Below are 288,358 nucleotides of genomic sequence, written 5' to 3'. Positions count from 1 at the left end.
GGGACTCTCAAGAGCCTCCTCCAGCACCATAAGTCAAAAGCATCAATTCTTTGGCGATCAGCCTTCTTGATGGTCCAGCTCTCACTTCCATACATCACTACTGGGAAAACCATAGCTTTAACAATACAGTCCACTACATACCCTCTTGAAGCCTCCTCACCAACACCCCATAGCTAAGGAGTGAAATAAATCAATGCCCAGGATCACATAAGCAGGATCTGGCTCACCCTTCCCAGTGATCTGGGCAAATCTGCCGCTCCCAAGCCCAGGTTAACCTTGGGTGGGCATAACAGGGTGCATCGAGTTTGTGGAGTTTGGAGCCCTACCGTGGGTGTGTACAGACAGACAGATGATTCTTAATAAATCTTGATTTCAAATTTAAGAACTGGTTGGTCATATATTCATAGAATTGTAGAGTTGGAAGAGACCCCAACCCCAGAAAATAGCAAGTTATCCAGTTCTTGGTAGGACTGCCCTCCACTGTGTTAAGATTGGATGATCGGCCTAAGCAGAGGTTGGGTGGCCATCTGTCATGTATGATCTAGGCAGTTATCTTTCCACAAGGGCCAACATTGATGCCGAAATCCATCACCACCTGAGCTCTGCGAGTACAGCTTTCTCCTGTCTGAAGTGCAGAGTGTTTGAGGACCGGGCTATTCGCAGTGAAACCAAAATGCTTGTTTACAAAGCTATTGTACTACCAACCTTACTATATATGCTTGTGAAACATAGACCACTTATAAACGCCATCTCCAACTCCTCGAAAGATTCCATCAATGGTATCTCTGAAAAATTTTACACATCACTTGGGAAGACAGGCGAACTAATGCCAGTGTACTGGAAGAAGCAAAGATCACCAGTGTTGAAGCAATGGTTCTTCAACATGAACTTCGTTGGACTGGTTGTGTGGATGCCTAATGATCGCCTTCCAAAGCAACTACGGTACTCTACTCCGAACTTAAAAATGGAAAGCGTAATGCTGGTGGTCAACAAAAGAGGTTTAAAGACTCTCTCAAGGCAAATCTTAAAAAAGTAGTATAAACACTGAGAACTGGGAAACACTGGCCTGCGAATGCTCCAGGTGGAGAACAGCCTTTACCAAAGGTGTCATGGGCTTTGAAGACACTTGAACTCAGGATGCAAGGGAGAAATGTGCTAAGAGGAAGGCATGCTTGGCAAACCCTCACCGTGATCAACTCCTGCCCGAAAGCAATGTCCCACTGTGGAAGGACGTGTGGATCCAGAATTGGCCTCCACAGTCACTTATGGACCCATTGTTAAAACCGTGTTTATGGAAGTCAATCTTACTCTGCTATGAATCTTACTCGTCAAAGAAGAAGAGTTTCCTGGGGGGGATGGACACTTCAGGGGGATGGACAGAGTGAAGAAGAGGAAGAAGAGTTTGGATTTGATATCCTGCTTTATCACTACGCTAAGGAGTCTCAAAGCGGCTAACATTCTCCTTTCCCTTCCTCCCCCACAACAAACACTCTGTGAGGTGAGTGGGGCTGAGAGACTTCAAAGAAGTGTGACTGGCCCAAGGTCACCCAGCAGCTGCAGGTGGAGGAGCGGGGAAGCGAACCCGGTTCCCCAGATTACGAGCCCACCGCTCTTAACCACTACACCACACTGGCTCTAGTGAAGCCAGGGCCAAGTAATAGCACCAAAGAGCAGAAACGCACCAGAGGGAGGACGACTGTTGTTGCCCAGGAAGAGTCCCCATCCACACGGGAAGCTGTTTATAGCTCTTCCTGCCCAGGAGAGCCCAACAGCCAACATGGGAGCTACAATGGAGACTGAGAATACTTGTCTGAAGAAGAAGAAGAAGAAGAGGAGGAGGAGTTTGGATTTGATATCCCACTTTATCACTACCCAAAGGAGTCTCAAAGAAGCTAACATTCTCCTTTCCCTTCCTCCCCCACAACAAACACTCTGTGAGGTGAGTGGGGCTGAGAGACTTCAGAGAAGTGTGACTGGCCCAAGGTCACCCAGCAGCTGCATGTGGAAGAGCGGGGAAGCGAACCCGGTTCACCAGATTACGAGTCTGCCGCTCTTAACCACTACACCACACTGGTGTCGGCGGCAAACCGCTAAGTACAGCGCATGTGTGACCTTGCATGCATGCACCGTACGTAGCAACACCGCACATGCGCTGTATAGCGGTTTGCCGCCAGCGCCGCTCCAGCACCGTACGGATGGTGCCGGGATCCTCTGCTCGCGGCTGCAGCCGTGAATGGAGGATCATCCGTTCATGGCTATAGCGGCGACAGAAGGATCCCGGCACCGTCCGGACAGCGCTAGAGCAGCGCCGGTGGCAAACCACTATACAGCGCATGTGTGGCGTTGCTACATACGGCGCATGCATCGTACGTAGCGATGCCGCACATGCGCCCTATGTAGTGACGCCCGCCCTGGGTGTCACGACGCCTACCTTTCCCCCTGGCTCCACCCCCTGAATAACAGACCTTTCCCAATAGGAGTTTAAATAGCTGCCTCATACCAGGTCAAACCTCATTTGACTCAGTGTTGCCTTCTCTGACTGGCAGCTGCTCTCCCGTGTTCCAGGCAGGGGATATTCCTGAACATCAGAAGAGGCTCAGGCCAATGGCCCATCTAGTCCAGCATCCTTGATCTCGGAGCGGTCAGCCAAATGCCTCTTGGAAACCCGCAGAAGCAAGATTTGAGCGCAAGAGCTCTCTCTCCCCTCCTGCATCCAGCTCCCAATTCTCCCTTGAAATTCCAGGGACTGGACCTGGGAATTTCTGCATTCAAAAGATGCTCTGCCACTGAGCTACGGCCCTAGATAACGTATCCCTACACATCCATGAAGTTCAGTGGGAGAACTCGACCCAGGCAGTCTCTTTCTCTCAGCTTAAACCACTTCATTGGCTTGCCGCAAGGATAAAACAGAGGGCAAGGGAAAGAGGGAGAGCCTTAGCAAATTGCTGGCAGTGAATCAGCTGCACCTGTTGGGTTTTAACCTGCTCTTGACTGTGAAAGAGCAGCAACCATCCAGAGCAGAGGTCAGCAACCTTTTTCAGCAGGCGGCCGGTCCACTGTCCCTCAGACCTTGTGGGGGGGGGACTATATTGCGGGGGGGAAATAAAATGAAAAAATTCCTATGCCCCACAAATAACCCAGAGATGCCTTTTAAATAAAAGGACACATTCTACTCATGTAAAAACATGCTGATTCCCAGGCCATCCGCGGGCCGGATTTAGAAGCCGATTAGGTTGAATCCGGCCCCCGGGCCTTAGTTTGCCTACCCATGTTATATATTATAAAATGCCAGTCCTAGGAGGCTTCAGAACAGAGTTGCTGCCGCAGACATTATATATAAGCGAATTTTTTCAGCAGGGGGCTGGTCCACTGTCCCTCAGACCTTGGGGCGGGGGGGGGGGCAGACTATATTTTAGGGGGGAAATAAAATGAACAAATTCCTATGCCCCACAAATAACCCAGAGATACATTTTAAATGAAAAGACACATTCTACTCATGTAAAAACACACTGATTCCCAGATTGCCTGCATGCTGGGTTTAGAAGGCGATAGGGCCGGATCCGTCCCCCGGGCCTTAGTTTGCCTACCCATGGCCTTAGCTAATCTTTTAGGGATGGGGAATTCCTGCATCTGGTTCTGGGCACCACAGCTGAAGGAGGACATTGGCAAGCTGGAAGGTGTGCAGAGGTGGTTGATCTGGAAACCAAGCCTGATGAGGAGCAGTTGAAGGAGCTGGCTATGTTTAGCCTGGTAAAGAGGAGACTGAAAGGAGATACAATCAGCGGCGTAGCGTGGGTTGTCAGCACCCAGGGCAAGGCGAGTAATTTGCACCCCCTAACCCGGGGCAAGGCAAGTAATTTGCGCCCCTAACCCCTAACCTGCCGCTGCTGCCAGCTTCTTCTTGCTGCTGCCTGGGCTGGGGTATTTACGGTAAGGTAGCCACGGCGGTGGCGGCGGGTCCGTGTCAGGTGATCTGAGGCGAGTTGCCGCTGGCGCTGCCGCCCAAACGACGACGCTTGCCCGGAGGAGGAGGAGGGCAGAGAGGCGAGGAAAATGCAACATGGCCCAGCAGCTGCAGCAGCAGCGGCGGCGGGGCTCTGAGGAGGGGCTGCCTGGTGCGCCCTCCGCGGCCCTGACGCGAGGGGACCGCGGCGAGCGCTGAGAGCTGCTGCCTGCCGGACGCCTTCAGCCCGGACGCGCGCACAGCTCATCGGTTCCGCGAGACATGGGGCTCTGCTACAGCCTGCACCCGAGGCTCTTCGGCGACTCTGGAGGCAGCGAGCGCGCCCCCCCCCAGATGTTGCCCCCCTGCACCCCCCACGCTACGCCACTGGATACAATAGCCGTCTTCAAAGATCACATGGAAGATGGAGCATGCTTGTTTTCTCCTGCTCTGGAGGGTAGGACTCGAACCCATGGCTTCAAGTTGCAAGAAAGGAGATTCCGACTAAACATCTGGACGAACTTTCTGACAGTAAGAGCTGTTCAGCAGTGGAACAGACTCCCAAGAGAGGTTGTGGGCTCTTCTTCCTTGGAGGTTTTTAACCAGAGGTTGGGTGGCCACCTGTCAAGGATTCCTGATTTTTCTCTGGCATTATGTGTTTTATAAGGGATTTGTACCAAGAAAGAAAAGAAAAGAAAAGAAAAGAAAAGAAAGAAAGAAAGAAAGAAAGAAAGAAAGAAAGAAAGAAAGAAGAGATTTGTACTTTGTATTGCTGAATTTTAGTAGTATTTATGTATTACACCTGAAAGTGAGGTTCTTCAGTTCACCACCCAGAGAAATGCCATAAATAAATAAGCAATATTGATTAACATATGGAAGGATGCAGTTTGAATTTTCTGCCTCTGGCACCAAAACAAAGGTCTAGCATAGTTTAGTACTCTTCACAGTTCTTATACCTTACGTGCTGATGACTGAGAATCATTTGCCAAAAACAGCAACTGATAAAACAAAGTTTTTGCATGAAGTGATTTCCCCACCCCATGGCACTATCTCACTATCACAGTGTGACGCAGCAGCAAAAAAAGCTAATGTTATTCTAGGCTGCATCAACAGAAGTATAGTGGTACCTCGGGTTAAGAACTTAATTCGTTCTGGAGGTCCGTTCTTAACCTGAAACTGTTTTTAACCTGAAGTACCACTTTAATTAATGGGGTCTCCAGCTGCCACCGCACCACCGCCACGCGATTTCTGTTCTCATCCTGAAGCAAAGTTCTTAACCCGAGGTACTATTTCTGGGTTAGCGGAGTCTGTAACCTGAAGCGTCTGTAACCTGAAGCATTTGTAACCCGAGAATTCAGAATTCTGGTGCTGGAGGAGACTCTTGAGAGTCCCATGGACTGCAAGAAGACCAAACCTATCCATTCTTAATGAAATCAGCCCTGAGTGCTCACTGGAAGGACAGATCCTGAAGCTGAGGCTCCAAGACTTTGGCCACCTCATGAGAAGAGAAGACTCCCTGGAAAAGACCCTGATGTTGGGAAAGATGGAGGGCACAAGGAGAAGGGGACGACAGAGGACGAGATGGTTGGACTGTGTCCTCGAAGCTACCAGCATGAGTTTGACCAAACTGCGGGAGGCAGTGGAAGACAGGAGTGCCTGGCGTGCTCTGGTCCAGGGGGGTGACGAAGAGTCGGACATGACTAAATGACTAAACAACAATTAAACATTAAAAGCTTCCCTAAACAGGGCTGCCTTTAGATGTCTTCTAAAATTTTGGTAGTTTTTTTTTCTCTTTGACATCTGGTGGGAGAGCGTTCCACAGGGCGGGTGCCACTACCGAGAAGGCCCTCTGCCTGGTTCCCTGTAACCTGGCTTTTTGTAGTGAGGGAACCACCAGAAGGCCCTCGGCGCTGGACCTCAGTGTCCGGGCAGAATGATGGAGGTGGAGACACTCCTTCAGGTATACTAGACCGAGTAGGTAATGTCTTGATAATATAAATGTTTTAAGTTTTTTTATATTAATCCAGCATATTTTCTTTTGATTGTTGAATGATTCTGTGTACATTGCGGCAGCCTTTGGCTATGTGCAGTAAAACTGACTCTGACTGACTGACCAGATGACCCCTGGGGTACATTCCAACTCGACATTTCTGTGCTTCTATGAAAATACAGCTTACAGATAGGCCAGTCAGATTTGAAATAGAACGCTGCAGGGTGGTCCCTGTTCACTTTCCCAGTTAGTCAGTCAAGCCCTGTTCCACAATACTCCATTGCATTTCTCTTCCTTCCTGTTCCTTCTGTTGACTCCTCTACCCAACTCCCCACCCCAACGGTTGGTCCATATTCTCTGCCCACTGGGCATTTTCAGTCCTCAGTGGACTGAACTGCAGTCACTCACTTTAAAGTTGTTTCTTTTAAGGGTTGTATGAAATATACCGTATTTTTCGCTCTATAAGACGCACCAGACCATAAGACGCACCTAGTTTTTGGAGGAGGAAAACAAGGAAAAAAAATATTCTGAATCTCAGAAGCCAGAACAGCAAGAGGGATCGCTGCGCAGTGAAAGCAGCAATCCCTCTTGCTGTTCTGGCTTCTGGGATAGCTGTGCAGCCTGCATTCGCTCCATAAGAAGCACACACATTTCCCCTTACTTTTTAGGAGGGGAAAAGTGAGTCTTATAGAGCAAAAAATACGGTATGTTGGTATGCTTGTATATTTGTAATATATGTGTATTATTTTAACAATAAAAATTTTTTTAAAAATAAAAAATAAAGTTGTTTCTCCACCGGGTCACTCCACAACAGATCAACGCAAAAAACAAGTATTTCGCTACCCACCATCTCATATTTTGATGAGACTTGGTGTACACCCTTCCCTTATGGTCGAAATAAAGCCCCTTAAATTTTTCCCCTCTATCTCAAATGGTTTTAATTTTATAGCACTTCAAGGTTTCGTGAAATCTGTGTTTCTGTCCCTCTTGAGATCCTCGGTCTTGTGTGCATTTTATTATTTTTCCTCCATAACCAATGATCAGATCTCTTTGAAATTTTACACAGAGGTCAATAACATGATGAGGATTTCAGGAAAAAATACATCAGCACTCAAAAGATTTTATATATGCCTATAAAAATGTATAAATGTAGTATTTTTGGTGGAAAAACTAGGTTTAGAAAACCTAAATTTTCAGCGTGAGGGCACGATGGAATCAAAAGTTTTTGATTGTGAAAATTATTGCAAAGACATGCTCTTTCTCAATAAAGAATAAAAATTTATGGGTCTCTTATGTCTTTTTTTAAATATATAAATATTTATTAACAGTTTTATTTTAATTACAATACCAATAAACAATACAATACAACACATCTCTTAACATAATTTTCTTAACTTCTTTGGACTCCCTCGCATCTCCCGCTCCCGCGTTCCTGTCTATAAAATTTTGTCCAGCAAATTTATTCCCTTGTTTCTATTCTTCTTATCTAATTTGCCGATATTATATCTCTAATTTTAAATATCCTTTAAATATCCTTTATTCAGATCTTAAAAAAAATTAAATATAACCTGAAATTTCCAAAAATTTATCTTTTCTTAAATTTAGCTTATCTTCATAATTCACTTCATCTAGCCCAATGGTGCCTAGTTGTTTGTACTCTGGCATCCTTCTTAACATTCATACAATTTACAATATTTTTGTAGATAAATCTTGAATTTCTTCCAGTCTTCTTCCACCGTCTCTTCTCCCAGGTCTCGGATTCTGCCAGTCATCTCAGCCAGTTCCATATAGTCTATCAGTTGCATCTGCCATTCTTCCAGTGTGGGTAAATCTTGGGTTTTCCAATGCTTAGCGACGAGTATCCTTGCTGCTGTTGTTGCATACATAAAAAATGTTCGGTCCTTCTTTAACACCTTCTGACCGACAATGCCCAGCATCTTATGTCTTGTAACAAAATTGTACATTTTTTGGACATCGTGGGGGGGGGAAATGGCTACTGGGTACAACTTTCTTACAATCCATAGCTGTAATAGAAAAAATTAATGAAACGAAGTTGTTCATCTTAAAATCTAAAATAATATTGATTATTACAGGGGGTGTTTCAAAAGTGCAGACTTGTTTTTCAGTTTTGGGGTATTTAAAACTATGGAAATTGGCTATATCGTGAAATCAATCTAAAAAAAAATTGGTCAGAAACTTTAAATGATGACATGTAAGGAAATAAGACCTAGCAAGAAAAAGATTAAAAGAATGTAAAATGATGCATTATATTCAATTTTGCAAGTCCTGCTCATAGCTAACCTGAGTCAGTCATGCCCATTAACTTCCATGAGTCTACTCTGAGGAGGGCTATAACACTGGCTCACAGCTCCCCCCCCCCCCTTTACCTCCACAAAGAATAATTAGGCTTAACTTCCTGCCTTGAATGGATAACCACTAAAAATATATATATGTGGTTTTGCATATGACCGTGGCGGAACAGAAGGGAGACAGCAGACTCTCAGAACAGGCTTTTCTAAGGGGGGAAAGGTCAAAAAGGAGGTGGAAAAGAAAGAGAAGAGAAAGGAGGGGGATGTTAATAAACAGCCTTTTGGGGGGGTTTAAAGGGTTTTCTCCGTCTTTTTTTAAGGATTACATCTTAAATTCCAACAAATCAGATTTGGGAGTTACTGAAATTGATCCATCCCTCATCCAAACTTTGCAATACTTGGCTGTCCTGACATCATTTAGATAGTGAGCTGTATTATCAGATTAGGAGGGGGACCCATTGTTCAGGGCTAGTGAAAGGTTGGGGGGGGCCAGAGACCTTGGGGAGGCCAGCAGAATTCGGAACCTTTTAACCTGGCTGAAGCCTGTATGGTCCCTGTTATGCAAATACCCCCCAATCCTCTGCTAAGTTCACTGGAAATAATTTTCTTGAATGACAGGTTTATTCAGCGAGGATTCAGTTGGTGATTAATCCCCCTTTGATCTAGGGAATTTTACTTAACTAGCAGTTACCTCGTTTTGACAAAGTGCAACCGAGATTTTGGGGAGGGGGGAGCAGGGCAGGAGGACGCAGCCAGGGGCTGCTTTCATTCTCCTGAACCTTTTTCTCTCCCCCCCCCAAAAAAAAGAAAAGGGGAAAAGGAGGGGTGAAACCACGGCACCCCCAACTGCAACAAGAAAGGAGTTTGGAATGCCGTCCGCTTGCGGTATTTGAAGGCAAATCCTGAGTTAGAAAGTCAACGGAATGGCAGGTGGCGTTTGGTCCTCACACAAGGGATCGGCTAGCATCCTGGCTTGCATTTGGGGGCGTTGTTTGCTCAGGGAAACCGGCCTCATCCAGGGATGACAACCGAGAAACCAAACGGCACGCCCTGAAAGCCCAGGCCCAACAAGGATGTCCGAAGCAGAACGGATTCCAACATGGGTTGTGCCCCGTTTTATCCGACGCGGAGCATCAATCGGCCCGTCAAATGAATAGGCATCTTCTCCCTTCGGCACGGCGAGTTAACAGCCCGGGCAAGACAATGACCTCCTCCTCCCCCGGCTCGTCCCCTGCCAGGCTGGGTATTATGGCTATTAATTAAAATTTCCCCATGGTGCCCTCAAAGCAACCGGCTGAAAATGCAACGCAACGTAAAAATAAAAATCCCAACATAAAATCCCATCCATTTGTTTTAGCAAGGAGAACCAAAAATGCATCACGGAACCACCCGGAAACCTGCAAGAAGCGGCGGACCAGTTTTCCCCAGGTCTGGACATCCACATATGGGAGGAAAAGGCTTGGTTTCACCTGGTTTTCTAAAAAGGAGAGGCCAGACCAGCTTTCCTAGGTCTTGAGTCTCTATAGATGGGATTGCATTACAAAGAAGGTGCTAGTTCTCATGTTGATATCTTTTCCTTCCTTTTCTTATGCGACATAAGCAGGGCCGGATTTAGGTTTGATGAAGCCCTAAGCTACTGAAGGTAATGGGGCCCTTGATATGGCCAGCTGTCCTTTGTCAACAACAAATTGTTGCTGGTTTTGTGTGTGTGTGTGTTGAATATATGCTATATGGTAATTTATGTGCATCCTATATATAGAAATGGGGTCGCGGGTGGTGCTGTGGGTTAAACCACAGATCCTAGGGCTTGCCGATGAGAAGGTCGGTGGTTTGAATCCCCACAACGGGGCGAGCTCCCGTTGCTCGGTCCCTGCTCCTGCCAACCTAGCAGTTCGAAAGCACGTCAAAGTGCAAGTAGATAAATAGGTACCGCTCTGGCGGGAAGGTAAACGGTGTTTCCGTGCACTACTCTGGTTCGCCAGAAGGGGCTTAGTCATGCTGGCCACATGACCCGGAAGCGGCCAATAAAGCGAGATGAGCACCGCAACCCCAGAGTTGGCCGCGACTGGACCTAATGGTCAGGGGTCCCTTTACCTTTACCTATATATAGAAATAAGCAAACCAGTGATATTTTAGGGAGCAGGTTAGCAGGCAGGGCCCATGATGTACATCATAGGAGCCTACACAACACAAAACACTGTTGCTGTATGTAGGTTTTAATTTATTTTATTTTATATTTTGGGAATGCATATCCAGGTTTTTTTTTTCTTTAATTTTTGTGGGGGCCCAAGAGAGTGGGGCCCTAAGCTATAGCTTGTTTAGCTTATACAGTGGTACCTCAGGTTACATACACTTCAGGTTACAGACTCCGCTAACCCAGAAATAGTACCTCAGGTTAAGAACTTTGCTTCAGGATAAGAACAGAAATCGTGCTCCGGCGGCACGGCCGCAGCAGGAGGCCCCATTAGCTAAAGTGGTGCTTCAGGTTAAGAACAGTTTCAGGTTAAGAACAGACCTCAAGAACGAATTAAGTTCTTAACCTGAGGTAAATCTGGCACTGGACATAAGGAAGAATCCCGTCATGTAGGACCACAGCTTAAAGTCAATATTTAGGGTTTTAAGAGGACTGTTTGAAGGGTTGTCAGAGGAGAGTCCTCTGCTTGAGGAAGGTATGTTGTTGTTGTTGTTGTTGTTGTTGTTGTTGTTGTTGTTGTTGTTGTTGTTGTTGTTGTAACCCGTCTGCTAACAAGAGACAATGGACTGCGGCTCTGGGGGTGAAGTCCAGCTGCTGGAGAATCACAGCGCCTGCTGTGGCTGCGAAGATGGGTAACTCGTAATGGAAGTGATCTCCCCGGGACACAAGCCTGGGCAGCATGTCTGGAGGTCCTGGGCTGCCCAGACAAGACACACACCTGAGACTCGCTGAGACCCTGGCTGCAGGAGTTGCTGGAACGAGGCGTACAAGGCTCTATCCAACCGCCTTAGGGACTCCACTCTCGATTTGTGTATTATTATTATTGTTGTTGTTGTTGTTGTTGTTGTTGTTGTTGTTGTTATGGCGCTGTGCCCTAAATCACAGAGCCTAGGACTTGCCGATCGGAAGGTCAGCAGTTTGAATCCCCGCGACGGGGTGAGCTCCCGTTGCTCGGTCCCTGCTCCTGCCAACCTAGCAGTTCAAAAGCATGCCAGTGCAAGTAGATAAATAGGAACCGCTCCAGCGGGAAGGTAAAGGGCATTTCCATGCACTGCTCTGGTTCACCAGAAGCGGCTTGGTCATGCTGGCCACATGACCCGGAAAAAGTGTCTGTGGACAAACGTCAGCTCCCTCAGCCTGAAAGCGAGATGAGCGCCGCAACACCAGAGTCGTCCGCGACTAGACTTAACTGCAGGGGTCCTTTACCGCCCTATACCCGGAGGGTGGTTCACAGAATAAAATCAAAATATAAAACCACAAGTCGGGTCCTCCATCATGGAGGGCACGTGTTGCGGTGAGATCACCAGAAACTGCCTCCCTGTTGTGGGGCGGGACCGTTTTGGATGGCCACAACGCCCCACTGGTTGCCCCTCTGTTGCTGGGGCAGAAATTTGGTCAGTTGGGTTGGCCATTGGCTGCTGAGGGGCTACTTAAGCTGCTGAACGTCGCTGGAGAGTTTCACTTTCTTGCGACGTGCAGCGATCACCAGCCCTCCTCTCCCTATATTTAGGGTTGTTCTTATAGCCTTGCTATGCCTGTCTAGGAGTCGTCTGTTTTGGAGCAGGGGCCTGGTAGGAATTTTGCCATTTGGCTGATTCGCTGGTGCCACTTGGTTTTTGCCTACCGTGTAGCAAATCGTCACAATTTTGTAAGGTTGGTGGTTAGGCATTTGGTTCCATGTTTTGGGGAGGGGACGTGGTTGGCTGTGCCTACCCCTCCATCGCTGCTGCTAGGGAATTCCGTTAAAGGAATCCAGGGGCTCGCCTTGCTTTTGTCCGAATCCTGTCAAGGGGCTAGGGCCACACCAGAGCCCCAGGGAGCATCTGGGGTGAGCTGTGAGATCGAAGGAGTTCTCGCTCCCCCAGGATGCTCTCCCTTACTGACATATGGTGGAGCCCTGTGTCAGTTCTGTTCCTGCCACCATGCAGGTTCAGGTAGTCTGGAACCAACGCCTAAGCAACCACTCACATGCTGTAATCAATAAAGTGGTAGCCAAAATTTAATGCCAAAAACCTTAAACTAAAATCTGTGTCTATTGTGTCCATTTGGGGGTGGTTTTGGGGGTCTTCACATGCAAAATACTGTATTTTTCGGTCCATAAGACACACCTGACCATAAGACGCACCTAGCTTTTAGAAGAGGAAAACAAGAAAAAAAATATTCTGAATGAAACAGTGGATGTATGATTTTTGTGGTTCATGCTGTGGCCACAGACATGGGATTTAAGGGTGAGTTTGGGGTAGCCCAATGCAAAAATCCTGAGAATCCATGTGGATCCATGCTTTGTAACCACATTTTTTGCAGCCCAAGAAACAATGGATGCCTGACTTTTTGGTGCAGGCTGTAGCCATGGACATGCTATGTGATCTGATGGTGAATTTGGAGTGACCCAATGTAAAAATCCTGAGGATCCATGGGCTTTTACCTCCCCGCTTCCAGGCAGCCTCCTTTATCGTGACCCTTATCTCTCTCCCGATCCCACCAATCAGCTGCTTCCTTTTAGCACTCCCTTCCCTCTTGTTTGCCTTAGTGTCTTTTCCTTAGGTGGAGCAGTTTTTTGCTCCTCCTTTTCTTCTAATTTCCTCATTGATTTTGTCTTCCTGTCTCCTCTCCTTGCAAGTTTGCTGTTTTTACCTCCCCCTTCCCAGACAGCCTCCTTTATCGCTAGAGTCCCTTATCTCCCACCCCAATCGCTTGCCGATCAGCTGCTCAGTGGCTTTGTTTCAATACCCCCTTCCCTCTTTCAAAAAAAAAAAAAGAAAAAAGCATGATCTGCTTTTTGCCCCTGGGCAATTCGGCTCCAAGGACCACACATTCACTCCATAAGACGCACAGACATTTCCCCTTACTTTTTAGGAAGAAAAAAGTGTGTCTTGTGGAGCGAAAAATACGGTACATAAAATAAAAACAACAACCCAACAACCTCCCACCTGAAAAAAATCACATTTTAAAAGGGCATAGGATCCTGGCAACTTTTAAAGTAAGACAATTAACAAACCGCTCATTGGAAAGATCGTGTTCTCAGAAATGTCTGCAGCAATATTTGTTGGCAACCCAATTGGCTGAGCGTATGGTTTACTCCTGTGCCCTTTCTTCTCCCAAAGATGTCCTGCAAGGCAGCAGGTATGGATTTTTCCTCGGGGTTTACTCCCGAAGCCTTTCTCACGAATGCACATAGCCAGAAGGCAGCTGAGGTTTGGGATCAGAGTTTTCCTTCTCCCAGATGGGCTGCCTTCCCAGTGGACAAGCCCTACCTGCCCCTGAGGGTGGTGTAGAAATGTAATAAACAAGCAAGCAAGGAAAGCCATCTCCATCTTTCACCTAAGATGCGCTCCTCTCCTGTCCTTCACCTGGCTGGGATGAAAAGGGGCAGGCAAGCTTCACCATAGGACCAAAAGAAGAGTCTGTTAGATCCAGCATCTATTTCACCCAGTGGCCAAATGCCCTCAAGGGAAACCCATAAGTTTCCTCTGCCTGAGAGCTATGAATTGCTGCTGGCGGCCAAAGCAGACGATATTGAGTTAGGTGGCCGAAAAAAATTACATATCACTTGGGAAGACAGGTGAACTAATGCCAGAGTACTGGAAGAAGCAAAGTGTTGAAGCAATGATTCTTCATCAACAACTTTGTTGGACTGGTCATGTTGTACGGATGCCTGATGATTGTCTTCCAAAGCAACTACTCTATCCCGAACTTAAAAATGGAAAGCGTAATGCTGGTGGTTAACCAAAGGGGTTTAAAGACTCTCTCAAGGCAAATCTTTAAAAATGTAGTATGAACACCAACAACTGGGAAACACTGGCCTGTGAGCGCTCTAACTGGAGAACAGCCTTTGCCAAAGGTGTCATGGGCTTTGAAGACACTCGAATTCAGGACAAAAGGGAGAAACGTGCTAAGAGGAAAGCACGCTTGGCAAACCCTGACCGTGATCAACTCCCACCCGGGAACCAATGTCCCCACTATGGAAGGATGTGTGGATCCAGAACTGGCCTCCACAGTCACGGACTCATTGTTAAACTCATTGTTTATGGAAGACAATCTTACTCTGGTACGAGTGATTGAAGGAGGAGGAGGAGGAGGAGGAGGAGGAGGAGGAGGAGGAGGAGGAGGAGAAGGTGGAGCAGCGATGGGACACAGCACAAGCCAGCTTGATACATCTGCACGGTTTCTCTCTTCGCAAATCTCCAGGGCTCCTCTCTCATTTCATGTTGCAACAGAGGAGAATTGCAGGCTTCCTAGTGGCTGGGTTGACACGGCGGGTTGTTGAGGGTCCGCAGCCCCCATCGCCGTCAATTGGGTCAATAATGCATAAACTACGGAGGATTTAAAGCCTAGACAGAAACAGCTTAAGGCCTATTACAGTGTAGTGGGCTTTGCAAATAAATCCCTTTTAAGAAATGTCCAAATCTAGAGTTATATGACAGCTCGCAGGCGAAGGCTGGTAGGAGATCTTGGACGTTGCAGTGTACAAATAAATGCCACTTAGAACGGTGAGTCTCAGGGGTGGTTAACACGCTGTCCGACAGATGTTGTGGGCTGCAACTCCCAGTATCCCTGACTGTTGGTTATGTTGGCTGGGAATCGTACTGCAACAACATGTCATGAGCCCCGATGAGCTATCAGGACTGGGATTGGGTAGACAGGATCAGATGACAGAGGAAGAGTTATTATTGTTATTGTTATTGTTATTGTTATTGTTATTGTTATTGTTATTGTTATTGTTATTATTTATACCCCGCCCATCTGGCTGTGTTTCCCCAGCCACTCTGGGCAGCTCCCAACAGAATATTAAAAACACAGTAAAATATCAGACATTAAAAACTTCCCTAAACAGGGCTGCCTTCAGATGTCTTCTAAAAGTCAGATAGTTGCTTATTTCCTTGACATCTGATTGGAGGGCATTCCACAGGGAGGGCGCCACCACCGAGAAGGCCCTCTGCCTGGTTCCCTGTAACTTCACTTCTCACAGGGAACTGCCAGAAGGCCCTCGGCGCTGGACCTCAGTGTTTGGGCTGAGCGATGGAGGTGAAGATGCTCCTTCAGGTATACGAGGCCGAGGCCGTTTAGGGCTTTAAAGGTCAGCACCAACACTTTGAATTGTGCCTGGAAACGTACTGGGAGCCAATGCAAGTCTTTCAGGACCGGTGTTATATGTATGGTCTTAGCTGTACATAGTGACTAAATAGTGGGAATCTGGGTTGTTGTTTTTTTGGGGGGGCTGTTTGGGAAGGGGAAGCTGAGATACTGGCTCTCTTCTCTGACCCTCCTGCGGAGTAGAAAGCCTTGGGGGGGGGGCAATAATCATTTTATTATATGGAGGATGCAGCCTTGTCAACGAGAATCAGGTGTCATCTTAGCAGATGGGAGCAGAGAACACCCCCCAGTGGTGTGCTCACTTGCATGCTCCCCCAGGAGGCAGTGAGGGGCCCCCACTAGATGCAAAGGCAGACCTAGGGAGGTGCGACCAGTTTGGTTGCACTGGGCCCAGTTTGGCCCAGTTTGGGAGCACTGGGTGCACAGCTTCTGGGGTTGCCACAGCAGGTGAAGCCATTATGACCTTCGGCAGAAGGTGAGAGGTGGGGGGGGGGCACTGCATTTTGGCATCACGTGGGGCACTTTGAAATTTGTGGCGCCAAGGTCTGCCAATACAAGATGGTTGAAAAAAATGTTATCTTGTGTTGTTTTCAAATCAACATCCCAGCAGCTTATAAAATGCCCGACTCTGCAGAGACCGCTAGGATCACCTTGATCACACCTGGGTCCAGCGGCGTAGCGTGGGTTGTCAGCACCCGGGGCAAGGCAAGTAATTTGCGCCCCCTAACCTGGGGCAAGGCAAGTAATTTGCGCCCCCTAATCCGGGGAAAGGCAAGTAATTTGCGCCCCCTAACCCGGGCAAGGCAAGTAATTTGCGCCCCCTAACCCGGGGCAAGGCAAGTAATTTGCGCCCCCTAACCCGGGGCAAGGCAAGTAATTTGCGCCCCCTAACCCCTAACCTGCTGCCGCTGCCAGTTTCTTCTTGCTGCTGCCTGGGCTGGGGTATTTACGGTAAGGTAGCCACGGCGGCGGCGGTGGGTCCGTGTCAGGTGATCTGAGGCGAGTTGCCGCTGCCGCCCAAACGACGCCGCTTGCCCGGAGGAGGAGGAGGGCAGAGAGGCGAGGAAAATGCAACATGGCCCAGCAGCGGCAGTGGCGGGGCTGTGAGGAGGGGCTGCCTGACGCGCCCTTCGCGGCCCTGATGCGCGGGGACCGCGGCGAGCGCTGAGAGCTGCTGCCTGCCAGACGCCTTCAGCCCGGACGCGCGCACAGCATGTCAGTTCCGCGAGACATGGGGCTCTGCTACAGCCCGCGCCCAAGGCTCTTCGGTGACTCCGGAGGCGGCGAGCGTGCCCCCCCAGATGTTGCGCCCGGTGCAGCCGGGCCCCCCTGCACCCCCCACGCTACGCCACTGCCTGGGTCCATTCTACTCATGGCACCAGACTCTATGGAATATTACAGGGCAGTGTCTCCCCCCCATGGGCATTCCCCCCCCCATTGCCCCTGCCCTTTGGAATGCCCTTCCCCATGGCCCATGTGAAAAAGCAGCCACTGGTTACTTCAGGTGTGTCTTTTTGCCTACGTTTTCCCGTACTTCTAAGATTGGACCCTGGGATTCCTGAATTCCTTTTATCTCATTTCATAATACTGTTTTTTTACGTTTCCATCTCTGCTTTTATGGTGCCATATAATTGGCTTTTATGTTGCTCCCCGCCCCCCCCCCGCCCCCCGAATACCGCTCAGAGGTTTTCTAAGCAGTTTAGAAATGCTTTTAATTCATTAAATGCTTTAAACATCAATCCATCGACCGATTGATATTTATTCCGGGCTTCTTAGTCCGGGAGTAAAAGAAAGCATCACATCCCCGAAAGCAGAGGTGGTGAACTGGATCCACCCGGCGGGGGGGGGGGGGGACAGATCCTGAGTTCCAAAGTGCCACTTTGACAGGTGGGCGGAGCAACCCTCCTGTCCATCACCCGACATCACCTTGAAGCCAGGAGATTCAGCTTCAAAGCAAGGAATTGGAAGCCCAGCCTTAGCCTGGTCCTGATTCTCCCTTCCTTGGCTTTTTTTTTAAAAAATGATATTTTATTAAGTTTTTAACAAGAAGAAAGTTACAAGACAATAAACAAAAAAACACAATAAAAATACAAAAAGACAAAAATACAAAAATTTAAATTTAACATAGAAAGAAAAATAAAAAATAAAAATCCCTCTTTTTAATTTCTCACCGTTCATTAACTTATTTTCCTGACTTCCTCACACCTCCCTTTTTTGTATTCCATTTAAAGATTGGTTCAGCAAATTCATACCCTCTTAATTTATCCTTAATTATTTTTCCTCACATATTATAGCTTCAAGTTTTCGTCTAATATCAATCCATTCTTGCATATTCTTATTTTACCTTATTACTAGAACCACTTCATTTCATTTCAACGTCATCAACATTCAAAAATTTTACAATGTTTCTGTAAATAGATTTTAAATTTCTTCCAATCTTCTTCCACCAACTCTTCTCCCTGGTCTCGGATTCTGCCAGTCATTTCCCTCCCTTCCTTGGCTTTTGATCTCAAGCTGCACCTACGAGAAGAGGTATTTAAAGGTTTCAAAGGCTATCTTCCTTGTTTATTTGCTTGTTTTCTATAACTCTTAGTTACACCTGTCTCTCACTGCTGTACATCAAGCTGAACACAATGGCGATGCTTTGCCTCCACAATCAGAGGCAGCGACGCTTCTGAATACCAGTTGCGAGAAACCACAAGAGGGGAGAGCTGCTCTCATGCCCAAATTCTGCTCCCTGGTTTCCCACAGGCATCTGGTTGACAGCTGCAGGGACAGTCTTGGGTCATATGGTGCCCTGAGTGAGGACACCCGTCCTCACCCGTCTCTGAATATTTATAATGCAGTGGTACTTTGGGTTGCATATGCTTCAGGTTACACACTCCGCTAACACAGAAATAGTGCTTCAGGTTAAGAACTTTGCTTCAGGATAAGAACAGAAACTGTGCTCCGGTGGTGCGGCAGCAGCAGGAGGCCCCATTGGCTAAAGTGGTGCTTCAGGTTAAGAACAGTTTCAGGTTAAGAACAGACCTCCGGAACGAATTAAGTACTTTACCTGAGGTACCACTGTATATATATGGGGGGAGGGATTGCAACAACAAATGCTATTAAACCAGAGATGGAATGAAGATAATGGATAAATTTGGTCTTCTTGCAGTCCATGAAACTCTCAAGAATCTCCTCCAGCACCATAATTCAAAAGCATCAATTCTTCGGCGATCAGCCTTTTTTGTGGTCCAGCTCTCACTTCCATACGTCACTACTGAGAAACACACACACACACACACACACAAACATACACACACACACTTTTCCAGTTTCTTCCCAGGCCTTCACATCTCTAATGGAGTCTAATCCAGGGTTATTCCACCCTTTCCAGTCCTGCAGGAAATAAGCCCTGAGTGCTCACTGGAAGGACAGATCATGAAGCTGAGACTCCAAGACTTTGGCCACCTCATGAGAAGAGAAGACTCCTGGAAAAGACCCTGATGTTGGGAAAGATGGAGGGCACAGGGAGAAGGGGACGACAGAGGACGAGATGGTTGGACAGTGTTCTCGCAGCTACCAGCATGAGTTTGACCAAACTGTGGGAGGCAGTGGAAGACAGGAGTGCCTGGCATGCTCTGGTCCATGGGGTCACGAAGAGTCGGACATGACTAAACAACAACATTGATGCCGCTGGCAGGTGCCCTGGTCACCCCACACCAACTGCCCTACTGTCATTGATGCACAAAGTTCTCCGTCCCCCAGACTGCGAGGGAGCAGACCAGCTTGTCATGTGATGGATAATAATAATAACAATAATAATAATAATTTATTATTTATACCCCGCCCATCTGGCTGGATTTCCCCAGCCACTCTGGGCGGCTTCCAACAGAAATTAAAAACACCTTAAAATGTCACACATTAAAAGCTTCCCTGAACAGGGCTGCCTTCAGATGTCTTCTGAATGTCAGGTCGTTCTCTTTGACATCTAGTGGGAGGGCGTTCCACAGGGAGGGTGCCACTACCGAGAAGGCCCTTCGCCTGGTTCCCTGTAACCTCACTTCTCGCAATGAGGGAACCGCCAGAAGGCCCTCAGCGCTGGACCTCAGTGTCCAGGCAGAACAATGGGGGTGGAGACGCTCCTTCAGGTATACTGGGCTGAGGCTGTTTAGGGCTTTCAAGGTCAGCACCAACACTTTGAATTGTGCTTGGAATCGTACTGCGATGTCTTCAGAAGCCTGTAAAGATGTAGCCTTGCTCCAAAGCCTGTCAGGTAGTCAGCTCCCGTTCCCTCACACAGCCTGCTCTACAGACCAGAATAGGTTAATGATGGGGGGGGGGGGCAGCATTAGAGAAGGCAGCATTTCAAGGGAATGAGCATCGTGTTCAAAGGCCACGTCTGCCCCCTGGTGGTTTAAAAATGCCCCAAATCGTTCTCTCTGCTTCCAAAGTTCAGACAAAAGTTCAGATCTCTATGGAAGGGAAACAGGACTACTGAACAAGGGTGAGATAGCAGCAGGCTTGCGGGCAGAGAAGTCTCTAGGTTTGAGGAAGGGAGCACCCCAACAAGCCCCCAAAAGAATGTGTAGGCTCAGCAATCACATAATACTGACTGTATACCCTTCAACATTTCCCTGATGAAAATAGGGATGTCCTACTCCATTAATAGGGACGCAGGTGGCGCTGTGGGTTAAACCACAGAGCCTAGGGCTTGCCGATCAGAAGGTCGGCAGTTCGAATCCCCGCGACGGGGTGAGCTCCCGTTGCTCAGTCCCTGCTCCTGCCAACCTAGCAGTTCGAAAGCACGCCAAAGTGCAAGTAGATAAATAGGTACTGCTCCGGCGGGAAGGTAAACGGCATTTCAATGCGCTGCTCTGGTTCGCCAGAAGCGGCTTAGTCATGCTGGCCACATGACCCGGAAGCTGTACGCCGGCTCCCTCGGCCAATAAAGCGAGATGAGCGCCGCAACCCCAGAATCAGTCACAACTGGACCTTTTTACTCCATTAATAATAACAATAACAATAATAATAATAATAATAGTAATAATAAATTTTATTTATACTCAGCCCTCCCCGGCCAGAGCCGGGCTCAGGGTGGCTAACACCAATAAAATTTCAGTAAAAACATAATAAGAAAAAAAATTAAAATACAGGTTAAAATACAATTTAAAATGCAGCCTCATTTTAAAAGTAGCCCATAGATCAAAACCATCAGGGGAGGGAAACAGAAGGGTCAGACCAAGTCTAAACCAAACGCCAGGTGGAACAGCTCCGTCTTGCAGGCCCTGCGGAAAGATGTCAAATCCCGCAGGGCCCTAGTCTCTTGTGACAGAGCGTTCCACCAAGTCGGGGCCAGTACTGAAAATGCCCTGGCCCTAGTTGAGACCAATCGAACCTCCTTGCAACTTGGGACCTCCAAAGTGTCGTCATTTGTGGACCTTAAGGTCCTCCGCGGGGCATACCAGGAGAGGCGGTCCCGTAGGTATGTGGGTCCTAGGCCGCATAGGGCTTTAAAGGTCAAAACCAGCACCTTAAACCTGACCCTGTATTCCACTGGAAGCTAGTGCAGCTGGTAAAGCACCGGGTGAATGTGATCCCGCGGCAAGGACCCCGTGAGGAGCCTCGCTGCAGCATTCTGCACCCACTGGAGTTTCTGGGTCAGCTTCAAGGGCAGCCCCGCGTAGAGCAAATTACAATAATCAAGCCTGGAGGTGATCGTGGAATGGATCACAGTGGCTAGGTCATGGTGAGAAAGGTAAGGGACCAACTTCTTCTTCTTCTTCTTCTTCTTCTTCTTCTTCTTCTTCTTCTTCTTCTTCTTCTTCTTCCCCACCTTTCTGACTGGGTTGCCCCAGCCAGTCTGGGCAGCTTCCAACATATATAAAAACATAATAACACATTAAAAGTTTTTTAAAAACTTCCCTATACAGGACTGCCTTCAGATGTCTTCTAAAGGTTGCATAGTTACTTATCTCCCTGGCTTGGGGGGTTGCATAACTCCATACCCTCTGATGAAAATAGGGACGTCCTAAGGGAAAGCGGGACATTCCGGGATCAAGTAAGAATCTGGGACGGCTTCTGTCAAACCTGGACTGTCCCTGGAAAATAGGGGCAGTCTGCCGACTCGCTGTTAACTAAACCGAAAAGGTTTAGTTGTGGAGTGTGCGCCCATTTGCCCCACTGCCTTTCCCACAGGAAAAAAACAGCACCTTAAACCTGATCCTGTACTCCACCGGGAGCCAGTGCAGCTGGTATAGTACCGGATGAATGTGATCTCGCAGCGAAGACCCCATAAGGAGTCTTGCCGTGGCATTCTGCACCCGCTGGAGTTTCTGGGTCAGTCTCAAGGGCAGCCCCACGTAGAGCGAGTTACAATAATCTAGTCTGGAGGTGACCGTCACGTGGATCACAGTGGCAAGAGAAGAGCCAACTGCTTAGCTTGGGGTAGATGAAAAAATGCCGCCTTTGTTATAGCTGTAATCTGCACCTCCATGGAAAGGGAGGTGTCGAAGATTACACCCAAACTCTTAACGGACGGTGCTGGCACTAATTGCGCCCCCGCAAGAGATGGGAGTTGCACCCCCAATCCCATATCATCCCGACCCAGCCAAAGGATCTCAGCTCAGTCAATGGATCATCAGGAATTGACCACAGCTCTATATCTTACTGCAATGTGCTCTGTGTGGGGCTTATTATTATGATGATTATTATTTATTTATTGAATTTATTGAGCTTGATCCAGAAGCTGCGGTTCGTGCAGAACAATGCACCGCGAACCCCCAGTGGCACAGTGGATCAGAGCGTCTTGCCGCTAACCAGAATAGTTGGCGGTTTGAGCCCATACAGGATCATAGCTGTCAACCTTTCCCTTTTCTTGCGAGGAATCCTATTCGGAATAAGGGAATTTTGCTTAAAAAAAGGAAAAAGTTGACAGCCATGCACGGGATTCCTGCATTGCAGGGGTTTAGATAACGCTTGGGTCCCTTCGAACTCTGCAATTCTATGATTCTATGATTTTTGACCCTGCCAGCATCTAACATCTGTGCTCAGAGATCTGCACTGCATTGCCAGTTTGCTACTGGGCCAAGTTCAGGGTGTTTCTATTAACATGCGGGTGGCACTGTGGTCTAAACCACTGAGCCTCTTGGGCTTGCAGATCGGAAGGTCGGCAGTTCGAATCCCCGTGATGGAGTGAGTTCCCCTTGCTCTGTCACAGCTCCTGCCAACGTAGCAGTTCTAAAGCACGCCAGTGCAAGTAGATAAATAGGTACCACTGTGGTGGGAAGGTAAACAGCGTTTCTGTGCACTCTGGTTTCTGTCACGGTGTCCTGTTGCACTAGAAGCGGTTTAGTCCTGCTGGCCACATGACCCGGAAGGCTGTCTGTGGACAAATGCCGGCTCCCTCGGCCTGAAAGTGAGATGAGCGCCACAACCCCATAGTCGCCTTTGACTGGACTTAACTGTCCAGGGGCCCTTGACCTTTTTTTTTTCCTCTTTACTATTAGTACATAAAGCCCTTAATAACTTGAGGCCAGTTTACCAATAAGATCGTCTCACTACATATGCACCCAGTCAACCCCTTCAATCAGCAGAATCAGCCCCACTACAGGAGCCAAAAAACACCCATTCCACTTTTGTAAGAATTTGATCTTTTATTATGGCTGTTCTTACACTGTGGATCTCCTTGCCTATTGATATAAGGCAGGAAGCTTCACTTTAGTCTTGTCAGCAGCTGCATTTTTGCTAAGCCTACCCAGATGTTTAGAAAGTTGGTGCAAGTTAAAACCTTCTTTTTGGTCTATGGCTATTTTAACTTTTTGAGTGTCTTAAATCATTGCTGTTAATTTTTCTTATGGATAATTTTACTGTTGTTGTTGTTGTTTAGTCGTTTAGTTGTGTCCGACTCTTCGTGGCCCCCTGGACCAGAGCACGCCAGGCCCTCCTGTCTTCCACTGCCTCCCACAGTTTGGTCAAACTCATGCTGGTAGCTTCGAGAACACTGTCCCACCATCTCTTCCTCTGTCGTCCCCTTCTCCTTGTGCCCTCCATCTTTCCCAGCATCAGGGTCTTTTCCAGGGAGTCTTCTCTTCTCATGAGGTGGCCAAAGTCTTGAAGCCTCAGCCTCAGGATCTGTCCTTCCAGTGAGCACTCAGGGCTGATTTCCTTCAGAATGCATACGTTTGATCTTCTTGCAGTCCATGGGACTCTCCAGAGTCTCCTCCAGCACCAGAATTCAAAAATATTTCAAATACATATTTCAAATACAGCTCTCACTTCCATACATCACTACTGGGAAAACCATAGCTTTAACTATACGGACCTTTGTTGGCAAGGTGACGTCTCTGCTTTTTAAGATGCTGTCTAGGTTCATCATCATCTTTTTTTGCAAACTGCTTTGTGAGTTTGCATCTTTCGCACTCGAGTTGCGCCCAAATTTTATGCCGTAAATAAATGTCTTAGCTGAATTCTCCAGGAGAATTTCGGTTAAAAACCTGAAGCTACGAAGCAGGACCGAGAAGCTCCCCTCAAACCTCTCTTTTTCCACCTCTCCTCACCTTTTCAGCAGGTGTAGTATATCCTGTTACTGCACCGGAGCCCAGCTCAGGTCTGGACGTGAAACTCTAGCCTCGCGCGTGGGGCTGAGCGCTGGCCCTCTGGATTCAATTAGCTCACCGAGTGGAACTGCCAGCGAAACTGAATACGAGTCAAACAAGAGAAACTACCAGGCCAAATTAATAGAACTAGATCCTTTTACAGGCTTCCTTCACAATCCTGATCACAGACCTTGAAAAGCAAATTGGAACAAGCAAATTGCTGTTGAAAAAATCTTTCACCACCAGCTCCCATTGCTGGGAGTCGGAGGTTGGGGGGGGGGAGAGAAACTTTGGGGCTGGGGCTGAACAAAGGGAGCATTCTCAGAGCAAGGGGGGGTGGGCATCAATTCTTGGTTTTGAACTACGATGGCAGAAGGAAATGCAACTTCGTGTTTTCAGGTTGAAATGCGGACGGTAGCAACGGGTGTCGATTCTGAGTGTAAAAAAAGAAGAGAATTCAGCTTTTCATAGAGTTTCATTTTGGGCAGTGGGAAATGGAGCACATCTTGCACCAAAAATACAACTGCGATCAATTTATGAGAATATTGTGCGAACGTGATGCACGAGTGCTGATTTTAAACTCTAGAATATAGCTTTTAGCAGAAGAAGTGCTATTTTTAATGCGATGAAGTTTATAGGGAATTTTCAATTTCGCCTACTGAGTCTGCCCCTTGGGACTGATATCATATATGTTGCTGTTGTTTATTCTGCTGAATGGTCTTTGACTGCAATAGATAGAGATAGATAGATAGACAGACAGAGAGACAGACAGACAGATGATAGATAGATGATAGATAGATAGATAGATAGATAGATAGATAGATAGATAGGTTGGTTGGTTGACTGATTGATTGAACATAAGAACATAAGTGGGGGGGGCTACTGTTTTGCTGCTTTGTTTTACTTATTTGCTTGTCCCCCCCCCCTATATTTTATTCTGTGAACTGCCCTGAAATCTTATGGTGGGCTGTATATACAGTCATACCTCGGGATAAATGTGCTTCAAGTTAAGTATTTTCGGGTTGTGCTCCGCGGCGACCCGGAAGTAACGGAGCGCATTACTTCCATGTTTCGCCACGGGCAAATGTGCAGACGGTCAAAATGACGCCACACGTGTGCGCAGAAGTGGCAAAACATGACCTGCACACGCTCAGACGTGGGCTGCGGTCGCTTCAGGATGCGATCAGGGCTCCAGAACGGATCCCGTTCGCATCCCGAGGTACCACTGTAAATCTAATAAATAACAATAACAAAGGTAAAGGACCCCTGGACGGTTAAGTCCCGTCAAAGGCGACTATGGGGTTGCAGCACTCATCTTGCTTTCAGGCCAAGGGCGCCGGCGTTTGTCCACAGACAGCTTTCCAGGTCATGTGGCCAGCAGGACTAAACCGCTTCTGGCGCAACAGGACACCATGAAGTAAACCAGAGCACACAGAAATGCCATTTACCTTCCCGCCGCAGCGGTACCTATTTACCTACTTGCACTTTTTGGTGTGCTTTTGAACTGCTAGGTTGGCAGAAGCTGGGACAGAGCAACAAGAGCTCACTCTGTCGTGGGGATTCGAACCACCAACCTTCCGATCAGCAAGCCCAAGAGGCTCGGTGGTTTAGACCCCAGCGCCACCTGCATCCAGTACCCTGTTGGATCAGACCAAAGACCCATCTCGTCCAGCGTCCTGTTCTCACAGTGGCCAGCCAGTGGGCAACCTGCAAGCAGGATCTGAGCACAATAGCAACTCTCCTGCGGTTTCCAGCTGCCTCCAACTGTGGAAAGCAGAGCATAGCCATCGTGGCTAGTAGCCATGAATGGCCTTCCCCTCCATGAATTTGTCCGATCCTCTTTGGAAGCCATATAAATGGTTCAAAGATCCAAAGTGCCCACAAACCTAAAAAAAGATTGGCAACCAGGCCTAGGAGGAGATAATCCAAGCCACCATGCCTAATTTTGACAAACTCCCACAACGCAAGGTCCACGGAAACTGATCGCTGTAGGTTCAGAGCAGACTGCTGGAATAACTTTTGCGCACAAGCAACTTGTGGAATTTGCTGTCACAAGACATGACTTGTTGTTGTTGTTTAGTCGTTTAGTCGTTTAGTCATGTCCGACTCTTCGTGACCCCATGGACCAGAGCATGCCAGGCACTCCTGTCTTCCACTGCCTCCCGCAGATTGGTCAAACATGATGGTAGCTTCAAGAAGACTGTCCAACCATCTCGTCCTCTTCTCCTTGTGCCCTCCATCTTTCCCAACATCAGGGTCTTTTCCAGGGAGTCTTCTCTTCTCATGAGGTGGCCAAAGTCTTGGAGCCTCAGCTTCAGGATCTGTCCTTCCAGTGAGCACTCAGGGCTGATTTCCTTCAGAATGGAGAGGTTTGATCTTCTTGCAGTCCATGGGACTCTCAAGAGTCTCCTCCAGCACCATAATTCAAAAGCATCGATTCTTCGGCGATCAGCCTTCTTTATGGTCCAGCTCTCACTTACATGCCTTACATGGCCTTAAAAGTGGGATTGGACAAATTCACGGTGGAGGAAAAAAGAGTCGGCGATGGAATTTGCATTCTCTCTTTTTTTAATATGTTTATTTTGGGGTTTTCAGATTTACAAACCATCGCAAAGAGAACAAATAAGACAATATCCATAAATCCCTTTGGACTTCCCTTCACCCCTTTTTGGGGTCCTTATGTTAACTTTTTCTCCTGCATCTTCTCTGTTAAATCTTCAACAAAACCACAGTCAACTTTTAACTACAATTATCATTCCAATCCTACTAATAATTTTAATTGTTTGATTATTTGATTATTGATGTAAACCTCTGGAATGTAGTTTGTATAATTAAGTTTTTATCTATATCTTCAGTACGTATTATTTTTATTGCTATGGCTAGTGGCTGATGCAAAGAAAGATTCTTCTCATTGTTGACAATGATTTTTTTAAAAAAGAAATTATATATTTTCCCCATTCCTTGTTGAAATTTTGGTTTTCCTGATTCCAAATTCTTCCAGTAAGTTTTGCCATTTCTGCATAGTCCATCAGTTTAATCTGCCGTTCTTCCCTGGCAGAAACAGTGCCTTCTTTCCATCTCTGGGTTAACAGTGTCCGGTCAGCAGTAGTCATGTACATAAATAGTCTCTTCAGGTCACCTGGAATTCCAGCACCTACAATTCCTAAAAGAAAAGCTTCTGGTTTCTTAGAAAAGGTTATTTTAAACAATTCCTGCATTGCGGGGGGGATGGCTCTTAGGGTCCCTTCCAATTCTACAATTCTACGGCGATTCAGATGATCTGGCGAGGCTTTCCATTTGCTCCAACATCACTGGCGACTCTCGAATCGCAGCCGCTTTCCCCTGTGGACCGTTTAATATAATTTCCAGCGTTTTTGACTTATTTTTAGCCCCCTTTCCCCCCTTCACCCACTAACATAGCTGAAATAATTACCCCCTTCCCCCTCCCTCGCCTCTCCCCCCAAGGCTTATATTTACCTATTTGTTAAAAGGATTTCTCCTGCTGGCCTGCTGTTGCTGTGACAAGGAGACTTTGAACGCGCAGTAGGCAAAATAATATTGTATATTGCACAGCAAACCCCCTGCAATTGAATGTTAATTTAACCAATAAAGTAACGGCACGGCAATTAGGAGAATAATCATTTCTTATCTCTTAACGGGGTTAAAAGTAGAAGTCAGATTTACCCTGTAGCGCTCACCGGCTCAGAAATTGCTTCGTGAGTCATGGGAAAGAGGCAGCCCTGTAACTTGGCTGTGGCTTGCTAATGCAAAAATGCATTCCTCCTCCTGCCTCTCCCAACTCACCCAACTCCCTCCATGTTTCGTTTGCACCCACTAAGCATCACAGCAAACCAACCAGAGTTACCCTGAAAAAATAAAGCCCTCCATGGATTTCTCCATTAAGCAGAACACCTACCCACACAAGCGTGCGTGCGCGCGCGCACACACACACACACACACACACACACACAAAACCTGGGTCAGAAAGCATAGGAACATAGGAAGGCGCCTTGGTTTTCAAACAGAATGCGTTCCAGAAGTCCATTTGACTTCCGAAATGTTCGGAAAGCAAGGCGCGGCTTCCGATTGGCTTCCGATTGCGCAGGTGCGCTGGAAACAATAGCAGAAGCCGCATCGGACGTTTTTGGCTTCCCAAAAAATGTCCGGAAACTGGAACACTCACTTCCAGGTTTCGATCGTTCGAGAGCCAGAGTCATAGCTGTCAACGTTTCCCTTTTTTAAAGGGAAATTCCCTTATTCTGAATAGGAATCCTTGCAAGAAGGGAAAAGTTGACAGCTATGGCCAGAGTACCAAGGCATTCGGCAACCAAGGTACGACAGTATACCGAATTTGACCAATGGTCCATGTAGCTCAGTGTTGTCTACACCAGGGGTCAGCAACCTTTTTCAGCTGTGGGCCGGACCACCGTCCCTCAGACCTTGTGGGGTGCCGGACTATATTTTGAAGAGAGAGAAAAATGAACGAATTCCTATGCCCCACAAATAACCCAGAGATGCATTTTAAATAAAAGCACACATTCTACTCATGTAAAAACACACTGATTCCCAGACCGTCCGCGGGCCAGATTTAGAAGGCGATTGTGCCGCATCCAGCCCCCGGGCCTTAGGTTGCCTACCCCTGGTCCAGACTCATGGTTCTCAAAGGGTGTGGCAGGAGAGGACGGCAAGTGTGGCAGGAAGAGTCAAGGGCAATCCAAGAAACATTTGAACATTTTAGGGTAGTGTAGTATCAAAATACACACACACACACACACACACACACACAGGGAGAGCCATTTTTCTAGAAAAAGAGGTTCCGGAACTCACCATGAACTCCCTTGTTCTCTTAGAATGGCAATGGCACCCACCAGAGAGGTGCCAGAACTCAGTTATGGCAAGTTCCATAACACACAACAACAGCAGCAGCAGCAGCAACAACAACAACCAGGAACTGTATCCTCTCTTCACGAGCATTGGCTATTCTTCAACAGTTCTCCATGACATATTGTCGTGAGCAAGGATTTCCAGCTCTGACAAATATGAAAAATCAGAAAAGAGAAAGGTTTCTTTGGGTTGATGTGGAGATGAGAGTTTGAGGCTGGGACAAGAGGGGGAAGCTGCCAAGTGAGAGGAATAAATAAAAAATTATGATAGAGGACCTTCTTCCTTTTCTTCTTTTTCTTCTCTCCTTTTTCTACTTGTTTAGTTTCTTCTTTTGCTTATCCGTGCTTCTTCCCCCATTTGTCTTCTTTAGATTTGGCTCTTGTTGTATTTTATGTTGGAAACTCTTAATAAAAATTGTTATTAAAAATGGATATGAGAGTTTCTCTCAAATGAGATTTGACATAAATGAGGTTGACTGGCAAAAGCAAACTCACAGCTCTCATTAAGTTTGTATACATACTTAAGGCAGTTTTATACTTTCTGGATGTTCTGTGGTGATGATGATGATGATGATGATGATGATTTATTATTTATACCCCGCCCATCAGACTGGGTTTCCCCAGCCACTCTGGGTGGCTTCCAACGGAATATTAAAATACAATAACCTATTAAACATTAAAAGCTTCCCTAAACAGGGCTGCCTTCACATGTCTTTTAGAAGTCATATTATAAAGTGGTTGTATTCTGTGTTATAAAGCAAGCATGGCAAGCTGCTGTTTCTTTTTGTTTTCCACTGTAAGGTAAAGGTAAAGCTAAAGGAACCCCTGACCATTAGGTCCAGTCGCAGACGACTCTGGGGTTGCGGCGCTCATCTCGCTTTATTGGCCGAAGGAGTCGGCGTACACCTTCCGGGTCATGTGGCAAGCATGACTAAGCCACTTCTGGCGAACCAGAGCAGAGCGCACAGAAACACTGTTTACCTTCCCGCCGGAGTGGTACCTATTTATCTACTTGCACTTTGATGCGCTTTCGAACTGCTAGGTTGGCAGGAGCAGGGACTGAGCAACAGGAGCTCACCCCATTGCGGGGATTCGAACCGCCGACCTTCTGATCAGCAAGTCCTAGGCTCTGTGGTTTAACCCACAGTGCCACCCGCCTCCCTGTTTTCCACTGTACTTCCAATTAAAAGTCAGTGTGGCATGAGCAAATTTTTATTCTGAATGTGTGGCCCAGAGGGGGGAAAATAAATGAGAACCACTGGTCTCCACCAACTGGCAAAGGCTCTCCAGGATTTCAGACGCAGTGTTGTGTTGCCCAAGGCACGGTGGTTCTTTTAAAATTAGATTCAGAGGCAATACAATTATTTGATTATATTGAATTGGCCAGATTGACAGAGGCTAGTAGGGGTCAGCCCAAACAAAAATTTCAAAAAGAAAGGGAAAAATATAGAGAATACCTTAAAAAGCTGTGCCCTCAAATAAATACTTGGACTCATTTCGATTAACTTCTGCAAAATAAATTATGGTACTTAAGGTTTTTAAAAAAAACACAGAAGGAAAAAGTTGGTAATAACAAAATAAGGAGACAGTTTACCAAAAATGAAAAGTGAACTGTGTTGAGGATGAAGGAAGTCAACTGGAAGAAAAGAAGAACCAAAATATGGTATGATGACTATTTGTTCTGTATTTGAAATATGTATTTGAAATATTTTTGAATTATGGTGTTGGAGGAGACTCTTGAGAGTCCCATGGACTGCAAGAAGATCCAACCTCTCCATTGTGAAGGAAATCAGCCCTGAGTGCTCACTGGAAGGACAGATCCTGAAGCTGAGGCTCCAATACTTTGGCCACCTCATGAGAAGAGAAGACTCCCTGGAAAAGACCCTGATGTTGGGAAAGATGGAGGGCACAAGGAGAAGGGGATGACAGAGGATGAGATGGTTGGACAGTGTTCTCAAAGCTACCAGCATGAGTTTGACCAAACTGCGGGAGGCAGTGGAAGACAGGGGTGCCTGGCGTGCTCTGGTCTAGGGGGTCACGAAGAGTTGGACACGACTAAAGACTAAACAACAACAAGCTTGTTAGCCTGTGTGACTTGCCAACTGGCTACCTGCTACTGGCTACGTACAGATGAGTGATTAGACACCCTCTTCCCAATGCCTCACTTTCTCCAAACAATGTTCTACATCAAAGGTCAGAAGGTACCTGAAATATACTCGGAGTCAAGTGTGAATTTCATGCTCTTTATTCAACTCATAGTAGCAATGAATGAAACTTTCCCCAATGAATGAAACTTTCCCCAAAATGTCTAGCTATATATAGATTATTTACACATTGGGCCCCGTGTGATTGGCTAATTTTGGGCTGCTCCTGTAGGCCAATCAGGTTGCAGATTCACCTCTTCCAGAAGCCTGATTGGCTGCTCCTGCAGGCCAATCAGGTTGCTGATTCACTTCATCCAGGAGCTTGATTGGCTGCTCCTGAAGGCCAATCAGGTCACTGATTCACCTCCACCTGGAGTTGGATTGGGTGGCTCCTGTGGACCAATGAAACTGCTGCATTCTGGATCCTATTGTTCTAGGATTCAGCTCAGTACATAACAGTACCATCACTTCCTTCCAATAGATTAGGACATTAAAGCTGTTCTCAACCATCCAAGAGTTTAACAAGAGACCGTGAAGGGGAAGCAAACAGAGGCAGGAAGGATAACCATGCTAGATTTATCACTATCTCCTCAAAATACAATTATCTTTCGGATAGACTGCCCATACGAGGGTCTCTTTCTGCCCTACCTGGAGATGCTATTGGCGACTGAACTGGAGACTTTCTGTGGGCAAAGCTACAGGGAACTAGGCAGAAGGCCTTCTCGGTAGTGGCGCCTGCCCTGTGGAACGCCCTCCCTTCAGATGTCAGAAAGATAAACAACTACCTGACATTCAGAAGACATCTTAAGGCAGCCCTGTTCAGGGAAGTTTTTAATGTGTGACTTTCCAAGGTGAAAGACTTCTGGGAAAAGATTTATAATGAATTGAATAAAATGTTGAAATATACATTTATAAAGAAACCAGAGGCCTTTATTCTTGGAATTCTTGGGGTCTGTCCTCCTAAGCTCCTTAAACCTCTCTCCCCTTTAACTTCCATCTTCCAGGCTCAGTGGTGGGAAGAAGCCCAGAGGGCGAACCACCAGGGGCTTTTCTCCTTGACACCCCCAGGGGCTGTCTGTAGGTCTCAGATTTGGGCTCCGAAATCTCTTTTTTTTTTTTTGAAAGTAAGATTTATTAGTTTTCCAACAATTTAAACACTACAAACAACAAAGATAAAAAAATAACACAAACACATTAAACAAAACAAAACAAAAACAGTTTAAAACACATCAAACAATTTCAGTATCTTATCTTTCATTCACTTATTTCAACGACCTCCTTACACCTCCCTTTTTGTATTCCACTTCTGTTAATTGTTTCAGCAATTCCTTTCCATCTTCCTCTGTTTTCTATCCTATAATTATCTTAACACATTCTAACCTTATTTTTTTCCTTTAATACTCTATTAATCTGTTTATATTTGATTCCTTATAACATTTCTACTGAAGCCATATAGCTTCATTCTAACATTTTTCTAACATTCATTAATTTTACAGTATTTCTGTAAATAGTCTTTAAACTTTTTCCAGTCTTCTTCCACCGACTCTTCTCCCTGGTCTCGGATTCTGCCAGTCATTTCCGCCAGTTCCATATAGTCCATCAACTTCATCTGCCATTCTTCCCGGGTGGTAAATCTTGTGTCTTCCAATAGGGGCTCCGAAATCTCAGGGCTTAGGATGCTCCTGATCCGGTAGCCATAGTCAGAAATGGATATCAGGGCCGGCACTACCATTAGGCAGAGTCAGGCAACCCATGCTGCGAAGCAGCTTTCCCCTAGTCCTTTCTCCTTCCCTGCTGCAGAGGGTGCTGTCCCATTCCCAGTGCTGAAATCTGCCTTTCCAATATGTAGCCCAGCTCCCTAGGTTGAGGTTCATTAGATTTGCTCATCGCTTTCCGTGCGCTGCTCTGATTCTCCAGAAGCGGCTTAGTCATGCTGGCCACATGACCCGGAAGCTGTATGCTGGCTCCCTCGGCCAGTTAAAGGGAGATGAGCGCCACAACCCCAGAGTCGTCTGCGACTGGACTTAACAGTCAGGGGTCCCTTTACCATTACCTTCCACTATAAGTCCTGAAGAGATTTGCAATTAAATTGGTCCTGAATGGGGCAACTGGGCCCCTGAAGGACCAGGTGCGCAGCCTGGGAGTCATTTTGGACTCGCAGTTGTCCATGGAAGCACAGGTCCATTCTGTGTCCAGGGCAGCTGTCTACCAGCACCATCTGGTATGCAGGCTGAGACCCTACCTGCCTGCAGACTGCCTCGCCAGAGTGATGCATGCTCTAGTTATCTCCTGCTTGGACTACTGCAATGCGCTCTACATGGGGCTACCTTTGAAGGTGACCTGGAAACTATAACTAATCCAGAATGTGGCAGAGAGACTGGTGACTGGAAGTGGCCATCGAGACCATATAACACCGGTCTTGAAAGACCTACATTGACCCAGTACGTTTCCGAGCACAGTTCAAAGTGTTGGTGCTGACCTTTAAAGCCCTAAATGGCCTCAGCCCAGTAGACCTGAAGGAGCGTCTCCACCACCATCGTTCAGCCCAGATACTGAGGTCCTCCTTCGAGGGTCTTCTGGCAGTTCCCTCCCTGCGAGAAGTGAGGTTACAGGGAACCAGAACCTTCTTGGTACTGGAGCCCACCCTGTGGAACACCCTCCCATCAGATGTCAATGAAATAAACTCCTTCCAGTAGCACCTTAAAGACCAACTGAGTTAGTTCTAGGTATGAGCTTTCGTGTGCATGCACACTTCTTCAGATACACCGTGTATCTGAAGAAGTGTGCATGCACACGAAAGCTCATACCTAGAACTAACTCAGTTGGTCTTTAAGGTGCTACTGGAAGGAATTTTTTTATTTTGTTTTGACCATGGCAGACCAACACGGCTACCTATCTGTAAATGAAATAAACTTTTTAGAAGACATCTGAAGGCAGTCCTGTATCGGGAAGTTTTTAATGCCTGATGTTTACAACTGTAAGCAGCCCAGAGTGGCTGGGGAAGCCCAGCTAGATGGGCGGGGTGTAAATAATAAAAATTTTATTATTAAATTATTATAAATTAAAACGACAACAGCAGAACCAATGGTTAAAAGGAGATTGAACAGTGCAATCATACCATGGTTGCTGTTCCTAAATTGCCAAGGGAAATTAAAAAGATGTCTTTTCCAGGGACCCAAACAATGACAAGATGAGTGCCAAGCAAGCCTCCTGGGGGGGAGCATTCGATAAATGGAGAGTTCTACAGAGAAGGCCTGTTGTTTTGCCCTCACCCCCTGGGCATCCCCCTGAAGTGCCATGCAGAGAACAGAAGAAGAGTGTTTACCCACCCGGGAAGAATGGCAGATGAAGTTGATGGACTACATGGAATTGGCAGAAATGACTGGCAGAATCCGAGACCAGGGAGAAGAGTCGGTGGAAGAAGATTGGAAAAAAATTAAAGATTATTTACAGAAATATTGTAAAATTAATGAGCTTTAGAAAAATGGTGGAATGAAGTTATATGGCTTTGGCAGAAATCTTATAAGGTACTAGGTACAGATAGATTGTTACTGTATTAAAGGGAAAAAACAAGGCTAGAATATGTTAAGATTAATTACAGGACAGAAAACAGAGGAAGATGGAAAGGAATTGCTGAAACAGTTAATTGAAGTGGAATACAAAAAGGGAGGCGTGAGGAAGTCAATGAAACAAGTGAATGAAAGATAAGATTGAAAATATTGGAAGTGTTTTTAATTGTTCTTGTTTTGTTTTGTTAATTCAATGTTTTATGTAGTGTTTTTGTTTTTGTATTGTATTATATTGATTTGTTTAACTCTTTTCCTTTCTTTTTGTAATCTTTAAACTCTTAATAAATATTTTTTTAAAAAAGAGAGAGAGAGAGAGAGAACAGAAGAAGAATGAAATATACTTGGAGTCGAGTGTGGATTTCATGCTTTTTATTCAGCTCATAGTAGTGAAGAATGAAAGTTTCCCCAAAATATCTGCTTTATATACATTATTTACACAATGGGTCCCATGTGATTGGCTAATTCTGGGATTCTCCTGTAGGCCAATCAGGCTGAGGATTCACTTCCACCTGGAGCTGGATTGGGTGGCTCCTGGGGACCAGTAATACTGCTGCATTGTTCTAGGACCAATCAGACTGCTGCATTCTGAATCTTATTGTTCTAGGACCAATCAGACTGCTGCTTTTTTGATCCTATTCAACTAAGTACATAACAAGGGCCTGCTGGATCAGGGCAAAGGCCCACCTAGTCCAGGATCCTGTTCTCACAGTGGAAAACCAGGTGCCCGTGGAAAACTCGCAAGTCCCAAACACAAGATAATAATAATAATTATTATTATTATTTATATCCCGCCCTCCCCAGCCGAAGCCGGGCTCAGGGCAGCTAACAACAATAAAATAGGGCAACATTCTAAAAACATTTCATTATAAAAATTAATTAAAATCAAATTGATGGCAACCATAAGCTTAAGTTCTGTAAAGACTGCCAAAGGAGGGAGTCAGGCTGCGCCCTGACCAAAGGCCTGGTGGAACAGCTCTGTCTTGCAGGCCCTGCGGAAAGATGTCAAGTCTCTTGTGACAGAGCGTTCCACCAGATTGGAGCCGCAGCCGAAAAAGCCCTGGCTCTAGTTGAGGCCAGCCTAACCTCTCTGTGGCCTGGGACCTTCAAGATGTTTTTGTCTGAAGACCGCAAGTTCCTCTGTGGGACATACCAGGAGCCCTTCCTCCTTCTGCGGTTTCCAGAAACTAGCATTCAGAAGCATTACTGCCTTTGACTGTGGAGACAGAGCATACTGCAGCCTCAGGTGAGGAGGTTTACACCTGGAAAGGTGGTCCAGCAGTGGCTTTGCATCTCCCTACAAAAATGTCACAGCATCTACCCTGTCCCCCAAATGGACCGGGTGACCGTCAAGCCCAGGCAAGGATTACTGGGCATGGGCCAGATCACTCCCGCTGAGATCGTCCGTGGGCTGGACCAGCACAGTGCAATGCCGGAAATCGTGTCTGCGCATGTTTGCGGTGCCGGAAAGAGAGCCATTGTGGTGTAGTGGTTAAGAGTGGGGGACTTGTAATCTGGGGAACCGGGTTTGCTTCCCTGCTCCTCCACATGCAGCTGCCGGGTGACCTTGGGCTAGTCACACTTCTCTGAAGTCTCTCAGCCCCACTCACCTCACAGAGTGTTTGTTGTGGGAGAGGAAGGGAAAGGAGAACGTTAGTGTCAGGGCTGCCTCTAGGTCCCAGCTCACAGAGGACCAACGCCAGGCTGATATTATGTACAAAAGTCTTTATTGAAGTATAATTTCCATTTTAAAGCCAGAGCGTGCAACCCTACGTCTAGACTCTAGATAGGCGAAGTCCCCTCTGAGTCACTGCCCCTTCCGCACCAGTTTAAGATCCTAGCCCGGCTCCACCTCCTGCGCTGTTCCTTCCTCCTCTGGGTCCTTCTGCCCCCTGGGATTTCCTCCCTCCTGGACTCTTCTGACGCTGACCCCCCTGAGTCTTGCCCTTCCTTCCGGCGGGCTTTAGGACCTGGCTCCCTATCCGGGCTACCTGCTGTGCCGCTCGCCTGTACATTTGAACTTGGCGCACGCACCCAGCCGGTGACTTTCCTCTTGACCGTTTCCCCGCTCTCCGATGGAGGCGTGGCCAATCCTGACTCATCTCCTCCCTCTGGTGGTGAGAAGACTGGTCCCGATGCCTGGGACTCCTCCCCCCCACTACGCTCTGGTGGGGACGCTGGTCCTGATTTCCAACTGCTGCTCTGGGAGTCCCCGCTGGCCCCTTCCTTCTGGGGTTTCCCCCTTGGCACCCCCCTTGCCCTGGCCATCGGCGCTCCTCTCTGTGAATCTTCCGATTCGCTGGAGAGACTCGTGGAATCTCTCTGACCACTGTCACTGCCTACACCCCCCTCGGATTCCTCCTCCTCACTCTCCATTTGCTCCTTCTCCTGTGTCTCTGCTCCTGAACCCCTGACAGTTAGCCACTTTGAGACTCCTTCAGGTAGTGATAAAGCGGGATATCAAATCCAAACTCTTCTTCTTCTCTTCTGCGCATGCCCAGACGCCGGAAATCACGCCTGCGCAGAAGCAATTTTCAGCGTCTGGGCATGCGCAGAAGCAATTTCCGGTATCTGCGCATGCGCAGACGTGATTTCCAGCGCCACTCGGTGAGTCCCTGCACCATGCTGCACCGGTTTAACGCAGCGTGTGGGGGACTCGCCGAGCGGACTGCTCAGTTCAGGGGTGGCTCGTGGGCCAGTAAAATCATCTTTGTGGGCCGCATCCAGCCCATGGACTGCACGTTGCCGACCCCTGGTCAAGCCATAAGCTTTGCATCTCAAAATGCAGAAGTGGTCCCCGCCCCCCCCGTCCCACTGATGTTTGTGAAATGCAAAGATCCATTCTCCTGTTTTATCTCTGGAGTTTTTCTGCTAGCTGGAAAAAGTGGGTCAGCTTGTTCTCTCCCCCCCCCTTCCTTCGTTCTCTTGTTTGCTTCTAAATCCTCAGAGAGGGCGGAGAAGAGCAGTGAAGGATTGACTTTGTATATACTCCCCATTTTATGCTTTCTATTTTGGAGGCTGGCGGATTGTTTTGATTTCGCTTCACCTTGAGAAGGAGATGTTAGGAAAGGGGCTGGAGTGTGTGTGATTTGGTGGGGGGGGGAGCTGTCCAAAAATGGACAGCGAGCCAAGAAGACAGCATTCCGATGCGGTATTGTTTGCCAACTGACAGGGGCTGGATTTGCTTTGCTGTGTGCTTTGCAAGGTAGATGCCATGAACACCAGCCAGCCACCTACAGAACTGGCATTTCGGTGCCTGCTTAAAGCTCATCTGCTCATCCAGGCTTCCCCCGAGGGGTGATCCTGCTAAGTTTGGTGTATTAAGCTGCTCTACTGATTAGCGATGCATTTTGCACTCGCTCCATGAATGCAGTTTTATTGTGGATCGTATTCTGCTCGCCGCCATGACACCTTTTTTTCTTAAGGTTGGTGGGGCAGACATTAGTATTTTTTTGCAAATAAATAGATTAAAATAAATCTGTATTCAGCACAACCATTCCGTCTTCAAAACAGCCAGAGAAATGTGATCTTCCCATCCGTTCCGGAGAGCTGAAATAGCTTGAAAGAGGAATCGGAGCCCACACACTCGGCTTCCACCCTTTGCAGACTTCCTTTCCAAATTGTTTCAGAATCCTGCGTGACTAGAGGCGAATCGAAAAGGCTAGCGGGTCGTTTTTCAACCAAAATGACGGACATGCAAACTAACAAATACAGCGCTGGATAGATTACTGGTCATATTGTAGAATTGTAGAGTTGGAAGGAATTTGGCCCTCTGCAATGCAAGAATATTTTGCCCAACCTGGGACTCGAACCCACAACCTTGAGATAAGAGTCTCATGCTCTACCGACTGAGCTACCTCTCCCCCGTGCTTCATTTAAGTTATCTGTCCTTTTTAATTTTAAAGTATTGCATGAACATATATCTGTTTACTCAACACTCAATTAAGCAAACACCTTTTTTGGGAGAAAAAAGTCTACAACTGCTCCACCCTCTCCCATGCCATTATAGGTGATAGCCAGTAAATGCTTGTTACGGAAATTACGGGGGGGGGCACATCTTTAAAGTTAAATATTACAAATATTATGCCTGAATGTATCCTTTCAACTTGATAGCTCAGGGAAGTTACCTAGCTTTAGAAATAATATAAAATCATCTCCTTTCCCAGTTTCCTCCATTCCAAAGCTATTTTCCCCTTGAAAAGGGACTCCAGGAAGTTCTCAGAGGTGACAATTGCTGGGCTCATTGTTAGCCAAAGGAAGCCAAATCTCATCACCTGACTCGCCCCAGGCTCCAGACATGCAAAGGAACTTCTATTGTACTTTTGGGTGGTGGGTACTTAAGACATATTTGTCTATGCTAATCTTATACCTGAGTCTTGCCCCGCCATGTCTGCTTATGCTAAGTTTGCCAAGGTTAACCCCTCCCCTTTTGTGACATGTCACTGATGTAGCAATGACGTTGTACGAACTGTATTCTGGGATATGGTGGGAAAGTTTTAAAAGTTATTGTCACCCCATCCTTGGGGTTCAAAATTCCTCTTTGAACCTGTTGCGCAATAAACTTTGGTCTACAGCTATTTGCTCCGGTTGGTGGCTGGAATCCTTCCTTTATTCCACAGGGACCCCCGGGCTCTGCCCGACGAGCTGGGGGACCGAGCAGCCTCACACCTAGATTTTTCTATAACATGCTGAAGCTTTGAACTTGCACTTAGAGAGTTTGTCGTTTTGTAGTTCAGCCCAGAATATATTTGGAATGAATGCAGCAAAGAGGCTTCCAAAACAGCTTCACCAGTCTAAACCTGTTAGGAGCACCTTCACCCTGGAACAAAGCAACTGCCTGTCTGCCATCACCCAAGAAAAACAAATGGGCATCTCAAAGGGGAACCCAGTTCCCATCAGACACTCCCCCCCCCAGCATGGCCAATGAACAAAGCATGATGGGAGTTGTAGTTGAGTACAGGTGGAGGGTCTCTGGTTCCCCACCCCAAAATTATTCCAAAGTAATGTTGGAAACCTGGAATAATGTTGGGGGGAATATCCTGGACAGGTCCAAGGGATGCTGTGACTTCACTTTCTGGGTGAACTAAGGGCTTTTGAGCACTTAGGAAAATGCTATACAGTGGTACCTCGGGTTAAGAACTTAATTCGTTCTGGAGCTCCGTTCTTGACCTGAAGCTGTTCTTAACCTGAAGCACCACTTTAGCTAATGGGGCCTCCTGCTGCCGCCGCGCCGCCAGAGCACAATTTCTGTTCTCATCCTGAAGCAAAGTTCTTAACCCGAGGTAATATTTCTGGGTTAGCGGAGTCTGTAACCTGAAGCGTCTGTAACCCGCGGTACCACTGTACAAATTAGCATCTCAACCATAAAAAGGGCACCATCGGTTCATAGCATTATGTTATTGTCCACGTATTCCCTGCTAATCCCCTTCATGTCTGGATTAGCTCTCCTGGCACAGGGCTCTGGTGTAAGGGTGACAGGAAGGCAACTGCGACGGAAGCAGGAGTGGGAATAGGAAAGGTTTATAAAGGTAAGCAGGTAAGTTTTGCACACACACAGGTACCGCTGGCTGCTCCAGCAAACATCACCCCACATAAGCCATGATGAGAGGGTTAAAGTGGCCAGGAGAAAACGTTCCTTTATTACCAGGCATTTGGCTGATTAAAACCATTTTATAGTCTTTTAAATTTGTTTGTGGGAGGGGGTTATTGGTTGTTGTTGTTTCTTTTTATGATATTATTTTGTGTTATTTCTCTGAAGTCTCTCAGCCCCACTCACCTCACAGAGTGTTTGTTGTGGGGGAGGAAGGAAAAGGAGAATGTTAGCTGCTTTGAGACTCCTTCGGGTAGCGATAAAGTGGGATATCAAATCCAAAACTCTTCTTCTTCATTCTGTATTTTTACACCGAAGACTGCCCTATGGGCTTTCGATGGAGGGTGGTATATAAATTTAATACATACATACATACTGCACATTAGGGTTACCAGACGTTCCCGAAGACAGTCCCCGGATTTGCAAATCTGTCCCCGGAGAAGTTCCGTGCCCAGAATGTCCCCAGATTTGAAAAATGTGTCCCCAGCAGCCTCAGAAGTCCAGAGCCAGCCTGGTAGCGCAGTTGACTCTGGCTGGCTTCAGGAGCTGCTTGCTGCCGTGGCACCCGCCATTTTACCTGCGCCACGGCAGCAGGCAGCGAGCAGCTCCTGAAGCCAGCCAGAGCCATCTGCACTACCAGGCTGGCCCCTCCTGCAATGGCCGCCCGCCCGTGACTCCCGAGCCTCCCCTGATCTGTCAGAACAAAGAGGGAAGGGGGAAGGAGAATGAGGAAGGCTCGGGAGTCATGGGCAGGCAGCGTGCCGTTGCCCAGTTTTGTAAAAAACTGTGCATTTATGTTTCGCAGGGTGCGAAAGAAGGGCTTTGCACCTTTATACAATATGCATGTGTGCTTGGGCCCAGGGTCTTTTGCCTCACCATCCCCACCACTGACTCCCTGTTGCTAGTTACAGATAGGTAGCCGTGTTGGTCTGCCATGGTCAAAACAAAATAAAAAAATTCCTTCCAGTAGCACCTTAAAGACCAACTGAGTTAGTTCTAGGTATGAGCTTTCGTGTATCTGAAGAAGTGTGCATGCACACGAAAGCTCATACCTAGAACTAACTCAGTTGGTCTTTAAGGTGCTACTGGAAGAAATTTTTTTATTTTGTTTTGTCCCTGTTGCTACTCAGCTTCAAAAAAAAAAGTGTCCTCAGATTCATTGAAAAAAATCTGGTAATCATACTGTACATACATACATACATACATACATACATACATACATACAGTGTGTGAAGAAGGAAATCCCATAGCTTTTGTGGTGTAGTGGTTAAGAGCAGTGGACTCGTAATATGGTGAACTGGGTTCGCTTCCCCGCCCCTCCACATGCAGCTGCTGGGTGACCTTGGGCCAGTCACACTTCTCTGAAGTCTCTCATCCCCACTCACCTCACAGAGTGTTTGTTGTGGGGGAGGAAGGGAAAGGAGAATGTTAGCCGCTTTGAGACTCCTTTGGGTAGTGATAAAGCGGGTGTCAGGGAACTGCCATCGGAGCCAGAGGGAGAGAGGGGGCTCCAGAGGGATTCCGGAGAGCGTCCAGGGATGGGGAGAAGCAGCCCATCTTCTGGGGAAGGAAATCAGTGTAGCACCAGTGGAGAAGGGGGGCAGATGGGGGAATCGGCGAGGCGGTCCCATGACTCCTTGCCAGGGACCAGCGGGGAGAGCACGGGTCCTCCGCTGCCCACACCCTCCTTGCGCAGAAGGCTTCCGCGCAGGGAGAGTAGGAGGAGACTAGGCGTCAAAGAGCTTCTTTGCTGGAGGAAGTTCAAGAAACGCCCACTGACGGATTCTACCAGCGATTGAGACAGCCACGGGCGAGTGGCTGTCCGGACAGAAAAGGTTCACTCAGGCAACCCAGCCAGGTGTGGCGCCGGTTTACGCATGAGCAACCCCTAGAACCATCACAGCGGGATATCAAATCCAAATTCTTCTTCTTCATCATCATCATCATAGATGCATAGAGCTGGATCCTCTAGTCCAACCCCCTGCAATGCAGGAATCTCAGCTAAAGCATCCATGGCAGCTCATCATCATCATCATTATAGTAGCAGCCTCCTGAGCATAATGAAGCTCCCTGAGCCTTATCATGAGCCTCATCCAATAGCTCAGTTGGTAGAGCATGAGACTCTTCATGTCAGGGTCATCGATTCAAGCCCCACGTTGGGCAAAAAGTATTCCTGCATTGAAGAGGCTTAGAATGTATGGCCTTCAAGGTCCCTTCCAACTCTAAAGGTAAAGGTACCCCTGACTGTTAGGTCCAGTTGCAGACGACTCTAGGGCTGCGTGCTCATCTCACTCTATAGGCCGAGGGAGCTGCCGTTTGTCTGCAGACAGCTTCCGGGTCATGTGGCTAGCAGGACTAAGCCGCTTCTGGCAAACCAGAGCAGCGCACAGAAACACTGTTTACCTTCCCGCTGGAGTGGTACCTATTTATCTACTTGCACTTTTTGGCGTGCTTTCGAACTGCTAGGTTGGCAGGAGCAGGGACAGAGCAACGGGAGCTCACCCCGTCAAGGGGATTCGAATTGCCGACCTTCCGATCGGCAAGCCCAAGGCTCAGTGGTTTAGACCACAGCGCAATACGCTATATTTCTATAACAAGGCTATATTCTTCAATATCGGAGACAGTATGCTGGGATTCACAGTTGGGGTGTTCTCGCACTCAGGTCCTGCTTGCCAGCCTCCCATAGGTTAGCCACAGCAATATCCTGGGCGCGTTGACCTCTCTCTCAATTGGCTTTCTTTGTCCTTTAGTCACACGGCCACCTCTGATTGGCCGCATGGTGCTGTGACACCATCCTAGGATTCCCTCTTGCATTTGCAGAAAGAAGATGATCCAAACATTATTAGGGCGAACAGAAAAGTGGCAAAAGTGGCAGGAAATTGGGATTTTTTTCGAGGAAGGGGGAGGCTTTTTCAATTTAGCTTCCTTTCAGGAAAGAGCCTGAAACCATCCTGCTTTTCACCCCAGAGCAGAGAGGGCTTGGGGGCTCCAAGAAAACCCCCAAGATTTGTGGCAGGACGGCACCTTCTTTAGCACCTCGCGCTGCCGCGATTTGCTCCAGACCTGCCTCTCCAGCCGGGTTCCCGACTTCTCCCCGAGTTAATGACAGCTTTCGGGTAGCCCTTGCTCAACCAGCAAGGCAAGCTAATGCAATCTTCGCCGCGCTGCTGCCGGGGTCTAAGAGGCGTCAAAGAGGTCGTAAATAAACCTACCCCCTTGCAGGAAAGACAATGAAATTATTCGTACACCTACTACCTCCAATTACCGTAAGAGCGACAATTAGAACGCTGCACTCCCACAGCCCCCCCTACGGAGAAAATGAGGGGAAAGTGTTCCATTAGTCGGAGCGGCAGTCAGATTTTCTCTCTATTACATCCAGTGGTGGCCCACTATCACCCGAGGGAAGCCGGGGTCATAGGGGAACAATTAAAGATTCCAACAATTAGCCCTTCTGGAGTGCACCCCTCCAGCCTAATGAGAGAATATTCAGAAAAGGAAAGAGCGTATACCTCGCCCCCCCTCGCCGGCCTTGCTTATGGAAAGTATAGTGGGTCACTGGGGGAAGAGACAAAGGGGACCCCCACCAACCGATGTATTTAACACTGTGCATCAAGAGCCATCGTAAAGGCTTCGGGTATTCTCCGTCAAACTGAAAGAAATCAAAGGTTTTTGTGTTGCTTGCAGATTTACCACTTCCCAAAGGCTGAACAAAGGTCCGTATAGTAAAAGCCATGGTTTTCCCAGTAGTGATGCATGGAAGTGAGAGCTGGACCATAAAGAAGGCTGATCGCCGAAGAATGGATGCTTTTGAATTCTGGTGCTGGAGGAGACTCTTGAGGGTCCCATGGACTGCAAGAAGATCCAACCTCTCCATTCTGAAGGAAATCAGCCCTGAGTGCTCACTGGAAGGACAGATCCTGAAGCTGAGACTCCAATACTTTGGCCACCTCATGAGAAGAGAAGACTCCCTGGAAAAGACCCTGATGTTGGGAAAGATGGAGGGCACAAGGAGAAGGGGACGACAGAGGACAAGATGGTTGGACAGTGTTCTCGAAGCTACCAGAATGAGTTTGACCCAACTGCGGGAGGCAGTGGAAGACAGAAGTGCCTGGCGTGCTCTGGTCCATGGGGTCACAAAGAGTTGGGCACGACTAAATGACTCAACAACAACAACAACAAAGGCTGAATGTTTAAAAGAAACAGACTGGCAAGGTTTACATGCAAGCGAAGCTCTGGGCTGCGTACATACTGACCTGTTCATAGCACACAAATGGAGGGTGCGCCCCCTCTCCCCCATCCATGCTTGGCCTCAGCGGGCTGCTTCTGGTCTCGATTGAGTCTAGATCTTGCGGAGAGTAAGAGAGTGGGACTAGATGATACAGTGGTACCTTGGTACTCGAACGGCTTGGACCCTGAACAAATCGGCACCCGAACGCTGCAATCCCGGAAGCGAGTGTGCCGGTTCGTGAACATTTTTCAGAAGCCGAATGACTGACACAGCTTCCGGTTGAGTACAGGAAGCTCCTCCAGCCAAATGGAATCGCGTTTCAGGAGTTGAACAGACTCCCGGAACAGATTAAGTTCAAGAATGAAGTTACAGTGTTGTCGGTTCTTGAAAGTCAACACTCTTGATATATCTGGGAGGATGACCCTGTAGTAAAGAGATGAAGAGGCCTAGAGAAACAAGGGAGGGAGTTCAGAAAAAATTCCTCTCCACATGGTTTGGAGGATAGCCTCCATCATCATCATTAAAAACGACGAGAAAGGGCTCTTGTGCTAGAATCCTGCTTGCTGGTTCCCCACAGGCCACTGTAAGAACAGGATGCTGGGCTAGATGGGCCATTGGTCAGATCCAGCAGGTTAGTCTTAAGTTCTGCCGCCACCTACTGTTGGCCTCCCTGCATTTCATCCTATCAGACCCAATGGCTACCATCTGCTGCGGCTGCTGCTATTTACAACACCACAGCCTTTCCCCTTCCCAGCTCTATGCGAATTCTTCCAAAAACTTTCAGCCCTCAGTTGGCCTTGAAACACCAAGGCAAGCTTGCCCTCTATAAGCAAATTTGCTTGGTTTGGCTGGGGAGCAGTATGTGTGTAACATGTTTATAATAAAACACTTCTCCATCCATCCCCAGCTTATTTAGCAAGTCACTTTGCTAATTGAGAAAAAAAAAAGTTTAATGAATTTTGGGTTCCTCCACCTCCCAAAAAGTAATTACTTTGTGTTACCAATGTACTCATTTGAAAAATTCATTAGATTTCTGTTTTCATGTAAATACATCTGCCAAATTGCATTAACAAAGCCTAGCCTATTAGGGTTCATGGTTCACATAGTATCTGAAAAGGAATAATTGTATAACTGCTCAGTGAAAACAAAGTAAATGTTCCTCTTGAGCTTCTGCAATTAAAAAATGGGAAATTAGAACTATTCAGGCTCAAAAATGCAAATATGGCAAGTTTCCCACCAGCAGCAAAATAAAATGATAACATGCATCAGGTGATGCCTTTGTTCTTGTGTTTTCCTTGAAATGGTGTCCTTTGTGAGCGGCTGGGACTTCTGGAATCGGAGAACTTAAATATGTGTTTCTAGCAAAGCCAGCCTTACTGTTAGCTGACAATGTCATCCAGCTGTTTTGTAGGGTGCGATCCATCCACCTGAATGTTTAGCTGTGTGCAATGGATATTGTAGAGCTGGTAACGGTTCCCAAAAGGGTAACCAAAAATGATTGTGGAGGTCAAGCGACTCCCCTATGAGAAGCTGCAGCGTTTGGGACCTTTTGGTTTAGAGAAAAGTGATACTTCGGGTGGTACTTCAACATATCCATATCACTAAACATCACGATACATTGATATATCATGATGTCTGAAATAAGGATGGAACTGTGAGAGCCGGACAATAAAGAAGGCTGATCGCTGAAGAATTGATGCTTTTGGAGGAGACTCTTGAGAGTCCCATGGACTGCAAGAAGATCAAACCTGTCCATTCTTCAGGAAATCAGCCCTGAGTGCTCACTGGAAGGACAGATCCTGAAGCTGAGGCTCCAATACTTTGGCCACCTCATGAGAAGAGAAGACTCCCTGGAAAAGACCCTGATGTTGGGAAAGATGGAGGGCACAGGGAGAAGGGGACGACAGAGGACGAGATGGTTGGACAGTGTTCTCAAAGCTACCAGCATGAGTTTGACCAAACTGCGGGAGGCAGTGGAAGACAGGAGTGCCTGGCGTGCTCTGGTCCATGGGGTCACGAAGAGTCGGACACGACTAAACGACTAAACAACAACATGTAGAGGTGAACAGTAAGGCTGGGGGATATCTGGTTTTCAACCCTGTGCTATATCACCAGCTAAACATCATGATATACCGATATATCACAATGTTTGAAACAAGGATGGTGCTGTGTAGACATTGGCTGGCTTCACGGTTTTCCCCGCATTGTGATTTTTGCATAGCATGCAAGCGCACACACACACACACACACACACACCAACACCATGATTTGCAATATATTGCCAGGTCGAAAATTACAAAACTGGTATCACGATATGGACTTTGAATGGGTTTGGGGCAATATATAGATATATCTCCCAGCCCTGCTCAACTCCTTCTTGTAGGTGTTCCAGAGGCACTGGCTTGGCAACTGTGAGAACAGGATTCAGGATGAGATGAGTCACAGGGCTGGTCTTGCACTCCCACATTCTCACAAAAACACATGCCATGCATGACAAATACATCTGCTCCGATCGCCAGCTGACTGCAGTCTTTGGCTTTCATTTTGCTCTCTGGTCTCCGCAAGCTACAAACCGCAGCTCAATCTGGATTAAGACAGAGGCACTATTTGTGGGTCGCCCCTTAGACCAGATGGGTGGGAGGTCGCCTGCTCTTGATGGGTTACATTCGCTCTCAAGGAGCAGGTCCTGGATTCTTGAGGCTCAGGTGGTCTCAGTGGCGCAGAGTGCCTTCTATCAGATTCGGCTGGTGGCCCAGCCACGCCCCTGTCTGGACATGGACAGCCTAACTACCTGTACTCTGGTAAACCTCACGGTTAGATTACTGCAATGAATTATATGTAGGGCTGTCTCTCAAGACGGTTTGGAAACTTCAGCTAGTGCAGAATACAGAGGCCAGGTTGCTCAATGGATCAATGTAGTAGTAGTAGTAATAATAATAATAATAATAATAATAATAATAATTTTATTTATATCCCGCCCTCCCCAGCTGAAGCCAGGCTCAGAGCGGCTAACCACAGTAAAAATAACACAGTTTACATAAAATCACAATCAATTAGTTGAAATACATTCTAAAATTAATTCATTCTAAAATCAATTCAGAGTCAAATTAATGGCAACCATTGGGCTAGAGTTCTATGAGGATTACCGAAGGAGGGGGTCAGACTGTGCCTTGGCCAAAGGCCTGGTGGAACAGCTCTGTCTTGCAGGCCCTGCGGAAAGATGTCAAGTCCGGCAGGGCCCTAGTCTCTTGTGAGAGAGCGTTCCACCAGATCGGGGCCATGGCCGAAAAAGCCCTGGCTCTCGTTGAGGCCAGCCCAACCTCCCTGTGGCACAGGATCTCCAAGATGTTTTTATTTGAAGACCGTAAGGTCCTCCGTGGGACATACCAGGAGAGGCGGTCCCGTAGGTACGAGATGGTTACAGGCGTCAGCAAACTTTTTCAGCAGGGGGCCAGTCCACTGTCCCTCAGACCTTGTGGGGGGCTGGAATATATTTTGAAAAAAAGTAATGAACGAATACCTATGCCCCACAAATAACCCAGAGATGCATTTAAAATAAAAGCACACATTCTATTCATGTAAAAACACCAGGCAGGCCCCCCAAATAACCCAGAGATGCATTTTAAATAAAAGGACACATTCTACTCATGTAAAAACAAGCTGATTCCCGGACAGTCCGTGGGCCGGATCCGGCCCCAAGTTTGCCTACCCATGGTTTACAGTGAGTTTTCCTTGTTGCAATCACGTTTTCAAGGCGCGATGGTTGAACTAGTTATCTTTCTCCACCAGAGGATGCTTGCACGACATGGGAGAACAGTAGCAATTTTAGCCGAGGATCCTTCTTGAGCAAAAAAAAGAAAAAGATTCTTCATCAGGGGTCACTGCTGCCATCTGCTCCCTTTCCATTTAATCCCCAACTGCAACATAAACGCAACTCTTAAGTACTGGACCACTTCCAGGCAGAGATGCTTCTGAACGCTGCGTGATTTCTGATTCAGCTAAAGGTGTTCGCAAGGAACAATAAGCCCCGACAAGCCCAGCCAGTTGCATTTCATTGCATTTCACTGTTAATTTGTATACTACCATTCTATGTTACTATATATATTTTAATAGATATTTATTAGAGTTTCCAAATTAACACAAAAAGCAAAAAACAAAAAGTAACAAAAAGTAACAAAAATACAAAATTAAGAAACAGTTAAAACAAATATCACTTCCATTACTTATTTCCATTAACTTGTTTCCCAGACGTCCTCTCACCTCCCTCTTTTGTATTCCAGTTTGGATTCTTAACTCAACAAATCCTTACTGTAACTTATTTATAACTTATTATAACTTATTGCTCAACCTTTACATTACAGCTGGTAACCACTTAATTTCTGTCCAACATCATTCTAACATTCATTAATGCCTTTCTATATTACTATACACAAGGCGGTTTAAAAGCTGAAGAAGTGACAAAATAGCCAGCGAAGATCACACACCTAATAACCATCTGATCCAATGCAATAAGCCACAATAACTTTAGAATGAGCAACTTATAACAAATAAAGCAATATTCAATGATCCATTAGAATAAAATAGTAAACAGTGAAATTAAATATCAGCAAATAATAATTAAACAGTTTACACTTATCAGTTATGATAAAAAATTACTAAACTATAATCAAAATAACGGCAAGACACAATGCATAAAATATCACAAAACATACAAATCCATGTAAAAGGATCACACTGAGAAACAAGGACACATAACTTAGGATATATATATATATATATATATATATATTTGCTTTCGTAGATTTTCACGGGTACAGGAATGCAGGTTTTGGTGTCCTCGGGTGTCTTCCCGTGTAAAAGTTGGGGTGTCTAGGCGACGTTTCGACGAGGTCTCACTCGTCATCTTCAGGCTGGTGCTTTCGGCTTCTTGTTACTGGAACAGAGCAGGATCTCAGTGTTTGAGTTCCTATAAATACTGTAGAGGGGGTGTGGTGTATAGCCTCCAATGTTCTGGGCAGAGAGGAAGTTCCCAGGCTAGTGTGCCTTTTCTTCTTTTGTTCCTTAATTACTTGAGAGATATCTTGAGTGATTTCTTGAGTGATATCCTGAGTACCACTTAGGTGGGTCATTAGGTGTGGATTAGTTGTTAAAGTCTTTGTGTCTTGACCTCTTGAACTTTGTGAAGAGTTTTCCTGAGAAGATGGCTGTACTGTACTTAGTTGTGCTCTGGCTTGGCTTCGTGTATAGGGGCGAGCTGTGGTTTTGTGGCTTGTGTCAGCCAGATCTGTGTAGGGATTGCAGGGGGGTGCAGCATCCGGAGGTGCCACCATGGATTGGCTACTGGATGGTGTCTGTAATTCATCTGTGGAGAGGGTCTGGGTTTGGGTCTGGTGTGGTTGATTGGTGTTGGCGTTCTGTGTGCCTCTGGATCTGGTGTCAGTTTTTGTGGGGAGGGCTAATTTCCAGATGTCTGGCAAGCGGGATGTGTCGTCACGCTTGTTCATGTTGTGAGGGTGTTTCTCTATCTCGATGGCTTCCATGTCTGTAATTCATCTGTGGAGAGGGTCTGGGTTTGGGTCTGGTGTGGTTGATTGGTGTTGGCGTTCTGTGTGCCTCTGGATCTGGTGTCAGTTTTTGTGGGGAGGGCTAATTTCCAGATGTCTGGCAAGCGGGATGTGTCGTCACGCTTGTTCATGTTGTGAGGGTGTTTCTCTATCTCGATGGCTTGCCAGACATCTGGAAATTAGCCCTCCCCACAAAAACTGACACCAGATCCAGAGGCACACAGAACGCCAACACCAATCAACCACACCAGACCCAAACCCAGACCCTCTCCACAGATGAATTACAGACACCATCCAGTAGCCAATCCATGGTGGCACCTCCGGATGCTGCACCCCCCTGCAATCCCTACACAGATCTGGCTGACACAAGCCACAAAACCACAGCTCGCCCCTATACACGAAGCCAAGCCAGAGCACAACTAAGTACAGTACAGCCATCTTCTCAGGAAAACTCTTCACAAAGTTCAAGAGGTCAAGACACAAAGACTTTAACAACTAATCCACACCTAATGACCCACCTAAGTGGTACTCAGGATATCACTCAAGAAATCACTCAAGATATCTCTCAAGTAATTAAGGAACAAAAGAAGAAAAGGCACACTAGCCTGGGAACTTCCTCTCTGCCCAGAACATTGGAGGCTATACACCACACCCCCTCTACAGTATTTATAGGAACTCAAACACTGAGATCCTGCTCTGTTCCAGTAACAAGAAGCCGAAAGCACCAGCCTGAAGATGACGAGTGAGACCTCGTCGAAACGTCGCCTAGACACCCCAACTTTTACACGGGAAGACACCCGAGGACACCAAAACCTGCATATATATATATATATATATATATATATATATATATATCCCTGAACTCCTTTTCCCAGCTGCTTGTGCTGTTCCCAAAGTCATGGTCTGGGAAAGGCTCCCAGGGCCAGAGAATGGAAAAAGCCATTGCTTTCCCTTAAGTTGTAAGGACAGATGAATCTGTCTCAACTTCTCAATTTCCCAGTTGCAAATTCAGTTCTCCATGTTTCTACAAAAATTCAGTTTTCATAATAAGAATAAAAGAATACTCGTGAAATTTCTTCCGTGTTTCAGTCCAAATTTGCATCTATACATAAACAGCAGTGCACGCAAATTGTGCAAATCTGTGTTCGTTTTTGGTTATGCCTTTCTTCTTCTTTGAATTTTTTTTTTTTTAAATGATATTTATTCAAATTTTCAAAAATACAAAAACATTTAAAAACATCAACAAAATAAACAAAAAGAAAAAGACAAAAAGACAAAAAGAAAAAGAGAAAAAAGTATATAAATTCAAAATTACTTCATTTCATTATCTTGTGTCTTAGACCTCCTCATACCTCCCTTTTTGTATTCCAGTTTAATCATTATTTCAGCAAATTCTTCCCATATTTGTCAATGATAATTTATCTTAACAATCTATCTTTAACTTTATCTTTACCTTCCAAACCATAAACTTTAAAATTTAGAATTCAAATTTATATTTATACTTTATACTTAATCAAGTCTTTCTGCTAAAGCCAATTATTTCTTTTCCGGCACAATCTATTATTTAATATTACTCAGAAATAACAAGATACATAAAAAAAAGTTCACTTCTAGTTTTATCCATTGTCCCTTTCTTCCTGGTTTCGGGTTGTGTTCTTCTTTTAAACAGTAAGTAACTGAAAGACGGAATACATATTTAACACCATGTGTGCTTTGGGGTCTCAGGGGGCACCCACATATGATTAGGAGACCATGGTTCTTTCCATTAAAAAATAAATTAAAAAACATCATAGCAGCCATGGTGTTGACTGAATGTTCCTTAATAGAAAATGGAAATGAAAAATCCTTCACAAAGAAACCTAGCATGTGAGTATGAAGGCTAAAATCAACTTCCTTTATATGCTTGCTTTCTACATGCAAGGTTTATGTATTATTATTATTATTCGTAAAAGGTAAGGGACCCCTGGACGGTTAAGTCCAGTCAAAGTCAACTATGGGGTTGTGGCGCTCATCTCGCTTTCAGTCCGAGGGAGCCGGTGTTTGTCCACAGACAGCTTTCTGGTTCATGTGGCCAGTAGGACTAAACCGCTTCTGGCGCAACGGGACACTGTGATGGAAACCAGAGTGCACGGAAATGCCGTTTACCTTCCCGCCACAGTGGTACCTATTTAACTACTTGCACTTTGACGTGCTTTCGAACTGCTAGGTTGGCAGGCGTTGGGAGAGAGCAACGGGAGCTCACCCCATTACGGGGATTTGAACCGCCGACCTTCTGATTAGCAAGCCCAAGGGGGTCAGTGGTTTAGACCACAGAACCTGTCATGGCTAAAAATTGGCTGCTGTTTCTTTAATGCTAAAAGAACTAAGTCAGTGGCCTACAATGACTCATGCAACCTTTCACCAAATTGTACCTGTATATATAGAGCGGTCATTGTTAGTGTTGGGTTGGGTTGGTTGGATGGTAGAAAGCTCGTTGCGTTTGGTGTGTGTAAAAGCTGTTGGTTGTGGTTGGAGAAGACGACTTTTTAAGAATAAAAGCAGCAATACTCTGCAAGAATAAAAACGTAAAGGTAAAGGGACTCCTGACCATTAGGTCCAGTCGTGGCCGACTCTGGGGTTGCAGCGCTCATTTCACTATATTGGCTGAGGGAGCCAGCATACAGCTTCTGGGTCATGTGGCCAGCATGACTAAGCCGCTTCTGGCGAACCAGAGCAGCGCACAGAAACACCGTTTACCTTCCCGCTGGAGTGGTACCTATTTATCTACTTGCACTTTGACGTGCTTTCAAACTGCTAGGTTGGCAGGAGCAGGGACCGAGCAACGGGAGCTCACCCCGTGAAGGGGATTTGAACCGCCGACCTTCTGATCGGCACGTCCTAGGCTCTGTGGTTTAACCCACAGCGCCACCCGCGTCCCTTCTCTGCAAGAATACTCTTTCTCAAAGACTCTTTTGTGCCAACTAAGGTCCGAGGACTAGGCAAAGGAGTAAAAAGGAGGTCAGAACCTTTTTGTTTTTTACAAACACTGATAGCACCACCCACATCCCTATTATTATTATTAACCTAGTGGGTATGTTTCACCTGGAGAAGATTGATAGGTGATATGAGGGGCTGTTGCATGGAAGATGGAGCAAGTTTGTTTTCTGCTACAGAGGGCAGCACCCAAAACGATGGAGCCAATTGCAGGAAAGGAGAGACCAAGTAAACATTAGGAAGAATGGTTAGAGCCACTTGGCAGTGGGACAGACTACGTGGAAAGGTGGTAGACTCTCCTTCCTTGGAGGTTTTTAAGCAGAGCTTGGGTGGCCATCTGTCAAGGATTCATTTGCTACGATTCCTGCATTGCAGGGGGTTGGACTAGATGACCCCTGGGTCCCTTCCGAATCTACAATTCTAAGTCTGTAGTGATGGTAATGATTTGCACTCCATATCCTGCAATCCAAAGTGGGGAAGCCTAAACAGAGGGGTTTTTGTACGTCAGAAGATGCTCTGTATCAGGGGTAGGCAACCTAAGGCCCAGGGGCCAGATCCGGCCCAATTGCCTTCTAAATCTGGCCTCTGGATGGTCCAGGAATCAGCATGTTTTTACAAGAGTAGAATGTGTCCTTTTATTTTAAATGCATCTCTGGGTTATTTGTGGGGCCTGCCTGGTGTTTTTACAGGAGTACAATGTGTGCTTTTATTTAGAATGTATCTCTGGGTTATTTGTGGGGCATAGGAATTTGTTCCATTTTATTTTCCCCCTAAAATATAGTCTGCCCCCCGCCCCCCGCCCCAAGGTCTGAGGGACAGTGGACCAGCCCCCTGCTGAAAAAATTCGCTGACCCCTGATATATAATGTCTGTGGCAGCAACTCTGTTCTGAAGCCTCCTAGGACTGGCATTTTATAATATATAACAATGGGTAGGCAAACTAAGGCCCGGGGGCCGGATTCAACCTAATCGGCTTCTAAATCCGGCCCGCGGATGGTCTGGGAATCAGCGTGTTTCTACATGAGTAGAATGTGTCCTTTTATTTAAAAGGCATCTCTGGGTTATTTGTGGGGCATAGGAATTTTTTCATTTTATTTCCCCCCGCAATATAGTCCCCCCCCCACAAGGTCTGAAGGACAGTGGACCGGCCGCCTGATGAAAAAGGTTGCTGACCTCTGCTCTGGATGGTTGCTGCTCTTTCACAGTCAAGAGCAGGTTAAAACCCAACAGGTGCAGCTGATTCACCGCCAGCAATTTGCCCCACTCAGGTGGTGCTTTGCTAAGCTTTGCCAGAGAGCCTGATGGTGCATGATATCCAAAAGAAGAGGAGAGGAACCCCCGTGATAACTCAGCCCAGTGTGGTTCATGAGCCTGTTTCTAGACAGAACAGGAACCTGGGCTCGCTGTTTCTCTTGCTTACAGAAAGCACAATCACCTATGCACAGAATAAGTCTGGATTTCATTCAAAAGTAAATAAATAGCTTTTTTTTAAAAGGAGCAGTAGATCCTGGGTCCTTACGCTGCATTGTCATAGAACAGGGGTCAGCAAAAATTTTCAGCAGGGGCCAGTCCACTGTCCCTCAGACTTAGGGCGGGGGCGGACTATATTTTTTTGGGTGTGTGGGGAGAATGAATGAATTCCAATGCCCCACAAATAACCTAGAGATACATTTTAAATAAAAGCACACATTCTACTCATGTAAAAACACCAGGCAGGCCCCACAAAGAACCCAAAGATGCATTTTAAATAAAAGGACACATTCTACTCATGTGTCATACAACGCGGGTGGCGCTGTGGGTTAAACCAGAGCCTAGGACTTGCCCATCACAAGGTCAGCGGTTCGAATCCCCGTGACGGGGTGAGCTCCCGTTGCTCGGTCCCTGCTCCTGCCAACCTAGCAGTTCAAAAGCACGTCAAAGTGCAAGTAGATAAATAGGTACCACTCCGGCGGGAAGGTAAACGGCGTTTCCGTGCGCTGCTCTGGTTCGCCAGAAGCGGCTTAGTCATGCTGGCCACATGACCCGGAAGCTGTACGCCGGCTCCCTCGGCCAATAAAGCAAGATGAGCACCGCAATCCCAGAGTCGGCCACAACTGGACCTAATGGTCAGGGGTCCCTTTTCCTTTACTTTCACTCATATAAAAACACGCTGATTCCCGGACCGTCCATGGGCCGGATTAAGAAGGCGATTGGGCCGGATTCGGCCCCCGGGACTTAGTTTGCCTACCCATGCCATAGAAATAAAACAAAGGGTCCAAATGAGTCCCTTCTGACTTCTCAATTCATTTTTTGCAATGTGATATCCAGGAGTCGAATGGCTGGGTGTGGGGCAGGGGGAGAATCTGAGATGTAAGAAGAATTAAAAGAAAAGGAAAGCTTTGAGATGTGTGTCTCTTTATCTGCCAATATAAGAGCATGCAGGCTTACAGGTTATGCAGAATTCTTCGTCAGTCAGACAAAAGGGGCAAGCTTCAGAGGAGGGCAGCCAGGAGGATAACTGGTCTGGAAACCAAGCCTAAGGAAGAATGGTCAGCAATAAACCAAGAACATATTTAAAACACACATCAACTTTCTAAATGTCTTGCATAAACAAAAATGTGTTTTGCAGCGGCCCGAAAAAGTACAGTGACGCTGTCTGCCTGAAGTCAATAGATTGATTTCTTTCCATTTTGCCTGATATATACATTTTCAAAGGATCTCCACCCGCAATATAATGCATTTTGGATGTTATTTTCACACGTGTCCATTTTTTCAGCACACTTCATCCCATTTTCGTTCATAAGGCTTAGCTGGGTGACTGCATTGCAAAATACAGAGAAGTGCAAATTTTGTTTTGGTTCTGGTTTACATTTTGCTTCCGCATGTGTGGATCGAGTAAGTTCACCTCTCAGTGTAAACTAAATTGAATTCCTTGACCATCCCTACCCACATGAGACCCTATCTTTGCAAACTTGTACACCGCATTCACGCTTTTAAGGGGTATGCATATCGAAAAGTAATGAGGGGAAAGGTGCCCAGAGCAACTGAAAGGGAATTTATCCCGGTGTTTTTCAGTGTCGGCAGAGAAAGCTATGCAACATTGCCCTCTAGCGATATTATGCTTGTTAATGCAAACTGCAGTGCAAGAGGCACAAAACATTAGCTGCTGGGAATGTAACAGGGTCAGGGTGGATAAAAATTGATGATTTTTATTAAAAATAAATAAATCGTATTTTTTTATTTAAATCAGATTTTTTATTTAAATCAGATTTTTTTTATTTAAATCAGATGTTTTTTATTTAAATCAGATTTTTTTTTATTTAAATCAGATTTTTTTTATTTAAATCAGATTTTTTTAAATTTAAATTGGATTTTTAAAGTGAAACGCTTTTGGAGGGAAAATATTTCTAAAGATAGTTTTCTAGATCAAGGGAAGTAATAGTGCCACTGTATTCTGCACGGCTTCTCCTGGCTTTTCTGGGAGGTGGGGGGATTCCCTCACCTCTCGCAAAAGCCTGCAGAAGCCGGGGACGCTTTAAAGGGTGTGTGGCTCCTGTGGGCTTTTCTACGAGGTGGGAGAAGGGACTGATGCAGCCAGTCAGTCCCTTCTCCCTCCTGGAGGAAAGCCCGCAAGAGCGAACGGAGCTTGTGTGCGGCTCTTGGGGGCTTTTCCCGCCTGCCTCCCCCCTGCATTCACTCCATAGGACGCACACACATTTCCCCTTGCTTTTTAGGAGGGAAAAAGTGCGTCCTATAGAGCGAAAAATACGGTACTACATTTTTTAAGATTTGTCTTGAGAGAGTCTTTAAACCTCTATTGTTGTCCACCAGCATTACGCTTTCCATTTTAAAGTTTGGAATAGAGTAGTTGCTTTGGAAGACGATCATCAGGCATCTGCACAACATGACCAGTCCAACGAAGTTGATGATAAAGAATCATTGCTTCGACACTTTGCTTCTTCCAGTACTCTGGCATTAGTTCACCTGTCTTCCCAAGTGATATGTAATTTTTTTCGGCCACCTAACTCAATATCGTCTGCTTTGGCCGCCAGCAGCAATTCATAGCTCTCAGGCAGAGGAAACTTATGGGTTTCCCTTGAGGGCATTTGGCCACTGGGTGAAATAGATGCTGGATCTAACAGACTCTTCTTTTGGTCCTATGGTGAAGCTTGCCTGCCCCTTTTCATCCCAGCCAGGTGAAGGACAGGAGAGGAGCGCATCTTAGGAGAAAGATGGAGATGGCTTTCCTTGCTTGCTTGTTTATTACATTTCTACACCACCCTCAGGGGCAGGTAGGGCTTGTCCACTGGGAAGGCAGCCCATCTGGGAGAAGGAAAACTCTGATCCCAAACCTCAGCTGCCTTCTGGCTATGTGCATTCGTGAGAAAGGCTTCGGGAGTAAACCCCGAGGAAAAATCCATACCTGCTGCCTTGCAGGACATCTTTGGGAGAAGAAAGGGCACAGGAGTAAACCATACGCTCAGCCAATTGGGTTGCCAACAAATATTGCTGCAGACATTTCTGAGATCACGATCTTTCCAATGAGCAGTTTGTTAATTGTCTTACTTTAAAAGTTGCCAGGATCCTATGCCCTTTTAAAATGTGATTTTTTTCAGGTGGGAGGTTGTTGGGTTGTTGTTTTTCTTTTATGTACCGTATTTTTCGCTCCACAAGACACACTTTTTTCTTCCTAAAAAGTAAAGGGAAATGTCTGTGTGGCCAATGATCAGCCAAGTTGAGACTTGTAGTCCAGCAACACCTGGAAGCTCACAATCTCCCATCCCTGCCTTACTGCCAGATGAAGACAGACGAAGTTTTCCAGTGGTTGACAATCACAAGTAGGGAGAGTTGTTCTTGTGCTCAGTGTCAGGGACTGTGTAGAGGAAGGCTGCGCTGAGGAGGAATGGTGGGAGCCACCCCCTCCCCCTACTTTTGAATCTTCCCAAGAGTAGGAGGACAGTATAGATCTGGAGCAGTGGTTTGCAGAGGGACATAGTTCGGAAGGCAGTAGCTGGGAAATACCGGATGGGGAGCAGTTAGGAGAAGAAACACTGGGAGGGTTAACAGATTCACTGTCTCTGGAAAGCATTCTTCCGCTCTCCCCAAGGTCAAGAAGAGCTCAGAAAGTGTCAGAACAGAAAGCACAGAGGGTACAAGCACAGATTACAAGACGTAGGTGTGATGTAGATTAATAGAAACGTAAGGGGGTGAGATCCTTAATTGGGAGCACCGCCATTTCTAGGAGAGCTGTTCTTTGCTCTCTTGCTGTGATTATTAAAGTTTCTAACTGTTAAGAAGACTCCTTTTCCTTTGTTCTACTTACCGTATTTTTCGCTCCATAAGACACACTTTTTTCTTCCTAAAAAGTAAGGGGAAGTGTCTGTGCGTCTTATGGAGCAAATGCGTGGTCCCTGGAGCCAAATTGCCCAGGGGAGAAAAGCAGATCATGCCTTTTTTTTTTTTTTAAAGAGGAAAGTGGGTGTTGAAACAAAACAAAACAAATTCCTTCCAGTAGCACCTTAAAGACCAACTAAGTCAGTTATTGGTATGAGCTTTCGTGTGCATGCACACTTCTTCAGATACACTGAAGAAGTGTATCTTCAGTGATACACTTCTTCAGAAGTGATACACTTCTTCAGTGTATCTTCAGTGTATCTTCAGTGATACACTTCTTCAGATACACTGAAGAAGTGTATCAGATACACTGAAGAAGTGTATGAGATACACTGAAGAAGTGTATCTGAAGAAGTGTGCATGCACACGAAAGCTCATACCAAGAACTGACTTAGTTGGTCTTTAAGGTGCTACTGGAAGGAATTTGTTTTGTTTTGACTATGGCAGACCAACACGGCTACCTATCTGTTGAAACAAAGTTGAAACAAAGTCGCTAATTGGCAAGTGATCGGGGAGGGAGATAAGGGATGCTAGCAAAAAAGGAGGCTGCCTGGGAGGGGAGAGGTAAAGACAGCAAACTTGCAAGGAGAGGAGATAGCAAGACAAAACCAATGAGGAGAGAAATTAGACAAAAAGGAGGAGCAAAAAACTGCTCCAGCTAAGGAAAAGACACGAAGTTGATGTTGAAGTATCGATCACAGACATCCACCCTGCAGCCAGTTCTGACATCACTGCAAGCTTTGTGACTTCAGGCCGAGAGAACACAGCTTCTGCAGCCTGAAGCAAATGACTCAAGTCCCTTTCAGGGGACATTTTCTCATGAAACCTGGACAGGTGGTCCTGCTTGATCCCCATGGCACACCGGCCACTTTGCACATGGCAGGAGAGACGGCGGGATTCATGGAGGCAACTGTCCATTGAGTGGCAAACAGGTGGCCTCAAAGAATGGGAGGGTCTGGGGATCCAAGGGGATGGTGGAAAGCCTTCTGCAACCTGGCGCTGCCGAAATGTCCTGAACTACAACTCCCACCAGCCCCTACCAGGGGCTGAGGGGAGTTGCCAGAGGTGGGCCACCATCTGACCATTAGGACCCCTGGACCCCTGACCATTAGGTCCAGTCGTGGCCGACTCTGAGGTTGCGGCTCTCATTTCGCTTTATTGGCCGAGGGAGCCGGCGTACAGCTTCCGGGTCATGTGGCCAGCATGACTGAGCCGCTTCTGGCAAACCAGAGCAGTGCACGGAAACGCCGTTTACCTTCCCGCCGGAGTGGTACCTATTTATCTACTTGCACTTTGACGTGCTTTTGAACTGCTAGGTTGGCAGGAGCCGGAACTGAGCAACGGAAGCTCACCCCGTCGCGGGGAGTCAAACTGCTGACCTTCTGATCGGCAAGTCCTAGGCTCTGTGGTTTAACCCACAGCGCCACCCACGTCCCCTTTATATCTTTCTGGACCAGGAAAAAAACATGTTTTTATATGTACACTGTAAACGGCTCAGAGTGGCTGCGGAAACCACTCTGGGGGAAACCAGCTGGGCAGCAACAACAGCAACAACAATCTCTATAACCAGGCTGTGGGCTGACTAATATTCCATGGCCTGTGTTTGTGGGAGGGGGGTTATAGGTTTGATTCTGTCTTATTCTGTATTTTGTGTTCTCATTTTGCATTTTTACGTTGTGAGGGAGGGCAGTATACAAATGAAGTTAGTAATTATAATTGTTCTTACTACATTCCACCTTTGCTTCCATGGAGATAAAGGGTGATTTAATTAACGGATGGTGATGATCCATCATCTTAATTTGAGGGGGATGTAATGAAGAGCTTTAGTCAAAGAAGTCACCAGAGAAATATAGTTCAGGAAAACCGCACACGTGTACGACCATACTCACATGCATCTGTACACGTGTCTTTCCCCCCCTTGTCGTGAGAAACGTGTAGAGGATCGCTTTCCCCTTGTCAGGCCCCCTCTAGCCCCGCCCCCAAGCTCGTTCCCGCCTTGCCCTCAGCCACAGCACGATCTGCGCCTGCGCAGCTCTCCCACCGTCGCGAGGGCCTATCCGTGAAGGGACAAGCTTTTTAAAAGAGAAATGCAGAAGATATATATCGGCCTCTCTTTCTCTCGCTGACCATAGAGTCTCCGCGACTTGCAGGACCATAGAGATAATAAAAGGAGGACGGGGGGGAAAAGTTAGCACAAAGCGAGCAAGCGCCGCCCCGCAGGGAAAGGCGGTGGGCGGGGCCGCGACGGCGCGCGCAGAGGGAGCCATCGCCCCGCCCTCTCGGCGAGGCCCCGCCCCTCCCCTTACGCCGTTTCTCCTTCCCTTTTCCCTCGCAGCCCTTTCCTGAGGGGGCCCGGCCGTAAAGCGAGGCGCCGGCGCGAAGTGTCGCGCTCTCCCTTCGTCCGCGAGCGGCGGCGGCGGCGGCCTGGCCTGACGGGAAACCTGCCCTCGCTTTACGGCCGCTGGATGAGGAGGAGCGGGAGGCGCCGCGGCTGCTGCTGCTGCTGCTGCTGAGGGGATTTGGGGGTGAGGCGGAGACGGGGCGGCGGGGGAAGGGGCGGCCGGGGGGGAGGGGGCGGGCGAGGGGAGCGTCTTGGTCGGGGGTCGCCTCTCTTTCTCACGCTTCTCCCCCTCCCCCTTGCCGGTCTCTTCCCGCCTCAGGACATGGCCGAGGTTCCGCCCGGGCCTAGCAGCCGCCTCCTCGCCTCGCCGCCGGGAGACGCCGCCTCGCTCCTCCTGCCCTTTCCGGGGGCCGCCGAGGAAGAAGAAGAGGAGGAGGAGGAGGAAGGCGGAGGAAGAAGAAGGCCTCGCGAGGAAGAAGAAGAGGAGGAGGACGCCGGGGATGAAGGCGCCCGGGACCGCCGCCGCCGCCGGCCTTGCCCGCCGCACCGGCGCAACCACCAGCTCAACGGGCTCATCCCCGGGCCGGACCTGCGGCACTTGCGCGGCCCCCTCAAGGGCAAGGTCCTGAGCGGCGGCGGAGAGAAGCAGCGCCCGCCGGGCAGCAAGAGAGGCGGCGGCGGCGGCGGCGGCAGGAGCAGCCCCGGCTCCGCTGGCAAGACAATGGGACACGGGCAGCAGCAGCAGGAAGAGGGTCCCGAGCTGCCCCCCCAGCAGCAGCCGCCTCCCTCCTCGCTCAGCAACCACCACCATCACCACCACCACCGGCTCCCCCGCTCCCAAGCAAGGACTGCGCAGCCCCCGGAGCAGCAGAAGCGCCGCCACGACGCTGCTTCTGCCCCCTCTGAAGGGGACAGGAATGGGCTGGCTGGAGCAGGAGGGGTGGAGGAGGAGGAAGAGGAAGGAGGAGGAGGAGGAGGCCGGCAGGAGGAGGAGGAGGAGTCCCTGCTTCTCCTGTCCAGGTCCTTGGCCTCCAACTGCAGCTTGCAGAAATGCTCCCCGGGGCCCCCCACCACGGACTCTTCCTGGGGCCCCCAGCAGGTGGAGGAGGAGGAGGAAGGGGACCTGACGATACGATACGTCCGCTATGAGTCCGAGCTGCAGATGCCCGATATCATGAGACTGATCACCAAAGATCTGTCTGAACCCTACTCCATTTACACATATAGGTATTTTATCCACAACTGGCCTCAGCTTTGCTTTTTGGTAAGTTGGGGGAGGGGGCGAGGAAGGAGGCATGGTGAAGGAAGTTGGCGTTGAGGGGTGTAGAGGAAGGGTGGCCGGTGCAGGGTTGGGGAGGCGGTGGTCGAAGGGGAAGCTAGTCCACATTTGGTCACTTTGTTTTTGAAATAAAAGATACACAGAACCAGCTTGGTGACCTCTGTGGCTCAGCTGATTTGGCATAGGAATGTGTAAGTCTTCAGTTTATGGAGATTTTTCTGTAACTTCAAATTTGGGGTGTGCGTGTACAAATAAGACCCTCAACTTTTTGTGTGCATTAGTTGTCATTGACATTACTTTCCCATTTGATTTCTTTTTAGCATTCCCTCTCTCAAGTTCAGGCCAGTAAAAATGAGAAATAGCCATATTAATGGTATCAATTGACAGCTGGCAGCCTTCATATCTGTACAGAAGTTTTTAGAAACATTTTAGCCTGGATATTGTCTAGTCCCATCTTCCTTCAGACTGGCATTGATTTAAGCCCACATTACTTCTGAAAAGCAATTCAACACCTTTTAAAAGCCTCTGAAATGGATCTTCTGTGTCATTACATAGTAATACATTTCCACTTGGAACTGTGCTGTACTGAAAATCTCTTTTGCATTGTATTCAGTTCTTATTCTCCCTAATGAAATTGGAACACAGCTGTCATCTGTCATACATTGAAAATTGTACTCCTTCTTTTTCTCTACCAAATGATGCTATTTTTATTATTCATTTGGCTGCCTCACCTTCTTTTAGATATTATTCTGTGATGGTAGAGTACTGAGGCCTGTAGAGATTTCAGAATGCTGAAAGAGGTGATCACAGAGCTAGAAACTTGATGGTTTCTCCTTTTTTCTGTGGCGTGCCAATTTTAAATAGAAAGTTTACTTTTTCATATCATCAAAAGTCTCATAAAAAATGCATGTCTGAAGTATACATTTTAGTTACAGAAACAGCAGCTGGTCCACCCATATAGATGAGGGACTGTGTGTGGAAGCTTTGGGAAATTTTCTATTGAAGGGTAACTGTTGCTTGTGATATGTTAGAGAGCACCTAATCAAGTGCTTCTACTGCATTATATATGTTAAAGAACTTGTCAATGCTAAAGAGAAATGTTAGTGTCCCACCATATAGCGAAATAACAATCAGACTGGATGGACTGCAGACTGGTCAGAGCTCAGACTTGTCAGCCCCTCTTATGTTTATTTTTATGGATGCACATGCAGAAGTAGTAAATAATTTCAGGGTCAAAGCTGTGCTGTTACCGGATGATGAGAGTAGAGGTAAACTACAAGGCAAATATTATATCTCTAAAGACAATTATAAGTGGACATAAAATAGACTTTGCGAACATTGTACAGGTATTTTGTTGAGCCTTTTAATATTATAATCCTTGGAATTTATTTCATGAGAATGTAATAAGATGTCTCCTTATTTTTTACAAGGAAATGCCACCTATGGAATTTTATATCAGTTGATTTTAAAACGTTTATGAACTGCTAGTTAGACAGCTTTTTAAGGGCTTGTGATGTGGAGAAGAGAACACTCATGGGCAAGCATCAATTGGCTAGGTAGAGAACAAAAATGGTTTGCGGGGAAAATCTTAAGGGGTGGTTCTTCATACTGGCAGCATCAGTCCAAATGCTCATCACACTTCTTGTTAGGTCTGTGAATCACACAGGCATTGTGTATTGCTGCAACAGATTGGTTATGTGACCTCAGAAGCCACTGGCTGGGCCCCAGTAACAAAACTGAACACCATGTTGTTTTAGTATAATGCTGCCTACATGCTGCATTTGGTAAAGGGAGTGAGGGTGTTCACAAGCATCTGCTTTTAAGAAAAGTGATTAAGCATTTCAACTTGAGTCAGCCAATACCTTTGTTCTACACAGCTTCTGGCACTTGTGAGGCTGGTTTCTAAACACTCATTTGCAGGGTTGATGTTCCAGAAAGCTGAACAAGAGCACCCAACAAAACTGAATTTTGGAAGGCCTTCTAGCAAGCAAACATTGCATTTATGGGTTTCAGCGGTTTATCGGTGCTAATAGATCTGTGGACGCTCTAATTATCAAATACAAAATGTTCTTCCTGAAGCTTTATGGCTTCTCTTCTCTGAACGTATTAAAACTAATAATGCTGCAAGATGCTTAGTCCTCCCGGATTGATTAGCCTCTAACAAAATTAATCTGTGTGTAGTCTGTGCTTGATACTTTCAACATCCCTGAAGTCAGGTTTGATTTTTATTATTTTTTTAAGCAGTAGTGTTGGAGTGAAGCACTAAGCTTCCTATAGTAATGGGACTTTCCTTGCTTAAAGTTTTAATGCTGGTGATATGCCATAGTCTCTCCCTGCTTGTGTGTTTAGAAGTCTGGTGAGCTTGGACCCTTGTGAATGTTGAACATGAATGGTAACAGAACATAAAACGAGAAATTTAAAGGTGGCCTCATAAGGGCCAAATTTTTACTAGGCCAAGTTTCTAAATGGTGCTACTTGATGGCAAACTTCTGGTTTGGTTGCAGTTTGTGTTTTATAGATTATTGTCCAGTGGCCTAGTCTAAACCTAGCATTCAGTAATGCTTGCTCCCTTCTGTCTGTCATAGAAACATACATAGGAAACTGCCGTATACTGAATGGGGCTGTTGGTCCGTCTAATTCAGTTTTGTCTACACTAACCAGTAGTGGCTCTAGGGTTTCAGACTGAGGTTTCTCCCACCCAACCTGGAGATGTCATGAATTGAAGCTGTGACTTTCTAGATCCTCTGTCACTGAGCTGCAGCCCTGTCCTCTCAAAGATTCTCTCTTCTTTCCATGATTTGCTTGATTCAGATGCAAACAATGATAAATGCTAACTAGCGCTACCTCAAAACAAACCATGGAAGAAAGGAAATATATGCACACATGAGAGAGGAAGCGAGGGAGAAAGAGAATGGAAACCTGTCACATGTTCCTGATCTCTAAAATATGGTTTGTAGTGTGGTGACTGAATGAGGCCCATGAATAAAAGCCGGAGAAGTAAATTCTAAGCAGCGTTGGTTAAATTCTGAGCTCCGAGTGAAACACTGTTCATTTAGCTGTGTTGCTGGAACTAGAGACAGAAAGTTATTGTTTCCGGATAATAAAGTGACAACAGGAATTCAGGTATTGCTCATTGGCTTCAAAGATGAAAGACGTTAGCTTACAGCTGCTTATCTCTAGAATTTTTTGTCTTCACTATTGCAAGGCCATCAGTATGTCAGTGAGAAGTGATTTGCGGCTGAAGTTTAAGGCAGGGCTCTTTTTGTGCCCACTTCTTAAAATACTCCCAAATTTTTCTGCAGGTCTTGTTATCTTCATGTGTGTGACCCTAGCTTCAGTTCAAAGTGGATTCTAACTTGCATACTTTCTTCATGCTTCTAACAATAATTGGCTGGGTGCCCTTTTAAGACATTAGGAACTAAGTGGGACCTGCTTTTATTCATGACTTGAGTGAAATCTTAAGAGAAAGCTGCTTGAAATGTCATCTTCTGTATGTCATAACATAGCCTGGGTGCTTCTGCTGCTGCTGCTGCACAATGAAATCTAGTCTTGCCTGCCTACCTACCAAATCTAAGACTCCATGTAACCTCTAAGGACAGAATGTAAGGGAACAGCTGTGCCAGCATGAGGGCACAAAATGCTTATGTTGTATGCCAGCGTAAGCATTTCTAAGTTCAAGCAGCTGGCTCTCTTCATCCTGCTATGCAAACGCTGTTCCCTGGCAAGAGGCGAGTAAGACTATTGTATACTCTGTGTGTGTGTGTGTGTGTGTGTGTGTGTGTGTGTGTGCCCTTGAACTCACTACATGAATGCACACTTGTTCCAAGAGGTTTGTTAGGAAGAAAAACCGTGCCCCCATTGATCACAATGGGAGAGTTAAGTACCTGCTTAAATCCCTCCTGTTGAACTTGATCAGAATTCAGGGTGCTTAACTGTAATTGGTTTGTGCTGCCTGATTCCAAGTGGTTTGGCCTATAATGTATTATTACCCTTGGCGTCTCTTTAACAAAAGAAGATATAGCATGAACAGTCACGTAATACATTCGAGCTTCTTTGCACAAAAATTGGTGTTCTCTTAGCATATTCAGTGACACTTCTCGGGATCTGGCTGGTACATACAAAATGTGTGCAAGGTTTCAGCCTAAGGCAAGAATTTAGCGTAGGTTGGGGATTTCCCCCTCCCCTGTGTTTGAGAACTTGAGAAGGGAGTTGAGCTCCTCTGCGACTCACTGTTGCTGCTTAATTTTTTATATCTTAAAAAACTTTTGGGGCCCTTCTATGCCAGATTTTATTAAGAAAACATTTTGATGTGATGGATTGAATTTTAAATCCAGTAACTTTTCCTTCTGAAGAATTTGTGCAAGAGTCGGAGTGCTTGGGTTGGTCTCTGCATTTTGTGGGTAGAGACTTGGATCTGAGAGGAGAGAGGTGCAGATTTAGCATGGAATCTCCCCTTAAGGCATTCCTTGGTGGTAAATTTTAGACATTCAGTATATTTTATCACATAGGTTTATGAATCTTTTCAAATGAATTGATTTTGCAGCTTCTTTTCCTCACTCAAGAGTTTATTTACGTGTGCAGGTGTGTCGTATGTGGATTAGGAAGTGTAGTTAACTTCCATGAGTGCTTAAGTTATCAGTAATTAGTATTTTGTTGAAAGGATAAGAATTCTGAAACAAATTTAGTTATGGCAAGTGATATATCGAAAACCTTTGTGTATATTTGTGTGAAAGAGGTAGAAAGTGGGGTTTGGGGAGTGTAGACTTCTTCGCAGTCCTTCTTTGCAGTCCTCAAACCAGTTATTCCAGAATATCTTCTGGAGTTCTCTGACTGCAGCTTTGTTTGTGACTTTCAGTTTAGTTCATGGTTAGAGGACAGTGGCTGTATATCATTGGAACAGCTTGCTAACTTAAATAATGCTTAGATTGTGTATTCCTTCTCAGGATTTCAAAATTATTTTCCTCAGGCGAGTAATAGGGGGTCCATTCTTACCCCGAAACATTCGCATCCAGAGGCGCTGCTTCTGCGCATGCACGTGGGGGGTATAGCCTGCTTCTGCGCATGCACACACAGTTGAAACCTTTCCATTACTTATGGGTTTGCCACGTGCGTAACCCAAAGGATACGTATTCAGAGGTGTTCGCAACTAGAGGTACCACTGTACTGGTATCGATGCATTCTTTGAATTGCATGAGGCTTTCCTTTACATAATCTTTTAGGAGTTCTGTGTAGAATAGGAACTAGGCTGAAATCAGTAGTGTGTGTCCTAAATGACAAGCAGAAACAAGCTTGCACAAGGGGACTTTCCTGTCTCTTCTGCATCCACCCAAAAGCCCCTGAGGAGAGGCCAGGCAGGAGGGTGTTCCTAAAAGGCATGGGGGGGGGGACACACGCTTTTGAGCAGAGATGCCTTCTGCAGATGAAGCTTGCAGACAGTCCCTCTGCCCAGTTGGGGGCAACTACCCCAGCAGCTCTCCTTGCCCTGTCTTACACAGTGGAGAGGGTCCTCCACCCCTCAGAGAGAGAGGGACTTCTCAGGATGCTGGGGCTTCGAGGGAACAGGAAAGTGAGTTTTCTTAAATTTGTGCTACTTAGAATCCAAGCTAGTCAATGTAACAATTTGAGAAATCGTCCTCGAAATTTGCCATAGTACAAAATGTGTAGTGTACGCTTTAGTTACTGGGAGATGCATCTGCCTTTATTTGTAAAGCAAATAACTTCCAGAAAGCAATCTTGCTGTAAATGTACCTATAGAATGGTGGATTTTCTGGCACTGCATATTGCCCTCTTAATCTACAAAAATGTTCTTGGGTTGTTGTTTTTTTTCAAGGCAATGGTAGGAGACGAGTGTGTAGGTGCCATCGTCTGCAAGTTGGATATGCACAAAAAGATGTTTCGCAGAGGTTATATAGCCATGTTAGCAGTGGATTCCAAATACAGAAGAAAAGGCATAGGTAAGAATAGCATTTGTGTCCTTTTTTAAATAAATAAAAATACATTTAAAAGTTACTGATAAGTTGCTGCTTTGGGATGAAATCTTGATTACACCCTATTACAAGTTATTTTTGAATGTTACTGTTTGTGGGAGAGAAAAATTTCAGTTCTCCAGCCCGTCTCTACAGTCTTTGAAGTCCATAATAGACTCCTGATAATAATCCGCTTTTGCTTGTTGATTGACAATTCCATATGACTATAGTTCATTTTTAAATAATCATAATGTACACAAAAGATAGAGAAACTGGTCTTGACCTAAAAACATAAGATGCACCAGACATGGACCAGTCTGGGTCCTGTTTAGAGTTCCATCATGGGGAGAAAGAGAGTTGATCTTTTTTTATTTAGAGTAGCTTCACCATTGTGTTGTGGAATACCTACAGCTGTGTGGTGCATCCCATGTTCATAAAAATAATATTTAAGCCATGTTATGAAAATCATGTCTTAAGGACATACACTTAATCATGCAAATCACCAAAAGCCCTCCAGTATATGTGTGTCTGTGTTGAGGGAACAGCAAACAAAAATTAAATAAAAAGCTGAAACCGGGCCTCTGTGAGTTCACCAACTTGCCCACCACCAGGTGATAACTTCACCTTCTCAGCAAGTTTGCTGTGTTTGTTAAATTGAGCCATCATGAATTCATTGAAGTGTGTCATGGCTGCATTTTGAAGGAAATTGCCAGTGTTGGGCACTACGGGGCCTCGTGGCTGCTACACGATAAAACCCCTAATCTATCTACCTACATTTGCTGTGAACAGATGGCATCCCTCAGGTGGCCAGATGTAGCCTGACAACTACCAGTTGCCAGCCATTTTATGTTTGCCTTAAATGAACCAAAAGCCAGGGGAGAACCCTTTTTTCCCCCTTAATGCAAATGTAGGCGCCATGAATGAATGGTAAATTGGATATGAAGCAGAAACTACTCTCCCACTCCCATTTTAGAAGGAATTTGTTGGGCGTTCCTCCCCAAATACACTTCGGCATTAGGCTTGGTTACAGAAATTGGTGGTTTCCAATTTAATCACAGCCACTTTTAAACCTCAGCGCCTAGGACTTGCCGATCGTCAGGTCGGCGGTTCGAATCCCCGTGGCGGGGTTCGGTCCCAGCGCCTGCCAACCTAGCAGTTTGAAAGCACCCCCGGGTGCAAGTAGATAAATAGGGACCGCTTACTAGCGGGAAGGTAAACGGCGTTTCCGTGGGCTGCGCTGGCTCGCCAGATGCAGCTTGTCACGCTGGCCACGTGACCCGGAAGTGTCTTCGGACAGCGCTGGCCCCCGGCCTCTTAAGTGAGATGGGCGCACAACCCCAGAGTCGGACATGACTGGCCCGTATGGGCAGGGGTACCTTTACCTTTACCTTTACCTTGTTCAGACCAGGGTTCCACAAGGAGATGGGACTAGCTCCCACACTTGTGCTCTGCCTTGGCCCTCTGAGCTCTGAAGGCTTGCTTTGCGGGAACTGGGAGAAGAAAGCTTGCCTTGGCAGTTGGGAGTAAGTGAATTCACGGGCCATTGCTTCAGATTGCTGGTACAGCACACTGTTGACTGGCAGGGATCTAAAGAGTCCCTTGTGCAGGCACACCAGGGTGCTTTGGTTTTCTCTGTCCACAGCAGCAACTTATTGGACACAGCTTGGTTCCCTGCTTATTCACTGACATAGAAACTCATTTATTATTTTCCCCCCAGCGTTCATTCTAGTTGCATCCTATTGAAGATGGGCACGCCTCTTTTATGTTCAGTGCATGCTCTTCGAGGTGGTTGCCTTGCCTTGTAAGACATCTTCAGATGGTAGACTTCCTCGGTCAAAACACGTCTAGACGGAAATCTGAACTACACTAAGGGAACAAATACAAAACTTGGGTGAGGGGAGGGTCCAAAGCATGACATTTTGTGAGAAGCAAAACTCTGACAATGCAGACAATTGAAGGTTGTTGTTTTTTAATGCCAAGGCCTTAGTTGCACAACCCATGATGCCTCACACTTTTAAGCCCCTTATCCTGTACCCCAGAATCTTCCCTGGCCATACAGTTCATTATACCATTGCAGGTTAGGTGGCCCTGGCTGTTGTAACACCTTCATTATATTAAATCTGATTTATTGTTTGGTGGTTGTTTTCCTGGAAGCTGCTTTGTGCTTCTGCTTCAGTAAAAATAAAATAAAAAAGACCTCAATAAGGCCATTGCTTCAGTTTGAATTAGGAGACAGGAAATGCCCAGCCCAATTTGATGCAGAGGGCTAAGAGGCCTTTTTATTTTGAATTAGAGAAGGTATTTTATATTGGTTGTACAGAATAGCCATAGTAATCATTAATTATGTACATTTGCTTTTATGCCATAGCCTGAACTCTAGGAGCTAATTGGTGCTGAAATAATTTGTGCCAGTGGTTTAAATTTGTTGCTTTTAATCTCTATTCCAGGTACAAACTTGGTTAAGAAAGCTATTTATGCCATGGTAGAAGGAGATTGCGATGAGGTGAGTCTTTTCTTCATTTGAAGGAAGTATGTTTTCATTCCTCGCTTCGCTAGAAGGCCATCATTTCAAATGCCATTTGCTATGTAAGCAACTCTTCTGTTAGAGCAGAATATAGAACACATTCAGAAAGATACATTATCCTGAGAACTTTCTGTGACTCCAGGAAATGAGTTAGCATCTGTTTGACTGTTTTAGACAGGGCAGTGATGTCTATAAAGACTGTTTTTACAAACATCCAAAAACAGTTGGAAAAATTAACAGTTTTCTGGAGTAAGGGCACCTTAAAGTGGCATTTCTGGCTTGTGTACTAAAAGTTTAAGGTGTTGTAGACTATGCAAAACTGTGACAGTTTTTACTGTTAAAAAAACCACATGACTAATAAGGATTTATTACATGAAAACACATCTTGGGTATCAGCAGCTTCAGTATTCTCTGGAGCTAATGCGTTCTCTTCACAATAGTTGGGGCCCAGAAGTGGTTTTCCACCCAAACATCCCCGTTAGCAGCCACCAGGCTTTATTATAAAGTTGGTGCCACCTAGCAAGAAGAACCGATGAAGGGCATCGTTTGCGCATAGCTGATGTGTTGCATTTAAAAACCTGGCAGTGAAATTTACCATGTAAAAGCATGAAATCTCTCTCGCACACATGATCTGAAAGCAATTTTTTCCCATCCTTTTGTTTATGAGTAAAGCTTTGGGATTTTTTTGAGGCACACTTTGATTAAAATAATGTTGGGCCTTTGCTGGAGGAACTACATGTGACCCAGAGGGAGACACCCACCCTTAAAAGCGCAATACAGGATACCATTCCTTTTGTTGATCAGTGGGCTATCCTTTTGTTGACCTGTTTTGCTAATCTTTCTGGTTTGGTGCTGTGCCCCGCAGCCTTCCCTGCCTCCTCCCTTGATCTGCTTGAACTCTCTTAAAACTGATTTGTGTTTTACTTCCCAAATTTAGTCCACTGAACTAGGACCAAACCAGGTCAATGGGTGAAAAATCTGAAATTATGGCTTGGTTCAGACACCGTACCAAATCTATGGTTTATGCTAACCACTGCTCAGAGCCTTGGTCTGAGCATTCAAATGTCCCAACTATGGTTTAGAGTTTCTTTCCCATTTCCTCCCTCTTTGCTCAGCACTCCTGTCTCAAGATTTAGTGGCTTCCAGACATACAGCAGCAGCTGTAACTTATTCAGCTTTGGCATCACACCAAACTATAACTAATACAAACTATAGTTTGTAAACTCACATCGCATCACAGGCAACAGTTTCTAATTCCAGCTCGCTGCCAAACTGCAAACCATGGCTTATCAAATCGGATATTGAGCCAAACATCCTCAGTCATCTTAAAACAGTTGCTGCTTTTTAGGCGCTCTGAATAGGAACCTAATAAAATCAACCGATCGGAAGTAATGTTGAAATCTTGACTTGGAAGCAGCTTGTTTTTGAAAGGGCAAACTGGTAGAAAGGCTTTCCTGAACAACCACAAAAGAGAACCTTGAAGTACTTCGAATACCAATAAACAAGAATTTCAACATTAGCTCACACCTGCTGAACCAACAGAGTAAACAATGGAATGAATGCTGCTGGTTGTGCTGACTACTTGCAATGAAAATTTATTGCCCTGCCTTGAAAACAAAGGTGTTGCATATGACAGCTGAAGATTCATTTGCTTCATAAATGCGCAAAATTCATTTTTTAAAAAAACACTGTGGAAGTTAATAAATATCTCCCCTTACCTGTAAAAGGCCAGGAAAATAATGATAGCTATCAAAGACTGAGGTGTTTTATTTCATTTTAACATAACAGTACAAATAAGCCCACTCAGGCAGAAAAATAGCAAAAATTTCATTGTGGAAATGACCATTGCTTGAGCCAAAAAAGAAAAAGAAATAGAGACAATTCTAATTAAAATGAAAACAATGAGATACATTTTCAGCAGGGGTCAGCAAACTTTTTCAGCAGGGGGCCAGTCCACTGTCCCTCAGACCATGTGAGGGGCCAGACTACAGTGGTGCCTCGCAAGACAAAAATAATCCGTTCCGCGAGTCTCTTTGTCTAGCGGTTTTTTTGTCTTGCGAAGCACGGCCATTAGCGGATTAGCTCTATTAGCGGCTCTTAGCGGCTTAGAAAAAGGGGGGGAAGGGGAAAAAGTCGCAAGACGTTTTTGTCTTGCAAAGCAAGCCCATAGGGAAATTCGTCTTGCGAAGCACCTCGAAAAATGGAAAACCCTTTCGTCTAGCGAGTTTTTTATCTTGCAAGGCATTCGTCTTGCGGGGCACCACTGTATATTTTTTGGGGAGGGGGGGAATGAATGAATTCCTAAGCCCCACAAATAACCCAGAGACGCATTTTAAATAAAAGGACACATTCTACTCATGTAAAACCACGCTGATTCCCGGAGCGTCCGCGAGCTGGATTGAGAAGGCGATTGGGCCAGATTCGGCCCCCGGGCCTTAGTTTGCCTACCCATGATCTTCAGCTTTAAAATGATAGCCTTGCTACGTATTACTGAGTGGGTCAATGTTGTCCTAGTTTCTCTTTTCTCCTCTGAACCCCCATTGCTTTTCTCGTAGAATTGTAGAGTTGGAAGGGATCCCGATGGCCATCTAGCCAAACCCGCTGCAATGCAGAAATCTCAACTTAATCATATATTATATATGGCCATCCAACCTCTGCTAAAAATCTCCAAGGAAGGAGAGTCCACCACATCTCGTGGAAATCTGTTTCACTATTGAACAGCACTTACTGCCAGAAAGTTCTTCCTGATGTTTAGTCAGAATCTCCTCTGTAACTTGAATCCATGGGTTCAGGTCCCGCCATCCAGAACAAGAGAAAACAAGCTTGTTTCCTCTTCCATGTGACAGCCTTTTACATATTTGAAGATGGCTACCCTGTCTCCTCTTACCCAGGCTAAACATACCCAACTCCCTCCACTGTTCCTCATTAGGCTTGGTTTCCAGACCCTTGTTCATCTTAGTTGCTGTCTTCTGCACATATTCCAGCTTGGCAACATCCTTAATTAGTCTGCAGCATCCTTTCCCAAACCTACATATATTTTGAACTGCATTTCTCTGGAGCTGTTTTGAATTGAACTATTCCTTGAAGAGCTTAAAGTTCCCGAACAATTGGATTATTCAGATTTATAAATTCCAGTTTGCATTTATAGTAGATTTTCTCTCTCCTGATGCAGTAAATTAGAAGGCTGAAACAGGAGCATTCAGTATGAATCCCCTTTGTTTCAGGTGTATTGACCATAGTAAACTGATTATGATGATGCGTCCTCTTACCTTGCAATATTTTTAATTCTGATGCATTTGGATCTGAGCCATTCATGTGTGTACAGTTCTCGCTACTCAGCAGCTTTAGTCTGAACTAAACAATGTGTGCTGAAAAGTGTTGTATTTTGATGTTGCAAGTAATAAAAGTTCTCTCTGCGGTGATGGATCTATTACTATTTCATGCATGCATACAGTCACTTTACGTAGCAGTTACTGAATAATTCCCCCCAAAAAAACATATATATACATATACATACACACACCGTATTTTTTGCTCTATAAGACTCACTTTTTCCCTCCTAAAAAATAAGGGGAAATGTGTGTGCATCTTATGGAGCGAATGCAGGCTGCGCAGCTATCCCAGAAGCCAGAACAGCAAGAGGGATTACTGCTTTCACTGCACAGCGATCCCTCTTGCTGTTCTGGCTTCTGTGATTCAGAATATTTTTTTCTTGTTTTCCTCCTCCAAAAACTAGCTGCGTCTTGTGGACTGGTGCGTCTTATAGAGCGAAAAATACGGTATATTGAGTTTCAACATTTAACACATACATTCAAAACACAATTTCGTCTTTTCTCATTTTGGTTGGCTTGCCACTCCTTTTTCCACAGAGGAGTTGTTCTCCCCTTCTGCACCCTATCTTCTCACTATCAAATCATAACCATAATATTATAATCTAATGCAGTTACAGAGGAATTAATACACATTTGTGGGCAATGCAGTGTTGGACTATCACAGTGGTGTGGCAGAGCCCAGGCTTCTGTGGCCTTTTGAATGTCTGAGCACAGCCAGTGTCTTAAAATAGCACTGGTGGAAGAGAATGCTGCCTGTGTAGTTAGAAAAGCAAATACTTCTAGAGATAATGTTAGCAGAGTTTGTTTGGTTTATGGCTCATTCCATCCTTGAGAGTTCAGGGTGGACATAGTGTTGTTAATCACAAAATCTGTTGCAACTTGAAACTTCAGCTCCCTCACTCCTGGCCACCCCAACTCAACGTATATAAATTGGCTTTATGGATATTTTGGGAGGCAACTGTGATCTGTGGTTTACCACTCGTGACGGTGCTGATGGACGTGAAGCAGTTTCATTTGTGTATATGCTTAACTTGCAATAGGTAGTGACGGCTGGATACATTTGGAGGAAGAGGAGGCATTGAATTAGGGTATTGGGGAAATACAGTGGTGCCTCGCAAGACGAAAAGAATCCGTTCCGCGAGTCTCTTCGTCTTGCGGTTTTTTCGTCTTGCGAAGCAAGCCCATTAGCGGTTTAGCGGATCAGCTGATAAGCGGCTTAGCGGATCAGCTGATAAGCGGCTTAGCGGATCAGCTGATAAGCGGCTTAGCGGATCAGCTGATAAGCGGCTTAGCGGATCAGCTGATAAGCGGCTTAGCGGATCAGCTGATAAGCGGCTTAGCGGATCAGCTGATAAGCGGCTTAGCGGCTTAGAAAAAGGGGGGAAGGGGAAAAAACCCGCAGGAACTCGCAAGACATTTTCGTCTTGCAAAGCAAGCCCATAGGAAATTCGTTTTGCGAAGCACCTCCAAAACGGAAAACCCTTTCGTCTAGCGGGTTTTCCGTCTTGCAAGACGTTCGTCTTGCGGGGCAAGGAAACTTCCTAGGTGGGGCAGTGAAGCAGTAGGGCTGTGGACTACCCATGTGGCAGCGGATAGCAAGAAGGGGCAGAGGTGCATACAAGAAGCAGTATGCTCTCGTTGATGCTGATTATCATCATTATGTGCATGTTTCATAGGCAAGAGTCTGCAAATGCAGCTGTCAGAGGAAACCATAACACTTTAATCAGCCAAACCACCTGCCCCTGTACAAAGTGGCCTAGAGGACCGTCTCTGAATTGCACTAGGCTTCAGAGTCTCCGAAAAAGAGTAAAACAACTCCCAGCTTCAGACTGCCTCTGAAGCTCAGTCCCCACTTCGGAACCTCTCGGGATGCTGAAAGGTTTCAGGGAAGGACAGGAGGTAACCAGGAATAACAGCGTCTCCACCCCCATCGTTCTGCCCGGACGCTGAGGTTCAGTGCTGAGGGCCTTCTGGCAGTTCCCTCACTGTGCGAAGCAAAGCTACAGGGAACCAGGCAGAGGGCCTTCTCGGTGGTGGCGCCCGCCCTGTGGAACGCCCTCCCAACAGATGTCAAAGAGATAAACAACTACCTGACGTTTAGAAAACGTCTGAAGGCAGCCCTGTTCAGGGAAGTTTTTAATGTGTGACATTTTGATGTATCTTTGTTGGAAGCCGCCCAGAGTGGCTGGGGAAACCCAGCCAGATGGGCAGGGTACAAATAAATTATTATTTATTTATTTATTTATTTATTTATTTATTTATTTATTTATTACAGCTGCGTCTAAGACCTGGTAAACGTGAGCAGTAGTATAGAACTGGGATGGCCAGTTGACTGTTGGCAGGCTAAATCAGGGCTCTAGTGTCTCTTAAGAAACTTAAATCAAGATGTGGTGTAACTTTAGCTTTCTGTTCCTCCTGTAAGAAAAAACACGTCTCAAGTGTATTGTACTTTTTAATGTAATGCTATGACAAATGTAATAAATAAAACAAATGTTTGTATTACACAAAGACTTACCTACTTACATACACAGTGTGTGCTCAGAAAGATAAAGCGTGTTGCTGCCTTATGTACTTTCACTGTGAGGGCTACAGCCAATTTCCCTTCTTGAGAGGATCTTTCAGAGGCATATTCAATCATCGTGTTCCGTTACCCTCCATGGTCTTGGGCAGCCCTCATCTAGGTAATGCCAGCTTAACTATATAATGTCTGACCATCTGAGAGATGGTTAGATTGTTCTGGCACCTGGCTGCCATTAGGAGAACATAGAATATGTCCTTCTGCATTTTAGAGAACCGGTTGTATGGATTCATGTACATACATAAGATATTTGTTGCATATCTTGGCTCTATGAAACGCCTTTTATCAGATCAACAATCCCAGATTTAGCTTGCTATGTTCACATCCTGTCAATGGAAGAACAGGTTATCAGTGAAAATGTATCACCATTTGAAATTGTGGTTGTTGGGTTTTGTTTTGGGTCTTTTGGGGTTTTTTTAAAATAACATTTTTGTCCATCCTTATGCCACAGGAGCTCAAGAGATGAAATGTGCCCCCCCTTTTTCCGTCTTCTTGTAAAACTGTGAGGGAATTGTTAGGCTGAGGATATGACTGAGTGGAGATATGAACCCACATCTTTCTAGTCGCAGTCAGTACTCTGAATTGTTGTAGTTGCAAACCTTGGTCCTCCTTTGTAAATGCATTAGTTGTTTTTTCAAAAAAACAAAAACAAAACCCACATGCTGGACAGGTGATTTAAACATGCACATTTGAATCAGCAAATTGATTCCTTGGCCAGTTCTGGGGTTTCTATAGTGATATCCTTGTGACACGGGACTACAGATAATTTGAAGCTGAAATACAAGAATCTGACTGCTGCTTAAATATACCTATATCAATCTGATGAACCTCGGAATTTCAGAAAAACGCAGTATCGCTTGAAAATACTGTCATCTTCTTTTGCAGGTTGTCTTGGAGACTGAGATCACCAACAAGTCCGCGTTGAAACTTTATGAAAATCTTGGCTTTGTTCGAGACAAGAGGCTGTTCAGATACTATTTAAATGGAGTTGATGCACTGCGTCTTAAACTGTGGCTGCGTTGATAGGAGGCCCATTTATGCGCCCAGGACTCCTCTCCCCAACCAGCCGGGCAGCGGCGTCCTTTGCATGCAATGCAATTTATGTGAAATTGCTTTGCAGGTGGACATAATAACTTCCATGCAGCTCTTCTCTGTGAGTGTCTCATCGAACGTCGCACCTAAATCGTTGCACTGTGTGGCATGGCACGTCTTGTTCTGAATTTGCAACAGGTTGTTTCAGACTTCAGATCCTCTTGGTAACCAGGAAGATGTGCCAGTAGGTAGCCAAGATCCCTGTTCATTTGCAAGTCTACTGACTCCTGATATATAAGATGGTGAACATTTTATCCAAGAACCTGTGTAATGTGGAACACAACTTTTTTTCCCCCCGGTTCCAGAGAGAGAGAAAGAGAAAAGCCAATGTAGATTGTAAAAAGAAAATTAAAAAAAAAATACTATAAGTATACTAACATTTCATACAAAACTCACCATAGGTTTTTTTTCCCTCTGGGGAAAATAAAAACTGCTTCAACTTTAGGTTTTATTTTTCAATATTGAACTTTTCATTCTTAAATATTGGTACCTCAGTGATTAGTGGATGAAAAAATGTATTGTAGGGTGGGGTGTGTGTTACATCGAGTAACGGTGACAATAAAATTGCATCTGCCAGTGCCTGTATAGATAGTATATTTGTCTCCACCACTGACTTTTGAGTGCATGCTTTTCTTTTCTTGATTCCCCCCCCCCTTTTTTTTTTGGTCTTTGCAAGAACAGATTTTATTTAAACTCTGGATTTGATAATAAATTATTTCCTTTATGATTTGGAAACTTCTCCCAGGTGAGGGCTTAAAAAGCCCGTCTCTTACAGCAAGAAGTGTAAGCTATTTTTTTGAGTGGCTGCTAAAAGGGAGTCTGATGCACTTTTTCCTTTAAAGAGAGCGAGGGATCTTTTTTTTATATAAAAAAACAAAACCACAAAGCAGTAAATTAATGTAGATTGGATCGATTTTTGTTTAATCAAAATTATCACTAGAATAGCTAAAGAGGCATTATTTTAAAGCAGTTGGAACAACGTAATTTTGATTTGGATTCACATTGCTTTGCTTCCGTGTTCTTAAAAATGTTTCAGTTTTCAGTTCTTGGTCTTGGAAATAAATTTCAAGTTGCACCGTACCCATCTTTAAGCTGCATTCGCTTTCTCTCTTCTTCTTCTTTTAACGAAAGCCAAAACTCTTGCAGTTTTAATTTTCTTCGGATTAATTTGGCAGAGAGGTGGGTGTTCGAAGTTTTGGTATAAACCCCGACCCCCTTTTCAGAATGGGCTACATCGGCTTGTAAAAAACAAATTTCCTTTTTCAGCAGTGTGTACTTCTGTCTGTCAGTGCAATATGTAAAGCAAATCATTTCTTTTTGGCAGTTCAGCAATGACAGCGTTGGTATATATATTATATACAATATATATATATATAAGCAAAACATTAAAATGACCCTAGATGACTCATGGAAAAATAAATCGTTTCCTTATATCGGAAGGAAAATCTTCAGAATTCAACTTTGCCTTATTATGTTGTTTGTTAAGGATTCAACCTGTCTTAAACAGCAACAACAGCAATGGTTTGAGTTAACTGTACATTTGAGAGTACCTGATTTCCAGTCACCCTTTGGAGAAGGACAACCCATTCTGGACAGCTTAGTAAGTTTAAAGGAAGGCCATCCCTATTTTGCACAGACTGAGCATCTTCCCCACTATGTATAAGTTGTGAATTGTATTTGGGAAAAATAAAGGATTTTAATTTAAAACTGGCACTTCTCTCTGGACACAATTTGTGTGGCTCACCTCTCCCTCCACCGTGGCCCCCCAATCTGAATCAGGCCTTAGTTGTAGCTCTTTATCAGTTCGAGTGAGTGCCGGGCTAGCAGGACTCACCATGTTTGCAGCAGCAGATAATGTCCTGTTGAGCATCCACTAGGCATCTGTTTCCTACCAGGGTCTAGCTATCGAACAATCGTGCAAGTCCATCTTTGCCGCTAATAAAGCCAAGAGTTTGGGCAATGGGTTGCCTAAGTAAATGCTACGAAGTCATAATAATGGAAGCATCTTTTTGTTACTACTTCCCACCCCAGTATATAATTTTGTTTGACACTACAGAAAGTAAGCCAGGAGGTTTGGAGGTCTGCGTCTAGCCACCGTAAGAGTAATTGACGTGAGTTTTCTGGCATAAAATCATGATACTTTCTTTAAAGTGCTGGTAACCCTCTTATTTAATTATTGAGGCTTTCGGTGACAAATTAGAAGTACTTCTTTTTAAAAACAAAGGATAAGTCTTCCTGGACTATATAACTTTTCAACTGTAGGTGTACATTGCATGTTTGAATATACTGGGGGGTTTTTTTTTGGGGGGGGGAACCCACTGCAATATGAAAATCATGAAACATTTTAACTTCAATTATTTCTCAATATGCTAGCTCTCTACATACAGAAAGTTTCTGATTTTTGTGCTTGTATATTTAACTGCTGCCACGTGTTAAACTCTCATCTAAAATCCAAAGTGCTGAACGATCCTGAACGATCTGTCCCAGGTGCATTTTAGGAATATTTAATCTGTAGATTGTATTTTTTCTTCCCAGCTGGCTGAAGTCCTCCAGAACGCCACTATTGAGTCCACTTCAAATACAATCTTGAGCATGCTGTGTACATCTTTCCTGTGTTGGAAGAATGCTGCTAGAAGCATTAGTAATTGTGGCAAAACAGTACCGAGACCATGTTTAAGGTACTCATCTATTCCCAATTTCAGAAGGCAAAAGGAGTGTCCTGAAGGGCTGTTGCAGCAGCAAGATGAGGGTTTTAAAAAAACAAAAGCAGTTTCAACTAACCAATCAGTTTCTAATGCTTTCTCCAAAAGAGATTTGTCTTCAAGTACAGTGGTGCCCCACAAGACGAATGCCTCGCAAGACGGAAAACCCGCTAGACGAAAGGGTTTTCCGTTTTGGAGGTGCTTCGCAAAACGAATTTCCTATGGGCTTGCTTCACAAGACGAAAATGTCTTGCGAGTTCCTGCAGGGTTTTTTTCCTTTTCCCCCCCTTTTTCTAAGCCGCTTATCCGCTAAGCCGCTAATAGCGCTAATCCGCTAAGCCGTCAATGGGCTTGCTTTGCAAGACGAAAAAACCGCTAGATGAAGAGACTCACGGAACGGATTAATTTCGTCTTGCGAGGCACCACTGTACAAAAACATTCTTTGCAGTCCTGACAATTGCATTGCATCAAATCACTGTGAGGGGAAAAAACTTGATTCAGATAATGTTAATTAGTTGAAAACTTCAAGCAGATATCAAAACAAAAAATACAGCTGATTTTGCCTTGGTTTTTTCCTGTTGCTGGATGAAAGTACTGCATTTCTGTATTTAATTTGAAGTAGCCACTGGCTGTAAGGGACGTGGGTGGCGCTGTGGGTTAAACCACAGAGCCTAGGGCTTGCCAATCAGAAGGTCGCCGGTTCGAATCCCCGCGACAGGGCGAGCTCCTGTTGCTCGGTCCCAGCTCCTGCCAACCTAGCAGTTCGAAAGCACACCAGCGCAAGTAGATAAATAGGTACCGCTCCGGTGGGAAGGTAAACTGCATTTCCATGCACTGCTCTGGTTCACCAGAAGCGGCTTAGTCCTGCTGGCCACATGACCCGGAAGCTGTATGCCGGCTCCCTCGGCCAATAAAGCAAGATGAGCGCCGCAACCCCAGAGTCGGTCATGACTGGACCTAATGGTCAGGGGTACCTTTACCTTTACCTTTAGCCCCTGGCTGTAAGGACTATCTGCCATAATATATAGTGGTTACCTCTCTCATCTGTGGTTTTGCCTACCGTTCTGTATCCTGGTAACCCCCAAAGTGAAATGGTAATCTGCCCCTTTCTGCAGCTGCTTAGCATACCCTCTGAATATCCGAATATCTTGGACTACAGCCCCAAGAAGCAACAGACTGATGGAGAGCTATAGTCCCAAGCCATATGGAGGGCACCAGGTTGGCCAAGGCTAGCTTTAGTATGTTGAATTTTCAGTGCACACTGCCTTTTGCCGTTAAAGCAGAGCGAATTGCTTCCAAGTTCCCCAAAATGCTGAGTCTAGGAGCTCTGGAATAAAAAAATGGTTTATTTTTCCAGATCACACTGTTCTTTATTAAAGATCCATACCTTCCCTGCTTGTTAAGTTCTCAAAGTCATCTGGTTGGTCAACGTTGGAAACAGGATGTTGGTCTTGACCAGGGATTCCCAAACTTGGGTCTGCAGCTATTTTTGGACTACAATTCCTGACCACTGGTCCTGCTAGGTAGCTAATGCATTGAAATTAATGGGGTGGAATAATGTAAGGACAACATAATTTACATAATTACGTCAATTACATAATTTGGCTACAGCAGCCAGTGAAATTAATAATATAGTTTTTGGCTGAAGTCGGACTGCAGAGGAATGGAAGCAGCGCTGCTTGTGACAAGTGGAGAGCAGAACAGAAAACTCTGTCTTCCTGCATCCCTACTGACTCGTGTAAGAAACTCTTAAGAAGCACATCTGGTTTCCATGCATCCCACTTGGTCTTTAGAACAGGACCTCTGGGGAATCAAGATCTTCTAGAGAAAATTGAGCTAGCGGTGACATGATCAAAGCCCATCAAGTTATACGTGGCGTGGAGGAAGTGGATAGAAAAACCCACATAATATACCGTTCCCTAAAAAAATGGCTTGGGAGCAGGAGAACCCCTGGAACAGCACATGGGGGGGGGGAATAGAGCAGGTATCTGCACATGTGGCCAGCTGGAATGTTAGCACAGATGGGATAACGCAGCGCTGAATTGTCATAGTGCTATGTTGAATTGGGCATCCAATGAAACTGAAGGTTGGAAGATACAGGACAGAAAGAACTTCGCGTGCCACATTTTAAACGATGGAATTCATTTCCTCAGGAGGCAGTGATGGCAACCAGCTTGGATGGCTTTGAACAAGGACGACAAATTCATGGAGGGGAAGGCTGTCAATGGCTGCTAGCCACAATTACTATGGTCTGCCTCCACAGTCAGAGGCAGTGATGTTTCTGAATACAGTGGTAAAAAAGGTAAAGGGACCCCTGACCATTAGGTCCAGTCGTGACCGACTCTGAGGTTGCGGCGCTCATCTCGCTTTATTGCCCGAGGGAGCTGGCGTACATTTATCTACTTGCACTTTGATGTGCTTTCGAACTGCTAGGTTGGCAGGAGCAGGGATCGAGCAATGGGAGCTCACCCCGTTGCGGGGATTCGAACCGCCGACCTTCTGATCGGCAAGTCCTAGGCTCTGTGGCTTAACCCAACGCGCCACCCGCGTCCCCTGTACAGTGGTACCTCGGGTTAAGTAATTCGTTCCGGAGGTCCGTTCTTAACCTGAAACTGTTCTTAACCTGAAGCACCACATTAGCTAATGGGGCCTCCTGCTGCTGCCGCACCGCCGGAGCCCGATTTCTGTTCTTATCCTGAAGCAAAGTTCTTAACCTGAAGCACTATTTCTCGGTTAGTGCAGTGTGTAACCTGAAGCATATGTAACCCGAGGTACTACTGTACCAGTAGCTAGAAACCACAGGAGAGGAGAGGGCTGTTGTGCCCTGCTTGTGGTCTTTCCATGGAGGCATCTCATTGACCATGGTTGAGGGCAGGATGCTGGACTGAGATGGGCCATGGACCCGATCCAGCAGGCTCTTCTCACATTCCTATGAGACTTCTGCCAATGCCAACATCAGGAAGGAGGAGGATTGCTGATGGAAGATAAACGGCAAGGATCGGATTAGACACACACACACCCAGGCCATCAACCAAATCACGGCAGTTGGTCTTAACAAATAGAGAGGAAGGCAGCATGAGGGTAGCTCGCAGTTTCAGCGTGGTGAGTTATCTTCATCTAAAGCATTTAGCCTGATGTTTCTTATCTGAAAAGAGAGCCGGTTCTTGGCTTTCTTCACCTGGCGTTGGGTTACTTAAACAGCTTGCGAGGAAAGGAAACATTCCTTCAAGGTTAGATGTCAGGTACTTACTTATTGATTCACTGAAATGAAGCCGGACCTTTTTCTCTCCTTTTCAAAACACGTGCCGGTTCCCTTCCCAGCCCTTATACAGAAATAAATACTGTTTTTCACTTTTGGACAGTTGCTTATTCCTTTGTTCGAAAAGCCCATTCATTTTCTTTATTTGAGCCAGGTCAAAACATAGAGAGGCATCCCACTTCAGCCTCACCTAGGAGTGCCAGAACCCTAACCTGGGGGGTGAAGGGAACAGTACAGGAAAAACAGTACAGGAAAACAGTACAGGAAGGGAACAGTACAGGAAATCATGAAAACATCAAGGTGGCTTGAGGTATCTGCAAATATTCCAGAGTTATATGCGCAGCGGGGCTTCCCCTCGCTTTTCTCCCCCGCCACCCCTGCACTGAAAATGGGCTCGGGTGCTCAGGAGAACCCCAGGAACAGCACACGGGGACTTGAGTGGGGAATCATACGGTGATTAATACCATGTGGTCAGCACAGACAGGATGAACGTCACAGCACAAAGCTGAATTACACCAGTGGTTCCCAAACATTTGTGAGTCACTGCTCCCAGTGTGGTGTAGTGGTTAAGAGCAGTGGACTCGTAATCTGGTGAACCGGGTTCGCTTCCCCGCTCCTCCACATGCAGCTGCTGGGTGACCTTGGGCCAGTCACACTTCTCTGAAGTCTCTCAGCCCCACTCACCTCACAGAGCGTTTGTTGTGGGGGAGGAAGGGAAAGGAGAATGTTAGCTGCTTTGAGACTCCTTCGGGTAGTGATAAAGTGGGGTATCAAATCCAAACTCTTCTCTTCTTCCCCTGGTTCCATAAACTCATCCCCAGTGCCCCCTACTCTGCCCTATAAAAAGCATAGTCCAGTTTGCACAACCCACTAAGGAAGATAATAGTGACGCGCAGCGTAAATTAATGATGCAGAGTTTTAAAGAATAATAGCTTTACTGAGTTAAAATAAACTTCTTCATAAACATGATTCAAACCAGTTTCCACACAGTGCCAAAGTCTATCACGTTTTAGAACCAGTTCAAGCTTGAGAGCCCAAGTCAGGTATTCTTACCATTCAGACGTTCCATCTGGGCAGTGTTGCCAAGATTAATAAACTCTGCAGGTTGCTGAGCTGACATGGCTTCTGCTCCTTGCTGCACTGAGTCTGCTTTTTCGGTACACGGCCTCACCACTGGACCTTCAGTCCCTTCGAGGTCCTCACCAACAACACCCTGATTTTTCAGCTTTAGCAATTCGCCATCCATAAAACGCTGGGCCCATAACCTGACTAACTTTAGTAGGCCCAAATGATTGTGCAGTCCCAGCCTGCTTTGCTGCTTCTCTCATGTGTCTTTGTCACATGACAAATAGCACCATAAAATTCAAAACAGTAACAATTAATTGCACATTTATTCAAAACGCACATAAAATGATTTCATTTCATTCAACCAAAGTGCTTGATCCAGTGATGCCAGCTTTTCAAAGACCGATAGTTATTTACAGTGCTTTTTTCAGCCTGGAATGGGCCGGAGAGCAGTTCTTGCACCTCTCGGGTGGGTGCCATTGTGAGCCAGCGCTCCCCCTGCCTGCTTCTTGCCTTTACATGCTTCAGAGAAGCCCAACATGAACATTTCAAGTCAAAATGGAAGCTGGCCGGTGTGTGCGAGTCTACACCTTTTTTCTTTTTAGATCTATGACTCTACTTGGCTCCTAGCCGCTCCTAGCGGTCAAGCTACAGGGTGGGGCCAATTCATATTTCCTTTTCTTCAATCCCTCTCCAGTGTAGTGGCGGCAGGATTTAAGCTTTCCAACCAGGACTCTACCGTTGCACGCATGCACATTTGCACAAGGACCCCTCCGAGCTGCCCTAGACATCCGCCTGAATCGAAGAAAACGAGGAAGGCGGGGGCTCGTTTATTTGAACTGCACCACAACCAGGAGTGACCCCCAAACCAGATAGGGTGACAGCTTGCTGTAGCTTTTAACAGCTCTGCTAAAATGGTAACTCTCCACTCAACAGGTAACTCAACAGGTAATTATCTCAGGTAGCTGGGATGGGAAAAGTCTCCATCAGAAATTGGTTGACCACAAACTTGACATGAGCCAACAGTGTGACGCGGCAGCTAAAAAAGCCAATGCAATTCTGGGCTGCATCAATAGGAGTATAGCATCTAGATCAAGGGAAGTAATAGTGCCACTGTATTCTGCTCTGGTCAGACCTCACCTGGAGTACTGTGTCCAGTTCTGGGCACCACAGTTCAAGAAGGACACTGAGAAACTGGAACGTGTCCAGAGGAGGGCAACCAAAATGGTCAAAGGCCTGGAAACGATGCCTTATGAGGAACGGCTAAGGGAGCGGGGCATGTTTAGCCTGGAGAAGAGGAGGTTAAGGGGTGATATGATAGCCATGTTCAAATATATAAAAGGATGTCACATAGAGGAGGGAGAAAGGTTGTTTTCTGCTGCTCTAGAGAAGCGGACACGGAGCAATGGTTCCAAACTACAAGAAAGAAGATTCCACCTAAACATTAGGAAGAACTTCCTGACAGTAAGAGCTGTTTGACAGTGGAATTTGCTGCCAAGGAGTGTGGTGGAGTCTCCTTCTTTGGAGGTCTTTAAGCAGAGGCTTGACAACCATATGTCAGGAGTGCTCTGATGGTGTTTCCTGCTTGGCAGGGGGTTGGACTCGATGGCCCTTGTGGTCTCTTCCAACTCTATGATTCTATGATTCTCTGATTCTATGATTCTAGAAGTCGTGGAGAGTCGCTGCAACAGCAGACTATACTCAGCTGAGCTGGAATAAAGGCAGTTAAATGTGCTTATCTCAGCAGAGCAGTGCAGCAAAACCTGTGGTTCCCATGCAACTTAGTTTAGTTATTGACCAAGCCATGCCAACGGCTAAACCAGGGTTTTATAATTTTATTTTATTATTAAATTTGTATCTTGCCTATCTACCCAAAGGAGCCGCAGGTGGCAAACATAGCAAATGTTGAAACAATTCAGTTTAAAATAAAACACATGTTTAAAACATTTAGAAACCATTGAGAACATATAACAACATTGAAAAGCAATCACATTTCCCTCGCAGCTCCTAATTTCAAGGTCTCTTGGCCCTCAAAGGCCTGGGTAAACAGGAATGCCTTTAAATTTCTCCTGAAAGTCGGGGAGGGAGGGAAAGAGACTCAGTTGACCAGGGAAGATATTCCACAAAGAGACCACCACAAAGAAAGCCCTGTCATTGGGTCAGTGCCAACCAGGAAGCATCAAGAACAGGGCCTCCCCTGGTGATATAGTCACTCCTGCAGGTGCTTTGGTCTCGAGCCATTGAGGGCTTTGTAATAATACTTGGCATTGGTATAACACTTCCAAGTATGCCCAATGCTTCACACCTACCCTGTAAGGTAAGCTGTTGAAACTCCCCCATTTTGCAGAGCAAGAGAGAAGCTTGCGAGTCCATGGCAGAAGTGAGATGGGAGGGTGTCGGTCTCTTAGCCGCCATGACACCTGCCTTGTTGGCTTGAAGGCTCGCTCCGTCTTCCTCGCCAACCTGACCTTCCCTCTGGGGGCTTTCTGGGGACTCTAGCTCAGAACTCTCTATCAAAAAACTCATCAAACAGAGCAATCCTCTCCGTCTTAGTCCTCACTAAGGCTGGTCTCCGGCGAGGTTTCCCCAAGTCGCCTTCCCAGTTCTCGGAGTCCGTGCTTGATGCATCCCAGAAAGATTCCCTTCTTGCCTGCTGCTTTAGCAACCATGTCTCCACTTTACCCCTCTGTCCTTCGTGGGGTTCAGAAGGTCCAAGCTCTTTTGGAAATTCTCCGCTCCACTGATCGCCTAGTAAAAAGAAACAGGAAGCTCTACTGCATTGGGTATTTTGGTCGCCACAGGAAGCTTCATAACAACACTGTAATGGTTTTGGCTACCTTGGAGTGGCTCATCGATTGCAGTAGTTTTGCCTAGAGGAAGAGTGGGGAATCCCAAGATTGGGGGCTCAATGTGGCCCTCCAGGGCTCTCTACCAGGCTCTTGGAAGTGCCCCCAGGCCCCACTGGTGCTGTTTTGTACCTGAAATGTGTTTGCTTGCTTAGAATGTGTCCTGGAACTCTGAGAATGCCTCTTCCTTGCCTTGGGTGAAACAGGACCAGGGATGTTTGGATGTGTGGGCAGAAACTAGCCTTCAGTACAAATTTGCATCCATTGATCCTTTTGCCTCTGGCCCCACCTGCCCCTGGTGCATGACCCTGGGAAGGATGCCCAGAAACAAATGTGGTCCTTGGGTGTCAGGAATGAGCCAGCGCCAAGTGAAAGTTTGCAGCTAACTGCAGAAAATAGCCAGGATCAGAGAGGTTGCTTTGATGTTAGTCAGTCAGAGGAAAGCTGCATACTCCGGCTCCTCCTGACCTTGACATACAAGCTGATAAGACAGTAACGGAGAACAGGCTAGACCACAGTCAAAGTTTGCCGGAAGCACAAACAGGAGGGAAAGAGTTAAGAGACAGCCTCTCAGAGAGTGGGGAAGAGGCGGGAGCTGACGCCCTCAGTCCGAGGTCTCGGCGAATAGGAGGGTTGCAAGATAGGAAGCAAAACACAAGATGTAAGAAGCGAAAGTTCAGTTGCTTCTGGCCATGTGGGAGGCAGTCTTCAGAAGGGTCATCTTGACTGATGATGGCAGCAGCCGTGTTAAGTCATCCAGAGCTATCTGTTTGATTTGACAATAAATCATCCTTTTTACTTACTTTACTTACTGTGTTATCAAGCCGGGGACTGGACCTCTGACATCGGAGTGGAAAATATTTTCCCACCTTCTGCCTTGTTGCCCAATGGCAATCAGGAAAGTCACAAAATGGCACTTGGTGACTTGTGGACATTTGACCTGAATGCCGATATATCTTGCAGCTCTGGGACTTGCTGTCTGATCAGCATATGTAAATGCAATTACCGGACGAAACGTCGTTACATGTTCAGAGCTGGCACTTCTCAGTCTTTTTGTGGGAGGTGATGCTAACTTAACACTTCAAATCTCTTAAGGAGTTCTCTTTGACTAGCGGCCAGGCTCATAGTAACAAGCTATTGGAAGGATCTGAAGCATGCTTCTTTGACCAATTGTTACATTAAACCAGTGTTTCCCAACCTTGTGCCTCCAGCTGTTTTTGGACTACAATTCCCATCATCCCTTGCCACTGGTCTTGCTAGTCAGGGATGATGGGAGTTGTAGTTCAAAAACAGCTGGAGGCACAAGGTTGGGAAACACTGCATTAAACTACAGTGGACGCTTGGGTTGCGAACGTGATCCGTGCGGGAAGTGGTGTCTTAATTATATGGCAGTTGCAGCAGTGTGAACCACAGCAGATTGCTTAAACCAGAAAACTTGCTCAGCTCCCCAGTATCACTTACCGTGGTCTCTGTCAAATGTCTGGTCACGCTCAAGGGCAAGAAGCTCCTCATCTTCAGAGCTATTATTTCCTGGCACACACCCAAGAGTTTCGCTGATGCTGAGGTCCCTCGCTTTTGGCTTGTTAAGTCTTGCCTCCTGCTGCAAGCATCTCTTCAGTTCTGCCTGGGTTTATAAATAGCTAGTTATATGCACAGAAGGGCCTTAAACAGATCTAGCTGTCTTTTGCTCTCCCCAGGGGAACCTGGGAGCTGTAGTGCAGCTGCCGGAGGGTTGTGATCGGAATCCTCCCCAAACTACAGTTCCCATGATCCTTTGAGGGTGCCACGCCAATTCAGTAGGAATAAATTTGACCTTAGTTTTTGCATCAAAGAGATACTCCAAAGAATGCAGCAGGTCGTTTGCTCTAAGTAAAGGGTGGCGCAGTGTTTGAACTGCAAGCATTATTGCAGTTTTGAAAAGAAAATAGACTTCCTGCTGCAGAAATAATAAGAATAGGAATAATTATTATTTTGATTTTATTCCCTTCACCCTAAGTCACAACGAACACAAGTCACACTTAAAAACAGATTGCAATGCTGTTTTAACCCACATGTGCATTTAATTGGTAGATTATTTGACTTTGGGTGGAATTCAAAGTAGTGCTTCATTGGCACAAAGATTTCTGCTTGCCTGGTGAAACGATCACACCTCTCCTTCCCCCTGTGTGCTATTCTGGGTGTTATCTCAACTTCCTGGAGCCAATTGGGGGGGGGGTACAGTGCGGAGAGGAGAGAGGAGACAGCTCTATTACACTCGCACACGTTGTTGCATTGGCTGCCGCTAGCACAACTATGTAGCTGGATCTGGCCCTAAGGATGCAGTCCTATGGAGGTTACCTGGGAGTAAATCCCACCAAACCCACTTCTGATTTGGACCTGTATAAAAGGTAAAGGTAAAGGGACCCCTGACTATTAGGTCCAGTCGTGGGCGACTCTGGGGTTGCGGCGCTCATCTCGCTTTATTGGCTGAGGGAGCCGGCGTACAGCTTCCGGGTCATGTGGCCAGCATGACTAAGCCACTTCTGGCGAACCAGAGCAGCGCACGGAAACACTGTTTACCTTCCCTCCGGAGCGGTACCTATTTATCTACTTTGGAACTTCTAGGTTGGCAGAAGCAGGGACCGAGCAATGGGAGCTCACCCCGTCGCGGGGATTCGAACCGCTGACCTTCTGATCGGCAAGTCCTAGGCTCTGTGGTTTAACCCACAGCGCCACCCATGTCCCTCCTATGGAGGTTACCTGGGAGTAAATCCCACCAAACCCACTTCTGATTTGGACCTGTATACAGTCGCGCTATAAAAAAAAAACCCCTTAAATCGGTCAAATAAAACGAATCGATTAAAATCTGTTTAATTGGATTGACTTCTCTACAATTAATGGAATTGATAAACAACTGAATGTCATAAGCCTATGGTTATGGCAGTGAATCCATTCAGAATGATACCATCTCTTATCATAGTCCCTCCTGCAGTGGTGTTCTCTAATGCACAAAACGGAAGTTCCATCGTTTTACTTAATTATCCACGTTTCCCTCTTGAATCCACCCAAGGGCATCGCATGGCCGTTACCTCTTTCCTTTGTTCCAGCATCTTCATCTTCAGTAGATACTGCCGTCTTCCAGCGGGGTGCAGAACAGTCTTCCCTCCTTTATCTTGCTCCTTCCAAGGGAAAAGGAGGGGGAAGGAGACCCATATATCGCAAAACAAAATCATGATTCCATCACGATCCTATCCATCACTCGTTGGGCAAGGTGAACAAGGGTACTTGTAGCTGACGCAAAAATCACGCTTGGCTGGTGTTCTATTCTTATGCTCTCTAAAATCAAAGTTTCTTAGGCGGTGATATAAGGATGATGGATCACTCTGTTTCTGGTCTGTTGCAGGTTTGCATGTGTACATTCATAAATCTGATCCATCCGGTTTCTGCATTAATCTGTGGGTTTTTATCTTTCTTTCTTTTTTTTTTAAAAAAAGAGCCCACAAGAAAATTCTTATTTAAATTCATACTTACATGTGTATTTACTTAAATACATGCATATAATCTCCAAATACATTCATTCCTAAATGTGTTTTATCCTAAAATGCACACTTTTTAAATGTATTTGGGGGTGAGAAATGTATTGCAAAATTCAGAAAAATGTAAAAACCAAAGGATCGTTATGTTCCAATCTGTGACTTAGGGCCAAGAGGTGCAAACAAGACCAATTTGCTTTAAAATGCAAAAAAAACCAAAAACACAACAACACAACAACAACTCCATCCATCCCTAGTGTGAGTATGAACATAGTTCTTCCTGGGGTTGAGCAAGCAAAGGGCATAAGAATTGGTTTGCTGAAGCAAAACCTGGTCCAACTAGTGAGTATTAGCAACCATGGGCCATAGGAAGCAGATTCCCACGCTAAAGTTCTACATATTATGTCTCTGGAGGAAGTATGTGTTGAGGATTATTAAACTGAAAAAGATTGAAGCATTAGCCTAAATTAGGATAGTTTAATCCCCTCCCCAAGAAGACGGAACCGAAATTAAACAGCCCTATTGGATGGGCAGACCATTCTCTGTCTCAGGGCTTCCCAAACATGGGTCTCCAGCTGTTTTTCGACTACAATCCCCATCATCCCTGACCACTGCTCCTGCTAGCTAGGGATGATGGGAGCTGTGGTCCAAAAACAGCTGGAGACCCAAGTTTGGAAAGCCCTGGTCTATCTGGAAAAGGAGACATCTAGCCTTTCAGGTGTTGCTAGACTCCCAGCACCCCTGGCCAGCATGGCCAATGGTCAGGGATGCTGGGAGTTCTTGCCCAAGCAGAGCAGTGCATGCGTTTGATATGATACAGTGGTGCCCCGCAAGACGAATGCCTCACAAGACAAAAAACTCGCCAGACGAAAGAGTTTTCCGTTTTTTGAGTCGTTCCGCAAGACGAATTTCCCTATGGGCTTGCTTCGCAAGACAAAACGTCTTGCAAGTTCTTGCAAGTTTGTTTCCATTTTCTTAAAGCCGCTAAGCCGCTAAGCCATTAATAGCCGCTAAGCCGCTAAGCCGCTAATAGCCGCTAAGCCGCTAATAGCTGTGCTTTGCAAGACGAAAAAACCGCAAGACGCAGAGACTTGCGGAACGGATTAATTTTGTCTTGCGAGGCACCACTGTACTTCCATGGCCAGAATGTTAACCGCACCTCCTGAAAAACTGCTAACTGCAGCATGCGGTTGGACACTAAGATTACCCTGTACTTAGGGCATAAACGTTTCCCTCCATTCTTCCTTCCTTCCTTCCTTTATGAACTTCTACCAACCTTTGCTTTGTATGTTGCTCCTCCACACGGCAGGCTTAAGAACTTGTCTGCTGGGATGTCCTTTGCGAGGATGAAAGGCTCCAACTTCTGCAAAGCCAAGAAGAGGGAGCTGGACTGTTCAACACTGTTTCACTTTGAGATATTTGAGGGTTTTTGTTTTGTTTTGTTTGCAACCAATCAGTATATAAATGAAATAGTGGCCGCTGAGGCCACATAACACTAGTCCTGAAAGAAGAAGAAGAGTTTGGATTTGATATCCCGCTTTATCACTACCCTAAGGAGTCTCAAAGCAGCTAACATTCTCCTTTCCCTTCCTGCCCCACAACAAACAGTGGGGCTGAGAGACTTCAGAGAAGTGTGACTGGCCCAAGGTCACCCAGCAGCTGCATGTGGAGGAGCGGGGAAGCGAACCCAGTTCACCAGATTACGAGTCTATCGCTCTTAACCACTACACCACACTGGCTCCCTTACTAGGAGCCATGCTAATCTCTGTATCGTTCCAATTTTAGTATAGGTGCTGCCGAAGCATTGGCTCCCAGTATGTTTCCAAGCACAATTCAAAGTGTTGGTGCTGACCTTGAAAGCCCTAAATGGCCTCGGCCCAGTATACCTGAAGGACCGTCTCCACCCCCATTGTCCAGCCTGGACACTGAGGTCCAGCTCCGAGGGCCTTCTGGCAGTTCCCTCCCTGCGAGAAGTGAAGTTACAGGGAACCAGGCAGAGGGCCTTCTCAGTGGTGGAAAGGAAATAAACAACTATCTGACGTTTAGAAGACATATGAAGGCAGCCCTGTTTAGGGAAGTTTTTAATGACTGGTGTTTTCATGTATTTCATGTATTTTTAATCTTTTGTTGGAAGCCACCCAGAGTGGCTGGGGAAACCCGGGCCAGATGGGTGGGGTATGTATGTATGTATGTATGTATGTATGTATGTATAATAAACAGGACAACTAGAACTCCCTTCTTAATCAGTGTTGTTTTGTGTGTTGGTTCTGTATGTTGAAGCGAAGCAGGACCCTGTCAGCTGTCACTGTCTCCCAAACGTGGCAAATTCTGCTCTCAGGTTGTTTCAACCAGATGTCTCTTCAGAAAAGCATCTATGCCATCCGCCCAGCACTGAAATGGCTGTGAGGTGCCCGGGGGATGGGACCCAGAATAGAGAGTGGTGAGAGGCAGCAAGACCGTTCCGGAGCCCTTCTGAGCTCCTGAGACCTCGGGCGCCTGCCAGAGCAGGTATCTTTCAGGAGAGGAGTGCTTTTCAATATTTGTATACAGTGTTGAAAGGAAACAGCTAATCAGTGGGATCGGAAGAGAGATAAGGGATGCTAGCGGAGGCTGCCTGGGAGGGGGGAGGTAAAAGCCCATGGATCCTCAGGATTTTTACACTGGGTCACCCCAAAGTCATCCCAAATTCACCATCAGATGACATAGCATGTCCACGGCTACAGCCTGCACCCCAAAAATCACGCACCCACTGTTGTGTGGAGCCGTAATGGCGCAAAAATGTGGTTACAAAGCACAGATCCACATGGATTCTGAGGATTTTTGCATTTGTTGTTGTTGTTGTTTAGTCGTTTAGTCATGTCCGACTCTTCGTGACCCCATGGACCAGAGCATGCCAGGCACTCCTGTCTTCCACTGCCTCCCTCATGTTCGTAGCTTGGAGAACACTGTCCCACCATCTCATCCTCTGTCGTCCCCTTCTCCTTGTGCCCTCCATCTTTCCCAACATCAGGGTCTTTTCCAGGGAGTCTTCTCTTCTCATGAGGTGGCCAAAGTATTGGCACCTCAACTTCACGATCTGTCCTTCCAGTGAGCACTCAGGGCTGATTTCCTTCAGAATGGAGAGGTTTGATCTTCTGGCAGTCCATGGGACTCTCAAGAGTCTCCTCCAGCACCAGAATTCAAAAGCATCAATTCTTCGACGATCAGCCTTCTTTATGGTCCAGCCCTCACTTCCATACAGCACGACTGGGAAAACCATAGCTTGAACTATACGGACCTTTGTCGGCAAGGTGATGTCTCTGTTAAATTCACCATCAGATCACATGTCTGTGGTCACCGCATGAACCGCAAAAATAATACATCCACTGTTTCGTTCAGAATATTTTTTTTTCTTGTTTTCCTCCTCTAAAAACTAGGTGCATCTTATGGAGCGAAAAATACGGTGCCTTGCAAACCCTTGGAGGTTTAGGATCAGAGTTTTCCTTCCCAGTTGGACGAGCCCCATCTGTTCCTCTGCAGAAACTGCCTTCTGATTGTGGACACTAGGTGGCAGCACCTAACACTGCAAAGCTAACTCTTCTTCAAACCATTTTGCCCAGGAACCCAGGGAGGAAAATCTGCCAGCTGCTCAGTTCAGCTGAAACGCTCTTCACAAATCATAACTTTTCCGTACACATAAGAACATAGGAAGCTGCACTGCACTGATGGGCAGTGGCACTCCAGGGTTCCAGGCAAGGATCCCTCCCAGCCCTACCTGGAGATGTCAGGAATTGAACCCAGCACTTCCTGCATGCTCTGCCGCTCAGCGGCAACCCTTCTTTTTAGGCACATGCAAAAACATAAAAGGGCTAGACCAGAGGTTGGCAAGGCTTACCGGGCATGCGCCGGATCACTCCCGCAAAAATCCTCCGTGGGCCGGGCCGGTGCAGCGCGACGCCGGAAATTGTGTCTGCGCATGCCCGTGGCACTGGAAATCGCTTCTGCGCATGCCCAGATACTGAAAACCACACCTGTGCAGAAGTGATTTCTGGAGCTGTAAATGTGATCAATTACAATACAGTGGTACCTCTGGTTACATATGCTTCAGGTTACATACACTTCAGGTTACAGACTCCGCTAACCCAGAAATATTACCTCAGGTTAAGAACTTTGCTTCAGGATGAGAACAGAAATCGTGCTCTGGCAGTGCGGCAGCAGCAGGAGGCCCCATTAGCTAAAGTGGTGCTTCAGGTTAAGAACAGTTTCAGATTAAGAACGGACCTCCGGAACGAATTAAGTATTTAACCCGAGGTACCACTGTACAGAGTGAACCCTCTGCAGGGAGGAGCCCTGGACAATCCCATACTCATTTCCTTTGTAACTTTCCCAGCTGAAAGAAAAACCTACTTTGGTTTTGCTTTGGCCAATTGGTTTGTATCGCTAGGGTCTCAAACATTTATCCCTGTGCTTTTGCTGTTCTTTGTGGCAGCCGCCCAGAGTGGCTGGCCAACCCAGTCAGATGGGTGGCATTTAAAATGGACGGTGCTGGTGGTGATATATAACTTTCTAGCTGCTTGATCAGTGTGTGTGAATAAGAAGGGCTTCTGATTCTGCTCCAGACTGCATCAGAGATCCTCATGCACATCTGTCAGGAATCTGCATGGGATTCAGGGCCGGAAGTCCTCCTGGGAACGCCTTTTGCGGTCTTCTTTCAGCCTTCTCACCGCCGAGACTTTCAAAGCCTGAGGAAGTAGGCCGAGCAAAAGGAATCAGCAAGCCAGCTAAAAGCATCTGGTGGGATCTCACATGAAAAGGGACGAGCGCCTCGCTGTCTGGAAGAAAAGGCAAAGGAGCGAAAGACAGGCAGCCCTTCAAAGGGATCTTGTCAAGTCAAAGAACGGTAACAGGGATCTCTCCAGGGAGAAGATTCCCACGGGCTTCCGCATCATTTGATATGGCTTTGAGGGATGTTTGCTGGGACGCGGGCCTGTGAATTTCAATCTCAACTGTGCAACGGCCGTTTTAAGGAACCGATGGTGCAATTATTGCCTTTGGGGGACCTGTCATCACGAAAGCTTCCCGTTAGCTGCTGCGCTAACCATGTCACCAAATTAACTTCGGCGCGAGAGCTAAACCGGATAGCGTACGGGGAAACTTGAAAGCATGAGAGTCACATTTTCTTCTAGGCTTTGAAAGAGGATTCGGCAAATTCATCGAGGAGAAGCCCATCGGCAGCTTAAAATGAATAGACATATAAATCTATGGTTTTCCCAGTCGTGATGTATGGAAGTGAGAGCTGGACCATAAAGAAGGCTGATCGCCAAAGAATGGATGCTTTTGAATTCTGGTGCTGGAGGAGACTCTTCAGAGTCCCATGGACTGCAAGAAGATCAAACCTCTCCATTCTGAAGGAAATCAGCCCTGAGTGCTCACTGGAAGGACAGATCCTGAAGCTGAGGCTCCAATACTTTGGCCACCTCATGAGAAGAGAAGACTCCCTGGAAAAGACCCTGGTGCTGGGAAAGATGGAGGGCACAAGGAGAAGGGGACAACAGAGGACGAGATGGTTGGACAGTGTTCTCGAAGCTACCAGCATGAGTTTGACCAAACTGCGGGAGGTAGTGGAAGACAGGAGTGCCTGGCGTGCTCTGGTCCAGGGGGTCACGAAGAGTCGGACACGACTAAACGACTAAACAACAACAACAATATTGCACAAGTTATGTGAATTCGCCACAGCGGGAAGCAAGATGAATTGAGTGGGGTTTGGCAGAAGGTGAACTGCAGCAGAACGGAAACGGCGGGGCGCTTGACAGATACAGGGTAGAAAGGAGAACGATGCCTTCTAACATCCCGAGCCGAGACCCTTGGGCCACGTTCAGCCAGTACCACCCCTCCTCACTAGTCATGGACTGGCTGGATGCTGGGGGGGGGACCTGCAGGGGAACACCCAAGGAAAGGAGGCTCAGAGCCTGGGGAGTGGTGATGGGACAGCAATGAGTGGTCAGAGGGAGAAGAGGGAAGAGACTGGGAGGAGGAGGTGTCAGCAGCTGAAGAGGTAACAGGACTTAGTGAGCAGGATGAGTCTGTGGCAGAGAGCAGTCCAGAATCAGAGGCAAGTGTCAGGGGCTGGACTGAGGAGGAATGGTGGGGACTGCCCCCCTTCTCCTGAATCGTCCCGAGAACAGGAGGACATTATAGATTTAGAACAGTGGTTTGCAGAAGGTCATAGTTCAGAGGTTGCAGAGGACAGAAGCTGGAAATATTGGAAGAGAAACAACAAGAATAATAAGAAGCACCAGGGGAGAGACAGCTGACATAATAATAATAATAATAATAATAATAATAATAATAATAATAATAATATTTATTTATTTATTACTTATACCCCGCCCATCTGGCTGGGTTTCCCCAGCCACTCTGGGTGGCTTCCAACAAGAGATTAAAAATACATTAAAACACCAGTCATTAAATACTTCCCTAAACAGGGCTGACTCCAGCTGTCTTCTAAAAGTCAGATAGTTGTTTATTTCCTTGACATCTGATGGGAGGGCGTTCCACAGGGCGGGCGCCACCACTGAGAAGGCCCTCTGCCTGGTTCCCTATAATTTTGCTTCTCACAGTGAGGGAACCGCCAGAAGGCCCTTGGCGCTGGACCTCAGTATCTGGGCCAAACGATGGGGGTGGAGATGTTCCTTCAGGTATACTGTGGGAAGGCCCCACAACTGCCTCATAGGGGCAAGATCTACCAGGATGAGTTGCTGTGCATCGTAGGCCTGGCCTCCTGAGCTGTTTGTTTCTTTGAATAAAGAGTTAATGTCACAGACGTCGTGTGAGTTATTGCTGACCTGTTCCTGGCACCCGCCCCTGACGTCACTGGCCTGCTCTGCCCCCTCTTACCTGGGGTCTTCGGGGAGGATGCTGTTTGATAATGCTTTGTCCTCCCACTTCCATCTTCAGGTCTAGCGCAACGGACCTCGGCACTTAGAAAGAGGGAGGAAAGAGGAGCATCTTTGTCATGGGAGTTTCTGCGAAAGGTTTTGAATAAATAAATAATAATATTTTTAACATGTTTTTTTTCCTGAAGTGAGGGCTGAGGAACCCAACCTACTCAGTACCTTCCAACATTTCACTGCAGAAGCTAAAGGCATCCTTTGTTTGCATCAACATATAATTTTTACAACAGTTTTAATAATAATAATAATAATAATAATAATAATTATTATTATTATTATTATTATTTCTTATTTATACCCCACCCATCTGGCTGGGGAGACCTGGGTGGCTTCCAACAAAGTATTAAAATACAGTGGTCTGTTAAACATTAAAAGATTCCCTAAACAGGGCTGCATTTAGATGTCTTCTAAAAGTTTGGTAGTTATTTTTCTCTTTGACATCTGGTGGGAGGGCATTCCACAGGGTGGGCGCCACCACCAAGAAGGCCCTCTGCCTGGTTCCCTGTAACTTGGCTTCTCGCAGTGAGGGAACCACCAGAAGGCCCTCGGAGCTGGACCTCAGTGTCCGGGCAGAACGATGGGGGAGGAGACGCTCCTTCAGGTATACTGGACTGAGGACGTTTAAAGGCCTTAAAGGTCAGCACCAACACTTTGAATTGTGCTCGGAAACGTACTTGGAGCCAATGTAGGTCTTTCAAGACCAGTGTCATGTGGTCTCGGCGGCTGCTCCCAGCCCAGTCTGGCGAGACAGTCTGCAGGCAGGTAGGATCTCAGCCTGCGTACCAGGTGGAGCTGGTAGACAGCTGCCCTGGATACAGAATTAACCTGCGCCTCCATGGATAGCTGTGAGTCCAGAATGACTCCAAGGCTGTGCACCTGGTCCTTCAGGGGCACAGTTACCCCATTCAGGACCAGGGAGTCCCCTCTACCCGCCCGCCTCCTGTCCCCCCAAAACAGTACTTCTGTCTTGTCAGGATTCAACCTCAATCTGTTAGCCGCCATCCATCCTCCAACCGCTTCCAGACACTCACACAGGACCTTCACCGCCTTCACTGGTTCTGATTTAATAGAGAGGTAGAGCTGGGTATCATCTGTATATTGATGGACACCCAACCCAAACCCCCTGATGACCTCTCCCAGTGGCTGCATGTAGATGTTGAAAAGCATGGGGGAGAGGACATGGGAGGCCGTGTCTCCTGCATTGCAGGGGGTTGGACTAGATGACCCCCGGGTCCCTTCCGTCTCTACAGTTCTATGATCCAGCACCACCATCGTCCTGACCCTCTTGGTAGTTTGTCTTTGCTTTTATAAATTGGCTTGGTTTTTGTTTTTTTCCTTCGTTTTATGCCACCTGCAGGATCTTCGCACGACTTAATAAGGACGGCGTCTAATTTGCAAATTATTCATAATGCCCAGGAATTAGAACTTGGAGAGGGAGAGTGCTTTCTGGGGAAACTGGCAACCCCAAACAGTCAATTAGCTCTAGAAGATGCGGATCCCCTTGTGTGTGGAACAGAGCTCTCTCTCACACACACAGATCCATTTCACTTTCCTTTTTCTTTTTAACTGAGGGGATGGAGGAAAAGCACAGGGGAGGCCCCCCAGCAGTTTCACAGATTTGCTACTCCGGCATAATGAGCAAGTTAAAACAGCTGTGTGAAAAGGAAAGGAGGAAACAACATTTTCAAAATAACCGACAGAATCTGCTTTCTTATACCTTTCTGCCAGGTGTTTTTATGTGAGCGCACTTGCTGTCATAAAGCACTCTGTGTCGTTTGCCAAATGCCCAGGACTCATTTGTATTCACCTCCACGTCTTCTTCCGGGGGGGGGGGGGTGTAACATTCCCTTTCACGTGCGCAAGGCAGCCTCTACCATGAGATCATCACGGGGGGTCAGAGAGAGAGACATCCATGATGCTCCATGCAAGATTATTATTTCTCAAAGAAAAGCTTGCACCCTTGTTTTCAGTGAAATGAATTCCTGGGGTAAAACCTTTTCATGGAAATGCAAAAGATCAGGCCTGTCTTATCCATAGAGGCTAGTCTTGCGGGGCGCGGGGGCGGCAAGTTCTGGAGGGCGCCAGGCGAGAGTCCGCAGAACACTGAACAGGGCGCCAGAAGGCTAAAAGGGGAAAAAACGAGACGGCGCTCGGTGGGAGTGGTGCACGCACCCTTGTTCGCTCGGTGCAGGCTGTGCTGCCTGCCATGGCCACTGCGCCCGCCAGCCACTGCCCGCCTCCTCCAGCCCTAAAAAAAGGTTGACAACTCTGGGAAAGGGGGGGGGCACCGGAGGGATTTTTGCACCACGACGCCAGATGTGCTTAAGATGGCCCTGCATAAGATCATACCAGAAGCCTGTCAAATCCACCATCCTGATTCCAAGGCCCATCTGGGAATAATAATAGTAGTAGTAGTAGTAATTTATTATTTATACCCCGCCCATCTGTCTGGGCTTCCCAGATGGGACTCTCAAGAGTCTCCTCCAGCACCATAATTCAAAAGCCTTTTCCTTAGTGTCAGAGCCACCCTGGGTCCCAGCTCACAAGAGACCAAAGTCCAGTCCAAGCTATATACAAAAGGTTTTATTGAAGATCATTGTCGTCATTACATCCAAACTCCGTGGCTCCGCATCTGTTACCCTTAGATGTTAGAAGTCCCCTCTGAGTCCGTCCCTCCCCTGCACCAATTTAAGAGGCTTGTACTGCTCCACCTTTTCCTCTCTTTCCTTTTCCGCAGGGTCTTCCTGCCCCCCTGTCTTCCCTCTTTCCGGGACTCCCCAGAGGCTGAGTCTTCTCCCGCCTGCTCCCCCCTCCTTCGTGCTTTGGCACCAGGCTCCTCCTCAGAGCTCTCCTCATTTCCGCGCGCCTCTATATTTGAACTTGGCGCGCGTACGTTGCCTCTGACCTTCCTTTCTACAGTTACGCTGCTCTCGGTACTACACTTCTCCCTTTCAGGCAGGACGTCTTGCTCCGAACTCCTCCCCCTTCCTCCTTCCTGTCCTGCTCTTTCTGACACACTGGCAACTCCCCCCCCTCTACTCCGTTCCGACGGGGGAGCTGGTCCCGCTTTGCCACTCCCACTGGGGATTCCCTCTTCGTTCCCCTCTCTCTGACTGATTCCCTCTCTATTGCCCCTTGGCCTGACCAGGGGGGCTCCCTTCTGGGAATCCTCTGATTCGCTAGACGGACTTTGGGACAACCTCGGCTCGTTGTCGTCCTCTTCCTCCTCGCCCTCGCTCTCTGTCTCCTCTCTCCCTAAAACCCTGACATCCATCCCCCCCTCGAAGCCCCCCCTTCCCCCCTTCCGCTCATCGGGTGCAGGTTGTGGAAGCTGCCGCTCTTCGGAGGCGGACGCAGGATACAGATTCTGCACCTCCATCTCCTCTGTTTGCAGTTCGTTGTACGAGTGTTCGAATTCGGGTTCTTGACCCAAGGTGTTCTCTTCTCCCTCCTCCATTGGTACCTGGTCCGGTGCTGCCTGCCAAGGTCCCGTCAGCCATTTCCTGCGCCAGTCCTCCTCTGGTTGCTCGTCCCACCAATAAGAGGGTTCTGTGTCCACCCCCGAACACGATCCCCTGGGCGAGTTGGAGTCCGGCGACCTTTCTTCAGCTGAAGAAAAGCCGTGGAAAGTGCTGCCTGAACATGTGGGCGTAAAGAGCCAGTCATCAAAGTACTCGGCTGGCATGGGTCTATGAGGGAAAAGGGCATGGAACTCGTCTTTTAAAAGAGGTTCGTCTAAGGCGTAGCCCGGCACCCAACCATTGGCACTGACTGGGGCACCCTCTCTGACTAGAAAATATTCTACTCCCTCTTGCCCCCATCTCGAGTCCAGGATCTCTGTGACCTCGTTGAGTGGTTCGGCCCTAGGCGCCCTCTCCCTCTCCTGTGACTTAGTGTGTTGTTGCGTGACTGTGTCAGACTCCTGAAACCTGTGCGGTGCCTTGTAGGGAGTGAGCACCGATCTATGAAAGACCGGGTGCACTCTGGAACCTTCGGGGAGGGCTAGTCGAAAGGCTACAGGGTTGATTTTAGCCTCCACCTGGTACGGCCCTAACTGCCTGTGCCCCAGCTTCTTCTTGGCCAACGACTTGGCTGGCATCGCTTGGGCCGCTAACCACACCCAGTCCCCCACCTGGATCTCCTCTCCCTCTCTCCTGTTTTTGTCAGCCTGCACCTTATATGCTTGCTTGGCCAGCTCTAAATGTCTCCGCAACTCTTCGTGCACCTCCTGCAGCTCCGCTGCAAACTGGTCGGCTCCTTGCGGCACCCCCTCTCCCGGTGCCACGAACCCCGGGAAGGTTCTGGGATGACGACCATTGTTCGCGAAAAACGGCGTCACCCCCGTGGACGCGTGCTTCGTGTTGTTATAGGCAAACTCTGCCATCGGCAGGTAGTCCACCCAAACTGCTGGTCGCTGGTTGGCGTAACATCTCAGGTACTGCTGCATGATCGCGTTGACCCTCTCAGCTTGGCCGTTGGTTTGTGGGTGTCTCGCCGACGTGAGGTTGATCTTGACGTTCAGGATACCTAAAAGCTTCTGCCAAAAATTGGAAACAAACTGGCGCCCCCTGTCGGACAGGATGGACTGCGGCAGCCCATGCACCTTGAACACGTGATCGATGAAGAGTTTGGCAGTCTGTTCCGCCGTCGCCACCTTTGCGCATGGAATGAAGTGCGCCATCTTGGTGAACAGGTCCACAACCACCAGTACCGCCGTCTTCCCCCTGGAGCTGGGCAGGTCAGTAACGAAGTCCAGAGCTACCCTCTCCCACGGTTGCTGTGGCGTTTCCAGCGGTTCCAACAGCCCCGCTGGCTTCTGGTGTACTGGCTTGAACCTCTGACAAGTGTCACACCTGGCGACGTAATCCGCTACCTCTCCACGCATCCGGGGCCACCAAAAGTCTCTTGCCACCAGTTCTATTGTCTTCTCCTTACCGAAGTGGCCCGCACTGGGGGCGTCGTGCAACTGCTGCAGAACCTTTGCGCGAAGCTCGTCGCTTGGCACGTAGAGGGCACCTTTGCGAGTTAGCAGCCCGTCGCGTAGTTGGAACTCTTCGCCACTCTGCACACCTCTGCGCAATTCCTCCATCTTGGACTGTGCGAACTGATCCACTTGCAACGCGCGTCGCACCGCGTCCAGATCTACTGTGGCGGCAGCGCACGACCACGCCTGCGGTGCGAAAATGTGCTTGGCTGCTACAGGCGCCGCTTCATCGAGATATTGCGGTTTCCTGGATAGCGCATCGGCTATAACGTTGGAATCTCCTGGGACGTACTCTATCCGAAAGTCGAAATCCGCGAAGAATTCCGCCCAGCGCATGTGCCTCTGGCTTTGGAGCTTCGCCGTGCGCCAATACTCTAGGTTCTTGTGATCCGTGCGGACCTGTACTGTGTGCTTGGCTCCTATGAGGAAGTGTCGCCACGCTTTGAAAGCTGCGTGAATGGCTAACAGCTCCCTGTCCCATATGGTGTAGTTTTGCTCCGCTTTGCTGAGCTTTCTGGAGTAAAAGGCACCGGGTCTCCAGTTTCCATGTGGATCTTCTTGCAGGAGTACGGCTCCAACCGCTCTGTCTGACGCGTCGGTCTCTAGTCGTATGGGCTTGCCTGGATTCACGTGCAGCAGCTGCTCCTCGGAGGCGAAAAGGCTTTTAAGCTTCTGAAAAGAGCGCTCCGCCTGTTCCGTCCACACGAACCTCTTTTTCTTGGAACTGAGAGTGTCCGTGATCGCTGCCGTCTCCTTTGCAAAACCTCTGATGAATTTGCGGTAGAAGTTGGCGAAGCCGATGAATCTTTGGACTTCCTTCCGATTGCGAGGGCTCTTCCAGTCCAACACCGCGCGGACCTTGGCGCTGTCCATGGCCAGCCCCTTGTCGGACAGCTTGTAGCCTAGGAAATCCACGTCCGTCACATCAAACTGGCACTTCTCTAACTTGGCGTAGAGCTTGTTCTCCCGTAGTCTCTGCAGGACTTCCTTTACGTCCTTCTCATGGGCCTCCTCCGTTTCCGAAAAGATCAGGATGTCGTCGAGGAAACACACGCATTTCTTGTAGAGAAGTCCCGCTAGCACGTGATGCATAAATGCTTGGAAGACGTGAGATCCATTTTGGAGACCAAATGGCATAACTCTGTATTCGTACGTGCCCAGAGGCGTGAACATGGCCGTCTTCCACTCATCGCCCTCCCGGATGCGTATGAGGTTATACGCTCCACGCAGATCCAATTTGGTGAAGATCTTCCCCTTCCTTACGGTTGCCAGGAGATCATCTATCTTGGGCATGGGGAAGGCCTTGGGTTTGGTCTTACTGTTTATGAATCGATAGTCCACAATGAGTCTTTTCTGGGGCGTGTCTTTCTTCTTTACAAAGAAAACAGGACTGCCCCCCACCGCTTTCGATTCTCGGATGAATCCGCGCTTCAAATTGTGCTCTATGAACTCCCTGAGTTCTTGCATCTCGTCCTCAGACATGGAATACAGTTTTGCAGTCGGCAACTGCGCCCCTGGCACCAGGTCGATGGCACAATCATAAGGCCTGTGGGGCGGCAACTGGTCAGCTTCCTTCTCGCAGAAAACCTCCAGGAACCCCTCGTACTTGCGGGGTACTGCCTGCACCATGCCAAGTTGCAACTGCTGCTCAGCTCCCTCCTCCTGGCTGGACTGGATGCAATGTTGAGCACAGTACGATGAGCAAAAGGTGATCTGCCGTTGGTACCACGCTACAGCAGGACTGTGTCTCTCCAGCCAACTCATGCCTAATACTATAGGCGTGTCTGAAAGGCGGGTGACATTGAAGCTGATGACTTCTCGATGATTTCCAATCCTCATCACCATGGGAGGCGTCTGTTGCACAACTTGTCCTCCTAGCAATTTCCTGCCATCCACCGTGACTACGTTCAGAGGTGTTGTCGCTGGCAGAAGCGCTATGCGATGCTGCTTGACAAAGTGCGTCCCCACAAAATCTGCGTTGCTCCCAGAATCAATCGTGATGGGGACTTCCAGGGTGGTTCCATTCGGCAACTGAAGTGTTGCAGTGAGCTGCACCGCTGGCTTGGGTGGTAAAGGGTCTGTGCGTTGCAAAAGCGCTGGGGACTGCTCTACAGATTCGCCTGGCTGAGCCCCAGCAGCTCTGCTTCCAGCCAGGCACTGTCGTTTCCCTGAGGTTGCTCCGCTTGCATCATTTCTGCTGCAACAGTTGCTAAAGCTGCAGTGTGTTTCTGCAGCCTCTGGGGACACTCTTTCGCCATGTGCTGTGCACTGTCGCAAATGTAACACTTCCTGGTCCCTCTAGGAGGCTTTGCCTTCACTGCACCGGAAGCTGGGGCTCTGGCTGTTGCTTGAGCCTTAGCACCACCAAGTTCCATGGGCTCCTCCCCCTGCCTTCCCAGTGGCGAAGGATGTGACTGACTGAACTCCCTGGGGATGAAAGAAGACGTCCTCGCTGGTGGACGCACCTGACGTTCTTCCTCAGTGTGCCAAGGACGTCCCTCGTGCCGTATCCCAATCGCCAAAGCCCTCTGCACAAGCTCCTCCAGGGTCTGGGGTCTGTCTCCCCTGGCAAGTTCATCCTTAATGGGACCGCTGAGCCCCTCCCAGAACAAATCCCTCACAGGTGCACAATCCTTCTCCCAGCTTAGCGCAGTCAGTAAAGCAAAAAATCTAGAATGGTACTGACGCACAGTGGCTTTGCCTTGCCGCAATCCAAAAATTTCCCTGCGTGCAAGATCCACATCTACAGTAGACTGGAAGCAGGCATCCATCGCTTTAATGAATTCATCTGCATCGCGGCGGGCAGGGCCATCTTCACGCCACAAATTGCGCAACCAGTCTCTGGCCGGCCCATGCAAGTGAGAAACAATAAACCCCACTTTCTCCTCCTCATCTTTAAAGTCATGACGAAGCAAGTGCAATGCATACAAAACGTCTGCTCTGAAACTGGGGTAGTGCTTCAGGTTCCCATCGAAGTGGGTGACTAGGCTGCCCCCCCTCCGTCCAAGTCCAATCCCCTCTGATCTGGACCCTGGGAACCCTTCCCTGCTTGCACGTTCCCACCTTGTTTGCAGGTCCTGGCAGCGCTTCTCCATTTCGTCATGCTTCTTCTGAGATGCAAGGACTGCAGCAGTGAGTTCGGAAACTGTAGTTCGCAGCGCTGTCAACTGCTCCTCCGCAGTCATGGCTGTCACCGTTCGTGAGCTTTGCAAAAAAAAAAAATTTTGCGTTCTTTGGAGGGGACTTTCTGTCAGAGCCACCCTGGGTCCCAGCTCACAAGAGACCAAAGTCCAGTCCAAGCTATATACAAAAGGTTTTATTGAAGATCATTGTCGTCATTACATCCAAACTCCGTGGCTCCGCATCTGTTACCCTTAGATGTTAGAAGTCCCCTCTGAGTCCGTCCCTCCCCTGCACCAATTTAAGAGGCTTGTACTGCTCCACCTTTTCCTCTCTTTCCTTTTCCGCAGGGTCTTCCTGCCCCCCTGTCTTCCCTCTTTCCGGGACTCCCCAGAGGCTGAGTCTTCTCCCGCCTGCTCCCCCCTCCTTCGTGCTTTGGCACCAGGCTCCTCCTCAGAGCTCTCCTCATTTCCGCGCGCCTCTATATTTGAACTTGGCGCGCGTACGTTGCCTCTGACCTTCCTTTCTACAGTTACGCTGCTCTCGGTACTACACTTCTCCCTTTCAGGCAGGACGTCTTGCTCCGAACTCCTCCCCCTTCCTCCTTCCTGTCCTGCTCTTTCTGACACACTGGCAACTCCCCCCCCTCTACTCCGTTCCGACGGGGGAGCTGGTCCCGCTTTGCCACTCCCACTGGGGATTCCCTCTTCGTTCCCCTCTCTCTGACTGATTCCCTCTCTATTGCCCCTTGGCCTGACCAGGGGGGCTCCCTTCTGGGAATCCTCTGATTCGCTAGACGGACTTTGGGACAACCTCGGCTCGTTGTCGTCCTCTTCCTCCTCGCCCTCGCTCTCTGTCTCCTCTCTCCCTAAAACCCTGACACTTAGGTTGCCACTATTTTCATTAGAGAAATGTTTGAGTGGGTGGAGTTATCCTACCCCCAAGCCATCTGAAGGCAATCCTGAATAGGGAAGGTTTTTTAAAAAAATGTTTAATGTTTTATTGTGTTTTTATAATGTTGGAAGCCGCCCAGACTGGCTGGGGCAACCCTGCCAGATGTGTGGGATATATAAACAGTAAAATTATCATTATGGAATGGGATGTCCCTATTCTCATCGGAGAAATATTGGAGGGTATGCTTTTGAATTCTGGTGCTGGAGGAGACTCTGGAGAGTCCCATGGACTGCAAGAAAATCAAACCTCTCCATTCTGAATGAAATCAGCCCTGAGTGCTCACTGGAAAGACAGATCGTGAAACTGAGGCTCCAAGACTTTGGCCACCTCATGAGAAGAGAAGACTCCCTGGAAAAGACCCTGATGTTGGGAAAGATGGAGGGCACAAGGAGAAGGGGACAACAGAGGACGAGATGGTTGGACAGTGTTCTCGAAGCTACCAGCATGAGTTTGACCAAACTGCGGGAGGCAGTGGAAGACAGGAGTGCCTGGCGTGCTCTGGTCCAGGGGGTGACGAAGAGGCGGACACGACTAAACAACTAAACAACAACAACGTATGATATCACTGATTATCATCAGGAAGGCACAATAAAAATGACACCTCTGTCCTTTTCATTACACCCTAAAAAGGAACGAAGAATTACCTGTGGGATATGCCCCTTGTCCCATCTCTCTCAGGGGCGGAAGGTGCCTGTCTGATGCTGGATTCCTTTCCACCCAAGAGGCAAATGTCTTTCGACTTGTCTCCCTCTGAGGGCTCTGGAACGTGTAGATGGCCACCCTGCCCGGGACCTGTGGCCAGTCCTCTTTCATGGGCATGGGGGCTACTTTAGTCACCTTTCGACGGGCCTTTGAGGAATTCGAGCCCATCTTTCCAGACAGCGGTGAGTCACTCTGGAAAATAAGTAACAGCCAAGGTCCCCAACTCCCAAAACTGCCCTACATTCCCTTCCCCAGGTCCATAAGCGTGGAGTCATCAAAATGGGGGCAAGATCCAAAAGGACGAAACCCGCAGCCTGAGAATTCCTCCGTGCAGTGGGGTGACATTTCCAGGTTTGAAGCTGAAGACGGGTTCAAAACGCAGAGTTCAAGGTCCACCAGGAAGGGTGAAGCCCAAGAAGGGACAAAATCGACAGGTTTTCAGAGCCACTCGTTTGACCGGCCACCTTTTGAGATGAAACTGGATTTCTAACGCAAGCTACCGATGGTCTCCCTGTGGAATTTTCCCCTCAGGACGCTCCGTGATGCACAGGAGAGCCAAAAGTGCACCTATTCCCATGGCAACTCCCTCACAGACTCTTCCCATCTCCACACTTTGGTAAGTCCAGTTAAACATTGACCTGGTGTGGGAACTTCCTGCTATGAAAGAATGAGCCGTCTCACAGGGACTGAACATTAAGCCAGCCTGGAGCATTCCTGTGGATTGAGCGGACAAGACCAAGAATGAGTCCAACGGTCAAGAAGGCGGTTTCTGCATGTGCTTGTAGAGGGAAGTGAGGGGCAGGTGGGGCTAGTCTATGTAGGAAGGGAATGAAACTATTTGGCTTTAGTAGAAATGATATACGGAGTGATGTATAAATAAGTATTAAGTCTTAAGCTTTAAGGTATTTTATGGTAAGATCAGGTTAAAATAAATTAAGGCAAACTGAATGACAGAATATAGTAGAGAAAGATGGAAGGACTTGTTGAGTTAATTAACAGGTTAGACTTTTAAGATAAATTATTTAATAAAAATTGAGTGTTATTAGGTGAAAATGTAAAGTTATAATATATTAAGATGAATTATCAAGATAAAAGCAAAAATGGAAAGGATTTGCTGAAATTACTAATTGAACTAGAATACAAAAAAGGGAGGTGTGAGGAGGTCAGGGAAACAAGTAAATGAAAGACAAGATATGGAAAGGATGATGTGTTTTTAAATTGTTTTTATTTATTTTTTTTTTGTTTTGTATTTTGTATTTTGTATTTTTTGTTTATTTTCTCTTTTTTCTCTTTGTAACTTCTTTGAAACTTTAATAAATATTATTTTTTTAAAAAAGGAAGGGAGACCACCCAGGAGAAGGAAGTCTCTGATCCTAAACCTCTGCTACCTTGTGGGATATCTGTGCTGGGCCTGGGCGCTAAACTGAGCCACACAGTCCAGGTCCGGTCCCGAATCCAAGGATTGCGCGAGGAGTCAGTCCAACAGGGCCAAGGCAGGAAACTGGGCTAGGTCAGGCACAAGGTCTCAGGCAGGTTCCAGCAAGCAGCAATGTTGCTCCTGCAACCTGGGGCGGGGTCCGGCAGCCTTTTATCTCGGATGGGGTAACGGCCGGTCCTGATCCCCCGGTTACTCACCTCCCTGTCTCACCCGAAGGCAAGCACTCCTCCTGAGAGTACTCAGGTCTCTCCTTCTCTAAGACCTGAGTCTCTGCAGCTCGAGAGACGTCGGTGGGTTACTAGACACAGAGGCCGCCTCAGCCTCTCCTCACCCAACTGGTAGTGGAGCAGCTATACGTGATGGCCCAGCAGAGGGCAACAAAGTAATCCCCACATCTGGAGCCAGGGCAGGCTCAGGCCCCTGACTCGGCCCAGCTGGTGCCTGTTGCAGGGGAACCTGTGCAGACTGGAGCTCTTCAGAATCAGGCCCCAGACTCGGTTCAAATTCCACCTGAGGCGGAGGATCCGGTGCGGACTGAGACTCTGAGTCTGAGCCCGAGTCCCAGGCCATCACAATATCTTTAGGAGAGAAAAAAAATCTAAGGAGCAAACCCTACACAAATCCAGAGTGGAGTCCCTAAGACAGTTTTGTGGGGTGTAAAAATCACAGAGCAGTCAAGTACAACATCCCTAGAGTGGACATAAAAGGGGATGTCTGGATCAGCCAGTCGGAACTTTCTGTTTGTCCTAGGCTGGGACAGACTTCCTCTGCATGTGACTAGAGGTGGGCGTGGCCTCACCTGCCCAGGTAACAAAAGAGCAGGACTGTTCAGCCATCTCTCTCTCTCTCTCTGACCACATTCGTCGAAGAAGCAACATCTGCTTAGCCTAAAATGCTCTCTTTATGGGATAGTTTCCAGCTTTATATTACTTTTTTAACTTAAGTCTGCCTTCTGGGACCCAATTGTGAACAGAATGTGAGTGAGTAAACTCTTTTTATACTTTTATACGACTGTGTCGTATCTATCTTTTTATGAGGGACTAAATGGGGAATTACCAAAAGGAAAACGCATTTTAGAGGCTTTAGCGAGCCTGAGCAAACGCATCGGCTGTGCAAGTTTAAAAAGGGGAATGTTACTCTGCTAAATTGTAGGACTTGTTAACACAAGTTGGAAAGGATATAATCAAACAATATATCCTCTCCTGCATCCCTGAACATTCCCACAAGTTTGATGATGCCTTGTACGCCTCCTTCCAGCAACTCCTGCAGCCAAGTTGGGGCCAAACATATTGCTTTCCTTTCCTTTGGACCTCATCAATGTGGTTTTGTCATCTGGGCAGCCTTGGACCTCCAGACACACTGCCCAGGATTGGGCCCCAAGGAGGTCACTTCCTTGCTGCTAATGCAGTGGTTTGACTTTACCCTTGGAGGCACACTCATTGTCACTCAAGACAGACAACAACCAACAGCAACAATGGAGGCAGATCATTGCCACCACGGCTATGAGCCACGGATAGTCAACCATGAATATGTCTAATCATCTTTTAAAACTACCCAACAGCAAAACCCCGGTGAGACACCTTATGTTGGAGAAGCCTGTGAAGGATTTGGCGGTATCTTGTGGATGCATTTTTGATGGAGTCTCTATCTCCCGTTACCTTTCAGCAACATCTCATCCAAGCTCCAGAAACTGCCCCAGAAAATGCAGCTGGTGGAGCCAGCAACTCATGATGCAGTAACTGGCCTCAGATCACCTAGTGAGCTTAACGGCCAAGATTTGAACCTGGATATTCCCCCATGTGGCTTGGTGGCACTATGAAGAAGAAGAAGAGTTTGGATTTGATATCCCACCTTTCACTCCCTTTAAGGAGTCTCAAAGCGGCTAACATTCTCCTTTCCCTTCCTCCCCCACAACAAACACTCTGTGAGGTGAGTGGGGCTGAGAGACTTCAGAGAAGTGTGACTGGCCCAAGGTCACCCAGCAGCTGCACATGGAGGAGCGGAGACGTGAACCCGGTTCCCCAGATTACGAGTCCACCGCTCTTAACCACTACACCACACTGGCTCTCTATAACCAATACACACACCCCTGGCTATTTTCCTGAAGGGGTTATTGTTTGAGCCTGTTGTTGTTGTTTAGTCGTTTAGTTGTGTCCGACTCTTCATGACCCCATGGACCAGAGCACGCCAGGCACTCCTGTCTTCCACTGCCTCCCACAGTTTGGTCAAACTCATGCTGGTAGCTTCGAGAACACTGTCCAACCATCTCGTCCTCTGTTGTCCCCTTCTCCTTGTGCCCTCCATCTTTCCCAACATCAGGGTCTTTTCCAGGGAGTCTTCTCTTCTCCTGAGGTGGCCAAAGTATTGGAGCCTCAGCTTCAGGATCTGTCCTTCCAGTGAGCACTCAGGGCTGATTTCCTTCAGAATGGAGAGGTTTGATCTTCTTGCAGTCTCCTCCAGCACCATAATTCAAAAGCATCAATTCTTCAGCGATCAGCCTTCTTGATGGTTCAGCTCTCACTTCCATACATCACTACTGGGAAAACCATAGCTTTTACTATACGGACCTTTGTTGGCAAGGTGATGTCTCTGCTTTATTGTTTGAGCCTAGGGCTTGCCAATCGGAAGGTCGGCGGTTTGAATCCCCGTGACGGGGTGAGCTCTGGTTCCCTGTAACCTCTCAGTGAGGGAACTGCCAGAACACCCTCAGCGCTGGACCTCTGTGTCCGGGCAGAACGATGGGGGTGGAGACGCTCCTTCAGATATACTGGACCGAGGCCGCAAGCTGTTGCCAGTCAGTGCAGACAATATTGGGCTGGATAGATAGCCTGTTCTGCTCGAAGGCAGCTTCCTCTGCAGATCCCTGACTCCAACATCCCACCCCACTTGCTCTGCAGCGCATCCACCCACCCCACTCCCCACATAAGCGATTGTTAGGCTAGGGCACCCCGCAAGCTGGGGAACGATCATTTTAGCGGCGATGCTGCATAATGCAGTAATGAAATTCATGACTCCAAGCCACATTCCCCAGCGCAGGTTACTCACCCACACGAAAACACTCTTCATGCTCCACCAGCTTAATGTCTGTACCGCAAAGCGTTTGCTCTGCAGTTCCGGGTGGTTTTCCTTACCAGCTGGGTGGGAAATGCATTTTCGCAGGGAGGGTGGGGGGAACAACAGGGATAGGAAAAGGTGAAGAGCTGGCAATGGGGAAGCAAAGTCATGTTCAGATACCGTTTTGCGATGGAATAGCATTGCAACCCAGACCCCTGAACCTCAAAGTCAGTTTGCAGATAAATTACCAGGAATTTACCATTTGTTTTACGCATTGTGCGCGGGTTACTAGACGTCCATGCACACTTGTTATGCCTTTTGCAAGGAAATAATCCCCCAACACACACTTGCAGTGTTGCTGCAAAGGAGGTATTCTTCCCCCCAGCGAGTTGGGAAATTGCTGAATATTGACACTGACAATCCAGTTTGGTGCATCCTTAATTAGAATTAAGTCCTGCTGAGTTTGGTGGGGTTTACTTCCGTGTGTGCATAAGAACGCACACTCAGAAACCTGGGGCAACAGGCAGTGTGTGTAGCCCTCAAGGTCTGCATGCATAAAACCTGTCTTTTAAATTCTGGAATCCTGCAATTCAGCTTTGGGCAAGGAAGAGGGGGGGGGAGAGAGAGAGATTTATTCCAACACGTTTGTCCCTTTCCCGGACAGTAGACTGGCCACCAGATTGCAGCTTTTTAAAGGTTGATGATTGCGCAGCCTTGGCTACTGTGTCAATGTGAGGAGTTAGGAACGCAGAACTGCAGACTTGGAAGGGGTCTCTAAGGGTCAACTAGTCCAACCCCTTGAAATGCAGTCATCAAAGCAGAACAATCCCTGTCAGATGGTCCCCAACCTTTATTTCAAAGCAGTGTAAAACAACTTACTGTCACAGAAATAAGGTGGGTCCTAAAAATATGCCCAAGCAATTTTGCAGCTAGCCCTTGCTGATTTTGGGTGGCAGTGGAGAGGCAACCAGATACGATGGTATCTTGGTTCTCAAACACCTTGGTACTCAAACCACTTGGAACCCAAACACTGCTAACTCAGAAGTATGTGTTCCGGTTTGTGAACTCTTTTCGGAAGCCAAACGTGCTCCGTTTTGAGTGTTGTGCTTCTGATTTGAGTGCCACACCTCCATTTGAGTGTTACTGCTCTCAAGCCAGGTGTCACCCATCTTGTAAAGTTCAACAACAAAAAGCAGAAAACCCAGTGGATTAGTTCATTCTCTAGTCAGTTCTGGGCACCACAGTTCAAGAAGGACACTGACAAACTGGAACGTGTCCAGAGGAGGGCAACCAAAATGGTCAATGCCTGGAAACGATGCCTTATGAGGAACGGCTAAGGGAGCTGGGCATGTTTGGCCTGGAGAAGAGGAGGTTAAGGGGTGATATGATAGCCATGTTCAAATATATAAAAGGATGTCACATAGAGGAGGGAGAAAGGTTGTTTTCTGCTGCTCCAGAGAAGCGGACACGGAGCAATGGTTCCAAACTACAAGAAAGAAGATTCCACCTAAACATTAGGAAGAACTTCCTGAAGTAAGAGCTGTTTGACAGTGGAATTTGCTGCCAAGGAGTGTGGTGGAGTCTCCTTCTTTGGAGGTCTTTAAGCAGAAGCTTGACAACCATATGTCAGGAGTGCTCTGATGGTGTTTCCTGCTTGGCAGGGGGTTGGACTCGATGGCCCTTGTGGTCTCTTCCAACTCTATGATTCTATGAGGTCCATGCATGTATAAGTATCTATTCCACCTGTCTGTTCAAAGAGTCCAATAATCCACATGAAGGGTTGTTATAGTTCCACAGAATCCTTTCGCAGAGTCTCAGACAAGGATTTCCGGAATATTAGCTTTGTTTCGCCATCCTAGGCTTCATCAGTAAAACAGACTCTAGGTAATCTCAATATTGTAATCTCACACATTTTTACAGCAAAATAAATGTAAAAAACCATAAACAACTGTATATACCATATGTAGTAATACAGGATAGAGGATCTTATGCATGAACTGACTAGAGTATTAACTTATCCACTGGGTCTTCTGTTTTTTTCATTGAACTATATGAGACTTCTGTTGAAATCTACAAATTGATACAATGAATAGCATACCTTATTTATTCAAAAGTACAGCCAGTTACGTTTTGTGTGTTTATGTACTGATTGCATGGCAACAGGTGCAAATGGCTTGAGATACCTATTAAGTCCATCAATTACCATATAGCATATATTCAACACAAAAAAGCGACAATTTGTTGTTGACAAATTATCTTCAGTAGCTTAGGGCCTCATCAAACCTAAATCTGGCCCTGATTTCAATTCTGTGGCAGCAAAGAACGGCAGTCAAGCCCCGTGTCACACCATGAAACTGATCAAATAACACCGAGAAATATTGTGGTATAATGTGATAGTCCAGAGATTACAGCACATCGCTCTGTTTCCTAGATTTCATTAGATCTTGCCTGGAGTTCACAGTACCACCGGCAGCATGTTTGCAGCAGAGATGAATTTGAAGAGAAATAAACTGTTGCATATGAACTGCGATGAGAGGCCATCGCCGCTGTCACCGCTTCCTTCCAGAGCTTTTTGGAAATGCATTATTGTGTTTCTGCGAAGCTTCTCAAGCTGACATTATTCGCCACACGTTTTGTTTTCCCCGTCAGAGACAGAGAGAGGCTTGATTGCCCTTACGAGCCGACGAATGCAATCTCACAGCTGCCTCATTTGTCAAATTGTATTTTTCTTTGCTCGGAGCGCCAAGGCAGTTTTCGCCCAGCAAAAAATTAAGTTAGCGGATTGCTTTGCTTCCGGATCATTGAAGCTCGTCTGCAAAAATAGGATATCTACGCCCTTGTTTTCATAGGTGGTGAGAGTAAGACTCTGTCTGGGTTAAGGACAGGGAAATCTGTCAGTTTCACTTTCTCATTTTTCCAGTCTTCGGTTCTGCATCAGTTCTTCACCAGCATTTTAGTGTGAATTTCTGATATACACATACCTGTATGCAATTATACTCAACACAATTAATTTATATTATTTTCACAAGTGTGTGCACTTCCACTCCAATAGATGCATTTTGGTTTATTTTTTTAAATACACATTATTTGGCTGGAGGACTGCACTGCAAAATTTGAGAAAGTGCAAATTTCAAAAGATGGCTGTGTTTCAGTTCATGTAGTGTTTCGGAATATGTGGCTTAGGTAGGTTCACATTCATATGCAATCTGAATCAGATTTCTCCCCACCCCTAGCCTGGGTTGTTGTAGAAATGAATGGATCAGTCAGTTTCAAATCCCTATCAGTTCCACATGGGTTTATTCAAAGGTCTGCCCTGTCCTGTTGTGCATTAAAAAAAAAATCCTTATGAAAATTCATATTTAAATACACCTTTAAACCACAACATGTATTTAAATAAATATCTTATCCCAATGTACATAGGTCTTACCCTATCTCATCCCAAAATGCTTATTGTTGTTCTGACACATTGTGGTGCCAGAGACTGAATTCAAAGGGAGAAAAGTCTGAAATCACAATAATAATAATGTTCCACTCTGTGTATTAGTCCAAGGTGTGTGAACCAGCTCAGTTCACTTAAAAATGAAGTCTCATCCTTAAATCCCCAGTGGAGTCTTGTTTAAAACCACTGAGCCTCTTGGGCTTGCCGATCAGAAGGTCAGCAGTTCGAATCCCCAAGACGGGATGAATTCCAATTGCTCTGTCCCAGCTCCTGCCAACCTAGCAGTTCGAAAGCATGCCCCAAAGTGCAAGTAGATAAATAGGTACCGCTGCGGCAGGAAGGTAAACAGTGTTTCTGTGCGCTGCTCTGGTTTTGGTATTCCGTTGCGCCAAAAGCAGCTTAGTCATGCTGGCCACATGACCCAGAAAAACTGTCTGCAGACAAACGCCAGCTCCCTTGGCCTGTAAAGCCAGATGAGCGCCGCAACACCAGAGTTGTCCACGACTAGACTTAACTGTCAGGAGTGCTTTACCTTTACCATTCTGGAAAATGCACACTGGTGTGAAACTCAACACACCACCAAAGATCTAAGATTGGGTTTTCCAACATTAAAGCACCTATAAAAGTGTGTCTGTGAAGTGGATTTGGGCTGTAGCAATGAACACTCTAGGGACGCAGCTGGCACTGTGGGTTAAACCACAGAGCCTAGAACATGCCGATGAGAAGGTTGGCCGTTCGAATCCCCATGACGGGGTGAGCTCCCGTTGCTCGGTCCCTGCTCCTGCAAACCTAGCAGTTCGAAAGCATGTCAAAGTGCAAGTAGATAAATAGGTACCGCTCCGGCGGGAAGGTAAACAGCATTTCCGTGCGCTGCTCTGGTTCGCCAGAAGCGGCTTAGTCATGCTGGCCACATGACCAGCTGTTCGCCGGCTCCCTCGGCCAATAAAGCGAGATGAGCGCCGCAACCCCAGAGTCGGTCACGACTGAACCTAATGGTCAGGGGTCCCTTTACCCTTTACCTTTAATGAACACTCTGCTGGTGCTGTTTCCCTGATCAGGATAAACTCTCCAAAGCTTTTATTAACCTTGTGGCGGTTATGGGCACTGTTATAGGGGCACTGTTCTGCAGTGGTTTTGCTCCTTTCTTCAGGGCCGTGTCCAGAAAGCGGTGTTGGGGGATGAGTGTTCAGACCCCTGGGCTCTCACTTGTGGGGTGCCTCAGGGTTCTGTCCTCTCCCCCATGCTTTTCAACATTTACATGCAGCCGCTGGGAGAGATCATCAGGAGGTTTGGGCTGGGTGTCCATCAATATGCAGATGATACCCAACTTTACCTCTCTTTCAAATCAGAACCAGTGAAGGCGGTGAAGGTCCTGTGTGAGTGTCTGGAGGCGATTGGATGGCTGCTAATGGATTGAGGTTGAATCCTGACAAGACAGAAGTACTGTTTTGGGGGGACAGGTGTGCAGGTGTGGAGGACTCCCTGGTCCTGAATGGGACAACTGTGCCCCTGAAGGAAGCCCTTTTTAGGGAAGTTTTTAAGGACTGATGTTTTATCGTGTTTTTAATATTCTGTTGGGATTTTGAAGATGCTCGAACTCAGGACGCAAGGAAGAAACGTTCTAAGAGGAAGGCACACTTGTACCCACTGTGGAAGGACATGGGTCCAGAATTGGCCTCCACAGTCACTTACGGACACATTGCTAAAACCGTGTTTGTGGAAGACAATCTTACTTAGCTAGGAGTGATCACCAAAGAAGAAAGAAGAATATTTTGTTGGAAGCCACCCAGAGTGGCTGGGGAGACCCAGCAAAATGGGCGAGGTATATATATATAATGACCCACCTAAGTGGTACTCAGGATATCACTCAAGAAATCACTCAAGATACCTCTCAAGTAATTAAGGAACAAAAGAAGAAAAGGCACACTAACCTGGGAACTTCCTCTCTGCCCAGAACATTGGAGGCTATACACCACACCCCCTCTACAGTATTTATAGGAACTCAAACACTGAGATCCTGCTCTGTTCCAGTAACAAGAAGCCGAAAGCACCAGCCTGAAGATGACGAGTGAGACCTCGTCGAAACGTCGCCTAGACACCCCAACTTTTACACGGGAAGACACCCGAGGACACCAAAACCTGCATTCCAGTACCCGTGAAAATCTACGAAAGCATATATATATATATATATATATATATATATATATATATATATCTATATCTATAAATGAATCACAATGCACCCTCCAGTAGCTCCCACAATCTACCCAGTCGGTTCCCATTTGCACTCATTTGGCCTCTTCTACACTGAGCCAACCCCCTTCAAGGGAACCCCCCCCCCAATTTCATTAGATGCCACAACTGGATTCCCTCCATCCCTTCCCTTCTGAACTGAGGAGAGGCACCAAGGGCCCCCTCTGACCGCAATCGCAGCGGTGGGTGCTGTAGGTGCCTTTTCCCATCGACAGGCTGCTTTTTGTGGACCGGCCCCTTCTACCGCTCTTTTAGATGTGGCAGCCATTTTGTGTCCCACCACGTCTGTCCTCCGTGGCCGCCATTTTGTGTCCCCCAACACTCCCACAGCAGCCATTTTGTAGCTGGTGCCCACGGCGCTTTTTGCAAATTCCAAACGCCAACCCCCCGCACGAAACACAGACATATATAGCTTTCTTTTATTTGCGTTTCTGTATAAAAATGAATTTATTGTCCTTATTTGCACCTACTCCTGGATAAAGTGTACAAATGTAAACAGCTTAGGTATCTGATGTGTTTAGCGTTGAATTTACAATCCATTCCTGTTTAAAATAAAGCTGTCTCTTTTTAAAGCATACAAGTGGGCGAGGGGGGGGAGGGAATTATTAAATCATATTCACAGAATATACATTGGCGTGCACGCAACTTGAAGCCCGGCCGGCTCTAAGCCAGCGGTATAGACACAGTCCCGTTGACTCGACTTCTGCTGCGGAAGTGGACGCTCGAGTCCGTGACGTCCTCAGGGTGGTCTTCGCCCTTCTTCTCTTTCAGGCTGTTGATGAATCGCAGCGTGATCTCGTCCCATTCCTCAGGAAGGAGCATAAGCAGGAACCCGAGGCAGATGATGGTGGTGGCCCCCAAACGGACCACGCTGAAGATCACCTCGCGTTTGAGAAGATCAACAGCTGGGGAGAAAAGGGGAGCAAGGAAATTAGCGAGAGATGGGGTCAGGGGCATAGTTGTCAACTTTTAGATTTGAAAATAAGGGACCAGCAGCCTCACCTGTCCTGGGGACAGTCTACGGGATATCTAACAATCCGGGATAGTAATAATAATTTATTATTTGTACCCCGCCCATCTGGCTGGGTTTCCCCAGCCACTCTGGGCGGCTTCCACAAAGACCAAAAATACACTAATATGTCATACATTAAAAACTTCCCTGAACAGGGCTGCCTTCAGATGTCTTCTGAATGTCAGGTAGTTGTTTATCTCTTTGACATCTGGTGGGAGGGCGTTCCACAGGGCAGGCACCACCACCGAGAAGGCCCTCTGCCTGGTTCCCTGTAACTTTGCTTCTCGCAGGGAGGGAACTGCCAGAAGGCCCTCGGAGCTGGACCTCAGTGTCCGGGCAGAACGATGGAGGTGGAGATGCTCCTTCAGGTATACTGGACTGAGGCCATTTAGGGCTTTAAAGGTCAGCACCAACACTTTGAATTGTGCTCGGAAACGTACTGGGAGCCAATGTAGGTCTCGGGGGCCACTCCCAGTCACCAGTCTAGCTGCCGCATTCTGGATTAGTTGTAGTTTCCGGGTCACCTTCAAAGGTAGCCCCACGTAGAGCACATTGCAGTAGTCCAAGCGGGAGATAATTAGCGCATGCGCCACTCTGGTGTGACAGACTGCGGGCAGGGAGGGTCTTAGCCTGCATACCAGGTGGAGCAGGTAGACAGCTGCCCTGGATACAGAATTGACTGTGCCTCCATGGACAGCTGTGACTCCCAAGCTGTGCACCTGGTCCTTCAGGGGCACAGTTACCCCATTCAGGACCAGGGAGTCCTCCACACCCACCAGCCCCCGTCCCCCCAAAACAAAAACAGTAGTAGCAGGAAGCAGTGGGAAACGGCACTGAAATAAGGGAATTTCCAGCAAAAAAAGGGAAGGTTGACAGCTATGGTCAGGGGAGCATAAACTAAACTAAATTATTCAGTATATTCCATTATTACACCCATCGTAACTTATTCACACAGTTGAATTTATCTGAATGCTGCCAGCATTTTCAAGTGTACACAATTTCCCCCCCATACAGTCAATAAACATTTCCCAATCTTCTTTAAATGAATGTTGTTCTTGTTCTCTTATTCTATACGTTAGATCAGCAAACTGCATATTCCATCAGTTTAAAATGCCATTCTTCTTTTGCTGGGACCTCACTCATTTTCCATTTTTGGGCTAACAATACACAGGCCGCAGTAGTGGCATACATAAATAACCTTTTTTGACACCTGGGAATTTCCATCTGAATTATCCCCAACAAAAAGGACTCTGGGTTTTTGTTTTCGTTTTGAAAAGGTGCTTTTAAACATTTATTTCAATTTATTAGGGGGGGTGGCTTAGGAATTTTATGTAAATGAATAAGCAAGTAACCTGGGCCACACACAGAGCCACTGCATTGATCAAAAGGCATTATTTATACCTGCATTGCCGGGAACACTGAGCAAGGTCCCGATAGATATTAAGATTGGGTAGGTAAGCACAACTCCGACGTTCACCAGGATGTTGAAAGCTGCGGAGAAAAAGAGCAAAGTGGGAGGTTGTGAAGAAGAAGAAGAAAAATAGATCTTCTATACCACCAGGATCAGAAGCGGCAAACACCGTATTTTTCGCTTTATAAGACACACCAGACCACAAGATGCACCTAGTTTTTGGAGGAGGAAATCAAGAAAAAAAATATTCTGAATCTCAGAAGCCAGAACAGCAAGGGGGATCGCTGCACAGTGAAAGCAGCAATCCCTCTTGCTGTTCTGGCTTCTGGGATAGCTGCGCAGCCTGCATTCGCTCCATAAGACGCACACACATTTCCCCTTACTTTTTGGGAGGGAAAAAGTGAGTCTTATAGAGCAAAAAAATACGGTGAATAAATCTTTCTTCCAGAGTGCCTTGTCCTCCTAAGGTTCTAGATCATGGGTTGGCAAACGAAGGCTCGGGGGCTGGATCTGGCCCAATCACCTTCTCAATCCAGTCCGCAGATAGTCCGGGAATCAGCGTGTTTTTACATGAGTAGAATGTGTCCTTTTATTTAAAATGCATCTCTGGGTTATTTGTGGGGCAAAGGAATTCATTCATTTCCCCCCCCCAAAAAAAAATATAGTCCGGCCCCCCACAAGGTCTGAGGGACAGTGGACCGGCCCCCTGCTGAAAAAGTTTGCTGACGCCTGGATGACAAATCCCACCTGTTCAGGAAAGGACAACCAAAATGATGAATCGGATGGAGCAACTGCCCTATGAGGAAAGGTTATAGAGTTTGGGACTTTGAATTTTGGGAAAAGTCAAGAAAGACTGCGGAACTCCCTCCCACTTGAGACAGTGACGGCCGCTTCTTTGGATGGCGTGAAGAGAGGATTAAACAAATTCACGGAGAATACAAACAGATTACCTAGCATCTCGAGATTGGGTTGGGAATGTCATCCATTTGAAAAAGCTGGGGGGGGTGTCAGGTTTGATAGTCTCTCCCACACAAGACGCAGCCTCTGACAGCTTTATTACTTCAGATTTATTCAGCAATTACAGGGCTCAGCAGTCTGAGCTTCATTCGCTCATTCGTCACCTTCGGAGTCAGTTGACGGATCTAGCTTCTTTTTCCGGTTGTAGCAAGATACTCTCCACCTTTCCCCCCCACCTTTTTCCTGTCATGCGCTTTTCTGCCAAACAACTCGATTCCCAACTTTTCGGAGAGACTGTTCCTACTATCCCTTTCCCCTCTTCTGTTGCATCCTCTTCTTTCCGCTCTGTGTTACTTTCAGAACTGCCAGGCTGCATTCCTGAGTGAGATAAGTTTATCTCGCTTTCACTGTGTGAAGGAATAGGTACCTCTACTTACGAGCCCCTCTGGTTACGTATCCTTCAGGATATGCTCACGGCAAACCCGGAAGTACCGTATTTTTTGCTCTATAAGACGCACCAGACCATAAGACGCACCTAGTTTTTGGAGGAGGAAAACAAGAAAGAAAAAATATTCTGAATCTCAGAAGCCAGAACAGCAAGAGGGATCGCTGCGCAGTGAAAGCAGCAATCCCTCTTGCTGTTCTGGCTTCTGGGATAGCTGTGCAGCCTGCATTCGCCCCATAAGACGCACACACATTTCCCCTTACTTTTTAGGAGGGGAAAAGTGAGTCTTATAGAGCAAAAAATACGGTATTTTTCCGGGTTTCACCCTGCGCGCATGTGCAGAACAGGTACCTCCTCTTGCGAAAACCTCGGGATCCGACCAGAGCTCCGGAATGGTTCCCATCCAAAACCGGAGGTACAACTGTACTCTCTGACTCTTCCCCTTCCCTTCTGGATTCCTCTCTTGTCTGTCAGAAGGGGAACGTCTCTGACAGGTTGGGACCGTCTGCATGCAAAGCAGATGTTCTCTTGCTGAGCTGTGGCCTTTACCTAAAGTCCCACAGGGTTTTATAGGGCACATCCCCCAGCAAAATGAACTAGGGCTGCAGCCCTTCGTCGAAAGGAGCGGGACTTGAAAGTTAGGCGCATGCCTCACTCAGCCTGAATGGGACCTTCTGCACTCAAAGCAGTTGCTCCACTATTGAGCTACAGCCCTTTCCCAGCTCGTAGCTAATAAACATAAAAAAATGTGTCACCTTCATCTTACCGCCCCTCCCTCTTGAAAGCCCTCCAGTAAGAACTATGCAACGTGTAATCCATCAAGGAAATAAATATATTATTTTTTCTGTTTTCTTCTTCGTTTTAACATATCTGTGGGTGGGCTGTCAGTTGTTTGTTTGTTGCTTTCAGTTGCCTTTGGCAAGAAAAAAAGCAACCAATACATTTAGCTAATAATAATAATAATAATAATAATAATAATATAGATCAGGGATAATAATAATAATAATTTTTATTTATACCCCGCCCTCGCCAGCCAAGGCCGGGCTCAGGGCGGCTAACAAGCATTAATAAAAACAAGTTGAATGAATACAACTTAAAAACAAGATTCAAATACAACATTAAAACACTGAAACATTAAATGCAGCCTCATCACAGGATGAGAAAGGAAAAAAGAAAGAGGGGGAGGGGATCAAGTTGATTCCAAGCCAAAGGCCAGGTGGAACAACTCTGTCTTACAGGCCCTGCGGAAAGAAATCAGATCCTGCCGGGCCCTGGTCTCATGAGACAGAGCGTTCCACCAGGCCGGGGCCAGTGTTGAAAAGGCCCTGCCCTGGTTGAGGCTAATCTAACTTCCTTAGGGCCCGGGACCACTAGGGTGTTGCTATTTATGGACCTTGAGGCTCTCCGTGGGGCAGACCAGGAGAGGCGGTCCCGTAGGTACGAGGGTCCTAGGCTGTGAAGGGCTTTAAAGGTCAAAAGCAGCACCTTAAATGTGACCCTGTACTCTACCGGGAGCCAGTGCAGTTTGAAAAGCACTGGGTGAATATGCTCCCATGGCAGAGACCCCGTGAGGAGCCTCGCTGCAGCATTCTGCACCCGCTGGAGTTTCTGGGTCAGCTTCAAGGGCAGCCCCGCGTAGAGCGAATGGGATGGGAAACCTGTGATCAGCCAGATATTGTTGGACCTCTCATCATCCCTGACAATTGTCACGGAGTCTGTTCCACTGTTGAACAGCTCTTCCTGTCAGAAAGTTCTTATTGATGTTTAGTCAGAGTCTCCTTTCTCGTCATTCGAATCCGTTGGTTCGGATCCTGCCCTCCGGAGCAGGGAAAGCAAGCTCGCTCCACCTTCCACGCAGCCACCTTGAGACGGTTGTGCAAATCGTAAACGTTCAGGTAAAGAAATAAAATAGGGATAAATACCTAGCCAGAGGCCAGCTATTCCGCACAGGTAGCCCCAGGGAACGGCCGAGAAGGGAGACCAATACTCCACCTTGGTGAAATACAGGATGATCGGTGTAAAGGAAAGGAAGACCAAGTTGAAAAAGCCAAGCGTAGAAATGAAATGGGCTGCTTCTCCAAAGTTTGCGCTCCCAAGGAACATCTTGAACAGAACCTAAATGGGGGGAAAGGGGGAAACAATTCAGACTGAGTGTAACCTCCCCGGTCGCTGGGGAACAGAGTAACTCAAGATACTTTGGTGCCCGAGGCCGTGCGGCAAAGGGTTAGCCTCCCTCCCAAAGTCATGGTGCAACTTCCCCAAAGCTGGTCAAGTTATTTTGACACCTGAGGCACAGAATCCTGGAAGCAAGAAGACGACAATATTAAATTTAAGGGGGTTGGACTAGATGACCCTTGGAACCCCTTTCCAACCCAACAATTCTACGACTACTGTATTTTTCGCTCCATAAGGCGCACTTTTTCCCTCCTAAAATGTAAGGGGAAATGTGTGTGCATCTTATGAAGCGAATGAAGCGGGGAGGCAGGCAGAAAAAGCCCCTGCGGCTCTTGGGGGCTTCTCCCCAGGAAGAAGACTGACTGGCTGCATCAGTCCCTTCTCCCTCCTGGTCACAAAGCCCGCAGGAGCCACATGCTCCTTAAAGGGTGTGCGGCTCCTGTGGGCTTTTGCGGGAGGTGGGGAATTCAGAATTCAGAAGCAGGGAGAAGGTTTGAGAGACGCACACAGGCTGAGGTGAGGTGTCCGTTGCTCCCAAAGCTGGGGGGGGACCATATTTTTTCCCTTGATTTCCCTCTCTGAAAACTAGGTGCGCCCTATGGTCAGGTGCGCCCTATGGAGCGAAAAATACGGTATCTACCCATTGAAATAGCAATTTGTTGTCCTTTTGGGACACGCAAAAGCTCCGACCTGAAGTGGCCACCTCAATAAGGGCAGGGCTGGTGAGGGGCGTGGCCTGTGAGGAGGGGGTGTGGCCAGTGTGGAGGGGCGTGGTCTGGATGGGGGCATGGCCTGTGTGGGCGTGACCTGGGAGAGTCCGGGGCGGGGGGAAACCAGCCAGCTCTTGGGTGCTGCTTTGAGTTCATAGGCTGAAAGTTTGTCGTGCCCATTGCAGAAGATAGCAGAGAGCTCTTGAAGTGGGGAGGCATGGTCAGGGACTGGCTGGGCACAAGGAGACGAGGGATTGGAGACTGACATGGAAGGAAGGATCAGTGAACCGGGAGAACAGCTGAGAGATGAGAGGCAGAGGCAGCAGGGGCTTCAGGATTGGGGAGGGAAGAATGGGTGCAGGAGGAAGGAGAGAGAGGTCAGGCTAGGGTAGAGTCAAGGGCTTCCACAACTCCTCCTCCTGCCCCCATTGTCTCCCGGGACCAGGAGAGGATTGAAGAGAGAGAAGCAGAAGCAGGGTGCATGCAGCTCTGTGGCAGCAACTGCCTTGTCAGGAGCGCACCTAGGAGAAGCTGAGAGACTTAAGTAAAAGTTAAAGGACACAGGTGGCACTGTGGGTTAAACCACAGAGCCTAGGACTTGCCGATCAGAAGGTCGGCGGCTCGAATCCCCGCGACGGGGTGAGCTCCCATTGCTCGGTCCCTGCTCCTGCCAGCCTAGCAGTTCGAAAGCATGTAAAAGTGCAAGTAGATAAATAGGTACCACTCCGGCGGGAAGGTAAACGGTGTTTCTGTGCGCTGCTCTGGTTCGCCAGAAGCGGCTTAGTCATGCTGGTCACATGACCCGGAAGCTGTACGCCGGCTCCCTCGGCCAATAAAGCGAGATGAGCGCACAACCCCAGAGTCGGCCATGACTGGACCTAATGGCCAGGGGACCTTTAAAGGACTCCTGGACGTTTGAGTCCAGTGAAAGGCAACTATGGGGTTTTTGCGCTCATCTCGCTTTCAGGCCGAGGGAGCCGGCGTTTGTCCGCAGAGAGCTTTCCGGATCATGTGGCCAGCAGGACTAAACCGCTTCTGGCGCAAAGGGACACCGTGATGGAAACCAGAGTGCACGGAAACACCGTTTACCTTCCCGCCACAGTGGTACCTATTTATCTACTCGCACTGGCGTGCTTTTGAACTGCTAGGTTGGCAGGAGGTGGGACAGAGCAATGGGAGCTCATTCCATCACGGTGATTTGAACCGCTGACCTTCTGATTGGCAAGCCCAAGAGGCACAGTGGTTTAGACTATAGCGCCACCCAGTAGGACTGGAGGACAAGCCTTCTCATAGCTTTGTAAGGGTACTTTTGACAAGAGTTGATTCCTCACTGCAGACATTTCTTGACTGTTAGCGCCGTGGAAAGAATCCCTCGTGTCCTTCTAAGGCTGGACTTCCAAAAAAAGAGGGGCGTCGTGGGCGAGACCTTCCTCCTCTCACCCGAGGGGTCCTCCTTCGACATTTCAACATGCTCTCCCACTCATGCACAGCGAGCGTCGATAAAAACACCGGCGCAGAAAATTAGGGACTCACAGATGCTAATCTCACCACGGCAGAATAATAGAGTTTTCATTAAGACTCGATAAAGGGAAGCCAAGCTGATTCCTTGGTGGGCCACAAAAGTAATTATCTCCGTCGTAACTTTCCCCTGATGCACCTGGCGCAGAATATAAATCAGGTGAGGGAAGAGAAGGAAGGAAGGAAGGAAGGGGCCTTCACAGCATGGAGAGCTTGCTTTGCTCTTGCGCAGGTCGAATTTTGCTCCTCTCCGCCTTCAAAGCATTAAGATAGCAAGGAAGTGTGCAAGGACTTACCGTATTTTTTGCACCATAACACTCACTTTTTTCCTTCTAGAAAGTAAGGGGAAATGTCTGTGCGTGTTATGGAGGGAATGCCTACAGGTGGCGGGGGGAATCTGCTTCAGTCGTGAGCAGAGGATCCATGGTTCCCCTTCCTTCCCTCCTCCATGGCTCACTTTGAAACAGCAAAGCGGGAGAAGAGCCGCTGAGTGGGGAGGAGAGAGGGACAGAGAGCCTGCTTCTTTAAAGGAGCAAAGCGGGAGGGGAGAGCAGCCGCTTACACGAGTGTAAGCGGCTCCTGTCCGGTTGGTTCCTTTAAAACAAGCAGGCTCTCTGTCCCTCTCTCCTCCCCACTCAGCTAGCTAAATAGCAGCAAAGTTTTTCAGCTCGCTAAGCCGGGGATGAGCGGGGAGGAGGGAGAAAAGCAGAGCCTGCTTGCTTTAAAGGAGCAAAGCGGGAGAGGAGAGGAGCCTTCTCCCCTTATACCCCTCTTCTGCATTATTAGCAGCATCCTTCTCCACCCACCCCACGCGTGCTGCTTCTCCCCTTAAACCCCTCTTCTGCATTATTAGCAGCATCCTTCTCCACACACCCCACGTGTGCTCCTTGTCCCTTGAGTGCTTTTCCTTCCCTCCCCACTTAAAACGTGGTTACAAAGCACGGATCCACATGGATCTTCAGGATTTTTGTACCGGGTCACCCCAAATTCACCATCAGATCACATAGCATGTCCATGGCTACATCTTGCACCAAAAAAAATCACGCACCCACTGTTGCCTGGCGCCGCAGTGGTGCAAAAATGTGGTTACAAAGCATGGATCCACATGGATCCTCAGGATTTTTGCATTGGACTACTCCAAACTCACTGTCAGATCACATGTCTGTGGCCACAGCATGAACCACAAAAATCATACATCCACTGTTTCGTTTAGAATATTTTTTTTCTTGTTTTCCTCCTCTAAAAACTACGTGCGTGTTATGGTTGGGTGCGTGTTATAGAGCGAAAAATACGGTACCTTATACAGCGCCGACATTGATGCAGACCCAACAGCATACGCGACCCCGATAATCGAATCGCCCTGAAAACCATCTGCGTACGCCATCATGACGATTCCAGTGATGGCCATGATTGCAGCAACTATCTGCGTAATCCACAAAGAAAGAAATTTAGAGCAATTTTATCACTTGGAAAGAGATGCCGTGAGGTTTGTCGGTTGGTTGGTTTGTTCATTAAATTTGCATACCGGCCTTCATCCGTAGATCTTAGGGCAGTTCACAATGTAAAAAAACACAAAATACTAAATAAAAAATAAAAAATACTAAAAAAATAAAAATAAAAAATAAACTCAGCAATAACCTCCCCCCCTTAAAAAAACCCCACATTTAAAAGGGCATATAATGTTAATTAGCCAAACGCCTGGTGGAACGTTTTCACCTGGCACCTAAAAATATATAATGAAGGCCCCAGGCAAGCCGCACTGGGGAGAGCGTTCTCAAAATGGGGAGCCACCACAGAAAAGGTCGGTTCTTATGTTGCCATCCCCTGGGCCACATGAAGAAGGGACTCAGAAGATGATTTTAGGGTCCGGGTAGGTTCCTATGGTGAGAGGCGGTCCTTGAGGTATTGAGGTCCTGAGCTGTTTAAGGCTTTATAAATCGAAACCAGCACGTTGAATTGGGCCCAGAAACTAATTTCTTTCTCTCTCTCTCTCTCTCTCTCTCTCTCTCTCTCTCTCTCTCATATTTTCCCTCTGAATAGGGGGCTCTGAGTGGGGACAGACCACCATAATGGAAGCACAGGCCAGTGGTTCCCAAACTTTTTTGGGACACTGCTTCTGCCCCTGTTCCCTGTTCCCTGTTCTTATTCAGAATAGTGCTTTGCAGGACTCCCTAAGGAAGGACTCGATGGCCCTTGTGGTCTCTTCCAACTCTATTATTCTATGATTCTATGATTCTAGGTAATGGCTAAATAAAATTCAGAACAGTAACAATTAATTGCACGTTTACTCAAAATCCAGTTGAAACTATTCAGCTTAATTCATTCAGCGAAATGGATGAACTTCGTCCTGCGATACCAGCTTTGCAAAGTCTAATAGTCATTTATATCGCTTAGCGTTCCCCACCCCGGTAACCCCACTGCCCACTTTGGGACCCCCACCCCACCCGGTGTAGACTATGGGGACAACAAGGGGGTTGTCTTGGTAACAGTATATCTGAAGGAGCGTCTCCACCCCCATCGTTCATCCCAGACACTGAGGTCCAGCTCCAAGGGCCTTCTGGCGGTTCCCTCGCTGCGAGAAGCCAAATTACAGGGAACCAGGCAGAGGGCCTTCTCGGTGGTGGCACCTGCCCTGTGGAACGCCCTCCCACCAGATGTCAAAGAGAACAACAACTACCAGACTTTTAGAAGACATCTGAAGGCAGCCCTGTTTAGGGAAGCTTTTAATGTTTGATGCATTACTGTATTTTAGTGTTTTGTTGGAAGCTGCCCAGAGTGGCTGGGGAAGCCCAGCCAGATGGGCGGGGTATAAATAAATAAATAAATAAATTATTATTATTATTATTATTATTATTATTATTATTATTATTATTATTATTACAGTGCATCCCCTCTTTTCATAAAATTCGGTGGAGGGACTTTTTCAGGAAGAACTCTCTGACAGTATGGGCTGTTCAACAGCATAGGTTGAATGGCCATCAGTTATGGATGCTTTAGCTGAGATTCCTGCCTTGCGGGGATGGACTAGATAACTCTGGTGTAGCTTTCCAACCCTACAATTCTTTGATTCTTTGATTTTTAAGGATATTTTAGATTTAAAAGCAATTTGGGCAAGGCTGCTCCCAAACCAGATTTGTTTCTGTTATCGGTCTTTTGCAATGGATGAAGGAATGACGGTTTTGGGGGCTAACAGGGAAAGAGGAGTACTCATCAAGGACTTTGTAAGGTACACAGTGTGAATGGGAACCTGTGGCTGGTGTGTGTTTCTCGACGGTGCAGGCAGCCTCTGAGATCTTGCTACATCTTTGTCACTTGCCTATTTATGCACATTGCACACTGTCATTTGGGTGAGAAATCGAAAGATTCCATCAACGGTGTCTCCAAAAAATGTTACACATCACTTGGGAAGACAGGTGAACTAATACCAGTGTACTGGAAGAAGCAAAGATCACCAGTGTCGAAGCAATGGTTCTTCAACATCAACTCCGTTGGACTGGTCATGTTGTGCAGACACCTGATTGTCATCTTCCAAAGCAACTACTCTATTTCCAACTTAAAAATGGAAAGCATAATGCTGGTGGTCAACAAAAGAGGTTTAAAGACTCTCTCAAGGCAAAACTAAAAAAAAATGTTGCATAAACACCGACAACTGGGAAACACTGGCCTGCGAGCGCTCCAGTTGTACAACAGCCTTTACCAAAGGTGTCATGGACTTTTAAGATGCTCAAACTCAGGACAAATGGGAGAAACATGCTAAGAGGAAGGCATGCTTGGCAAACCCTCACTGTGATCAACTCCTGCCCGGGAACCAATGTCCCCACTGTGGAAGGGTGTGTGGATCCAGAATTGGCCTCCACAGTCATTTATGGACTCATTCTTAAAACCGTGTTTATGGAAGACAATCTTACTCAGCTATGAGGGATCACCAAAGAAGAAGAAGAAGAAGAAGAAGAAGAAGAAGAAGAGGAGGAGGAGGAGGAGGAGGAGGAGGAGGAGGAGGAGGAGGAGGAAGAGGAAGAAGAAGAAGAAGAAGAAGAAGAAGAAGGAGGAGGAGGAGGAGGCATGAGCCAACTTGGGCTACACTCTGAGAAGGAGACTGCTTCTTGAGGAAGAGCCTTGGAGCCATGAAAACCCAAGAAGAGCCTTCCTGCTGGACCAGCCCATGGTCCATCTAATCTAGCATCCTTTTCTTACAGTGGCCAACCAGGTCCCCATAGGAAGCCTGCAGGCAGGACCCGAGTGCGAGAGCCCTCTCCCATCCTGTGGTTTGCACCAACTGATGTTCAGCCGCATTACTGCCTCCAAGCAGAGCAGAGTCGGCCATGATAGCTTTAGCCTCCGTGAATTTTCCTAATCTTCCTCGAAAGCATTCTACCACAAATTCATTCTCCAAACACACATATTTCTGCTAAGCAGTCTCCCTTACTATAATGCTCTTTTGTGCAGGTGTCTCCCCACTTAAGCTCATGCATAACACGCGACACCGCAAAATAATCAAATAAATTGATTTAAAGCTGCAGAAAGCTGCGTAAAGGGCTAGAACGGCCCAGAAAGAGCAGGGAAACTGCAAGAATTGTGCGAAAAGTGTGGGGAAACAGCTAGCCATTGCAGGGGCCTTTACAACTGCAATTCCAGGAGCCTGGTGCACCGACCTTTGAGACCCGGGGAGAGTTGGAGTTTGAGAAAGGAGGTTTGGAGGGAGTGATTGTGGTGGAGTCGGCGGATTTTTAAAAGAGTTTTTCAAGGGTTTCCTGAGGTTTACGGGCTGTTTACAGGCTTTTTAGGTGGTGTTCCCCACCATATATGATTTCACATATACGCATGGTTCCCAGGAACATAACCCCTGGGTTTGTGGGGAGATGCTTACAAAAAAACATGCATTTTTGTATACAGTGGTAAAGGTAAAGGTAAAGGGACCCCTGACCATTAGGTCCAGTCGTGACCAGCTCTGGGGTTGCGGCGCTCATCTCGCTTTATTGGCCGAGGGAAAGGGTCATGTGGCCAGCATGACTACGTCGCTTCTGGTGAACCAGAGCAGCACATGGAAACACTGTTTACCTTCCCGCTGGAGCGGTACCTATTTATCTACTTGCACTTTGACGTGCTTTCAAACTGCTGGGCTGGCAGGAGCAGGGACCGAGCAACGGGAGCTCACCCCGTCACGGGGATTCAAACTGCCGACCTTCTGATCGGCAAGTCCTAGGCTCTGTGGTTTAACTCACAGCGCCACCCGCGTCCCCATACAGTGATACCTCGGGTTAAGAACTTAATTCGTTCTGGAGGTCCGTTCTTAACCTGAAACTGTTCTTAACCTGAAGCACCACTTTAGCTAATGGGGCCTCCCGCTGCCGCAGCACCGCCATCATGCAATTTCTGTTCTTATCCTGAAGCAAAGTTCATAACTCGAGGTACTATTTCTGGGTTAGCAGAGTCTGTAACCTGAAGCGTCTGTAACCCAGTGGCGTAGCGTGGGGGGTGCAGGGGGGGCCGGCCGCACCGGGCGCAACATCTGGGGGTTAGGGTTAGGGGGCACAAATCCACGGGTTAGGGGGCGCAAATTACTTGCCTTGCCCTGGGTGCTGACAACCCACGCTACGCCACTGCTGTAACCCGAGGTACCACTGTACATTCCTTGGCTGTAGAACTGCACCTCAAAATTCAGAGAAGTGCAGATATTAAAATACAAACGGAACCAAATTTCTCCCTCCACACTCTCCACTCCAGCATCCTAGATGCCTTTGGGAGGCCCACAAGCTGATCTTGAGTGTAACAGCCCCTCTCTCCTTGCAATTCCCCACAAAGATGTACAGTGGTGCCTCGCAAGACGAAAAGAATCCGTTCCGTGATTCTCTTCGTCTAGCGGTTTTTTCGTCTTGCGAAGCAAGCCCATTGACAACTTAGCGGATTAGAGCTATTAGCGGCTTAGCGGCTTTTAGCGGCTTAGCGGCTTAGCGGATCAGCTGATAAGCGGCTTAGCGGCTTAGAAAAAGGGGGGGAAAGGAAAAAAAACCCGCAGGAACTCGCAAGACATTTTTGTCTTGCGAAGCAAGCCCATAGGGAAATTCATTTTGCGAAGCGCCTCCAAAACGGAAAACCCTTTCGTCTAGCGGGTTTTCCGTCTTGCGAGGCGTTCGTCTTGCAGAGCACCACTGTACAAGGCCCTCCCAGCTCCTTCATTCTGCATCACGGCACAGAAGCCACCCTCCTCCATCAGCTCATCCCACCAGTTTGCTTATCTGCCTCATCTAGTTTATACGTGTGTTCATTAAGGGGCAGAGTAAATTGGACAGAGAGAACCATGGAATAAACACTGGAGCAGGAAGCTCAAATCGGTTTAATCAACAGATTAACCCATGAAAGCTTTCGTTCAGTTAATTCGCCGTCAGGAGGACAATTTTAACTGGCGAGGGCAAACATTAATTGACAGTGCTGCGAGTTGAAAAGATGCACAGGTTATTTTGGGAGAGCATTTGGGGCTTTGTTGTGATACAGAAATAGAAATCAGGAACGGTGGCATTAATGAAAGCCTTTCCTTTTAATACTGATGGGTAGCATTTGCTTCTTAAACAATCCCTTACAGCACACATCTTTCTATCTTTCCGAAAGGGTGCCTTCTCAGTGGTGGCGCCCGCCCTGTGGAATGCCCTCCCATCAGACATCTGAAGGCAGCCCTCTTAAGGAAAGTTTTTAATATATGATGTTTTATCATTTTTTTAAAAAAATATTATTACCATTAATTCTGTTGGGAGCCACTCAGAGTGGCTGGGGAAACCCGGCCAGATATTATTATTATTATTATTATTATTATTATTATTATTATTATTATTAAATGTGCATAATAAGACATCTGAAGGCAGCCCTGTTTAGGGAAGTTTTTAATATTTAATGCTGTATTGTTTTTAACACTTGATCGGAAGACGCCCAGAGCGGCTGGGGAAACTCAGCCAGATGGACGGGGTATAAATAATAAATTATTATTATTATTATTATTATTATTACTACTACTATTACAGTGGTGCCTTGCAAGATGAAATTAATCCGTTCCGTGAGGCTCTTCGTATAGCGGTTTTTTCGTCTTGCGAAGCAAGCCCATTGACAGCTTAGCGGATTAGCGCTATTAGCGGTTTAGCGGCTTTTAGCGGATCAGCTGATAAGCGGCTTAGGGCTTGGGAAAGGGGGGGGGGAGGGGAAAAGCCCTGCAAGATCTCGCAAGACATTTTCGTCTTGCGAAGCAAGCCCATAGGGAAATTTGTTTTGCGAAGTGCCTCCAAAACGGAAAACCTTTTCGTCTAGCGGGTTTTCCGTCTTGCGAGGCGTTCGTCTTGCGGGGGACCACTGTATTATTATTGTTCCGCTATCATTAATTCTAAGGGAAATATTTCCCACCATGTCCTTATTGGCATCGGTGATACTAGATACAAGGCAGGTGGCTGATTAGCTGTATTTCTTGATTTTGCACAATGGCCCTGATCCATACACTCTCAAGAATACCAACACCCAGAGAAGCAAAAGGGACCCAGTTCTTGGGAGGTCAAGTGAGTGCCTCTGCGCCCCCCACCCCCCAATAAGGGTGAAATTGTACTAGCAATGTCTACAATCCAACATTTACCAGTCATTCTTCCAGTTAGTTTTCCTTAAAAATGTGTTCCTGAGGAGTTAAAGAAAGATACAACCCCGGTTGTATGCAAATAAGTTTGCATTACAGTGGAACCTTGGTTCTCGAACGTAATCCATTCTGGACGTCCGTTCAACTCCTGAAACTGTTCAAAAACCGAGGCGCAGCTTCCGATTGCCCAAAGGAGCTTCCTACACTCGGGCGTTCGGCTTCCAAAAAACGTTCCAAAACCGGAACACTTACTTCCGGGTTTTTGGCGTTCGGGAGCCGATTTGTCACCAGAGGGCAACATTTATGAGACGTTCCTTGTGGAAGAATCACAAGGAAAAGCGACCTGGTGGTGAGATTTCTCCATAAAAATGACTCCCATGAACGCAACCCAAGGTTTTCAGAATCGCCTGGGGGCTGTTAACCGAAACCATTTCTACCAAAGTTGATGCCCCTTCTGGTTATATTCACTGCAAAGCCAACATGGTGCATGGCCTACCCACAATGGGGAGCGAGAACGAGAACGAGAGGGAACGGCAGAGGTCATTACCCTTACACCCATGAACCTGTCCTTCAGTACAATCCAGGAGAGCAGGAAGACAAAGGCTTTGTTGCAGCAGAATAGGGCCGAGACGTCCGTGGCCGTCAGCTTCTTCAAAGCCAGCAAGTAAAGGTAATTAGTCAAAGTCCAGAGAATAGAAAAGGGAGCTGTCCTTTTAAGAAAGAGTTTCAGCGTCAGACCATCCTCGCCAAAGATCCGACTGCATTCCCTGCACACACAAGGGAAAGAAAACAGGAGTCTTAAAATCCAGGGTGTGGACAAACACAAAAAAATAAATGTCAAAGTGTGACCTGAGTCCAGCATCTTCCCAGCTTTGCCTTTGCTTGATAGATGGGCCTTCGATCAATTCTACCCAGGAAGACTCCTTGCCATCGTAATGGAACCAGCATGGCATAGTGGTTTACATTGCTGGATTAGGACTTGGAAAGCCAGGGTTCGAATCCCCACTCGGTCATGAAACTTTCACTGGATGTGACCTTGGGCTAGCCAGTGCCTCAATAAATAATAATAATAATAATAATAATAATAATAATAATTTTTATTTATACCCCGCCCATCTGGCTGGGTTGCCCCAGCCACTCTGGGTTGCTCCCAACAGAATATTTAAAAACACAATAAAACATCAAACATTAAAAACTTCCCTAAACAGATGTCTTCTAAAAGTCAGATAGTTGTTTATTTCCTTGACATCTGATGGGAGGGTGTTCTACAGGGTGGGTGCCACCACCAAGAAGGCCCTCTGCCTGGTTCCCTGCAACCTCACTTCTCGCAGTGAGGGAACCACCAGAAGCCCCTTGGAGCTGGACCTCCATGTCTGGGCAGAACGATGGGGGTGGAGACGCTCCTTCAGGTATACTGAGCCCAATCTACCTCACAGGGTCATTGTAGGGATTAAATGAGGAGGGGGAGAACCATGTCAGTCACCTTGGGCTCCCTGGAGAAAATGGTGGGATAGGAATGAAATAAATGATAGGCCTACCTGATTTTTTTGATTGGAGATTGCTTTTCCTGCGCCGTTGCAAGATGCCCGGAGTAATATACTGGGAAAAACATAATGTTCCAGTTTGTGGAAAACCAAGTCATGAAAAACGGGTAATCAAAGTTCTTGTATGTGATTTTCACAATCTGCGTTGTTCCGACCCAGGAGGAGGAGACAGAGAGGATGATCAGAAACCCCCAGACAATCTTGAGGAACGTGGACGTACAGGACTCGCACCGCGTCTGCACGTGGCTCTCCTGGCTGCCATTTTCCCCGTGGCCCTGGGTCCCCTCTTCCCCTGCAAAAAGAGGCAGCGGTGACTGTTAAAGGGGGATCGAGACCACCTCCAATATCTGAAAGGAGGAACCCCAGGCCACACAGCAGCTGGTATTGAAAAGAGGGCATGGAACCAGATGAATTTGTTGATTGAAAGCGAGCATCACCAGGCCAGAGAATTCTGGGAATTTGGTTCACACTAGTAACCTGGTTCATGCACAAAGCAAAACCATGGTTGTTTAGCCCAAACGCTGTTTGTTTGGACATCTGAACCCAGCCCAGTACATGAACGATTGTGTGTTTTCTGGCAACAAACCATGACCTGGAGCGATGGTTTGCTGATGGCCTGCAGACCGTGGATCACTTTAGCGATGGTTTGCTGTTACGTCTGAGCCTGACAGCCTTGCGATGGAGGCAGTCTTCCCCCAGGCAAAAGCAACCCAAGCTGCAGGCTCCTTTGTGAGATGACTTGAGGTTTGCTGAACAAACCATGGTTTAGCATTATGTGTGACTGCCCCCAATGTCTGAAGCCTCTAGAGAAGGCTTTTTGTGCTATGCCTGGGCCAAGAATGGTTCCTGGGTGGGGCAAACACTCTCACTGTATGTTTTTCATACGTCTCTGCCTGCGGCAGCCGTTTCCCCCTCTACTGCTTTGCTTGTACGTAGTGCTGATTCCAGGGTTGTTGTGGTGGTTTTTTGGAGAGGGGTGTCGGATGCAGTCAAAATGGCCTCAATGGACCCCTCCCTCCCTGACCAAACCCATCTCCCTTGTCCCGGTCACCGTTTCCTCACCTTCTCCCACTGAGCCCAATTCACAGCACCACCCCAAAGGAGACCTCAAGGCAAGGAGACAAGGCAGTCTTCCCCCAGGCTCCTTCCCCCAGAAGCCTCCAAGTGGTTGACAAAGAGCAATCTGAAATGGAATGTGGCCCCCCAGGTCTGTCTGTCTGGCCCCCAGAACTTTCCCTAGGCCACACCCCTTACCCACCCTGTTTTGCACTGTCTTGGAGTGTTTTCCCTTTGACTGGCATATGTCAGTGAACTCTGGTGGTGATGCATTCTACTTGCTTGGACGGCGCATAGGGAAGGGTCTGAGTGAGTCCACACAGAAACTATCCTACTATACAAAAGCAAAATTCACATTGGTTGCCCTGCCCACCTTTCCCCTGGCCCCGCCCACTGCTAGCATGTGACCACTGACCATCTGGTCAGACATACCGCTTTGCTTGCAATCAGTGTGTGCCCCATAACTTCCTGCCGAAATATTGCAACTTTTAACAACAACAACAATTTATAATTTATACCCCACCCCTCTGGCTGGGTTTCCCCAGTCACTCTGGGTGGCTCCCAACCGATATTTAAAATACCGTACAATAAGAGATCAAACACTAAGAACTTCCTAAAACAGGACTGCCTTCAGATGTCTTCTAAAAGTCAGATAGTTTTTTATAGTGGAACCTCGGTTCTCGGACGTCTCCATCAACGAACATTTTGGAACTCAAACACCGAAAACCTGGAAGTAACTGCTCCCGTTTTGAAACGATTTTCAGAAGCCGAATGTGCTACGCGGCTTCCATTTAGAGTTTCCCTATTGATCTGAGGCTTCTGCTTTCAGTTTTTGGTTTTCAAACATTTCAGAAGTCGAATGGTCTTCCGGAACAGATTATGTTCGAAAACCAAGGTTCCACTGTATTTCCTTGACATCTGATGGGAGGGCGTTCCACAGGGCGGGCACCACTACCGAGAAGGCCCTCTGCCAACAGCCAGAACAGACATTTGGGTTCCAAAGAACGTTTGCAAACACTTCCAGGTTTGTGGGGTTCGGGAGCCAAAACGTTCGAGTACCAAGGCGTTCATCAACCAAGGTATGACTGTAGTTGCCTCGGCGATACTATCTTGTGTCGAACAACTAATAAAGAAGAATATTGTGTGTGGGCAGTCCAGTATAAATCCAGCACTAACGCATTATCACCATCGCTTCAGAGATACGTTGCCACACAAAACCACCAGCCTGGAGAGGCCCACGGTAAAAGATTAAACAGTTTGCCCAATTTGATGTTATTCGTATTGCCGTCTGCTACAGGTGAAATTATACAATTTAAGCAATCTGTATAATTCATTATGTAAATATATGTTGTCACTTCGCTATTCCACCATATTCTTTTCAATGCAAAGGTAACACAGCACACATGAGTGGAGAGACAGCCAACTACGTATCACCTGCAGATCAAAAGCAACAACAACAACAACAAACAATGAATATCCACTGAGACTCCTTTCCGTTCGGGACATGGGTGTACTTCATGCTTTGCGTGGTGCTCCCAGCTTCAATCCCTGATGCTACCTCAACTTGAAAAAGTCTCCAGCATGAAGGGACAAGAAAAACCCTTCTCTCCCCGGAGGCCCTGGAAAACTGCTCCCAGTCGGAGTAGGCCAGAGGTCCTCAGCCTTTTGTGGCGTTGAAAATGTGCCAAGGGCACATTTGGAAATCTAAGAAACTGCCACGGGCACCACAAAGCGCCCATTTCACAGCATGAAAGCTGGCAATAAAGTGGTACCTTGGTTTCCAAGCATCTCGGTAGCTGAATGTTTCGGTTTTTGAATGCCGAAAACCCGGAAGTAAATGCTTCCGTTTTCAAACGCACCTTGGAAGTCGAACGGCTCCTCCTGCGTGTACATGTTATTTTTTTCAGTTCCCTTTGTGCCTCAGTTTTCAAACATTTTGGAAGTTGAACAGTCTTCCAGAACGGACTACATTCGAAGACTGAGGTACCACTGTACTCTGAACCTCCTCGCCCTAAACAATAGGCAAAACATCGGCACCCCCAAAAAACAAACAATACATAGGAATCAAAGCCCGCTACCCCTCCCCCCCAAAAAACCACACAGGCAGCCACTCAAAATATCCTCCAAAAAAAAGCAAACAAAAAGACACCCCCCCCCCTCAGTCCATCTCTCAATTTTTAACAATCTCAAAAATGGGTCCTTCCTCTGGTTTTCTCTCTTCTCTCTCTTCTCTCCACCTATGAATGAAAGAAAAAGCATCGCTGCTTCGGTGGCAGAACTGAACTGCCTTTCAGAGGCCCCCGGGATCCGATTTAGCTCCACCTCTGTCCCCGGGGCTCATATGTCCTACTTGAGAAGTCTTCTGCGATGCAACTTGCTTGCTGCAAACTTGCAACGTGACACGACACATCTCATTTTGACCAGCCATCCTTCATAGCCACACAAAAAAAAAAAAAAAAAAAAAAACCATCCACAAGAGAGAGGGTTACGAATCATCCTGGGACACTATGTACAAGAAACAGGAACTCTACCCACCATATTTTGGGTTAATTTCTTAACTCAGGGGTAGTAGACCTCAGGTCCAGGATTCAAATGCAGCCCTCCAGGCCTCTTGCCCTTGGGACTTTTGCAGGCCACACCCCTCCCCAAACCACACCCCTCGGCGTTCCCTGCACCCTCCGCAGGGGTCTTTGCCTGGCTGGAATTTGCCTCTGAACTGGGCCTGGATGGAGGACAGAGAGCGGAGTGTCTTTCTTCACACAACCTTCCTTCCCTTGCTGTGCCACTCCCAAAATACGTAGGTCCAGTGTAGGGGTCAGTGAGAGCTAGTGGATAGAGTTTCGGACCAGGACCTGGGAGGCCAGGGTTTGAATCCCGACTCGGCCATGAAGCTCACTGGCTGACCTTGAGATTGTCAGCGCCTTCTCTCAGCCTAACCTACCTCACAGGTCCAGTTACAGATAGGTAGCCGTGTTGGTCTGCCATGGTCAAAACAAAATAAAAAAATTCCTTCCAGTAGCACCTTAAAGACCAACTGAGTTAGTTCTAGGTATGAGCTTTCGTGTGCATGCACACTTCTTCAGATACCTATCTGAAGATACCTATCTGATACTGTCAGGGAACTGCCATCGGAGAGACAGGTGGTGGACAGGCTACAGGAGAATAGGAGAGAATCTGCAGTAGAAGAGGGAACCAGCAGGGGGAGTGCAGGAGTCACAGCGGAGGGGAGGCTCTGGGATGCTTCCAGTGAGAGTAGTGGAGAGGTAACGGGACCCCCGTTGGGAACGCCCACCCTTCGCCGGAAACTGTCACGCAGAGAGTCTCGAAAGCGCATGTCTGTCAAAGAGCTTTTATGTTGGCGTAAATTCCGTAGACGCCCACTGTCAGATTCTACCAGCGACTGACGGAGTCATGCTTTGGGGGCTCCGTTAGTGCATCGGTTTGGATGACCAGCCAAACCCCAGAGGGATCAAGCTTTTACGCACAAGCAGCTCACTATCCCATCACAGCAATCCGACAGTCTTTGAAAGCAGCTTGTGCAAGCAGAAGGCATCATGAGCGAACCATCCGGAACCGGAGGAGCAGGAGCGGGAGCTGGCGCAGATCCAAGCCTGGAACAAAGGTACAGGGCGTTGGAGGTCCAGCTGGCACTGCAAACGGCGAGGCTCGAGGAGAGGAGGGCTCAAGATGCAGATAAGGGGAAAACCACCCCACTTGCCAGACGGGTGCCTGGACTGGTGCAGAAATTTGGGGGGGATCCCCGGAACTATCAAGCCTTTAGGACAGAGATGCAATATGCTCTCAATCTACTGTTTGATGACTTCCCCGACGAGAACTCTAGAGTGGCGTACGTGATTGGCCATCTAGAGGGAGGGGCGAGGGACTGGGTTCGGCCCCTGATGGCAGCCAATAATGAAATCTTAAAGGACACAATGAAGTTTTTCCGCGCCATGGACTTGATGTTTTCCAGCGAGATCGAGCAGGGAGTGGTGCGCAGGCAGTTAATGGCGTGTAAACAGGGGAGCCGATCTGTACGTGAGTACTGGACTGAGTTCACCATGCTGATTCATAGACTTGGGTGGGACCTTGCTAGTGAACCTATTCAAATGCTGTTTGAAGAAGGTCTCTCTCCGGCAGTGAAAGATGAACTTTCCCGGGCGCCTAGGGCGGAGTCTATGGATCAGCTGACTAAATCAGCGCTGTCCATTGGCGCACGCCAGGAAGCTAGAGCTATGGAAAAGCGGGAAGGAAAGGGGGAACGTTGGAAGGACTTCCGCATTCCAGAGATTCCGGAGCAGCCTTTCCCGCCAGCAGAGCCGATGGAACTTGGAACAGCGCGCGCGCGCGCAGTTTCAAACACCAGTGAAGGGCGGAAGAAGGAGGGAAAGAGCGGCAAGAGATGCTATCTCTGCCAACAGCCAGGTCACTTTGCCAGAGTCTGTCCGCAAAGGAAGGAATGGCAAGGGATGGCGGGAACTGTTGGGGGGAAGGAGGAAGAAGAAATCACGGAGCCAGTAAAAGCCAACGCCTGGTTGCCAACATCAGGGCACAGCAGCCAGGCCAGGGAGTAATGAATGTGCCCACGCCGGAACCTCCAAGACCAGCGCTTGTGATAGAGGTGTTGCTGGAACTGGCAAACGGACACCCACTGAAGATAAAGGCGCTATTGGATTCAGGTAGCTCATGTAATTTCATGAGCAAAGAGTTTGCAGCTGCACACCAAATACAGACTATCCCATTGAGTAAGCCTTTGCAGGTTACCACGATTGATGGGAGGGAGCTGTTGGGAGGAGAAGTGAGCCAACAGACTGTACCAATGATAATGAGGGTGGCACGACACACCGAACTGATAGCGTTTAACGTAGCCACCTTGGGAGGAGCTCCTATTATCTTGGGTATGAGCTGGCTGGCGCTACACGATCCGCTAGTAGGCTGGCATCAGAGAGTGGTTTCCTTTGGATCAGCACATTGCCTAGAACACTGCAAGGAGGGAGAGGCTCAGGCAGGCGCCAGGGGCACTCTAGCAGGGATGGAAGTGATGGACAAAGGGAGGGTGCCACCACAATACGCTGACTTGCTTGACGTATTCAGCGAAAAGGAAGCAGATAAACTGCCCCCGCACAGACCCTTTGATTGTCAAATTACCTTACTCCCAGGAGCACAATTGCCAGTGGGCAAGCTGTATGCAATGTCAGACAGTGAGATGCAGGAGTTAAGGGAGTTCATTGACAAGAATCTCAAGCGAGGTTTCATCAGAGAGTCACGAGCGGTGGGGGGCAGCCCAGTGTTCTTTGTGGACAAAAAAAACACAGGCAAGCCCAGGCTTGTATGTGATTTCAGGGCCCTAAATGCAGTGTCAGAACCAGTGACTTTCCCTATGCCCAGAATTGATGACATTCTAACACGGGTGAGAAAAGGGAAAATTTTTACCAAGCTGGACCTTAGGGGGGCATATAACTTGATACGTGTGAGAAAGGGGGATGAGTGGAAGACCACTATGTTCACCCCCTTGGGGGCCTTTGAGTACACCGTTATGCCTTTCGGATTACAAGGGGGCTCCGCCTGTTTTCAATCATTCATGAATCACGTCCTGGGGCCACTGCTCTACAAGAACTGCGTAGCGTTCTTAGATGACGTTCTGGTGTACTCAGACAATGAGGAGCAGCATGTGCGAGATGTAAGAGAGGTACTGAGCAAGCTGCGAGAAAACCGGCTGTGGGTGAAACTGGAGAAGTGTCAGTTTCATACCAAGGAGGTGGAATTCCTGGGGTACCGGTTGTCTGACAAGGGATTGGCCATGGATCCCAGCAAGGTTCAAGCGGTACTGGAATGGAAAACACCAAAGACCAAGAAGGACGTGCAAAGGTTCCTGGGCTTCGGAAACTTCTATAGGAAGTTCATCAAAAACTTTGCCCATTTAACAGCGCCCATCACGGATTGTCTTAGTAGCAAAAAGAAATTTGTTTGGACGGGAGAAGCGCAACAAGCGTTCGAACGCTTAAAGCAGGCGTTTGCGTCGGAAGAGCAACTCTTGCACGTGGATCTACAACAACCAATGAGAGTGGAGACTGACGCGTCAGACCGAGCGGTGGGGGCCGTTCTTCTCCAGCCGGGAAAAGATACGTCTGAATGGAGACCGTGTGCATTCTTCTCGCGGAAGTTGAACAAATCAGAGAGGAACTACACAGTGTACGACCGAGAACTGCTCGCCATTCATGAAGCATTCCGGAAATGGCGGCACTTGCTGATTGGGGCGCAGCACAAGGTTCAAGTCCGAACTGACCACAAAAATCTGGAATACTGGAGAACAGCCCGAGTGCTGAACCAGAGACAAGTGAGATGGGCCCAGGAGTTCTCCAAATTCCACTTTGAGATTCGTTACGTGCCCGGCTCCGAGAACGTGAGGGCGGACGCTCTTTCCAGGAAACCTGAGTACTTAGAGGGGGAGGGAGCGCCTGAGGCAAGGCATGTAATCCCTGAAGACCGCTGGGTGTGTGGGGCGGCATTGGTGGGGCAGAGGGAACTGATAGAGGGTACGGAGAACGATGAATACGCCCAAGAGAAACTCAGAGAGCTCCGGAGGACAGAGGAGAGCACAGGGGGGTTCGAAGAAAAGAACGGGGCGTTGTATTACAAAGGGGCACTGTACATACCCGACGGGGAACTGAGGGGCAGAGTACTCAAGCAGTTGCATGACAGCCCCACAGCGGGACATTTTGGACAGCACAAAACCATGTGGTTGGTTACCAGGGAGTTTTGGTGGCCCAAGGTGAGGGAGGACGTACGGGAATATGTCAGGGGTTGCGACAGGTGCCAGCGAGCGAAAGGAGAGAGGGTGGCGCCAGCGGGGCTATTACAACCCTTACCCACGCCCGAAAGGCCATGGGAGGCAGTATCCATAGATTTTATGACGGACCTGCCAAAATCCAAAGGCAAAACAGCTGTCATGGTGGTGGTAGATCAATTAACCAAGATGTGTCATTTTATAGCTTGTTCACATGCAGTCACAGCGGAGGAAACCGCCAAGTTGTTTGTAGAACATATTTTCAAGTTGCATGGCGCCCCCTTGAGGGTGGTCAGCGACAGAGGGAAACAATTTACTTCCAGGTTCTGGAGGAAACTTATGAGCTTACTGCACGTAGAACTCAATTTCTCAACTGCCCGGCACCCAGAAACCAATGGGCAAGCGGAAAGGGCAAATGGGGTTTTACAACAATACTTGAGGTGTTACGTAAAGGACAGAGAAAATGATTGGGTGGATAAGTTACCTCTAGCAGAATTTGCCTACAACAACGCGGAGAACGTGTCCACAGGGATGAGTCCCTTCCTGGCAAATTATGGGTGTCACCCCCGGGCATTCCCAGGAGAGGGAGGGGAGAGGTGGAGCGTGCCGGCGGCGGAATATTTTTTTGAAGAGATGGAGGCGATCCACCGTCAGCTTCAACTTAACTTAGAGAAAGCCAAGGAAGAATATAAGAAGCAAGCAGACAGAAATAGGAGGGAAGGTGAAACTATAAGGGTGGGGGACCGGGTGTGGTTGTCCACCCAAGGGCTACCGTTCAAGGGCGGGAGTAAGAAATTGAGGCCCAAAAGATTGGGACCCTTTGAGGTCATACAGCAGGTCAACCCAGTGGCATTCAAACTCAGGCTGCCCAGTCACATGAAATTACACCCAGTATTTCACAGGTCATTACTGTCGCCGTACCGAGAGGGACGCGAGTGGGGGGAGCGTGAGAGAGAGGCCACCCAAACGCCCGTGATAGAAGAGAGAGAGCGCGACATGAACGTGGCAGGAATCATTGATTCCAGGTGGAAGGGAAATCAGGTGGAATATCTGGTAGAATGGGAGGGGGAAGCAGAGTCGGAAAACACTTGGGTACCAGCAGAGGTAGTCAATGACGAGGTTTTAATAGAAACATTTCATCAGCGTTTCCCAAGAAAACCGCAACCCGTGGCTCGATTTAGAAGGGAACACTTTGGGACCACCGATGAGGAAGGAGAGTTTGAAGGGTTCCCAGAGTCAGGGGTGGGTGAAGAAGCCGACTCCGACGAAGAAGAGGAAGACGGGGAGAGAGACGGTACGCCGTGGCCGGAAGTGTTAGAATCCTCGGACGACGAGGAGAGTTCCTTCAGGGGCTTTCCGCCCTCACCGCCAGTGGGAGAGGAGGCGGGAGGGGGTGAAGGGGGCCCTGGGGGGGAGGTGGATGTCAGGGAACTGCCATCGGAGAGACAGGTGGTGGACAGGCTACAGGAGAATAGGAGAGAATCTGCAGTAGAAGAGGGAACCAGCAGGGGGAGTGCAGGAGTCACAGCGGAGGGGAGGCTCTGGGATGCTTCCAGTGAGAGTAGTGGAGAGGTAACGGGACCCCCGTTGGGAACGCCCACCCTTCGCCGGAAACTGTCACGCAGAGAGTCTCGAAAGCGCATGTCTGTCAAAGAGCTTTTATGTTGGCGTAAATTCCGTAGACGCCCACTGTCAGATTCTACCAGCGACTGACGGAGTCATGCTTTGGGGGCTCCGTTAGTGCATCGGTTTGGATGACCAGCCAAACCCCAGAGGGATCAAGCTTTTACGCACAAGCAGCTCACTATCCCATCACAGATACGTATCTGAAGATACCTATCTGATACGTACCTTCAGATACCTATCTGATACGTATCTGAAGAAGTGTGCATGCACACGAAAGCTCATACCTAGAACTAACTCAGTTGGTCTTTAAGGTGCTACTGGAAGGATTTTTTTTATTTTGTTTCTACCTCACAGGGTTGTTATGGGGGATTAAATGAGAAGGCCACCTCGAGCTCCTTGGAGAAAAAGGTGGGATATAAATGCAATTATTATTCTTATATTATTATTGGACGCGAGTGGCGCTGTGGGTTAAACCATAAAGCCTAGGGCTTGCCGATCAAAAGGTCGGCGGTTCGAATCCCCGCAATGGGGTGAGCTCCCGTTGCTCAGTCCCTGCTCCTGCCAACCTAGCAGTTCGAAAGCACGTCAAAGTGCAAGTAGATAAATAGGTACCGTTCTGGCAGGAAGGTAAACGGCGTTTCCGTGCGCTGCTCTGGTTCGCCAGAAGTGGCTTAGTCATGCTGGCCACATGACCTGGAAGCTGTACGCCGGCTCCCTCGGCCAATAAAGCGAGATGAGCGCCACAACCCCAGAGTTGGCCACGACTGGACCTAATGGTCAGGGGTCCCTTTACCTTATCATCATCATCATCATCATCATCAATAATAAACTATTCATGCCTTGTTGGGACAGGGAAGGCTTTTTTCAAATTTTATTTTGGTACCCAAGGCACAACAGGCAGCTGTGACGCTCAGGCTACGGGGTGCCTACCTGATCTGTTCTGCCTCTCTCCTCTGCCGTGCCGGCAAAATCCGGAGGGACTTCGACTCTGCAGCTCTAGAATGGGAGCAGCAGAATCTTCAGCGGCAGACAAGGGGGAATGTTGCCTGCGGAGGCCACTCTGCGTGTTGGGGCAGTTGGCTCCCGGCTTGCATCGGACGACAGAGGATCGTGAGGCACCTGGGGAGAAAGAGGCGTGCATCAGTTTGGCGGATAAGCTCCCCAAAATTGGGAGGGCGAAGGACTTGGCCAGTGCAAGCTGGCCTGTTTGGGCAAACAGGGGTCCACTCCACCAACCCTCAGCCAGCCCCCCAACCTACCTACCTACCTGCTTACTTACAACCAGCCCAGGGAGCTGGCCTGTCAGCCTCTTCCTCCTTCTCCATCTGAGGGCACATGAACACATTATATTTAAAGCACTGTGATACCACCTTAAACAGTCATGGTTTCCCCTCAAAGAATTCTGGGAAACGTAGATTGTGGCAGGTGCTGAGAGTTGTGGAAATGTGGCCTCTATTCCCCTCGCAGAGCTACAAAGGGAAGAGGGACTGGTTGATTTACCTGTCTGGGAACTGTGGCTCTGGGATGGGAGCCTCAACAAACTACAGCTCCCAGAATTCTTTGTGGGACGCCATGGTGGGCACCATGCTTTAAATGTAAGCTGCGCATGTGTCCTTAGTGTTGCCCTTGTAGCACTCAGCGGGGAGGAAGGTGGGAGCAAAACTAGAATTAGTTGGCTCTGGCCTGTTGTTGGCTGTGGCCTCAACCCTGTCATTGGTACAGTTGGTTTGTCTGCCTTCCACCCTACGAGTCTAATGGGCACCACCTACTTGGCTAATATTGTCCTCTATCAAATCATTTTTGTGTCTGTAAGAAAACTGTCCACCTGAAAACAAACAGCCATCAATTGAAGTGCCACGATATGGTAACTCATGGACCAGAAAACACTGTTATTGCATCATCTAGAACCAAAACAAATCAGAAGAACGTTCCTACAAAGGCATGCAATTATGTATGTATGTGATCGTGCATGCGCAGGACAGTCTCTGCCCATGTGCGGATGACAAAGACAACAGTGAGCCTCACGCTAGCTCACTTGAGTCCTTTCCACCGGCCTTCTCTTTTTTTTTTATAGGATATTTATTGAAGTTTTCAAGAATAATACAATGTAAAACAAAAAAAACCAACAACAAAAATACAAAAATAAAAACAACTAAAAACACATAGAATTTCCAATTACTTATTTTCTTTTAACTTATTTTCCAGACCTCCTCATACCTCCCTTTCTCATATTCCAATTCAAATTGTTAGTTCAGCAAATCCTCACCATTAATTTTTACTTATTTCAAAACCTTATTTTCCATATCTCTTAAGCATTACAGCTGGAAACCACTTAATTTCTGTCCGACATCATTCTAACATTGATTAATTTTGCAGTATTTCTGCAAATAGTCTTTAAACTTCTTCCAATCTTCTTCTGCCCACTCTGCTTGGTGCTTGCTGCCTGCTGCCCAGGAGGACTCCCCTGAGTGAGTGCCTGAGGGTCCTGCTCTTGCCACTTACCATCTGGCCTGGGGCGGGGCCTGAAGCCTCATAAGGACTGCTTGGTGCTTGCTGCCTGCTGCCCAGGAGGACTCCCCTGAGTGAGTGCTGGAGGGCCCTGCTCCTTCCTGCCACTTACCATCTGGCCCAGGGCGGGGCCTGACAGGCCTCACTAGGACAGTGTTACTGCAGGAGGGGCACAGAGTGTTTTTAAAATGTTTTTTAAAAAAAATTTCTTTTGGATTTTTTGTATGTGGGGGGTGGGGGTGGGATGGATGTTTGGTTGGGTTTGGGGAATTATTTTTTTTTTTTTTTGTTAAGGTCTTGAAATTTTTACATTTTTTGTTTGTATTGTTTTATTAGTTTTGTTTGTTTGTATAAGTTGTTATTTTGTTCTTAGGGGGAGGGGTCAGGGCTGCCGGGGAGTGGGCCCCAGCCCACAAAATGGCTGGGGCATGTTCCACAGGGGGGAATGCACTGGGACAACCGATCTCAGTGATCACGGGTAGGAGGAGGAGTTACGCTAAGACCAGACCATGTCATTACAGAGGAGGCAGGTTTAGTCGTTGTCTGAGGACTATTCCTGCCTCCGGGTCTGGTCCTGACCGGATGGATACTAGAATCAGCAAGGGATACCCACATGACCTGAAAGTGTTGCTGTGCAATGCCAGGTCAATGATTCATAAGACCACTGCCATCCATGACTTGATCATGGATGGAGGATTTGATCTGGCATGTGTAACAGAGACTTGGTTGGATGAAGCAGATGGGCCTGCCCTTGCCGCTGCTTGCCCACCAGGTTTCTCTTACGCACAGCAACCCAGGTCATGTGGGCGGGGAGGGGGGGTTGCAGTGATTTTTAGGAAGTCATTAGTCTGCACCAGGCGTCCTATTGGGAAGACCCAGTTTTCTGAGTGCATGTTCTGGAAGTTGGGCAATAGGGGCAGTACAGGATTCCTACTGGTGTACCGACCTCCCCGCTGCACCAAGGATTCCCTGCCCGAGCTGCTTCAGGTCGTGGCGGATATGCTCCTGGAGACACCTAGCCTGGTTGTCCTGGGGGATTTTAACATCCATGCTGACACGACCTTACAAGGGGCCGCTCGGGACTTCGTGGAAAGCATGGCCTCCATGGGGCTGTCCCTGAATAAGTCTGGCCCAACTCATAGCCACGGACATGCCTTAGACTTGGTGTTTACCTCTACGGATGCTGGTGATCTGACATTAACTAAAAGTGAAACAAAAGAAGTGCCATGGTCAGATCACTTCCTGGTGCAACTGGACTTCTCCGCAACCCTTCCCCTCCGCAGGGAGGGGAACTGGACTTCTCCGCAACCCTTCCCCTCCGCAGGGAGGTGGGACCGATTCGGATTCGGTTATTTTCCATATCTCTTAAGCATTACAGCTGGAAACCACTTAATTTCTGTCCGACATCATTCTAACATTGATTAATTTTGCAGTATTTCTGCAAATAGTCTTTAAACTTCTTCCAATCTTCTTCTGCCCACTCTGCTTGGTGCTTGCTGCCTGCTGCCCAGGAGGACTCCCCTGAGTGAGTGCCTGAGGGTCCTGCTCTTGCCACTTACCATCTGGCCTGGGGCGGGGCCTGAAGCCTCATAAGGACTGCTTGGTGCTTGCTGCCTGCTGCCCAGGAGGACTCCCCTGAGTGAGTGCTGGAGGGCCCTGCTCCTTCCTGCCACTTACCATCTGGCCCAGGGCGGGGCCTGACAGGCCTCACTAGGACAGTGTTACTGCAGGAGGGGCACAGAGTGTTTTTAAAATGTTTTTTTAAAAAAATTTCTTTTGGATTTTTTGTATGTGGGGGGTGGGGGTGGGATGGATGTTTGGTTGGGTTTGGGGAATTATTTTTTTTTTTTTTTTTAAGGTCTTGAAATTTTTACATTTTTTGTTTGTATTGTTTTATTAGTTTTGTTTGTTTGTATAAGTTGTTATTTTGTTCTTAGGGGGAGGGGTCAGGGCTGCCGGGGAGTGGGCCCCAGCCCACAAAATGGCTGGGGCATGTTCCACAGGGGGGAATGCACTGGGACAACCGATCTCAGTGATCACGGGTAGGAGGAGGAGTTACGCTAAGACCAGACCATGTCATTACAGAGGAGGCAGGTTTAGTCGTTGTCTGAGGACTATTCCTGCCTCCGGGTCTGGTCCTGACCGGATGGATACTAGAATCAGCAAGGGATACCCACATGACCTGAAAGTGTTGCTGTGCAATGCCAGGTCAATGATTCATAAGACCACTGCCATCCATGACTTGATCATGGATGGAGGATTTGATCTGGCATGTGTAACAGAGACTTGGTTGGATGAAGCAGATGGGCCTGCCCTTGCCGCTGCTTGCCCACCAGGTTTCTCTTACGCACAGCAACCCAGGTCATGTGGGCGGGGAGGGGGGGTTGCAGTGATTTTTAGGAAGTCATTAGTCTGCACCAGGCGTCCTATTGGGAAGACCCAGTTTTCTGAGTGCATGTTCTGGAAGTTGGGCAATAGGGGCAGTACAGGATTCCTACTGGTGTACCGACCTCCCCGCTGCACCAAGGATTCCCTGCCCGAGCTGCTTCAGGTCGTGGCGGATATGCTCCTGGAGACACCTAGCCTGGTTGTCCTGGGGGATTTTAACATCCATGCCGACACGACCTTACAAGGGGCCGCTCGGGACTTCGTGGAAAGCATGGCCTCCATGGGGCTGTCCCTGAATAAGTCTGGCCCAACTCATAGCCACGGACATGCCTTAGACTTGGTGTTTACCTCTACGGATGCTGGTGATCTGACATTAACTAAAAGTGAAACAAAAGAAGTGCCATGGTCAGATCACTTCCTGGTGCAACTGGACTTCTCCGCAACCCTTCCCCTCCGCAGGGAGGTGGGACCGATTCGGATGGTCCGCCCCTGCCACTTAATGGATCCAATTGGCTTCCAGAGAGTGGTAGGGGATGCTCTATCCCAAGTTGATGGCCTTTCAGCTGATTCCCTGGTGGCCCGCTGGAATGCGGAGTTAACCAGGGCTATTGACTGTCTGGCTCCGAAGCGCCCTCTCCGATTGCATGGAGCCCGGACAGCCCCGTGGTTTTCCCCGGAGCTGAGGGTGATGAAACAATCGTTGAGACGGCTAGAGCGCCGGTGGCGGAAAACTCATTCTGAATCAGACCGGACACGGGTTAGAGCTCAACGTCGAGCCTACCAAGTGGCAATGGCGACGGCGAAGAGGGCCTTCTTCACCGCCTCCATTGCATCTGCAGAAAACAGCAGCAGGAGACTTTTTCAGGTGGTTCGCAATCTATCAGAACCACCTGTACCAATGGGGCCTGGTAGGGACCCCAAGATCTCCTGCAATGCTTTTGCAAAGTTTTTTGCAGATAAAATCGCTCAGATTCAGAAGGAGGTAGACTCCACCGTGGGAGCAGGGCCAGGGCGGGAGAGTGCTAGAGTTCTGTCTGGTCCTGTTACATGGGATCAATTCCAATCTGTTACCTCCGAGGATGTGGACAGGCTGCTTGGACGAGTGAAACCGACCACCTGTCTCCTTGATCCTTGCCCATCCTGGCTGATAAAAGCGAGCCGGGAAGGGCTGGGCGATGGGCTTTGCGGGGTGGTGAACGCTTCCCTCCATGAGGGAGCCTTCCCAGACCCGCTGAAAGAGGCGGTCATTAAACCGCTTCTTAAAAAAACATCTTTAGACCCGGCCAATTTGGCCAACTATCGCCCAGTCTCAAATCTGCCATTCTTGGGCAAGGTGATTGAGCGGGTGGTTGCTGAACAACTCCAAGCACGCCTGGAGGAAACGGACCATTTGGATCCCTTCCAATCGGGATTCAGGCCTCACCATGGGACTGAAACTGCCTTGGTCGCGCTGGTTGATGATCTCCGGCGGGCTAGGGACAAAGGTGAGAGCTGTTTCCTAGTTCTGCTGGATCTCTCAGCGGCCTTTGACACCATCGACCATAACATCCTTCTGGACCGTCTAGAGGGGCTGGGAGCTGGGGGCACTGTTATACAGTGGTTCCGCTCCTTCCTCCTAGGCCGTGTCCAGAAGGTGGTGGTGGGGGATGAATGTTCAGACCCCTGGGCTCTCACTTGTGGGGTGCCTCAGGGTTCTGTCCTCTCCCCCATGCTTTTTAATATCTATATGAAGCCGCTGGGAGAGATCATCAGGGGGTTTGGACTGGGTGTTCATCAGTATGCAGATGACACCCAGCTCTATCTCTCCTTTAAATCAGAACCAGTGAAGGCGGTGAAGGTCCTGTGTGAGTGCCTGGAGGCGGTTGGAGGTTGGATGGCGGCTAACAGATTGAGGTTGAATCCTGACAAGACAGAAGTACTGTTTTTGGGGGACAGGAGGCGGGCAGGTGTGGAGGATTCCCTGGTCCTGAATGGGGTAACTGTGCCCCTGAAGGACCAGGTGCGCAGCCTGGGAGTCATTTTGGACTCACAGCTGTCCATGGAGGCGCAGATTAACTCTGTGTCCAGGGCAGCTGTCTACCAGCTCCACCTGGTACGCAGGCTAAGACCCTACCTCCCCGCGGACTGTCTCGCCAGAGTGGTGCATGCTCTAGTTATCTCACGCTTGGACTACTGCAATGCGCTCTACGTGGGGCTACCTTTGAAGGTGACCCGGAAACTGCAATTAATCCAGAATGCGGCAGCTAGACTGGTGACTGGGAGTGGCCGCCGGGACCACATAACACCGGTTCTGAGAGATCTGCATTGGCTCCCAGTACGTTTCCGAGCACAATTCAAAGTGTTGGTGCTGACCTTTAAAGCCCTAAACGGCCTCGGTCCTGTATACCTGAAGGAGCGTCTCCACCCCCATCGTTCAGCCCGGACACTGAGATCCAGCGCCGAGGGCCTTCTGGCGGTTCCCTCATTGCGAGAAGTGAGGTTACAGGGAACCAGACAGAGGGCCTTCTCGGTAGTGGCGCCCGCCCTGTGGAACGCCCTCCCATCAGATGTCAAAGAGATAAAGAATTACCTGACGTTCAGAAGACATCTTAAGGCAGCCCTGTTCAGGGATGTTTTTAATATGTAATGCTGTATTGTTTTTAATACTGATTGGGAGCCGCCCAGAGTGGCTGGGGAAACTCAGCCAGATGGGCGGGGTATAAATAATAAATTATTATTATTATTATTATTATTTTCCCTGGTCTCGGATTCTGCCGGTCATTTCTGCCAATCCCATATAGTCCATCATCTTCATCTGCCATTCTTCCAGAGTGGGTAGATCTTGTGTCTTCCAATATTTTGCGATGAGTATTCTTGCTGCTGCTGTTGTCGCATACATAAAAAAAGTTCTGTCCTTCTTTGGCACCAATTGGCCAACCATGCCTTCTCAACAAGGCAGGTAAGTCACACTGTGGGTGTGCAAGTCAGGTTTTGGGGGTGCCCCAGTGGCCATGTTTGTAAAGTGTCCCTTTACAATGCAATCCTAAAGAAGAGAGGTCTTCTCAGCACTTCCAGGTGTCCTTTTCCTCATGGTGGACAACCTTGGGCAGACTTGCTTGAGGACTTCAATATCCAAAGATGTGGTCTTAGCTCCAGAATTATTATTTGCATGAAACATATTCCACCCTGAGCCCCTGAGAATCAAGAGCTGGGAGCCACCATCCCATGGCGGTTTAGCTAGAAAGCACCTTCTCACGGTCTTCTGGTGATGGAAACTTTGACCCAGGCGGAATTTTCCGTTTTCCCATGCTAGGAACGATCTCAAGTATCTTTGCTGAAGTTGATGCCATTTGCTCAAACTGGTCCAGGGAGTCCTTTCTAGATGCATTTGACGGGTTAGGTGGGGACATCAGCCTGGAATGACGGCATCATCCACGGCCGTTGCCTCTTCTCATTTTGGCAGATGCATTTTGAGGTTACAGCAGAGAGGGAGGACGGTAGCTCAGAACCCATCCCAACTACTCTAGTCCCCTTTCTTACTCAGACTGAACATTTGCACCATCTAATGCTACAGAAGCATACGAGTTGCAGAAGAAGAAGGAAAGTTTGGTACTGTATATAAAGGTAAAGGGACCCCTGACCATTAGGTCCAGTCGTGGCTAACTCTGGGGTTGCAATGCTCATCTCGCTTTATTGGCCGAGGGAGCCGGCGTACAGCTTCCGGGTCATGTGGCCAGCAGGACTAAGCTGCCACTTCTGGCGAACCAGAGCAGCGCACGGAAACGCCGTTTACCTTCCCGCCGGAGCGGTACCTATTTATCTACTTGCACTTTGATGTGCTTTTGAACTGCTAGGTTGGCAGGAGCAGGGACCGAGCAACGGGAGCTCAGCCCGTCGTGGGGATTCGAACGACCAACCTTCTGATCGGCAAGTCCTAGGCTCTGTGGTTTAACCCTCAGCGCCACCCGTGTCCCTGGTACTGTATATAGCGGAGAGCAAAATATATGTTTTCCAAAGTTATAGATGAGTCAGTCTCTTGCAGCAAAAGCCAAAGAGTGTTGTGACTAGGGGTGGCAGCAGATCCAGTAGATTCAGTTGTGATAAATATATATATGATTTTAACCACTATAAACATACAACAACAACAAATTCAAAATCCAAATATCGAGATTACTCTGAATCTCCTGACTTCCCCCATCTCTTCTATGGGTCCTAGTGATAATATTTACAACTGCATACCAATACTATCCAAGTTTTATCCTTCAAAATTATCCATACTTTCTGTTAATTCACAAGGGTGGTTAAAATCCTGCTAATATTTTAAGCTATTCAGTAGATTCAGTTCTCAATGACAGACGAACCTACATAATAATTCACACATTCCGAAACAGAAAAAGAACTGAAACACAGGGTCCAACTCAGATTTCCTAGGACCTCTCTACCCATCAGAGAAAATGTCCTGCTGAACACAGTGGGCCTTACTTCTGTACAAATTATTATTATTATTATTATTATTATTATTATTATTATTTGTATACCTTCCAATACCAATAGCTCTCAGGGCGGTTCACAACCTAAAATTACACTACCCAAACCACAAAATACATAATTAAAAATCAGAACAAAGACAAACCAATAATCTGTTCAAACTCACTGCTCCACCCACTTTTGCCACTGGCCCCGCCCACCATCTTGTGGCCCCTGAAAGGATATCCAGAACGGAATGTGGCCCCCAAGCACCAAATGCTTCCCCACCCCTAATCTAAATTATAGCTGGGTCCTCGTAAATTCGGCACAAGAAAACCGTGTCATATGAAAGGTCCCTTAATGCTTTTCTTAACCAGTGAGAGATTTTACTTTCTTGGGCTCCATGATCACTGTGATGGTGACAGCAGCCACGAAATTAAAAGACACCTGCTTCTTGGGAGAAAAGCAATGATGAACCTAGACAGCATCTTAAAAAGCAGAGACGTCACCTTGCCAACAAAGGTCCATATAGTTAAAGCTATGGTTTTCCCAGTAGTGATGTATGGAAGTGAGAGCTGGACCATCAAGAAGGCTGATCGCTGAAGAATTGATGCTTTTGAATTCTGGTGCTGGAGGAGACTCTTGAGAGTCCCATGGACTGCAAGAAGATCAAACGCATCCATTCTTAAGGAAATTAGCCCTGAGTGCTCACTGGAAGGGACGCAGGTGGCGCTGTGGGTAAAACCTCAGTGCCTAGGACTTGCCGATCGCATGGTCGGTGGTTCGAATCCCCGCGGCGGGGTGAGCTCCCGTCTTTCGGTCCCAGCTCCTGCCCACCTAGCAGTTCAAAAGCACCCCTAAGTGCAAGTAGATAAATAGGTACCGCTTTATAGCGGGAAGGTAAACGGCGTTTCCGTGTGCTGCGCTGGCGCTGGCTCACCAGAGCAGCTTCGTCACACTGGCCACGTGACCCGGAAGTGTCTGCGGACAGCGCTGGCTCCCGGCCTCTTAAGTGAGATGAGTGCACAACCCTAGAGTCGGACACGACTGGCCCATACGGGTAGGGGTACCTTTACCTTTACCTTTTGCTCACTGGAAGGACAGATCCTGAAGCTGAGACTCCAAGACTTTGGCCACCTCATGAGAAGAGAAGACTCCCTGGAAAAGACCCTGATGTTGGGAAAGATAGAGGGCACAAGGAAAAGGGGACGACAGAGGACGAGATGGTTGGATAGTGTTCTCGAAGCTACCAGCATGAGTTTGACCAAATTGTGGGAGTCAGTGGAAGATGGGAGTGCCTGGTGTGCTCTGGTCCAGGGGCGGACACGACTAAACGACTAAACAACAACCCTCTCAGTCAATTTTTTCACCTATGGCACTCGATTTACCAACCCTTAAGGATAGAGGTGACACCCTTTTTGTGCCACCAGTTTTTTTCCAGCCATCAACATACAGTGGTACCTCGGGTTACATACGCTTCAGGTTACAGACTCCGCTAACCCAGAAATAGTGCTTCAGGTTAAGAACTTTGCTTCAGGACGAAAACAGAAATCGTGCTCCAGCGGCGTGGCAGCAGCAGGAGGCACCATTAGCTAAAGTGGTGCTTCAGGTTAAGAACAGTTTCAGGTTAAGTACAGAACGAATTAAGTACTTAACCTGAGGTACCACTGTACTCTGCACATGTTCTCCTGGGAGGGTGAAAGACATGAACAGTTAACCATACAGGGTACCAACAGGCAGTCTACTCTGTCCAATCCATAAACTTCTCGTGTCTCTGCAAGGAGGTGGCTTTCCAAAGCTTTTCCTACATTATCAGGTATTATTTATCAGCACTATTTATCATCAGCTCTGTTGCCGCCACTCAGCAGTCTCGCATCCCTGTAACATCCAGCTCTGCCCTGATTGGGCAGGAACATTGTTGTTGTTGTTTAGTCGTTTAGTCGTGTCCGACTCTTCATGACCCCATGGACCAGAGCACGCCAGGCACTCCTGTCTTCCACTGCCTCCCGCAGTTTGGTCAAACTCATGCTGGTAGCTTCAAGAACACTGTCCAACCATCTTGTCCTCTGTCGTCCCCTTCTCCTTGCACTCTCCATCTTTCCCAACATCAGGGTCTTTTCCAGGGAGTCTTCTCTTCTCATGAGGTGGCCAAAGTATTGGAGCCTCAACTTGAAGATCTGTCCTTCCAGTGAGCACTCAGGGCTGATTTCCTTCAGAATGGATAGGTTTGATCTTCTTGCAGTCCATGGGACTCTCAAGAGTCTCCTCCAGCACCATAACTCAAAAGCATCAATTCTTCAGTGATCAGCCTTCTTGATGGTCCAGCTCTCCAAACATCACTACTGGGAAAAACATAGCTTGAACTATACGGACCTTTGTTGGCAAGGTGATGTCTCTGCTTTTTAAGATGCTGTCTAGGTTTGTCATTGCTTTTCCCCCAAGAAGCCGGTGTCTTTATTTTCGTGGCTGCTGTCACCATCTGCAGTGATCATGGAGCCCAAGAAAGTAAAATCTCTCACTGCCTCCATTTCTTCCCCTTCTATTTGCCAGGAGCTGATGGGACCAGTGGCCATGGAATGCTCCAAATCAAATCTAGGCTTTCTTTTCCTCCCTCCCTTTCTAAAGGGCCAAATCTAGACTTGGTCTGTGAAGGCTCTTTGCATAATTGAAAGAGACGGCCGGCATTTACCTCGAGAGTTGCAGAGGCTGTGAAACGGGCAGCCTCAGAATTCAGCCCACAAAGGACTTGGCAGAAAGGTTAGGCTACCTGGCTGCCGGAGTCGCAGCTGATTTATTTATTTTGCTCCTTTCACGACCAAAGGTGTCTTCAATATTTAAAAAATCCAACGTCGAAGTTTTTGCCAACCTGTTTTCTAAATCCCCTGCCCCCCAAAGAATGGGGAGCTCTGGCCAGCTTTATCGTCTTTAATTCGGTGACACTGCTTGACCGGGGAAACTATTCTTCCCAGATGTTTGAGGAGCGACAGCTTATCAATATTTCATCCTACAGCAGCTGCGAAGCTCCGAACTGTCTCCTTTCAGACTGACACAGCTAAGTGCGCTGCAAGGATGTGCTTTGACCCTCAAGATGAACCGATGCATTCTGGTGAATGTTCCGAGGGCTTCATTTATTTATTTCTCCCCAAACAGAAGCACAGCCCGGTCCAGAGGTTCCTGAAGTCGCCTGGCAGTTTGTATAGACAAATGAGAGGGCAGCCAAGGGAGAGGAGAGTCCGAGATGCGGAAAATGCCTCTGAAACCCAGTTTCTGTGCATCGCGAAAGCTGTTTTGTCTGCCCACCCCAGTATTTTCTGCTCTAACAGAGATCTTTCCTTGAAGACTGCTGCTGGTTCTGGAGACGCCACAAATTGGACCTTCTGCAAGCAAAGTGTGTGCTCTCCAACAGAGCGCTGGACCGTCCCCACCCAGGCCATTCACCTTACAGGTTTGCAGAGTTTCGATCAACACTGCGTTGTGAGGTTACAATAAGCAGTGACTAGAGAAGGAATGACCTCTGGGAGGAGCACAGAGAGAAAAAATGCCGTGGTGCATGTGCAGCGGCACAACCGGACGCCTTCATCTGCCCCAGCTGCAACAAAACATGTCTCTCCTGTATCAGTCTCTACAGCCACAGCAGGCGCTGTAACTCTCCAACAGTTTGCGTTTGACTTCATCCCCAAAGGCGCACACCTCCATTGCCAACAACAGAGGATCGCAGAATCATGTCAAACCCTCAAAAAGTTCTACCAGATGTTTAGTCGGAATTTACTTTCTTTAAACTTGAACCCATTGGTTTGGGTACTAGCCTCAGGAGCAGGAAGAAAAAAACAAGTTTGTTCCATCTTCCACACGACAGCCCTTGAGATATTTGAGCAAGTCCAGCTCCTCTTTCTTACCACAACATGGGAAGTAAGTTTAAAATTATAATTTACTCACTTATAACCTCACATTGATTAGCAATGGCAGAAGTAAAAACCAGACTCAGGCATGTGCCTGAAGCAGGGAAAAACTGAGGCATGTCTGTATCCAATGCTGGTCAAAGGAAGAGAGAGAGGAACAGGAAGTACTCTATGCTCCTTCCTCTCCAGGAGAGGAGGGGAAATGACATCACACAGAGCCCTCTCTACCAATTGAACTTCTATGGTCTGCGTTTCTGCCTATCAGCAGTTCAGCACTATGGTATTAACCCCTTCTCAGGCTAACTAGTAAGAATATGCATGTGTTAGGTTTGGCTGCTAATCTCCCCCAGTTTGGGGGCCATCAGTATTTGATCATTCCTCCCTCCGACATCTTTCTCCCCATGTGGGACGGGGTGAGCTGACGACACACACTTTCTCTCTGCCATGCAAACATGGGTGCATAGGAAGCTGCCTTCTACTGGGCCAGACCCCCAGTCCATCCAACTCAGTATGGCCAACACTGGCTGGCAGCAGCTCTCCAGGGTTTCAGTCAGGGAGTCTTTCCCCAGTACTACCTGGATGTTCTGGGAACTCAACTCGGGACCCGTGGCTTAACTTATCCAGCAGGACCTGACGAATGTGTTTCATCCACTTGCCCCATGCAATTTAATACGCTTGCAATCATTACGGTGTTTGCAATCACCAGGGTTATTAGCCATCCTAATGATCAGCAGCAGGGATAATTTCCATCAGCCAGAGCTCCTTCCCCCTCTCCTGTGATTTTTCTAAACGTCGGCTTTAAAACAAAAATGCGATGCGTTCTCTTTCTTTACAGCCGTCGCGCACCAGTGAAGCAAACCTGCTTTGTGAATCAACCCAGCACCATATTGTTTGTTTGTTTTTTTAAAAAAGAAGAAGCTTGATTTGTAAACCAAGAAGGTGTTGTGCTGGGATTTTAGGCTGCCAGAGCTTCCTTCAAATATAAAAATGCAGCTTTGCTCTCCTATCCTGTCATCGGCTTAGAGCACCAGATTTTGATTCAATATTTTTTTTTAAAGGAGAATTTCTGGTCTTCCACACCAGGAGACAATGCGGATTTACACAGGGAAGGAAAATGAGGGCATTAATTTACCCAAAGCATCGGGAACTGTTTGGATTACGGAGGATGTCATGTGGACAGCGAGGGGGGAAAACATGCACACGTAGCTCATGGAAGGCTCTTCAAAACATTCTGCGTGCTCACCCTTTTCGAAGACCAAACATAGCAGGATATCCCAAACGGTCCCTTTAGCCCATCTGAAAATGACATTTTCTGAGGGGGGTGGGATTTACAATGCATCTGTCGTCAGCGCGAGTCATGAATGAATCACCCCTTATAAAGGGTGAGGAGAGAGAGAGAAGCAAAATAAACTAGTTTTCTGTTGTGTAAGAAAGGGGCAATAGAATCATAGAGTTGGAAGAGACCACAAGGGCCATCGAGTCCAACCCCCTGCCAAGCAGGATACACCACCAGAGCACTCCTGACATATGGTTGTCAAGCCTCTGCTTAAAGACCTCCAAAGAAGGAGACTCCACCACACTCCTTGGCAGCAATAGTCTGAGATCTTCTTAAGTTAGGTATGAACTGTGTCCCATCAGCAATTGCTCCCTTTGATCAGCTGGAATCTTCCCACTCCACTTCCTGGCATAGCTGTCAACTGTCCCTTATTTGGCGGGAAACTCCCTTATCCCAGCGCCGTTTCCCGCTGCTGTCCCTTATTGATGATGTCCCTTAAATTTCCCGGGTTTCAAAGGAAGCAGCTCCTCTCCCTCCCTCCCTGCCGGCCAGGGAGGAGGGAGGCTCCAACTGTGTTGCTTGGCTGCGTTCCTCACCCAATAAGGAGTCTAAGAACAACTGGGGGGTGGAGCTTGCATGCCTTGTGCCGATCAAATCGGCCATGTTGCCTTTGCTCAGCGCTTCCCAGCGGAGAGGTGACGGTGGTTTTCCTTGCTGCATCCCCTTTGCCGGGTTGCTGCGCTGTGGGAACCACCGCTTGAGGCTTCGTTTGGCTGCTGGCTGGGCTTTCTGCCTTTGGCTCGGAGGGGCTCGGAAGTTGAACATACCTGTGCTTGGAAAATCCCTTATTTTGGCTGCTGATCCCTTATTTTCGAGGCTACTGGTCCCTTATTTTCAAATCTGTAAGTTGACAGCTATGCTTCCTGGTCCAGGCGAGTTGCAAGTTTCAAGGGATGTAAATACCAAATAAGAAAGACAACTATCAAATGAAACACTATATCAATGCAACAGACATAGCTCTCCACCAGCCCAAATTAAAAACACAGATTTATTTATTTTTTAACTGAGAGGCTCTGTCTATATCATGTACGGTATGTGCATATATTATTCAATTGCTCATTTTGGACATAATTCCAAACCAATATATGGAACCGTAAGAACGATCTCAGAAGTGGACTTCCACACTCGCCTCCCCTTGTACAGTCAGAGTGCTCAGTTGCTTCACAGTGTTTTTGCAAACCACTGTTTGTCGTTCCACCTAAACTAGGAAACAACGGTTTGCACTTTAAGCCACCTCACCTCCTCAAAATGGGATTGCAAACCTGGTTTTTATCCTGGCTTGAAATTAGAACCTTCTGGCCTACCTACAAGATGGCGCCTGCGCTGGCAAGTCACTCCAGATTATGAACTGATCTTGGCATGGATTCCCTGACTTGTGTGAATCCACCATGCAGACGCACACTTGGGACTTCCCAGCAAATTGATCCTGGAACCAGCTGGCCACACCAGAGCCTAAGGATGCTACTTGACCCATCCATGGAACCAGATCCACTTTGAACAGCCCACCACTGCTGCCGCCACCTCTCCAATTGGATCCCAGTCACAAATCAAGCTTCTCCTTGCCGTAATAAAGGAGGTGTATTTTGCACCTGGTGAAGGTCCAACTGTGACCATGTAGAGATCTCTGGATGGTGACTGACATCTCCATTGTGCTGACGATAGGCACAATTCATTTTCAGCTTTGTAATCTTGTTAATAATAATAATATTTTATTGATATCCCACCCTCCCCAGCCGAAGCTGGGCTCAGAGCAGCTAACAACAGTAACACAGTTTACATAAAATCACAATCAATTAATTGAAATACATTCTAAAATCAATTCAGAGTCAAATTAATGGCAACCGTTGAGCTAGAGTTCTGTGAGGATTACCAAAGGAAGGGGTCAGACTGTGCCTTGGCCAAAGGCCTGGTGGAACAGCTCTGTCTTGCAGGCCCTGTGGAAAGATGTCAAGTCCCGCAGGGCCCTAGTCTCTTGTGAGAGAGCGTTCCACCAGATCGGGGCCACGGCCGAAAAGACCCTGGCTCTGCTTGAGGCCAGCCTAACCTCCCTGTGGCCCGGGACCGCCAAGGTGTTTTTGTTTGAAGACCGTAGGGTCTTCCGTGGGACATACTAGGAGAGGTGGTCCAGTAGATACAAGGGTCCTGGGGCATATAGGGCTTTAAAGGTTAAAACCAGCACCTCAAACCTGATCCTGTACTCCACCGGGAGCCAGTGCAGCTGGTATAGCACCGGGTGAATGTGATCCCGCATCGAGGACCCCGTAAGGAGTCTCGCCGCGGCATTCTGCACCGCTGGAGTTTCTGGGTCAATCTCAAGGGCAGCCTCACGTAGAGCGAGTTACAATAATCAAGTCTGGAGGTGACCGTCGCGTGGATCACAGTGGCTAGGTCAGGATGAGACATTGCACTGTGGGGACCGTAACATGGGTTTAAGGTGCCATATGATAAAGTTAAAGGTAAAGGACCCCTGGACAGTTAGGTCCAGTCAAAGGCGACTATAGGGTTGCGGCGCTCATCTTGCTTTCAGGCCGAGGAAGCCAGCGTTTATCCGCAGACAGCCTTCCGAGTCATATGGCCAGCAGGACTCAACTGCTTCTGGAGCAACAGGACACCATGATGGAAACCAGAGCGCATGAAAACGTCATTTCCCTTCCCGCCGCAGTGGTACCTATTTATCTACTTACCCTGGCCTGTTTTCGAACTGCTAGGTTGGCAGGAGCTGGGACAGAGCAACAGGAGCTCACTCCGTCGCAGGGATTTGAACCTCCAGCTTTCCGATTGGCAAGCCCAAGAGGCTCAGTGGTTTAGACCACAGCGCCACCCGCGTCCCCTTAAGGTGCCATATGACGATTAGCTTACGTATCTGAGTTCCTATGAAGGACTTGCTGTATTCTATACAAAGTGCATGGTCTGAAGAAGAAGACCCACACATTAGGTCCTTCAGACCGTGGGCAGTTGGATGACCTCTTCTGGAGTTTTGCAATGGGAAAACTAGGTTATTGATATATGTATATATATAGGTAAAGGTGACCCCTGACCATTAGGTCCAGTCGTGGCCGACTCTGGGGTTGCGGCACTCGTCTCGCTTTATTGGCCGAGGGAGCCAGCGTACAGCTTCCGGGTCATGTGGCCAGCATGACTAAGCCACTTCTGGCGAACCAGAGCAGCACATGGAAACGCCGTTTACCTTCCTGCCAGAGCGGTATCTGTTTATCTACTTGCACTTTGGCGTGCTTTCGAACTGCTAGGTTGGCAGGAGCAGGGACCGAGTAATGGGAGCTCACCCCGTCACGGGGATTTGAACTGTTGACCTAGGCTCTGTGGTTTAACTCACAGCGCCACCCGCATCCCTATATATATATATATATATATATGCTTTCGTAGATTTTCACGGGTACAGGAATGCAGGTTTTGGTGTCCTCGGGTGTCTTCCCGTGTAAAAGTTGGGGTGTCTAGGCGACATTTCGACGAGGTCTCACTCGTCATCTTCAGGCTGGTGCTTTCGGCTTCTTGTTACTGGAACAGAGCAGGATCTCAGTGTTTGAGTTCCTATAAATACTGTAGAGGGGGTGTGGTGTATAGCCTCCAATGTTCTGGGCAGAGAGGAAGTTCCCAGGTTAGTGTGCCTTTTCTTCTTTTGTTCCTTAATTACTTGAGAGATATCTTGAGTGATTTCTTGAGTGATATCCTGAGTACCACTTAGGTGGCTCTCTTTTCCAACACATGAAAGAAACAGGACACGAAATTAATTTTGCAGATTCCAAATTGCTCTTTAACACGGAACATCACCACAAGAGAATAATCATGGAAGCCATCGAGATAGAGAAACACCCTCACAACATGAACAAGCGTGACGACACATCCCGCTTGCCAGACATCTGGAAATTAGCCCTCCCCACAAAAACTGACACCAGATCCAGAGGCACACAGAACGCCAACACCAATCAACCACACCAGACCCAAACCCAGACCCTCTCCACAGATGAATTACAGACACCATCCAGTAGCCAATCCATGGTGGCACCTCCGGATGCTGCACCCCCCTGCAATCCCTACACAGATCTGGCTGACACAAGCCACAAAACCACAGCTCGCCCCTATACACGAAGCCAAGCCAGAGCACAACTAAGTACAGTACAGCCATCTTCTCAGGAAAACTCTTCACAAAGTTCAAGAGGTCAAGACACAAAGACTTTAACAACTAATCCACACCTAATGACCCACCTAAGTGGTACTCAGGATATCACTCAAGAAATCACTCAAGATATCTCTCAAGTAATTAAGGAACAAAAGAAGAAAAGGCACACTAACCTGGGAACTTCCTCTCTGCCCAGAACATTGGAGGCTATACACCACACCCCCTCTACAGTATTTATAGGAACTCAAACACTGAGATCCTGCTCTGTTCCAGTAACAAGAAGCCGAAAGCACCAGCCTGAAGATGACGAGTGAGACCTCGTCGAAACGTCGCCTAGACACCCCAACTTTTACACGGGAAGACACCCGAGGACACCAAAACCTGCATATATATATATTTATATACACACACACACACAAACACATACACACATACGCACGCGCGCACACACATACATACAATGGACGGAGGTATGGCTGGAGTTCTTGGACCACCTCAAGGCTGAGGATTCCACAGTGGACTAAAGCTGATTCATGATCTGGTCTGGCTCATAAGAACCCAATGGCCCATCAAGTCCAGCATCTTGTTCTCACAGTGGTCAAGCCTGATGCCTGTAGGAAGTCCATTAGCACAGGGTCCTCCCTCCCTCCTGCGGTTTCCAGAAATTGGTATTCAGAAGCATTGCTGCCCCCCCAACTTTACGTGCAGAGCACAGCCATCCTGGCTAGTAGCACTTGAGAGTCCTGAACCACCCAGATCAGGTGAGCCCACTCTGGAAGTTCTGTGGATTCCGCCTCCATCTCTTCCATCAACAGGGCACACCTGTGGACAGGTGTGCAAAGTGCATTCTCTTCACATTCCTGGATTAAAGCTATTCATGGGGATGTCATTTGAGAAAACTGATTCTTGTCCTTTTCTCTCTCTCTCTCCCCCCCCCCCCAATTTTCTACTATTTGAAACTCAGGATAAGTAGACGATCTTCACAAACTGCTGCAACATAATAAAATACTCCTAACACAGAGAGAGAGAGAAATGAAAGATTCCCCCACTGAAATAGTATTGGGAGACAAAGGCAATCTGAGAGAGCTGGTTTGTGAGGACTTTACAAACTAAAAATGAAAGATTAACCCCCCCTCCTCTTTTTGCCCTTGTTTGGTCTCCCCCCTCCTCCTCCCCCCCCCAATTGCCAGAAATGGATCTCAATACAGTGAAAAAGCTAGACATTATGAGGACCGCAGAACCAAAACTAAGAAATAAAAGTATTCTATCAACATTCCAACAAATGGCCTTTCCGTCACACACACACACACACAAAAATCTAAATGAAAAATTACTGGTTTCTTTGGCGGGGGTGGAATAGGTCGGAAGGTACGTAGGAGGAAATAAAATGGCATTTACCGTCTGATCTAGCTGAATTTAATGTGGAAATACTGAACGGCTGCAAAGGTGCCACTCTCGCGGTGTGTTTCTTCATTCTGTGGAAATCGCCCTCCACCGAGACGCTACATCCTCTTCGCCGCCTTTTGCCCGCACATTTTTGGGGGGGAGAGGACTGCCCCCCTTCCTGCCCTGTGCCACAAGGTACCTCTCTGCCGTGCCTGGAGATGCTGTTCGGAAGATGCTGCCGTCAGATCTGCTGTTTCCCGGAGAAACCATTTGCAACACATTCAGACAAGGCTTGACCTCAGAGCCAGCACTTTGCACAGTTGTTGGGCATGGTCACAGATCTCAGGATTCAGTACCCCTCTTAATATTTTATTACTACCCCCCCAAAAATTCCTCTTTCCACTTCTAAGAGACAGCAAGCTCCTTATGAATCAAGGCACCCCGTTCGCAATGAAACAACCCCCCCCCCCAAAAAAAGCCCACAAAGGAGGCATATTATCTTTCGGCAACAGCACAGCGAAAGGAAAGATGCGGCGCTGTTTTGCGAGCACTTCGTGCCATGAAAATGCATGAGCTTAGGTCGGCTGCATCTCACCAGAATAGAAAGCACTTCTCTGCCGGTGAGGTCTAATATTAGACAGGGGAACCGGTGCTTTCAGCTGCTTAGTTAAATATCACAGAGCGAGGGGGAAGTCCTGGAAATCAACACTGCAGACAAAAGCAGTGTTTTGGAGGAGACGATAGAAAAACACACGGCTGCAGAGCTCATCCCAGAATCACTGGAGCAAATAGCATCTTTAGCAGGAGAAATCAAAATCCAATACAGTGGTACCTCAGGTTACAGACACTTCAGGTTACAGATGCTTCAGGTTACAGACTCCGCTAACCCAGAAATAGTACCTCAGGTTAAGAACTTTGCTTCAGGATGAGAACAGAAATCGTGCAGCGGCAGCAGGAGGCCCCATTAGCTAAAGTGGTACCTCAGGTTAAGAAGAGTTCCAGGTTAAGAACGGATCTCCAGAACAAATTGAGTTCTTAACCAGATGTACCACTGTACACTTAAACGGCAAGATCACGAAGCATTATACTCTCATTTTAGGTTGCGGGGGGAGAAAGGAAATTAATTGGCAAATGTTTCCAATGATTACATTAAAAATAATAATAATGTGCTTCCTTCAAGATGATCACAGGGCTTGTAGCCACCATTCGTCCCCAAATTTACTCTCACAACAACCCTCTGCACAGAATTTTGCTTAATGGTTGCCATCAATTTGATTTTAATTAATTTTTATAATGAAATGTTTTTAGAATCGTTGGATTATTTTGATTGTTGTTAGCCGCCCTGAGCCCAGCTTCGGCTGGGGAGGGCGGGATATAAATAAAATTTATTATTATTTATTATTCTGAGGTAGGTTAGGCTGAGAGCACCTGGCCCAAGGTCACCAGGGAGATAGAGGGAGTTAATATCTGAGCAGGTTCCTGTTCCTCCAGTGCTTCCTGTTTGGTTCTTAGAATTCGACTGTCTCAGGAGACAACAGAGGAGTGTGCCTTTGGGACTGAAGTTAAATCACTGGAGAATTACAGCGCCTGCTGTGGCTGTACAGACCGATAGGGGAGCGACATGTTTTGTTGCAGCTGGAGCAGCTATTCGTGAAGCATAGCTTATGGTAGGCAGTAGATCTCTCCCACCGATGAAGGCAACCTGTCGCCCTCATATCTTACACCATCAGGTTGAGCTTATAACTTGTAACTGCTGCCCCCCCAGGTTGTTTTCGCTGTGTTAGCAGCACCAAAGCGACCTCCCCAGGGCACAAGACTGAGCAGGGTAGCTGGAGGGCCGGAGGTCCTGGGCTGCCCAAAGGACAAGACCCACCTCTCAGCCTCACTGATGTGGTCCAAAGGAAAGCAGAGCAAGATGTTTGGCACCAGCTGGGCTGGAGGAGTTGCAGGAAGGAAGCGTACAAGGCACCATCCAACTGTCTTAGGGATTTGTGTAAGGCAGGCATCCCCAAATTCGGCCCTCCAGATGTTTTTTTGGGACCACAATTCCCATCATCCCTGACCACTGGTCTTGATAGCTAGGGATGATGGGAGTTGTAGTCCCAAAAACATCTGGTGGGACAAGTTTGGGGATGCCTGGTCAAGTCCCTAACTCACCGAAGGTTTGAGGCCCATCAGCTAACCCTGGTTAAGTGGCCAGTCGATGCCATTACCTGGCATATAAAACACTACCAAACCATTCTACGTTCTAAATCTTATATTAATAATCCAGAAATTGAGAGAGCAATGTACAAGATCTACTACAGAAGCCACAAACAGAAAACTCATTCAAATTGTGTCCAAAATGAAGATTCAGTCTCAATTATTAATATAAGATTTAGAACGTAGAATGGTTTGGTAGTGTTTTGTGTGCCGCTTATGTGCTGCTTATTTTATATAGTGGTACCTCGGGTTACATACGCTTCAGGTTACAGACGCTTCAGGTTACAGAATCCGCTAACCCAGAAATAGTACCTCGGGCTAAGAGTTTGCTTCAGGATGAGAACAGAAATCGGGCTCCGGCAGCGCAGCAGCAGCAGGAGGCCCCATTAGCTAAAGTGGTGCTTCAGGTTAAGAACAGTTTCAGGTTAAGAACAGACCTCCAGAGCAAATTAAGTACTTAACCCAAGGTACCACTTTACTGGTCTACTACAAGAATTAGCTGCATAGGTTCATTTTTTCATTACCTGGCATATGGCTGCTGTCTCATGCTGGCAGTGCCTAGGTGCATAAAGGTAAAGGGACCCCTGACCATTAGGTCCAATCGTGACCGACTCTGGCATTGCAGCACTCATCTCGCTTTATTGGCCGAGGGAGCCGGCATACAGCTTCCGGATCATATGACCAGCATGACTAAGCCGCTTCTGGCGAACCAGAGCAGTGCACGGAAACGCCGTTTACCTTCCCGCCGGAGTGGTACCTATTTATCTACTTGCACTTTGACGTGCTTTCGAACTGCTAGGTTGGCAGGAGCTGGGACCGAGGAACAGGAGCTCGCCCCGTCGCGGGGATTCGAACCGCCGACCTTCTGATCGGCAAGTCCTAGGCTCTGTGCTTTAACCCACAGCGCCACCTGCGTCCCTGCCTAGGTGCATAGGAACTACCATTTGCATGGAGGGGAGCAGGCAGAGTGTTCGCTGGATCTGATTTGTTTGCTTGCTTGTTGCATTGGTATCCCATCATCCCATAAGGAGCGTGCATGTTTCTTCCTCTCTTCCTTTGATCTCCTCAACAACCATGCAAGGTAGGCTAGCCTGAGAGGCAAGGGCAGACTCAAGGTCAACCACTGAGCCTCATGGCCAAGTGGAGATTCGAACCCTGGTCTGTCCCAGGTCCTAACCTAACACTCCGACCAATACACCACTGCCGTCTCTCATTCGCAAAACTCCAAACCAAGGAACCTGAGCCACTTGCCTCTAGTGCTGGAGATCTGCGGTGATCCTGTTGTTGTTTAGTCATTTAGTCGTGTCCGACTCTTCGTGACCCCATGGACCAGAGCATGCCAGGCACTCCTGTCTTCCACTGCCTCCCGCAGTTTGGTCAAACTCATGCTGGTAGCTTCGAGGACACAGTCCAACCATCTCGTCCTCTGTCGTCCCCTTCTCCTTGTGCCCTCCATCTTTCCCAACATCAGGGTCTTTTCCAGGGAGTCTTCTCTTCTCATGAGGTGGCCAAAGTCTTGGAGCCTCAGCTTCACGATCTGTCCTTCCAGTGAGCACTCAGGGCTGATTTCCTTCAGAATGGAGAGGTTTGATCTTCTTGCAATCCATGGGACTCTCAAGAGTTTCCTCCAGCACCAGAATTCAAAAGCATCAATTCTTCGGCGATCAGCCTTCTTTATGGTCCAGCTCTCACTTCCATACATCACTACTGGGAAAACCATAGCTTTTACCATACGGACCTTTGTTGGCAAGGTGATGTCTCTGCTTTTTAAGATGCTGTCTAGGTTTGCGGTGATCCTAGACCGCGGCATCCTTAGCCTTCCAGGTTCAAGTTGGCTTTTCACCAAAAAACCTTTGCAAAGGCTCGCAGCCAGCCAGCAGGATGAGAAAATCTCACCATCTGCTGTCATATCTTCCGTGCTTTTAAGACACTAGATGACAAGTGACAGGGCCATTATCAGCTCATTTCACAGGGCTGGAATATTAATATGATTTATGGAAGCAAACAAGGAAACAATGCAGAGTTGGGCGGGGAAGAGATACGAAGGGAACTTCGGGCTCCGCACTTTAAGTGCCACTCAAAGGGAAAAGGCGGTGTGTGATTTTATATTTCCTTCCCAATCCAGGTAAACACTTTAAAGCAATAACAGCAGCAATCTTCGCAAAGCTGAGAGTGTGCCGGTGAGGACTTATCACGCATTAAACTGACAGCGCTGCCAGGTTTGATTTGATTTTAAACAGGTTGGTTCATTGCAAGTCATCCTTTTGGAGCAAACATTGCTCTTCTACCAGGCATTTGTCTAATTAAACAACTTATGGCCTTTTAAACGGTGGGGTGGTGGTGGTATTGTTTGTTACTATGGTATGTATTTTTGTGTTTTTATATTGTAAACCGCACCCTGTGATCCTCAGATGCAGGGCAGTATAGAAATTTAAATAAATGTAATTGTGTGGAGGGACGCGGGTGGTGCTGTGGTCTAAACCACAGAGCCTAGGGCTTGCTGATCAGAAGGTTGGTGGTTCGAATCCCCGCGACGGGGTGAGCTCCCGCTGCTCGGTCCCTGCTCGTGCCAACCTAACAGTTCGAAAGCACATCAAAGTGCAAGTAGATAAATAGGTACCGCTGCAGCGGGAAGGTAAACGGGGTTTCTGTGCGCTGCTCTGGTTCGCTAGAAGCGGCTTAGTCATCCTGGCCACATGACCCGGAAGCTGTACGCCAGCTCCCTCGGCCAATAAAGCGAGATGAGCGCCGCAACCCCAGAGTCGGCCACGACTGGACCTAACAGTCAGGGGTTCCTTTACCTTTAATTATAATTGTAATTGTAATAATAATTCCAAACGCCTTAGGGACTCCACTCTGGATTTGTGTAGGGTTAGCTACTCAGGAGAAAAGACTCAGGAGTAAACCTTAACCAATAAATCTTAAAAAGTCATTTTCTTTGTAAGTACCCCTCCAAGAATGCAAACTTAAAAAAAAAAAAAAAATGTGAAAATAACCAAGCTCCAAATGTCAAACTCATATTCTGACACTTCCCCCCAGATCTGAGAAACCTTGATACATTTTTCTAGCCCACTATTTTGGAGAAATCTTCTCCACTCTCCTGAAAAAATTCGTGCTGTCATAAACTGTCAACCGATGGGTAACCCTGCTCCAACTTTATCACTGTTTAAGCAGAGTAATTACCCCGGATGACAACGGCTTAAACAAGGTACCAGCGGAATGACTCCCCCCCTCCCCCAGAGGCACACTTCATTGTTTCTCAAGACAGACTTGGGCCAACCAAAAAATAATGTGGGGGAAAGCAGCTCTCACAATGGGGTGGAGCCGCCCCCTAGCTTCTTGGGCTCTGCTGCTTATGGGGAGAGAGGGCAAGGCAGTGGGGAGGTCTCAGCAATGCAAGGGAACCAGCAGACCCCATCTGGGGATCTATGGCAGGGGTCAGCACACTTTTCCAGCAGGGGGCCAGTCCACTGTCCCTCAGACCTTGTGGGGGGCCGGACTATATTTTGAAAAAAAGTATGAACAAATTCCTATGCCCCACAAATAACCCAGAGATGCATTTTAAATAAAAACACACATTCTACTCATGTAAAAACAGCAGGCAGCCCCACAAATAACCCAGAGATGCATTTTAAATAAAAGGACACATTCTACTCATGTAAAAACACGCTGATTCCTGGACTGTCCATGGGCCGGATTTAGAAGGCGATTGGGCTGGATCCGGGCCCCGGGCCTTAGTTTTCCTACCCATGATCTATAGCTTCCATCATCCCTGGTCACATAGAAACAAAAAGTTTTCTGGAGCAGCTCTGGGTGGCAGCGTTGAGCTTTGCCCAAATTTCACCTCCCTGCCCCAGAAATCTCCCTGGTTGGAGAATGCCGCCCCTAACCCCACTTTTGCCCCCCCCCCCTCCATTGCTGAAGAGGCCCAGAATTTGAAAAAAATTCCTCATCACCACTTGTCAGGGATGTCGTACCAACTCCAGACATGGGCTTCCACAACCTGTGGGTACCTGACTTCAAGCTCCACCTTGAAACTTGTAGTCCTCTATTTTCTATTTCCTTTGTTTGTTTGTTTCATGCAATTTACACACCCCCTGACTGTAAAAAAACACAAGAAAACCTCAAAGCAGTTTGCAAAAGGTAAAAGAGTAAAATCGGGGGGGGGGGGGGATCACAGCCCTACTTTAAAATTTTAAAATACTGAAACAGGTTGACCTCCGCTTTCTAAGCACTTGCGTAGGCTTGTCTAAACAGAAATGCTTTTAGCAGGTGCCAAAAATAGTACAGCGAACGAGCCTGCCTGGTATCAATCGTTAGGGAGTTCCAAAGCGTAACTGCTTCCACACTCAAATATTGATCTCTTCTGAACGCAGAACAGGTACTACCATATTTTTCGCTCTATAAGACACACCTTTTTCCCTCCTAAAAAGTATGGGGAAATGTGTGTGCGTCTTATGGAGCGAATGCAGGCTGTGTTGCTTTCACTGAAGCCAGAACAGCAAGAGGGATTGCCACGCAAAGCCTCTTCAACAACATTTGATTCAGAATATTTTTTTCCTGTTTTCCTCCTCTAAAAACTAGGTGCATCTTATGGGGTTGGGTGCGTCTTATAGAGCGAAAAATACGCTGCATGACACCTGTAAGAGTGCCAATTCCACCAACTGGGGCGGTCAAGTGGGGGCAAGGCAATCTTTTAGGTAAACTCGTCCCAAGTTTGTTAAGGGCTTTATATATTAATATTAACACCTTGAGCCTTGCCCGCTAGATGTTCTTGGACTACAACCCCCATCAACTCCGCCAAGAGTGACCAATGATCAGCCAAGTTGAGACTTGTAGTCCAGCAACACCTGGAAGCTCACAATCTCCCATCCCTGCCTTACTGCCAGACGAAGACAGACAAAGTTTTCCAGTGGTTGACAATCACAAGTAGGGAGAGTTGTTCTTGTGCTCAGTGTCAGGGACTGTGTAGAGGAAGGCTGCGCTGAGGAGGAATGGTGGGAGCCACCCCCTCCCCCTACTTTTGAATCTTCCCAAGAGTGGGAGGACAGTATAGATCTGGAGCAGTGGTTTGCAGAGGGACATTTTTCGGAAGGCAGTAGCTGGGAAATACCAGATGGGGAGCAGTTAGAAGAAGAAACACTGGGAGGGTTAACAGATTCACTGTCTCTGGAAAGCATTCTTCCGCTCTCCCCAAGGTCAAGAAGAGCTCAGAAAGTGTCAGAACAGAAAGCACAGAGGGTACAAGCACAGATTACAAGACGTAGGTGTGATGTAGATTAATAGAAACGTAAGGGGGTGAGATCCTTAATTGGGAGCACCGCCATTTCTAGGAGAGCTGTTCTTTGCTCTCTTGCTGTGATTATTAAAGTTTCTAACTGTTAAGAAGACTCCTTTTCCTTTGTTCTACTTACTGTATTTTTCGCTCCATAAGACACACTTTTTTCTTCCTAAAAAGTAAGGGGAAGTGTCTGTGCGTCTTATGGAGCGAATGCGTGGTCCCTGGAGCCGAATTGCCCAGGGGAGAAAAGCAGATCATGCCTTTTTTTTTTTTTAGAGGAAAGTGGGTATTGAAACAAAGTTGCTAATTGGCAAGTGATCAGGGAGGGAGATAAGGGACGCTAGCGATAAAGGAGGCTGCCTGGGAGGGGAGAGGTAAAGACAGCGAACTTGCAAGGAGAGGAGACAGGAAGACTAAGGCAATGAGGAGAGAAATTAGAAGAAAAGGAGGAGCAAAAAACTGCTCCAGCTAAGGAAAAGACACTAAGGCAAACAAGAGGGAAGGGAGTGTTGAAAGGAAGCAGCTGATTGGTGGGATCGGGAGAGAGATAAGGAACGCTAGCAGAGGCTGCCTGGGAGGGGGGAGGTCCTTGGAGGTCCATGGATCCTCAGGATTTTTGCATTAAAAAGGTAAAGGGACCCCTGACCATTAGGTCCAGTCTTGGCCGACTCTGGGGTTGCAGCGTTCATCTCGCTTTATTGGCCGAGGGAGCAGGCGTACAGCTTCCGGTTCATGTGGCCAGCATGACTGAGCTGCTTCTGACGAACCAGAGCAGCGCACGGAAACACCGTTTACCTTCCTGCCGGAGTGGTACCTATTTATCTATTTGCACTTTGACTGCTTTTGAACTGCTAGGTTGGCAGGAGCAGGGACTGAGCAACGGGAGCTCACCCTGTCACGGGGATTTGAACCTCTGACCTTCTGATTGGCAAGTCCCAGGCTCTGTGGTTTAACCCACAGTGCCAAATTCACCATCAGATCACATAGCATTTCCATAGCCACAGCCTGCACCAAAAAAACCCCATGCACCCACTGTTTCATGGGGCTGCAATGGCACAAAAACGTGGTTACAAAGCACGGATCCACATGGATTCTCAGGATTTTTGTATTGGGCTACCCCAAACTCACCGTCAAATCACATGTCTGTGGCCACAGCATGAACCACAAAAATCATACACCCACTGTTTCGTTCAGAATATTTTTGTTGTTGTTTTCCTCCTCTTGAAAACTAGGTGCATCTTATGGTCAGGTGCGTCTTATGCAGTGAAAAATACGGTATCTACTGCCACGGAGGAGGAATCCGATTCCCTGTAGCCTGACACTCAGGTCCTGCTTGTGGGTTTCCCATTGCGTCATCTGGTTGGCCACTGTGAGAACATGATGCTGGACTGGATGAGCCACTGGCCTAGCAGGGTAACGCAGGGTTCTGTCTTGAGCCCGTTGTTGTTCAACGTCTCTATAAACAACTTGGATGAAGGAATCGAGGGGGTGCCCATCCAATCTGCAGGCGACACCAAACTGGGAGGGGTAACTAATGCCACAGAAGACTCAGAATTTAATGTGACCTTGATGGATTGTAGAACTGGGTGCAAGCTAACAAAATGAATTTCAATAGGGACAAACGGCAGGTTCTGCACTTAGGCAGGAAAAACCGGATGCACAAATTTAAGACGTGGAACACCTGGTTTTACATGTGAAAAGGACCTAGGGATCTTGGTGGACTGCAAGCTGAACACGAGTCAACAGGGTGATGCAGCAGCAAAAAAATCGAATGCTATTCTAGGCTGCATCAACAGATGTCTAGTGCCCAGATCAAGGGAAGTTAGAGTACCACTCTGTTCTGCCTTCGTCAGACCACACCTGGAATACTGTGTCCAGTTCTGGGCACCACAGTTTAAGAAGGATATTGACAAGTTAGAAAGTATGCCAAGGAGGGAGACCAAAATGACCGAGGGTCTGGAAACCAAGCCTTATGAGGAATGGTTGAAGGAGCTTGGGTATTTTTAGCCTGGGAAAGAGGAGACCGAGATGAGAGATGATAGCAATCTTCAAATACTGTATCTCAAGGGCTGTCATACAGAAGAGGGACCAAGCTTGTTTTCTCCTGTTCCTTGCTTTAAGTGTCAAGGTCCGGTTCACAGGCGATCAAAGTCCCAGCTGGGGACGTCAGGACCGGGGGCAAGATGGCGGGGTGGGAGCAGGAACGGGAGTCCAGAAGCCAGGAGTCAGGAAGCCAAGAGTCTGAGGGTCAGAGAGCTGGGAGTCAAGAAGCCAAGGGTCTGAGGGTCAGGAACCAAGGAGTCATAAAGTCAGGGGTCTGAGGATCAAGAAGCAAGGAGTCACGAAGCCAAGGGTCCAATGATCAAGAAGCAAGGAGTCACGAAGTCAGGGGTCCAGGGATCAAGAAGCAAGGAGTCACGAAGTCAGGGGTCTGAGGATCAAGAAGCAAGGAGTCACGAAGTCAGGGGTCCGAGGATCAAGAAGCAAGGAGTCACGAAGTCAGGGGTCCGAGGATCAAGAAGCAAGGAGTCACGAAGTCAGGGGTCCGAGGATCAAGAAGCAAGGAGTCACGAAGTCAGGGGTCCGAGGATCAAGAAGCAAGGAGTCACGAAGTCAGGGGTCCGAGGATCAAGAAGCAAGGAGCCAAACACAGCAAGGCAGGGAAGGTGTTGCTGTGGCAAAGAGCCGAAGGGAAATGCTGACCTTATATCACTTCCTGGCTCTTGCCACCAGGTGCTGTGAGTTACCGGTACCAATCGGCCTCACCTGTGTGGCCACACCTTGCCTCTTCAGAACAAACTTAGGAAGGCCCCAGTCCTGAAGAGTCCTATTGGTCACGGGGCCTGGCTCCTGCACACACACACCTGACATCAGGTTACATGAAAGGAGGGTCCAACCATGAATAACTTTCTGGCAGTAAGAGTCGTTTGACGGTGGAATGGTCTCCCTCTGGAGGTTGTGGACTCTCCTTCCTTGGAGGTTTCTAAGCAGAGGTTGGATGGCCATCTGTCAGGGATGCTTTAGCTGAGATTCCTACACTGTAGGGGGTTGGACTAGATGACCCTTGGGGTCCTGTCCAATTCTGCGATTCTATGATAAGTATGGAAGTGAGAGCTGGACCATAAAGAAGGCTGATCACCAAAGAATTGATGCTTTTGAATTCTGGTGCTGGAGGAGACTCTGGAGAGTCCCATGGACTGCAAGAAGATCCAACCTCCCCATCCTGAAGGAAATCAGCCCTGAGTGCTCACTGGAAGGACAGATCTTCAAGCTGAGGCTCCAATACTTTGGCCACCTCATGAGAAGAGAAGACTCCCTGGAAAAGACCCTGATGTTGGGAAAGATGGAGGGCACAAGGAGAAGGGGACAATAGAGGACAAGATGGTGGGACAGTGTTCTCGAAGGGACCAACATGAGTTTGACCAAACTGTGGGAGGCAGTGGAAGACAGGAGTGCCTGGCGTGCTCTGGTCCAGGGGGTCACGAAGAGTCGGACATGACTAAACGACTAAACAACAACAACAATGATAAGCAGGACTCTTATGTTCTGAGCCCTTGATGGAGGCCTGTAATTCAGTGGTAGAGTGTCTGCCTTGCATGCCAAAGGTCCAAGGTTCAATCCCCGACATCACCAGGTCTGGCTGGGAGACACTCCTGCTGGAAATGCCAGAGAGCTGCTGCCAGTCAGTGTGGGCAGTACTAGATGGGCCAAAAGGCTGACTCTGAACAGTGGTACCTTGGTTCTCAAACTTAATCCGTTCCGGAAGTCCATTCCAAAACCAAAGCTGTTCCAAAACCAAGGCGCTCTTTCCCATAGAAAATAATGCAAAACAGATTTATCCGTTCCAGGCTTTTTAAAACAACGCCTAAAACAGCAACTTTGCATGAATTTTACTATCTAACAAGACCGTTGATCCGTAAAATGAAAGCAATAAACCATGTACTGCCGTCACACAATCAACCAATCGGTAGCTGAACTGGGTTCCACACAATCAGAAAAACAAAACAAAAAGAGCTGCAAAAAAACGCAAAATAAATAGCAAAAACAGACAGACCTCAGCATAACACTCAAAACGGAAGGGTGGCACTCAAATTGGAAGAATAGCACTCAAAACGGAACACGTTTGGCTTCTGAAAAAAGTTTGCAAACCAGAACACACACTTCCAGGTTTGCAGTGTTTGGGTTCCAAGTTGTTTGAGTACCAAGGCATTTGAGAACCAAGGTACCACTGTATAACGCAACTTCCTGCTATGATTTTGAACATCCCAGGAAGGAGTTAGATGGTTTTAGCCCCCCGAGCAAGCTTTGCTAGGCTAGAACAGAACAGCCCCCAAGGATGCAAAATCAGACATCAGAGCACCCAATATATCTGAGACACAGCTTCACGAAGCAGGCATCTTGCAAGCCTTTCGTTCTCAGCAGAGGGCTGTCTCAAAGGATTCTCCTGCCTAAAGAGAGATGATGGGCTCCTTAATCTTTCAACATAGTAATTTAGCTGTTCACTGACAGTGGAACATGGTGAGAATAAACTACCATTGGGGGCGGGCCGGTGGGGAGAGACTGTCTGCAGCATCAATAGAGAAAGAAATCTGTATTATTAATTTCAAGCGTGCTGCACGACATTGTCGGGCGCAGTAATAGATTTCTATTTATTTTATGAGTTGGAGCAAGAATAATTTGGTTGTAATTGGATGTCAAATAATTATATACAAATCTGGGGCGAAGGGGGGGAAAGCCGCTTACGTCTTCCAATTCTGGACTTACGATGTGTTTTGTCTTTTTCGCAGGGCATCTGTGAAGAAGCCACTAATCAGAGTGCCGGTGTGGTGAGCATCCCGGCCTTATATCTCGTTTTACGTTTTAGACACTCCACACTTAATTAGACAAATATATGCTTTCCCTTTTGTGCCCGACAAAAAGCTGAGAAAGCAAAAGAGAGGGGGAGAAAAGGGGAAGTATTACGCCTTGGGGGACGCCTAGAAGCAATTCAGTGTGCAAGCTTTCGAGTCGCACTGCATTCTTCATCAAGCTCTCCAGAAGATCACAAGGCCCGTGGACAAGGATGATGGAAGTTTTGTTCAAAGCATTTGGAGGGCACCAGATTGGGGAAAGCTTGCTTAGACCACGCCCCAGGATCCTGATGGAGTCACAAGATCTGGTGCAGAAGGCTCATCTATGGAAACTATAGAAGCCTGCTTTGCATATAACATTTGCATGAGGTATTGATGTGCTTTTACTGTAGCAATATACTGTTGTAAAATGCAAATGCAACAGGTACTTGTTAGCAAGCACGTGTGTCAAACAGGTGACACTTAGAATTAGAATTTAGAATCACAGTACTTTTTTAGAGTTCGAAGGGACCCCCGGCGATCATCTAGTCCAACCCCCTGCAATGCAGGAATGTGCAGATGTCCCATAAGGGGAATCAAACCTGCAAACTCTGTGTTATCAACACCCCGCTCTCACCAATTGAGTTGTCCACCTTGAGAGGGAGAGCTGAGTTTGTGTCTCCATACAGGGACGCGGGTGGCGCTGTGGGTTAAACCACAGAGCCTAGGACTTGCCGATCAGAAGGTTGGCGGTTCAAATCCCCGCCATGGGGTGAGCTCCCGTTGCTCGGTCCCTGCTTCTGCCAACCTAGCAGTTCGAAAGCACGTCAAAGTGCAAGTAGATAAATAGGTACCGCTCTGGCGGGAAGGTAAACGGCATTTCTGTGAGCTGCTCTGGTTTGCCAGAAGCGGCTTAGTCATGCTGGCCACATGACCCGGAAGCTGTACGCCGGCTCCCTCGACCAGTAAAGCGAGATGAGCGTCACAACCCCAGAGTTGGTCACGACTGGACCTAATGGTCAGGGGTCCCTTTACCTTTAATATGTGACTTTGCCTCTAACCCGAACTTCAGACTTCTTGATACACACTCATTTCTTTTTCTTTTTTTAAAAATGATATTTATTCAGAGTTTAAAAGTTACAAAAAGAAAAAAAAATACAAAATACAAAAGAACAATACAACAACACACTCATTTCAAAAGCCAAGAAGCTCGCACGGAAACCTTGCAAGGATGCCAGCAGCCCCAGAAACACTGTTTGAGGATGCCCTGTGAATTTTAATCGGGTGGCACAGGGGCGATCCGTTTGAGAAATGAGACACACAAACATAAATAGCTAATACGTCTTGGATTTGGGATCTGCCTGATCTCCAGAATTTTGAGAAGCGTGGGATGAACGGAAGGTTAATTGGGAAGACATGCAAACACCCCGCAAGCAAATCAGGCTGAATGCTCATTGCCAGATAAGCGCCTCGCAAACAAATCAGAAGGAGACCGAGGAAGCTTTTGCAAGCAAATCAGGGTGCAGATAAATGGTCCGTCTGGAGGAGCCCTAAAATGTCAGGGCGGGAAGAAGATATTGTTGTCCACCCAGCCCTCCCCATTCTAAGTGAACAGAAGGAGTCTCAAATGCCCCTCCATCACAAAACAATGCATTCCAAAAGCTGAAATTTTAAAATTCCTTTTGCAAATGACTTGTAGCATTGCGAGGATATTTTCCCCCTGTCTGTCTGTCTGTCTGTCTGTCTGTCTCTCATTCTAATTCTGGTCTAATCTCCATATAATCCTCCTTAATACTTTCCCCTGGAAATCTTGCTTTCTCTCACCATATTGTAGCCGAGCAGATAACATAGCAAAGCCTGCAGGACTGAAGGAGGATTAGGTGCTAACTACGATATAAAATCAGAAAGAAAGAGAGGAGAGGAAAGTCACTGTAATCAGTCTGGGCGGCAGGAGTTGGATTAGCTGTATTTACAGTGAATTAGCACTCAACTCTCTGAGGGGCGCCCCGAGGGATCAAAGGAGTGCTAGGTCTGGGTCTTGTGTTGTTGAAGAGAGAAAGAAGAGTCTTCTCAAGTGAATCTGAAGTCTTCCGGGGGAGGGCTTGGCTTTCAACCAAGGAAGGAAATAATAAATCAATTTGCAAATCGGGCTGTTGCTGTTTAAGGAAGGTGAGGTTTTAGGGAAAGTTTGCAAATGTGACATGGAGGCTGGCAGTGACCAGAAGAGGAATGACTGCTGGGAGATAAAAAACGCACCTGCAGCAGCACAACTGGACCCCTCCACCTGCCCCCGCTGCAACAAAACATGTCCCTCCTGTATCCTCTACCACTGTAAACTCTCAACAGTTTTGACTTCACCCCCAAAGGCACACTCCTCCATTGTCTCCCGATACTATTATTATTATTATTAATAATAATAATAATAATAATACCCCGCCCTCCCCAGCCAAGGCCGGGCTCAGGGCGGCTAACAAGCAATAATAAAACAAGTTGAATGAATACAACTTAAAAACAAGATTAAAATACAACACTGAAATATTGAAACAGTAAAATATTAAAATGTTAAAATGCAGCCAACAAACAGATGCCAACAATTAACCTTATGCATCATTTCCTGCCAAATAATAAGAAACCCCAGGGTCATTTACAAAGTAATAAAATCACATAAACATTGGGGAGACAGACCACATTTGACACTCCAAAAATGTATCGTTGGTGCTGCCCAAAACAAGAACATATTTACCTTGTGCTGAAACAGTGACAAGGTTGGCACCAGGAAGGTCGCCTTGGGGAAAGCATTGCAGGAACTGGGGCTACTACAGAGAAGACCCCGTCTCTTGTCGCCATCATCCGAATCTACCTTGGACTAGGGAACATAAAGAGAAGAGCCTGAGATGCTTATCTCAGGGTCTGGGTAGGAGATATGGACTTTACCTGAAGAACTGCCTTATATGCCTGCTCAAACCCTGGAGCCATCCTGGAGGATTGCTGTTAGTTGTCCCCGTGTTACAGAGACCTGACTGGCCTCACCAAGGAGTTGGGTGCCACCGAGCGAGCTGGCCAGTGATTCACACAGCTCAAAGTTGGATCTCCACAGACTTGGCTGAGTGTGAGGCCAAATGAGCACAGCGGCTCATTTCCTGTAGGTCTTACTCTGTGAAATCAGTTGCCAAGACTAAAAGTCTCCACTTTCCCACAGCCGTCTGTGTCTCCTCCTCTTCCAAGCAATTGGAGACTGCGTTTGGGGGTCCCCAAACTCTCCCCTGCCCTTCTGGTTCTAAGAGAAAAGGGGGAGCACAGCAGGAGGAAGAGACACCAGTGACTCTTCACCAGCTGGGCTAATAATAATAATAATAATAATAATAATAATAATAATAATAATTTATTATTTATACCCCACCCATCAGGCTGGATTTCTCCAGCCACTCTGGGTGGCTTCCAACAAAATATTAAAATACAGTAGTCCACCAAACATTAAAAGCTTCCCTAAACAGAGCTGCCTCCAGATGTCTTCTAAAAGTCTGGTTGTTTTTGTTCTCTTTGACATCTGGTGGGAGGGTGTTCCACAGGGCGGGTGCCGCTACCGAGAAGGCCCTTTGCCTGGTTCCCTGTAACATCACTTCTCACAGTGAGGGAACCGCCAGAAGGCCCTTGGCGCTGGATCTCAGTGTCCGGGCAGAATGATGGGGGTGGAGACACTCCTTCAGGTATACTGGACCTTTGAGGCTGTTTAGGGCTTTAAAGTTCAGCACCAACACTTTCAATTGTGCTCGGAAACGTACCGGGAGCCAATCCATGAATTTTGGGTGCAACTCTGGATTCACCCTCACCCTTTTCTTTCTTTCGTTTTCTTTCTTCCTTTCTTTCATAATTTAACTTTTTTTTAGTATATCCCAGGTTGAGCCTACAGAGGAAGATCTTTTGCACTGCTGACTTCCAGGTGGACCACATTTGGCCCACAAGCTGAAGGCGTCTTGCCCTCTCAATTGTTGTTGTTGTTTAGTCATGTCTGACTCTTCGTGACCCCATGGACCAAAGCACAGCAGGCACTCCTGTCTTCCACTGCCTCCCACAGTTTGGTAGCTTCAAGAACACTGTCCCACCATCTCGTCCTCTCTCGTCCCCTTCTCCTTGTGCCCTCCATCTTTCCCAACATCAGGGTCTTTTCTAGGGAGTCTTCTCTTCTCATGAGGTGGCCAAAGTATGGGAGCCTCAGCTTCACGATCTGTCCTTCCAGTGAGCACTCAGGGCTGATTTCCTTCAGAATGGATAGGTTGGGTCTTCTTGCAGTCCATGGGACTCTTAAGAGTCTCCTCCAACACCGTAATTCAAAAGCATCAGTTCTTTGGCGATCAGCCTTCTTTATGGTCCAGCTCTCACTTCCATACATCACTACTGCCCCTCTCAATTATCATATGCAAATGTTATGCAAACCAGTGTCCTTTCATGTGTGTGATTAATTTCCTCCGGGGGGGGGGGTTGAAATGAAAATGGCCACACACATACTTTCACCACACCTGGTCTCATCATCAGCGCTGCCCCTCCATCTCCCTCGCAATTTCCAAAAAGTTCAGAGAGAGTTGATAAGGCATCTTCTGTACTCATTGAAAGATGAGCCGTTCACCTTGAGGACATGGTGGTCAGTTCTCAAATGAGGATTATTTTCTCGGACAGGGCACAATATTGATCAGATGGCACTTGAGCTTGGCAGCTACAAATCAGAGGCATTCAGTCGCAGGGATTTATTCAATTAAATCGGAGAAGCCCATCTCGTTAAGGGAACAGCCTGTATTAACAGCCCTGTGTCCCAGAGAAATGAATTTTCCTGTCTGAACATTCTGGGTCCAACCTCCTCCAAGTGATTAACACTTTGCAGAGCAATATTTCCTCTTCCAAAGAACATGAGCGAACCTATTTCGGTCCTTTTTATGGTGGCGGAAAGAACAGCGTGTTCACCAGCTTCTTCTGCCGGGTCCTAAAGCCCTGCTAACCTAGCCCAAAACTTCAGCCAAGATGCGGCTGAAGTTGTGCATCATTACTTCACACAGAACTATCATTTGCCCCAAGTTATGTCAGTAAATAACTTAAAAACAAAAGAAAGAAAAGGAAATAGAATAGCCAAACATTTCAATTTACATGTACAGACTATAGCAGTTTTGGAGAAACCACACAAAAATAAGATTAAAGTGAAAAATAAATTATGAGATTAAAAGAGGCATTTTAATTGTGATGTGACCATTTCTGCTTGAGGAATGGAAATGTAGAGTAAGCAAATTGCTGGGGGGGGGGGGTTGGTTTTTTTAAAAACTGATGTCAGTTGGCAATGGCAGTGATCCAGAACAGAGAAGATAATACTGTAAATTTTCCTGAGAAAGTCGCTGAATGCAGAATCGCAGGGACATTGGAAGCTGCCTTATCCCAAGGGAGAGCAGTAGTCCATCTATCTGAAGATTTGTCTACACAGATAGGTAGCAAAACTCACAGCCCTACCTGGAGATGGGAACACCTGATGTAGTACATGTGAAAAGGATCTAGGGGTCTTGGTGGACCACAAGCTGAACATGAGTCCACCGTGTGATGCAGCAGCAAAAAAAGCTAATGCTATTCTAGGCTGCATCAACAGAAGTACAGTCTTCTTCTTCTTCGGCGATCCCTTGCAGCCAAGTAAGATTGTCATCCATAGACACAGTTTTAACAATGAGTCCTAAGTGACTGTGGAGGACAATTCTGGATCCACACATCCATCCATAGTGGGGATATTGGTTTCCAGGCAGGAGTTGATCATGGTGTGGATTTGTCAAGCTTGCCTTCCTCTTAGCACGTTTCTCCCTTGTGTCCTGTGTTTGAGCGTCTTCAAAACCCTTTGGTAAAGGCTGTTTTCCAACTGGAGCGCTCGCAAGCCAGGGTTTCCCAGTTGTCAGTGTTTATACTACATTTTTTAAGATTTGCCTTGAGAGAGTCTTTAAACCTCTTTTGTTGACCACCAGCATGACGCTTTCATATACTGGACAGTATAGTGTCCAGATCAAGGGAAGTAAGAGTACACTCTATTCTGCCTTGGTCAGAACACATCTGGAATACTGTGTCCAGTTCTGGGCACCACAATTTAAGGATGCTGACAAGCTGGAAGGTGTGCAGAGGAGGGCAACCAAGATGCTCAAAGATCTGAAAACTAAGGGAAGTTTTAAATATTTTAAATATTTAATGCTGTATTGTTTTTAACACTTGATTGGAAGCCTCCCAGAGTGGCTGGGGAAACTTAGCCAGATGGGTGGGGTAGAAATAATAAATTATTGTTGTTGTTGTTGTTGTTGTTGTTGTTGTTGTTGTTGTTATTATTATTATTAGCCTCATGAGGAGCGCTTGAAGGAGCTGGGTATGTTTAGCCTGGATAAGAGGAGACTGAGAGGTGATAGGAGAGCCATCTTCAAATATCTTAAGGGCTGTCACATGGAGGAAGGAGCATGCTTGTTTTTCTCCTGCTTCAGAGAGTAGAACTCGAACCCATGGCTTCAAGTTGCAAGAAAGGAGATCCTGACTAAACATCAGGAAGAACTTTCTGACGGTTCAAAAGTGGAGCAGATTCCTCGTGAATCTTTCTTGGGGGGTTTTAAGCAGAGGTTGGATGGCTATGAGCCGTGGATGCTGGAGCTGAGATTCCTGCATTGCAGCGGGTTGGACTAGATGACCCCTGGGGATCCCTTACGACTCTACGATTCTATGAGATGCCAGGGATCAAACCTGGGAACTTTTGCATGCAAAGGAGATGCTCTACCACTAAGCTGAAGGAGAGGCTGCAGAAAAGTTGGCTCCATCCTTGTCTCCGTCCCATTTTCTCACCCAGCCAGACTCTACTGCCAGAGATATTTTGGGCAAGATCTGGTTCCCTCTGTGAGTGAAGAGAAGGCTGTTCCTCTGCCTCTGTGGCTTCAGAGGCAATTCCAGGGCTGAGAACCCACACCCAGAACCAGGCCAGAGGACAGAAAAACCACTTTGCAACCGGCAGAGCAGAAGACAATCTCCAGCCCTCTCGCCAGTGCCGATGTTCCTGCAAGACAGCTGCCTGGGTTGATAACCCGGCCTTGCCTCGGATTTCAAAAGAGAGGAAAGCGAGCACCGCTAGCTGGCAGCATTTGATGCTCCTTCCGCACGTCTCGCCTGCCTTCCTGAGCGTGCATCGCCTCCAGCTAAGAAGGCAGACGGGCGGCAGAGCCTGCCTGAGGAATGAAGTCAGGCAGGTGCGCTTGTGACCGGACTGCTGATGTGACGGCAGTTTGCAGCTCGAGACAATAGCAGGTTCTGCAATAGCTGGAGTGCTGTTAACCTCCTCGGCAGGAAGCAAGGGGTGCGTGCAAACGACCCCACACAGATAGAGGGTCCCAAGTGCACATGGCAGTGGAGGGGAGTGAAAAGAAGGGAAGAGGCCTGAGCAGGTAGATGGAGAGGTTGGGGGGGCACATTTGCCCCTCCTGAGGCTGAGGTTCCCCATCGCTGCGCTACACCACACCAGAGCTCAACGAAGCCTCCCCAGAAAGGCAGACTATAAAATCACAGAATTGCAGAGTTGGAAGAGACCCAGGGGGTCATCTAGTTTAACCCTCTACAGTGCCATCATATTGGGTGTTGCATGGAAATGCACCCCCAAATTCTCCATTCCAAGCCAGGGAGACCAAATTGTTACAGGTGGTGGGGGCCGACATGGCTTCCTTCTTGCTTTCACTACCAGTTCACCTGCTCTCTCTCGGAGGGTGGACAAACCACCTTGGCTGTGAGTCCTGGAAGACCTCCCTGGCTTGCAGGCCTTTCCCCACCTGGCCTGGGAGGGCAGGGCCTGGACTGACTCCAGCTACAAAAGCAGAGGCTGGAGGAGAGGCTGGAGACCATCTTGACTGCCTCTTGGTACAAATCCGGGTCACGGAGCCTGAGCTTCCACAGCCACTATTTGCCATGAACCACCATTGGTAGGCTTGGCAGCCACAGCAGCAGATACGTTCTTTGCTTATGATAAAACTTGATCCCTTGTCAGTTCTGCTGTTTTAAATGTGCACTTTCTATTTGTTGTCTCCCTTTAGTACTGTTTTCTTGTGAAATGTTTAAGATAATTTTTGGGGGTTAGCTTTGCTGTGTCAAATGTGCACTCTGTCGTTGGGCTTCTTTGTAATGTTTTATTTTGAAATCTTTAAGATAATACTTTAAGGTAAAGGTAAAGGTACCCCTGCCTGTATGGGCCAGTCGTGTCCGACTCTAGGGTTGTGCGCCCATCTCACTTAAGAGGCCGGGGGCCAGCGCTGTCCGGAGACACTTCCGGGTCACGTGGCCAGCGTGACAAAGCTGCTCTGGTGAGCCAGCACCAGGGCAACACATGGAAACGCCGTTTACCTTCCCGTTATAAAGCGGTACCTTTTTATCTACTTGCACTTAGGGATGCTTTCGAACTGCTAGGTGGGCAGGAGTTGGGACCGAAAGACAGTGAGGCACCTAACCATAAGCCTGCATTTTTATCAAAGCTTCTATATATTTCAATCAAGGCTTGTATTTAAAAATGAGCTTAAAAAAGGATTTTCAAATGTTTCATGCCAGGCAGAGAAAACCTTGGCCATTCTCCTAAGACAAGAGGGCCCCATTGATTTATAGTAGAAAAACAATTCTCAAAGTCATAAAAAGGGAGAATTACATATGCTGCCCCAAGGCTGAGAAAACACCATTAGGAATGGGGAAGATAATACCAATGTGCCTCCCAGTAAAATGAGCCAGATCTTCTTTCTAAGGTTGAAAGGCCAGGAGCAAATGAGAAAAACATTTAGCTAGAAGAAAGAGAGCATTTTTGGGGAAGTCTTTTTCTAAAGCCATTCTTTCTTAAACTGAGAGAGTTAAAAAGGTTAAAATGTGTTAAATGTTGGAAAGGCAACTGGCTTGGCAGAAGAAGCAGCTTCTTCCTATTTTATTTTGAGGCTGGAGAGGAGGGGGAAAGGGGGAGGTGCAAACTGAAGAGGCTTCTTTTAAAAGCTGTGTTTTATTGAGTTCCTTCCTTTTTACTTTGAAAAGCTTTATTCTTTTAAGAGGCTACCTATGATAAATGTATGAAATATATTAGCTTAAATATATTGGCTTAAATGTAATTATGCAAAGGATTTAAGGAATGCTAGATTCTTATTTCATATGGTTGTAAGAGTTGTATTTATCCTGAAATTAAGTCAGCCACCAGCCCCCCCCCCCCCTGCCAGACAGAAGACGCCATCCAAGCAGTCTTGATATATAGTTGTCAGGCATTTGTTTAGAAACATTAAATGAAGGAAATCTTTCAATGTTGATGTGAAACTCAAGATCCTTGACATCTGTTGAACATAAAATGTAAGATTAAACATTTGTTTTATAAGGCAATAGGGCAAGGAGGGCAAGAGGTGAGCTGGTAATTAAGATTCCATGTAAGATATATTATTACTTATATGTCATATATATAGCTCTTTGTCTCCCTTATAAGGGCAAGGAAATGGGTGTATCTCTTGTGGGTGTATCTTTTGTGATTGGTTCTACCAAACAGCCAATAGGAATTTCAACCAGGCTGATTGGACAGAGGCAGCCACAGGAGGAGCAAAGGGGGCTGGATTAAGGGAATATAAGTGCTGGCCAGAATGGCAGGAGGCAGGCCAGAGCTTGGTAACCACGTACCACTGAGCCTCTTATTTATTTGTCTGACAAATAAATTACTATTTTAATTTCTCTATTGCTGCGTTGAATATTTCATTCCAGCTAAGCGTTAACCACAAGCAGGGTGCTACATTTTATGGTGCCGTGACTCGGATAAGTGGTCTGCTGGAACGCAGCCCCTTCGCCCTACTGGGCAGGGTACAAGAGAGAGGACAACTGCTTACCCAAAGCGCGCACTGGTAAATTTTTCCAGGGGGAACGCAGAAGACTCGTCTGTCTGATACCCTGCTCACTGGCGGCGACGGACCGGGGGAAACAGGGAACCAACCAAGGGTAAGTGCACAAAGGGATTTTTGGCCCTCCAATTAATTAGGAGGAAGAGAAGTCTTGATCAAACTTCTGCGTCTCAGTAAGGGGAAACTGAGTACGCTAGGTGGTTGGGTACATCAGATGGTGATCTGGTGTAGGGAAAGGGAAAAATTGGGAGGTAGAGTGTGGTGAAGTATCCAGCGCATTGTATGTGTGAGAAAGTACAGAGCAATCTGTAGCTGACCCGAGTGTGGAGTGGGCAGTACTTCGGTTCCTAGTAAGGCGACTTCACTAGGCAAGGAAACCCACGAAGCGCGTCTGTGAGTGACTGAGTGGATACTTCACAGGGCCATACAATGGGAGTTGGGGGTTCAAAGGGGGAAAATACACCTCTTGAGTGTATGTTAAATAATTTTAAGAAAGCCTTCTCAGGGGCATATGGAGTCAAAATGACGCCAGAGCGCTTGAGAACGTTATGTGAACTAGAATGGCCAAAACAAATTACTGGATGGCCATCTCAGGGAACTTTTGATATAAATTTAGTAAGCAAACTTTGGACTGATATCGCCAAAGAAACTGGAGGGTGCCCAGAACAATTTCCATATATAGATTCCTGGCTGAGCACATTAAATAAAAATCCTCCATGGATAAGGGAATGCAAAGTCAAACGATGCAAATTATTGGCTGTAAAAGCCGAAGCTAGGAAAGGAATCTTGCCAAATAAACTCAAACCCATTTTTGAGGGGCCAGAGGAAGAGGTGCTTCCACCTCCACCCTATGCTCCACATCGAAGGGAGCTTAATCCAAACACTCCACCAGTTGTAACCCCAAGGCAAGAAACTGGAATGAATAATGGGAGTGGAGTCACAGAGTTTGATTCCTTGATAGATTATGATAAATATCTTCAGGAGGCATTGGAGTCCTATAATAAAGCCCAAGCAGAAGTGGTTATTCCACCTGTGACTCCTAATAGACCTCCATCTACAGTCTCCTTTAGTGGAACAACTGATTGCCCACCCCAAACCCCTGTGCATCCAAGTCCCAGAGAAATATTACAGAAGTTACAGGGAGACCTTGCTCGGTCAGCAAGCAATACAGCCAGGCGTATAAAGCTGCTAAAAGAACGCCTTGCGACAGATACCATCCCCTATGATTTGAGGCCCCTAGAGCAAAGTGAAGAGAAAGGTCACGTAGTAGCCCCTCTTAGAAGAGTATTTGATGCACTTGAGGAGCCTGCGCTGGTTAATGGGCAACCCGGACCACGGCCACCTCGAACTTCGACCCTGCAATATATTCCATTCACAACTACAGATCTGATGAATTGGAAAACACACACCCCATCTTTTGCAGAAAAACCTCAGGCTATGATGGACTTGGTGACTTCAATAGTAAATACTCATAGTCCTACTTGGACAGATTGCCGCCAGCTCCTGAATACTCTGTTCACCACTGAGGAAAGGAGAGACATAATTGAAAAGGCACAGATATATTTGCGTGAGCAGGCCAGAGGGGGAAATATTTATAATATTGACCGTCATCTCCAAGATAACTTTCCCTTGGAAGATCCTAATTGGGATCCAAACAATGCAATTCACCTGGCCAGACTTACCACCTACCGCCAGACACTTGTGCAAGGTATCCGCAGGGCATGCCAGAAGCCCACTAATATGTCTAAAGTCTCAGAAGTAGAACAGAAACCAAATGAGAGTCCGGGAGACTTTTTAGAGAGGCTGCAAGAAGCCTATCGTATATGGACTCCTTTTGACCCTGAAGCCCCTGAAAACAGCAGAATGATTACTGCTACATTTGTGGCCCAGTGCGCTTCTGACATTCGTAAGAAAATTCAGAAATCAGAAGGATGGGAAGGGATGCTGATGAGCCAAATTATGGCCATTGCACGCCGAGTTTATCGGAATAGGGATGAGGCTGAGAAGCAAGAGAAGAAGAAGTGGCAGAAGGAAAAGATGGTAATGCTAGCCACAGCAGTGAAGCAAGACCACCGCCCCTTAAATGGAGGGCGAGGGCGAGGAAGGAATCCACCACTGGGAAGGAATCAATGTGCAAATTGCAAGAAGGAGGGTCATTGGAAGCGGGAGTGTCCTGAACCCCTGAGGTTGGAAGAAGTACGCCCAGGCCCAGGCCCAGGCCCAGGCCCAGGCTCCGGCCCAAGAAATCAGGGACGGGGACGGGGAATGATCCGAGATGGAAGATATCAGAGACCAGGACAGGGACGGAGTAGAGACAATTTCATTGGACTGGCAGAAGAGGATTTTACCCAAGACTAGGAACGACCGGACTCCATAAAGTTAGGCTTCCAGGAGCCCACGGTCACGATTCAATTAGGGAGCCATTTAATAGACTTTATGATTGATACTGGGGCTGAATACTCAGTACTCCCAGAACTATTGCAGAAAAAGGCATCCAAAAGTGTAATCATTAAAAGTGCCACTGGACAGTCAGCTAAGAGGTCTTTCCTCCAACCTTTGGAATGCCAGATTGGGGGACATCGTTTAACCCATCAGTTTTTGTATATACCTGAGTGTCCAATACCTCTCTTAGGTAGAGATATGCTGTCCAAATTGCAGGCCCAAATCACTTTCACTCCTCGAGGTCCAGAAATGAAACTGCCATCAAAAGCAGCAGGAATAATTACCCTCTCAGTACCTAAGGAACAATCATGGCGCCTAATGTCAGCCTTGCAAGTCCAACCCACATTGGATACAGAATTAGACAAGCTCCTCCGAACTCTACAGGTGCCACCAGGAGTATGGGCCGAAAATAGCCCACCAGGAATGGCTAAGAATATAGCTCCAATTGTAGTAACCCTAAAACCTATGGCTACCCCTGTATCTGTAAAGCAATATCCCTTACCCCGGCGAGCAGCAGAGGGCATCCAGAAACATTTGGACCACCTATTAAAATATGGTCTGCTTAAGCCTTGCCAATCAGAATGGAACACACCCCTTTTGCCTGTTCGAAAACCTGGGACAGATGAATACAGGCCAGTGCAGGACTTGAGGCTCGTAAACCAGGCTATCGAGACCTTGCACCCAAATGTACCAAACCCATATACCTTGCTGAGTTTGATCCCACCAGAAGCAACATTTTTTACTGTATTGGACTTGAAAGATGCATTCTTCTGTTGCCGGCTGGCACCACAGAGCCAACCTATATTTGCCTTCCAGTGGGAAGACCCTTTGACAGGAACAAAAGGCCAGCTAACCTGGACAAGATTGCCCCAAGGATTCAAAAATTCCCCAACTTTATTTGGCACTGCCTTGGCGAGGGATCTAACAAGTTACCCCTCAATACCGGGAGAAAAGGTGGTTCTGCAATATGTGGATGATCTTATACTAGCTGCAAAGGATTTTGATACCTGTAAAGAAGGGACAGAGGAACTGCTCCACTTGCTCTGGGAAGCTGGCTACCGAGTTTCCCAGAAAAAGGCACAGTTATGTTTAGAAAAGGTCAAATATTTGGGCTTTGACATCTCACACCAACAACGAGCATTGAGACCAGAGAGGAAAGAAGCTATTTGCCTTATCAAGGAACCTACCACAAGAAAACAACTTAGGGGATTCCTGGGAACAGCAGGGTTTTGTAGACTATGGATACCTGATTTCAGTAGTCTGGCCAAGCCCTTACATGAAAGCACTCGAGGTGCAGAAAAGGACCCATTCGTATGGGGACCTGAGCAGAAACAAGCCTTTTTAGTTATCAAACAGCGACTTATGGAGGCACCAGCCCTTGGATTGCCTAATTCGGAAAAACCCTTTCAGCTGTATGTACATGAACAGAATGGGATTGCAGCGGCAGTCCTGACCCAGAGATTAGGAAGTTGGAACCGTCCAGTAGCTTATTTGTCTAAACAATTGGACTCAGTAGCAAAAGGATGGCCTCCATGCCTAAGGGCAGTAGCGGCCACTGCGAGCCTTGTCAAAGAAGCTGATAAATTTACCTTTGGCCAGACGATGTATGTGAATGTACCTCATGCTGTTCTGACACTCATGGAATATAAGGGTAGTTATTGGCTAACGAACCCAAGGATGGCTAGATACCAAGGCCTATTGTGTGAAAATCCCAGGATTCATCTACGAGTAGTGAATATGCTCAATCCAGCGACTTTGCTGCCCCTACCAGAGGTAGATGATGAGGAATCACATGATTGTCTCCAAGTAATGGATGAAGTTTATTCCAGTAGACCTGATCTGAAAGATGAGCCATTGAAAAATCCAGATGTTGTATATTATACTGATGGTAGCAGTTACCTGCATGAAGGTGCCAGACGAGCAGGATATGCTGTGGTTACCAATGAGGAAGTTGTGGAAGCTGAGGCTTTGCCTGCTGGCACCTCAGCACAAAAGGCTGAACTTATAGGTTTAACTAGAGCTCTGCAATTGGCAGCCGGATGTAAGGCAAACATCTATACTGATTCAAAATATGCCTTCTTAACCCTGCATGCACATGGAGCTCTATGGAAAGAAAGAGGTCTAATCGGAGCCCACGGGAAGGCTTTGAAATATGGACCTGAAGTAGAAATCCTGTTAGAAGCAGTATGGGCTCCAGAACAGATTGCTGTAATGCACTGCAAAGGTCATGGACGAGGAAGGGATCCAATAACCAGAGGAAATCATGCTGCTGACAAAGCAGCCCGAGAGGCAGCCCAAAAGCCTGTGGGAGGATTTATAGCAGCCCTCATACCAGAGGTAGTTCCAGAAGAAGTTAAACCTCACTATACCCCAGAAGAGAGGAAGTGGGCTGAACAGGAAGGAGCGGTTGTGAGGGACGGTTGGATGATCCTGCCGGACAATAGGATTTATGTACCTCATCATCTAGCAGGCACAATTGTAAGAAATTATCATGAATCTACTCACCTTGGCGGTACTGCAACTAGAGAGAGTCTCAGTCGGAAGTTGTATATTATTAATCTATCACAATTAGCAACTTGCATTTCACAGAAATGTGTTCTTTGTGCTAAAAACAATCCCAGGCAGGGACCGGTACAACCTCCTGGAATTCAGCATGTGGGATACGTCCCCATGGAAAGCCTAACTGTGGACTTCACAGAGCTGGTCCCTTCTAAGGGATTCAAGTATCTCCTTGTGTTTGTAGATACTCTTACCGGATGGGTTGAAGCTTTTCCCACCCGAACTGAAAAGGCACGAGAGGTAACTAAAAGACTCCTCACTGAATTGATCCCAAGGTTTGGATTACCTAGATGCATTGGAAGTGATAATGGGCCAGCGTTCATTGATCAAGTAGTACAAGATGTATGTCGAGTCCTACAAGTAAAATGGAGACTGCATACAGCATATAGGCCTCAGAGTTCAGGGAAAACTGAAAGAATGAATCGGACTCTGAAAACCCAATTGGCAAAATTAACCCAGGAAACGGGATTGGGATGGGTAGATGTGTTACCCATAACACTGTTTCGTGTTCGGTGTGCACCCACAAAAAGACTTAAGTTGTCACCTTTTGAGCTCCTGTATGGGAGACCGCCCTCCTTTGTTCAGGATATTCCAGCTGACCTTAAACAAATAGGAGACCATGTGACACAGGAACAAGTGCAATCTCTCTCCCGTGTTTTTGTTTCTCTTAACAGGTGGGCCCTCGAGCGCACGCCGTGCAGCATTGCCGAGCCGATTCATCAGTTCCAGGCTGGCGATAGCGTATGGGTGAAAGAGTGGAAACGCGATCCACTTGCACCTAAGTGGCGTGGACCTTACACCGTCTTGCTCTCTACTCCAACAGCGGTGAAGGTAGCTGAGGTGACCCCCTGGATTCATCACTCTCGTTTGAAGAAGTCTGAAGGCAGTTGGACGTGCAAAGGTGACCCCTCTAATCCTTTAAAACTAACTCTCTCCAAAAACCCCTGTATCTAGCCCTACCGGGAACGGGCTAGGTCACGGGCAACATTTGACGACCGGCCTGCTGCAGCCACAACCTGGAAGCTGGCTGACCTGCGCACGCCTGAAGCTTGAGGAGCGTCTGAACCAGCGACTGTGAACGGAAAGATTCTCTAATACAATTGATTGACTGCCCCCCTTGTGGAACAATTATCAGAGATATTACTCATTGGGGATCCTCGGGATATATGTTTTGGTCTTGGTGGTTCCCCATTTCTGTCACTGGGGGAATTATATTGGGGCTAATAATTATTTGCTATCATAATAAGGTAATCTTTTGTGGAAGGAATGTATATACTAGACATCAACATGATTTTATTATTAATCCTGATCCCTTGGGAAGGGGAAGGGTCCTTGAATCTGACCAAATTGGCTAAATATGGATTCAGCCATGACCACAATATGTGGGTAGGTTTAGCTGAAATGGTAGCTAATGTTGCAAATAGGACCAATTGCCTTGTTTGCTCTCTTGGGCCAGATGATTCAGAGGGAGGTATGCCCTTATTACCGATACCATTAGATGCTATTGGTATGGTAAGCGAAATGCCACACCAAACTGAAATACAGAATTTCCCCGGATGGAACTCAACTAAACCATTACGAGTTATACCTGTACAAGGGGAATTCTGTGTACATAAATCATCAGATGCAGCTGATTCTCCCATGATAGGCTCTTCTCATTGTCACTATACTTGGGATTATAAGAAGAATAGTCATACCTGGGCACACGGTACTACCTATCGAACTCGGAATACCTTGCCCTGTGCACCTCCTTTTATTCATGCATGGAAAGTGGTGTGGAACATAACTGTGACAGAAAAAGGCAATCTAACATACTGCACTGTGAACTCTCTACCCCTTTTGGTATTTCGCCTTCTGTACTCCCCGTACCAAAAACCTCAGACCCGATGGTTGTGGTGGATATGTGGAGAATGGGCATACAAGAAACTCCCTTCCAAATGGAGTGGGACTTGTTTCTTGGGTTGGGTATTACCACCAATGTGGATTATGCCCACTAGTTCGGCCAGGCGAACACGAAGGAATGCTGATATTTCTCATATAGCAGGAGGAAGTACCCAAAGTTGGAGCGGTACTGATGATTGGCCACCAGAGCGCATTATAGCCTATTATGATCCTGCCTCCTGGAATCCTGGTGAGCTCATACAAGGGGCACGGGATCCTATTTATAATCTAAACAGAATAATTCGATTGCAAGCAGTAGTGGAACTTGTAACCAATGCAACGGCCCAGAGTTTGAGACTTATTGCACAACAGTTGGATGAAAGTAGAGCCGCCATTTTGCAGCTGAAAATGGGAATGGATTATGTACTTGCCAGGCAGGGAGGCCTATGTGGAGTCTTGAACTTGACAGGGAATGCCTGTTGCTTTAACATTTCTGATAATGGTGAGGCAATCCGTGTGTTGGCCACAAAGATGGAGAATATAGCACATGTCCCAGTACAAACATGGGAAGGATGGGATATGGGATGGCTCACCAATTGGTTACCTAATGTCACAGGACTCAAAGGGATACTATTGTCTTGCTTGTTTTTCTTGACAGTAGTAGTATTGGTTTTATGTATGATGCCATGTATCATTTCATGTTTTAGAAGTACAATTAGCAAGATGGTTTCAAATGAAACTCTACCTCATATCATGGCCCTATACAGAGCTTTACCTCAGGAATATGATGAAGGTCAAGCTATCAAGGACACTTGGGATGAAGGTCCTTGAGCTTGAAAGGGGGGAATGAGGCACCTAACCATAAGCCTGCATTTTTATCAAAGCTTCTATATATTTCAATCAAGGCTTGTATTTAAAAATGAGCTTAAAAAAGGATTTTCAAATGTTTCATGCCAGGCAGAGAAAACCTTGGCCATTCTCCTAAGACAAGAGGGCCCCATTGATTTATAGTAGAAAAACAATTCTCAAAGTCATAAAAAGGGAGAATTACATATGCTGCCCCAAGGCTGAGAAAACACCATTAGGAATGGGGAAGATAATACCAATGTGCCTCCCAGTAAAATGAGCCAGATCTTCTTTCTAAGGTTGAAAGGCCAGGAGCAAATGAGAAAAACATTTAGCTAGAAGAAAGAGAGCATTTTTGGGGAAGTCTTTTTCTAAAGCCATTCTTTCTTAAACTGAGAGAGTTAAAAAGGTTAAAATGTGTTAAATGTTGGAAAGGCAACTGGCTTGGCAGAAGAAGCAGCTTCTTCCTATTTTATTTTGAGGCTGGAGAGGAGGGGGAAAGGGGGAGGTGCAAACTGAAGAGGCTTCTTTTAAAAGCTGTGTTTTATTGAGTTCCTTCCTTTTTACTTTGAAAAGCTTTATTCTTTTAAGAGGCTACCTATGATAAATGTATGAAATATATTAGCTTAAATATATTGGCTTAAATGTAATTATGCAAAGGATTTAAGGAATGCTAGATTCTTATTTCATATGGTTGTAAGAGTTGTATTTATCCTGAAATTAAGTCAGCCACCAGCCCCCCCCCCTGCCAGACAGAAGACGCCATCCAAGCAGTCTTGATATATAGTTGTCAGGCATTTGTTTAGAAACATTAAATGAAGGAAATCTTTCAATGTTGATGTGAAACTCAAGATCCTTGACATCTGTTGAACATAAAATGTAAGATTAAACATTTGTTTTATAAGGCAATAGGGCAAGGAGGGCAAGAGGTGAGCTGGTAATTAAGATTCCATGTAAGATATATTATTACTTATATGTCATATATATAGCTCTTTGTCTCCCTTATAAGGGCAAGGAAATGGGTGTATCTCTTGTGGGTGTATCTTTTGTGATTGGTTCTACCAAACAGCCAATAGGAATTTCAACCAGGCTGATTGGACAGAGGCAGCCACAGGAGGAGCAAAGGGGGCTGGATTAAGGGAATATAAGTGCTGGCCAGAATGGCAGGAGGCAGGCCAGAGCTTGGTAACCACGTACCACTGAGCCTCTTATTTATTTGTCTGACAAATAAATTACTATTTTAATTTCTCTATTGCTGCGTTGAATATTTCATTCCAGCTAAGCGTTAACCACAAGCAGGGTGCTACAACAGGAGCTCACCCCGCCGCGGGGATTCGAACCGCCGACCATGCGATCGGCAAGTCCTAAGCACTGAGGTTTTACCCACAGCGCCACCCGCGTCCCTTAAGAGATAATACTTTGCTTTCCTGTTAATTATGTCGCTCTCAACGTATACTTTGGGGTTGTTGTTTTTTACTTTCTTCTGCTTTATTGGATATCTTAATGTGTTGCAAGTCACTTTTAGACTTTTTCTTTAAAATATAAAGCGGTGTTGAAATGAAATGAATGAATGAGATTCCTGCATTGCAGGGGGCTGGTGAGCCTTGGAGGGGGGGGGTGTCTCTTCCAGTTATATAATTCTATGATTCTATGATGGTGATGGTGATAAACCAATGGGCACCAGCAATAGTGGCAAGGAGGGGGAACCCAGAGATTGCATCCCATTAGGGGCATCCCAAGCCCCACATATAAAAACAAAACAACAAAACACCCAGCCCAAAACTTGGAAGCTACTTGCAGAGATTTGTTAAAATGCCTTCTCATTTGAAAGCCAAGCCGCTTTGGGACACAGCTTCCCAGCCTCCCGTCTGTAGAAGGGGAAGCATTTTAGCACCCTCCTGTAGCACTGGACAGGGGTCAATCGATAGGCAGCTATTTTCAGGGAAAGCAAATGGATTTTAGACCCTCTAACTTCTTCTGGAGCGGTGCCAAGGAATAAGGCTGCAAGATCAGAGGGAGGCACATTTTACAAAGCGAGGAAGGGCTTGCTTGTGGAAGCGTGACTCACGAGAAGACATAAAGAACTTTGTGAGGGAGGAAGGGGAGAATTTGGGGGTGTCCCTGAAAAATGGCCTTTTGGAGGAGGGAAATGAAAACAAGTCCTTGAACAGTTAGTTATCTTTCCACAAGGGCAGACATTGATGCTGAAATCCAGCATCATGTGGGCTCTATGACTGCAGCTTTCTCCCGATTGAAGTGCAGAGTGTTTGAGGACTGGGACGTTCACGGAGAAACCAAAATTCTTGTTTACAAAGCTATGGTACTACCAACCTTATTGTATGCTTGTGAAACATGGACCACTTATAAACACCATCTCCAGCTCCAATTCCATCAACGGTGTATCCAAAAAAATTTACACATCACCTGAGAAGACAGGCGAACTTTGGAAGAAGCAAAGATCACCAGTGTCAAAGCAATGATCCTTCAACATCAACTTCATTGGACTGGTCATGTTCTGTGGGTGCCTGATTATCATCTTCCAAAGCAACTACTCTATTCCGAACTTAAAAAAGGAAAGCATAATGTTGGTGGTCTACATAAGACGTTCAAAGATTCTCTCTAGGCAAATCTTTCTAAAAATGTAGTATAAACACCGACAAATGCGAGCGCTCCAAGTGGAGAATGGCCTTTACCTAAGGGTTTTGAAGACCGTGTTTATGGAAAACAATCTTACTCGGCTACAAGGGATCACCAAAGAAGAAGCAGCAGCCTGTGGGGCGTTTTTTAAAAGCCTGAGATTCCACAGCATTCCAGTTGGGCAGAGAAACGGCTCAGAGCGAGCCCATTTGGAAGGCACGAAGAGCCTGAGGCCCGGGGAGCAAATAATACAATCACAGGAACATAGAAATGTAGAGTTGTGAAGTGAAAGGATAAGAAAGAGGGATTTATATCTAGATGTTAGGATAGAGATGATAAGGAAAACAGGAAGACACAATGAGAGATAAAGGAGGTGCTGTGGGATTGGTGGAAGTCAATGTTTTGTTATTGTTGTTTTAGTGTTTATATTATTAACTTGTATGATATGGATTTGTTTTGTTTTGTTTTAGTTGTTGCTTTAGTTGTTGCTTTAGTTTCCGAATGTTGGTTTTCGTGTGTTGTGTATTCTTATTTTTCGATATTTTTCGTTTTGTTGTTGTTGTGTGGAAAATACAAATAAAATTTATTTAAAAAGAAAAGAAATGTAGAGTTGGGAGGGACCCTGAGGATCATCTAGTCCAACCCCCTGCAATGCAGGAATATGCCTCCTTCAGATATGCCTCTCACTTGCCTGGTGTGGGAGTGTGTGTAGAAAGCAGCCAACTGCGCACAGGTAAGATTCAGGGCAGATGCTCCGCCCACTTTTGCCTCTGGCCACGCCCACCACTGACATGTGCCCCAGAAGGGAATGTTGCCCTCAAGAGTGAAAAAAGGTTCCCCACAACTGCTATATGGATAAGGCCCGGCTTGGCTTTCCTGGGTCCCAATCTCACTGTGGTGGAGTTGTTGAGGATGTATGCTCATCACCCCAATCCCCGGTACCCAAACCTCCCAGTTGCTACGGCTGGAATTGGATGAGACCTCCCCATCAGATGTCTCGGCACTGACCTAGGCGAGGCTGCCCCCATGAACGATCCTTGTGGCGTTTGCCTCCTAGGTGGTGTTAGTTTCTGTTTCTCACTGTGCAGCTGCATGGAGTCACAGGACTCTGTTTATATTCCTGGGATTCCATACCATTGGAGTCTCACGGGAAAGGAGACGGGATGTGACGTTAGTGGTTTCCGGTTTCCTTTGTTCCTTTGTTTCAGTTGCCCTCTGCTTTCATAGAGAGAGGATGTCTTTTCTGTTCTGCGTAGTTTAGAAATAAAACTCTTTAAACATGCAGCTCATATGATCTCATCCTTCCCTCCTGGGAACTTTGCTGAGTGAAGAATGTGCTTGGAGCCTTATCAAAGGCTTGAGGTCATTAATTGTTTGTCGGAGGCGATTTCAAAGGCTCAGTCGAAGGGAGCTGCCGACAGGTGGGTCATAAGGAAAGGGTTAAATGAGTGTGAAGTGATTGGCCAGTGGGAACCCAAGGGGAGGACTTAGAGTTAAGAGTTGGAAGTGTTGGGAAGTCAGTTGGGAGTTGGAGAAGGAAGAGAGAGGCTAAGTCTGTGGGTTGGTCGAGTTGTGTTGTGAGAGAGTGAAAGAAACTGATAGGAGTCAGATAGACAGTTGTAATCAGTTAGCAGTTCAGGAAAGGATAAGCCGGTATAGAAACTAAGATTAAGAAACTAACAAGAAAAATTATCTGAAACCATAAACTTGTTAAGGCTTAGAAAATAAACTTGCTTATTTGATTTAATGTTAACAACTGTCTGGACTCTGTGTGTACCCGAGAGAAACGGGTTGGTGGCAGCGGGAAAGCAAGCACAGTGGTGGCACAGGGATCAATAGACCGTCAAACGTCCGGGGGCCCTGTGTGATCGCCACAGTCCTCTTGTGGCCTCTGTAAGATTTTCATCCCAGCCAAACTGACAATTTCCCCTTCCCTCAAATAAGCCGAACTGCCAACATTCTCTACCCGCTTTATTGCTGGGATGCTCAGCTCAGCCAGTCAGTGCCTGAGGCGTCAGGCTGCCACAAACAATACAGCTTCTACAACTTTTCCATTTTTCTTCTCAATGCCTGGCTGCATTCCAGAGATTCACCCTTCCTTCCATCACTCAGACATTTAAAACTGCACATTAAACCTGCAATGCAAAGCATGCAATCCACCCCTCACCTCAGAAAGGAAGCACAAGACACCAGAACTACTTTATCGGGGGGAGTTTATGGGGGCGGGGGGAAGAACCACAAACTTTCTCCTGTTCAAATGCAATGTTGTTTTTTAATCTACCGGCAAGGTTAAAAATCCGACGCCTCAGGGCTGCCTTCATCGCCCACGGTGGTAATAAGCTGGCAGCAAACTAAGGGGAGAAAAAAACAGTTTTGTGAAGAATTCTCTGGCGTGTGCATATTTTATACTGGAATAAATTTCCATAAAGAGAAGGTCCTGATGGAAGACCACAATCTCCACAGTTGACAAGGCTTTAGTGCTCAGAGTGAGTTAGGAAGCATCACCTGAGACACAGACAGACAGACAGACAGACAGACAGACAGGACAGACAGACTGCTAAATTATTCCTATCCAGGTCACAAGGGGGGGGGAATTATTTAGGGTTTGGGGGGCAGATCAGGCATGGAATGATTCTCCCCAAACAACAGCAAAGGGAGGGGGTCTGTCTGAGTCGTAGCAGCGCTTTGAAAAATTGGTTTTTTTACAATTCCTGAATTTCAGCACCTGAATTTCAGAGAGCTGTCAGTGGCCTCAACAGGAATTACTTCAAGACAGTGACACACTCCCCAGGGTGATGCTTTTAACACTCAACCTCTTAAACACACATGCATGCAAGCGTACACACACACACACACACACACACACACACACACACACATTTCAGAGTAGCAACTTAATGCAATTTGATGCCACCGTTAGTCCAAAACGTTTTAGGACGTGAAGTAGCAAATGGCACACAAACACAAGCAGGGAGAAAAATACACACACGCTGGGGGGCGGTGTGTGAAATATATACATATTGAAAAACCCCTTCTCCAACACTTCAAAGGACTGATAATTTGGGGCTGCGGAAACCTGTTGCCCTCCAATTGGACTCCAACTCCCATCATCCACAGCCAACATGCCCAATAGTCAGAGATGATGGGAGTTGGAGTCCAATTGGAGAGCAACAGGTTTCCCCATCCCAGTGCTACGGGAAGCTTGCAAGCAGGACAGTGTGGTATAGTGGTCACAGTGTTGGACCTGGGAGGCGACGGTTCTAAGGGGAAGGTGGAGGTGCAAATGACCATCCAACTTTGAAAAGCTGGCATGGCTGGATCAAGGTCATCAGCTTTGTTGAGTTAACTAAACTAAATAGCTCTAACCGGACCTTGAATAAGTATGCAATTTATTGTTTTGAATCTCATTGCGCTGCTTTCTTTCTTGGTGGGTCGTGCAAACCGCTGTTCTGAATGGTGCTTTTTAGGGGGCAAGTTTATGAAACCGAGGGGACAGTGGCCCGCCTTAGACTGCTTTTCAAGCTGCACTGGCTCCCGGTGGAGTACAGGGTCAGATTTAAGGTGCTGCTTTTGACCTTTAAAGCCCTTCACGGTCTCGGACCCTCGTACCTACGAGACCGCCTCTCCCGGTATGCCCCATGGAGAGCCTCAAGGTCCATAAATAGCAAGACCCTAGAGGTCCCAGGCCCTAAGGAAGTTAGATTGGCTTCAACCAGAGCCAGGGCCTTTTCAACTCTGGCTCCGGCCTGGTGGAACGCTCTGTCTCATGAGACCAGGGCCCTGCAGGATCTGATTTCTTTCTGCAGGGCCTGTAAGACAGAGTTGTTCCGCCTGGCCTTTGGCTTGGAGCCAATTTGATTCCCTCCCCCTCTTTTTTTTTTTCCCTTTCCTTCTCCTCCTGCGATGAGGCTACATTTTAATATTTTAATGTTCCATTATTTTAATGTTGTATTTTATTTTTGTTTTTAAGTTGTAATCATTCTTCTTGTTTTTATTATTGTTTCTAAGCCGCTCTGAGCCCGGCCTTGGCTGGGGAGGGCGGGGTATAAATAAAAAATTATTATTATTATTATTATTATTATTATTATTATTATTATTATTATTACAATGCTTGCCAGCACCCAAATCCAGAGGAGGTGTCGGAAGCTGAAGAGGCAACAGGGTTTAGTGAGCAGGAAGAGTCTGCAGCAGAGAGCAGTCTAGACTCAGAGGCAGAAGCAGAGGATGGAGAGGGGAGAGCCAAAAGGCAAAGATGAGTCAGGCTAGAGAATAATCCAGGGAGTCTCCAGCTCCTGCTGCAACCAGCTGCCTTGCCCCCTGATCTCCCAGGACCAGAAGAGGTATGAAGAAGGAGGAGCAAAGAGAGAGAGACCACCTCAGATTGCTAAGGGGGGAGCCTTAGAGAGCGGTGGGAAGGCAGGAACTTCCAGTCCTAGTTGCTTTGCTCACTAGTCCCAAGATGTTACGTTTCTTTGAATACAGAGTTAACTTCGTGGACACCTTTTGAGTTATCGCAGACCTGTACCGGACGCTCCTGATAGCAGATTCGTGAACGACGTGCCAATTCCACTAGCACTGAGCATCACTTAACTCCAGCCTGCTTCAAACCAAAACATGCCCCCTGTGCTGGTCCTGGGGGCTACCAAGAGGCGAGGTCCGAGTCCACTCCGAGGTCGATGGTGCGGTATGGAGGCTGTCCGTCAAAGCTGTAGCTGGGTCCAAGGCAGGGAGTCAGGAACTCTGGCAGAAGAGCAGGACAGGGTGCAGGCAGGAACAGGCTACCAACAACGTTGCTCCCGCAACTTGGGACTGGGGCTGACTGGCTTTTATCTGCCCCAAGGCATAGGGCGGCCCCAATCCACAGGTGACTTGCCTCTCCTGGCCTGGAGGTGAGCACTCCTCCTGCGGGAACTTAGTTCCCTCCGCCTCTCTGCCCTGAGCCTCTGCAGCTCAGGAGAGGCTGGAGGGTTACCGGACCCAGAGGCAACCTCAGCTTCCCCTAACGGGGCTGAGAGTGGAGTACCTGCAGGCAATGGGTCCTCCATCACCTCAGGGGCCAGAGCAGACTCAGCTGGTGCCTGCACCTGAGGATCCAGCACAGGTGAGGACCCTTCAGGCTCAAGCCCCAGCCCCAGCTCAGCTGGTTCTGGAGGCAGGGACTCCTGTGCAGGCTGGGATTCCTCAGGTTCAGCCTCTGAGTCCTAATCCCAGGCCATCACACACACACACCCTTTAAGTGTTCTAACATGCAAACATGGGAACATTTTAAAACCAGCACAGCTACAATGTGTAATTATGGGTAGCAGGGTGGGGAGGAAGAGGAGATCTGTACCCGAGCACAGAGTTAAAAGCTGTTCTGGGAAGAGCATTGCTTGACTTGCCTGCAATTAAAATCTATGCTTTAGGTTTTGAATTAACATAACATTTGGGATTTAGCAGGCCAGGGCTGGTGGGGGGGGGGGGAGAGAAATCTTCCCTTTTAATGAAAGCTGCGGTTCTTGGAGAACTCTCCAGAGCTGAAGTAATTATTTATGTTCTTTTTACCTCTTTGGAAGAAGAGCTTAAAGAGCAACGTTCTGATCTACACACCCACCCCCTGGAAGCATATGGGCACCAAATATCCGCAAAAAATGCTGCTGCATGAGACTCTGTACCCACCCATAGATATAGCATAGAATCAGAGAACTGTAGAGCTGGAAGGGGCACCCCAAAGGTCATCTAGCCCAACCCCCTGCAATGCAGGAATCTCAACTAGATCATAGATAGCCATGTTCAAATATATAAAAGGATGTCACATAGAGGAGGGAGAAAGGTTGTTTTCTGCTGCTCCAGAGAAGCGGACACGGAGCAATGGTTCCAAACTACAAGAAAGAAGATTCCACCTAAACATTAGGAAGAACTTCCTGACAGTTAAGAGCTGTTTGACAGTGGAATTTGCTGCCAAGGAGTGTGGTGGAGTCTCCTTCTTTGGAGGTCTTTAAGCAGAGGCTTGACAACCATATGTCAGGAGTGCTCTGGTGGTGTTTCCTGCTTGGCAAGGGGTTGGACTCAATGGCCCTTGTGGTCTCTTCCAACTCTATGATTCTATGATTCTATGATAGATGAGAGATGGCTGCCCAGCCTCTGCTTAAAAGCCTCCAAGGAAGGAGAGCTCACCAGATCCCAAGGAAGATAGTTCCACTGGCAGACAGCTCTTCCTGGCTGGGTCTAGACACATCAAAGAAGCGTTTCAGAAAAAGCGCGTTGTAAACCTCAAATTGGGAAACTACGTTGGCAAAAGACAGAACTCCATAGCGCCATCTGGTGTCACAGTGTTATAATGCGTATAAAACGCTTTTTCTTTGCTAATGTGTTGTTGTTGTTGGTTAGTTGTTTAGTCGTCTCCGTCTCTTCGTGACCCCATGGACCAGAGCATGCCAGGCACTCCTGTCTTCCACTGCCTCCCGCAGTTTGGTCAAACTCATGCTGGTAGCTTCAAAAACACTGTCCAACCATCTCGTCCTCTGTCGTCCCCTTCTCCTTGTGCCCTCCATCTTTCCCAACATCAGGGTCTTTTCCAGGGAGTCTTCTCTTCTCATGAGGTGCCCAAAGTCTTGGAGCCTCAGCTTCAGGATCTGTCCTTCCAGCGAGCACTCAGGGCTGATTTCCTTCCGAATGGAGAGGTTTGATCTTCTTGCAGTCCATGGGACTCTCAAGAGTCTCCTCCAGCACCATAATTCAAAAGCAGCAATTTTTCGGCGATCAGCCTTCTTTATGGTCCAGCTCTCATTTCCATACATCACTACTGGGAAAACCATAGCTTTAACGATACGGACCTTTGTTGGCAAGGTGATGTCTCTGCTTTTTAAGATGCTGCCTAGGTTTGTCATTGCTTTTCTCCCAATTACTAATGTCGCTGAGTCCAAAGTCAGAAAGTTCTTCCTTGAGAGCCAGTGTGGTGTAGTGGTTAAGAGCAGTAGACTCGTAATCTGGTGAACCGGGTTCGATTCCCTGCTCCTCCACATGCAGCTGCTGGGTGACCTTGGGCTAGTCACACTTCTCTGAAGTTTCTCAGCCTCACTCACCTCACAGAGTGTTTGTTGTGGGGGAGGAAGGGAAAGGAGAATGTTAGCCGCTTTGAGGCTCCTGAAGGGGAGTGAAAGGCGGGATATCAAATCCAAACAACTCTTCTTCTTCTTCTTCTTCTTCTTCTTCTTCTTCTTCTTCTTCTTCTTCTTCTTCTTCTTCTTCCTCCTCCTCCTCCTCCTCCTCCTCCTCCTCCTCCTCCTCCTCCTCCTCCTGGTGTTTAGTAAGAATCTCCTTTCTTGTCACTTGAAGCCGCTGGTTTGGGTCCTACGCTCCAGAGCAGGAGAAAACAAGCTTGCTCCCTCTTCCATGTAACAGCCCTTGAGATATCTGACATCTAACCACACATTGAAAGCCCATGGCTTCCCCGCAAAGAATTCTGCAGACCTGTCAGTGTCACAGGTCCCACATAATGTTTTAGTGTGGCCACATCTGAACTTTGAAACTCCCTGTCTAGTGACGTCAGGCCTTCACTGTATTGTTTCTGGTGCCAATGAAAAGCATTTTTGTGTAGGCAAGCCTCTCCAGACATGTAGAATATAGGGCCGTGTGTTTTAATCTGGTTTCTATCTTGTCACTGGTTTAAATTATTTTTTCTCACTTGCTTTGATTATTTTTTGTTCTTAACTGTTTTTTAGTTTGTTTTATCGTTTTTGTAAACTGCTTTGAGGGTTCTTTTTTTACAATCAAATGGTATATAAATGTTATAAAGTAAATCGTTTGTTAAGTGTGCTGGGAATTGTAGCTCTGTGAAGGCTAAACTACAGTTCCCAGGATTCCATGTCCGTTAAAGTGGCACCAATGTGCTTTAAATGTCTGGTGCAATGTGATCACAGGGAGCTTTGCATGCTTAGTGCCTACTCAAAAGCGCCACCGCCAACCTGCTTTGGAAGCGTGGCCATGGCGCCTGGTGGAAGTCAGTGGAAGGGGCGGCAGCGGAGAAAGAATGTCTGCAGCCAGCCCCAAGGACAGCTTAGTCCGGCCGGCTGTGATGGCCTGGGATTCCGATTCAGAGGCTGAACCGGAGGAATCCCAGCCTGCACAGGAGTCCCCGCCTCCAGGGCCGGCTGAACTGGGGCAGGGCCTTGATGCTGAAGCACCTGCACCTGTGCCGGATCCTCAGGAGCAGACACCAGGTGATTCCACTCTGGCTCCAGAGGTGGTTGAGGACTCAGTGCCTGCAGGTGAGTCTCCCCCTGGGCCCAGTAACCCTTCAGCCTCTCCTGAACTGCAGAGACTCAGGGCAGAGAGGCGAAGGGAACTGGTTGCTCCCAGGAGGAGTGCTCGCCTTAAGGCCAAGAGAGGCAGGTCTCCTGGGGGCCGGGGCCACCCCTGGCCTCAGAACAGATAAAGGCCAGTCGGCCCGGTCCCAGGATGTGGGAGCAACGTTGTTGTTGAGTTCCTGTTCCTGCCCGGACCCAGACCTGACTCTCCAGTGCTCCTGTCCCCGCCCGGCTTCCTGTTTCAGACCTCGCCCCGCTCCTTGTGGACTGATTCCAGGCTAGTGACCCAGGACCGGACTTTGACTACGCCTACGGTAACCTTCCCCCCGGGATCAGCACACCAGTGTCTGTGAAGTTAATTCTTCATTCAAAGAAACAACACAGCTCATGCCTAGTGGTTACAGCAACCCTTCCCAGTAGGTCTTGCCTCAATGAGGCAGTTGCAAGGACTGAAGGTCTTTGCGTTCCCAATGCTCTCTGTGTCTCCTTTCCCACAGTACTTCCCCAGCAACCTGAGGCACCTTCATCTTGTCTCTCTTTGCTCCTTCCTCTTCATACCTCTTCTGGTCCTGAGAGACAAGGGCGGAGGGCAGCTGGTTGTAGCAGGAGGGGGAGACTCCATGGCGTCTTCAGCAGCCTTACTTATCTCTGCCTCCTGGCCCCTCTCTTCTCCTGCCTCTGATTCTGGACTGCTCTCTGACACAGACTCCTCCTGCTCACTAAACCCTGTTGCCTCTTCAGCTTCCAACATCTCCTCCCCATCTCCTCCCTTTGACCACATATCATCGTCCCACCACCAATCCCCTGGCTCTGAGCCTTCTTCCCCTGGGGGGTTCCCCAGCTGCTCCCCCGGGGGTTCCCTTGAGGGTTCCCCAACTGGTGCCTCCCACCAGCACAAGACATTGGTGGATTCATCAATATCCTATGCCAAAGGGAAGGAAGGGAGAGGTCCCAGGTATTCTAGGGGAGAGATGCCAGAAAACAGGGGCTGTCCATGGTAAACACAGAAAGTTGTAGCCCTGAGAAAAGAGGAAGAGTCTGCCTGGTTAGCCCTATGAACAATAAAACCAGTGGACTATATTCAACCTGCTAAGACTCCCCTGGACTCCAGGATGGTTGGCATTCCTGCTCAAGGTAAGGTTGATTTTGAAGAGGAAAGCTATTGATGTCCTGAATTCGAGTGTCTTCAAAGCCCATGACACCTTTGGTAGAGGCTGTTCTCCAACTAGAGCGCTCGCAGGCCAGTGATTCCCAGTTGTTGGTGTTCATACTACATTTTTAAAAAGATTTGCCTTGAGAGAGTCTTTAAAACTCTTTTGTTGACCACCAACATTACACTTTCCATTTTTAAGTTCGGAATAGAGTACAGTGGTACCTCGGGTTACATACGCTTCAGGTTACAGACTCCGCTAACCCGGAAATAGTACTTCGGGTTAAGAACTTTGCTTCAGGATGAGAACAGAAATTGTATGGCGGCAGCACAGTGGCAGCGGGAGGCCCCATTAGCTAAAGTGGTGCTTCAGGTTAAGAACAGTTTCAGGTTAAGAACGGACCTCCGGAACGAATTAAGTACTTGACCCGAGGTACCACTGTAGTTGCTCTGGAAGACGATAATCAGGCATCCACACAACATGACCAGTCCAATGAAGTTGATGTTGAAGAATCATTGCTTCAACACTGGTGATCTTTGCTTCTTCCAGTACACTGGCATTAGTCTGCCTGTCTTCCTGAGTGATGTGTAAAATTGTTCGGAGACACCATTGATGGAATCTTTTGAGGAATTAAAGATGGTGTTTATAAGTGGTCCACATTTCACAAGCATACAGTAAGTTTGGTATTACCATAGATTTGCAAACAAGCATTTTGGTTTTCCTGCGAATGTTCCGGTCCTCAAACACTCTGCACTTCAATTGGGAGAAATTGGGAATTTGTGAGTAGCCACAACAGCTATGCTGTGACTCCGGGGTCAGTGGCAGTAAAGTTTCTGAATGCCAGCTACTAGAAACCGCAGGAGGTGATCTTGTGCTTGGATCCTGCTTGCGGGTTTCCCACCAGGGCATCTGGGAACGGGATGCTGGACTAGATGAGCAAATTGGCCTGATCCTGTTGCCGACCTCTGGCGCGTCCCCAACCCACCGCTTCATCTTTGCAGTTGAAATAAGGACGCCTCGCTTGAGCCCAGGATGCTCAGCTTCTCAAAGGGTTTGTTTTCAAACCGGCTTGTTTTCTATTCTCGGCTTCGGTTAAGGAGGAGAAATTTATGCTTAACATTAGCTCAGAGCTGGCAGACAAGTCAGAGGGGGGGTTTAACGTGCTTGCGGCGAGGTGGGAACACTTGTTCTGATGGTATTACTCAAGCAATAAGAAGCACCGCTACACTACAAATCCCCAGGCTACGTTGCAAAGTGACCTGTGGCCATGACACTAAATAAAAACTGCAGGGGAGCTGTGCAAAAGGTAAAGTCCTCATTGATTCTTCATGTGTGGAGAGAGAGAGGAGGGGAGGGCTATTAGGAAACCTGCAGCAGTATTACAAGAGGGAGAGAAGAAAGAAAGCAACCTTTTGTTCCAGGAAAACCACATTTTATCATCATCATCAGTTATGTAATATACACTAGGGGCTGTTGTCCCTGCTCAGATTGCTTACCAATATCCCCTACCCCCTACCCACACCAAACCCCTATCCTTGCCTTGCCAGCTTACCCCTCACTCCCTTTACAACTCACCCAAACTCCCATTCCTTCACAGCTCCTTCTAGCCCTTCCATATCCTCAGAGCTCCTCAGATACCTGCTTTATTAAAGAACCTGATGTTGTTTAAGATTGCCATTCTAAAACCTGCCTTCTCTTTTGCTCCCCTTCCCTCCCCCGCCTTCATGCAAATGCAGAATCCCCCAATGGGTTTGCGTGATGACAGCCTTGCATTTTTATTTATATAGAAAGATATATACTCAATCCAGCAATGTGCAGATCTTATGCCTGGACACATAACTGTTTGGCTCTTGGCAAGCAGCAAACCTTTTCTCGTTTCGTAACTTCAGCAGACTTCTTAACTGAGCCTGAGACATAATTGCTGACCTCTGATCCTTTGACCATGGACTGCATGCGACACTCAGATTAATTTTACTGTCCTTCTGACCTGTTGCATAAATGTGTCGTTTCTACTGATTTTTGATGTTAGCTGCCTTAATGACAGAAAAGGCAAGAGATAAGTAAACCTTTTACGGGAAGGTGTTGCTGTTTCTTTAATCTGCTTCTGATCTGCATTGGATTTGAAACTGTTTTTATATCTGAACTTATTTTTAATGGTTTCTTATCTAAAATCCTTTCAATTTCTTTTGCATCTGAAATCGCTGTAACTGATTTTTACTGTTAATTTCTTTAAAGTCGTTGAATCGCTTTGAGATCTTTTGTAGGAAGTGGAATGAAAGAAGCAGGAGAAAGAAATAAAAATCACACGCGCATGTGTATATAAGATGCTTTCAAAAACCCAAAGAACTCTCTGAAAAAAGTCAAGTCCTGGATGTGGTATCAAAAGGGGAACAAAGGCCCCTTTTATAGAAAGTGCTATGGCTCAGCACTACAGCCCCTGCCTCGTATGCAGAAGGTCACAAGTTCAATTCCTGGCATCTCCAGGTAGAACAGGGAATGTCCCCACACTGAAAACCGAGTTTATTTTCTATTTATTTATTTTCTGTATTTTATATAGGCAGCCCACACATCCAAATAGGTATCTAATCTAGATTGATGACTAAAAACCTCAATAGAGGCTTCAAACTGGGATTTGATAGCTGTCTATCAGGGATTCTTTACCTGTCATTTCTGCATTCCAAGATGGCTCTCAGGGTCCCTTCCAGCTACACAGTTCAGGACTATAAGCCTTGCATTCCAACATAGAAAGAGCACTGAGCCCTTGAGATCACGGAGTAGTGGTTGTTCTGGGGACGCAGGTGGTGCTGTGGTCTAAACCACTGAGCCTCTTCAGCTTGCCAATCAGAAAGTAGGCGGTTCAAATCCCCGCGACGGAGTGAGCTCCCGTTGCTCGGTCCCAGCTCCTGCCAACCTAGCAGTTCGAAAGCACACCAGTACAATTAGATAAATAGGCACTGCTCTGGCGGGAAGGTAAATGGCGTTTCCATGCACTCTGGTTTCCGTCACGGTGTCCCGTTGCACCAGAAGCAGTTTAGTCCTGCTGGCCACATGACCCGGAAAGCTGTCTGTGGACAAACGCTGGCTCCCTCGGCCTGAAAGCGAGATGAGCGCCACAACCCCATAGTTGCCTTTGACTGGACTTTACTGTCCAGGGATCCTTTACCTTTACCATTCTAGCCATCTCTTTGAAACCAGAAGGGCTCGCAGAAGCCACTTTCATTATTCATCTGTTAGTACAGCCCGGGACCATAATTCTTCCTTTAGTGGGATGTCATTTAGAGATGGTCCAAAATCTCCAAGGCCTGCACTCGGCAGAGAATGAGACTCTTTAATCTCAGGGTTGTGCATTTGAGCCCCACATTTGGCATAAGATTTGTGCATCGCAGGGAGTTTGACTAGATCAGTGTTTCCCAACCTTTTTTGGGCAAAGGCACACTTGTTTCATGAAAAAAATCTCGAGGCACACCACCATTAGAAAATCTTTAAAAAATTAACTCTGTGCCTATATTGACTATATATAAAGTAACTCTCTTTAATAGGAATCAAATAAACACAAAGAAAGTATTTTATAATTACTTTATTATGAAATAGTAAGTACCGTATTTTTCGTCCCATAGGACGCTCCGTCCCATAGGACGCACCTACTTTTTTGAGGGGGGAAATAAAGGAAAAGTTTTTTTCCTTTATTTCCCCCCAAAAAAACCAGGTCGGGGAACAGTGGGATGGCGGTGCTGCGCCTCCCCGCTGTCCCCCGAGCTTGTGGGGCTGGCCCATGTCTGCCTGGCGCGAGGGGCGCTCTGCTTCAGGGCGCCCCACGCGTCCGGCGGCAGGCTACAGTCCGCAGCATGGGGAACCCTCTGTTTCAGGGCGCCCCATGCGCCCCCCGGGTGCGCAAGGCTTGCCAACACGAGCGCGGAGCACGGGGCGTCCTCCGAAGGGCGCCCCGTGCTCCGCGCTGCCAGCTGCCGCCCGCAAGCCTTGCGCTCCTGGGGGGAGATCCCCCGGGTGCGCAAGGCTGGCCAACACCAGCGCGGAGCACGGGGCGTCCTCCGAAGGGTGCCCCGTGCTCCGCGCTGCCAGCTGCCGCCCGCAAGCCTTGCGCTCCCGGGGGGAGATCCCCCGGGTGCGCAAGGCTGGCCAACACCAGCGCGGAGCACGGGGCGTCCTCCGGAGGGCGCCCCGTGCTCCGCGCTGCAGGCTGCTGCCCGCAAGCCTTGCGTTCCCGGGGGGAGATCCCCCGGGTGCGCAAGGCTTGCGGACACCAGCGCGGAGCACGGGGCGTCCTCCGGAGGGCGCCCCGTGCTCCGCGCTGCAGGCTGCTGCCCGCAAGCCTTGCGCTCCCGGGGGGAGATCCCCCGGGTGCGCAAGGCTTGCGGACACCAGCGCGGAGCACGGGGCGTCCTCCGGAGGGCGCCCCGTGCTCCGCGCTGCAGGCTGCTGCCCGCAAGCCTTGCGCTCCCGGGGGGAGATCCCCCGGGTGCGCAAGGCTTGCGGACACCAGCGCGGAGCACGGGGCGTCCTCCGGAGGGCGCCCCGTGCTCCGCGCTGCAGGCTGCTGCCCGCAAGCCTTGCGCTCCCGGGGGGAGATCCCCCGGGTGCGCAAGGCTTGCGGACACCAGCGCGGAGCACGGGGCGTCCTCCGGAGGGCGCCCCGTGCTCCGCGCTGCAGGCTGCTGCCCGCAAGCCTTGCGCTCCCGGGGGGAGATCCCCCGGTGCGCAAGGCTTGCGGACACCTGCGAGGAGCACGGGGCGTCCTCCGGAGGGCGCCCCGTGCTCCGCGCTGCAGGCTGCTGCCCGCAAGCCTTGCGCTCCCGGGGGGAGATCCCCCGGGTGCGCAAGGCTTGCGGACACCAGCGCGGAGCACGGGGCGATGGGATGTGGGAGGGAGCTCGCTCCCCGCCCCGTGTGTGCTCGCCGCCGCCGCCCCGCCTCTCGCCGCCCGACTCGCCCGCCTCCCTCCCACGGCACACCAGCCGACGTCCCGCGGCACACTAGTGTGCCGCGGAACACCGGTTGGGAAACACTGGACTAGATGACCCTCGTGGTCCCTTTCCAATTCTACAATTCTCTGATTCTCTGATTCTATTTATATCGCACCTTTCTCCCAAGCTGGGATTCAAGGCGGCTTACGCTATTTTGAAAACCTCAAATTTAAAATACCATGTAAAGAAAACAAATTAGCTAAAGACAATACTTAAAAGAAAACCTATTTAGAACTAGCGTTAAAATACCGATTGCCCTGATAGCAGGCCAGCTGCCAACACTGTCTGCACTCATTACTTATTGTCTGTGTTTATAATTAATACCGTCAGCAAACTTGGCACCCTCCTACTAACCCCTAACTCTCGATCATTTGCAAACAAGTTAAAAGCCACATGCCCTTTATGAGAGGGAGGCAAAAAACTTGCGCTTCAAGTGACTCCCATGCTATATCAGTTTTAATTCCAAAATGATGGTGGCTTTTTATGTCTTTGGGTGATCAACCCGTGCTTTGCAGGTTTAAAATGAAGGGGGGGACGGACACTGAAATGAGGGGACTCTTTGCTTTCACTTTGAGCCATTTTCATGTTCACCTGGCACCTGCTAAAGCATTTTCCAGATCGCTGCAGACATTTTAAGGGCACATCCTGGCGAAGCCAAGACACTCAAGGCCAGCAAGGTGCGTGATCTGGTGAGACTTCCAAGGGCCAGATAGAGGGGGTGAGGGGGCCACATTCAGTCCCTGGGACTGAGTTTCACACACACACACACACACACACACCGTGAAATAAAGGTTCGAGTTGCGCCCTTCCCTCTAAGCAGCATACCTAAGAAAGGACGTCACGAATGAACTGGGAGTTTTGCTGTTACCTGAGGCCATCTGTTCCCCAAAGATGACTCTCGGAACATAATCTATTTCTGGGCGAGTGAATAATGTAGCAAATGGCTCCCCTCCCTCTCTCTCTCTCTCTCTCTCTCTCCTCCCCAGCCCAACGATAAGCACAAGACCCTACGAGGAAGAGAAAAGTGTTCCACTTCCTGTGCGAACCTCGTGTGGTCTGACTGATAAGACAAGTGGCAGAACAGGTTTTTTGAGGGGAGCAACTGAGGGACTCTGCAATGTGCATTAGCTGCCTACCAACACACCGGCTGCACAAGGAGGGCCCACTCTGCAGATTCAGACAAGAGCGAACAAAAATGACAGACAGGGGAAATGTGTCCCTGCTAATTCTCCTGGACCGCTCAGCCGCTCTCGATACCATTGACCATGTGTTATGTACTGAGTTGAATAGGATCCAAACTGCAGCAGTCTGATTGGTCCTAGAACAATAGGCTCCAAAAGGCAGCAGTCTGATTGGTCCTAGAACAATAGGATTCAGAATGCAGCAGTCTGATTGGTCCTAGAACAATGCAGCAGTATGATTGGTTAGCAGGAACCACCCAATCATGCTCCAGATAGAAGTGAATCCACAACCTGATTGGCCTACAGTAGAATCCTGGAATTAGCCAATCATGTGCAGCCCATTGTGTAAATAATGTATATAAAGCAGATACTTTGAGGGGACATTCATTCATTCCTCCTCACCACTATGAGCTGAATAAAGAGCATGAAATCACTTTGCGACTCTGAGTATACTTCACTGGCGACGAGGATGGGATCCCGCTGAGCTGACTGCCACACACAGCACCGCAGCACCGCCACCTGCCGCACCGCTGCCTCGCACCGTGTATCCAGGCTTCAGCTCCGGGACACAAGGAACTCAGAATGGCAACTGACAGCAGCTTCTCGCCATTCAACCCAGCATCTGGAGACTGGGAAGCGTACGCCTCCCGTTTCACCTTCCTCCTAGAAGCCAAAGGGGTCACCGATGAAGAAGACGCCAAGAAGAGGGCAATATTCTTCAGCGTCTGCGGAGAGGAGACATTTGAAATCGCCCGGGCTCTCCTTGCGCCTGAAGACGTCGCTACTGTTCCATACAAAACAATAATGGAACAGCTGAAGGGGCACTTTTCGCCACAGCCCTCAGTGGTGGCTCGTCGAAATGCCTTCTACGCAAAGCGGCAAGCCCCTGGGGAAACCATAACTGGGTTTGTGACCTCTCTCCGCCAAGCTGCCCGGTTCTGCAACTTCTCAGAGCTGGAGAACATGCTTCGTGACCGCCTCGTCGGTGGCCTGAAGGATGAGAAGCTGCAACGACGCCTCTACGCTAAGAAGAACCTAACGTTCCAGGTCGCTCTGGAGGAGGCCCTGGCAACGGAAGCTGCTGAGAGGTCGACGCAAGAGGCACGGCTGAGCCAGCCGTCCCAACCGAGGGTCCACCACGAAGACCTCACCAACGACTCGGGATCCGACAGGGAGGAGGTGCACCGAGTACAGCAGCGCACTCAAGCAGCCCACATACCACAGCTGCCTCGACGAGAAGGAGGGAACTGCGCAAGCTGTGGAGAGAGTCACGAGAGGAGGACCTGCCGTTTCCGCAACGCAGAGTGCAGGCAGTGCAGAAAATTGGGACACATCGCCCGGGTGTGTCGGGCTCGGCCCACCCGAAGCCAGGCATCAGATGACCAATCCAAGAGCCCCAGGTCCCGGGGCCCAACGCACCAAGGCAACTCGACGGAGCTCACAGACTTCCAGGTATACCAGTTGCCCCACCCCAACGTAGAGAAAATTTATGTAGAGGTACAGATAGAGGGGGCCCCATGCCGCATGGAGCTTGACACGGGTTCAACTCTATCCATAATCTCGGCAAGGACCTTAAGGAAACTGTGTCCTACTGGGGGTCCCAAACTCAGGCCGGCCCCATTCACCCTCCGGGACTTCCAGAAACGTAAGGTCCCCACAATGGGGGTGGGGACCTTCAGGGTGCAATACCGAGGGCGGACGCGGCAACTGGACTTGCTTGTGGTCAAGGGCCCCTACATTAGCTTACTGGGGTTGGCATGGTTTGGACCACTGGGACTAGCCATCACCGGGGTGAACCACATGAGCTTACAAGTGGACGTGGACGCCATATGCAAGGAGTTTCCGGGGGTTTTCGATGGGAAATTGGGACAGTATACGGGCCCCCCCATTGCTCTACAGCTTGACCCCGCAGTACGACCAGTCAGGCTCAAGGCCCGCCGGGTCCCATTCGCCCTGAAACCCCGTATAGACGAGGAATTGGACCGACTCGTGGAGCAAGGAGTGCTGGAGCCGGTGCCTAATGCCCCCTGGGAAACCCCAATCGTCACACCCGTCAAGCCTAATGGTTCGGTCCGCATCTGCGCAGACTACAAATGTACCATAAACAAGGCCCTCATGGCCCATGCATACCCAGTGCCAGTGGTCAGCCATGTCCTTGCCACCCTGGCTGGGTCGAAAATTTTTGGCAAGCTGGACTTGGCCCAAGCATATCAACAGCTGCCAGTAGAGGAGGCCACAGCAGAGGCACAGACGATTGTGACGCACAGAGGAGCGTTCAGGGTAAAGCGGCTGCAATTCGGGGTCAGCGTGGCACCAGGCATATTCCAGAATCTAATGGACTCTCTCCTTAAAGGGATTCCTGGTGTCACCCCCTTCTTTGATGATGTGTTGATTGCCGGGCCCACACCAGAGGAGTTTGAGGACCGCCTCCGCACTGTTCTGCACCGTTTCCAGATGGCGGGTCTCAAGGTGAAGCGGGAAAAATGTCTACTAGGAGTGCCTCAAGTGGACTTTCTGGGATTTATGGTGGATGCAGAAGGGGTTCACCCGACTGGGGACAAGGTACGGGCCATTTGTGATGCCCCAGCGCCCAAGAACAAGACTGAACTTCAGGCCTTCTTGGGATTATTGAACTTTTACCATTCCTTCCTTCCCCACAAGGCGGCGGTAGCGGAGCCCCTACACAGACTCCTGGACAAGCGGGCCCCTTGGGTGTGGGGCCAGCGCCAGGAGGCCGCATTCCAGGCAGTCAAGGACTTGCTTGTCTCAAACTCGGTCTTGGCACACTTCGACGAGAGGCTGCCGGTGGTGCTAGCATGCGACGCCTCGCCCTATGGCATCGGCGCTGTCCTGGGACACCAACTCCCGGATGGAAGAGAGGTACCGGTAGCATACTTTTCCCAGACACTCAACGAAACCGAGCGGAACTACTCGCAAATCGACAAGGAGGGTCTGGCAATCGTGAAGGGAGTAAAAAAATTCCATGATTTCTTGTACGGGCGGCCCTTCACCGTGGTGACTGACCACAAGCCGTTGCTTGGCTTGTTTGCCCCCGAAAAGCAGACCCCCCAAGTGCTGTCTCCTCGCGTCCTCAGGTGGTCAATTTTCCTTGCCAGCTACCAGTATGCACTGATTCACCGCCCTGGAAAGGCGATGGGCCATGCAGACGCCCTCAGCAGGCTACCACTACCGGAAACAGGCCCCGACCCAGCACCTGCACAAGAGGTTATGAGCCTGGAGCTGCTTCCTGACCGCCCCATTCAGGCACAAGAAGTTGCACACCATTCCAAGAAAGATAGGGTCATCTCCCGGGTCCTGGACTGGGTGTGGAGGGGATGGCCCAGCCGCAGCCCCGGGCCAGAATTCGCCGGCTACACAACCCGCAAACATGAACTGTCAGCCCACAAGGGGTGCCTGTTATGGGGAAGCAGGGTCGTTGTTCCCCAGCCCCTCCGCAAAAGGGTCCTCACAGCCCTACACGAGACACACCCAGGGGTAGTAAGAATGAAGGCCCTTGCCAGGAGTTACGTGTGGTGGCCGGGGATCGACGGAGAGATAGAGGCCTGGGTCAAACACTGCCAGGCCTGCCAGGAATCCCGCCCAGATCCCCCAAGGGCCCCAGTCCAGTCCTGGGAGTCCGCCCGAGCACCATGGTCACGCCTGCATGTGGACTTCGCTGGCCCCTTTCAGGGGAAAACATTCTTCATAGTGGTGGACTCCTACACCAAATGGCTGGAAGTCGCACTGGTACCGTCCACTTCTACGTCCGCAGCCATCCGGGTACTACGCAGGCTGTTTGCAACCCACGGGCTCCCTGACACTCTCGTCTCAGACAACGGGACTGCATTTACATCAGGAGAATTTCAAACCTTCACAGTGCAGAACGCCATCCGCCACATCCGTTCGGCGCCATTCCACCCTGCCACCAATGGCCAAGCAGAACGCATGGTGCGGACCACCAAGGACACCCTTCGCCGCATGACGCAAGGGGATTGGGAGTACCGCCTTGCCACATTCCTTCTAGCACAGCACAGCACCCCCAGCTCAACGACTGGCCGGAGCCCCGCTGAACTACTAATGGGTCGGCGCCTTGCAATCAGATTGGACCGCCTTCACCCCGATAGAGCTCAGGATGAGGTAGTGGTGGGGGAAGGCAGGAACCCCCGGACCTTCGAGGCCCAGGACCTAGTGTACGCAAAGAATTTTGGGGCAGGCCCTGCATGGGTACCTGCCACAGTCACCAGGGTCACGGGCCCCGTGTCGTACGAGGTGCTAACAGATGGGGGGCAATGCTGGCGCCGCCACTGCGACCAGATACGGCGACGATTCCCGGGAGAAAACCAGGAGGAGGAGGACAGGTCAGAGGAGTCCCAAGGGAACAGTGGGGCAGTGAGGCCCATAGAGCAGCAGGGGCAAGCAGGAGAGGCAGAATCAGTAAATACAGAGAGGACCCGCGAGGCCGAAAGGACACCGGAACCAGAACCACGACTGAGCGAGCCGGTTGCGCCAGACCAAACAGCCCCATCCTTGGAACACGAGCCAGAACCTGAACCCCGGACCAGGGAACACCCCAGGCCGCAACGCACACGTAGGCCACCGGCGTACCTTGAGGACTATGAATGCGACCTTCCGGGCAGGACTGGAACTTAGAGGGGAGGGGTGTTATGTACTGAGTTGAATAGGATCCAAACTGCAGCAGTCTGATTGGTCCTAGAACAATAGGCTCCAAAAGGCAGCAGTCTGATTGGTCCTAGAACAATAGGATTCAGAATGCAGCAGTCTGATTGGTCCTAGAACAATGCAGCAGTATGATTGGTTAGCAGGAACCACCCAATCATGCTCCAGATAGAAGTGAATCCACAACCTGATTGGCCTACAGTAGAATCCTGGAATTAGCCAATCATGTGCAGCCCATTGTGTAAATAATGTATATAAAGCAGATACTTTGAGGGGACATTCATTCATTCCTCCTCACCACTATGAGCTGAATAAAGAGCATGAAATCACTTTGCGACTCTGAGTATACTTCACCATGGTATCCTTCTGGAGCGGATGTCTGACTTAGGGATCAGTGGTACCATTTTGCGGTGGTTCTGGTCCAATTTGGATGCTCATTTCCAGAGGGCGATGCTTGAGGAGTGGGGAGACGTGGGTGGTGCTGTGGTCTAAACCACTGAACTTCTTGGGCTTGCTGATCAGAAGGTCGGCGGTTCGAATCCCCACGACGGGGTGAGCTCCCGTTGCTCGGTCCCAGCTCCTGCCAACTTAGCATCTCAGGACTATTTAATTGCTCATCTTCTAACACTGTGTATGCCATCAAATGCCAACAGTGCCCTTCAGCTTTCTATATTGGACAAACAGGCCGAACCCTACGCCAAAGGATAAACAGACATAAATCTGACATCAGGAATCACAAGACAGAGAAACCAGTAGCAGAACACTTCAATCTCCCAGGACATTCTATACAAGATCTCAAAGTAGCTGTCTTATTACAAAAGAATTTCAGAAATAGACTGTGAAAATAGACTGTGAAGAGAAGTCACTGAATTGCAACTTATTAAAAGTAAAGGTACCCTTGCCCGTACGGGCCAGTCGTGTCTGACTCTAGAGTTGTGCGCTCATCTCACTTAAGAGGCCGGGAGCCAGCGCTGTCCGGAGACACTTCCGGGTCACGTGGCCAGCGTGACAAAGCTGCTCTGGTGAGCCAGCACCAGGGCAACACATGGAAACGCAGTTTACCTTCCCGTTATAAAGCGGTACCTTTTTATCTACTTGCACTTAGGGATGCTTTCGAACTGCTAGGTGGGCAGGAGTTGGGACCGAAAGACAGGAGCTCACCCCGCTGCGGGGATTCAAACCGCCGACCATACGAAGGATTTTTTTCTTTTCTTTTGTTTTTGTTTTAGCAGTTCAAAATCACACCGGTACAAGTAGATAAATAGGTACTGCTGCGGTAAACACTGTTCTGTGCGATCTGGCTTCCGCCACAGCGTCCCTGTTAGCAATTTCAGTCCTCCGATGCTGCAGATAAGATTGTTGTAAATAACATGCCTGTCTGAGAAGAGTGTTGGAAACGGAAGACAGTCTTATTTCTTCCCCTGCAATGTACTTTCACTTTTACTTGTTCTGTTTGTTCTCTCAGAGCTGGAGAGAATGGACGACATTATGCTTTTGTCTTTACCTAGTGTGTCAAAAAATAGTAGATTAGCTCTACGACATCTCATTGTTCTAGCTGTGTTTTGCCAGAAGCTTAGTGTGCATACAGTGGTACCTCTGGGTGCGAACGGGATCCATTCCAGAGCCCCGTTCACATCCTGAGTAGAACGTAACATGCGACTGCGCATCTGCGCGTGCGCGGGTCGCGTTTTGCCGCTTCCTCGCATGCGCATGATGTCATTTTGAGTGTCTGCGCATGCACGAGCGGCAAAACCCGGAAGTAACGCGTTCCATTACTTCCGGGTCGCCACAGAGTGTAACCTGAAAACGCTCAACCTGAAGCATATTTAACCCGAGGTATGACTGTATATCATTATGTTGTATGTTGCCAGAAGCACAGTGGAAGAGAAGGGAATTTTTTTTCCAACAGTCCCGTTTCGCCAGAAGCAGTTTAGTCCTGCTGGCCACATGACCCAGAAAGCTGTCTCTGGACAAACGCCAGCTCCCTTGGCCTGAAAGCGAGATGAGCACCACAACCCCATAGTCGCCTTTGGCTGGACTTAACCATGCAGGGGTCCTTTACATTTACCTTTTTTTGCTTGAGGAGTGCTCTTCAGCCCCATGAAGTCTTCAATGTGGGGCTCCTCAGGGTCTGATTTTATCCCCCATGGTGTTTAACATCTACCGTATTTTTCCATGTATAAGACAATGCTTTTTTGTTACAGGCAAAAATTGGCGGTTGTCTTCTACAGTGGTACCTCGGGTTACATACACTTCAGGTTACATACGCTTCAGGTTACAGACTCCGCTAACCCAGAAATAGTACCTCGGGTTAAGAACTTTGCTTCAGGATGAGAACAGAAATCGTGCTCCGGCAGCAGGAGGCTCCATTAGCTAAAGTGGTCTTCAGGTTAAGAACAGTTTCAGACTAAGAACAGACCTCCAGAACGAATTAAGTACTTAACCCGAGGTACCAGTGTACACGGGTAGTGAATGAGGAGGGGGGAGCATCTTATACACGGAAAAATACAGTACATGAAACTGCTGGTTGGGGTTATCTGGAATTTTGGAATACACTGTCAGCAATATGCTGATGACACACAGCTCTGCTTCTCCTTTACCTCTGCTGGACCATTGTCTTGCCTCAGTAATGGACTGGATGAGATCCCTTAATGGAGTCTCATTAATCAAATCTTGCCCACTGAATTTGCAAATAGGTTGTGACACTAGTTTCCAAGCTGAGGCTGCATTCCCACCTGTCAGGGCTGCTGTGGGAGCAGACTTCCTTCATTAGCCGGGGTTGGTCTAGATGACCGCCGAGACCCCTCTCAATTCTGTGCTGCGCATTGCTTTCTGCACACTCGGTTGGGTGGCAAAATGCTCCATGGATGCCACCAAAACAAAAGAGGAGGAACACAACCACCACCCACAGCTAACAGAATAAATTCTAAAAGATCACAGAGCATCAAAAGGCCGAAGTTGCATCTATCAATAAGATCATTCGGCGTCTCCAAACATTGACATTTCTGCCCGTAAATAATTTAACCGCCGCGGATTTGCAGCGCTGGCTCCGGCACCGGAAAGTATATTTCAGCGGAGGAAAACGATCCACCGCTTTGCTGAGCACATTTAAATAGCACATTTAACCCATCCATTTAGCTTATGGTGACGGATCGCCTGAACATGCAAAATTGAAAGCTCTCTCTTATTTTTAGGCTCCACGTGGTCCAAACCTGAGCTTGACAGCGAAACAAACATCCCTGTGATTTAATGACCGCCCCGTTCGGCCGAAGCTGCGCTAGTGGCACTTTTTGCTCGTAAAGCAAAAAAAATATATATTCTACCAACCGCTCAGATTTCTTATAATAAATTTCATTTAAAAAAAAAAAAAAGTGCAGGAGTTTCGAGCATAACATATGGCAGACGTCAAGTACTCCATCGATTAATCAGCTGAAATTGCTGCAGGGGCAGCCAAAGCTTTATTGCTGAGGCTGGGAGAAAAGCAAGGGGATATTAGGGAAGTTTATGAGTCTGCAGCAACAATAACTATCCACATTATGGGCTAAGGAAACCACAAAGTCCCATGGCTGGAATTAACGTTGCACCACACGAAGGAACCTGGTTTGTTTCAAGATACAAAAGTGCCAAAGATCTGGGGCAGCATGGAGTAGTACTTAGAAACCTGGGTTCGAATCTCCACACTCAGCCACAGAGCTCACTGGGTGACCTTGGGCTGGTCACAGTTTCACAGCCTAGCTTACCTCACAGGTTGTGAAGATAAAACGGGAATCCTTACTTGAAGGAAAGGTGGATTTGTGCAGCCGTTTCTTCTCCTAAGATGTCCTGCAAGCCACGGGGTAAGGTACTGAATAGCTAACAAAGCAGAGACATCACCTTGCCAACAAAGGCCCAAATAGTTCAAGCCATGGTTTTCCCAGTAGTGATGTATGGAAGTGAGAGCTGGACCATAAAGAAGGCTGATCACCGAAGAATGGATGCTCTTGAATTATGGTGCTGGAGGAGACTCTTGAGAGTCCCATGGACTGCAAGAAGATCAAACCTCTCCATTCGGAAGGAAATCAGCCCTGAGTGCTCACTGGAAGGACAGATCGTGAAGCTGAGGCTCCAAGACTTTGGCCACCTCATGAGAAGAGAAGACTCCCTAGAAAAGACCCTGATGTTGGGGAAAATGGAGGGCACAAGGAGAAGGGGACGACAGAGGACGAGATGGTTGGACAGTGTTCTCGAAGCTACCAGCATGAGTTTGACTAAACTGCGGGAGGCAGTAGAAGACAGAATGCCTGGCGTGCTCTGGTCCAGGGGGCCACGAAGAGTCGGACACGACTAAATGACTAAACAATAACAGCTAACAAAACCTAAAAAGTCATTTTCTTTGCAAGTATCCCTCAAAGAATGCCGACTTTGAAAATCAAAATGTCCAGCTCATAGTCTGAATTATCCCCCTCCCCCAAGATCTGAGAAATTCTTAATACTTTTTCTAGTTCACTTTTCTGGAGAAATCTTCTCCACTGTCCTGAAAAACTCCCGTAATAATAATAATAATAATAATAATAATAATAATAAATTACTTATACCCTGCCCATCTCACCGGGCCTCCCCAGCCACTCTGGGAGGCTCCCAACAGAAAATTTAAAACATGATAAAACATCAAACATTAAAAATTTCCCTAAACATAAACTTTCATAAACTGGTTACAGATAGGTAGCCGTGTTGGTCTGCCATAGTCAAAACAAAATAAAAAAATTCCTTCCAGTAGCAACTTATTACCAAACTCAAAACCATGGAGAGACCTGGTCTGAACAAAGACATTGGATTCTTATCTCATTATACATGACAAAGCCATTTTTCACCTTTTCACCCCTTGCTTTTTCCTGTAAGACCTATTGCAGTCGTTAAGAGTCGTCAACAGGCTCATCACAGCTATCTGCCAATCACCCATTCCCACCACCCTTCTGAGTAATACCCCTCCCCACCTTCTCACTATATAGAAGGGTCTGGAAACTTCTGTTTCAGTGTATCTGAAGAAGTGTGCATGCACCCGAAAGCTCATACCAAGAACTGACTTAGCTGGTCTTTAAGGTGCTACTGGAAGGAATTTTTTTATTTTGTTTTTTCATAAACTGTCAACTGATGGGTAAGCATGCTCCAATTTTGCCACTGCTTCAGCAGGGTAATTACCCTAAATGACAACTGTTTAAGAGAAGTACGGTAATTATCTCTGAAACTGCCCCAATCACTTTCACTAATTGCACTCTCCATTCAAAACTAAGATACCGCTGTTTTAGATAATTCTGCATTATACTGCGGGAGAATTTGGGTGGAGAGATGTCGTGGGGAGGTCTTGGCCACTGCAGAATAAATTTGCAAACCCATGAATTTGTGATCTTGTGCATGTTGCACAGATGTAGCCATTGTTGCTTTAAGTAGGTCAGGGGGAAATTCAAACCTTTCCCAGTGTCCCCATGAATTATAAATTGGCTAGGAATGTTAAGTCAAGAGAGTGTTTTGAAGAGGAGAAGCTTCTCTCTCCTTTTCTAGTGCTGCTGCGATAACCTTCACGGAAAGCCGCTTAAAAAGTCAAATTCTCGTGTTATTATCCTGCGTGCCGTTCCCATGACAATGCTGTGTGCAGTTAGGACCACATTAGACCGTGGATTTGACGCAGTACAACTTTGCTCTGAATAGTCGTGGCTTCGCCAAAGAATTGTGGGAGCTGTAGTTTGTTGTGGGTGCTGAGAGCTGTTAGGAGATACCTCTATTCTCTCTTTTTAAATAATTTTTATTAAATTTTCCATTATACAAATTCACCATATCAAATTTTTTTCACAAATTTCAACTTTTTAGACTTCCATCAGCTTCTCTGCAAATCATCCATATTTTTTACAAACTTTACGCATTCTTTAAATTTAATATTGCCTTTTAGTATACCCTTACTATCCTATTCCTTTTTAACAATACTCCTTTAACTTTCACAAAACTTCTTTAAATCCCACTAGCGTTGTTTGTTCATCACATATACTTTTCAGATATTCTGTAAATTTTCCCCAGTCCTCGATGAACTTGTGATCCCGTTGATATCTAATCTTCCCAGTTAGTTTGTCCAACTCTGCATAGTCCATTAGTTTCATTCTCCACTCTTCAAGGGTCGGTAGTTCCTCCTGTTTCCATTTCTGGGCCATTAATATTTTCGCTGCCGTTACTGCGTATTGGATGCCTCTATTCTCCTCCCAGAGCTACAATTTCCAAAGAGGTTTAACAGACTATCCCTTTTTGTGAGGAACTCTGAGAATTGTGGCTCTGGGAGAGGAACAGGGGGACTGTTCTTTGATGGTTCCAGTCCTACAGAGAGTGGCATTGGGAGAGTCCTTTGGCAGCTTCAATACTGTAGTACCTTGGCTCTCCGTTCTGGAAGTCCGTTCCAAAACCAAAGCGTTCCAAAACCAAGGCGTGCTTTCCCATAGGAAGTAATGCAAAATGGATTAATACGTTCCAGACTTTTTTAAAAACACACACCCTAAAACAGCAATTTAACATGAATTTTACTATCTACCATTGTTCCATAAAATGAACGCAATAATCATGTACTGTACTATAAAATAAATAAGACAGTATAGTAGAGGATAAAAATAAAAATTATTATTTTTTCTCCTACCTGCACTGATGTCATTGTTTGGATGGGGGGCTTTTATCCATTTCCGCAGTCACACAATCAAAATCAATCAGTAGCTGAACTGGGTTCCACATAGTCACAAAAGCAAATTAACCGAAAAATAGCAAAATAGCAAAAGCAAAAGTGCCAAACTTAATTCATTCTGGAAGTCCATTTGACTTCCGAAATGTTCAAAAACCAAGGTGCAGCTTCTGATTGGTGCAGGCGCCCTGGAACCAATAGCCGACAACCGCATCGGACATGCGGCTTCCAAAAAACATTCGAAAACTGGAACACTTACTTCTGGGTTTTTGGCGTTTGAGAACCAAGGCGTTTGAGAACCAAGGTACCACTGTATTATCCTTTCTGCTATTGAATATATATATGAAGCCACTGGGAGTTTGTGTGGAATGGGTTTTAAAAGGTAGGAGAGGATATATTAATTGCAGTTTATCCCACCAAGCACTCACATGTGTGGGTTGAATAGAGTTTTAAAATCCCATCCTTGGCAGCAAAATTAAAATGAATTCATCTGTTAAACCTTGTTCTGGGCAACTCATACTATGAAGGATGATGACACCTCTTTCTTACCCTGCTTAATAAAGAATCAACCAGGGAGGAAAGCTTAAAATTATAATTTACTTACTTGCAATCTTGTGTTAGTTTGCAGCAAAGGTAGCAGTAAAAACTAGGCAGGCAAAATACTTATATTTACAGTATAACCAGCCTTAGGAATGTGCCTAAAGCTAGAGCAAATGGAGACATGTCTGCATTTGATGCTGGTGAAAGCAAGAGAAAAAACAGGGGAACAGGAAGTACTCTATGTTCTTTCCTCTCCAGGAGAGGAAATGACATCACAGAGAGCCCTCTCTACCAACTGAACGTCTATGGTCTGAGTATCTGCCTATAAGCAATTCAGCACTATGGTATTAACCCCTTCTCAGGCTAACTAGCAAGAATATGCACTCGTTAGGTTTGGCTGCTAATCTCCCCCAGTTTAGGGGCCATCAGTATTTGATCATTCCTCCCTCCAACATCTTTCTCCCCATGTGGGACGGGGTGAGCTGACAACACACAAACATGGGTGCATAGGAAGCTGCCTTCTACTGGGCCAGATCCCCAGTCCATCCAGCTCAGTATGGCCAACACTGGCTGGCAGCAGCTCTCCGGGATTTCAGCCAGGGAATCTTTTCCCAGTCCTACCTGGATCTTGATGGCAGAAAGCGAGGAGGAATTAAAGAACCTTTGAATGAGGGTGAAAGAGGAGAGCGCAAAATATGGTCTGAAGCTCAACATCAAAAAAACAAGATCATGGCCACTGGTCCCATCACCTCCTGGCAAATAGAAGGGGAAGAAATGGAGGCAGTGAGAGATTTTACTTTCTTGGGCTCCATGATCACTGCAGATGGTGACAGCAGTCACGAAATTAAAAGACGCCTGCTCCTTGGGAGAAAGGCGATGACAAACCTAGACAGCATCTTAAAAAGCAGAGACATCACCTTGCCAACAAAGGTCCCTATAGTAAAAGCTATGGTTTTCCCAGTAGTGATGTATGGAAGTGAGAGCTGGACCATATAGAAGGCTGATCACCAAAGAATTGATGCTTTTGAATTCTGGTGCTGGAGGAGATCCTTGAGTGGACTGCAAGAAGTTCAAACCGATCCATTCTGAAGGAAATCAGCCCTGAGTGCTCACTGGAAGGACAGATCCCAAAGCTGAGGTTCCAATACTTTGGCCACCTCATGAGAAGAGAAGACTCCCTGGAAAAGGCCCTGATGTTGGGAAAGATGGAGGGCACAAGGAGAAGGGGACGACAGAGGACAAGATGGTTTGATAGTGTTTTCGAAGCTACCAGCATGAGTTTGACCAAAATGCGGGAGGCAGTGGAAGACAGAAGTGCCTGGCATGCTCTGGTCCATGAGGTCACAAAGAGTCGGACACGACTAAACGACTAAACAACAACAACCTGGATGTTCTGGGAACTGAACTCGGGTCCTTTTGCTTAACTTATCCAGCAGGACCTGACGAATGTGCTTCATCCACCTGTTCCACACAATTTCATATGTTCCATGCAAATTAATACGTTTGCAATTATTATCGTGCTTGCAATCACAGGTGTTCATAACCATCCTAATGACGGACAAGAGGGATAATTTCCATCTGCAGGAGCTGCGTCACCCTCTCCTGTGATTTTTCTGCGCTTCAAAACAAAAAAGTGGAGGTCCTTTTTTAAAAAAAATAATAATAAAGTTGAAAAGATTTCAGTATGAATCTCTGCTACATTTGGGAGCAATTAGGCCCAGACCTTTGAAGTATCTTCAAGTACATAAAGGACCTCTTTCTGCAAAGGAGGCCTTGCCAATCCACTCTGTTTGACATCCGAGGTTCACCTGGGACTCCTCCCCAGGTGAGGTCAGACAGGTGAGCATCAGCAGCAGGCCCCATTCAGCATCCTTCTCAAACTGTGGCCTGGGTACCACACAGGCATTCCAGGCTCAGAACTTTAATTTGCCTTATGATTAATTATCTCGATGGCTGCTTGGAGGTGCGGAGGGGGGGAATGTCACTTTTTAAAAATCTACGTGCCAAGAGCGTCTCTTGCGATCTGCCGCCTGCAGCATGTCCAAGCTGCTCAGCACGGGGAAACATATGTTCCTTTTCCCCGCTAATGGGCTTGCCATGCTTTTCTTTTAAAAGGAGAGTAAATTGAATTTTTAAACGTCGGGGGAATTTTGCATGCATATGTGCAACACGCTCAAGGTTTGCCGTTGAGATCTCCAAAATCTGCGCCAGCTGATGGCAATGTTCAGGGCTGTGCACAGAAGACTACAAGAGCCATCTCCCCACGGATTTTTTTAATAATAATAATAATAATAATAATAATAATAATAATAATAATAATAAATTATTTATAGCTCACCCATCTGGCTGGGTTTTCCCAGCCACTCTGGGCGGCTTCCAACAGAATATTAAAAACACAATAAAACATCAAACATTAAAAACTTCCCTAAACAGGGCTGCCTTCAGATGTCTTCAAAAAGCCAGGTAGTTGTTTACCTCTTTGATATCCGATGGGAGGGTGTTCCACAGGGTGGGTGCCACTACCGAGAAGGCCCTCTGCCTGGTTCCCTGTAACCTCACTTCTCGCAGGGAGGGAACTGCCAGAAGGCTCTCAGAGCTGGACCTCAGTGTCCATGCTGGACAATGGGGGTGGAGACGCTCCTTCAGGAATACTGGGCCGAGGCCATTTAAGGCTTTAAAGGTCAGCACCAACACTTTGAATTGTGCTCAGAAATGTACTGGGAGCCAATGTGGGTCTTTCAGGACTGGTGTTATATGCTCTTGGCAGCCACTCCCAGTCACCAGTCTAGCTGCCGCGTTCTGGATTAGTTGTATTTTCCGGGTCACCTTCAAAGGTAGCCCCACGTAGAGCGCATTGCAGTAGTCCAAGCGGGAAATAACCAGAGCATGCACCACTCTGGTGAGACAGTCCGTGGGCAGGTAGGGTCTCAGCCTGCATCCCAGATGGAGCTGGTAGACAGCTGCCCTGGACACAGAATTAACCTGTGCCTCCATGGACAGCTGCCAGTCCAAAATGACTGCCAGGCTGCGCACCTGGTCTTTCAGAGGCACAGTTACCCCATTCAGGACTAGGATATCCTCCATACCCACCCGCCCCCTGTCCCCCCAAAACAGGATTCAACCTCAATCTCCCCTGAGAAGTTATCCTAATCAAGCCTCACCTTTGACAGATCTCAGGATTTAAAAGCAGAATCTTTCCTACCTCCAAATTGCTTGTGAACCTACAGGAACCATCCAGGACAGTTAAGACAACACAGGACAGCTGATATTTCTTGGGAAGAGAAATAGACCGTTACGTTGCCAGCATCACTGCTTTGCCCACTTCCCCGCCATAGATGGGAACAGCCACCTTAAGGTAAAGGGACCCCTGACCATTAGGTCCAGTCGTGGCCGACTCTGGGGTTGCGGCGCTCATCTCGCTTTATTGGCCTAGGGAGCCGGTGTACAGCTTCCGGTCATGTGGCCAGCAGGACCAAGCCGCTTCTGGCGAACCAGAGCAGCGCACGGAAACGCCGTTTACCTTCCTGCTGGAGCGGTACCTATTTATATACTTGCACTTTGACTTGCTTTCGAACTGCTAGGTTGGCAGGAGCAGGGACCGAGTAATGGGAGCTCACGCAGTCGCGGGGATTCGAACCGCCGACCTTCTGATCAGCAAGTCTTACTCAATGATTAAAAGAAGCTACGGACAAATCTTCTCTCTGGCCCCCTGAAATCTGGTCCTTCCCGTGGGCCTGTGACTGGAATATTGCATTTCAAATCTCCAAATCATGTTCTTTTTTTATAAGCAAGGCTCTTGCTGCAGAAAAAAAGAGAGAGCTCTTATTTGTGGCTGGTGGGGACAAGCAACCAGAGAGTTAATGAAAGCTGGGAGATTATAATCAAAGTTATGTGCACACTATTTATAAAAAAAAAAAATCTGCAGCAAGAAAAGCTGAATTTTGCAAAATGTATGCATTATGCAAATGAAGACCTGTGTCTTCTTTGCTTATTTTCTAGAACACAAGACTACGAGATTATGCATTATGTAAATATTTTGCAGTGCCATAGTTCAGTTCCTTTTCGTAGCATTGGGAAGAAGACGATTCCAATTAGAATAGATATTATGCAACAAAATAAAGGGAGGCATTTAGACAAGGGAGTGGGGAACTTCACGCCTTGGGTTCGGATGCAGCCCTCGGGATTCACCCCGCAGCCCTGCCATACAGTGGTACCTCAGGTTAAGTACTTAATTCATTCTGGAGGTCCGTTCTTAACCTGAAACTGTTCTTAACCTGAAACATAATGAAAATGATCTACAGGTGGTACATGACCCCAGTCAAGCTTGCAAAAATTTATCATTTGCCCAATAATAAATGTTGGAAATGTAATGAGAATGAAGGTACCTTCTATCACCTATGGTGGACCTGCCCGAGGGTGAAAGCATTCTGGGAAATGATTTATAATGAAATTAAGAAAGTCCTTAAATGGACATTTACTAAGAGGCTTTTCTCCTGGGCATGGTTGGCCAATTGGTGCCAAAGAAGGATAGGATTTTCTTTATGTATGCTACTACTGCAGCAAGAATTCTTCTGGCAAAGTATTGGAAGATGCAAGAACTACCTACTCTGGAAGAATGGCAGACAAAGGTGATTGACTTCATGGGACTGGCAGAGATGACCGGCAGAATTCGTGACCAGGGGAAAGAGGCAGTGGAAGAAGACTGGAAGAAATTTAAAATATATCTTAAAAACTGTTGTAAAATTGAGGGGTGTTAAGATGTCAAGGGGTAAGAAGCAGAGAATTACAGCTGTAACCAACAAATTTATGGGAATTTAATGAAGGGAACTAAATGAATAAATTGACTAAAGGGTTGCTAAAAAAATTCTTTCTAAAATAAGGATGCAGCGAAAGGGAGGTATGGGGAAGTCGATTGAAAGAAGTTACAAGAAAATAAGATTATGAATTTATTTATGTTTGATTTGTTTATGTTTGTTTGTGTTTTGTGATGTGTTTGTCTTTTAATTATGTGTTTTAAAAATTGAATAAAAATTGTTTGTTTTTTTTTAAAAAGAAACTGTTCTTAACCTGAAGCACCACTTTAGCTAATGGGGCCTCCAGCTGCTGCCACCGCACAATTTCTGTTCTCATCCTGAAGCAAAATTCTTAACCCGAGGTACTATTTCTGGGTTAGCAGAGTCTTTAACCTGAAGCGTCTGTAACCTGAAGAGTATGTAACCTGAGGTACCACTGTATGCCAGCCAGGTCATGCTGATGATCGTCTTCCAAAGCAACTACTCTATTCTGAACTTAAAAATGGAAAGCGTAAGGCTGGTGCTCAACAAAAGAGGTTTAAAGACTCTCTCAAGGCAAATCTTAAAAAATATATTATAAACACCGACAACTGGGAATCACTGGCCTGTGAGCGCTCCACTTGGAGAACAGCCTTTACCAAAGGTGTCATGGGCTTTGAAGACACTCGAACTCAGGACATAAGGGAGAAATGTGCTAAGAGGAAGGCACGCTTGGCATACCCTCACCGTGATCAACTACTACCCGGAAACCTACGTCCCCACTGCGGAAGGACGTGTGGATCCAGAATTGGCCTCCACAGTCACTTACGGACTCACTGTTAAGACCGTTTTCATGGAAGACAATCCTATTTGGCTACGAGTGATCACCAAAAAAGAAGCTTGGAGTGTTGGGATGTCTTTTTGCCTTTTAACTGCCCCACAGACAAATCAGAACAAATGCTCAACAATGACAGACATTGTCTAACCTACCTGTAAGCATTATGCAAGCAAATCAGAATCTCTGCTCTCAATAAACAGTCCTTGCTCTACCTCTGCTATTGTTTAATTCCTGTTCCTTATGTTGACTTCTCGGTCTGTGGTTTAGATTGTTTTTGACTGCAGTGAGAGTAACTCCTTATAAGGCGCAAAGAGGGTTCTGATATGCAGCGGCGTAGCGTGGGTTGTCAGCACCCAGGGCAAGGCAAGTAATTTGCGCCCCCTAACCCGGGGCAAGGCAAGTAATTTGCACCCCCTAACCCGGGGCAAGGCAAGTAATTTGCGCCCCTAACCCCTAACCTGCCGCCACTGCCAGCTTCTTCTTGCTGCTGCCTGGGCTGGGGTATTTACGGTAAGGTAGCCACGGTGGCAGCGGCGGGTCCGTGTCAGGTGATCTGAAGCGAGTTGCCGCTGGCGCTGCCGCCCAAACAACGCTGCTTGCCCAGAGGAGGAGGAGGGCAGAGAGGCGAGGAAAATGCAACATGGCCCAGCAGCTGCAGCAGCGGCAGGGCTGTGAGGAGGGGCTGCCTGCGCCCTCCGCGGCCCTGACGCGTGGGGACTGCGGCGAGCGCTGAGAGCCGCTGCCTGCCGGACGCCTTCAGCCCGGACGCGCGCACAGCTTGTCGGTTCCGCGAGACATGGGGCTCTGCTACAGCCTGCGCCCGAGGCTCTTCGGCGACTCCGGAGGCAGCGAGCGAGCGCCCCCCCCAGATGTTGCACCCGGTGCGGCCGGCCCCCCCTGCACCCCCCACGCTACACCACTGCTGATATGTACAGTAAAAGGGGGGAGGTTGAATACCAGTAAGTTGCATTTCAAGGACTGTGGTTGTTTGAGAGATGGTGAGGTCCTGGAGTGGGGGAAAGTGGTTGGGCAAAGGATAAACAGCTAAGACGTCATAGATTCTGCCTACATTGTGTGTGTCCTCATGGAGAGCTCTCGCAGATTATTGCATTCTGTGCTATAAAGGTAAAAAGTAAAGGTAAAGGACCCCTGGACAGTTAAGTCCAATCAAAGGTGACTATGGGGTTGTGGCGCTCGTCTCGCTTTCAGGCCAAGGGAGATGGCGTTTGTCCACAGACAGCTTTCCAGGTCATGTGGCCAGCAGGACTAAACCGCTTCTGGCACAACTGGACTCTATGACGGAAACCAGAGTGCACAGAAACGCTGTTTATCTTCCCACCGCAGCGGTACCTACTTATCTACTTGCACTGGTGTGCTTTTGAACTGCTAGGTTGGCAGGAGCTGGGACAGAGCAGCGGGAGCTTTGAACCGCAGGATTTGAACCGCTGACCTTCCGATCGGCAAGCCCAAGCAGCTTGGTGGTTTAGACCACACCACCACCTGCATCCCTTTACCTTTGCTCTGTGATATAACGCATTACTGAATAAAGTCTGTCTGATTGGGGATTTGGTGAAAGCCATTGCACTTAAACTCCCAAGGGGAATTTTACACATACACACCCTCGCTCCAGTGAGCATTTTCTCTCCCAAGTGTGAAAATACGTCCAGCAGGTCCACAAGACGTCCAGGAAAGTTTGCCATATGTCCTCATTTTCCAGGACATGTCCTCTTTTTCGCAATGGGAGTCGTCATAGAGATCTATAGTTAAAAGCAGAAGTCGGCAAAAGTGTCCTCTTTTTTGCTCTTCAAAATATGGCAACTCTAGCAGGTGGGAAGAATTCCATGCAGTCAAGCCGAGGGCAGGTGGCAACAAGGCTAACTGCGCTGTGAGAATTTCTAGGAAACAGCAGACTTTGGCTGTGATGAGTTTGCAGAGTTTAAAGCTCTGGCTGAGGGCAAGGGGGTGGCGCTGTGGGTTAAACCACAGAGCCTAGGACTTGCTTATCAGAAGGTCGGCAGTTCGAATCCCCACAACGGGGTGAGCTCCCGTTGCTCGGTCCCTGCTCCTGCCAACCTAGCAGTTCGAAAGCACGTCAAAGTACAAGTAGATAAATCGGTACCGCTCCGGCGGGAAGGTAAAACGGCATTTCCGTGCACTGCTCTGGTTCGCCAGAAGCGGCTTTGTCATGCTGGCCACATGACCCGAAAGCTGTACGCCCGCTCCCTTGGCCAATAAAGTGAGATGAGCGCCGCAACCCCAGAGTCGGCCACGACTGGACCTAATGATCAGGGGTCCCTTTACCTTTACCTCAGGCTCTATCGTAACTCCAAAGCAGTAGTTTCCAAACTTTTTGGGGCAACATCTCCCTTGCTTCCAAAAACTCATCCCCAGTGCCCCTTATTCTAGAAAAAGGATTATTCAGAATAGCAGTTTCCATGGCCTACTAAGGAAGATAATAACACAGTAACATTCAAAACAGTAATAATTAATGGTGCACATATTCAGGATCCAATTAAAATTATTTAGTTTAATTAATTCAGGAAAACTGACAAAGTTGATCCAGTGAAATCAGCTTTTCAAAGTCTCACCGCCATTTACCTCAGCGCCCCCTGCCGTCCCCTTGCCTCTTAGTAATCCCTCCCCCACAGGGCATGGTATGGCCCACTTGGGGATCCTGGCACCCACCAGATGTTTAGTACTACAATTCCCATGGGCAAAAACATCTGGCAGCACCTGGTTGGGAAAGGCGGCTCTAAGCTCTCCTGCAATGATATAATACAGCTTAACATAAGTACAAGAGGAATGAGATCTTCATTTTCCCCCAGGAACTCAATGCAGAATCCAAACACAGAGAAAATATCCATGCCTTTCAAATTACAATTCCCCCAGTGAGCGGCTGTGAACTGTTTCACCTCAATAAAGCCGGTCCATTGTGCCAGCAGCTCACCCAAGATTTCTGAAAATCTGAATTATGAAACTGCTTGGAATTCTAATGCGCTCATTTGTGAGGTCTGCGAGCTGTTCCCTATTTAAGTCCCAAATGGCTGAGGAATGAAAGGTGGAACGGGGGGGGGGGACCCCGTTGAATAGCAGAAGGGACTGCAATGCCATTAACTTTTTGCTGGCTCGCTCTTCTTAAAAACTATTATTACAGCTTCTCAGAAAGTCCACTTTCCCCACCCCCCACGTCCAGTGTTATTTCGGCCTCCCCAGGGAGGTCCGCTGGCCTCAGGAGAATTCTGCTGGCAAAGTTGGACGCTGAATGCTGACACGTCTCAAAAGTTGGGAAAAGTGCACCCAGCGCTAATTGCTTTCCTTGCAATTGCAGAATTGCAGAACCGCTCCTGGATGTCTTTGCCACGGCTGAGCACTGGCAGAATGTCCTTTGCTCATCACGACACTTTGTTCTCTTGCAATATTAGAATTTGGGGCTTTGAACACAGCTGGAAGGGGACGCGGGTGGCGCTGTGGTCTAAACCACAGAGCCTAGGACTTGTCGATCAGAAGGTCGGTGGTTCGAATCCCCGCGACGGGGTGAGCTCCCGTTGCTCAGTCCCTGCTCCTGCCAACCTAGCAGTTCGAAAGCACATCAAAGTGCAAGTAGATAAATAGGTACCACTCCATCGGGTAGGTAAATTGCGTTTCTGTGCGCTGCTCTGGTTTGCTAGAAGCGGCTTAGTCATGCTGGCCACATGACCCAGAAGCTGTACGCTGGCTCCCTCGGTCAGTAAAGCGAGATGAGCGCCGCAACCCCAGAGTTGTCTGCGACTGGACTTAACAGTCAGGGGTCCCTTTACCTTTAGCGAAGCTGGAAGATCCAGGAGAGACAGGAGAATGGACTTCTTCACTAGGGATGGCCAAGGATGGCTGGCTGGAATTAGATTCAGTTTGCACTGAAAGGCAAACAGATCTCATTGGCCCTTTCCAAAGCTGTAAGTGAACCAAAACACGCCTACTTTTCAAAATCTGCACTTCCCTGAATTTTGCAGTGAGTTCTCCAAGCAGTTAACATGTATGAAAGAGTGCACACTAGAGTAAGATTGTGTACGTTGAGATAAAATTCCACTAAAACGTCAACAAATTTTCATGTGGATTTATTTTGAAAGCTGGCTGATGTGGAAATGTGAAGATCTGAACTCAGGACTGGAAAAACAAGAAACGGAAAGGAGGCGAAACTGGCGTATTCACCCTCCCTATTCTTCACACTGTGCATGGAATTCATTCCCAGAAGAGGCACTGGAAACTCAGGGTGCTTCAGTTTCAAGAAAAGGATGTGTGAATGCTGTTACATACAAGTTTGAGGAAAACACGACTTAACTCATTCCAGAAGATGTTGGAGCACTCCAAATCCGTGGCCCTTGCAAAAAAAAAAAAAAAAAAAAGTAGATCTGGCTGAAAAGCAACACACTGAAATTTGCACTGATTGTTGCAAGACATTCCTAATTGTCATCATTGCATAATTATAATATTAGTGCACCATCTTAGAAAGGGACATGGCTGTGACTATGGTGAAGAGACCCTGCACAACTGAATGTGCCAGTACACCGCGGCATATCAGTCCATCAAGTTTGAACTAAGCGGGTTTCCAAACAAAATGCAAGCCGAAACTAAATTCTGCGACATTTCTCTTTCCAGAAACATTTTGCCGGCTACTGTTAGCAGCAGAGTGCAGTGGTACCTCGGGTTACATACGCTTCAGGTTACATACGCTTCAGGTTACACACTCCGCTAACCCAGAAATAGTGCTTCAGCTTAAGAACCTTGCTTCAGGATGAGAACAGAAATCGGGCTCCGGCGGCGCAGCAGCAGGAGGAGGCCCCATTAGCTAAAGAGGTGCTTCAGGTTAAGAACAGTTTCAGGTTAAGAACGGACCTCCAGAATGAATTAAGTCCTTAACCCGAGGTACCACTGTACTGGCAGGAAGGGCCATTGGCCTGATCCAGCCAGACTCTTCTTGCAATCCCCCTTGGGGCAGTTAGAAAGCAAGAGATAAACGATTTGAGCAGCCACCGCCTCTTGGAAGGATGGGCATTTGCCTTGCCCATGCCAGCCGGGTAAACTGCACAGAGAAGTGAGGATAACTGGAAGACAACTGGAAGAATTCTGGCTCTGGTGGTCCGGGGCCCTGAAGCAGAACGGCTCTAAGTCTCTGTCTCTCACAATAACAACACACACCCCCGCCACCGGCTGTCAAGCTCCCGTGAGCGTGTCTGGCCAAGGCATCCTGGAAACATGATTTCTTCTTATCTTGCAGTAAACGGGAAGGAAGGAAGACTTTTATACTAGCAGTTTATACAACAGCCTCCTCCCAGCCTGGCTGGCTGTCTCAAGAGGCTTTGGACTACAGCTTCCAGAAGCCAGCGAGGAAGGAAGGCTTGCAGAATAAAAACTGCTCTGCTTCAAGACCGGGATAGTACCTCTGGTTCATGCTCCTTCTGCGGTGGTTTGTCCTCCAGCTTTGGTCCCCACCTGGCACTAAGCCCTCACCTGTGGCTCCTAGAAGCTGTCAACATGCAACAGCGGTTACAAACCGGGAGCGGCTTCGACTGGCTGGCTAAACCAGGTGACGGGAGCTGATGGGGCTCAAACCCTCATTGAGTTAGGGGCTTCCCCTGCATGTGAAGACAGACTCTGGAGGATAGAGCAGACAAGACCAAGAGGGGGTCTGACAGTCAAGAAGGGGTACATACCCATTCAAGAGAAAGGGTTTGAGGGTAAACCCTAGGAGTAATCCATACTCGCTGCCTTGCAGGACACCTCCGGCAAAAGAAAAAGCTAAAGAGTAAACCAGGGGTCGGCAATGTGTGACCCATGGGCCACAAGCAGGCCACAGGGGCCCATGAGCTGCCCCCGAACCAAGCCGCCCGCTCAGCGAGTCCTCGCGCTCTGCGCTAAACTGGCACAGCATGGTGCAGGGACTTGGCGCCAGGAATCACGTCTGCACATGCCCAGACGCCGGAAATTGTGTGCGTGCGATCCAGCCCATGGAGAGATCTCCCCAGGAGTTGACCGGCCCAGGCAGGTAAAACCTTGCCAACCCCTCGAGTAAACCCTACACAAATCCGGAGTGGAGTTGCTAATATGGTTGGGTGGCACCTCCTTCCAGCAACTCCTGCAGCCAAGCTGGTGCCAAGTGTCTTGCTCTGCCGAAGGAATGATCGCCGGGTGTGGAGCACACTTCCACCCATCGAGTGTAGAGCACACTTCCAGCCGCAGTCAGGCCTCAGCTGTCTGACTGTGTGACCTTCAGGTGTGGAGCACACTTCCGCCCACCTGTTGTGGAGCACACTTCCACCCGCAGACAAACCACAGCTGTCTGAACATCATGCCCTCTATCTAACCTTTGCTCTCTTAGTGGTCTCCCGTGCCCTGTCTGTGACCTTTGCCTCCTTCATCATACATTGTTCAAGGGGGAAATGATGCAGTGGAAACAGGTGCCAAAATACCTTTGTACCACCCCACGATCTCGGGATTGGAAGATGTGTAAAGGTCACAGTCCAAATGTATCTGACTGGTTTTGCAGAGTGTGCTAATAAAAGGAGCCTCTACAGAGCTAGCCGCCAGCTTGTCTTGGAGCATGCTTGCCAGCGTGCTTCTGCACAGCTCACCTGCATCCAACCTCTGGTTGTCCTCCGTTATTCCTACACTCTCCTACACTCTCACATCAGCAAGGTTGAGAGGGGGGTCTTGTCATCTGGGCAGCCCAAGACCTCCATGCACAGCGAAAAACAACATAGTAGGCAGCAGTTACAAGTTATAAGCTCAAGTTATTGGCGTAAGGGATGAGCTGCCTTCCTTGGTGGGAAAGATCATTATGTCTCCCTGGTCTCCTACTGCCCACCTTAAGCTGTGGTCCTGTATCGGTCTCTACAGTCATAGCTGTAACTCTCCAATGGTTTGACTTCCCTCCCACTGCTCTCTTGTCTCCAAAGACAGATGGATGCCAACAACCAAACAGGTTCAAGATCTCTTCATTCATCCTGCCCTGATATGGAATTGGCTCTAACCTAAATGGCCATCTTCTGTTTGTTAAGAATCTGTATATCAGGCAAAAGTGGGAGCTGTTTGACAGGGGAATGGACTCCCCCAGAAAATGGTGAGCTCTCTCCATTGGAGATTTCTAAGGAGTTGTACTCCTCACCTGGCTTTCCCTAGCTGGTGCCCTCCAGATGTTGTGAACCACAACTCCCATCAGCCTGAGCTGACCTAGACAAACTTTTCTTTAAAAAAGAAAAGCATTTGAATGCCTTGATTATCAAAACAAGGCATAAAAGCTTATTTCTTCCAACACACATTTATCTTTTGCTTCTGCAGACAACTCTTCTGTCGGTTTTTTCAGACCATTACAGGGAAGACTCCAGGGACCAAGTCTTAACCTTCTTGCTTTGCTTTGGAAATGTACTGGACAAGAGAGGCAGAAAACGCCAAAGCCCAAAACCCAGCAAAATGCATTGTTTTGATTTGAAGCTTCTTTGAAGTGGAGCACTGGGTTCCTGGACCGTCCGCGCGCCAGATTTAGAAGGCGATTGGGCTGGATCCGGCCCTAGGCCTTAGTTTGCCTACCCATGAACTACACTATATAACCTTTAGAAGACATCTGAGGGCAGCCCTGTATAGGGAAGGGTTTTTAATGGTTTAATGTTGTTGTTGATGGAATAGGACATCCCTATTTTCATCGGAGAAATGTTGGAGGGCATGGCATCATGTTCCCAAAGTGGCAAACCAGATGCCTATGGGAAACCAGGGAGCAGGATTTGACCACAAGAGCTCTCTCCATTTACTGTTATTTATTCCCCCCAATTTGAACTATAAAATGGTCATTTTCTTGAGTCAAAATGGGAGTACCCCTAAATATTTTTTAGGGAAAAAAGCACTGGGTACAACCATTGTGTTTTGTAACCATCGATAGCCCACTCCTTCATGAATCTGTCTCGCCTTCTTTGAAAGTGAAGGCCATCCAACGAGCTTCATGGTTGAGCGGGGATTCGAACCCTGGTCTCCCGGCTCCTAGTCCAGCACTCTAACTGCTACACCACAGTGACTCTCATGACGTTCACCTGCCTTCCTTCAGCAACACTGGGGGAAGAGCCTCAGCGAAAGGGTTCAGCAGCAGCAACATATAATTTACGGCCTCCCATTGCCACCAATTTAAGGGCAGCGCCACAGGCTTGCCCTCTTTTGACTCCAGCTGCAAATTCCACCCATTATGCAAACATTGTGCGCAGCGCAATTAGAAAGCAGGTCATCCATCTGCCCCTCGGATCGCCAGCCATGCCTTCCTGGGAGTATTCCCCGAGGGAACGAACCCTGCTGTGTCCCTAAGGAAAGGTACCGTTTAAATTTAGGTTAGTGACCTACATTGCATGTAAACAAGCACCTGCAAAGCTGGCATATTTCAAGAATATTAAATGTCAGCTTTCTAGAGCAGTAGATATGCTTCCTGGGCCCAGGTTTGCCTCTTTGCATGGAATGGGTTTTGTGCTAAAAATGGAGCAGTCGGCTCCGTGGAAATGGGCTTAGCCTAGCTCTCCCCAGCTGGGCGCTTTTCAGATCTTCTGGACCACAAGTCCCATCAGCCCCTGCCAGCCCCACTACTGGTCAGAGGTGGTGGGGACTGTAGTTTGAAGTATCTGGTTGGGGTGAGGCTGTTTTAGCATGTTGCAGCGAAAACAACTGAGGCCATTCTTCGTCAACCTGGTGCCCTCTGTGCCGTCTGGAGCTGACAGAAGTTGTAGCCCCCAAACATTTGGAGGGCGCCAAGTTGGTGAAGGATGACACAGAGACCCATGGCACCTTGATTCTGTTAGAATTCCTGCTCCGTGATTGCAGTCATGGGATTGTTCTCTATCACATGACGGTATAAGTTTTGACTCCACAGACTGGGAAGTGATGGAGACAGGATGTTTGTGTTACTGTGTTCCAGGAAGTGGGACTATTGTTCCTTGTTCTTTTTCTCTCTTTGCTGTCTGATGCTAGAGAGAGACAGAGCCATGTTGCAGTGCTCCGTGTGTGTTTATATGTAAATAAAGTAGATTAGCCAAAATGCTGAGTTGCTGAGTTGCTGAGGTCTGTTACGCAAGGTGCGCAAACTCTGCAGATCCCTAAGTGTGCCAGTGTCTGTTGGCATTGGTTGCTGTGATGTTCGGGCTGAAGAAAGCTTATGAAGCTCCCGAACGATCGACCAGGAGGGAGAGAACATGCCAGTCGGGCCTGTGTCTCTACCAGGGTCCTACTCGAGTGTAGGCTGAACTCCTGACAGATTCGCCGTTGCCTTGCATCTTTACTCATTCATGAGAAAGGCTTTGGGAGCAAACCCAGAGGAGGAGAAATATCTGCTGCCTTCATTCCCTACGAGGGCTTTGGAGAACAACTCCCAGCAGCTGCCACCACCAGCGAGGAAGGTTGGCTTGCAGAATAGAAACTGCTCTGCTTCAAGATCAGGGTGGTTCTCATTTGTGACTCCTAGAAGCTGTCAGCAGGCAGCAGCAGCCACATCCCAGCAATGGCTTTGACTGAGCGGCTAAACCAGGTGAGGGTAGCTGATGGGTCTCAAACCTTCAGTGAGTTAGGGACTTCCTTTGTATGTGAAGACAGGCTCTGGCAGATGGAGTAGACGAGACTAAGAGTGGGTCCAACGGTCAAGATGGCGGTTTCTGCACGTGCTGTAGATGGAAGTGAGGGGTAGAAGGGGCTCATCAACCTGGGAAGGCAGCCCATCTCGGAGAAGGAAGACTCCACTGCCTTGCAGGACATCTTTGGGAGAAGAAAGACCTAAGGAGTAAACTCTACACAAATCCAGAGTGGAGTCTCTTAAGGCGGTTGGATGGTTCCTTGCACGCCTCCTTCCAGCAACTCCTGCAGCCAAGCTGGTGCCAAACGTCTTGCTCTGCTTTCCTTTGGACCACATCAGCGAGGCTGCAGGAGGGTGTGGTCTTGTCCTTTGGGCAGCTCAGGTAAAAAAGGTAAAGGAGCCCTGGACAGTAAAGTCCAGTCAAAGGCGACTATGGGGTTGTGGCGCTCATCTCACTTTCAGGCCAAGGGAGCCGGTGTTTGTCCACAGACAGCTTTCCATGTCATGTGGCCAGCAGGACTAAACTGCTTCTGGCGCAAGGGGATACGGTGATGGAAGCCAAAGCGCATGAAAACACTGTTTACCTTCCCGCCGCAGCAGTTCCTATTCATCTACTTGCACTGGCGTGCTTTCGAACTGCTAGGTTGATTGACTCGAGCTCTGTCTGTTGATGGCCGGCCATCCTGAGTCAGCCCCAGACACACTGAACAAATGTCTGGCAGTTGGAAGTGAGTGTCCTGGTTTTCAAACTTTTTTGGAAGCTGAATGTCCAACGCGGCTTCCGAGTGGCTACAGGAAGCCAATCAGAAGCCACGCCTTAATGTTTCAAACCATTTCAGGAGTTGAATGGGCTCCCAGAACAGATTAAATTTGAGAAACAAGGTACGACTATACTTATGTTAATTGTGTGACTTATGGGAATTATTGCCCTATTTTTAATTGTGCATCCCCATGACAGAAAACCGCTTATTTCCTGATGCTCTGGAGGATAGGACTCTGGAGGATAGGATAGGACTGATGGATTCAAGTGGCAAAAAGGACAAATTCCAGCTAAACAATAGGAATAACATTCTGATGGCAAGAGCCGTTTGACAGTGAAACAGACTCCCCCAGGAAGTGGTGGGCTCTCATTTCCTGGAGGTTTTTAATTAGAAGTTGGAAGGCCATCTGCCAAGGATTCTTAAGGTGTGATCCCTGCCTTGCAGCGGGTTAGCCTAGATGACCTCTTGGGGGTCCCTTCCATCTCTGCAATTTTATGGCTTAAAAAAACAACACAACCATTTTCAATCTATCTAATATGCACATTTTAGTCTACGTACACAAACCCTGCAGGATGGATTTGAGTCATTAGTTTAAAACGCAAGCTAGGTCCCAATCCTACCGCCTTCCCTTTAATTCTGTCAGCTGCCCGATCCACCGATGTTTTACTCGCGCAATTTCGCTGGTGGCATCTCCTCATTTGTGCCACGGAAATAATAGCCCGTGTGCAGCCAAGGAAGAAGCATTTTGCCTGCGAAAAAGGGCTACGTGAACAATTAACAATAATGATAGCTCTTTGTAGTGAGCTGGAAATGCCTCTTTATTACTCAGATGGAATGATTATCTAAATAATTGTTATCAAGGGATTCCTGAGCTTCTTTGTTGTCAAAACAAAACAAGGCTAAAGAGGAAAAAGGAGAGAGAGGGGAGGAAAAGAAAGAACAAATAAAGGAGGGCACCTTGCAACAGCTTGCTGGCTTCTTTGATTCATGTATTTATTGTGTCAACAGCCAGATGGAAGCAGCTTTGTATGAGTTGAAGGGTAAGTAGCCAAGCAGCAGCAAGGAAGCATCTTTCTCCAGTCAACTGGCTTTGACTCGCTCCCATCCGAAATGTTTCGAAGTCGTAGATAAATTTCCTCCCTCCAAAGGCTGGAAACCTTCTCTTGATTCCCCCACCATTTGTCACCTGTGTTCAGGGTTCAGAACACCGTTCCCCAGCTACATGTCCTCCAGGTACTTTGTGCTACAATTCCCACCAAGCTCATGGGAGTCATAGTCCCAAAAAATATGGAGGGCATCAGGTTGGGGAAGGCTGTCCTGAACCATGAATGTCCAGTGGCAAATGATAAGAGGTGAAAATAATGGTTTCAAATACTTTGTTGTTGTTTAGTCGTTTAGTCGTGTCCGACGCTTCGTGACCCCATGTACCAGAGCACGCCAGGCACTCCTGTCTTCCACTGCTTCCCACAGTTTGGTCAAACTCATGTTCGTAGGTTCGAGAACACTGTCCCACCATCTCGTCCTCTGTCGTCCCCTTCTCCTTGTGCCCTCCATCTTTCCCAACATCAGGGTCTTTTCCAGGGAGTCTTCTCTTCTCATGAAGTGGCCAAAGTATTGGAGCCTCAGCTTCAGGATCTGTCCTTCCAGTGAGCACTCAGGGGCTGATTTCCTTCAGAATGGAGAGGTTTGATCTTCTTGCAGTCCATGGGACTCTCCAGTCCATGGGACTCCTCCAGCACCAGAATTCAAAAGCATCAATTCTTTGGTGATCAGTCTTCTTTATGGTCCAGCTCTCACTTCCATACATCACTACTGGGAAAACCATAGCTTTAACTATACGGACCTTTGTTGGCAAGGGGATGTCTCTGCTTTTTAAATACTTTTTTCAAATACTTTAGGGAGGGCTTATTTAGGGCAACCAATGAACAGAAACCAGGAATGAGGCTTACCAAGGAAGAATTCGCAAGGGCTGGAATCATCAGAGATTGGAAATAACTATGGCGTCCTCTCCCTGGTGATGTTTCTGACTTGAATTTGTGGGATAACCAGTCTCATATAACCAACGTTATTAACGCACAAATGGGTGCATTAATACCATAGAGTAAGCTGTCCTGCCAGCTTAGGTCACTTCCCCTCACCTTACTCAGAATTTGTTCTCCTCCAGTCAACCTGTGAACCTCCGTGTGTGGTTTGCAAGGAAAAATAGATCTAAAAGGAGTCCACTCAATGTGTAAAGAGGTTTGAGCTGGTTGTTCCAGCTCAGACTGCATGGCTTTCACAAGCCATTCTTGAGGAACTCTCACCATTTTGTAACTTATCCAAGTCTTCCTGCCTGTGCAATTTTTCTGAATCACATGAATTTGACCTTTGGGGAGTTTGTAAGTAAACAATTTTTAATTTGCGAAATGAGTGGTCTTCTCAATTACTGAAAGAAGAGGGCGTTAACGCAGAAATCTCAACTAAAAGCATCCATGACAGACAGCCATCCAACCTCTGCTTAGAAACCTTCGAGGAAGGAGAGTTCTGCTGGCAAACAGCTCTTACTGTCAGAAAGTTCTTTCTGATGTTTAGTCGGAATCTACAAGTATGTTTTTGTCCATAGCTGCTGGTGGTCCTGGTGTTCAATGAACAGTGAGAGCAGGGACTCATGGAAGAGCCTTTTTTGTGGTGGCTCCACATCTTTGGAATGACCTCCCCATTGAAGTGACTCTCCTTCCAAATTTATATCCTTTTAGACGCAAGTTGAAACCCCATTCTTTTTGTCAGGTTGATGGAGTAAAGCCAGGCTTGTGTTAACTGTGTAACATATGGGAATGGTTGTCCTATTTTTGCACATCCCTGTGATGGAAAACAGCTTGCTTTCTCCTGCTCAGGAGGGTACGACCCGAACCAAGAGATTCAAATGACAAAAAAGGAAATTCCAACTAAAGAGCAGGAAGAACTTTCTGAGAGCCATTTGACAGTGAACTCCCTTGGAAAGTAGTGGTCTCTCCTTCCTCGGAGGTTCTTAAACAGAGATTGGGTGGCCCTCTGCCAACGATCCTTAAGGTGTGACCCCTTCCTTATAGGGGGTCAGGCTAGATGACATTTGGGGTTCCCTACCAACACTACAACCCTAGGATTCTATGGCCATTTTTGGTGAAGGGTGGTATAAAGAGGGAAAGTAAAGAAACAATCGCCGAAGAATGGAGAGCCAGTGTGGTGTAGTGGTTAAGAGTGGTAGTCTCGTAATCTGGGTAACCGGGTTTGTGTCTCTGCTCCTCCACATGCAGCTGCTGGGTGACCTTGGGCCAGTCACACTTCTCTGAGGTTTCTCAGCCTCACTCACCTCACAGAGTGTTTGTTGTGGGGGAAGAAGGGAAAGGAGAATGTTAGCCGCTTTGAGACTCCTGAAGGGGAGTGAAAGGCGGGATATCAAATCCAAACTCTTCTTCTTCTTCTTTTGAATTCTGGTGCTGGAGGAGACTCTTGAGAGTCCCATGGACTGCAAGAAGATCAAACCGATCCATTATGAAGGAAATCAGTCCTGAGTGCTCACTGGAAGGACAGATCCTGAAGCTGAGGCTCCAAGACTTTGGCCACCTCATGAGAAGAGAAGACTCCCTGGAAAAGACCCTGATGTTGGGAAAGATGGAGAGCCCAAGTAGAAGGGGACAACAGAGGACGAGATGGTTGGACAGTGTTTTCGAAGCTACCAGCATGAGTCTGACCAAACTGTGGGAGGCAGTGGAAGACAGGAGTGGTCCAGGGGGTCACAAAGCCACTCCCGAACTTCGGAGGGGGGGTTGCGGGCTCACACCCCCATCCACATTTTTGCGGGGCTGGCGCCAGCCCCGCGATACCCACATTTCCCATTACTATTCATATCCAGCAGCGCCAGCCAATGGGCTGGTGCTGGGGGCAGGGCTTTCCGGGGGCACTTAAGGTCAGGGCAGCCCGGGCTCGCCCCTTTCCTCCTCTGCAGCAGCCGCGGTTTCCCACCCTCCCTCCCTTTAGGTATGCATTCGGTCTTTGCTATGGGCTTCGGCTGGTCGCCGCAAGGGGCCTGGCTAACTGGCTAATTTGGCTAATTGGCTGATTTTGGAAGCCACTTGGTTTTTTCGCCTACCTCGTAGCAAACGTCACAACTCCCTGGTTTTGGCGGTTAGGCATTGGCCGGGGTATTGTTATGCAAATGAGGTCGGGGGGGGAGGATCGCCATCACCTCCCCCAATGCTTGGAGGGTAGTTCGTTAAAGGACTCCAGGGAGCGGCGCCTCGTCCGAAACCTACGGAGGCTAGGGCCTAAAGCGCGCTCCCGAGCGGTAACCCCTTGGGGAGTGCCTACGGATGTGCATCTCGGGGGCTCCCCCTGTTGGTGCTTAGACCGGATAGACTGTTAGGGCCAATGCCTAAGGCCAATACCGCTCTTACCTGTAATCAATAAAGTAGTGGCCATTTTCGCCCATCAAGCTAAATTCTGTGGTCCGGTGTCTTTATTTATTCCATCTGTGGGAGGGGGCGGGTTTTGCCACGCAAAGAGTCAGACACGACTAAACAACAACAACAACCCCAACACTACAACCCTAGGATTCTATGTCCATTTTTGGTGAAGGGTGGTATAAAGAGGGAAAGTAAAGAAACGATAAAGAGAAGACGCAAAGCTGAAGGGGGCAAGCAAAGCTTACTAGTGCCGTAATTAGGATAAATATTGCCAGGCACTCCAGGAGCTCACGATTTCCAGTGGATATTATTTCCCCTCCCCTCCCCTGGTAAATTATTTGTGAAGTGTGTCTGAATAGCATTAAGTGCTATCTTCATAATATGTTTTTCCCCTCAAACAAACACTTCTGGGGCTTCGGAGCATGAAATAAGTAAAGCTCCGCGGAGAGTGGTATTTTTAGCTCCCCGTGGCCACGTGACCAGGCAGCGGCTTCTGTTGCGATCATCAGTATCACAAATTTAAAATTGATTGAAGCAATAGGAGCGCCTGGCAAAGCAGGCAAGGCTGGAAGGAAGCAAGGCTTCCCGGACGCTTTTAATCAGGAACCAGGCGCAGCTGAGCAAAGCCACAGACGCGGTCAGGGAACGCCTGTTCGCTCCCAGGGACAAGCAGGGTCTGAGAGGCGGAGCTCTGGCCACAGTCACCAGGGACCGCTCGATCCGCTGGACTGCACACCATGCATAAGAACCTGACAAGAGACTGCAGGATCAGGCCAAAGGCCCATTTGGTCCAGGATCCTGTTCCCACACTGGCCAGCCAGAGGTCAGGCGACAAAGAAACCAAACTGCCAAGAACGGACAAGAACAGGAAAAAGTCCTTAATATCTGCTTTTATTCAGTATTCACAGACAGAGGCTCGGGAATGCAGCCTCTCTGAATAATGGTGTTGTCCCGAGTGAATCTTCACCCGCTCTGTCTCTCTCACTAATAATAATAATAATAATAATAACAACAACAACAACAACAACAACACTCTGGGCGGCTTCCAACAAAATACTAAAATACAATAATATACACCAAACATTAAAAGCTTCCCTCAACAGGGCTGCCTTCAGATGTGTTCCTAAAGTTTGATAGTTATTTTTCTCTTTGACATCTGGTGGGAGGGCATTCCACAGGGAGGGCGCCACCACCGAGAAGGCCCTCTGCCTGGTTCCCTGTAACTTGGCTTCTCGCAGTGAGGGAACCGCCAGAAGGCCCTCAGAGCTGGATCTCAGTGTCTGAGCTGGACGATGGGGGTGGAGATGCTCCTTCAGGTATACTGGACCGAGGATTTATTGCAAAAACAAAGCGATAGCTCCGGACAGCTCTAACAAAACCGCTGACATCATCACTCAAGATGACCTTTCTGATGGTTCCTTTCGCTGTCAACAGCTCTTATGGCTCTTATTTTGCTTCCTGCCTAGTAGCCCTCCCATTCACCGACTCCTGGGACTTAGCTCCAGCCTTTTCCTTTTCTAACATGCTATCTGTGTGTTTGTTCGCGCCTGTTTGAGCTTCTGGTGAGCTTTGACTGTGTTCTGGCCTGCTCTCAGCTACTGCCTTATCAGCCTGCCCTTCAAGGTCAGGAATAGCTGAAGTCTCCAGCTGCCGGCTCTCCCCTGCCTGACTAACATCTTAGCCTCTCTGTTCTTGGCTGCTTTCTACAGTTGGCTGCAAACCTTCGCTAGGAGCTGGCTCATTCCTGACATTCAGTTGCTTAGAGCTTGGTGCTTAGAGCTTGATAACACCAAGGTTGCAGGTTTAATCCCCGTATGGGACAGCTGCATATGTCTGCATTGCAGGGGGTTGGGCCAGATGACCCTAAGGGTCCCAATCCTGCAATTCTGTGATTTTATGCGATGCCACTGTGCACATCCAGAAACGCAATGCATCTCTCCAGAGTAGGAGAGACAGTGACCAGATGGCTGGATGTCTGCTCCGTCTGCTGTCCGGGTGCTCACAGTTGATGGGAAACTTCAAGGCCTCTCCTGTTCTACCTTCTTTTGGGTTGTCTTTTTCTTTTCTATATACAGTGGTACCTTGGTTCTCAAACTTAATTCCTTCCGGATGTCCGTTCCAAAACCAAAGCGTTCCAAAACCAAGGGGCACTTTCCCATAGAAAGATCCTCGCTGCAAGAAGCCAAGTTACAGGGAACCAGGCAGAGGTGGAACACCCTCCCACCAGATGTCAAAGAGAAAAACAACTACCAGACTTTTAGAAGACATCCGAAAGCAGCCCTGTTTAGGGAAGCTTTTAATGTTTAATAGGTTATTGTATTTTAATATTCTGTTGAAAGCCGCCCAGAGTGGCTGGGGAAACCCAACCAGCTGGGCAGGGTATAAATAAAGTATTATTATTATTATTATTATTATTAATAATAATAATAATAATAATAATAATAATAATAATTACCTATGTGGGTGGAGCCAAATACCACCACCTCCAAATGCGCCCGGGGCCACAATCCCTCTGGTCCTCCCCTTGATCAGCATTGGATAGCTCAGTGTCAGGAGTCCAGGTTCCCAGCTTGATAACACAGTAAGAGTAGGTAAAGGGACCCCTGACCATTAGGTCCAGTCGTGACCCACTCTGGGGTTGCGGCACTCATTTCGCTTTATTGGCCGAGGCAGCTGGTGTACAGCTTCCGGGTCATGTGGCCAGCATGACTAAGCCGCTTCTGGCGAACCAGAGCAGCGCACGGAAACGCCATTTACCTTCCCGCCGGAGCGGTACCTATTGATCTACTTGCACTTTGACGTGCTTTCGAACTGCTAGGTTGGCAGGAGCAGGGACCGAGCAACGGGAGCTCACCCTGTTGCGGGGATTCGAACCGCCGACCTTCTGATCGGCAAGACCTAGGCTCTGAGGTTTAACCCACAGTGCCACCCGTGTCCCGTCCCGTTTGAGGCTTGGGTGAGGCTTAAAGAAGCCCCTGCCTTATACAGAGTCACATCACTGGGCTAAATGCTTCGAGATTGTCCACATCTGGGGTCCCAAAAATGTAGGATGCCATCCGGGGGGGGGGGCGGCCGTGGGATTGCTTAGGGGGTGGAAAGAGGCAAGCAGGTGTTAGGAAGGCAATGGAGCTGTACCATCAGTCTTTGAAAAGCTGGTATCGCTGGATCTAGTTCATCAGTTCTGTTGATTTAATTAAGCTGAAATAGTTTTAACTGGATTTTGAATAAATGTGTGATGAACCGGAAGAATAAAGATATGGTCACTTTTAACAAATGGATCAATAATAAGAGAACACTCGCAACTTATGAACAGGTTGTTTACAGACGCAGACTTTGCTTGGACAAATATGACAATGTTTGGAATGAGTTTATACAAAATGTATTAGGCTATTAATATTTACATATGTATTAGGATAACAACATCATACTTACAAAAAGAATGGGTTAGGGTATTTTGGGGGGATATTCTCTACACATGTTGTGCCTTTTTATTTTTATTTTCTTCTTTTTTCTGTGTATCACTTTATTTCTTTATAATCGGAAACCTTTCAATAAAATATTATAATTACAAAAAAGAGTCTCGTGTGCTATTGACTGAGCTATCCCTTGCTTATGCTAATTGGGGTGCTTAATTAGCTACCCAAAATATTTACCTCGATAAAAGAAATGGTTTGGCATTTTACCCCCACAAATACAGGATCCTCAAAACTGATAGGGATTCGGGGAATCATCCAGACTGACCCCACTCCCAATTCATAACTACGCTTTATTCCATTTCACTATTATAGACACCATGAACTGTCAGGAAAGGCAGAATATAAATGTTTTAAATGATCTATGTGCTTCTTTCAGGGTTGCCCTCTTGATGACATGCCGTCCGAGCTCCTGCTTCTGTGTAAGGTAACTGGACCCCTGACCATTAGGTCCAGTCGTGACCGGCTCTGGGGTTGCGGCGTTCATCTCGCTTTATTGGCCGAGGGAGCTGGCGTACAGCTTCCAGGTTATGTGACCAGCATGACTAAGCCGCTTCTGACGAACCAGAGCAGCTCACCGAAACGCCGTTTACCTTCCCGCCGGAGCGGTACCTATTTATCTACTTGCACTTTGACGTGCTTTCGAACTTCTAGGTTGGCAGGAGCTGGGACTGAGCAACGGGAGCTCACCCTGTCACGGGGATTCGAACCGCCGACCTTCTGATCAGTTTAACCCTGTGGTTTAACCCAGGAGGCCCCTATATTGCTTTTGCAGCAAAGACCCATGAACTTCTGGTTATAATTTTTGCATCTTCCATGGGGGGAAAGTAAGATAGAAAAAGCAGGAGTCTGAAACTAAACAATGCCTAAACGCATTATGAATGACCTGGTTCCCCTCTGCTGCTTTCAATTTTGCAAATTAGGCTTTGCAGAAGTAATTACTGAACCAGGAAAGGAAAATCAATTCTACCCAGAATACTGATAGACAGATACCTGCAAACAAGCGCCCAGCCAAGTTCGAAATTAACTCCCTTTATGCACCGGCAGGGACGGTCTGTTTGGAAGCAGCCTCAAATCAAACAACTGCAAAGGAGGAAGGATCCTGCAACCCAGCCCAACAAGCCCTGAGTCAGACGATGGTTTCCATCGATTTCGGTTTTGCTGGTGCCAGCATGGAAATCTGAAAGTTTAATTGGAGCTGAACAAACAGTTTGCGGAGAGGTGGTTTGCTCAGCAATTAACATTGCACTGCCACCGCCTTTTTTCTTTTGTGTTCCACGTTTAGTCCCATTTACAATTATTTTTAGATTCGCTCGGTGTTAGCAAAGCATGCCGGGCCAAAGGTACTGTGCCCCAGCTGCCCTGCTCTATAGGTGTGCCTCCTTCTGTGCCAGAGGGGGGAAGGAGAACCCCAGGATTTGAACGCGGCTCTCCAGAATTTTTATTGTTTGTTTTATTACCTCGTTCCCTAGTTTTATGACCAGTTCCTTTTCTTTTTCAATCAATTCATTCAATACAGTGGTACCTCAGGTTACAGACGCTTCAGGTTACAGACTCCGCTAACCCAGAAATAATACCTCGGGTTAAGAACTTTGCTTCAGAATGAGAACAGAAATTGCAGCGGCGCAGCGGTGGGAGGCCCCATTAGCTAAAGTGGTACCTCCAGTTAGGAACGGTTTCAGGTTAAGAACAGACCTCCAGAACGAATTAAGTTCTTAACCCAAGGTACCACTGTACTTCTTTTTTCCTTCCCTAATTTTCTTCTGATAAGCATTCTGTTGGATGAAAAACCCCTCTCATTACCGCTTTGCCAGCATCCCAAACCACCTTTTTGGATATTTCCTGGTTTAAATTGAATTCAAAATAATCCCGTGGGGCTTTTTCTGCTTTTTGTAAAATATTCTGATTGTCTAAAAGCTTCTCATTTAATCTCCATCTAGTCAGGATATTATTATTTTTTCCTTTTAATTCTAATAAAATTGAATTATGATCCGAAAGTGTTTTGGGTTGTACCTCTACCTTTTTGGCCTGTGTCACTAACTCTCTCGAAAGCCATACTCAGTCGATTCTTCCACTGGACTGATGCGGTTCTGCAAGAAATGTGTATTCCCTGTCCAGTGGGTGTTTAAATTTCCAAATATCTATCAAATCAAAATTCTCTACCAGTTTGAAAAAAGTTACAGTTAGTCTCCCTTCCTTAGTTTCTGTTTGTCTTATAGTTCTATCCATCTCTAGAGAGACTACCACATTTGTATCTCCCATTAAGACTATCATATGCTCAATATATTCCACCTGGCCGCTGAAACCCTTCCCAGCCACATACATCACCTATCTCATTCTCTCTCTCGGAACTTTGATTATGGAGTCAGCTATATAGCTGCAAAGGGACGCGGGTGGCGCTGTGGGTTAAACCACAGAGCCTAGGACTTGCTGATCAGAAGGCTGGCGGTTCGAATCCCCGCAATGGGGTGAGCTCCTGTTGCTCGGTCCCTGCTCCTGCCAACCTAGCAGTTCGAAAGCACGTCAAAGTGCAAGTAGATAAATAGGTACCACTCTGGCGGGAGGGTAAACGGCGTTTCCGTGCGCTGCTCTGGTTCGCCAGAAGCGGCTTAGTCATGCTGGCCACATGACCCGGAAGCTGTACGCCGGCTCCCTCGGCCAATAAAGCGAGATGAGCGCCGCAACCCCAGAGTCGGTCACGACTGGACCTAATGGTCAGGGGTCCCTTTACCTTATATAGCTGCAAATAAAACACCTTTAGCATGTTTTAAGTGCAATATACAACGTGACACTACATGGCGATGACGAGCCTTATGGAAAATTCAATGTCTTTTTAAAAACGCTTTTTTTAAAAAAACTTTTTCAGAACAGTTTTTATATGTGTGTACAGTGGTGCCCGCAAGACGAATGCCTCACAAGACGGAAAACCTGCTAGACGAAAGGGTTTTCCGTTTAGGAGATGCTTCGCAAAACGAATTTCCTATGGGCTTGCTTCGCAAGATGAAAATGTCTTGCAAGTTCCTGCGGGGGTTTTTTTCCTCCCCCCCCCCTTTTTCTAAGCCGCTAAGCCAATAAGCCGCTAAAAGCCGCTAAGCCGCTAATAGCGCTAATCCGCTAAGCCGTCAATGGGCTTGCTTTGCAAGACGAAAAAACCGCTAGACGAAGAGACTCGCGGAACGGATTCTTTTCGTCTTGCGAGGCACCACTGTATATTCTACCTATGATCATTGCTTGACCGAATGGAGAATTCAGAGGGCTGTGTGCAGAAATTAGGCTACTGTTCAAGGGTATAATTTATATTAATTGCTCTGCCTACCATGACCATGCGGCCCTCAAAAGGTTCCCCAGGAAAGAATGTGGCCCTCAGCTTTGAAAATATTCCCCATCCCTGTACAGCACAGTCTCTGGCTTGAAGGAATGTCAGGTGGCAGTTATCTCTTTTTAAAGCATCCTTTATGGGCTGCCTGGTCCAGTAATAATAATAATAATAATAATAATAATAATAATAATAATAATAATAATTATACCCCGCCCATCTGGCTGGGTTTGCTCAGCCACTCTGGGCAGCTTACAGCACATATAAAACATTGTAAAACAGCAGACATTAAAATTTTCTCGATACAGGGCTGCCTTCCAATGTCTCCTAAAAGCCAGATACAGTGGAACTTTGGGTTACAAACACTTCAGGTTACAATCTCCGCTAAGCCGGAAGTAGTACCTCGGGTTGAGAACTTTGCCCCAGGATGAAATCATGTGCCGGCAGTGTGGCGGCAGTGGGAGGCCCCATTAGCTAAAGTGGTACCTCAGGTTAAGAACGGATTCAGGTTAAGAACGGACCTCCGGAATGAATTAAGTTCGTAACCCAAGGTACCACTGTAGTTGTTTATTTGATTGACATCTGATGGGAGGGCGCCACCACCAAGAAGGCCCTCTGCCTGGTTCCCTGTAACCTCACATCTCGCAGGGAGGGAACCGCTAGAAGGTCCTCGGAGTTGGACCTCAGTGTCCGGGCAGAACGATGGGGGTGGAGATGCTCCTTCAGGTATACTGGGCCAAGGCCATTTATTTCCTGTGGAGGGCATTCCACAGGGCGGGAGCCACCACCGAGAAGGCCCTCTGCCTGGCTTCCTATAACCTGGGAACCGTAGTTTGTGAAGGGTGCTGAGAATTGTTAGGAGGCCCCCGTTCCCTTCACAAACCAGAGTTCCCAAAGTGGCTTAACAATCAAGCCATCTTCTCAGAGAACTCTGGGAATTGTAGCAATGGCAGCTGTGTCTCCACGCACCCTTTGCAAGCCTCTTCCATACCGTCATGTTTTGCAGAGAGGAAACTCCCTGTACCTCCATTAATTCTGCGTTGTCCCATGACGGTCTCCTCTGAGTCGCCGCCTTCCAACACTTTCCCCCTCCCCTGAATCCAGATTTTCTCATGAAAGGGATACGCCAAAAAGGAGAAAGGAGGAGAAAAACCTTATCGAGCAGAAAATGTGGGAAGCAAGTGATTCAGAGGAGGCAAGAATGTTACTTGCCCAAAAATTGAAAGAAGAAGATGTATGGAACTTATGGAATATGCAGAAATGGCAAAAAAAAAAAGAATAAGAAATGGAAATGGTTTCTTGAATATTTACAGATAAATTGTAAGGTTACAGATAAAAACACTGGCAGAGTTATTGTAATAACCTGCAGTTACTTAAGAGTATATTATATATTTAAAGAAGACAAATAAAGTTAGGTTAATTTGGATATGCAGAAGATAATAAAAATAAATTTAAGGAACCAAAGAAAGAGGGGGAAGGAAGTCAAGTTTTAAAATGTCAAAATGATTGTGAAATCAGTGAAATGCATAAAGGTAAAGGGACCCCTAACCATTAGGTCCAGTTGTGACCGACTCTGGGGTTGCAGCGCTCATCTCGCTTTATTGGCCGAGGGAGCCGGAGTACAGCTTCCAGGTCATGTGGCCAGCATGACTAAGCCGCTTCTGGCGAACCAGAGCAGCGCACGGAAACGCCGTTTACCCTCCCGCCAGAGTGGTACCTATTTATCTCTTTGCACTTTGACATGCTTTCGAACTGCTAGGTTGGCAAGAGCAGGGACCAAGCAACGGGAGCTCACCCCATCGCGGGGATTCGAACCGCCGGCCTTCTGATCGGCAAGTCCTAGGCTCTGTGGTTTAACCCACGACACCACCCGCGTCCCTAGTGAAATGTATATATCTGAAAATATTTTTTTCCTTTTTTTAAAGGAAGTGATTCAGAGGAGGACATCATGCAGACAATTAACGGAGTTACAGCTGTCAGGTATGATGGCATTCCTGGCAACAGGAAGCTCTGCTATCTACATTAAACCACCTGGATGAGGCCAAAATGCTTCAGGCATTTGAGTGAACTCAACTCGGCACCAAACACAGCCCATTAATGACCACATCTAGAACTATGCCCCTGTGGCTCACCCCCCCCCCTTGGTTCCACAAACTAGTCCTCAGGCCCCCTACCTTGCCCTATAAAAAAGCATTATTCAGAACCGTTCTTTGCATAACCCACTAAGGAAGATGATAGCACAATAAAATTCAAAGCAGTAACCCTTAATTGCACCTTTACTGCACAAAACCCATTCATAAAATCCTAGAACAGGTTGGAAGGGATCCTGACGGTCATCTGGCCCAAAGCAGAAGTCTTTCCACTAACACGGGATTCGAACCCATGACCCTAAGCATCTTACACTCTACCAACTGAGCTATTAGTTTCATTAATTAACTCGACAAAATTGATGATCCAGCGAGAGAAGCTATTCGAAGTCTGATAGTCCTTTACACCTCCAGCCACGGCCACTCTGCCGCCCCCTTGCCTCTTGGCATCACCCCAAAATTATCCTGCTGACCCCCCTGGGGAGGGTGGTACCAGCCATTTTGGGAATGGTATACCAACAAAGTTTGGGACCATTCGGACGCAGCGCCCACCAACAGCAAAGTCTTCAGCAAAGAGCTCAATTGATTTGCCGTAATCTGATCTGAAAAGCATTTCGGCAAAATAGCAGCATGGCGAGGACAAAGTGAAGTGGAAAAACAAACCTAGGCGGGGGGAGACAGGGGGACAAAGCCCTCTCGAACCAAAATAGCAGCGTTCTTCAAAAAGATGTCAGATTTTACATGACGTCTACAACTAGAAAGGCATCCCGCTGTTGTTTTGTGGCAGTGCAGAAATCATCGCGCGGGTGGGTGGGGTGGCGACGGGTGGCTTTGTTTGAGAGAAGAGGGAGAGACACCAAGAGTAACACTATAAAAAAACTACCACCCCAAAACTTCCAAGGGGGGAGCAGCATCCTTTGTGATTGAAATTTGCCAGGCGCATTTTGCACCTGGCTATAGGGTGGCGCTGTGTTTATTATGTGACCATAAAAAAAAAAAAAACCATTCATATAAAGAGGAGGCCACAATAATCTTGCACTGGAAGTACCCAGGGCTACCAAATTCTCACTTATTCTCATTTTAGGAACGCTTGAAAATTTCCTTTTCATTCTCAAGTGGCGCCAACATATTTGTGTATCTAACGACGACTCGGCAGAGCTCATAAGCATTCGCTATTATTGTCTTCATAAAGCCCAGACAGAAGAATGCTAATCAGCAAACTGTTGAATGTGCAAGAAACTGTTGTGGGATTTATAGTTTCAAATAAGCACCAATGTTCATCATGAATATTTGATCATGGCGCTCCAGTGCTCTTCACGCCAAGGCTCAAGGAACTTCGTCTCTTTTATAAACCCTTAAAAACTCAGGAGAGCTGATGCCATCCTATAAAACATGGGTAGGCAAACTAAGGCCCGGGGGCCGGATCCGGCCCAATCGCCTTCTAAATCCGGCCCGCGGACGGTCCGGGAATCAGCGTGTTTTTACATGAGTAGAATGTGTCCTTTTATTTAAAATGCATCTCTGGGTTATTTGTGGGGTCTGCCTGGTGTTTTTACATGAGAAGAACGTGTGCTTTTATTTAAAATGCATCTCTGGGTTATTTGTGGGGCATAGGAATTCGTTCATTTTTCTTTTCTTTTCAAAATATAGTCCGGCCCCCCACAAGGTCTGAGGGACAGTGGACTGGCCCCCTGCTGAAAAAGTGTACTGACCCCTGCTATAATAATAGTAATAATGATAATGATAATGATGATGAGCTAGTGTGGTGTAGTGGTTAAGAGCAGTGGACTCGTAATCTGGTGAACCGGGTTCGCATCTCCGCTCCTCCACATGCAGCTGCTGGGAGACCTTCGGCCAGTCACACTTCTCTGAAGTCTCTCAGCCTCACTCACCTCACAGAGTGTTTGTTGTGGGGGAGGAAGGGAAAAGGAGAATGTTAGCCGCTTTGAGACTCCTTAGGGTAGTGATAAAGCGGGATATCAAATCCAAATCCATGATAATAATAATAATAATAATAATAATAATAATAATAATAATAATAATAATTTTATTTATACCCCAGCCTCCCTGGCCAGAGCCGGGCTCAGGGCAGCTAACACCAGTAAAATTACAGTAAAAACATAATGGGGGGGGCAATTTAAAGTACAGGTTAAAATGCAGACGTACAGAGTTCTGAAACGAAGTCTGCAACTCTTGACCTTTGCATAAGGGCACAAGAACATCAGAAGAGACTCTGTTGGGTCAAGCCAGTGGCCCTTCTAGTCCAGCATCCCGCCAACCAGATGCCCAATTTGAAATCCCACAAACAGGATTCGAACACAAGTCCTGCAGCCTCCAGCAACCGGTACCCAGAAGCACCTTGCATCAAAGTGTCATTGAGAAAGTGTGTGATGTTCAGAAGCTGCAGACAGGGTGCTGTGGCTTTTTCCATTGAATGTGCAGAAACACCTTTTGCTTTGCAGTCTGCAACAGAATAGTGGGGAGGGACAAAGTCCCCAAGGAATCTCAAGGCTCAAAATATGTTTCCGGAGAGATTGAAGATACCCTAAGCCGCACACTCCAATGTAGGCAGAGGGAGTGGAATGGGGATTTGTTTGCAAAAGGAGATTTCCTGAGGCTTCCGGCTTATCTGAAGCTGATCCCTCTGACCCCAGGCAACCTGCCCCGCTTCCTCTAAAAGGAACAGAGCCCACTGGAGGGTCCTGGGCAGAGGAATAGCACACAGCACATGCTCAGAGGCTTGGGGGGAATCAAGATGCACAGCAGTAAACCCAAGCAAAAGTTTGGGGATCTAAGTTATTAGTAGCGCTTTTATAAGCCCCGTCAGTGTACAGTTATTTATTTCTCCGGGGATTTATAATCGGATCTCCAACTCAAATGAGTTATCAAAGCACAGAACAGCATTAAACACAAAGGGGGGGGCGAAATCCAAATGAAATCAGCAGCATTATCTCAAGAGCAAGAAAACGGAAACGAAGGTTAACTCAGAGGTTAAATGCCTGCTTCTAAAAACAAAAGAATAAAAGACCTTAACACATGCATCTCAAAGAATCAAGGTCTCCAACCAGACAAATCTCGAGCCTTGATGATGAACTCCGTAAATGCAGGACGGAAACACAGAAAATGCACTTATTATTGATTGTTGAAGGCGAGACTCCAAAACAGGATCAAGGCAGCGGCCCATGTGCAACAACAGAAGCCCAGATGCAAAACCCAAGTGCAGCAGCACTCTCCCCACTAGTACTGCACACCAGCAGTATGGTGGAGTGGTTAGAGTATCAGACTGGAACCCAGGAGATCAGGGTTCACATCCCCACTCAGACATAAAGCTCACCAGGTGACCTTGGAGTCAGTCCCTGACTCTCAGTCTACCTCGCAGGGTCATTGTAGGGATTAACGGAGGAAGAGGGTGAACCGTGGACTCCTTGGAGAAATAGGTGGCAGAATGATGCAATGAATACTGTATTTTTTCGCTCCATAAGATGCACTTTTCCCCTCCTAAAAAGTAAGGGGGAATGTGTGTGCGTCTTATGGGGCAAATGCAGGGGGGAGGTGGGCAGGAAAAGCCCCCAAAAGCCGCACACAAGCTCCACACGGCTCTTACGGGCTTTTCCCCAGGAGGGAGAAGGGACTGACGCAGCCAGTCAGTCCCTCCTCCCTCCTCGTAGAAAAGCCTGCAGGAGCCGTGCGCTCCTTAGAGGGTACGCGGCTCCTGGGGGCTTTTGCGGGAGGTGGGGGTATTGCCATAACCACGCGCAGCCTCTCCCGGCTGGAGAGGTTGAGCGGGGCTAAAGAGGAAGCCAAGACAGTGAGCAGGATGGATCCCGCTTGCTGTCTTGGCTTCTTTGCTCTTTGGGGCTGGGGGGGGGGAACCCGGGCTTCCCCGGCAGCCCCAAGAAGCTCGAGGAGCAGCAGGAAGGCTGCACACCTTTCCGCTGCTCCCCAACCTGCTTTTGGGGGCTGGCGGTGGGCTTCCCCCCCGCTTTGAGACTCCTTAGGGTAGTGTTAAAGCGGGATATCAAATCCAAACTCTTCTTCTTCTTATGTCAAAGGTGACTACAGTGGTACCTCGGGTTAAGAACTTAATTCGTTCCGGAGGTCCATTCTTAACCTGAAACTGTTCTTAACCTGAGGTACCACTTTTGCTAATGGGGCCTCCTGCTGCCACCGTGCGATTTTTGTTCTCATCCTGAAGCAAAGTTCTTAACCCGAGGTACTATTTCTGGGTTAGCGGAGTCCGTAACCTGAAGCATCTGTAACCCGAGGTACCACTGTATGGGGTTGCGGAGCTCATCTCGCTTTCAGGTCAAAGGAGCCAGCATTTGTCCACAGACAGCTTTCTGGGTCATGTGGCCAGCATGACTAAACTGCTTCTGGCGCAACGGGACACCGTGACAGAAACCAGAGCACACAGAAATGCCGTTAACATTCCCGCCACAGGGGTACCTATTTATCTGCTAGCACCGGTGTGCTTTCAAACTGCTAGGTTGGCAGTTTGGGACCGAGCAACAGGAGCTCACCCCGTCATGGGGATTTGAACTGCCAACCTTCTGATCGGCAAGCCCAAGAGGCTCAGTGGTTTAGACCACAGCACCACCTGTCCCTCAGGCCACTGTTGAAACAAGGTGCTGGACCACACATGGGCCTGATCCAACAATCTCTTCTTATAATCTTATGGCCTTTCATCTTGGAGAGATTACCTCTTTCCCCTCCCATCTGCTCCCAAGCCAATGCACAAATACCGTATTTTTTGCTCTATAAGACTCACTTTTTCCCTCCTAAAAAGTAATGGAAAATTTGTGTGCGTCTTATGGAGCGAATGCAGGCTGCGCAGCTATCCCAGAAGCCAGAACAGCAAGAGGGATTGCTGCTTTCACTGCGCAGCGATCCCTCTTGCTGTTCTGGCTTCTGAGATTCAGAATTTTTTTTTTCTTGTTTTCCTCCTCCAAAAACTAGGTGTGTCTTGTGGTCTGGTGCGTCTTATAGAGCGAAAAATACGGTATGTCTGCCAAGGGAAGACACAGTTTCACGCTTCGTGTGAAGTGGGATCTGGTTGACACAAAGGTTCTGCTGCAATAAACTAGTTTTTAGTCTTTAAGCAGCTGCAAGACACTTTTGTTGTTCGTTCTGGGTTGGTGTGACCCAGATGTTTTGCTCTCTCTGTTTTTATTCACGCACACCAAACTTTTCTCAGGGGGCCGTTCTCAGCCGAAGCGAAGGAGCAGTTACAAAATGTCGCGATAAGCGCAAGCACTTTGACTGTCAAGACCTATAACCGCACAAATATGCTCAAGCTCAAGAAAAAGCAGCTTCTCAGATCGCAATAAAGCCATTTCTATGCTTTCCATCGATCAGCAGCCACCCCAAGATGGTTCAACATAAATCTCATCTAATGTGCGCACAGCCGACTCCAGCATTTGTCTCAATATAATCAGAGGAATGAAGCAGTTGCAACAAGTCCCATCTCTTTAGAAAGCAAGTTCATATATAAGGAGCCAAATCTGGCTACAGTTAATCAAATTTCAGCCCCCCAGTTTTCGATGGGAGATGGTTAAACAAGCAGTGTTAGAAACGCAGATATATAAGCTAGGCACCAGATGGCTCCTTAAACCAAGGTTATAGTCAACAAAACAAAATATCTAGTTGCCATTTGAGATTGAGACGGCTCTAAAGTCTTATTTTTCGAACGATGGACTGGCTGTGACTGATTATCAGTTAAACATCTGGATAGCTCAGTTGGCTAGAGTGTGGTGCTGATAACGCCAAGGTTGCAACTGAAATTTCCTGCATTGCAATGGGCTGGACTTGAATATCCTCAGGAAGATGTAGGATGAACACATGTTTAGCACACATGACTTATCCCCCAGAGAATCCTGGGAATTTTAGTTTGTTAAGGCTGCTTTCAACCGTACTTCTGGGAGTGGGTAGACAACAGCTCCCAGCATTCTTTGGGGGGAACCATGACTGTATAAAGGTGCTTTAGGTAAAGGTAAAGGACCCCTGGACGGTTATGTCCAGTCAAAGGCAACTATGGGGTTGCAGCACTCATCTCCGCTTTCAGGCCGAGAGAGACGGTATTTGTCCACAGACAGCTTTCCAGGTCATGTGGCCAGCAGGACTTAACCACTTCTGGTGCAACGGGACATCATGACGGAAACCAGAGCACACGGAAACGCCGTTTACCTTCCTGCCACAGTGGTACCTATTTATCTACTTGCACTGGTGTGCTTTCGAACTGCTAGGTTGGCAGGAGTTGGGACAGAGCAACAGGAGCTCACTCCGTTGCGGGGATTCGAACCGCTGACCTTCTGATCAGAAAGCCCAAGAGACTCAGTGGTTTAGACCTCAGCACCAAAGATGCTTTAAACATATGGTGTTCCCCTGACATGAGCCTAACCTCCCTGTTAACTTAGTGCAAGCAAACCTGGATGAATCCTTAAGAAACCAGTTGTCTGGAGGATGCAGATCTCCAGATGCTAGTTGCTTGTGGGACAACCACAAAGGAGAGGACTGTAGCTTCCCTTCCCCATTTGTGGGTTTGCTGTTAGCATTGCTGGATTAAATCCACCTACAGTCTGATTCTTGCATTCCTAACCAAATGCATCGCTCGCTTCGGTTCAGGATATCAAGGAGAGTCGATCCAAAAGCTTTGCATCCGGGTTTGAAGTCGCACTGTAGCCTTATTAGACTTTACCGATTGGTTGGGTGAGCGTTGCTCCCAGAGAGGGAAGAAGGAGTCAAAAGGACACGAAGGTTGATTCAGAGAAAGAGTTCTTTATTTCTGCTCTCCGGAGCAGCAGAAAGGCATTTGCGTGGTCAGTTCACAGCAAGAGCACTTAAAGAGCAGTTTCACACAGCTTATATACCCTTTCTGGTCCTCTTGCCCCCTCCCCAGGAATCCAGCCACATCAGCTTATACACGTAAGTTGACATCCATGACCATAAACAGATGTTCCTGTTCCTATATTCTTTATCTTGGGGTAAGAAAGTCACCAACTCTAAGAGCACTCCTGGCGCCACCCCCGAGGCGTGGGGATGTCTTGCAAGGTCTGTGCATCAGTGTGTCAGGATATTTATAACCCACAAGATAAGATAAGCCCCAGCTCTGCCATACCATCTCCACTTCGGAACTGACAAGGCCATCCATTAAGCGTCACGTACTGATAAAGGAGAGGGCTTTGTTGATACAGCTGGGTTCTTGTTATACATTGGCTCAAGTGCTCAAGTTAATGGATTTTAGCTAACGGAGAAGGAAAAATGGGGATTTGGGGGCCCATTTCAGACTGACTGCACAGTCAGGTTTTAGATTTGGGAAACCCATTCCTTCAGCACTACGAAGGGCCATTCCTCTGGCTCTCCAAACAGCAGCTTCTGGTTAGAATAGCGTTTTCGTCCCGATCCGGCTTTGCTCTGCGTACAAATGCAGAAGTCCATGCATCTCCTCTGTAATGGAGCACATCTCTCCAGCCAGCCAAAGCAAGGGAGTCAGAACCAAGAAACATGACAGCCTTCTGCAACCTGGTGCCCTCCAACCTGGTGGACTACAGATCCCATCTGTGCAGGAGAGGGGGTTTCAGCAGGTGCGGTTTGCATCACAAACGGCATCTGCTGAAATTCACTTTTCTACACAAAGGTACTGGAGCCCTGCTCTCTCTCTCTCTCTCTCTCTCTCTCTCTCTCTCTCTCTCTTTTGACATCTTTCCGCTCAAATCCAGTGCGCCGTTCCTGATTTTGGTTTGTTCTGAGCGAGTCGGTGCCTGATTTTTACATAGCTCTTCTTGCCAGAACTGAATACAGATCGCACCAAGGCTGCCGTATGAAACACACTAAGTCACACCAGATACCTAAGTAATTTACCTCTGAACGTAAGAGCCAGCCTGCAGGGTCAGACCAAAGTCCCGTGCATCCTTTTCTCACAGATGCCTATGAGAAGCCTCTGAACACAACAATAACTCTACCTGCTCGCAGAAAGAGGATCATGGAAAAGGAGAAAAAGTGGTATAGAAATGAGAAGGAGAAGGAGAAGGAGAAGAAGGAGACGAAGAAGAAGTTGTTGCCGGATTCCCCTTCTGCTAGCGAAATATCTCAAGGGCTGTCACTTGGAAGATGGAGCATGCTTGTTTTCTCCTGCTCTGGAGGGGAGGACTCGAACCCATGTCTTCAAGTTGCAAGAAAGGAGATTCCGACTAAACACCAGGAAGTACTTTCTGACAGTAAGAGCTGTTTGACAGTGGAACCGTCTCTCACAGGAAATTGTGGGATCTCCTTCCTTGGAGGTTTTTAAGCAGAGCTTGGATGGCCATCTGTCATGGATGCTTTAGCTGAGATTCCTGCATTGCAGAGGGTTGGACTAGATGACCCTCGGGGTCCCTTCCAGCACTACGATTCTATGATCCCTTAAAGGGCACCCTAATTTTAAACTTCCAAAATTCACTTCCATATAGCAAGCACATATATATGACACGACAAATGGAAATTTATGGGCAGGCTTCCTTCAGCATTCATATTGCAGAACTTAGAAGAAAGGGGAGGGGGTGGGAAGGGGAGGTGGAAAAGACAGCGTATTAACGGGCTTTTTCTCAAAGCAATAACAGCAGCTTAGCAAACTGAAGTAATTCATACATCTTTAAGAACAAAGGATTTGTATAAATAAAAGATGGGGTCCATTTGAGCCTCCGGCTTTTGCAGACAATCAAAGAGAAGCAAGTTGGGCTAAACAGAAGCAAACTCTTAACAGCTTGCAGATTTGTTTGTTTGTTCCTTGCGAGGGAAGGCACCTTGGGCTAAAAGCTGCAAGGAAATTTTACAAGAGGGGAAACCTATATAGCGAGTAGGACTAACTGAGCCATCCATGGCACAGGACAAAGGAGGGTCAGCCCTGTGAGTGGCAACCTTGGAAAAAGGTAAATTCCTTTCTAGGGATCATGAGTAAAGGAACTGGAAATGAAACGGACAATATTATAATGCTGTTGCACAAACCTACGGTGCGACCACATTTGTTATTTTCTACTACCGATAGGGAACCTACATAAGGACTCTATACTGGCTCTTCGATACCCCATAAGGAAAAGGAAGCAATATTTTTCTTAGAACACTGGTTTGTGGTGTTAAAAAAAATGCATGATTTCAGCAGCAACTTACAGTGCATGAACTGGAAATGAATCAGGATTTTCACCCTCTTACCCCCCCCCAAAAAAAAAAACAATTTGTGCAGGTGGTATTGAAAGCAAAGGGTCCTCGAGGGTCCCACACACTTTTAGTCCTGAGTACGATATGTGGGTGTTTGCTTTAGAAAACTCCTGAAACAGCAGCTTGTCCTTTTTTCCTTACAGGAGGTGGGGAGAGAACCAGCAGGAGTGTCGCTAAGAGAACCAGAGGCCTGTACTTTTTACAAAAGATTAAGTGTAACATTTTCTAAATTACCCAAATGACTTAAAAGCCTACATATCCTTTTCTTCTCTTTCTTTTTTTTTTGCCTCCTCTCAATCTTCCCTCCTCTGACTCAAAGGAGCTGGAACAGTATACATAATGCACAGCGAGAAATGACGTCTGCGTAAATGAATTATTTTTCCTCCCCATTCGAAATGTCTAGGTTCAGCAATTAACAAATACAGTGGATGTTCAGGTTGCGAACATGATCCATGTGGGAGGCACATTCGCAATCTCCAGCGTCCACAACCCACAGCGCCACGTCTGCACACACGCAGGTTGCGATTTGGTCTTCTGCGCATGCGCAAAGCACGATTTGGCAGTTCTGCGCATGCACGAGCGATGAAACCCAGAAGTAACCCGTTCCAGTACTTCTGGGTTTCGGTGCGTCCGTAACCCGAAAACAAGCAACCTGTAACCCGAGGTACAACTGTATTGGAAGATTGTAGTAAGGTAAAGGGACCCCTCGCCATTAGGTCCAGTCGTGGCCGACTCTGGGGTTGCGGCGCTCATCTCACTTTATTGGCCGAGGGAGCCGGGTCATGTGGCCAGCATGACTAAGCTGCTTCTGGCAAACCAGATCAGCACACGGAAACGCCATTTACCTTCCCGTCGGAGCGGTACCTATTTATCTACTTGCACTTTGACGTGCTTTCGAACTTCTAGGTTGGCAGGAGCAGGGACCGAGCAATGGGAGCTCTCCCCGTCACCGGGATTCGAACCGCCGACCTTCTGATCGGCAAGTCCTTGGGCTCTGAGGTTTAACCCACAGCGCCACCCATGTCTCTAACCCCTGTCTACCCCTCCCCTTTTGTGCCATGTCAGTGATGTAGCAAGGATGAAGCAAGGATGTAGCAATGATGCTGTACAAACTGTATTCTGGAATATGGTGGGAAAGCTTTAAAAGTCCTTGTCACCCCATCCTCGGGGTTCAAAATTCCTCTTTGAACCTGTTGCGCAATAAACTTTGGTCTACAGCTATTTGCTCCGGTTGGTGGCTGGAATCCTTCCTTTAATCCGCAGGGACCCGCGGGCTCTGCCCGACGAGCTGGGGGACCGAGCAGCCTCGCACCTAGATTTTTCCGTAACAGCTTCCACCAAAGCCTTTTGCCTGCACAGTAGAACTGCACCTCTTCCTGTCTCCTCTTCTACGCAGCCCCCACCTACCCCCAGGTGTGCACCCTGAAATCTGCTTCTGAGGATTCATGTACCCTTGGGAGCAGGGGGGGGGGGCAAAGTCCCATTGCACCATGACATGCAACGGAAAGACTTGTGTGTTCCTGCTCACAGCTAATGTGCAGTTTGCAGGACCTTGTAGCTAGATTTCTTCTTCATCTCTTTATTTATATTCCGCCATTTTTTCCTGACAGGGACTCCAGGCGGCTTACAGATAAAATGAGAACAGTTAGAAACTTGCTGGTTTTTTAATCAATCAAAAACAGTGAAACATCAATAGAACTAAAAACTGTAAGTTCTATTAAAAGGTAAAGGTAAAGGTAAAGGGATCCCTGACCATTAGGTCCAGTTGTGGCCGACTCTGGGGTTGTGGTGCTCATCTCATTTTATTGGCTGAGGGAGCCGCGTACAGCTTCCGGGTCATGTGGCCAGCATGACCAAGCCGCTTCTGGCAAACCAGATCAGCACACGGAAACACCGTTTACCTTCCCGCCGGAGGAGTACCTATTTATCTACTTGCACTTTGATGTGCTTTCGAACTGCTAGGTTGGCAGGAGCAGGGACTGAGCAACGGGAGCTCACCCCATCACGGGGATTCAAACTGCCGACCTTCTGATCGGCAAGTCCTAGGCTCTGTGGTTTAACCCACAACACACACCTAATTAACAATAAAAACAACACAGCACCAGCCCCGAAATCAAAAGCAACCAGTCTGTTGGAATAAGAAAGTCCTCACTTCCTGATGAAATAATTTGCTAGTTTCCTTTTCTAACCAAACAGCCTTTCAGATGCATTTGGGGTTTTTTTTTCCCTGACGGAGAGTAGATGTCGCAGAGGAGAAAAACAGGGTAAAATCACCACATTAAAATGCTGTCCACAACCTTAAGAAACATAAATGTTTTCCATCCATGCCGAAAAGACAACATCCCACTGAGAAGGTAAGCGAAGCCCTGCTAGATCTGGCAAAGGGGCGGATTCCTGCTTTTGTGGTGGCCAACCAGATTGTGATGGCCTGGGACTCGGACTCAGAGGAGACTCAGTCTGCACCAGATCCTTTGCCTCGGGCAACATCTGAACCAAGTCTGGGGCCTGATCCTGAAGAGTCCCAGTCTGCACAGGTTCCCCTGCAACAAGCACCAGCTGGGCCGAGGCAGGGGCCTGAACCTGCCCTGCCTCCAGATGCGGGGATGACCTCGTTGCCTCCAGCTGGGCCATCACTTACAGCTGCTCCACTACCAGCTGGGTAAGGGGAGGCTGAGGCGGCCTCTAGGTCTAGTAACCCACCGACGTCTCCCAAGCTGCAGAGACTCAGGTCTGAGAGAAGGAGAGACCTGATTACTCGCAGGAGGAGTGCTCGCCTTCGGGCAAGACAGGGAGGTGAGTCGCCAGGGGATCAGGACCGGCCGCTGCTGTCGGACCCCACCCCAGGTTGCAGGAGCAACATTGCTGTATGCCAGATCCTGCCTGAGATCCTGTGCCTGTCCTTGCCTGGTTTCCTGCCTTGGCCCTGTCAGACTGACTCCTCGCGGAATCCTTGAATTCGGGACTGGACCTAGATCGCGCTTCACAGGTTACCCCCGGGCCCAGCCAAAAAGTATAGAACCACAGAGTTGGAAGGGACCCCATGGGTCATCTAGTCCAACCCCCTTCAATGTAGGAATCCCAACTAAAGCATCCATGACAGGTGGCCATCCAATCTCTCCTTAAACATTTCCAAGCAAGGAGAACCCATCGCCTTCCGTCCCACAGTCAAACAGCTCTCACCGTCAGAAGGTTCCTACTTGTGTTTCGTCGGAATCTCCTTTCTTGTAACTTGAGACCGTTGATTCGGGTCCTACCTTCCGGAGCAGCTTGCTCCATCCTCTATCCCTAAAGACCCATTTACATTGACTCGCATTCAGCACTTCCCTGCCAATCCACTCAATTTGGAGAGTTCCTTTTGAACCTCTTTGCCATCCTTTTGTTTTAATGACCCTGGACCATTTAGTAGCATCAGCAAACTTGGCTATCTCACTCCTTGACTCAGACTCTAGATACTTTGTGAAAGAGCTAGGAAGCACAGTTCCCAATACTGATCCTTGGGGAATCTCCACCTTCTGCATCCCTCCATTCAGAGAACTATCTGGTTTTTTCCTACTCTCTGCTAACGGCCTTGGTCCAGTATACCTGAAGGAGCGTCTCCATCCCCATCGTTCTACCCGGACACTGAGGTCCAGCACCGAGGGCCTTCTGGCGGTTCCCTCATTGTGAGAAGCAAAGCTACAGGGAACCAGGCAGAGGGCCTTCTCGGTGGTGGCGCCCACCCTGTGGAACGCCCTCCCATCAGATGGCAAAGAAAACAACAACAACAGACTTTTAGAAGACATCTGAAGGCAGCCCTGTTTAGGGAAGCTTTTAATGTTTGATGTTTGACTGTATTTTAATATTTTGTTGGAAGCCGCCCAGAGTGGCTGGGGAAACCCAGACAGATGGGCAGGGTATAAATACAGTGGTACCTTGGGTTACATACACTTCAGGTTACATATGCTTCAGGTTACAGACTCCGCTAACCCAGAAATAGTACCTCGGGTTAAGAACTTTGCTTCAGGATGAGAACAGAAATCGTGCTCCGGTGGCAGCAGGAGGCCCCATTAGCTAAAGTGGTGCTTCAGGTTAAGAACAGTTTGAGACTAAGAACGGACCTCTGGAACGAATTAAGTACTTAACCCGAGGTACCACTGTAATAAATTATTATTATTATTATTATTATTATTATTAATTAATTAACCAATTCCGGATCCATAAGAAGACCCCTTCCTCTTATTCCAGGATTGCGATGCTTTTGAACACAGGAAACTGTTTAGCAGAAGAACATCAGAAATGGATTCACACCAAGCCAAGCCACTGGTCCATCTAGCCCTTTACTGCCCACACTGACCGGCAGCAGCTCAGCCCTCTAAGATTTCAGGCGGGGTCTTTCTGCCTCTAAAGTGGATGCTCTAGAACTGACAGATTCCGCTACCTCCCTGAATGACAGGCTAAGAAAAAAGATTAGTGTGTCACACAGGAATGGAGAAGCTGACATTTTCAATGCGACAAATTGGGACGTAGACTTCCCAGATCTCCCGGCTCAAAGCAGACGCTTTTTATTTGTGTTTGTTCTCAGAGATTATTGTTTGCTCCTCGTGACCTCTTCTCTGCCATTTCAATATGTAACCTGAAATCTGACTTGCGGTATCTAAAAACAGGATGCTGACTGGTCCCAATAGATGTTTCAGATTATTCATTGCTTATTTCTCCACAATGGATCTTTGGATAAAGCACTCTGGCAGGTCTGTAAATCTTGACAGCGTTACAGAAATGTGCAGGTTCAAGGGGGTGTCTGGGCCTCCAAAAACCTTCTCACCAAAGCCTACGGAGGAAACAAATGCCTCTGAGGTGCCTCTGAGCAGTGACAGAAACTCAGATATTTAAGCTATAATTGCCTAATGGCACCTTGAACCTAGGTTGTGGTTGCCACAATGCAATATCTGGGCCCCTTTTCTTGCAATGGAATTTATTATTATAATAATTTATTCTTATTCTTATCCATTTCATTTCTATACTGCTTTAAGTTTTAAAGAAAAAAACCTCAAAATGGTTTGCAACACATTAAACATTGAATAAAAGAATCCAGAATAAAACAGATTCCAGCTTCAAGGCAAATAGTTCAGATACTTCTCTAAGTGACATTTGGCTTTGCCCATATTTATTTACCTGCTTAATTTATAGAGCCATCCCATAGCAGAAGTACTCTAGGAAGATAGTGTGGTGTAGTGGTCAGAGCACCAAACTAGGATTTGGGAGATGAGTGTTCAAAACCCCACTTAGTCATGAAGCTCGCTGGGTGACCTCGGAGTCAAGTCGCAGCCTCGTGACCTACCTCACAGGGTCGTCGTAGGGACTAACGGAGAAGCAGAGGTGAACCATACACTCCCGTAAAGGTAGGTAAAGGTAAAGGGACCCCTGACCATTAGGTCCAGTCGTGACCGACTCTGGGGTTGCAGCACTCATCTCGCTTTACTGGCCGAGGGAGCCGGCGTACAGCTTCTGGGTCATGTGGCCAGCATGACTAAGCCGCTTCTGGCAAACCAGAGGAGCGCACGGAAACGCCGTTTACCTTCCCGCCAGAGTGGTACCTATTTATCTACTTGCACTTTGACATGCTTTCAAACTGCTAGGTTGGCAGGAGCTGGGACCGAGCAACGGGAGCTCGCCCCGTCACGGGGATTCAAACCGCCGACCTTCTGATTGGCAAGTCCTAGGCTCTGTGGTTTAACCCACAGTGCCACCCGCGTCCCCTAATGTATACTATAAGTAAAGGTAAAGGGACCCCTGACCATTAGGTCCAGTTGCAGATGACTCTGGGGTTGCGGCGCTCATCTTACTTTATTGGCCGAGGGAGCCAGCGTACAGCTTCCAGGTCATGTGGCCAGCATGACTAAGCTGCTTCTGGCGAACCAGAGAAGCGCACGGAAACGCCGTTTACCTTCCCACCAGAGCGGTACCTATTTATTTACTTGCACTTTGACGTGCTTTCAAACTGCTAGGTTGACAGGAGCAGGGACCGAGCAACGGGAGCTCACCCAGTCGCTGGGATTCGAACCGCCAACCTTCTGATCGGCAAGTCCTAGGCTCTGTGGTTTAACCCACAGTGCCACCTGCGTCCCCTTGAAGGAAAAGGGGCCATAAATCAGCTAATCTGCTGACCTGCTTAAGAAAGCTGGAGGGGCCAGCCAGGTGGAGATGTCAGTCGCCATCCTAGCATCCAGAGATCTCCACATGGTCACCATTGGACCCATGCCAGTCGCAAAGCACACCTGGCTAATTTCTAATGCTGTTAAGAGAAGTTTATAGGAACCTAAAGAAGTTTAGGTTTTAGGTTTTAAGTTTTAGGACGCGGGTGGCGCTGTGGGTTAAACCACAGAGCCTAGGACTTGCCGATCAGAAGGTCGGCGGTTCGGATCCCCACAACGGGGTGAGCTCCCGTTGCTTGGTCCCTGCTCCTGCCCACCTAGCAGTTCGAAAGCACGTCAAAGTGCAAGTAGATAAACAGGTACCACTCCAGCGGGAAGGTAAACGGCATTTCCATGCGCTGCTCTGGTTCACCAGAAGCGGCTTAGTCTTGCTGGCCACATGACCCGGAAGCTGTACACCGGCTTCCTCGGCCAATAAAGCAAGATGAGTGACACAACTCCAGAGTCGGTCACGACTGGACCTAATGGTCAGGGGTCCCTTTACCTTTTTTAAGAAGTTTAGCGACAAACAAAAATCCTGGTGGTGAGCATGTAACCGGGGGGGGGGGAGCCACAGAGAGAGGGAGGTTCTGCCCATTTCCGAACGCTGCTCGTCGCACGACAGAAGCGTTGTGCTCCTTTTGTGCACATCCGTTCCGAAGAATTATCCTCTCTCTTTGCCTCAAGTATCCTCTTGAAAAGCTCACAGCTGGCAGGAGACAAATCAGCGAAGGCCGTCAGACGCGCCCTACAAACAATTGTCTTACATAATCGTCTTTGCCAGTTTGTTGCATTATGAGCACAGTTGTTTGATGCCAGATTCTCTTTACTTTCATCACGAGCAAAAGGCTTAGGAGGGAGTATCGTGCTTCGTCCTTTTTTTAATTTACTGCTAGCTGCATTGCTCATTTGGAAAGTGGATTTCAGCATCCCCCTCTCTCTCCCCTTCTTTCTAAACACCGGCTTTCTGAACAGTGGGGATGCGGGAACTGGTCTTTTTGCAGTTCCCCAGTCCCCAAGCAGCAGGGGAGCCGCCGTTCCCCCGTCTCCTGACCTATAGATACACAGCTTCCCTGTCCGCACAGACCTATGGATTATCTTTTGCATTCCCCAGTGCATCTCCGTCTGAATTTTCGCCTCGGACATTCCTTAAATCACTGCCTTTTAAAAGTGTCTTGTCCACAGCCACCTCAGGCCATGCCAAATAGAGAAATTATGCCAAAAACAGTAAAAACCGTGATGGGTCATTTCCCATCCATGTATAAACATGAATCACTTCTGCTTAGGGCAAAAAGGTTGTCTTACAGCTTAAAGAAACAAAGAGTTTCTAATTGAAACCATCCAACACAGAAATGTTCTATTCCAGCAAGGGCAACTCGCTTGCAGCTCAGCTCTTAAAAGCGAAATTTCTTTCGCCGGAGAAGTTCTCCATTAAGGTAGCACAGAAGGAAACAGTTCGATCCCACACTGCCTAGGTTACACACTGGAAGGAAAAATGTAAACGGCACACCTGAGGATCATAGGGTGTCCAGGAAAGAATCTTTTTCGCACACAGGACCACAGGAAAGGTCCATTATAGGAGAAAGCCAGGCCATTGTCTGCAGAGTTCAGTACCATCCGTACACGGACAGGTGGCAACTTTCAAAGGTTTTAGGCAGGAGTCTTTCCTAGCCCTGTCAGGAGAGGTTGGAGATGGGAATTCAAGACCTTACCGATGGGTAACAGGGTGGCACAGTGGTTAGAGTGTCGGGCTACAGCCTGGGAGTTGTTGTTTAGTCGTTTAGTCGTGTCCGACTCTTTGTGACCCCCTGGACCAGAGCACGCCAGGCACTCCTGTCTTCCACTGCCTCCCGCAGTTTGGTCAAACTCATGCTGGTAGCTTCGAGAACACTGTCCAACCATCTCGTCCTCTGTCGTCCCCTTCTCCTTGTGCCCTCCATCTTTCCCAACATCAGGGTCTTTTCCAGGGAGTCTTCTCTTCTCATGAGGTGGCCAGAGTATTGGAGCCTCAGCTTCAGGATCTGTCCTTCCAGTGAGCACCCGGGGCTGATTTCCTTCAGAATGGATAGGTTTGTTCTTCTTGCAGTCCATGGGACTCTCAATAGTCTCCTCCAGCACCATACCCTGGGAGACCAGGGTTCAGATCTCCAGTTGGCCACAAAGTTCACTGGGTGACATTGGGCCAGTCACTGCCTCTCGGCCAAACCTGCCTCACAGGGTTGTTGTGTGGGAGGTGGAAAACCACAAGTACCAATTTGAGCTCCTTGGAGGAAAAGGTGGGATATAAATGCAAACAAACAAAGAATCTTCTTTACAGCTACAGCTTTTCCAGAACAGAGATATGTGTTGTTATTCCTCAGGCCAGATGATGCTGGATTACAACTCCCATCATCCTTCACTACTGGACATGCTGGCTGGAGCTGATGGGTGTTGGAGTCCAAAAACACCTGAAAGGCCAGTGAGTTTCTAACCCTCCTCTAGACAAGGTACAGTAAAGGGTATTTTGCCTTAACACCCTACAGGAGTCTGGCAACCAAGTCCTAGACTCAATAGGCCTCTGAGCATGCGCAGTGCATTTTTCTTCTACGCCCCTGATTTGCTGCATTGTCAGACTATCGTTAGACTTGCCCCAGAGATTAATTGATTTGACTGATTGCTTATATTTCTATGCTGCGATTCAAATGATTCCCAAAGCGGCCGACAAACAATAAATAATAACAACTTGGTGGCACAATAACAGAACATCAGAGATACAGCATAAATCATAGTGAAGAATTAACAGGTCGTCAGTGAAACAATTAGAGAACACCATTCACAAAGCAACAACTACAAAACAGGTGAAACGTCACAACTGAAGCAAGAGTCGTTTTATATGATTAACGAATCGATAGAACACCTGAAATCTATAAAACAAAATAAATAACGTTAACAAAACAGCAGCCAAAAATAAACGAAGCCGTGTTAAGTTCATACACTGTCCACACACACACACACACACACACACACACACACACACACACCATGACTCTGCCAGAGATGCAGCGCTCACTGAGCTATAGGGATACCCTGTCCGCCCCATAGAGAGAAGAGATTCAGGGGAGAGATCCCATGGCTGCCCCTCAAGGCTCCTGGTTAAGGGAATGAGCTGTCAGCTTTGCATGCAGCGGGTCCTGGGTTCAAATGTCAGCAGTTAGGGCTGGAAACGCTCCCCATCTGAAACCCTGGAGAGCTTCTGCCAGTCAGAGCAGACAATACTGAACTAGATGGACCAAGGGTCTGCGTAAGGGGCTTTCCTATGAGGTCACAGTGTAGCCTTAATGGAGTTCACCGACTGGGTCTGCATTGCTCCCGGACAGGAGGAAGGGCGTCAAATGACACCAAGGGTTGGTTCAGAGAAAGAGTTCTTTATTTCTGCTCTCCGGAACAGCAGAAAGGCACCTGTGTGGTGTGTCCACAGCAAGTCCAAAGAAATGAGAAATTTCATGCAGTATATATATCCTCCAGGCACCCTCTCCCCCCTTCCCCAGGAATCCAACCACGTCAGCCTATACACGCAGGTTGACATCAAATATGTTCCTGCGCCGGTATTCTTAACCATAAAAGGGTATTCCTTCCTGTATTTCTGACCATAAAAGGGTATTCCTTCCTACTCTTATCTTGGAGCAAGAGGTCACCAACTCCAAGAACACACTCTGGCGTTGTTCCCGGACTAGATCTGTGCGTCAGAGTATGATAAGATAAGACCCAGACATGTCATCCCTACTCCACTGAAACAGCCAAGGTCATCCTTGCCATCATGAACTGATAAAGGAGAGGGTTCTGAGCACTTGTTTATACAGCTGGGTTTTTTGTTTATACATTGAGCTCAAGTTAATGGATTTTAGCTAAGGAAAAATAAGGATTTTGGTGCCCTTTTCAAACTGCCTGCACAGTCAGTTTTGGGTTTGGGAAACCCATTCCTTCAACAGTGCAAGCAGGTTGACATCTGGCAGTGAGAATCAGGAGGAAAAGCAGGTTCCATCCCCAGTTGTTATGCATTCGAGGGCACATCTAGCTTAAGCCTGCGACGCCTCTGCCCTCAGCCTGTTACCAACTGAAGGCTGCCCTTTCCTCACAGACATTTGGGTTACCACATTCCTTAGCAAGGGGTAGAAGCATCCCAGTTGCCCATTAATAAGGCCAACCATTAAGGGCCATCGGCCTATTATTGGTTCCCATAGCAACCCATCACCTCTAATTTACCAAGCAAGGGAATATGCCAGGCCACATCTGTTGTGGAAGATTCTCTTTCACTTTTCCAGAATCTTTCTCTTTCTCTCTTCCAGAATCCAGAGAGCCACCAACTTGGAACGGGACCCCAGGAGGACACTTAGTCTAACCCCCCACAAATACGTGCAACCTTTTGACATTATAACACAGTGATGAATAAAGGGTAGTTAAGAACATATGAAGAGACTGCTGGCCACATCCACGTGAAACAATTGCAAGACGTTTTAAGCTTCCCCCTAAGGAATCCTGGGAATTGTAGTTCACCACGCCTGGCAGAGGTACAATTGCCAGCATCCAATTGAACTAAGGTTCCCAGGATGATTCAGGGGAAGCCATGGGCTGTAAAGGTGATACTAGACCTGTTCAGGAGCCATATCTAACTCCCACCCATATATATTGGGGGGGGGGCTCTGCTCTGCTCAAAGGTGCCAGGTCTCAAATGCTGTAATCATGTAGGGGGCCCCAGATGGAGAACACCCACACCCTGCTCAGAGCTTGCAATAATGAGAAGTCACTTCCCCCAGACTCCATGCAAAATAATAATAATAATAATAATAATAATAATAATAATAATAATTTATTTATTTATAATTACTTTATTAATAATTATTTTTATTATTCAGAAAACCGGGTTCAGGGCAGCTAACAACAAATTTAAAACACTAAATTGATGCTACAAAAAAAAAAAACCAGCATAAAATACGGTATAAAACGTGAATAACAATAAAATAAAAAATCAATTTAGGGGGAAAATCCATCCAATAAACATTAGATGATCACCAGGGCTAGCTGGCTAAATTAGTCCTGTTTGGGCCAGCGAGGAGACCAGGGGAGAATTAGCTGTGGGATCCCAGAGTGGGTAATCTTCATAAAAACGGGAGAGGGAGGGAAGGAAGGGGAATAAAAGATCAGGCTAAGTTCAAATTGAAACCCAGGCGGAATAGCTCTGTCTTACAGGCCCTGCGAAAGGAGGTTAAATCCTGCAGGGCCCTGGTCTCCTGCGACAGAGCGTTCCACCAGGTCGGAGCCATCACTGAGAAGGCCCTGTGGAGGATAATCTGACTTCCTTAGGGCCCGGGACCTCTAAACTATGATGGACCTTAAGGTCCTCTGTAGGGCAGACCAGGAAAGGCGATCCTGTAAATACAAGGGCCCTAAGACATAAGAAGACAACACCGATAACTCCAAGGTAATGCAGTGCCCTGCTACCTTGAAGCACCTGCAGGATGAGGCCGGTGGCCCACAGAGTCCAGGATCCTCTTCTCACAGTGGCCAACCAGATGCAGGATCGAAGCCTAAGAGCAACTCTCTCCTCCTGCGGTTTCCAGCAACTGGTACCCAAAAGCATCACTGTCTCCAACTGAGGAGGGAGAGATAAGCTGCCAGGATGTGAAGCCATCTGTAGACCTCTTGGCCAACAGAGACAAATGGCAGATTTAAATTGGCAGATTATGCTGAAATGGCAAAAATTACCAGAAGAATCAGAAATCAGGGGAACCCAACATTTTAATATCTTAAAAAGCAGAGACATCACCTTGCCAACAAAGGTCCGTGTAGTTAAAGCCATGGTTTTCCCAGTAGTGATGTATGGAAGTGAGAGCTGGACCATAAAGAAGGCTGGTCGCCGAAGAATGGATGCTTTTGAAGTATGGTGCTGGAGGAGACTCTTGAGAGTCCCATGGACTGCAAGAAGATCCAACCTCTCCATTCTGAAGGAAATCAGCCCTGAGTACTCACTGGAAGGACAGATAGTGAAGCTGAGGCTCCAAGACTTTGGCCACCTCATGAGAAGAGAAGACTCCCTGGAAAAGACCCTGATGTTGGGAAAGATGGAGGGCACAGGGAGAAGGGGACGACAGAGGACGAGATGGTTGGACAGTGTTCTCGAAGCTACCAGCATGAGTTTGACCAAACTGTGGGAGGCAGTGGAAGACAGGAGTGCCTGGTTTGCTCTGGTCCATGGGGTCACGAAGAGTCGGACACAACTAAACGACTAAACAACAACAGTAACAATACCAAATCAGGAGGAAGGAGCATGTTTTCCATTACTTCCTAGCTGCAACGACATCATCAGCAGGAAGAGCTTGGCCGAAGAAATCCAGTCCCCCCAGATTGGATTATTTAACCATTCCTCTTCTGCGCTCATTGGGACACGGATGGCGCTGTGCGTTAAACCACAGAGCCTAGGACTTGCCGATCAGAAGGTCAGCGGTTCAAATCCCCATGACGGGGTGAGCTCCCGTTGCTCAGTCCCTGCTCCTGCCAACCTAGCAGTTCAAAAGCACGTCAAAGTGCAAGTAGATAACTAGGTACCGCTCCGGCGGGAAGGTAAACGGCGTTTCCGTGCGCTGCTCTGGTTCGCCAGAAGCGGCTTAGTCCTGCTGGCCACATGACCCGGAAGCTGTATGCCAGCTCCCTCGGCCAGTAAAGTGAGATGAGTGCCACAACCCCAGAGTCGGCCACGACTGGACCTAATGGTCAGAGGTCCCTTTACCTTTACCTTCTGCGCTCCTTAGGAACAGAGGGCACCGGCTTATACTTCCTGAGTCAGACCACTGGTCCATCTAACTCCATATTGTCTACACGGGCTGGCAGCAGCTCTCTGCCATTTCAGGCAGGCATCTCCTTGAGGCCTACAAGGAGACGCTGGGGATTGAACCTGCAATTGTAGATACTCTACCACTGAACCCTTGAGATTCATGTACTGCATGGGATTGAACTAGATGACCCTCAGGGTCCCTAATCATAGAATCTATGATTCTATGATTGCACAATTAAGGACTCCAGTTGTGAATCATTCTATTATTATTTTTAAATAGTATTTATTCAAATTTTAAAGATTACAAAGATAAAGAATAAAAGGACAAAAAAATAAAAATAAAAAATACAGAAAAAATACAAACAATTGACACACAAAAAAACACACAGATCAAACCTTTACATAACTTTCTTTCCTTTGCTTATTTCCTTGACCTCCTCACATCTCCCTTTTTTGTATTTTAGTTCAATTAGATATTTCAGCAAATCCTTTCCAACTTTGTTTTTATCCTAATAATTTATCTTAATATACTGTAATTCTCGTCTTTCACCAATTAAAAAATCAATTTTAACCTAATCCTTTATATCATTTCTACTAAAACCACATTACTTCATTCCAACAACCTTCTAACATTCCTTAATATTGCAATGTTTCTGTAGATAAACTTTAAATTTTTTCCAATCTTCTTCCACCAACTCTTCACCTTGGTCTCGGACAGTTGTGAATCATTCTAGCACCCCCTCCTTTTTTAAAAAATGAATCACTGCCCAAGTAGTGTTTTGGGAAGCCTGGTCCAAAACTACAGTGGTACCTCGGGTTACATACGCTTCAGGTTACATACACTTCAGGTTACAGAAATGGTTACATTTCAGGTTAACCCAGAAATGGTGCTTCAGGTTAAGAACTTTGCTTCAGGATAAGAACAGAAATCGTGCTCCGGTGACGCAGCAGCAGGAGGAGGCCCCATTAGCTAAAGTGGTGCTTCATGTGAAGAACAGTTTCAGGTTAAGTACGGACCTCCGGAATGAATTAAGTACTTAACCCGAGGTACCACTGTAATGGAAACATCCAATATCTTATGATGCTATTCCCAGGACACCACAAACTGTAGCAGTCTTTCTCCTCACTTTCACCACTGCCGTGGTTGCACGTGTGATTTAAGAACTTCAGGTTGCACAGCCACCCTTAAAATGCCTTTTTAGCATCCCTACTGTGCCATTTCATGCTTTCTGCCAGAATTGCAAAAAAGAAGAAGCAGCGAAAAGCCAAAGAACTACATCCGAATTTCCACTACAGTGAATTAAGACAGAGAAGCCAAGACAAATTAGACAAATGAACATTCATCTTATCGTTCCAGTGGCAAAGCACTGGCATGTGGCTTTCTTAGCAGACAGACAAAATCCTTTCCATTCTGCACAAAACAAGCCGCACTCCTCACTGCAGGTAGATGAAAGGTTATAAAAGTTGCCCGTAAAAACTTGAATATTGGCCTCCTCTCAGGATCATGTTGAGCTCTAATAAATGCCAGTGGTCCCTTTCTGGACTGTGAATCAAAGCGGTGACAGATCTCCAGTAGATTCAGATGATAAAAGATAATGCTGCTAATGTTTATTTGTAGGTGGCAAATTATTATTGCTGTTATTCCACCAAACAATAATAATAATCACGGGGCCTGGTATTAATACACCAGCTTAGGCACTTTTGGCTTTCTACTAAAGAGGTTTATACATGTTTAAAATAAATAAAAATCTTGAAACTTTTCCAGGAAAGTTGCACCGCTGCAGAATGTGGAATCGCGAGGTGTTTTTTCCAAATAGCTTGGCCGTAATCCAAGACCGTCTTCACAATGCAATTCTGCACATATCTGCTTGGCTGCAATGGGGCTTACTCCCAGGTAAGCAGACAAAAGACTGCAGGCTTAAGCATGCTAAAATCAGTGCAGAGGAAGGGACTTTCAGAGCACTTTCTACCTCTGAATTTCACCATCCCGAACACCAGCCATGGCTGGGGCCAAAACCCTTTCAAAATCCCTCTGGGCTGATAATCTGTCAGCGGATCATGTGGCAGTGAGTCCCACAAGCTCATTATATGCAAAGAAGTGCCCCTCCCGTTTTCTCCACCCAAGGCACCACTTTAAGCACCTCTGTCGTGTCCGCCACCTCTCAGGAGACCCTCCACAGCCTCAATCTGTGCCTCCTGCTTCACACGTGCAGCAGGGTCGACCTCCCCGCACGATTACTGCAGCCCCATCCCGCGGGCAGCCCGTTCCCACGTGCCCCTCGACACTTGATGCGGCAAGTCCTCAAGAGCTGCCGCGCGGACGCTAGCCAGCAGCAGCAGCAAACCTCTCTTTCACACGTGCACAAACACACACGCACTGCAGGCTCCTTCGTGCTTTTACACACACACACACACACACACACACACCAAATACAACCTTTTTCCAAAAAAACTGTGCACAGTTTTGCAACAACCACCCTCCGCAGCGCATCACAAAGCGGCTTAAAATGCAAAAGGGGTCTGGAGAGGTTCCCCCCCCCCCAGCAAGGAAGACACAGACCAGCCCCCCCCCTTTCCCCTCTCCACCGCCCCCTCCCCAGAATCCACCGCACTTTCTCCTCTCCCCCCTCCCACTTTCCAGCTGCAAAAGGGGTGGGGGGAGCGTGTCAACGTAAGAGATGGAGGGATCCTGGCTTGTTCTCTCCTCCCCCCCCCCCCCCCCGCATCCCGACACCCCCACAAAGGAGTCACTTACGGTACTTCTCTGCAGTTTTCTCTCCGCCCCCCCCCGCCGGAGAAACAGACCCCCCTCTCCAAAAAAATAATATTTCGAAATATTCCCCCCCCTTCCAAGATCCTTTGCCCCCCCCCCCCCGCTCCCCGGATCGCGGCGCTCGCGCTCACTTTTCTGGCTGGAATAGCCCGGGTAGTATCCATAGTAGCCGGTGATGCGCAGGATCCGGTCCTCGATGGTGGCCACCCCGTTGGGCGCCGCCTTGACGTCCATGCAGAGCGGCTGCGGGGGCAGCTCGGCCGGGGACAGCGGCGGCGGAGCCAGCCCGGGACGGTGCAGGGGGGAGCCGGGGGGGCAACGGAGGCGGACACGACCCGGGGGCGCCGCGATCCGTCTGCGCTCGGGGATGCCTGCGCCTCTGCTGCTGCTGCTATCGCTGCTTCTCCACCGTGCAAAGAGCGGCTCCTCCGCATGATCGCAGAGGCTGCAGCCTCTCTCTCTTCTCCCCCCCCCCCTTCCACTTCTCCCTCCCCTCCCTCTCGCCAGCTGAGCCAACCTCCTCCTCCTCCTCTGTCCAAATGCGCCCCCCCCACCCCATTACGCACCCACGCCAGCCACCGAGAAGTTTTTGCGCACTTTCCCCCAGGGCTATCCAGTCCCCCTTCCTATTCCTGCTCCCTTTTTTTTCGGGGGGGGGGGGGGACACAGCCACAACGCAGCTGCAAAGCACCGGCAGCGAGCAAAAGTTTGGTAGGATGGGGTGGGGGGGGGAATGGACCAGGCGTGTTGTGGGTCGTGTTTTGCCTCCTCGTTGAAGACCCCTTAAGAGCATCAGGAGAGCCAAGTTTTGGGAAAGGCGGGGGCGGGAAGAGAAACGTGGGTTTTAGAGGTGGGGATTGAGGGGGGAGCAAATGGACCGGGGTGCTGTGTCGTCTTTGGGGGGAGGGCGTTGGTATCCTGCCTCCTCACTGAAGCCCAGAGCATGAGAGGAGCAAAAGTTTGGAAAGACAGGAGAGGATAGACGTGAGTTCAAGATGTTTTTTTCGGGGGGGGGGGGATTTTGACGATCATCCAGTCCAAACTCCTGCAATGCAGAGAATATGCAGCTGTCCCGTATGGGGATCAAACCTGCAACCTTTGACATTATCTGTACCAAAGGAGCCGACTCCTAGGGGGCATGGGGGCTCCGGCCCCCACAATACAATATTTGAGGGGCCCCACAAAGTTGATAGGTGCTCTCACTAAAATGGTGTGTGTGCACTGCATCATGTGATCAATTCTGTGGGGCGGGGCTTACCTGAAGGTAAAGGTACCCCTGACCGTTAGGTCCAGTCGCGGACGACTCTGGGGTTGCGGTGCTCATCTCGCTGTATAAGCCGAGGGAGCCGGCGTTTGTCCGCAGACAGCTTCTGGGTCATGTGGCTGGCATGTCTAAGCCGCTTCTGGCGAACCAGAGCAGCACACAGAAACGCTGTTTACCTTCCCGCTGGAACGGTACCTATTATCTAATTGCACTGGTGTGCTTTCAAACTGCTAGGTTGGCAGGAGCAGGGACCGAGCAATGGGAGCTCACCCCGTTGCGGGGATTCGAACTGCTGTCCTTCCGATCAGCAAGAAGCACACTGAACACTCTGAAGATAAAGGTAAAGGGACCCCTGACCATTAGGACCAGTTGCGAATGACTCTGGAGTTGCGGCGCTCATCTCGCTTTATTGGCTGAGGGAGCCAGTGTACAGCTTCCGGGTCATGTGGCCAGCATGACTAAGCCGCTTCTGGAGAACCAGAGCAGCGCACGGAAACGCCGTTTACCTTCCCGCCAGAGTGGTACCTATTTATCTACTTGCACTGGTGTGCTTTTGAACTGTTAGGTGGGCAGGAGCTGGGACCGAACAAGGGGAGCTCACCCCGTCACGGGGATTCGAACCCCCGACCTTGCGATCGGCAAGCCCTAGGCTCAGTGGTTTAGACCACAGCGCCACCTGCATCATGTGATCAGTTGTGTGCGGCAGGGCTTATCTGGGCCCCCACTGTATTTCGTTCAAGTTGGCATCCCTGATCAGCCCCACTGACTCTAAACAGCTGTCAGCCCAAGCATTCACAGTCCCAGTGGGCCAGCCAGGTACAACCGTGAGTATAATTACTTCATTGGAAAGCGGGTCACTGTTGCCAAATGGTCATTAAAACCCTCTATTTTAACCCATCTCAGCTTTGAGCAGGTGTGGTAAAAATAGCAACACTAGGCATTATATTCCTACAATGCACTGCCTACTTTTATGATTTATTTTAAGGAGACTTCCTTCTGGTCTTTGCTTTTTGCAGGATCACATTTTTAAAACAAATATATACACATTATTTGAAACGGAGGACAGCATGGATTAGAATTCCTTGTATAATATTATTTTTAATTTTCACAAAAACATTGCATTAAAAAAGCATGAAATAAAACATTTAAAACAACTATATACACAATCAGTATTGAATCCACAGTATGGGATTACTTGAATCCCGTGAGTTCCCTCCATCCCTTCCCCTGGTTACTTTATATTATTTTCGTTCATGCACATCAATAAAGTCTTTATCTCTGATTACTTCCAATTTTTGTACAATTTCTATAATATTACAAGCGTTTTTTTAAAAAATCCTGCAATGTATTAACTTTTGTGCATTGCTTTTGTAAATATGCAATAAACATTTCATATGGCTTAGAATCTGACCAGGCACTCAAGGTTTCATTGGCAGAAAATATGAACAGGTAGATGAGGGGTCGGCAACCTAAGGCCCATGGGCCACAAGCAGCCCATGGGGGTCATTTAACCGGCCCATGGACCCCCGGCGCCCACTCGGTTGGCTCCCATGCACCGCGCTAAACCGGTGTGGAGCAGAGAGGAGACCGCCTTCCACGACGCTGGCCGGCTGCGCATGCCTCCTCTGTGCCAGAAGTAGCGCCAGAAATAGTGTTTGCGCATGCTTGCGCACACACACACACTGGCCAACTGTGGTGTCTGCGGGACAGTGAACTGGCCCAAGCCACAACTTTGCTGACCCCTGAGTTAGATACTGCGTATCTGTATGTCTGATTGTAGCCACCCTCTAAATGCTCACATATGTACCAGTGTCGAAGCAATGATTCTTCCACATCAACGTCGTTGGACTGGTCATGTTGTGCAGATGCCTGATTATCATCTTCCAAAGCAACTACTCTATTCCGAACTTAAAAATGGAAAGCGTAATGCTGGTGGTCAACAAAAGAGGTTTAAAGACTCTCTCAAGGCAAATCTTTAAAAATGTAGTCTAAACACTGGCAACTGGTAGAGCTTGATAGCCTTTTTCCCCTCCACAAATTTGTCCAATCATGAAAGGCATCCAAGTTGATGGCCGTTACTGTGGCAGTGAGTTCCATAGTTTTAACTATGTGCTGTGTGAAGAAGTTCTTTCTTTAATCTCCTTTGAATCTTCTAATATTCATCTTCTTTGCCTACGAGTTCCAGTGTTGCAAGAGACGGAGAAGAACTTGTCTCTATTCACTTCCTCTGTGCCAGGCATAATTTCATAAATTTCATGTCTCTTCTTCCTCTCACTTTCTCTAAGCTACAAAAGTCCCAAACACTGCAACCTTCCTTCACCGGAGAGTCGCTCCGTCTCCTTGATCATTTTGGTTGTCCTTTTCTGAACCTTTTCCAACTCTGCAATATCCTTTTTGAGGTGAGGCGACCAGAACAGCGCACGGTGTTCCATCTGCGGTCAGGTAATGGATTGGTACAATGGCATTGTGATGTTGACAGTTCTATTTTCATATTTATTTTTTTATAAATATTTATTGAGATTTTTCATAACAAAACAAAATCAAAGAGAATATACCAATAACAACAATCAAACCAGGAATCAAAAAAGAAAAAGAAACAAAGTCAAAAACAGCACAACATAAAAAAAGAAGAATAAAAAGAAAATTATTACTTGCATTTACTATCTCTACAACCCTCTTTCCTGACTTCCTCGCATCTCCCTTTTCTGTGTTCTCCTTTACACAATCAATTTTAGCAATTTCCTACCCTCTTTCCAGTCTTGTTCAATATTGTATATTTCAACCTATTATGCATTTACTTTCCTTCTCTTTTAAACACTATTTCACATGTTCATTATGACTTAGTCCCTTATATCATTTATTTAATCACAACATAATAATACTCTGGTCTTACCCCTTCTTTTCCACATCATTTTTGCATATTTCTTTTTACCAATTTCCTAATGCCATATTATTTTTATATCCAACATCATTTTAACATTCAAACATTTTACAATGTTTTTGTAGGTATTCTTTGAACTTCTTCCAGTCCTCTTCCACCGATTCTTCTCCCTGGTCTCGACAGTTCTATTTTCAATTCCTTCCCCAATTGTCTGTGCTTTCTTTGTGGGGCTGGCGGATGGAGGGTCAGCGCACAAGATTCCACCACACAGCTGGACTGGTGAGGAAAATTCCCTCCACTAAGGAACTCCGCCTGAACTCATAGGCACTCAGCCCCCCACCCCCACCCCGAGGCACCAACATTTTTGTAAGCCGGTTGGGAGTGGGGATTCTCCAGTCCTCTTTCTCTGGCTCTCCTGACTATCCCCAGAACACCCCCCCGCCTAGCCACACCCTCTTTCCCCAGGCCACGCCTCTCACTGCCTCTGCGCCCCATCCTTGAGTGTTCTTACCTGACAGCAATGTAAGGTAAAGGTAAAGGGACCCCTGACCGTTAGGTCCAGTCATTGCCGACTCTGGGGTTGCGGCGCTCATCTCGCTTTATTGGCTGAGGGAGCCGGCGTACAGCTTCCGGGTCATGTGGCCAGCAGGACTAAGCCGCTTCTGGCGAAACCAGAGCAGCGCACGGAAACACCGTTTACCTTCCCGCCGGAGCGGTACCTATTTATCTGCTTGCACTTTGACGTGCTTTCGAACTGCTAGGTTGGCAGGAGCAGGGACCAAGCAACGGGAGCTCACCCCGTCGCGGGGATTCAAACCGCCGACCTTCTGATCAGCAAGTCCTAGGCTCTGTGGTTTAACCCACAGTGCCACCAGGCACATTGGAGTTAATTCTTTGTAAGTGAGAACAGGATTGGCACAGACTTGGCAAATGAGCGCAGCAGCTCACCCCGGTAGGTCTTGCCCCGTGAATCACTTGCCAAGGCTAAAGGCCCGTGCTTCCCCAGAGCTGTCCATGTCTCCTTCTTTCCCGGGTTTCTTCCAAGCAATCAGAGACTGTGCCTGCATGAAGCCAACCTCTCCTCTGTCCTTTTCACACCTCTTCTGGTTCTGGGAGACATGCGGGAAGGGAGCTTGTAGTAGGGTTACCAGACGTCCCCGGTTCCCATGGACAGTCCCACCACCACCGCCTGGGCTCTGAGCCTTCTTCCCCTGGGGGTCCCCCAGTTGGTTCCTCCCCACCATTCCTCTGCATCCAACCAACCCACAACATTACCTAACTGGAATGTGCCCTTGAACCAGAGGCGCCAGCTTGCGAGGGTGATGGGGGGGGCATGTCGCGCATGTGATGCCGGGACATCTGGAGGGGCCAAATGCGGCGGCCGTGCAGTGTCAATGGTGCCACCACTGGCAGGAGGCTGCTTCAAACCTCTGCTGTAGCAGCAGCAGGAGGAAAAGGAGTCTCAGTGCTTTGGGGACTTTTGTGGGGTCCCAGCACCAGCCCCTAAAATATAAGGGGGACCAAAAGGGCGCCCATGCCTTGAACTCTGGTATTGCCTCTAATAATAAAATAATAATAATAATAATAATAATAATAACTACTGTGCAGAGGTAAAACACATTCATTGCACCACCCATCAACTGCATGTTGCCCTTGCGAGGTTGCACAGTAGAAAATGTGGCCCTTGGGTTAGAAAAAAAAGCTCACCATTGCTGTAAGTGGAAAGGCTAGACAGTGCCGGATTTAAGGAGGTGCGGGCAGTTATCCCGCACAGGGTGCCGAGCTAAGGAAGCTCATAATTATTATTATTATTATTATTATTATTATTATTATTATTATTATTATTATTATTTAAAACCCTATATTTATTCCTAGACAGCATCTTAAAAAGCAGAGACGTCACCTTGCCAACAAAGGTCCGTATAGTTCAAGCTATGGTTTTCCCAGTAGTGATGTATGGAAGTGAGAGCTGGACCATAAAGAAGGCTGATCGCTGAAGAATGGATGCTCTTGAATTCTGGTGCTGGAGGAGACTCTTGAAAGTCCCATGGAGCAAGAAGATCCAACCTCTCCATTCTGAAGGAAATCAGCCCTGAGTGCTCACTGGAAGGACAGATCCTGAAGCTGAGGCTCCAAGACTTTGGCCACCTCCGGAGAAGAGAAGACTCCCTGGAAAAGACACTGATGTTGGGAAAGATGGAGGGCACAAGGAGAAGGGGACGGCAGAGGACGAGATGGTGGGACAGTGTTCTCGAAGCTACCGGCATGAGTCTGACCAAACTGCGGGAGGCAGTGGAAGACAGGAGTGCCTGGTTTGCTCTGGTCCATGGGGTCACGAAGAGTTGGACATGACTAAAAGACTAAACAACAACATATTTATACAGGTACCTACTCAGGCCCAGTTTGTATGGGTGACTGAGTTGCTGCAGCTATGGCGTAGCACACTTGAGAGCATGCACAGAATGGAAAGGAAGAGGGCATGCAAAATCAGAAATATTTAAGGGAGCGCCACGTTACCAGAGTCTAACCCTGGACTAACCTACAGCAGCCCACAAGGCGTGTAATTAGCATCATGCACTGTCTTTAAAAGGCTGGGTCCTCCCTACATTTTGAAGCACACAAGCACCTGTCAAATACGTAAGAAAAATCTAGCGGTAAAGTGAGATGCCAAGTCCTTCAGGGCAATGCATAGTCCATCCAATAATATCTCAATTCTGTCACTTGAGTAAAAATTGCCAAGGGCATTTGGACAAGCCTCTCTTTGTTCAGAGGTTATCTTCCGAGAGTTACAACATTATATCTCGTGGGCAAAATGAATGGGGTATTTGTAGTGGGAAGAAGTGAAGGATGGGTGCTCAGGCTGCCAGGTGACAAATTTGGCATCCTCAGAATTTTCAGGGTGGTATTTTGTAGCCCATTTGGGGATGGTCAAATTGGTTTTCCCAGTAGTGATGTATGGAAGTGAGAGCTGGACCATAAAGAAGGCTGATCGCCGAAGAATGGATGCTCTTGAATTCTGGTGCTGGAGGAGACTCTTGAAAGTCCCATGGACTGCAAGAAGATCAGACCTATCCATTCTGAAGGAAATCAGCCCTGAGTGCTCACTGGAAGGACAGATCCTGAAGCTGAGGCTCCAAGACTTTGGCCACCTCATGAAAAGAGAAGACTCCCTGGAAAAGACCCTGATGTTGGGAAAGATGGAGGGCCCAAGGAGAAGGGGACGACAGAGGATGAGATGGTGGGACAGTGTTCTCGAAGCTACTAACATGAATTTGACCAAACTGCGGGAGGCAGTGGAAGACAGGAGTGCCTGGCATGCTCTGGTCCAGGGGGTCACAAAGAGTCAGACAAGACTAAACGACTAAACAACAACAACAAAAATATATGGCATTGTGATGGCCTGGGAATCCGATTCAGAGGCTGAACCAGAGGAATCCCAGCCTGCACAGGAGTCCCCGCCTCCAGGGCCGGCTGAACTGGGGCAGGGCCTTGATTCTGAAGCGCCTTCACCTGTGCCGGATCCTCAGGAGCAGGAACCAGGTGAATCCACTCTGGCTCCAGAGGTGGTTGAGGACTCAGTGCCTGCAGGTGAGTCTCCCCCTGGGCCCAGTAACCCTTCAGCCTCTCCTGAACTGCAGAGGCTCAGGGCAGAGAGGCGAAGGGAACTGGTTTCTCCCAGGAGGAGTGCTCGCCTTAAGGCCAGGAGAGGCGGGTCTCCTGGGGGCCGGGACTGCCCCTGGCCTCAGAGAAGATAAAGGCCAGTCAGCCCGGTCCCAGGTTGTGGGAGCAACATCATTGATGAGCTGTTTCGGCCAGCATCCAGTCCTGTTTCCCCCAGAGTTCTTGTCCTTGCCTGGCTTCCCGCTGTGGACCCCGCTTCACCCGAGGAGGACCGTCTGCCGACCCTCAACTCAGGTCCTGGACCTCGCCCCACGGTAACCTCCCCCCTGGACCAGCACAGGCATGCAGGGGGGCACCATTCCTTCCCCCCATAATGCCCCTCTGAGCAATACTAGGCCATTCCGTAGACTCACACAGAGAATCATTGGCACCATCGTTTTGGGGAGGGAGCTGCTGTACTCGGGGTCCTGTTTGTGACCTTCCACTGTAGGTAAAGGTAAAGGACTCCTGGAAAGCTAAATCCAGTTGAATTTGGCCATGGGGTGCAGTGCTCCTCTCCATTTTCAGGCTGAGGGATCCGGCGTTTGTCCACAGAGTTTTCCGGGTCATGTGGCCAGCATGAATAAACTGCTTCTGGCACAACAGGACACCGTGACGGAAACCAGAGCGCACGGAAATGCCGTTTACATTCCCGCCATAGGGGTACCTATTTATCTACTTGCACTGGTGTGCTTTCAAACTGCTAGGTTGGCAGGAGCTGGGACCGAGCAATGGGAGCTCACCCCGCTGCGCGGATTCGAACCGCCAACCTTCTGATCGGCAAGCCTAAGAGGCTTGGAGGTTTAGACCACAACACCACCCACCTCCTTCTGGTGTAGGAATGAGATGCTGGACCAATAGGCCATACGGACTGGCAGCGGTTCTCCTGGGTTTTAGACAGGGCACATTCCTGCTTTCAAATTGGGTTGGGGACCACATGTAGGGATTTCTGCATAGCAGGGGGCTGGACTAGATGATGATGACGATGACGATGACGATGACGATGACAATGACGATGACGATGACGATGACGATGACGATGACGATGACGATGACGATGATTTATTTATATGCCGTCCATCTGGCTGGGTTTCCCCAGCCACTCTGGGTGGCTTCCAACCGAATATTAAAAACAATACAGCATCAGACATTAAAAACTTCCCTAAACAGGGCCACCTTCAGTTGCCTTTTAAAAGTAAAATAGTTGTTTATTTCCTTGACGTCTGATGGGAGGGCGTTCCGCAGGGTGGGCGCCACTACCGAGAAGGCCCTCTGCCTGGTTCCCTGTAACCTCACTTCTCACAGGGAGGGAGCCGCCAGAAGATCCTTCGCACTGGACCTTAGTGGGGGTGGATAACCCTCAGGATCTTTTTCAACTCTCATCCATCCACACAGCCTTTACTGAGGTGGGGGCAGATTTTAAGCTGTGTGACCCCAGCTTTTTGGCCCATGAAATTGATAGAAACCTGCTTCCCGATACTTCTACATTTTCTTATTCTGGGTGCAAGGCAGATTTTTTATTTTATTTTATTTTAAAGGTGAAGAATCCCTGGACGT

General features: G+C 47.6%; 2 protein-coding genes across 4 annotated transcripts; one reads left to right on the top strand and one right to left on the bottom strand.

The window, feature by feature from the left end:
- The first annotated feature begins 59,154 nt into the window (after nucleotides 1–59,154).
- Nucleotides 59,155–79,251, top strand: NAA30 (N-alpha-acetyltransferase 30, NatC catalytic subunit). Of its 2 annotated transcripts, none has more exons than XM_081864117.1 (5): nucleotides 59,155–59,361; nucleotides 61,090–62,034; nucleotides 67,880–68,003; nucleotides 70,463–70,518; nucleotides 77,335–79,251. In XM_081864117.1, exons 2-5 carry the CDS (start codon nucleotides 61,093–61,095, stop codon nucleotides 77,470–77,472), a joined length of 1,260 nt encoding a protein of 419 aa, XP_081720243.1. In that variant the 5' UTR covers nucleotides 59,155–59,361; nucleotides 61,090–61,092; the 3' UTR covers nucleotides 77,473–79,251. The 2 variants fall into 2 exon arrangements, with proteins under 2 accessions (XP_081720243.1, XP_081720242.1); XM_081864116.1 differs by lacking the exon at nucleotides 59,155–59,361 and adding an exon at nucleotides 60,820–60,954.
- Nucleotides 79,252–86,237: 6,986 nt separating this feature from the next.
- Nucleotides 86,238–279,274, bottom strand: LOC309341709 (solute carrier family 35 member F4). Of its 2 annotated transcripts, XM_081861402.1 has the most exons (12): nucleotides 279,128–279,274; nucleotides 145,576–145,764; nucleotides 135,174–135,471; nucleotides 134,183–134,402; nucleotides 127,327–127,452; nucleotides 123,549–123,741; nucleotides 120,215–120,304; nucleotides 97,802–97,884; nucleotides 92,202–92,288; nucleotides 90,482–90,571; nucleotides 88,875–89,037; nucleotides 86,238–87,315 (listed from the first exon to the last, which is right to left on the bottom strand). In XM_081861402.1, the coding sequence occupies exons 1-12, from the start codon at nucleotides 279,228–279,230 to the stop codon at nucleotides 87,068–87,070; spliced, it is 1,890 nt and encodes a 629-aa protein (XP_081717528.1). In that variant the 5' UTR covers nucleotides 279,231–279,274; the 3' UTR covers nucleotides 86,238–87,067. The 2 variants fall into 2 exon arrangements, with proteins under 2 accessions (XP_081717528.1, XP_081717529.1); XM_081861403.1 differs by lacking the exons at nucleotides 86,238–87,315; nucleotides 88,875–89,037; nucleotides 90,482–90,571; nucleotides 92,202–92,288; nucleotides 97,802–97,884 and adding an exon at nucleotides 118,207–118,706 and having other exon boundaries at nucleotides 279,128–279,272.
- Between the last annotated feature and the right edge of the window lie 9,084 nt (nucleotides 279,275–288,358).

The sequence above is a fragment of the Podarcis erhardii genome, assembly GCF_964252035.2.
Source record: "Podarcis erhardii genome assembly, chromosome: 1".
Classification (NCBI taxonomy): Eukaryota; Metazoa; Chordata; class Lepidosauria; order Squamata; family Lacertidae; genus Podarcis; species Podarcis erhardii.
The sequence above is the reverse complement of the archived record's forward strand: the minus strand, read 5'-3'. Positions and strand labels throughout refer to the sequence as shown.

Excerpts from the sequence above, each read along its gene's own strand:
- NAA30 (XM_081864117.1), top strand. The coding sequence starts at position 61,093 with ATGGCCGAGGTTCCGCCCGGGCCTAGCAGCCGCCTCCTCGCCTCGCCG. Across the intron at positions 62,035-67,879 it reads GGCCTCAGCTTTGCTTTTTG|GCAATGGTAGGAGACGAGTG; the intron begins GTAAGTTGGGGG and ends TTTTTTTTCAAG. Across the intron at positions 68,004-70,462 it reads ATACAGAAGAAAAGGCATAG|GTACAAACTTGGTTAAGAAA; the intron begins GTAAGAATAGCA and ends TCTCTATTCCAG.
- LOC309341709 (XM_081861402.1), bottom strand. The coding sequence starts at position 279,230 with ATGGACGTCAAGGCGGCGCCCAACGGGGTGGCCACCATCGAGGACCGG. Across the intron at positions 134,403-135,173 it reads TCTCCAATCAAAAAAATCAG|GGAATGCAGTCGGATCTTTG; the intron begins GTAGGCCTATCA and ends TTGTGTGTGCAG. Across the intron at positions 97,885-120,214 it reads CAGTGTTCCCGGCAATGCAG|TGCCGAGGTCCGTTGCGCTA; the intron begins GTATAAATAATG and ends CCTCTTTCTAAG.